Here is a 288358-nt window from a genome sequence, read left to right as displayed (position 1 = left end):
ATGATTCTATTCCACAATTCCAGCAATAAGTTTTGTTGCTTTCTAAGCAGTGAGGACATCTTGTTCAGTGCTTGCCACCCCCGAAGCAAAACATTTCAGAGTGCTTTCCAGAAGTTGTACAAACCGGAATTCATTGCAGTAGTTTTACCTGGCAGCTGTATCTGTGGTTACGTCCTTGTCAGAGGAGAAACTCAGAGGTGTTAGATTAAAAAGGGAATGTGCTGAGAATAAAGACTAGCAACGCTGACATCAAAGGATGTTTTAGAAGTTAGGAATGCAGCAAAATGGGATTGTTTTAGATGAAATTTATCTATAGATTTAATGGCTGCTAGCACTATAGTATTTGGGCCTCCAAAGACATTTTAACAGCCAGATTCTGTCATTCTTTATTATGTTTAATAACATGGATTGTGCAAGTGGTCCCTAAGGAAGTCTGTCAATGGAGTTGTCACAGAAGTTTGCTGGTCTTTTGGGGATACTTGCACGGTAAGCCATCACACAACATAAAAAAAAACCTAGCACAGTCTGGCCCTAAATTATTTAGCTGTGAAATGCTTTTATAATATAGAAGCATATTATTTTCCACAATTTAAAATGGCAAACTGAGAAACAAAGCTACTGAGAAGCTGAGTTACAGTAGCTTCACAGGAATTCCTTTCCAAAAATTAAAATTTGAAATTTGATTTCCTTAATCTTCCCAAACAATAAATGTATGATTGGGTTTTATGGCTGTACGGTTTGTTTTTTGTTTCCTCCTGAGCTGAAATAACCTATTAATTCCCTTTTACCTGCATCCTCTTGCTCTTTCGCTTTCAGAACATGAGCTTGCTAAAGGCAGGTAAGCAAATAAATAAGCTAAAGTCTCATAAATAAATACAGACATGGAAATGTGCTGCTTGTTCTTTGTGCAAGTAGCAAAGACTGTGAACAATTAAAAAAGTTAATTTCAAGCCCTGATTATTTTCATAAAGAAGCAAATTAGAAAGGAGTTCTGATCCTCTGGGAGATAAGCTCTGAAGATCATCTCAGGACTAGAGCTGAAAAATATCCATCTTGATGGAAGAAAGACATACTTCCCCCCCCCCAAAAAAAAAAACCAAAAACCAAACCCACAAAAAGCTCTCCACTGCACATCTGAGCCCACTCATTTGAAACATGAAAGGTTTAGTTACAAATGAAGATTTTTCCTAGTGTTCCTATCTGTGAACTGCTGCAGATGCTGTTCTGGTAACATCCTGTGTCCATTGAAACTGGTGACAAAGCCCTCATTGATTTCAACAGCTATAGCTGGCTGAGGGGCATTACAGGCTGTGTGGCAAAGCAGTATGGTTATGAATAATTGCTTCTGTACAATACTAGTTTTTGATAAGCCACAAATTTGTGAAACACTCCCTTTGTAGGCTAAAATACTCCCAGCTATATTATGTTCCTAAAGACACCTTTTGCATGCATCAAGATCAGTGGACCCAACTTTATTCTACCTCAGATCAACTTTAGAGATTTCTTAGTTGTAGATTTTATGCCTAAGAATTCATGTTGACAAATCTTGGCCAGAAGCTGCATTCTTTTCTGAGATGGAGTATGCTTGGCTACAGGAATTTGGAAGGCGAGAGGGTGCAAAAGCCACTGCTGAGCAGTTATGCAACCTGTGTGCAGGTTGGGGTGAAACTGCCTAAATTAGGTCACAGTCTTTATTTTCCAAAGTGTCTTTGATTGCCTTAGTAATTATTAGTCTACAGGTGCCCATGAAAGCTCGACCTAAGCAGCTTTTGTTTAGGTATTTGTAGAGGCTTTTCCTTATCTTTTGGCAAATTCCATGCCTAGAACCTGAGTCTGGAAAAAAAAAAAAGTTTGGAAACAGGCTTTTTTTATAAGCAATAAGTTGTTGGTCAGGTCTTTCTCATGCTATTTTAGATGTTGCCATTGCAGGTACATCTTGTTTGTCAACTGCAATACTACAGAGGGCCTAGTGTCCAAAAAACATCTGGTCTGTTCCTGCGGTGCCAAATATTTTCTTACCTGATTTGTGATTTGCATGCACATTAGCTTCATAAGGAGGAGAAGGAATTTTCCCCAAAGCTTTTCATTATCTGGGGCATTTGTTTGCGGGGGGGGTGGGGTGGGGGGGTGGGGTGGTGCTCAGAAATACTTCTGTGAGACAAAGTCACGGCTGCTTTTTCGAGATCTCACTCTGTAACCGCTCTGTGTAGATTCCTATCTGGCACGAAAGGATGCAAACTGTTGACACCAGGAGAAGTGACTCAGAGCTGTTCATCGGGGTTACTGGAGTTCTACACGTTGAGAGGCGGTGGATAAAAAAGGCAGGAAATTCTGCAGTTTAATTTAAAAACTTGTGTTACTGAAGAACAGATGAGCACCTGAAGTGTTTCCTTCAATTATTCAGTCATGCAAAAACATTTCTTCGGTACTTTTTTTCTGAAGAATAAATATCGCAGACCAGAATAACTGAAAAATGGGCTTTTAATTATGAAAAGCCTCACTGCTGAGCAATCAAGAAGTTAAAAGTGGAAAGCCTGCAGGCAGTTGTCTGTTTAGCAAACTTAAACAGTGAAAAGGTGCTTAATTAAAAAATACCCACATCAGCATTTGAGTGCCATGTTTAAAGTGTTAAAGGGACATGAATGGCTTGGAGGTAAGTAATAAACAGTAAAACCTGTCAGGTGTAGGCTGCTGATCAAAATCCACCGCATGGCAGTCATATCTGACATTTATCCACACATTAAATGCCAAGATGTTAAAAGATCGTACATGGCTAGCAAGAAGCTCCTACCCACATCACCAAAAACATTAAAGCTGGGCTTTTATAGAGCCTTGGGAACACTTAATGGTTCCTATTTCGACAGGACTGAGTAAGTTAGGAGCTAAAGGATAGGGAAATGGGAAAGTTCCAAGTGCAGCAGGAGATTCAGGGGCTTAGACCAGTAGACTATTGCTAGCGCCTGCCTCCAACATTAGCTTTCACGATTTGCACCATGCATTAACAGCTATGGTGTGAGCCTGTGAAGGTTACTCCAGAAACAGTTACCCTTCTGCTGCCCCAGAGTCCAGCGTGTGAGTAGTTACAGCAAGCCTGCCCACAGAAATAAAAAGTCATATCTTTTGAAATCACTCTTTCACTAAAGTAAAGAAGAGGGTGGTGAGGCACTGGCACGGGTTGCCCAAGGAAGCTGTGGCTGTCCCATCCCTGGCAGTGTTCAAGGCCAGGTTGGATGGGGCTTGGAGCAATCTGGTCTGGTGGAAGGTGCCCTTGCCCATGGCAAGACAGGTTGGAATGAGATGGTCTTTAAGGTCCCTTCCAACTCAAACCATGCTGTAATTCTATGAAAAAGAGCACTCGTGGGGACACGCATATCCTCAGACAGGTTATAGGGATATTTGTAACCTCATGCATCTAAACACTCCCTATGGTTCTCTTCATCTATACTTCCCTTTCCCCTGGGATTTCCTGTGAACCATAACCCAATTTAAATACCTGAACCATTAATGCACTTCCTAAAGGATTACTGAGCTTTCCCGCATTCTGCCCTAAAGCTTTAGGAGTGTTTCCATCCTTGGCATGATCAGGTGGATCTGCTGTCCAGACACTAAAGAGAATTTGTTAATGACTGCCCCTTGTGATAGAAGTATTATCAAACTATTAATCCATCATGTGGTAACTTGCTTAACAGGGCAAGGTATATTCCTGTATATATTCCTTCTTTAGCCCTGAAACCCATATTTCTTGTACACTTGTGTATGGGACTTCACTGTATACACACTATGTATACAGGGTACTACCAGCAGCTTGCTAAGACTAGAAATAAAGTCAGCCAGTTGCTGTGAGGCAGATCAGATCTGGGAGACTGGAGCTCTCCTCTAGCTGCCTGTGCTCTGCCTGGATAAATAAACAGCTTCAGTCTCTCTGGCTGACACGGCATAAATCTCAACAGTGCCAAAAGCTCATCCAGAAAACATTCAAAAGCAAATGCTGTCAAGAAACCTGAATATGAGTGAGTTCAGGAGCTGAAACATCATTTAATGTAGTTCTGTATATAATTCTCCCAGCTGCTCCAGACAGACTCTTCTACAGTCTTCCCATCCACCCAGCTGCTTATTTGCTCCCTTTCATTAGTATCTGAGTTCTCCTCAAATAATTTTACAAAAATACCTCCCTTTCACTCTTAATTCACTGCTTGTAGAGAAAAATGTTGATGGTTTTATATTTCCTTAATCAATGAATGACAGATAGATACCTGATGCGTGGGTTGGTGTTTGTGTAGGTTTCAAGATCACATTTGGCCTGATCCAAACCCCAATGCAATTATTATTTTGTTTTCTTTCATTTACTTCAGGGGGTTATAACTCAGGCCTATTGAAAGCAAATGGTGTCTTGCAAGTAATCAAAACTATTCTTTAGCCAAAGGATGAAGCCTACTACTTCATATCAGACTTGATTTACCCATTCAGTAATACTTAAACTAGGTCAAAGAAGAGAAATTTGTTTATAGAGCATATAATTAACTGGTGAAACTTGGTGCCACGGGATAGTGCATAGTTTAATGATATGATGGCTGGTTTTGTCTGTGGAGTCCTATGTGGAAACCAGTGAGTGGGCCATGCTATATAACAGAAACACAACTGAGTTTTACCCTCGCAGTAAAATTAGACTGTGCTACCCTGTTCTTGCAATCTCCCATCTGTTCCTCTGCGTCTGCTGTCTCTTGCCTTGTATTAAATTATGAGCTCTTGGATTGGATGACAACAAAGGATTTTTGGTCAGTACTTTGACAACATGTATTGGTCTTATGTCAGTAAAAGAAATAAGGCAATTTTGCTAAAAGCATACCCATATTCTGAAGCGACACTGAAGTGGGGATTAGAAATGCAAAATGGTACTGAAAATGTAGTTGGGAGAAAAAAGAAGGAAAATAATGTATTGCTGAAGGCAGCTAACTGACTCAGTAAAGAAGTTCTTCCTGATGTTAACTCTGTGAGAAGCTTGGTATGAAACGCGATATCCCCAGGATCACTGTAATTCAAAATAATATTTAATTAATAGCTTTTTGAGAGGGAAACAGCATGATGATTACTTTCCTTTGTTTTTTGTTTTTTTTCACTTTTCCCTAAAGTTTAGTTTACCTTTTACCTTTGCATTAAAGATGTATAAACCCCAGCTGAACATTCTCACTAAGCACTATCTGAGAACACTGTTATGCAGCACAGAATCCTTGAAATGATTGAAACTGAGTCAGCTCATGTACCTCAGAGCTTGTTAGTTTTTCCTCAGGCTTTTTCGATGTTTCTGACTGTGCTTGCCACCAATGTGGACTGCAAGAGGGTTTGTCAATTCAGCTGCGATGAAAACATACACAGCCAGCAGAGGCTCAGGGCCCTGCCCACATCTGGGACCACTCTACCCCTGGCAGAGAGTGAGTCCAGAGGAGGCCATGGAGATACTCTGAGGGCTGGAGCACCTCTGCTATGGAGACAGGCTGAGAGAGCTGGGCTTGTTCAGCCTGGAGAAGAGAAGGCTCCGGGGACACCTTAAACCTTAGAGACGAGTGCCTAAAGGGACTGACAAGAAAGCTGGAGAGGGGCTTTTGACAAGGTCGTGATAGGAAAACGGAGAATGCCTTTAAGATGAAAGAAGGTAGATTTAGATTAGCTATTGGGAAGAAGTTCTTCCCTGTGAGGGTGGTGATAAACCAGAACAGTTCACCCATTGGCTGCCCCATCCCTGACAGTGTTCAAGGCCCAGTTGGACAGGGCTTTGAGCAACCTGGTCCACTGGAAGATGTCCCTGCCATGACAGGGGGATTGGAATGAGATGGTCTTTAAGGTCCTTTCCAACCCAAAACATTCTATGATTCTATGATTCCATGATTTGCTGTGCTGAGCCAGAAATTACTTGACTTGGTGGGACACCTTTTCACTGTCCCCCCAAAGTTATCACTTCAGGAGCATGACGTGGCACAGAGATGCTTGAGCTGTTCGAGGCAGAACCAGCTGAGATCTGGCAGGGGTTTACTATCTCAGGCTCAGCTTCATTTCAAGGGAACTATATCACTCCTAGACCCAAATTGGCCCCAGAACGAGCACAGCTCCATTTGTATGCACTGCTGTTCCTGAACCAGTAAATCACATTGAAGCCAGAATGACTACACACAAAGTCATATCAAGTTCCTCTAAATTCAGACAGCTGGCAGGTGTTAAAAACAAAGAATTAAAATCACAACACAAAGGTATCTGGGTGAAATGTAGCGGCCCCTGCAAGCTAGGAGGTCAGACTAATTGGTGCAGTACTTTGTTCTGGTGTTAAAGCTGGGAATCTGCAGCTGAGGCTCCAAAGATGAATGACAATAACAGCAAGAGCAGAGGAAAAAAGCCAAGTGGCTGGCAAAGCCATGGCTGCAGTGTGGTGGGTAATTCTCACGAGATGTGAGCGGGCAAAAGGGTCTGTTTTAAAAGGATTACCTGCCCCTGAGCCTGGGGGAAGAATGGAGAATTCTGGTAACAAAAGAGGGCATAGAAAAATTCTGGCTTGTGGATACAGGCAGAATCATGGGGATGAAGGAGAGGGATGGATATGTGCAGGGAGTTCCTGCAAAGAAGTGGGAGGTTTCTATAGGAGGAACTTAGTGGGAAATGAAGGATTGCCAGGAATCCTCAATCATCACAGTGAGTTTAGAGAACAGTATTAATAAAATATGCAGTGTCTCCTGGTAACAGTGCTAGTAATAAACCATCAAGATTAATGTTAATGTTGGTATAAATAAAGCTATACACAATTATGATCAACTAAGGTCAGGAAGATATTCTTCTGCATTGAACAATTAAGTGTATTGTGCGCACTTATGGACAGAAGAGGTTGGAGGGGGAAGATTTATTTTATCTTCTGAAGCATTCAGAACACTGACCGCTGTCAGAGAAAGGATACTGCATCGATCCGTTTGGGAATGACAATTTCTCTTTTCTGCAACAACTGCAAAATATTTATGGTGGGAGTTCAGAGCTTTGCCCTCACTAAGTTTACTACTAACACATCTTGGTAGACAGAGATATAAAACTTCCAGCGTGATCTAGTGAGCATCTTATTTATGCCTCTGCATAGGAAGAGTTTGTCTTATGCTAAGGCAGTAAAACCTGAATGTGAACATATCAATAAAATGGTTTAGTGTTTACTTTGGACTCTAAATTCTAGCTCCCGAAATATAAGTAAAATGGCTTGATATTTACTCCATCTCTCACTTGAAATGCAGGCTAGAATAATGTAGGTTTGTTTTAGTTTAGTGGCAGGCTAATAATTGCAGATATACTATGAGTTGTGCTGGCATATTCATTTAATGGATTGCAGTTGTTGCCATAAACAAATGATAATTGCTTGGGATTTAAAATATACTGTAACTGCACTTTTAACATCGAACTTTTGTGATATAAAGATGGTCACTGTGGCATCTTTCAGTTCGATCTGTTTAAAATACAAGGGCAAGGGCAGTTTTGCAAGGAAGACCACAAAAATAAGAGAACGCTTTTAGTCATAGAGCAGCTAGCCTTCCATCCTGTTTCCCTCCCAGTGCACAGCAAAACTTCCCTCCCACTTCAAGAAATTAGGATTGGCCACATGTGGAACCACACAGGGAAATCCAGAATGGAGTCTTCAAGTCTTTGCACATAAATCTTCTATTGGTATAACCTGAATAAATTTGCTGGCGGGGGGGAAATGAAAAAAGGATGATGCTGATGCCAAGTTTGCATGATGGGAGTATAGGGGAGGCTGCCAACCCCGCTCCATGGCTCCAGCTGCAGCTCAATATATACATATATTGGCAGGATATAGAGTATGGGCAGGAGTCTCCCTGAGCAGAGGGAGACTCCCTTTGCTCAGGCTACATTTATGTGAATAAATAGCCTTTACCTTATCCCTTTGCTCTGACACATCTGAAGCACCCGTGAGGGAAAAAGGCGTCTCCTCCTAACTTTCTGCACTGGTCTGAACTCATCTCATAGTAAGGTTTCCCAAAATAAGTGAGCCTGTCTAATGACTCTGCTTTTCACAGTTACTGGCACCTATGTCATTTATCCAACACTGAGTAAACAACCTAAACCAGCAGAAAACTGCCCCCAAAACCCCAGACATAAAAAAACACTAAACCAAACCCACAAACCTAAGACCCCCTCCAAACAGGTAAGTTTTTTGCTGGTCTAACAACCTGGGGATAAAGGAGGAAAGAGCAAGACTACCACTTTTGGCAGCAGCAAGTTGCTAGAGGCTCAGGAATTTCACAAAACCTCACTGATAGCTGCATCAGGGAGGTGAAGTAGGATGAACCTGAACCACAGAGGTGTCATCTCGGTGAGATATCTTTTACCTACAGGTTGGCAAAGGTGTCCTGATCAGTGGGTGTGCATTTGTCAAAGGAAGATAAACATTGCTGTTCTGATGGAGGATTATAGTTCAGCTGGGAAATCAGCTATGTTACATCCTGCTACACACTGTTAGTTTTAGTCCTGGTGTTCAGATCTGTCAAGTATTTATCTGGGATAACTGCCTGGCCTTTGTAAGAGTAATAATGAATAATAAGCTTTTTACTGTCACAATAATAATGAAGTATTAATAGTGAATGAAGGAACAGAGTGAGAGAAAATCCAGCCATGCAGCCATTGCTGCCAGTTAGCACCTAAATAGGTTGTCAGATGTGGAAGCGTTAATGTATCTGGGTAAGTGAAAAAGTAATATAATTGCACAGTGTCTGTAAACATAAATCAAGATCAGTAAAAGCACTAGCTGCACAGATGCAACCTCAGGTTCTGAGGGTGGATTAAGTGGCTTTAAGGCTACAAAACATAGTTTTCTGACCACCTGTACCTTTAGCATCCTACTTGTAAATTCTAAAAACACTTCAATATCTTCCTGTGCCAGTGGTTACACTGAATTCCTGAAAGTACGTACATGTGTTCTAGGAGAAGAAACATTTAACTTCATCAAGGATAGAATAGAAAAGGAAAAAAACGCAAAAGACTTTACAAGCAAAAAACTTCTCTAACTTGAAATTATTCATTTAGTATTTCACTTACAACGAAAGTCCACAGAAAAATCTATAAATCTAGTTATTACAACCGAATCGAGAAACATCTATAAACTTAAATTCCTGGGCTTTTAGATCTTGGCTGCAGTAAAAAATGGTTCTTTTGTAAAGCTGAGCTTCAGTGCTGCTGGCCAGCATCTGCAGAGCTGGCCAAGCAGGTCCACACAGTAGAAAATGGTTTTGAGTATCATTTCTGACCCAAGTATTGGATACACTCAGGTCTGATTATAATTCAAGAGCCAGGGAAAATAACTGGAAAATTTCATTAGAGGCTGTTTAATCACATCTCCATGGCCAAGTTTTCTTGTGCCTGCCCTGCCAGGCATTGAGAAGTGAGATGTGGTCAAATTTTCCTGATGCTACAAATGGGAATAAACTGTGTCCCTTAATCCCCAGGGGAAAACAATTCACTTCTTGAAACAAAACTGTGTCTCTATCTTCATTTTCTTCCTGTTTTCCCCTCTGCCAGAGCACTATATGAATGAATTTCCTTCACTAAAGACAACCTCTGCTGTTGATTTGTCTCAAACAATTGTAGGATGAACTCACTGTCAGAAAACACCTTCTGGTGCTTGGCTTGACTGAACTCCCACTGACCCACCACATGAACTCCCTCACACCTCTCTTCCCAATTACAGGGAAATGAAGGGGAAAACCATAAAAATAACAAGCATGTAAGCAACACTGCTGGGGAATAAACAGCTCAGAGAAAGAGTGGTGAAAAATCATACAGAGCAGAGAAAGCCTTCCGAGACAAATGTGAAGATTCAGGGCAGGCAGACAGTAATTGCAGTGTTTGCAAAAGTCAGTATGCATGCATTGCGTTATTTACAGCAAACATGTTCAGTCAACACAGCCTGTTCTCTGTTCCTCAGACTGGTGATTTTCTTTTGGTTTGTTCTCTCCCTGTTTGACCAGACTTCCCAAATAATTTCCCCAATGCTTTGGCCTCTTGTTTGCATTTTTATAGGCTGTTACAAGCACTGTTGATATCTGATGTTCTAAAATCTAGTTAATTTGGATTAGTCATAACAAGAGTGCTTTAGCGCCATGGTTGGATAAGCTTTACCCTAAAAGGCAGGTTTGTAGGACGAGCAATATTTATGAGCACAGGCATCATTTGCTTAGTGTAGTGAAATATGGGCTCTTTGGAGGAAGACTGAGAAAACAAAATTGTATAAATGCAAATGCATCATAATTTTCTACATTATTCCCTGCTTAATATCTAACAAAGATAATAGAATCATTAAACGGTTTGAGTTGGAAGGGACCTTAAAGCTCATTTAGTTCCAAGCCCCTTGCCATGGGCAGGAACACCTTCCACTAGATCAGATTGCTCAAAGCCCTGTCCAGCCTGGCCTTGAACACTGCCAGGGATGGGGCAGCCACAGCTGCTCTGGGCAACCTGTGCCAGGGCCTCACCACCCTCACAGGGAAGAACTTCTGCTTCAAATCTAATCTCAGTCTCCCCTCTGTCAGTTTAAAGCCATTCCCCCTTGTCCTGTCCCTACCTGCCTTGTCAAAAGCTCCTCTCCAGCTTTCTTGTTGGTCCCTTTAGGCACTGGAAGCTGCTCTAAGGTGTCCTCAGAGCCTTCTCTTCTTCAGGCTGAACAAGCCCAGCTCTCTCAGCCTGTCTCCATAGGAGAGATGCTCCAACCCTTGGAGCATCTTTGTGTCCTCCTGTTTGGCCAGTATTTGTTCTGCAGCATGTAAGTGATGTATGAGTATCACTGAAGAAGCAGTCTTCTTGATCAGATGACACAGAGATCTTACCTCATGCAGAAGCAAGATGTGAAAGTTTCACTCTCTGTTCTTATATGGATTTTGGGCTGCAGAAGCAAATTTTGGCAGAAAAGATATGGTGAAATATTGTAAATGGAATAAGAGTACCTTTGCAGGAAATCATGAGATCAGTATAGTTTCTGTACTCCAGTGATTTTTTCCTAAGAAAATGAAAGTGGTTTAACCTGTGTTATTTCATTGTTCGGGGCATATTTCTCATGCATTCTTTTGCACGTCTTTATTAAGAAGAGTCACTCCATAAACCTGGTGCGAGGCTGCTCCTTTTCCCCATCAGCAAAGGTGTTAACTGGGTAGCAGATGACTCACCTTCTTCTGATGCACCACTCCCAGTGTACAGCTGTGACACCATCATCTCCAGATGCTCATCTGACATCAACCCCAAATAATCCTAAAACTGAATTAAATGAGATTTTTAAAACAAAGAGGGTTTGGGGTGATTTTTTAAATGCTTTTAAGGATTCACTTTTTTGGTCTACTCTCCTGTTAGGAGATCTATAAATTATCCCTGTTTTGGAAAGCAAGCTATGGTTTCCCTCAGTTTCCCATTATTCCAAAGTTTCAAACTTTAAAAACTGGTATTTCACAGGTTATGGTAAAATTGATGAAGATGATTACAGTGCTCAAAATAAGCTCTGTAAGCCATTTTCTTCTCTCTAAATACCAGATGAAGAACTGCCTAATTTTCAGACTGCCTCTCATGTATCTGTGACAGAAAGGAAAAATCAAATGACTGCTAGATAAAATGGATCTTTCTAATAAAATTCTTAAGGACCACCTGGGATTTAGGTTTTATGGTCTGAAATGGATTGGGCTGGGTGGACAGCACGCAGGCTGAAAAGGGATGCTGCTGGAGGGAAGGCAGTCTCTTCGTCTCTCATCCTTGCTACTCCCATAAACTCTGCCTGGGGATGTACGTGCAGGCAGTGCAGCTTGCTGAATGCACTGTATTCTCCTTCATGGTACATTATACAGATGATTCTTGTAGGAAAGTGCTCCAGGGACACTCAGAAGCTTCTATTTTCTCTCTCTCATGGGTGAAGACCTGTAGGTGCCTGCAAATGGATGTGTGCCCAAAACCTGTAGGCGTGCTTGGGACAGGTTTAATCTAGCTAAGCAGGGTACAACAATGAAGTGGTTTGGTGGCAAAGGCGTTTGGTGATATATGGCAACTGAAGAATACACCCAGGATCCCATGCAGGTTTATGTGGCCAGTACTGAGATCAACACCATTCTACTACCAGCGTAAATGTAAGCTATGTTGGGAGATACACACTTTGCCTATGTATGTTGCAATCCAGATTCTAATTACCATAAAGCCACACTTCACATTGCACTGAATGCCCCAACACGCTCTCAGCACTGTGTATCTGGTGATTTGTGTTGTTTGACAGGAGGAAGAGATGACATCCTAAATGCTCCATCCCCCAGGACTGAATGCAGACACATGGGCATGAAGCAGAGTTGGGATGTATAGTAACAACCCTGCTACTCTCTCTCTACTATTACCATGTACTATTAGTATGGGTGTCATAGTCCATCCTCCTGTGTTAAACCTGCCCCTAGGATTCATTAAACAGTGGCATATTAGCCGTGTTAGCTCTGGTGTTCCTAGCTGAAGCTGTCAGACTTAAATTCCCTCTGTAACTATAACTGGCCACTGTTTATATGTTCTTTTTACAATGTGCAATGTCCATTTCTGTACATTCAGCATGACTGTGCTACAAGCAGGGCATATTAACGTGGTGGATGATGCTGTTTCTCTAAAAGGCTAATCCTAGAGATACTCAGGGGAAAAAGGTTCTTTGAATATTCTAAAACTGCATATTTGCCTCCTTCTAATTAGGCAAATGTAACTTCCAGTTTGAATGTTCTTGGAAGCTGGGAAGAAGAAAATTACCCTGAAAGCAGGTGGGGAAGGGTTAAAAAAGGAAACTCAGGCTGTAGAATTGGAATATTTTTTCTGGCTCCAAGGTAGTAGGCGAAAGCACTTTATCAAGCACAGAGTCTCTTTATCTGGTATCTGACAGTACCGCAGGGGACAGCAAAGCTGTCTGCAAACCAAGGTCATTGCCTCATTCTTTGAAGTCATGCATTACCACGTACCGGCATAGAAGTAAAAGCTGGACCTCCAGCACTGCCAAACCCGAGTGACACAGATCAGGCAAAAAAGCATGGAAAAATGCTAAAGTTTCAGCACCCAAATCCTCAGATACTAAGAGCTAAAAGAGAAGAGGAAATTATCTAGGATGACCTCATTTGTGATTGGGTTTTTCCCCTCTATAGAGTCTGACAACTTCTCATAGATCATAGAATGATTAGAGTTGGAAAGTTCCTTAAAAATCATCTAGTTACAACCCCCCTGCCACAGGGGAACTAGGAGTCAGTAACTTATGGATGGTAGATAAATTAAAACTCCCCCTTTTTGAGTTGGGAATCAGGGGGGGAAATGAAACAGTTCTTAGGATTAAATTCTGCAAAGAATTACACATGTGCTTGTCCAAAGGACTAGATACAGTTCAGTAAAGATGGCCAGACAGTAGCGTGAACACTTGTTCATGGCTGTTTGTACTCTTCAGTTGTTGGCATTGCTTTTAGTAAGGCATTGGCTTCTGCTGACCGAGACAGGCACGGTCAGAGAAGGACATGGGTCAGCAGTTCTTCCTGGTCAGCAGAAGGAAGAAGCTGCCCGGTCCATGGATGGAGGGTGTCCTGGGTTCAGCAGTAGCAGTTATTTTTCTCCTTCTTAGTAGCTAGTGCAGTGCTGTGTTTTGATTTTTTGGCCTGGGAACAGCGCTGATAACACCGATGTTTTCAGTTGCTGCTCAAATGTTTGGTCTGGCCAAGGACTTTCTGAGCCTCATGCTCTGCCAGGGAGGAGGGGAGGCCGGGAGGAAGCAGAGACAGGACACCTGACCCAAACTGACCAAAGAGGTATTCCATACCACAGCACGTCATGCCCAGGATGTATCGGGGAGTTACCCGGATGGCCTGGAGGACTGCAGGGTGGGACGAGGTATCGGTTGGTGCTCGGCTGGGGGGAGTGGGGCAAGTTATTGGTCAGCTGGTGTTGAGGTGTTGTATTCTCTTCCCTTGTTATTTCCTTTATCATTATTATAATTGGTGGTAGCAGTAGTGGTTTGTGTTATACCTTAGTTACTAAACTGTTCTTATCTCAACCCGTGGGAGTTGCATTTTTTTCGATTCTCCTCTCTGTCCCTCCAGGAGCAGGGGGAGGGCAAAAGTGAGGGGGAAGTGAGTGAACGAGGTTTGTGGTTGGGTTTCAACCATGACAGAGGGGAGCACAAAAGCAGAGTTTGGCTATGTCAACAGAAGCCCTGATACGCCGTTTGATCTCAGGTCACAGAATTGCCTGAGGAGGAGGAGCAATGATGGCTCTTTGGAGGAAGAACTGTCATAACATTTGTACAAAGACAAGCATGCCGTTAGCTCCCAAGAAATAGCAGAACTCTCCAATATCAAGCAGATGTCATCTTTTAATGTCTGAAGAAAGAGGATACTTACAGCGAAAGGGGAGAGGGAACAGAAAGAGGGAGGCTCTGTGTTAAGGAACACAAAGCTGCAACCAGCTCCCTTGCTGCCTTCACTAACTCCCAGTCAGCTTTAAAGGCTCCTGGACTCTGTCTGGTCTTACACGTTAACACAGCTTGACAAGACAATGTAAAGAACAAGATGAGGCTTTCACTGGCATCTTGCATGTACCACTAAGCTCTACAATCTCCTCCCTCCCCGTCAAGAGGGGGTTTTAGCTGCCTGTGCTGGAGGGAGCTCTGATAACTGTTCAGCCATAGCCTTGGGCCAGCCTGCTGGAACATGAGTATGTCTCGCCATGGGGTGAGTGCACCACCCAGACTGCTGCTTTGGTGGACCTGGGGCGTCCCATAATTTTGTTGCCTCAGAGTTTGCCAATAAAATGTGAATGTCTGCCCAGCCCTGAGCTACCCCAGTGGCTGCCACTGCTCTTGGTGGGACCTCACTTCCCAGATGGTTGCCCCATTAGTTTGACCCCAGTAAAAGGAGAGTCTCTTGTAAGCACGTACACAGTGTTGCATCCTCAGCTGATGGCCCTGGAAGACCCCAAAGTAAATCTGGCGTTTGAGGGACGATGTCTGCACACTGGGCATTTCCTAACATTCACCTTTCCAAAGCTGGACCCTTGTAAATTGTGGGGACAAACAATGATGGGAAGGGAGGTGACTGTCACAGTGCTGAGTGCACCAACAGGTTCTTCAACTTCTTCTCTGCCCCTCCTCAGGTTTTAGCTGCTTGTGCTCATAGTCAGCCCTGATGTAAGGAAGGCTGGATCAGGCTGCTGAGATGGAAGAGCAAGCTATAAGTTCTGTCTGGTGTCTTTGCCCATGAACTTGCTGACCCTGGGTTGAGAGCTGCATTTCACCACAAGCCCTTGCCCTTGGTCTTTGCCTGAGCTGTATGGTTCTGCCCTGCCAAGCAGTTCTTTCAGCCTCCTGGGAGAGGGAAGGAGGAAGATGGAGGTCACAGTAATATAATATAAGTAAAGGCTTATTCCCATTCTGCTCATTCAAGTAAGTATTAAAATGGTGAGATTCTTCACCAGCATAAATACATAATTGATTATTAATTCCATTTGCCGAGGCTTTTGTGTCTTTTAGTCCCTGCTTCATGAGGACCACAAATGGAGTACAGAATGAAAACATGTTGATGGGGCTCCATTTAGCAGAAAATACATCTGAGTTATTGCTTATGCTGTTCAGGCTTTTAAAAGTCAAAGTACACAGGGCTCCCTGCTGATAAAAATATTCCAAGTTGCTGCTTGACTCAAGGGTAAATGCAATATGAAACCTTCTCAAAGTAGTATTGACTTAAAACACTCTCACCATCCTCCTGCACTGCTGCTTTGGTTGCACTAGCATGCCTGCAGGGCTCTGCTCTGAACTGAAGGGAACTGACAGAGCTTCTACCAAGAAGCAGGTGCATCTTTTTTCTTGCTCTGTTCTCTGATCTTTCTCATGGCTGTCTCTGATCTGTCTCATGACCAAAACCATCATGTCAGTGCAGGACAGGAATGAACAGTGGGGTGCGAGAAAACTTCGTGCCGGTTGTGTCACTCCTAGATCATGTGAGGCCTGGGCAGAAAGTGAAAAGCTACTGTGAGCTGCCTCGAGGATTAGGCTGCTTTCTTTGTCCTGGGAGTATTAGCTGGGGAGTAGAAAAAAAGGGAGCAGAGAGTACACGGGTAAAGCAGACACTGCAGTGAGACACCCCGTGCAGCTTGTGCCTTCATGTTGCAGTGTCCTCACACACTCCCCTGGAATGACATTACTCGTTAATGATGAAGTCGAGTCATTCCTCTGGATAGACAAAGCTGATCCCATCTGAGGACTCTGATGTTTCTGAGTAACAAAATAAGCTGCAAAGTGAGCGATGAGAACTAACTAATTTTACATTTCTGGTAAGACTCCAAACTATACTACATCCAGTCAGTATCCCTCACAAACCATTCTGGTTTAAACCAGATTTAAAATGCAGTGATCACATGATTATTTATTTGATGTCTTGCAAAGTTCACTACGTGTCTCTTTGAATGCTTTGCTACAGGCAGTGTAAAAATGAGATAAGGCTGGATCTACAGAATGAATTTATCTGGTGATTGTTACTCTTGAGGGAATAAAACTAATTTTTTTAATTGGGAGGTAGTTGTTATAGGCTACATAGATGCAATGGAAATCATCTGGATGTAAGTCACGGTAACACCGGAAACACATGACAACTTGGGGTAAACCCATACTCAAAAAAACAATAAATGTATGCAAGAAGGTCGGTATGTATATTTCAATGAAAATACAAAGGAAGAAGACGTGGGTCTTCATGCTGTTTTAGAATCATAGGATCATAGAATGCTTGGAAGGAACCTTAAAGCTCATCCAGTTCCAACACCTCTGCCGTGGGCAGGGACGCCTTCCACTAGACCAGATTGCTCCAAGCCCCATCCAGCCTGGCCTTGGACACTGCTAGGGATGAACAAGCCCAGCTCTCTCAGCCTATCCCCATAGGAAGATAGATTGAGAAAGTTCAGCTACAGACAGCTGAACTATAGAACTCCTTGACAGAGGCTGTGGATGTAAAATTTACCTGGGTTAAAAGGGAAACTAAGGGCTTTAGAGAGATCTCTTGAGGATTAAAAAGTAGACAAACCACATCAGTTTCAGGAAATTCTCTGAGATGAAGTAGTTGGAGACCGCAGTTGGTGGAAGAAGCATCACTTCTTTCTTTGACATCTGCTTACAGACACTTTTGGAATCAGGACAGTGGACTACTCATGCATTTGGTCTGAATCAATATTCTTGTTCCTTTTGATATTATTTATTTACTAACAACAAACCTGAATAAACATGAATATGACAAAACTGAGTAATTGTTTATTGACTTTTCTCATATTGTGTTTAAAACAAACCCTATATCCTGAGAATACTAATACAAGCTAACACTACATTTCTTAAATGCATGTGATGGGATGCATTTACTTCAGTGGGAGAAGTCAGACAAATAAACCTTACATGTGTTCATAAAATGCTCACAAAATTGAGGATTTAGATTACAAATTATGACATGTTCTTCTACAATAATATAGAGCAAACAGAAGGCTTTACCTCCTGTTACAATATTAAATAAGCTATTCTAGAAGTTAACAAATCTGCTTTCCAAATTCCTAGGAAATGAAAATTTAAGACTTTGCTTCTTATGTTCCTTCATCAGAGATGTTTTGGGAAGTAATGAAATGAAATGAGTATTTTTGTGATTCAGAGAATGGCTTTACCATGTGTTTATACTTGCCTGGCCATAGTGGTCAGTGTTTTACACTGATGCGTTTGTTGGTAATGCAAAATTTAATGATGTCTTGTCACCCTGCTGACAGTGTGGGAGAGACACGTGGCAGCTACAGAAGCACTGGCTATAGAGCAGGGTCTTGAACTACATTGCTTTGCCAGCCGTTATCAGAGGATTATCATGATCTGCTGTCATAGAATCATAGAATCATTTAGGTTGGAAAAGACCTTTAAAATCATCTGCTTCAACTGTTAACCTAACACTACCAAGTCCACCACTAAACCATGTCTCCAAGTGCCACATCTATATGTCTTTTCAATACCACTAGGGATGGTGACTCCAAAGCTTCCCAGGCAGCCTGTTCCAATACCTGATTACCCTTGTGGTAAAGAATTTTTTCCTAATATCCAATCTAACCCTCCTCGGGCACAACTTGAGGTAATTTCCTCTTGTTCTATTGCTTGTCACGTGGGAGAAGAAGCCAACCCCACTTTCATAAAACCTGCTTTCAGGCAGTTGTAGAGAGTGGTAAGGTCCCCCCTGAGCCGAGACTAAACAACCCCAGTTCCCTTAGCCACTCCTCATCTAAGACTTGCTCTCCAGATCCTTCCAGTTCCGTTGCTCTTTTCTGGACCTGCTCCAGCACCTCAATGTCTCTCTTGTAGTGAGGGGTTCAGAACTGAACACGGGATTCGAGGTGCGACCTCACCAGTGCTGAATACAGAGGGATGATCACTGCCTTAATCCTGCTGGCTGCACTATTGCTGACATACACCAGGATGCTGTTGGCCTCCCTTATCTAGGGAGGAATTTTACAGAGAACAATGGAGACTTAAAGAGGAGGATTTGGCTCAATTAAGCTGTGCTGTTTTTCATTTTGTATTTCGATAGCATATTGGACTGCAGTTACACTAAAGTGCACCTGACATAAGGAGAAGTAGTGGTTTTTCCAATATACTTTTTCATTGCAGATGGCAAACATGCAAAACTAAACCAAGACAAATGTAATTTTTAGAATTAAATGTTCCCTAAAATGTGCAGGAATTCTAAATTGTTTTTGCTTAAATAGGATGTTCACCATCCTTTTTGCTTAAATAGGTTGTTCATCAGTTGCATTGCATGTTCCATTTTCTCATATTGGGTAAGACATCAAATCTCATTCAGAAAATGATTAATCTCCTCAGTCATATTTTCACTGAGGCTGTGATTACTGGACATGTGTAAAACAGTATGCTGAGGGTTTGATCTTACACATACTTTCCCATCTTGCAAATTGTTTGATTCATTATTTGTGCATCTAAGATGTACAACAGTGTTTCAGCTCCACTATTCATACACACAACAGGATGTATCCACATGCTGTAAGTGGTTTTAAGAGAAAGACTGTAATAGCCTTCTCTTTCAGATTGGGGTTTACCTTTCTTTTTAAGCAGATCCGTGTGCTATCTGTCGGATAATTCACAATTGTTTACCTTGGAACCAGCACTGTAGCCTTCTAAAAACAGGATTTGTGTCCAGCACTCTTGCTCACTCAGGAAGTATTGGTGAAGGCATTTGAGCTCTAACAAGCTATTACATCTCTTTTGGTTTTAACATCACTGTCAAATGCCAACTTGTATTCATCCAGAAATCTGCCAAGGGCTTTGCATGCCATTGTGTTTTGTTTTATTTTAATTTAAACCTCTTAGTGAAAGTTTCAGTATTTGCCATGCTCTGTTCTTTCCCAGTCACAGCTAGGATCATTAAATCATAAGAAAATCCCAAGGGCAAGCAACCAAATAAAGCAGTTTTGTGGCTAGCATGATAATATTCAAACAGGTTAGTAAAAAAATCATGCTTTCCTGAATGCTGTGGGGAAATGAGCGGATGAGTACCCTCCTCTTTCTAACCACCATGCCACAGCAATAAGAGGTGAATTTGCATTTAATGCAAGAGCTGCAAGTGGGGAAAAACTCATGCAGTGAAATAACAGCAGGTTATTTTCACAGCAAGACCCTGTTCATGTTTGCTGGCACTTCCACAGTTTCCTGGGGATTTAGGGACTGCTGCAGAACTTTGTATAATCCACTCAGCCAGGCTGCCTGACCCTGAATGTACTGAGTCTAATGTATGCTAACCCTGCTCCCTATCACCTTGTGGAAGGAAACCTTTAAATATATTCCATCTACCTTCTTTGCCACCTCTTATCAGTGTGACCATCTTCCACCACCTTGCATTCATTACTGGTAAACTGGCCTGGCTACACTGCAAATTAGGAACTGCCCTGCCTTCAGACTGTGTCCTGGGTTTGTTTGGTTTGTTGGGTTGTTTGTTTTGTTTATTTGGGATTTTTTTTATGTATTTTTTAATAGCTTTGAGTCTCTTCATGCAAGAAGTGGAAAAAATTAAATAGTCTCAGCATCAGTAAATAGTTTTCTGTCTGCTCTGTTTTCACTAACCACTGCTATCACCACCTCTCAGCTGGTAGGTAGAACAGCTCTGCAACAACTGAGGTTTTCATGCATTGTCAACACAGTGGTTAACACAGAAAAATTCTTCAAACACTCGTATTCAGTGGTGGATGATTATTTTTTATTCTCTTTTGCTCCCCATACTCAATCTGCGCCTTATTCCATGGTTTTGTCTTTCAAAATGGAAGCAAAGATTGGCTTCAAATTCCCTGGCAAAGCTTCTCACACAGCATACAGATCATCTCAGCTTATCTGGTTCAAGCCTGTCTGCACATAACATTATTTTCTTTGGAAGTTCAGTATTGTTGCTCTGTGCTTCATTGTTCTCATTTCTTGCAGTTGGAGCTGTGACAAAAGAAAAATCAGCTTTTTGTTTCTTTTCTCTCCAGCACCAGTGGGTAGATCACTACTAATGCAAACTGAAACATTTTTTCCTTAAAATTGTTCAGACTCAGCCTTCAAACTTCTTGTCCCAGATCTACTGCCGACTGCTAAGAAGAACAATGTTGGGTGACCGCTGGCAGACTGAAAAGATGTGGAGCATTTGGTGGTCAGTGCAGCCTTACTGACAAGAGTGGCAGTGCTTCAGCATTTTTATTTGTCAGGCACCTGATTTTCTCTGACAGCAGATACTGGGAAAGAATGGCAGTGGCTCTGCCCACAAGAAGGTGCAAAGCATTGCCTGGAGGAACCTGTATCTCTTCTGAGCCACTCTTGTGCTACGACTCAGTGTGGTCAGTAAGAGCCCTGCAAAGCACTGGGTATCATTCACTGGGATGCTGCTAAACTACAATGACATAAGGAGTTCACTCCTGAGCACAGAATGAAATTGTGGAGCAACCCTCCAGTCTCTGTAAAGGACCAAAGTCTTGTGTTTTGCATTAGGAGAAATGGGTAGGAGGAGTTTTGTCACCAAGTGAAGCAGTTCAGTCACTGCCTGAGGGATATCCCCGCTCTGTCTTCTGGCCACACAAGTATCTTGAAGTGCAGGAAGAGAAAAAAGAAGGGAGCGAAGGCTGGAGCTTCTGCTGCTTTCCAAGTGTTGTGATTTAATCCCAGCTGGCAACCAAACCCCACAAAGCCACTTGCTCACTCCCCCCGCCCCGGGTGGGCTGGGGATGAAAATTGAAGAGTAAAAGTGAGAAAAATCATGGCTGGAGACAAAGTTTAATACTGTCTGCAAAAGCAGACATGCAAGCAAACAAAACAAGGAATTCATTCCCATGGTCAGGCAGGTATTCAGCCATCTTTAGTAGAGCAGGGCTCCATCATACCTAATGGTTACTTGGGAAGATGAGTGCCATCACTCCAAACATCCCCCCTTCCTTCTTTCCCAGCTTTTATTGCTGAGCATGACACCATATGGTACAAAATATCCCTTGGGTGTGGTGGGGTGGAATGAGGAGCAGAAAAGGCCTTGACTTTGTGCAAGCACTGCTCAGCAGTAACTAAAATGTCCCTGAATTATCAACACTGTTTCCATCACAAATCCAAAACATTGCCCCATAGAAGCTGCTGTGGAGAAAATAAACTCTGTCATCCAAAAGCAGCACAAAGGGTGTAACAAATCCTCCAACCAGCTAGCTCATCAAAAAGACTTGTGAAAACAGCAAACAGATTGTGACACCCTAAGATCCCTGACTGGTGTGCCTCTGCCTAGTAGTAAAATGCAGTTGTTGCTAACAGAACATAACAACAATGGCTCATGGTTTTGCCAGTCATAGGTATAATACCGGCTTTGGTTACAGCAGAGCTCCCACTAACACACCTGGGAGTAAGGATGCAGTGACTGCTGAGTAGTTGGTGCTACCCACTGTATTGTAGACTTGCTTGGTCACCAGCTTCCTAAAAAAGGTCTAAAAAGGGGAGGAAAAAGCAAACCATTTCTTTTGTTTGTGCTAGCAAACAGACAGATTTCCTTTTTATGGCAGAGTGAATGAGATCAAAATCCACCATGCTATGGGAAGTGGGCAAACACCACCTTGCACAGAAGGAAGTGCTTGTAATTATGCTGATATTATTGATTTATTTCTGTTTCCCAGAAACCCCAAACCATATTTTTCCCCGAAAGTGACATATTTCACTTCAGCAGCAGGAAGAATCCAAAGCAGCAACTCTCAGCAGAGATGGAACGAGACTGTGAAACAAGCTATAGACCTGCACCATTGTGATGAAATGTTTCAATGAGGAGTGAAAGCGGTTAGAAGAGTAGCAGAACATGGATGGCTGTTCATACTGAATTGGCAACAATGTGTTTTCACTCAGATGATATCCCCGCATCAACATCTGTGAATTCTGAGCTACCACATTCAGTAACTGATTTGTTTTTAAATCTCAGTTTTACTCGTTTTATTTTGCCGGTTTTCCAGATGAATGTTCTGCGAGAAGACAGTGTGCAACATGTTACTGCCACAATGCACACAATGAAGCCCAGGTATCATTCCAGACGCAGAACTTCCTTCTTTCTATGCCCGGCACCACCGGAAGGAAGAAGATAATCTACTTTGAATCCCAGTTCACCTTCTGCCGCAGCTTTTAACACTAAAAATCCATCTCTCAGCTAGAAGGCACAGTGACAGTTACACTTAAAGCACCAGCACAAGCTAGGGAGCTTGATTTTATTTCAACCGACAGCTCCAGAAGGGCCTGGTATGACCGCTTCATCCTCCACTTGGTGTCCAAGCCTCCGTGCACTGTGTCACTGTGAACACCTCACCGCTTGCCCCTCTCCCTCGGCCGCTGCATGGGCCCTGGAGTGACTCCTGCACCGACAGGTGAACGAGTGCTCCAGCCGCGATAAAAGAGCCCACAGCCTCGCTGCGCGGATGAGGTTCACCTTCAGGCTCGCGTTAGCCTGCCCGTGTGTGACAACCCACTGCGGGCGAGCTATAGGGGCTGCGAAAGGACTTAAGGCCCAACCCAGGCCTGGCACTGAAGGGGACATATAACGGGTTCGCAGCCGGCTTCCCCCAGCCTCCGTGGTCCCGGCGTGCCCCGCGCCGCGGACACTCTGCCCACCGCCTCTGTGGGCGGAAGGGGGCGGGTTTGGGTGTGTTGTGGTGGCGCTGACGCTGCGCGGAGGGGAAGGCCGGAGGCCGCGGCGGGGAGCGGGGGAAGGTGAGTGAAGGGGGGTTCCGGCGGCGGGGGTGCGTGTGGGGTGCCTTTCCTTTTCCATACTGTTCTGGGTCCCTAGGGCTAGGGATAAGCGGTGTCTCGGCCCTCCGGGGTGTGTGTGTGATGCTTGAGGGTGTGTAGAGGGAGGGATGGGCCCTGTAGGGGAGGGCTGGGGTAATGTGGGGCCCTCTGGTAGGGAAGTAAGGTTTGGGGTGTTGGAAGAGGGGTTTGAGGTTGTGCGTGGTGTATGTGTTGGGGTCAGGATCCTGTGATGTGGGTGTAGGGTTTGGGGGCTCTTTGGAGTGCTTGAGAGATGTAGGAGAAGAAGGACTTGGGACTCTGAGGAGGGCTTGGGTTGGGGTGGAGGTGAGGGCTTGTGATCTGAGGGATTTGGAACCCCATGAGGGGTTGAGTCTTTGCTGTACATCAGGGTGGGAGTCATGTTTGGGAGTGCCTGGGTGCTTGAGGGGTGTATGGGGAGACATCAGTACAAAGAAATGACCTGACTGGGGGGTTCATTTCAAGGTGCCTGGGTTTATTGAAGAATGTGGAAAGGGGTTGCTTGTGTGCGTTTTGGGACTCTTAATTGGAGGAGAAGAAGGGTGGTTAGCATTCAGGTATGTATAGTGTCATGGGTGGAACAGGATAGATGTGGGAAGGGTCCTTAGTTATGTGGCTGGTGAAAGTACGGAGATGAGCTGGTGGACTTTAGGAGGCTTCAGGGTACAGGTTGGTGAGGGTGGGTGCATGTTCAGGAGCAGACAAGGTGGATGATGTTTCTGAGAGATTAACGTAGAGAGAGCTTCAGAGCCTTGTAGAGTTGTTATGCTGTGTTTTGGCCAATTAGGAGGACTGTCCGCTGAGGTAGTGTGGTTGAGGGGGAAGCTGAATGTTGGGGTTTGAGTTTTGTGTAATGTGTTATTTTTGGTAACTAATAGGAAAGTATTTAGGTAACTAATATGAAAGTATTAAACAAGAGATTTGTGATGGAAAGGGTTTTCTACATGCTTTAGCTTCCCTTTGGGGATAAGAATTGAAGCATATGGGGTTTACAGGCGCCTATAAGCTCTTGATATCCACAAATCCTGTTTCAAAAGCTAAGGTAGCATGCTTTCAAATTGTTTTAATTCACTGCTAAATCTGGAGAGTGGCTTTTGCTGTATTGTGGGTCAGTAGTATCTGTAGCTTGGTGAGCATTGTTGTGAGCATTCAGAGAGAGCAGTTTGGAAGCAGCAAATGAATACTATTACTGCAGTATTAGAAGATAAGAAATTTAACAGCATTTCAGATTTGCTATCTTATATATGCAAGAAGAGGAAAAAATCCACCTCATGATCCTGCAGAGAAGTGAACCATGTCTCAATTCCTTTTCGCTTCTTGTTGGTTGAGACTGAAACCACCAGTTGAACTGCATCACTATTAAGTGTTTCGTGTTTGATTGAGTCAAGCTGAATCTCTTTTGTCTTCTGGCATTGCACCTGTAGCTGTTTGTGACTCGCTCTGAAGCTCACCTGCCTGAGGAAAGATGCATTAGGTCCAGTAGTATCAAGCTATCCCATGTCCAGAAAACTTCAGAGTGCTTCAGAAGCCTCCGACTTATGGTTACATTTGCTAAAGCTTTAAGCTCTTTCTCCAGTAGGAAGAGCAGAACTTGACAAAATGGTTGTATGTTGTTGGGTTTGAAACTGGCCTACAAAAAGGGGACATGTGTCTCAGTAAGAGAGAAGACAAATGCTTGAGAGAAATACTGATAACAAGACATTCTCTGTTAGTGTTGTGCCATTCTTAGAAGGAAACTCTGTGCTTTTGATGGTGAGATAAAATAATTTCTTATAAAACAGTGGGTTTTTTTAATAATTCTCCTCATGAACTATGGTTTGCATTTGCTTTAGTAGCCTTTTGAGTAGATTGTTTTCTAAGTACGGACAATAAAGTAAGAGTTTGTCTAGCAGTCAGAGAAGTGTGGCAGTTGTAAATTGGCTCTAATCATCTTGTGTAGAGGAGCTTGCATAATAGTGTAGTAAAGTGTAAGAGGTCTGATTAAGGCTGCCTTAGTAATCCCTGTCTAGTCACTGGAGATAGTTGGCCACTACCTGGGAAGCGAGGGATGGAATAACTGTGCTTCGGATGCCTGCTGTGGTAATAACTTGAAGAGCCTTGTTTGTTATAAGACTGCTAAATATGTGTAGTTTATGAGACTCTTGCACTGAACAGTTTTCTTCTGAAGTGCTGTTAGATGTACAGGTCCTTCAAAAAGTGAAGAAAGCTGTGTTTACTTCGGTCATAAATTAAACTCCTTCTGAAACAACTGCTTAAAAAATGTCTCAAGACTTTGCATACTTTGTGCCAGTAAAGTAGCTGGCCTGACATGATGTTGTTAATTCTGAGTACAGCAAGATTTGATATCTCTTAATCAAAGACACAAGTATGTTGGCAAAGTTCAGTACTGAGTTCAAAGGCCTGCCACGTAAAGTTGATTGCAGATACTTTGGGCTGCTAATCATACTGCAAATAGAAGGAGGCTGGAGGAGGGAAGGGTTGGTCAACCTGAAATAGTAAGATCATAGATTCACTTGGTTATGTGGGCACCTTGATCAGTCCAGTAAGTTTTGATAGTATGTGTTCACTTTGAGGTGATGTGGCAAAATTGGCTTGAAAGTCATTAAGCTTTTAAGGGCAGTGATATTAGAAACTGTTATTTGCCATGGGCATGAAACACCTTCTGATGTGCAAGCAGTAAAAGTCTTGTGAAAAAGGAAAAGCAAATCCCAAAGCTTCATTGAGATGTAGTGCTAGAGAGTGGGCTGGGAGAATGTGGGAAAGGAAGGGAGAGGGCTGGGTGTCTCTGAGTGACCAGTGCTTGGTGAGAAGATGTACACAGAAAACAGGTTAACTAGCTGCACGGATTTATTTTTAGGCTTTACCCTTTTCTGTGGGGTAATGTTGGCTCTCACCTCTCGTAGCTAAGCCTGTGTTACACTTCAAACAAACCCTGGAACTATAAAAAAATAGTGTGTTTTTTGGTTTTTGTTTTGTATTTTGAGTTTGTTTTTTTTTTTTTTTTAACTCCTCTGAAGTCTTTACAGGTACTGTTCTTAAATCTCACACCTTTCTTCTGTTGGAGAATAGGGTGTTAGCTACACCGACTTTCCTTTAGGCGATGTAAATGAGAGCTCTCTAGGAAGCAGGACCAGTGAACACATTTCCAGGTTTTTTTTGCCCCGAGGTTGTGCTCACCTGCTCACTGTTAAGATTTGTGTCACTGCATCAGCCTTTCTCTCTGTTGGGGATGCACCTTTCTTTTATACAGATTTACCTATTTTCACCAAACCAAAGGGCACATAAGATACCGATCTCACTCACAGTTTGGTTGTGTAAGCCTTATTCCCTTAGGCAGCACACCTAAAAATTCGCAGGCAGGAAGATTTGTAAAATTAATCATAGATTTAAAATTATCATAGGTTAAAAAAAAAAAAGTAGATCAAGCCTTTTGGCTGAATACGGCAGTGATAGTGTGTCCCTGCATTACAGCAGGTGTGTTCTCCAAGAAAGGAGCATTGACTGCTTCAGTAAAGTCTGGCATTTAATTTGGAAGTCTGCCTGATACCAGATCTTTCACAGGAGAACAGAGCATCCCTCTGTGGGCAGCTGATATTTAGTGAAAGCCTCATGCCCTGAAGCATGAAGATTTGTGTGTCTTGGAAGTTTGTATACATTGATGCATGCAGTTGGTTAACTACAGGTGGTGGTATCCCTAGCAATGAATATTTATTATTATTATTATTAAATTTTAAACTCTTGCTGTTAGTGGCATAGCGAGTTGAATAATTCCATAGGCTGGATAAATTTCTTTAAAATATCTTTGATTTCAAAGTTTGGTGCTTTTCCGTTTTCCTGATCATCTTCAGCCAGTTTCTGAAAGGTAAATGAGAGTGTTCAGTGTGTTGCCTCTGTGGTGTTCTTCAGCTGGGGTATTTTGAAGTTGCAGTTCCTCAGTGTTAACCAACCGTTGACCATAAAGTTGTGCTGTTCTAAGCAGAAATGAGACCCTCTTAGTGCTGTGTGTGGTAAAAACTTAACCCGTATGAGATGGTAGAGAAGCTTTACAGACAGAGTAGTTTATGAAATCCTGAACTAGAAGAGAGGCTTTGCTTTCTTACCTTCTCAGAAAATAAAAACACTTGATGAGATGCATGTTTCAAAGAAACTTTGAACACCTTAACAAATCGTTTGATATCAGGCTGTTTGAAGCAGCCATTCCTGCTGTTAAAGTTTTGAGTTCACAGAGTGATTTTTTTTTTTTTTTTTTTAATCTTCCCCCCCCCACTTTTTTCCCCTTCCCCTCCCTAATGCTTCATTTATGGAGTTTGCCTGAAGTAGCGCTGGTCTGTTATAGCATGCTAGGATAACTAAGAAACAGTGAATGGGACATCAGAAATATTTTCGTATCATTTCATAGTGTCTCTGCATGCATCTAGGAACTGATATATTGGATAAGAAATTTAGTTGTCTGATTTTCTGTAGGCAAAATACTTTCTAGAACATGTTCTCCCACTGCATGGGAGAGCTTACATTGTAAATATGTATAGACATACAAATCATTAGTTCATTTTCTAAAATGGTTCCTTATGGTTGTCTTTCAGAGATTATGTGAGCTGCTGCATTAGCCTTCTAACATCTCGCACGGATACTCCTGGTATGTCTGAAGGACAGATCTCTTTTATGTTCTGAATGTACCAGGTAAATCCCAGTAATAACTTTGCATGTGGTACTGTGATCTGTTAGAAGTAAAAAGTCAAGAGAGGGCAACTTTTATTCTATATTTAGTCCTAGCTGATTCTGTAAAAAGCGCCTGACAGGCTGTAGCCTGAAATTTGGTTTTGTATCTGTGTTATACTAGAAAATAAGATAACTGCAACACTAGTGCAGCTGTTTGCAACACCAGTGAAGATGCTGTGTCAGAGGGGGTTAGCCACTTTCCGTAAATGCCTTTAAGAACTTCGCTCAGCATTTCTGGTGCTTGAGGTAAAGCAGAAGGAGGAAAAATAGTTTTGTTTTTCAGGTAGGTAATTCCTCTGTCAAATCTCCTGCCTCACGTTTTTGTGTGAGAGGCAAAAAATGGATGCAGCTGTGATGTTTGAGAACAGTTTAATTGCCTTTTGATTGCAGTGGTGTTACAAGAGGTACTGTTCGGTAGCAGCGGTGAATGAATGCTTACCTCGACATATTCCTGGCTAGCATACTTAATTGTAAGTAACTAATATCACATCCATTAAGCTCATTCAGTGTTTCATTTTCAGGTTGTCCTCATGAGTACTCCTGCGGAGAATGTCCATGATCTTTTTTGCCTGTGTGGTGCGGGTGAGGGATGGACTTCCCCTCTCAGCCTCCACAGATTTTCATTTCAACCAGGACTTTCTGGAATGCAGAAAGAGATTGAAGGCATTATCCTCAATTCTGGCACAGTATCCAAGTCGAGGCACAGTAAAAGGACGTGACCTGAGCATACAGTAAGTTGCTGCTTTTGTTTGGTTGTTTTTTTTTTACTTCAAGTTTTGAAATGTTTGACTTGGGATTAGTTAAACTTTAGGTATGTTCCATAGTGCCTAACTCCAGTCTGAAAATTCACTGCTCATGTCTAGATTGTAACCTCCAAGTATTTTGAAACCTTATTTCTCAGCACCAGAGCCACACAGCTCCTACTCAGTTTAGTAAGCATATGTTAAGAATTGCTTATTTTAGTTGTCATTTTTGTACCAGATGCTTTCTGCTCAATGGGCAGTACTTGTTACTATTAGCAATTGGAGTATCCTGGACTTCTACAAACGCCTTCTAAGACAGTGTCCTAATGCCTAGGAATTAATTAGTTCAGTCTAAACCCCAGTTCCTTTTCATCTGATTCTGGCTTGCACAGGACTGCCGTGACTCTCTTCTGCATACTGCCCACTCTGTTTTCCAAATACCAGAAGGGTTTGAGTCTAGGCCTCTGGCTGATGAATATGTCTTGAGGAGGCCTGAAGCATGCTGACAGTAGCCAGTGTGGACAAATTATAAATCTTTGGTTTTATTTATTGAACAAGGGTATGTTAGTCTTTATTTTAAGAAATTAAAAAGTAAGTTTTAGCTTGTGATTGCTTGTTTGGTTAGCAAACATAAGAAAACTTAAACTAACACTGAACTAAAATTAAGTACCCCTTTTTGGGGGAGTGGTTGGAGGAAGTAGACTTGAACTTACACTGAATCAGTTGGAAAAGCAGAGATTAGCATTTTAATTCCTTTTCCCTCAAAGTGAACTTGTGCCCTTTAATGCTAATGTTTTCTGCTTTTAATCTTCTGTAGTTGCTACAGAAGTAGCTATGCATTGGGCTTGGAAGTGAGTGCATACAGATAGATGGCAAAAAGGCAATAAATTATTGACAGCTAGGAAAAGGTAGTTTTACACAGGTGTGGTGTTGGTCCTCAACTGTGAGCTTGAGACAAAAGGAATTTAGGGAACCTACACAGTGTAACTATGCTGTCACAGAGCTAACCAAAACCATAAATCCCAAGTACATGGTATAATGAATAAATAAAAATGTGATAAAATAGAAGCAGCAAGTATTTCTTTGAGAGGGGTGATATATATAAATCATGGAAAAGAGAGAAAGTACAGAGAGTAACTGTTCAGCTCCAAAACTTTGATTTTATACTGATCTAAAAATGGCTAATGTGTAAGAAAAGATTTCCTCAGTCTACTTTCAAAGATGCTTTCAAATCTGTAGTTATGGTGGGGATTGTGGAAGTTTAGCTATGTGCTTGTAGTGCTGACATCTGAACTAGGTGCCCTGGAACTAGTTGCCTAAGGAAGCCTAGATGAGAGTGATTTCTCTCATCCTTAAATACACACCAGCGTTTTGGTCAGATGGATACCCTGTTTGGGCCATGTTTAAGTGGAAACTTCTGCATAAATATGTCTTCAGTGTTAGGAGGACCCCTTTTGGAGTAGAATTTTTATTGTGCTGTATCTCATATGAACTCATCTTTATTTGTTACAAATGATTTCACAGTAACAGTGTTTGAATATCTTGGTATGTGTAAGTCAACAAATATCTCTCGCTGTTAAGATGAAGTTGTCGTATTCAAAGAGAGCAATGAATATATCTGCTTACCTCCTGTGAACTAGCTTGCTTCGGTTTAGTTTTGTTTGTGGAAAGCCACTGTGTTTTCTTTCCAAACCTTCTTGCCAGAGATGTTTTCTGGCCATCTCTTTTCTTATTGATATGATTTAAAGGCAGCCTGGGAAAATAATGTCTGTAATTTTTACTAATGGAGCGATTTCATAAAGTCTGTATTGTGATCTTTATTATGCCAAGGCATACTGAGTGAGTTAAGAATAGATACTAGATCTGCAGGGGCTTCATGGCTGTTAACGGCAGAGCAAACCATATATTTTTTTGCAGTCTGCTCTTTCAGTGCAGTGCATACATTTAATTTTGACAGAAAGCACAGTTTACTTCTCACATTCAGTGTGGCTCTCTTACCTTTTTATGTTGATATTACTTTTTTCTTTTTTTTTTTTTTCTCTATTTCAGTTTCCTTTCTTCTGGGGATATTGCCTGCTTGGCAATCTGTTCCAGTACTTACTCAACCGTCATGGCATTTTGCTTCCTGGAGGAGCTTCAGTGGGAATTTGCTGCTTCCTATGATATAACAAGCATTGGTTTAGCTTCCAGACCATATGCTTTTCTTGAATTTGGTTTGTAACTTTGTTCTCCAATAGAGAATTGATTAATTGTGTGTCTGCTACTTTTATGATGTTAAACAACGTCTCCTGGCCAAAGCCTGATTGTGAAAATGAGTCTTTGTGTGTGCCTTTGCATGTGTAGGAGGAGCAGGGAGAGCCTGTATTTGTCTTAAACTATTAGACTGTTGGGTTTGCAGTTCCTTACAGTACCTTTAATAGATGAACAAAATGCTGTGGTGATGACTAAACAAACACAGGAAGAAAAAGAAATCCTTGTCTCAGACACTTTCTAACTTAATTAAAAATATCTGACAAGTGGGGACAGATGGGTACGGGAAAAAAAGGGAGACAGAATAGATTATTATGGGCAGCTTTACTTATGACATGACTTAAATTCACATAATGCTTCATAATGATGCATAGTGTTCCTTTTTTAATCTGAAATAAATCCTTTTCTTGCCAAGGAGGAGCTGCTCTACTGTACCTCATACCTTTATAAAACACAATGCACTTGCAGTGAAAAACTCTTTCCTAGGAAAGGATGAGACAGTGCAGTGGTTGGCACACTTCTATCCAGATTTCAGCAACAGTGTTAAGCTCATGCTTAAAAGATTGGGAAATTTACAAGGAAAGCATATGATACATACAGCTATCTTGGGTGGATTTCCCTGCAGGGCACATTCTAGGCATGATGTAATTCTATACTAAGATCCAATTACTGTCTTTTTTTAAAAAAAAAAAAAGGAAACTTGAATAGGAATTTGGGAATGTCTAGCCTCTCAATTGCATAAGTCTCTTTTTAAAGAAAGAAAAAAAAAAAAAGCCTTTTCTTAATTTCTATTACTGTACAGCATTTTGTACTGAGTCTACCTAAGGTTGCTGTGTGATTCCCAACCCTCCTGTCCTCTCCTCTCGCCTCCTCACCACCCTCCTCGCCCCCATCCCTTTTCCGTGTTAGAAGCTAAGATCCACTTAATGCCTAAGATCATAGCCTTTTGTCTGGTAGCTACAGCTGATTTTAGCAGACTCACTTAAGATAAAAATACAGGATTTTTTGCCAAGGACTGCTTATGGCATTGTATATTCAACACGGAAGTCCTCCTGCTTAAGGAACTTGTGCTTAAGCTATTACATATGTATCATATCCAGTAGCAGCTGTGGTCAACCTATGCAAATCTTCTAGCATCACAATATCTTAAAGATGTGGATTTTACTTATGGGATATCTTAGGAAAATTAATGGTTTTGCATTTTATTTCTCTGAGTGTTTGAAATAGCTTGAATTTGCCAATATCTTTGCACAATAAATGGGAAGTATCCACAGTGAGGTACTTCAGTTCTGGAGGTGTAAGTAGTAAGTACTTAGAAAAATTCTCTGCTCAATGCAGCTCCTGTCAAACCAGCAGCACATTTGTGGAAAGGGATTTGCTAGCAAATGGTATTAAATTTGAAGTGTGAGAGATGAAGTAGGCTGATCTGTACGTAGATGTGTAGCTTGGATGTTGGTAGAATCGCTGTGGAATTGACTCTGCCAGTCAGTTGCTTCATGACTCAAGTATAGGTTGAATTAATTTATTTCTGTGCTTGGAGAAAAAACCCTAATCCTTGATGTTGTTAAAACACAATGTGGAATTGCTTCTCTTATAGTTCATGAGTAGTTTAAGATATGTGTTAAATCTATTGTGGAATATGAAAACTTGTTTTCAATCCACTACAGGCAGGATGTTGAGATTTAAAGTATCCAGAAGGGAGTGGGTGTGATATAAAATACCTCGGAGAGATATTTTTCTCCCTAACCAGGAGTGGAATTCTACACCTGAAACGAGTAAGAAAAGAAATGAGGGAAGAAATGAAAGAAAATTAAAAAGAGTGCTGTGATTTGATTAATAACCTGAAGCACTTAACTTTTGCAAAGCTAATCGGTGTTTTTATATTGTTTCAGATAACATTATTCAGAAAGTGAAATGCCGTTTTAATGGTGCAAATCGCTCTCAAATGAAGGACAACTGGGAGAAGATTGAGGAGGAGCTGAAGTTCCAGCCCCCAGTTCAGCTGAAACTAGAGGATATGGAGCTGATGAATGGGGTGGCAAATGGTGGGCATGCAGGTGTTCATGTGGAGGTTGGTAAGTTACTACTACACACAGGTGACAGTAGACTTCCTTAACCTAACTTTGCAAACCTGTAACAGCACCTGTTCACTTTGTACTGAGAAATACACATATCATGTGCATGAAACCCAAGAAAAAAGACTGACTGCGTTTCTATCATAGTTAACAACAATATAGCAGGTATGTGTCAGAGCATTTAAGGACTCATGGTAGTATCTTTCTTTCCAGCCTTAGACCAGCTTTTCTTTATAGACGGTTGTAACTGGACTTGGCATTCTGCATGTTAAATTCTCGTGCTTCTAGGTAGTTCTTTGTAAAATTTTCTGTGACAAAAGAAGCTCAACTAAGTCACTGCTTGTTGCAGAATCTAATAGAAGATACGTAATTACAGTCTGACTGAGTTGCTTCAGGCTTGAGGAAAGAAAAGTTTAGAGGAATATGAGCTGAGGGTAAAACTCATTCCCAGACTTTCCGTGTTGGGTTATTCTCCCTGCTTTGCTTTCTCCTTTTACCTTATTCTTTAAAATATAATGCATTTGACTAAAATTCTGAAAGAGGGTATGTGTATCTGTATAAACAGTACATAGAGGCTTGATGAGGGACCTTTTCGTAGTGAAGTCTGACATGACTTTGAGCAACCTGATCTAGTGGAAGCTGTCCCTGCCCATGGCAGTGGGGTTGGAACTACATTAGCTTCCAACCCAGGCCATTCTGTGATTCTACCTGCTTTTCGAAGTACTAAACTGTACTTGTTTATTGTAAAATTGGTAACTTCCTATTTGTTTTTCAGTTGCATCCTCAAAATCCTGCCTCCTTTCTCTATAAAATGAAATCATAGAATCATTTAGGTTGGAAAAGGCCTGTAAGATTGAGTCCAGCTGTGAACCTAACACTGCCAAGTCCACCCCTAAATCATGTCTCAGTTTTAATTGTATTAGCATGGTGGTTTAAATGCAGCTGGAGAACTGTGAGCTTGTATCTACTCTTTCTGTGGCATTCTTGGCTTATACAACAGTAAGAAAATGAAGTTCCTGTTGCTCAGTCTTGTTGTTTCTGATGAATGAGCTGGACTCTGATGTTTGTATTTTAAGTTAAAATACAAAGGGGCAGTGGCTAGGAAGAATTAAAAAATAGAATTGAAACCATTTTATTTGCCAGTCAGATTTGTGAGTGCTCCTTAGAACTTGAAGGTTAAATATTTTAATGATGTGACTGGGTTTAGAAGTGTTTTGCATTAGTGTGAACAGTTTTGGTGCCAGTAAACATTTGCAAACTAGTCTGTATCCACAGATCAGAAATACATTTTCAGTTCCCCCATATTCTTAATTGCTTTCTTTTACTTTCCATCTGGCTTTGTATTTCTGGCTGTTCTCTCTGGTCTAACGCAAATACTTCTACAGATTGTTCTACCTTCATTTTAAGGATCATGTTTATGATCATCTGTTTTCCTCAGATGGAGTCAGCTTTCCTGGCTTACGTCTCTCTCATCATTACCACTTTACTGCTCTGAGTTTAACTCTGTGGATAGCGTTTATTCCCATATTAATGTTATTTATGTTACAGATCTATATAGGAGATTTCTCGAGCATATGTTGGAAGTGTTATGGTTGCAGGAGAGCAGAATTTAATTGTGTCCATATTCTATAGTGAGAATAGATCACTCAGTGCATTGATCAAAACATCAGCCTCTTTACATGGTTGTAGCTGGTTCTTATCTTACTTTGAGCTGTGTGATCACATTCCCAGGCTCTTCATTTTAGTGTAAAAGGAATCTGAAAAGTCAGGGTAGTTTTGTCCTTGTTAATATATATGGGAATAAGAGCTTTATTTATTTTTTTTTCACTCTTCCTTCTGTTTGTTCCTTCCTTTGTTTAACTAAACCCAGCCCAATTCTTGCCTGAACAATGTTAGCACTGTATACTTGATCCACATTAACACAACCTCAGCTGCTGTTGCAAAAGTCTCACCTTGTTTCTTGATATTAGCACAGCTGATAGAACTCCTGGATATAGTGAGGTCTGTATACAGAAGAAATCTGAAGTAGCTTTCTGTGAAGAGGGAGAGTTTTTACATCAGAATTGGCTCTGTGAAGTAGAACAACAACTTGTGCTATATGTCTAGTAAGCATGCTCTTAAATTATGGAGCATTATGCTCCCCTTGATGAATGTTTAGTCTTCTGTAGGCATGCAGGGAGTCCTTCACAGGGTCCTTTTTCAGGTGTGTTTTTAATATGTCTCCTATCTCTCTTTTGTGTGCTTGTATTTTACCTTAAAATGTTTGAGTTCATTTTTCACTCCTGGTGCTGTCTTTATCTGGAGCTTTGGGTATGTGATGCATTGTCAAACCCTTGCTGTGCTGTGCCTTGAAGAGACAGGATGGAGTGTGGTACTGACACTTGTGTCAGTCTCCTGTTGAATACCCAGAGGCCTCTGTTCAGAAAATCTTTTCTAGTCAGAGGTTTCCATTTCTTCATTGTATGAGAGTGTTTTCAGAGTTGTTCTGTAAATGTTCAAATCTGCAGATGCATTTTTTCCTGAGTGCTAGGGTAATCCACAGTCCCCGAAACATCTTCTGTATGGTTCTTGTATCCTGAAGTACACAGCTTTTCTCCTTTGGAGTCGTATCAATTTGAAACCCAAATTAGAATTTAATTGTGCTCCTGCAAATTTGTCCTGTCTTAAACTAAGAGTGCTCTTATTTCCTTTTTTAGTGTAGTAAGGAATTTTAGTATGAAATTGCACAGTACAAGCGAGACAGGTACTGCTAGGGAGAAATTACTACAGTTGCTTGTATGAATTCAGTCACTTTTATAAACAGAATTTCAATTTGTGAATTAAACCTCAGAATAGTATAGAAGAAATAAAGCTCCACAGCAAACAATTTAGAGGTCAGTTTTCACAGAATCTGAACCCTGAGCAACTGGATGTTGTAATCTCCCCTGCGTCTGTGATAGTAATTCTTTTTTTCTGGACAACAGGAAGAAAACAAAAGTAACTAGTAACTTTTACATAATGTTCTTTGCTACAGAAGCAATATATCAAGACTTGCATTATTTTTCCCTGGGGAATGGAAACTCTTGACATGTATAGTTTGCGAATACAATGAATGACACACTTGATAATTTTTTTTGAGAGACACTGCATGCCTCTGAAGTAAACCTTTGAAACACAAGAAACAGCAGTCTTCATAAGTAAGTTTCCATGAGAGAGATATATAGCTGCAACATAATTTATCAAAAATAATTGTAAACTTCATACTCGGGTCAGTGCATGAACAAACATGCTGGTACAGCTTCTGTCCAGCACACTCTTTGGACCTTAGATTTCACTGCATGTGGGGAAAAAAGCAGAATTGCCTGTGAACAATAGGGTTACTTGCAACATTTATATACATGAACATGTGTATTACAGTAATATACAGTGATGCTTCATAATGTGACGTATCAAATTGAATTAATACAGTTCCTTTTGCAGCTGCTTTGGAGATTAAATTATGGATGTATGAATGCATGCCAGACAAGGTAATTGCATCGACACTTAATAAAAGATGCTTTATATCCCTATATTAATTTGGCAACAAACTTTTTTATATCCATCTATCAAAATCTCTCTTGAAGGAGAAGGCACAAAGCGTTTTTCTGTCTTAAACCATTCAGTACTGCAATATTTAAGCTGTTGCTGTGCTTCATCTGTCACTGAAACAAAACCCAGAGACCATGTTTGGTGTGTCACATATTTTATCTGCAGTAGTCAGGAGCTGGCTACATCTGCGTAGGAGGCTGAGGGTCCTGAGAGTCTTGAGGGCTCATTCATTCTCTCCTGCATCGTATGGATGTTGGTGCATGAGAGGATCTGGATTTTATATCTGAGCTGCAGATTACCTTCCTGTTTACTATGCTGACAGTGTTCTACTTGTGGTGATCCAAGGGCAGGGATGAAATGTAGGTGAGTATCTAGGTGTGGTATCTGTTGTTGGGTTAGCGAGCACAACTAGGAAAAAAATAGGTGAGATTTGTACAACCAAAGCTGAATTAGAAGTGGCAGGTTCCAAAGTTAAATACACACTTATAATAATTGCCTTGACCTTAATTAGGTATGTATCAATTAGATGATCCTGAAGAAATGATATTTGGAGGTGTGGGTGTTATGTAGTAGTAATGGAGAAGGTGGGAATGCAAGGAGATAAAATTCACTATCTGTGAAACATGGAGAAATGGAATTGTAATGCACTGTAAAATGTGGCTCAAAGAAAAGTGTAGCATCCAGTTTAATTCCTAGACCCTGGTTTTCATAAAATCACAGGATGGTTTGGGTTGGAAGAGACCTTAAAGGCCATCCAGTTCCAACCCCTCTGCCATGGACAGGGACACCTTCCACTAGACCAGGTTGCTCAAAGCTCCGTCAGCCTGACCTTGAACACTGCCAGGGATGGGGCAGCCACAGCTTCTTGGGACAACCTGTTCCAGTGTCTCACCACACTCACAGGGAAGAATTTTTTTCCTAATGTCTAATCTAAATCTCCCGTCAGTTTAAAGCCATTCCTCTGTGTTCTGTGCCTACCTGGCCTTGTCAAAAGCCCCTCTCCAGCTTTCTTGTCAGCCCCTTTAGGCACTAGAACCTGCTCTAAAGTCTCACCAGAGCCTTTTCTTCTCCAGGCTGAACAAGCCCAGGTCTCTCAGCCTGTCTCCGTAGCAGAGGTGCTCCAGCCCTCGGAGCATCTTTTTGACCTCCTCTGGACTCACTCCAAGAGCTCCATGTGTTTCTTATGTTGGGGGTCCCAGAGCTGGATGCAGGACTTCAGGGGGTGTCTTGCCAGAGCAGAGTAGAGGGGGAGAATCCTCTCCCTCAACCTGCTGATCATGTTTTGGTTTGACCGTGTTTTGTCAGCCTGAGAGGCCCAGAAGTTCTGTGACAGACATTTCCCTGCTGTGACTAGGAAGTATCATCCTGTCAACTCCTACAGCTGTTCTAGCAGCAGAGCCTCAAAGTCCTTGGCTGTACAGCTGAGTCCTGTCAACTGCTTGGTTAGGGCACCAAATGCTGTGTGGAAGCTATGCAGGTAAAACTAAATTGCCTGAAACCTCAAGCTTGGTGGGGAGAAATATTGCAGTTTCTTTCCACAGACACAATCAGTTACAGTTGAGGAAGAGATGAATTGCTGTCTTGCTTTTGTGGGTGTCAAAAATTTAAGCTCTTTCCCAGACTCGTGCTTAAAACGTCTCGCTGTTCTACTGACCCGTGAAGAGTGCTAGGTATGCTAATCTGCTGTAATAAACGGTGGAAAAATATTTGTGTGCACTGTAGTAGAAGACATTAATGCCAAATAGCTCAAGAACAAATTCTGTTGCTTAATCTCTCCAAAAAATACTCCAGAGCTTTGCTGATTTGTAAATGTCTGAAGAACTAAGCAGGATATTGCAACAAAAATGATTTTCTAGTCATAATTGGTCTTCTCTGGAGCAAGCATGAAAGGTTTTGAAAATGTTTAAAACCTGCATGAGATAATTTGGGTTGTGAGCTTTCAATGTCTCTCTTCCCCCCCCCCCCCCTTTTCTTTCTTTCCTTTTTTAAGTGCCTACTTACAGAATGCAGCGTGTGACTCCCTTGGGCATTCTGTCACTTATTCTGAACATCATGTGCGGAGCTTTGAATCTCATTCGAGGAGTTCACCTAGCAGAGTATTCATTTCAGGTAACCCTGTTTGAATTGAAACTTGTGCATGAGTCAGAGGGAGTGAATTATTTGGGTAACCAGATTAAGGGTGGCTCTTCTGCTGCTTAGTTGAGCATACACTTTCTCGCACAAAGTGTGTTTGTCCAGGGAATGCACAACTGATTGCTCACCTGCTGGACCTTGTGTTTGTTGTTTGTTGCAACACATGGCATTTCATTCTTTTCTAGGGACATTAAAATTTGGAGGAATATTTCAGTCTTGCAAGGCTGGATGGATTACTTTTTTTTTCTGTTGTATTTTGTTATAGATGCTTTTGTTTACACTTTCACATATGCTTAAAAAAATTACACAACTTTTAAAAAGTAGAAAAAGTGTCTTGATTGTATGGTGGCACAGTTCTATTTAGCAAGAATCATCACCTAAGCCTTAGTTCTTCATATTGCATTCAATGATATTGATCTTGCTGTTTAAAACTGTTACAGTCAATCGACGTAAACTAGAATGAGAGGTACTTGATGAAATACAGCATTCTAAAATATCAAGAAGTACTTGCTAAAAGCTGTACCTGATGCAGTTGTTTTGTTACTTTTAATCTAAACAGGAAGACCATGAAGGAATTGGAAATGTGATAGCTTTTTTTCTACCTTTTCTAGCCTGTGTTTTTCAGGTATGTTAACTGTAATTAAAATGCTTTCTTATTATTTTAATATTACAATATACAAGAGGAAATAATTTTGAGATAAGCAGAGGAACAGTTTGGGATTTAGTATCCTACCTAGGTGATTCCACTGAGATGAAGTGGCACAAGTACAGTTAAAGGCACAATTTGACCTTTGGCAAACTGTAGAATCATAGAATAGTTAGGGTTGGAAAGGACCTCAAGATCATCTAGTTTCAACCCCCCTGCCATGGGCAGGGACACCTCACACAAAACCATCCCACCCAAGGCTTCGTCCAACCTGGCCTTGAACACCGCCAGGGATGGAGCACTCGCAGCCTTCCTGGGCAACCCATTCCAGTGCCTCACCACCCTAACAGGAAAGAATTTCCTCCTTATATCCAGTCTAAACTTCCCCTGTTTAGGTTTTAACCCATTACCTCTCGTGCTGTCACTACAATCCCTGATGAAGAGTCCCTCCCCAGCATCCCTATAGGCCCCCTTCAGATACTGGAAGGCTTCTATGAGGTCTCCACGCAGCCTTCTCTTCCCTAGACTGAACAGCCTCAACTTTCTCAGCCTGTCTTCATACAGGAGGTGCTCCAGTCCCCTGATCATCCTCGTGGCCCTCCTCTGGACTTGTTCCAACAGTTCCATGTCCTTTTTATGTTGAGGACACCAGAACTGCACACAATACTCCAGGTGAGGTCTCACAAGAGCAGAGTAGAGGGGCAGGATCACCTCCTTTGACCTGCTGGTCACGCTCCTTTTGATGCAGCCCAGGATACGGTTGGCTTTCTGGGCTGCGAGTGCACACTGCTGGCCCATGTTCACTTTCTCATTGACCAGCACCCCCAAGTCCTTCTCCACAGGGCTGCTCTGAATCTCTTCTTTGCCCAACCTGTAGCTGTGCCTGGGATTGCTCCGACCCAGGTGTAGGACCTTGCACTTGTCGTGGTTGAACTTCATAAGGTTGGCATCAGCCCACCTCACAAGCATGTCAAGGTCTCTCTGGATGGCATCCCTTCCCTCCAGCATATCAACCGAACCACACAGCTTGGTGTCATCGGCAAACTTGCTGAGGGCACACTCAATCCCACTGCCCATGTCAGCGATGAAGATGTTAAACAAGATCGGTCCCAACACCGATCCCTGAGGAGCACCACTCGTTACTGGTCTCCAGCCGGACATTGAGCCATTGACCACAACTCTGTGTGTGGCCGTCCAGCCAGTTCTTTATCCGAGTGGTCCATCCATCAAATGGATGTCTCTCCAATTTAGAGACAAGGATGTTGTGTGGGACAGTGTCAAACGCTTTGCACAAGTCCAGGTAGATGACATCAGCTGCTTTACCCTTGTCCATCAGTTCTGTAGCCCCATCATAGAAGGCCACCAAATTGGTCAGGCAGGATTTCCCCTTAGTGAAGCCATGCTGGCTGTCACCAAGCACCTTGTTGTTTTTCATGTGCCTTAACGTGCCTTCCAGGAGAATGTGCTCCAAGATTTTTCCAGGCACAGAGGTGAGACTGACTGGTCTGTAATTCCCTGGGTCTTCCATTTTCCCCTTCTTGAAAATGGGGGTTATATTTCCCTTTTTCCAGTCGTCGGGAACTTCACCTGACTGCCATGATTTTTCAAATATGATGGCCAGCGGCTTAGCAACTTCATTCACCAGCTCCTTCAGGACCCGCGGATGGATTCCATCAGGTCCCATGGACTTGTGCACGTTCACATTTTTAAGATGGTCTCGAACCAGATCCTCTCCTACAGTGGGCCCAAGGTCTTCATTCTCACAGTCCCTATGTCTGCCTTCTAAGAACTGGGCGGTGCAGTCAGAGCCTTTGCCAGTGAAGACCAAGGCAAAGAAGTCATTCAGAACCTTAGCCTTCTCCAAATCCCATGTAGCCAGTTCTCCCGAAAGCTTCCTCAGGGGGCCTATGTTGTCCCTAGTCTGTTTTTTGTTTGCTACGTACCTGTAGAATCCCTTCCTATTATCCTTAACATCCCTGGCTAGGTTTAATTCTAACTGGGCCTTAGACTTCTTAACCTGGTCCCTAGCTTCCCGGACAACATCCCTGTACTCTGCCCAGGCCACCTGTCCTTGCTTCCATTTTTTATAAGCCTCTTTTTTCCTTTGAATTTTCCTCAGCAGCTCCTTATCCATCCAAGGAGGTCTCCTGGCCCTCCTGCCGCACTTCCTTCTAGTTGGGATGCAGCACTCCTGAGCTTGCAGCAGGTGATCCTTGAATATCAACCAACAGTCTTGGGCCCCCCTGCCCTCCAGGGCTATATCCCATGGAACCTTACTAAGCAGGTTCCTGAAGAGGCCAAAGTCTGCCCTTTTGAAGTCCAGGGCAGTGAGCTTGCTGCACGCTCTTCTCACTCTCCTGGGGATCTCAAATTCGACCATCCCATGATCGCTGCATCCAAGGCTGCCCTGGAGTACCACATTCTCAACGAGCCCTTCCCTGTTGGTGAGCGCAAGGTCAAGCATGGCACTTCCTTGTTGGCTCCTGTATTACTTGCAGAAGGAAGTTGTCTTCCACACAATCGAGGAACCTTCTGGATTGCTTGTGCCGTGCAGTGCCATCGTTCCAACAGATGTCAGGGTGGTTGAAGTCCCCCATGAGAACAAGGGCCTGAGAGCGTGAGGCTTTTCCTATCTGTCTGTAGAGTGCTTCATCCACAGGTTCTCCTTGATCAAGCGGTCTGTAACAGATCCCCACAGTAATGTCTCCCATGGCTGTTTTTCCTTTAACCCTGACCCACAAACTCTGTTAACTGCTCACCTGTCCCCAGGCAGAGTTCCATACTCTCCCTAACAACTCCCCCTCCCACCTGCTGGGCCTGTCTTTTCTAAAGAGCCTGTAACCTTCCATTCCAACACTCCAGTTATAGGAGCCATCCCACCATGTTTCTGTGATGCCTATTATATTATACCCCTGTAGACGTGCACACATCTCTTAATTCCTCTTGTTTGTTCCCCATGCTACAGGTGTTTGTGTAGAGGCATCTGAGCCGAGCTCCAAATGAAGCCGGCTCTTTGGCTGTAGTTGCGAGCCTTTTCAGTGCCTTCATGTTTTTACATGCCAAATGGTCTGACTGTGATAAATAAGTTCTTTACTGTGAGGGTGGTGAGGCCCTGGCACAGGTTGCCCAAAGAAGCTGTGGCTACTCCATCCCTGGCAGTGTTCAAAGCCAGGTTGGACAGGGCTTGGAGCAACCTGATCTAGTGGAAGGTATCCCTGCCTATGATAGTGGGGTTGGAACCATGGAATATTTAAGGTCCCTTCCAACCCAAACTTTCCATGATTCTATGATTATTTTCTCTGACCTCCTTATGCAAGAAAAGTTTGAATGAGGAAGTATTATCCGCTCTAGATGCGTTTTTCTTGAGATGTTCCTTTAAAATGCCTAAAACAGTGGTCCACAACCTTTACCTTGAGGGCAGTATGTTGTTTGGAAAATATTTATTTTTTTATCCTGCCACTGCAGGAAGCTGCTGTGGTTGCATTACTAGTTCACAGAAGTAACATAATGCAACAGTACTGAGCAATGAGAACACTGTAGGCATTAGGTTAATGGCTTGGGGACCCCTGTCTCAGACTTACTCATCTGTGGTATTTAAAACTTGCACAGTGGCTATTTATTGAATCATAATAGATAAATTTTATTGTCTTTCAGCCTTCTTACTCCTCTGCTCATGGCAGAGCTTTAAGATGGAGATACTAGTTTGGATCTAAATACTTGATGCAAGTCCTTCTTCACAAAGAAAGGCTCTGACCTGCTTTTTTTTCCCATTATTACCTGAAAGAGAAGCTAAAGAGAGTTTTCTCTTATTCTTTTGATCTATAGCAGTCATCTTTACAAAATGCTTGTGAATAAATTCAGCTTAAATGTGAAGTGCTTTCTGCATGCTGATCTCTACTTGTGTCATAAGCACAGCTGGAAACTGTGACCTTAAGTGAGAAAGCATGATCTGTTACTGCCTGAGTTAAAAAAGTAACTCTTCTGCCAGCACTTTTGAGTTTTCAGTTTTCTCCTTTAAGGGTTGTTGCTCTTCACACATGCTTAGCAAATGGGTTCCACCTGATCTTGAATTTAAAAGGAAAAAGAACTTTAGGCCCTAGCTGAACCTGTTAACAGAAACTGAGTCAAGTCTAGAGAATGAAGCCCTTTACTTGTTCCCCCCAAAAAATGACAGAAGCAGATTTGGGTTTACTGTTTTCTGGCTTCTAAGCCTTCGTCTTGTAAAAATTGTAGGTAGTTTTTGAAAGCTGATTCAGCTTTCGTCTCATTTTAGTCCAGGCTGAGACAGGCAGGTTGGATGCCAGTTGTGCTGACAGACCTCTTTTGATATATGTGTTTAGTTGGTAGGTTCTGGGTTGAGGCCACCACTCTGGCTGTTTCTGGAGGACCTTTCAGCATAGGAGTTAAAGGGAAACTTCGGGCTTCTTAGTAATCACTGTGCTGGCAGGCACATCCAGGAAGCACAGATGTGCCATCAATTCCCAGCTATGTATCCCATCTATATATACATAGTTTCATAGAATCACAGAATACCAGGTTGGAAGGGAATACAAGAATCATCTGGCAAAGCATGACCTAGACTAGATGGCCCAGCACCCTGTCCAGCTAAATCTTATGGGTTCAATGCTTGTGAGTCCATCACATCCCTGGGTAGATTATTGCAGTAGCTGATTCTTCTCACTGTCAAAAATTTTCCTTGTGTCCAATTGGAATGTCTTCAGGAGTAACTTGTGCCCATTACCCCTTGTCTTTTCCATGTAAAAATGTTTAATGCTAACACTGTCTCTGTGGTGCTTTTGCAGTGTTACCTGTACCTCTTCTACAGCTCAGCAAGGAAGATGAAGACATTTGTACTCCTTTTCTCTGTTTGTTTATGCAACATTTACTTGTATGGATTACGGAACCTCTGGCAAATAGCCTTTCACATAGGAGTGGCATCTTTTTCTTCTTATCAGATACTGACAAGACAACTTATGGAGAAACAGCCTGACTGTGGAGTATGAAAAAAGCTTTGGGTTTGCTATTCTATTTTTACAACTCTTTTTTTTTTTTTTTTTTATTAAACTGGACAAAAATTTCTTGGGGTACTTTTAAAGATTTGTGGCAATGGTTACTGCAAGGAGGATATTTCAAAGCAACTTGAAGTAAAGTAGGATACTGTAATAGTGTGAAACACACAGTGAGGAATGTAGCTGTATTTAACATGGCATGTGGTAGTTGTGCATGGTAGATCTTGTCAGGTACCATCAGCTGATGGAGGTTCTCCTTGCCATCAGTAGGCTTTTACTCCTTGACTAATACCATCTAGACAGCATTTTGCCATTTGTCTTACTGGCTTTGTAATAGTTTGGCAGGTCAATGTCTTGCCTTGCCAATGCTTCTGAAAATATTCAACTTATATAATGAAGTGATGATAAAGTGGTGGGTAACATTTTTGTCTATAGAATTTGTTAAGCATTAAGATACTTGGTAAATGTAAGTAAAGGAGTAGTTTGCCATAATTAGATGAGTTCAATAGCAGTGGAAAAAAAATATTAGGATGAGCTTGAGGGTAATTTTTCTAGGTTTTGAAGGAAAGGAAAACACTGTGGGTCTTCTAAAAACCATAAAGGCTTTAAATATCTTCTAGTTAAACAGCACATTGTAGTTAAGTATGTGCTCATTGATTAATTGCAAATATGCTTGGGGCAGCATAAAATAAACCAAAGTGACTATAAATGATCTTTTCAGCTCGAGCGGCCTTTATTTCCTTGGTTAAGGTCACTCTTAGCATAAGGGTAATTCCATGCTTGCTTGGTCTGTACAGACAGTAAATCTCCCAAGCATACTTATGACAGGCTACTGACTCCTTCACCTTTTTATTTAAAAAAAAAAAAAAAATGTGTAGCTGGTTGGTAGAAAGCCATTACCAATAATGGAAAGCAAGAGCAGGTTCTCTTTGTTACATAAAACACCTTTAGTTAATGGTGTTGAGTTCTTAGACTATGATGAATTTATGAGTTTGCACTTTTGAATGCAAGAGCTGAATAACTTCTGCTGCACTGGGTATTCTTGTATGTGATGTATTGAGGTGCATAGGAGCATTTTAGAGCATACATGCATAACACAGGCTCTCTATTTAAAAAAATGCATTTTGATGCAGCTGTCTTGAAGGGTTGTTGAACATTCAAACTGAGAAGATGTGGAGAACTCTTTGGTGTCTTACTGTGGCAGTATGGTCCTAGATTTCCTTTTATTTTTATTTTTTTTTAAGAAAGTGTTTTCTGGTTGCCCCATTTCTTCCGCCAGAGATGTCACCAAAGATTTATATTCCTCTTGCATAGTCTCTACCTCTAGTGGTTGCAAAGTGATTAACATGATGCAAAGTTGTCTACCTGAGTTTGCAGAAGCGCTTAACAAAAGTACTTTCTTGTATCTCAGTGAATTTTCCTGAAGTCTCATGATGCAAAGATGAGTATCAGTGTACTGCTGCACCAGAAACCTGTGGTGCTGTACCTCAGTATCACTTCTGTAATGCAGCTTGACTGCAGCAACAATATCAATAGGCAGATCATTACAACCTGAACAGTTTTTAGGACAGCAAAAGATTTGGTGCCAGAGCTTTTTTCGGGAGTAAAATGTAGTTCTTTCTCTTCCATCCCATATTATCCCATTTACTGTAAGAGTAACATAATGAAATCATTTAAACTGTGAGGATTTGTCTAGTAGGAATGATAGAGGAATATTTTAGCCGGCCATTTAAGAGAATAACTAGAGCTGTGTGCCAAAAGGGAATACTTTTCTGTTATAAGAAGTGGATTAAAGTTGTTTGTTACCCTAGTTTTCTGCCAGAGTGTAAATGGAGAAACAAAGCCAGAATTCAACCATTGTCCTTAAAATGCCCAGATGATCCCAGAGATGTGAACAGCTTTCATGCTGTTCAGTCTCAGTTTTACCCGATAAGGTACCCTTGGAGACTGCAGGAACCAAGCTACAAGTTTGGATTACAAGTAGTTTGTTGTGGGGTTTTTTTGTTTGTTTTGTTTTTGTTAAAAAAAAAAAAGAAAAAAAAATCTGAAAAAAGAAAAGCCCCAGAAAGATGCTAGTAATAATTTAGCACTGTGTTAAGGGTTCTGGAGCTGGTGGCTGATTGTGTTTTCCAGGAGCATAAGCTGGGTATCAGCCCGCTGGGTTACCATGGGGAATCATCCTGTGGGAAAGGATGAAGCGTTTTATACTACAGATAGACAGAACTTTATGAAAAGACCTTAGTGATAAGACCCAACTCCCTGCTCCTACCTTTTTAGCCTCAGTCTGGCTAAAATGTCCAGAAGAGCTTTACTGTTCCTCTGAAGGCTTTGATAAAGCTCGCCTGCTATAGCTTAAGGCAGGCAGAGCATTTTTAATTGGGTGTTGGGCCAGCGAACCGTTGTCTGCTTTCTGTTCCTCATCCTTGTATTGAGCTGATTGGAAGAGACTGTAATGTTCTGGTACCTCCCCAGCATCTGTTTGCTTTATCATAAATCAAATACCAGGTGATGTTAGCAACAGCACTGCAATAAGAGTGCTAGAACAAAGTGTTTAGGTAGCTTGTGTATTTAACATAGGATAAATTCAGGTTTTGTTTAATATTTTCTTTTTCCTGAAATTTATTTTGATAAAATAAGACAAAAGCAGTTGGTTCAGTTCTGCCTTCATGTATTTTATTTTTTTTTTTTCTACAAAATGAATGAAGCTCTGGTTTGCCATTTCATCTTAACCCCTTTGCAACCTCCTTTTTTGTTTTTGTTTGTTTTTCCTGTATTATGTGTAAATCACGTTAAGGAATCTGTGTGGATTAATACGTGTGCATTAGTACCTGTGCACTTAGTAGGTTTGAGTTGTGGTTCCAGGATGAGGCAGAGCATGCATAGTTGGATCAATTTTTTTTCTTTTTTTTTTATTTTAATGTTAGTATTTAGAATGGCTCCTACATCTCCGTGGTATTTATGTAGTTAAATGTTTTCTTATGGCGAAACAGCAAGAGGAATAGAAGAGTTTACATTGATCTCAGTGCTTTAAGATTTAATAAAAAAGAATGACTTGCAGTTTGAGTTCATTAGATCTGACTCATAACTTGGGATTATGCCTGTATCGAATCAAATCCCCAAACAGGAATCCGTCCCTTTTTGTTCAACTTTAAACTGTTCGATGTTGTTTGAATTGCATCTTCTTAATTCTGTCACTTTTCAAGATAAGTCTCCTGGAAACTTTTCCTCACCCAGCAGCTCAGCACAAGAACATTCACAAAGAATAAACTTCATTAATTTAAAGATTTGCAGTGCTTTAGGCACTTTATGAAGCTGATAATTTTCTGTGGATTTTCCTTTCTTTTTACTTTCTCTCAAAGACCTGTTAAGTTTGTAGAAGGTGGGCTGGTACCTTTTTAGACATTTTTGCACTGTATTAATAACTGAACCTGTGTAAATGTGTATAAAATAATTTTGCATGTGTATGTATATATGTACATATATCTAATAAATGGCTTTTTTGTAATGGTTGTCTTCATTTATACTTTTGAAATAGGTGATTATATTAGAAACAAGGTTGAGTGGCTGTTTCATTTTTTTGTATACATCTTCAGTGTATCATTTGGCAGTGTTCAGAATACTTTAAAAATAATCTCAGTTCTCTTGAACAAAGAGCTTCAAAATCAGGGTGTTTTCAAATGCTGTCATAGTGCACCCTGTATGTGATCTCTTACAGAAGGAAGTATCTGTCTGAATTCAGGGTGTCGTTCTTTGAGACAGCATGCTCTCTGATACCTGTTAGGATTTTTATTCCGTCTTCCACACATAAATATTTGTGTATATATATTTATGAATGTCTCTAGAAATTGCTTATCCAGGCAACAGATGGCGTATGCTGTGATATAATATTTTTGTAGCTTTAACAGTCTTGCTTTTAACTTTCAGACGTCGCGTTACAGAGGCTTTTCCTGCAAAACTTGCATTTTGAAGTGTGTGAAGTAAGGTGTAACACAGTCCTTCAGGTCCTTTTCCAGCTGCTTGGCAATGAGTAGTGAGGATTTTTGCAAATTGATGTTAGATTTTTAGCCTAATCTCTTAATGGAAATAGGGCTATTGGTTAGTCCAACCAGTCAGTCCCTACTAAGAGCTTATGGACTCTTTTTTGGCCAATTTCATCCTCCTCTGATAATGTCTCTGAAGACAGCAATTCTTCAGGATTTATAGAAATGAATGGCCTGATGTGATAAAACAGCTTTCCCACCACCAGAATTTAATAGGTTCAGGTGTTAGCAGATGCACTTTGGGAGAGCAGCGCCTTGAACAGCAGCGCTCATAGAGGACCCTGACTAATAGGGGGGACCAAAGAGTTGGGTGGAAATCAAGCTGGAAGAAGCCAGGCTTAAGGAACTATGGCTCCCTGGTCCTCCGCAGTAACAATCTGTAGCAAGAGCAAAACATGGTGGGTAAAGGGCTGTGTTCTTCTGCTGGTTTCCAATGTATTCTTTATCTAGGAAGGCAGTTGTAGGTAAAGTGGACCTGGGAGAAACTGCAAATCCTTTAGTATTGTACTTATGCTTTAAAGATCTATCCCACTCGTTGCCTTGACTTGGCCTTTTAGCCTTGGATCTTGCTGGGCTGCAGGTTTGCAGCATGGAAAATGTCAGCAGTAGGTTTGAGACACAGTGCTGCAGCACTCACTGCTGTACTCAAGAAGGAGAAGCTTGCCTGTATCCCTGTAATGAGGCAAGAGGCAGAGCAATGGGTTGTGCAGACAGTAAGTGGTAATAAGCGAAAGCTGATGGTGGGGGAGGAAGGAGAGACTGTCTTATTCTTCCAAACTACCCTGCCCTTTGAAATCTAGATGTTATTTTTGTTCTGTAAATAAATGATTGCTCAAAGCGTGTTTCTTCTCAGGATGCTGATAGAGGAGAACAGCAGCCTTTCCCTTTTTTCCGAAGGTGAGGGGAGAAAGCAATTATAACTCACTTTCTCTTTTGAAGGTGCTGATAAAAGGAGGTGGGAGGATCAGAGGGTCCCTGTGCCAAAAGAGGAACAACTCCTAAGGTGATAGAAATACATGTTTTTATTTTAAACAAAGTAACTCAACTCTGCTCTGTGCTTTCAGATGTGACCTAATTGCATGTGAAAACTGTTTGTGGGGGAGGAGGGAAACAGTGGCCTCAAGAAAAGGAGCAACTTCATCTTCAAATGTGTTACCTCCTCATGATGCTCAGATCTTGGGTCCAAAGCTGCTCTTGGAGCAAGCTCAAAAATGGGAAGGCAGGAGTTGAGGACAGTTGAACAGTCTCTTCCCAGTGGTGTCTGCGTTTGAAAATTGATCTTAACCTTATGTCTTAACCCCAATGGTGAGGTGCTTCTGCTGAGGATGCAGGCTGAAGGGGTCAGAGGCTTTATTCCACTCCTGCTGGCTTTTACAGGTACCTCCTGCTTGTCCACAAATACATCTCTATTAAAGGTATTGCCTTCTGGAGAACAGTCTGGAAAGAAGCAATATCATGCTGGTAGGAAGTGAAGGAGTGTTTGAGCTCCCTGGGGGAAGTGGGAATTAATCCTCTTGCCCTCATTCTTTCCCAAAAGGCTTTAATAAAGTGATATTTTCAAATTTGACTGGTTGCTGTGTGCTGGTTTCCCTCTAAAGTGATAGTCTGGCAAAAATGAGGATCTTGGACTGGGAGTGAGCAGTTATCTGTTCAGTTTTCCCATTCTGCAGTGTACCATAACATGCACCTGTATTTGTCAGGCCCCTCAGGAAGGGCTGTTCACAGAGAGAAGCTGTTAACTTATGCAGGTGGGCAGGCACATAAAACGTAGTATGCCTTCCCACCGGATACAGTAGTAGCTCCCTTTTGCCAAATTACGGTGGTGAATAACAGCATGAGCTTGAGCTCATGCATGTCTTAGGTTGACCTAAGCCAATTTCTAATGGGAAAGAGGCAGCTGAAAGGGGAGGTGTCTTCTCATCCCTGAGGCTGCAGGTCTTTCCCTTGAGTAATTTCTTTTCTAGCCCTAGGAAGGCTGATCCAGGCTGCTTGGAAGAACCATTTTGAAAGTAATTAAATAGTAACACAAAACAAAGGCCTTAAAGGTCTTTGCTTTCTGTTCCCACTTAAAGTAAGCAATAAGCAAAACACTGAGGTCTGTAACATTCCTTTTGTTCAATATGAGAATTGTAAGAAAGGCTTGAAATAATGGCCATTAAAATGTAAAACACCAGTCAGGATAGTGTGACATACGGCTGTGGAGGGTGGAGATTTATTCCTTCATTATGCAAGGGAAGACATTAACATACAAAATCCCCTATTTCATGGGCTCTCACAGGGAAGCACTAAAAAGCAATTATGCGGAAAGTTCAGCTCTGAAATACATTAAGGCCCATCAGTATGCACCATGCAAAGCAAATGAGGTGTTCTCCTGTGAGGTGCCACCTCCTCTTGCTTGCTGTGGCCTTGAGTGACAGCTGAGGGCACACGTGTGGCATCATTGATTCCAAAACCTTTGTATTTGCCTGCTGGATAAGGCCAAAAAAACCCCAAGTCCAACTGTAGTGAGGATGTCAGGCGTGCAGGCTTTCAGTGACAGAATGCCCTGCCTTTATCATAAAATCACAAAATGGTTTGAATTGGAAGAGTTCTTAAAGCTCATCCAGTCCCACCCCCCTGCCACAGGCAGGGGCACCTTCCACTAGACCAGGTTGCTCCAAGCCCGGTTCAACCTGGCCTTGAACACAGGGCTTCTCTGGGCAACCTGTGCCAGTGCCTCGCCACCCTCACAGGGAAGAACTTTGCCTCAGATCTCATCTCAGTCTCCTCTCTGTTAGTTTAAAGCCATTCCCCCTTGTCCTGTCCCTACCTGCCCTTGTCAAGAGCTCCCTAGCTTTCTTGTTGCCCCCTTTAGGCACTGGAAGCTGCTCTAAGGTCTCCTGGCTCTTTCTCTTCTCCAGGCTGAACAAGCCCAGCTCTCTCAGCCTGCCTCCATAGCAGAGGTGCTCCAGCCACCTGGTCATCTTTGTGGCCTCCTCTGGACTTGCGCTAAGAGCTCCATGACCTTCTTGTGTTGGGGTCCCAGACTGCAGGGGGAATCTCACCGGAGCAGAGTAGAGGGGGAGAAGCCCCTGCCTCAACCTGCTGGTCACGCTGCTGGCGATGCAGTTTCTGGGCTGTGAGCACACACTGCTGGGTTATGGTGAGCTTTGCATCAGCCAAAAAGGCCAAGTCCTTTTCCTCAGGGCTGCTCGCAGTCCAGCCTCAGCCCAGCCTGTATTTGTGCTGTAGTGGGATACTGTGTGTCCTGACCAAAGGGGAACAAATGCAAAATGCAGAAGATGTGGCAGTCCAGCTACAGCTGCTGACCATGGTTCTGGGTGGCAGGGATTGCCGTGGCTCTGCCCCACCCTGTGTTTTGCTGTCTTCACATATTAGGTGTGACTTAAATGTATGTAGAGCACCAGGCTTCCCTGCAGAACAAGGCAGAAGTTGGGCACATCTGCTGTGAGCATAGCATATATGGGACATCCTGCCAGAAGATGTGTCTCCTCCCAAGATAGTGCCTTTCGCTTGCACACAGGTGTCATTTAAGACTCTTGGGAAACTGTCACATGATGCAGAGCAGGAACCTTTGATGCTCAAGGCATCTCAAGAGCTGGCAGCATAGTCAAAATTAATTGCTGGTTTGGATTTACATGCCGGAATTCCCACGGTATCTCATGTGCCGGTACTGAGGCTTCTGCTTTGTGTCTGGTCCGTATGTACCTAAGCCATAGTGTCACTTTTCTCCTCTTTCTTTGAACCTTCTCACCAAGGCTGGCTTGCTCTGCAGATGCTGGGGTCGGAGGGAGTGGGTGAGAGCAAGCAGCGCTTTGTTGATCTCATTGTTAACACACTAAACCAAGCAGAGGGGAGTCTTGCTGCCTCCATTCCCAGGTCTCATACGCTCTTGCTGTTCCCTAGGCACACACAGGATCTCCCTTTTCCACCCCCTTTTTCCCCCGGGATGAGCAGGTGCATAACAAAGCACTTGGATTTAAAAATTCACTCTTCAGGGTCACTGCTTGAGCTTTCTGCTTCTCTCCCTGGCAAGCACTGGGCGGCACTAGTGTGCAAGCTAATGCTGCACGGGGAGGGAAGCCCAGCAGCTGACTCGGGGAGCCTGCCAGGTTTTTTACCTGCTTGTGTGAATGCGATGGTTCTCCCGATAGTTTCTGCTGTGGGATTCATGAAAGAGATAAAACACTTTGGAGACAGCAGCAGGATCACTTTAGGGCCACAAATCCACTTACCTAGCTACGCTGGAACCAATTTGTCAGATGCAAAGTCACTGCAGATTCTTCTTGTTTTGTCTCTTTAGCCTTTATGGAGCAAATCATTCTTTGTGCTAAATATTGGCACTCCTGGTCTGAGTGCTGGGGCTTTGTTCTCAGCCTGAGGGATTCAGGAACAGACTGGAGGACTTCTGAGAGACAAAACCAGCAGCTTAATTAGGGAGAAGTCTGGAGGCATACATGCATACATTTCTGGTACTTAATCCATCTGCAGTAAACTGCTTGCAGAGCTAAGTCAGACGGAGAAGGATTTGAGTCAGATCTGTTTATAAAACTCTGCTAGTAAATGCGCAAAGGATGATGCTGCCCTTTACTGTGAAGAGGAATGGAAAGGTGGGTAACCAGATGACAGTGGGCATCCCTGGTGAGGTAAAGGACATGTAGGATCACTTCTAGGCAGGACCGCAAACCTTGCTGTTTGTTCTGGGGTGTATCCCATAATCCAGTGCTGGGCAGGAAAGCCTGAGCTGGAGCTGCCTGAAGTCATTATGCTGGTTCAAGTGACCAAACTGGGTCTGAGGGATGCCTTGCTGGTGCTGAAAGGGACCCTGCATGATTTCATTAGTCCTTCCTCCTTCACAGTAATATATGCCCTGTGATTAACTTGCTTTTGTAATGATCATATCTCCTTCTTGCCTGCTTTGCTGGCTGCCATGCCCATTTCTGTATTCCCTTCTCTATGGTGGAAGGGGAAATTAGATGGGTGTGCAGAAAAAAAAATGGACCCACTTCACAGTGGAGAGGCAGCATGGAGTTGTAAAGGATAAATGGAGGAAAAAGAGGCAGGGAAAAGCAGGAACTGGGACACTTGGGACTGCCGGACTGCACTCCCGTTATGTCTCCTTCAACCTCATCCTAATCTCCAAGATGCCTGAGCTCCCCAGGGCAGATGGAGGGAGAGGTGACACTGGGTGCTTCTTCTGAAGAAACCTGTTCACTGGCAAGAGATGACAAAGCTCAGTGCAGAGGCTGGGACAGATAACCACGATGGATTTTGCCTGGCTTAATCCCACAGTGAATTTGGTGTTGTTTAAGGGTGCAAGAGAGCTGCCTGGCTGGGGAGGAGAGTTGTGTTGTTACCTACTCCTGGTATCACTGTGTGCTCAGGGATAAAATTCTTTCCCATCCAAAGCCACAAGGCTTTTCCAGCAATTTCTTCCCCTGTAGTTATTTGCTTGTTCTTCCTTTCTGATCATTGCATGGAGAGTGATGGCCTGTCATGCCCCATTTTTACTGGCAAAGGTAGGGGAAGTTTTCTTAGCTACTTCACCACAATTGGGTCTTCAATTAGCATGCTAAAAAAATCCCCTCCAATAACGAGTGTTACAGCAGTGGGAGCAAATTAACCTTGTGTTGAAATGATGCTGACTTGCAGCACGTCAGATTTATGACTTAAGGTACGATCTCAGGGGCCTGCTTTTGCTTTAATGATCTTGCTTCCCATTTAGAAGGATGACTTTAGTGTCTACTGGTAATGAAGCAGCATAATTACACATACATTGGTATTTAAAGTTGTCTCAAATGTTGAAAATATGATTTCAGCTTATTTTTTAAACCCTGCTGCTTCTCATCTTGAGCTGAGTCTTGCTCGCCTGCTACCGTGCTGGTTGGTGCTTGACAACCAGCCGCATAGATCTTTGTGTCTTTTCATTATCTAACAGTTGAGCAAGTCAGATCACTACAGAAATGAGGTTTGATTTGATCATCTTTGAAATTGCAACCTCATTCGAAACCTCAGTGAATTGTTTCTGATTGCTGACACATTACTGAGCTGACCTGATGATAGGGATCAGTGCTCAATACAGAGGTGCTCATTCCTGTGTTACTTGAACACAGGAATACATATTGAATTAAATTTAGACAACCCTTAATTCTTTCTCACTCTCCTCTCTAATAAATAATAAATATTTTAGAATGTGTCAGGACAAAGCATAACATTTTTCTGGATAGTTTATTAAAAAAATAACAAGAGGAGATTTTTATAATATGAACTGAACTCATTCAGTTGTTTCAGTCACAAACAGAAAACACCCAAAAGTGATTTGATTTGCTGCAGCTTTCATTCCGACTGATACTTCACTGTCAGCTACAATCTCAATAAAAGTCAAAAGGAAAACATCCTGAAAATGAAATATGCTGTTCAATGCAAGACAGTATTTGTCCATGAAGGCCCAGAAACAGCAACAGTAAGCTGTGATCAGGGAGTTTTATTATAAAGATTTTAAAGACAGGGAATAACTGTGTGACAGTCTCAAGTAGTTAAAATTCAGCGTTCAGTCTTGTTTGGACCCAATTGCCTTTTAAGTCGGACTTAAAAATTTATATACTTACTAAATTAATGGCTGGTCAGCTGTATAGTACCCACATCCATTGATGTACTGAGTAACTACGGGCTTCAGTTGGTTAATCATGGGACCTACTGCTGCTTTAAGCACACTTGGATATGTGAGCAAAAAAGGGCTGTGAGAATGTCTTTGACCTGGATTAATAGGCAGCTCTTCCCTCTGGATCATATCTGGCCATCTATCACTGTCTGAGAAGAAAATCAATCCTTTTTATAGGAATGAGCATATTCAATAATGCAAAAGGTCATGGCATTCTACACAACACGGTGGTGTCTTAAATGAGTGATGGCCTACGGCTTTGCCTTTTAAAACCTGCACATCCATATTTCAATTTGTCGTCAGCAGCTGAGGCACCCCTTGGAAACCCACCTGCCTCAGCATGTTGTGCTGGCCAGGAAACTCCCAGTGTGAGGACTCCCTTCCACTGGAGTCCACTTTGTTTATTCACCTTGAGAACAGTCTTGGTGAGGTGGGACTGACTTTCTAGCTAGCTTGTTTGGTGTTTGCAATGGAACAGGCATTAACCTATGTCATTGTCAGAAGATTCTCAAGGGACATCTTCTCTGAGAGTCTTGGCACCATTTTGGGCACCAAATAGATGGGCAGAGTGTTTGCAAAGATAAATATATATGTTTGTGGTTTTGGTTTTTTTTCATGAGAGCTGTAAAGTCTCCAGATTTTGTGGCAATGCAAGTTACATTAGTACCAAAGTTTGCTAAATGTGGGAGAAGAGGATGTTTCCACTTTGATTCGCGTAGTAGGGTATAACCTAGCTAGCTTAGTTAGTGCTGTGGTGACATTGAACTGAAGACTGCTGCATGATGTTCTTGGATATTTGGGAATTAAGGTCAAAGTCAACTCTATAATGAGTTGCAAACCTGAGTTCCACACCAGCTGTCTGGGAGCTGCTCTCTATAAAAGGACTGTTTATTTTAGTGGACAAATTGAATACACAGCAGCAACGAGCCCTCACAATGATGAAGGCAAACAGCATTTCGGGTTGTGTCAGTGACAGTGTGGCCAACAGATGAAGGCATAGTTCCCTTCCAGCTGGCATTTGTGAGACTTCATTTGGAGTGCTGTGTTCAATTTTGGACATTCCAGTAAAGAAAGACGTCAGTATACTGAAGTGAGTCCGGTTGGGGCAAAATGATCATGGGGCTTGAGCACATGGCATAAAAGTAGAAACTGGGAGAACTGGGTTTGTCCAGGTTGAATAAAGGGTTGCTAAGAGGAAGGTAATTGCTGTATTCAACAACCTAATGAATAGTTATGAAGAAGATGAAGCCATACTCTTCTTCGAAGTGACCAGCAAAAGGATGAGAAGCAACAAACAAAAGCCGTAACAGAAGAAATTCAAATAATATATAAGGAAACATTTTTCACCAAGAAAGTGGTCAAACAGTGTGACAGGGATCTGGAGAGGCTGTGTCATCTCCACCTTTGCAGGCAGTCAAAACTGGACTGGGTTTGACTGGGTAAATGTTAGAGCTGTCCTTACACTGAGTGTGGGAGTTGGACTAGAGCTATTCTGAGATTCCTTCAGACTAAACTGTTCTGTTATTTTAGCAGCTCTAGTTATTTTACAGTAGCAGAAATGTAAACCTACTTTATGACAGAGTCAAGACTGAATCTGGAGGCAATAGAGCTGTGGTGTGATGGATGCAGAGATTTATGCACGACTAGAAGACAAAAGAGCTGTTTATAATCCTTGAGAGCAACTGCTTAGATGGCTGTGAATGGAACAATAAAACAGATCTCAGCTGTAAAACTGTGACATTACGTAAGGATACAAACAAAGGGAAATGAACAAGCCAGAAAAGTCCCAAAGATTTTAACTGGCCTGTGGGTATTGAACACAACAGACTGGATTTAGAAGCAGCAGTAATTTTGGAGTGCAAGCCATTTATGCCAAGGATTAGTAAGCACTGTTTATGAGAGCATTTGAGAGCTCGGTAAATGGTCACAGAGGTAAGGGAAATAAATGGTCAGGTCCCATTTGGCCTTTGGCTGGGGGGAGCATTGGTCACTGTTTGATATGCTAGAAGAGAATGGAGGATTTAAGTGTAGTAAAGGTGGAAGGAAAGCTGAAGCTTGAGGAACACACACAAAAAAGGACCTATAGTCAGGTTATGAGATACATATTGGGGAATTTGAGCAGCAGGACTAGTTTCAGATCACATTTGAGAATTCAACCCTTTCTTTAGGTTGCATTTGTGGACAGATTTCTAAGACCTGTCCTACTGAACCCACCTTACAACATTACTCAATTTGATGCCTTTTCCAATTTGAAGACCTGAAGGATTCCTGTTTTGAAGTGGCCTAGGTCTCAACAGAGGGTCCAATAAGCCAAAGAGATTGATGGGCTTTGACACAGCTGGGGAGCTGAAAGGATGGGCGTTCAGTTCGTGCTCTCTGAGGATCCCCTGTGTGACCTGCAGGTCACTTAGGGCTGTGCTCAAGCTCCATCAGACAGGCACAGAAACGAGTCTTCATGGCTAGCGATGCGTCTGAGCTCAGGAAAGTGAATTGGAGCATCTGATCTCCGGGCTCAAGTCCCCTTGAGACACACAGATCCGGCACCATCATAAAGCTCTTGCGGTCCACGTATAGGGTACTGGGATTTCTCACTTTCTCTGTGTCTTGCTTCCTCCTAAATAAAACAGCTGCAGAACTTTTTCAGTGGACTATTTGCTGCCACAGGAAAGTTCAGTGTGAAGATTCCTAGTTTGATGAGATTTCACTCCAGAAGACCGGACAGAGCATGTGGAAACTTCTGGTTTAGGAATAAACAAAAAAAGCAGCGGGACTCTGGATACAGCATTCCCACTTGTGGCTGTTGGGAGCGTTTGAACAGCCCTGGGTAGGATTTATTAAAAAAAAAAAAAACACCTGAGATATTTTTGCTCCTGTTGTGGGATGGCAGTCTCTTTGAAGGCACATTTAAACAGACAGGAATAATCTGATGTCAAAGCAGATATTCCTTTCTCTTATCCTTAGTTTCTTCTTTACTTACATGCAGGATTTTCAGGAGTGCCTTTGAGCTCTATGAACTTGGGTTGGGTAAGTTTTCATTACATATACCATAGTTGCCCAGACAGCAGCCAAACTTTAAGATTGAAACAACCAATTGCAGAGCAGATGGGCATAGTTTCAGTGCCCATTTCAAGTTTTGCTTGAGGGCAAAGCAAAATCCACAGGCATTGTGTCAGCAGCATTGTATGTACAGCACCTTGCGCAGCTGGACCCTCTTCTTGAGTGGACCCACCCCCAGTTACTGCTGCATTAAAATGACTGTTATTCCCACCAGTAACTTATGCCCCTGTGCTGGTTTTGGCTGGGATAGAGTTAATTTTCTTCACAGTTGCTAGGATGGGGAAATGTTTTGAATCTGCGTTGGAAACAGCATTGATAACACTGGGATGTTTTAGTTATTGCTGAGCCTTTTCTGCTCCTAACACCACCCTGCCAGTGGGTGGGATAGGGGTGCACAAGGAGTTGTGAGGGGACCCAGCTGGGACAGCTGACACCAAATGCCTCAAGGGGTAGTCCATACCATATGGTATCATGATCAGCATGTAAGGCTGGGGAAGAAAGAGGAAGTGGGGGGACATTGGGAGTGATGATGTTTGTCTTCCCAAGTAACCATTAGGTGTGAAAAATGCCTGCAGATGGGAAGCGGTGAATGAATTCCTTATTTTGCTTTGCTTGTGCATGCGGCTTTTGCTCCACCTATTAAACTGTCTTTGTCTCAATCCATGAATTTTCTCACTTTTATTCTTCAGATTCTCTTCTCCATCCCACCAGTGGGGAGTGAGCAAGTGACATTGTGGGGCTGAGTTGCCGGCAGGGGTTAAACTATAACATCCCCTAAAGAGAAATCATAGCAACAGCAGAGCCTGTAGGTCCACTGGAGGCAGTCTCTCCCTGGCTAAAGGAGCTGTTCCTGATTTCCACCAGTTTAGGACCTGAGCAGTGGTTTCCTTTAACCCATGAGAATCGAGGTAAACTGAAATGCCTTAAAAAAAGCCTTCTTGTTTAATTTATTCCCTCCCTTTTTTTGGTTTTGCATAAAATGTTGCTGGGCTGCATTTACCACAACCCTCCCCAGTAGAGGAGTAATTACATTTATTGGAAATGCTTCCTGATCACATATTCATTTACCAGCTGCTAAAGTAAAATGAACTGGGCAAAATGCCACTGGAGAGTTGGATTCATAAGCTGGAGAAAGCAAATGAAACAACTGCTCAGCGTGCAGTTGCTTTCCCTCTCCAGCAATTCGTTATCCTCCTGTTCAGCTGATTTAGGAAGTTAAAAGGCAGGATGGCAGCATGTGATACTTTTTAGCATGAGCACAGCTTTGGGGTTGCCAAATTTACCTTGGACTCCTTCTCACTCCCACTATCCCAGTATCTGTTTTCTGAACCCCATGATCAGTGTGAAAAATAACCAGTTCCAGCTCCAGGCCATCAGATGCAGAAAAGCCCCATAGCACATCTAAACACCACTGACACCTTCAAACCCACCAACTACCCAAACCCCACCAAAGTGCTGTGAAATACTGCTGAGGCCATACAGAAGTTACCGTATTTTATTGTACAGAGACAAGTTGTGGGACCCACATCTGTGGTCTGCAGGGGAAGTCCACTCAACCACATGTCTGGTGAGACAGATCTCCCCTTCAAAATGAGCTGCCTGAATATCCAACCAATCTTCACTGTCATGCAAAACAGGAAGACCCAGCAACAGGAGGCTCTTAGATGTCTGCAGGTTTGTCTGTGTTTTAGCATATTGAACTATGCCAGAGCTGTGGCAGAAGAGCATTAAAGAATTATCATAGAATCACAGAATGGTTTGGGTTGGAAGGGGCCTTAAAGCTCATCCAGTTCCAACCCCCTGCAGTGGGTTGCTATACCAGGTTGCTCAAAGCCCCATTCAGCATGGCCTTGAGCATTTCCAGGGAAGCTCTCCTCACAGAAGCACATACCCTAAAAGAAAAGGTCACTGAGACATCTTCTACAAGTCTACAGGTGTCTCCTCCATCCCTTCTTGTACAGTTTAGAGATGTCACATGGGCCGCTGAAGACCCAGGAACTCAATGGAGGTGATGCAAAGTCTGTCTGAAAACCCACCGAGTCCTGTACAAGCACACATGAGAAAGGGACAGATTTTGTTCAGAGCACCAAGTACTGCCAGAGACCCCATGAAGGTGTAAAAAACACTAATAAACCAGCCAAAATTAGCCAGATGGGCAAAATAGTACAGGCAGAAACATTCTGGTGCCCACAAAAGCATATTTTTCAAGGCACGACCTTTTTATCTCTGATCAGGCAATTTCATCTCCAGGGAAGACCTATAAAATCTGTTGAAACATGAGTCTATCAAGTAAAATACATAAATCTACTAGATGTGGAAAATCAATAGACATTGATTTTATGGTATATTACTTTCCCCCGCTCTCATGCTGTATCTCATTCCCCCTGGCAATGGCAGGCAAACATAAATAAATAATTATATGCCTTCACTCCCTCCCTCCCCATTCCATCATTTTGCACCTCATGAAGGCTAATAAGCTTAATGCCTTACCTGAGATCTGCAGGTGCTAACTGCTTGCTCCTTTCAACCTACCTAAATGTCAAATGTATTTAGATTTGGAGCATTTCCTCTCATATTTAGCTTCAATATTTCTGTTTTGATTTCAGTCTGAAGGAGGAACTGTATGTTCAGAAATTTTTCTTTTTCCATATATGATGGTTGGTCTAACAAAAGATATGAACTCACCTTCTTTGGCCGTGTTTAACACATGAAGGGAAGGAACTGGGTGGCTTATCTCTAAAGATTAAGGGATACTTCTCTGATTTTAAAGTTGCTTGGTAGTCTTCCTATCGCTTAGCATCTTGGGTACTCTTTGCTGATGTGGAAGCATTGCTTTTAATCTAGAAATTTAGTCGATACTTGTCAGTATGAAGATGCTTATTAGACTCATAAAATTCACACAGAGTGTGACAGTACTCATCCCAGACAAGCAGACACTGGAACTGGGCTGATAAAGGCTTCAATTACTTGAAGAGAGCTTAACATAATTGCTGGTTGTCTTCTGCAAAGAGATTTCTACAAAGCATATAAAAGCAGCGCTTAAAAAGAAATGATTTGTGGCATCAGTGGTGTGATAAACATCTGAATATTAATGTGGTTCTGGTAAAAAGCCATGTAAATTTGTGTCTTTGAATGCTTCCTTTCACTAATTTGCACACACTGAGATTCGGTTGTCTGAGTACCAGTTTCTAGTGACATTTGAGGGTTTTCTATTTGGTCCCATGCTACCAGTCCAGGAGGGTTTTGGTCTCCTATAAGTTGTTTCCCACTCCTGTGTGGACATCTCAGATGTCCAAACAACACTCAGGTATCACTAGGAATCTGTGTTTAGTCAAACGAGCTGAGCCCTGTGGTTCAGAACCTGAATTGTCTCTTTCCTGAAGTATGGCCTTCGAAAGACATCACCAAGAGAAGATTTCTGCTGAAATCCCTAATCTTCTGTCCAGGACAGTGGATGGGGAAAGCAGCATCTCAGCTGGGTCAGGTGTAACCACTGCTCCTTCTCTGAATGGGACAGCAGGGACATTTCAAACTCCAGGTGATCACTCTAAGCCCTTTGTGACCCCCAGGCAAAGTGTTTTGTTCCTGGTGCCATTTTGAACATTGCAGATTGAAGTCATTTGGGCAATGCTCAGAGATCACAGCAGGAATAAGTTTGCTACAGTGTTCAGTGCTGTGGGAAACCAGGAATCTTCTCCTGTGTTGTTGCTGACCAATTTAATTGATCTACTTACACAGACCAATTTAAAACAGTCAAATGGTTGTTTAAATTTTACTCTTGCTTTATTGCAAGAGGATTTATAGTTGGACTGCATTTAGCAGTGTGGTATGGAGGGAGCCACGGGTGACACAAAGACACACACATACAGACATATATGAATTCTTCAGGTATGTAAAGATACAGAGAAACATATCCACAAGAAAGTGTGTGTGTGTGCATGTGTGGAGGAAGATCATGGAATCATAGATTCTTAGAATGCCAGGTTGGAAGGGACCTCAAGTATCATCTGATCCAACATTTTTAAACAAGCATGACCTAGACTATATCACAACACCCTGTCCATCCAGGTCTTAACAGTTTCCAGTGTTGGAGAGTGACCACTTCCCTGGAGAGGTTATTGCAATGGCTGATTGCTCTCATTCTGAAAAATTTTCCTCTTGCATCTGGTTGTACTCTCCCCAGGAGTAACTTGTGCCCATCACCCCTCATCTTTTCCATGTGACTCCTTGTCAAAGGGACTCTGCATCTTCTTTGTAGCCACCCTTCAAATACTGGAACATCCATCCTCTTTGTAGCCATCCTTTTAAATACTAGCACAGAGGTTTTGTGCATCCTTATTTCACATGTGCATCATCTTGCAAACCTGACATGGCCAACATAAGCTTGCCTTTTTTAGCCAAGAAAAGATCTCCATTCTCATTCAAGTCTTGGCAGCAGCTAAGCATGCGATTTTATTGGGGGAAGTTAATATATGTCCGCCTTTTCTGTGGAGCTGGAGGCAACCTGAAGTCACCTTTTCATTTATTCGAAAAATCTCTCTTGAAGTCTGGGTTTTCCAGAACCCTCTGTTAACCTTTCACTTATCTATACCTGTTGTAGCTCAGGTCAGCTTCTGTTTTCATGCATCTAAGTTCAAAATGAATAGCTGGATTCTCAAATGGGATAAACCAGTGACACCCTCAGTGATGGGGTTGCTGGGATTTGCACCCGCAGTAAGTGGGACACCAGACGGATGGGCCAGCTTTGCCATGAGCTGTGACAGCTGAAGTCTCTTTGTTGAGACTTTTCCAGCAGCAGCAGCTCAGTACCAGTCATTCAAACACAACACCACCACTTTTCATTGCTGAGACACTGCATACCCAGGGAGGACTGGCTGCAATGCGCTGTCACCAGCCAGGCACTCCTGTGGGTTTCCTGTGCCACATGATGGTGTCTAGGAGGAGTATAGTTTTTAGGGATCTTTCCTTCTCGAAGATTGGGTGATGCTCCAGGGCTGGTGGAAGGATGGTAGATAGCTGGACTAGCCTTTCCTCCATCCATCCATCCCAGTTGTTTGTGCTTCAGCTAGGAAAACCCAACTGTGGCTCCATTTGAAGATAACCTCTACGTTGTGAAATGTTTGTCCTTTCTTTATTGAGTCTACTGCCCTGTGTTTCCTGTGTTAGGACCATGGCCAAAACTCATATGGATTTCCCAGAATAACTGTTGCCCCATCAGCTCCTGGAACATTTCCTCTAAGCAAAGCCAAGCTTACTGTCCTCATGCCAAGCAGAGCTGTTGCAAAGCCAACTGTGAAAAGTTCCCAGCAGTGAAAGGCTCATGTGTGTGAAGATGCTCTCTTTTCCCATAGCCTGTGCATATTATAGGTATGTAGGTATAGGTATAGGCTATTGTGCTGAGCCATACCCTGACTGACACATATTGATAACCTGGTCTCAGTGGGAAGATGTATTTTATGGTATGGTAAGTCTTTGATTCTCTGGGTTTGTACTGGGATATGTCCCCGAGTCATAGAATGGTTGGGGTTGGAAGGGACCTCTGGAGGTCATCTGATCCAGCTGCCCCGCTTAAGCAGGGCCTCCTAGAGCCAGTTGCCCAGGACCACATTCCCCTTAAACAAGCTGAATTTTCTTTTGAACTACAACTTGAGCCTCTAGAAGTTAGCTAAATCCTTTAAATTTAACAATGAAACCCATTTGTCTTTCCAAAGGGAGGTTTGCCACAAGCATTATTGTATTATCTTTCACATGGGATATTTGATTGGTTTTGATTTAATTTATATCTATTATCATTTTAAAATACTGCAAGTTTGCTGTAGGAAACAAAGCAGTCATGTTGTAATGAAATATCTTCCATTCTGAAGAAATTGCATTCAGTCTCAAGCATCCCTCTCATCTATCAAGTATTGATTTCAGGGGAGAGCATTTAGCAAAACTGCCAACTGTTTCCAATCTGTTTGGTCAGCATAAATCCAGAGCAACTCCTTAGAAATCAATGAAATCACAGTGATTCAGAAACGCTGCTATTACATGAGCAGATGGATGAGGACTCAGTGGAGAAAGCTAAATGAGAGTGATCTGATCCAACTGGGAAGCTAGCAAAAGAGTTGAGCTCAGCAACTTCATATGTCTTGGGTGGACCATGGGGGTGCTTTGGCACGTATTTGTTTGGGTGTGTTTGCCTACTGCATACTGAAGCTGGCATGTGGGTGGCTGCGTGTGCAAGAGCCATGTGCACGTATGTGCGTACCATAGGTGCGGGTGGGAACCCAGGAGGGAGATTGCTGTACTAAAAGGAAGCAGTGAGAGGAGCTCATCTGTAAAACCTTCCCATCGTGGTAAATAAATGGTTCTTCTAGACTGTAAAATGAAAGAGCCATCATTTGGGCTCAGGTGCTAGAGGCTGTATTGTCCTAGCTTCTTAACTGCTCACTTACTCATGGGCTGTGCTTTGGGCACCTCTAGATACACCTTTCCAAGACCAAGGCATGATTTTGGGAGCAGGATGTAAACCGTCAGGTTTCGAATATCATCTCCAAGGGTGGAAACTACACAACCTCTCTGGGCAGCCTGTTGCACAGTGAAAAGGTTTTCCTCTTATGTCTAAGTGGAATTTCCCATATTTTGGTCTGTGGCCATTGCCTTTTGTCCTGTGGACACCACCTGGGAGAGTCTGGCTCTGTCTTCTTTCCATCCCCCCTTCAGGTATTTGTACAAATTAACAAGATCCTTCAGAGCTTTTCTTATTGAGGCTAAACATCCCCAGCATTCTCAGCAGAGGAATGATCTTAACTAACGTATAAAAATTAAACTTCATGTCTAAACCAGTCACCCTGGACTCCTATTACAGGAGAGAAAGACAGCAGTGGCACATACTTCAACCCCCTTATCATGCACATCTCAGGTGTGATTCAATTGCTTATACACAGCTGCCAAATACTATTCGAGATGGTATCTAATCCATTTGCATGGGATTGGCAGGTGTGACAGTAAATTTACAAGGCAACAATTTCCTTGTGACAAGGCAGCTGGAAGTCCAAAACGGGTTCAAACCTTCATGAAAGCAACTGATTTCACACTAAATGTGGAAGCCACGTGGCAGATTGAGACATCTTCGTTTGGATGTGCACAGGAAGGTGTCTATTTGTGAGCTAGAGGCAAGATTTTGTTGCTCAGTGGTTGCAGTTGGAGCTGTTTGAGAGTGATGTCCTTGGGATGCCTACTGTCTTTGTCCAGAAGTGAAAGAAATCCTAGGGAAAAGCATGGCAGATCATGATCAAGCCAGGATTAAAGCTGACCTCTGAACCCAATTCTAAACGTTAGGAGGGTCGTGCAAGTGTATGAAGACAGCAGCAATAGAGATAGGGAAAATGAAAATGCTGGTTATGAAAGCTAAACTTCTGAATGAGGAAAAATATTGCCCATTTTTATTATGTGGGACCAGAGAGATTATGTTAAAGTTGTGTTCCAGAAAGAGCTTTGTCTCTAGACATTAACAGGAATAGCTATCGGGTATTATCCCCACAATAAAAACAGTATCTTTGAGTCCTCAGAAATGACTGAAATGGAGGAGTAAGGAAATTTGAGTGGGACACCTGTGTGCCTCCTGATGTTTGATTTAGGGAAAAACAGCCTTCCCTAGGATTAAGGTTCAGAAGGTTTATGTTGAGGGAGGGGATAGCAATGTGTGTTCAGCTGGATTTCACATGTAAGGCTGGCTTAGCCATGCATGGATGAGGACTTTCAAAGCTGATATGAGGATCCCTATGTCACTGGGGAGAATAGGAGCTGTCAGCTAAAATCCTCACCTCATCCACCACAACATCTAGCTGTCATCCACAAGGCCAGCTGAACTTCAACCACTGCAGCCCCAACTGTCCCTTAGAGAGATTTGTAGGCAGCTAAAAACCAAACCAGCCTATAAACTAGCTTAAATTATGCCACTTTTGGTAATAGGGTGTAAATTTATACTTTAACATTGCAGAGCTGAGCTCAAGAATAATGGGTCCTGAGGTGACAGAAATTCTTATGTCATCAGCAAACAGAAGATGATGGATTGCCCTTGTATTTTCACTATTGTTATGTCTTTACAAAGTGAATATAGAAGGTACCAAGGTGCTGGTATTTTCCATTCTCTTTGCTCTGTAGTAGCAGGGGAGAACCAGGTGATTTTTCATTTGGCCAAGGTAAATGTGTTGCTTGTTTTCCTTCTGCATTCCTAGCAAGTGTGGATCAAATACCCATGTCAGACATGACTGAACAGGCAAAACCGGCTCCTTCCCTGAGTGTGAAGTGAAGCGACTTGTGATTCAAAGTCTTTATAAAAAGGCAATGAGAACTGTGAAATTGGGTGTTAGGAGAAAGTAAATCTAACCTTGCTTGTGGGTGGTGGAACAGACCCCTCTGCATTAGCAAGCACGATACAAAACACTACAGATATTTTCAATGAATAAACAAGGTAAGGCTTTTCTTGCTGGAGATGTAGAGAGAATAGAGTAAAAGCAGGTGCCTCGACTTGAAGAAGTGTTGAATGAAGCCATACATGTCCCCAAACATTGCTGGTTTCTTCCTCATATAGCATCATCGTCAGCTGGGGATCCTGAACAGAATAGAATTGCGATGGTAGGGTATGAACCCCAGTGCTAGCAGCACTCATCAGAATGTACTGCTTTCATCAGGACTCTTCTGCAGTCATGATCAACACCATGAGTTTCAAACAAAAGAAACTGAGACAGGGATGAGAAGCTATGGTCACATCTTTGTGCAGTAGTGGAGTTGAAAAGAGAATCAATGTCTTTGTCGGGCTGGTCCTTGAGCTACCTAGTAGCAGACGAGATCTCTCCAGTCTGACTTTACTACCCTTTACCCAGGGCAAGGGATGGCCAACACCCTAAGCACTGTGGGCAGCAGAACAGAGGTGGTTCAAATCTCATTGTTCAGGTTACTATCCTGAACCCCATTTCCTCTACACTACTGCTGTGCCTGAAACCAGGAGCCCTGATTTCTTCTCATGACACTTTCCTTCCATTCTCCTTCCACCATCTCTGATTTAATGACTGGACCCAGAGGGAGACTCAGTGAAAACACTGAGTTTCCATTTCCAGTGTGTAATGGAATTGGGCTCTTGAGGGCAGGTGATTTCCCTCTTCAGAGGACTGGGATGAAGCTTAGTTGTAGCAATGCAAGCTCTTCCCTTGTGTTTCACCCTTCAACGGGCAAGACACCCTCGACATGCCACATGCCCTGTTTTTTTCCTTAGGTTGCCAGTGGCTTTCAGCTCTGGCAAACCTGTCCTTGTCTCTTTTTATTACGCCTGACAGCGCCAAGCGATGTTTTTGTTTTTAATCTAGGGAAATGTTTAAGCCTGCGTGATCTCTGGAGGGCAGATGCTCTAATTAGCTGCTGTGCATGGTGAGGAGGAAGACAGTGTTTCATTACCTCTCAAAAGAGCAAATCTGAGCTGCCCATCAGCCAGGCACGGCTCTCCTTGTGCCTGCCAGATGATGGTTTCTGTCTGGGGAGACCAAGGAGTCTTCCAACAAAGTGTTCCTGTCCAGACAGATGATGACTGGTCCAGGCTGAAACAGGGAGACAGATATATACCTTTCTAGGCAAGGTGTGCAGCTGGGTTGGCTTAGAGGGAGTCAATGGTCAGGAGAGCCTGGACACAGCCTTGTCTGCCTACAGTTTTGGTTTTCTGGTAACAGTGATCGGTCAGTCCTGAGTCAGGCTTAACTTCCATTGATAAAATATGCATTCTTACAGTGTTTTGCTGGGAGAAAGAGCCAAGATAGATAACTTCTGGCTTTGTATTTCTTCATGACAGAAATACTGTCCCTTCTGGAGATAAATCTTAGTGTCTCTTCTTGATTAAGATTTCATTCTATCCTAGGCAGGCTTCTTGGTGCTCAATTTGCACTTAAGTTTCTCATTATGCAGAGTTTACCAACATGTTGAATGCTGGAGACAGCATAAACTGTATAGCATCAAGTTTGTCTACGGGAATATGTCAGAGAAATTGTATTTTGGATGAGTTTTTTTGAGTGGGACATTAAGAGCATGGCTAGAAGCAATGCAAAAGGGGGGAATATTTTTTGGGAAAAAAAAAGGTCAAGCAGCTCAAGCTCAGACGCTTTGCTTGTGAGCAGGTAATTGAGGGCTGATGGGGTGGCTACTTGTGATCAAGGTAAAGACCTGTATAAGAACTGGACCTTATGACTGGTGGCTTTGCCTTGGTGTAAGGGAGAGGCAGAAGGTCCTTGCCCTGTCCTTGCCCTGTGCCATTTACTGCCTGTACAAATCTATTTGGAAGGGCCTGGCTCTATTTAGCAGGCCTGGACTGGCACTGAACATCAGTTTAAGTATGTACATGTGCACACCTGAAGCAGGGAATGAGCTCTGTATGCTTCTGCGATGATGAAAGACCTGAGTTAATTCCTCCCTGTGCTGCACTCCTTTCACCCTTTGAGCATTTTGCTCTTCTGGGTCTCTGTTTGCTGCACTAAAATGGAAATAACTGTTAGTGTCTCTGGGAAAGCCTGATCTGTCTGTGGACTGGTGAGGCAGGCCTAGCTTTGGCTATTCTGTCAGGGGTACGTGCACTGGTCTCTTAAATAAATCCACGGTGACAGAGCTGCACACAATGTCCTGTAGGCGCCTCTGCGAGAACCTGCATCCTTAACACCGGTTACACAGAATTTACCAGGATCCAACTGCTGTTTTCTTGCGTGCCGTTAGGTGGGGATGGAGGAACCAGAACAGGCACAGTCCTCAAGAGTTTCAAGATAGAGAAAAACCCCAGACAATTACTGTAACTTCTCATGAAGGAAATATTCCTTTGTTGGCTGCTCAAAGAAATGAAAAATGGATAGGTGAGGGTGTGAAAGAGGGAAAACCTGGGGAAGGGGGAGCAGACCAGCAAACAGTGTCACTGGTTTCTTCTCTTGAAGAGAGCAGTGAGCATCCAGTGGGGAGGACACAAAACTCAGGTTTTGGTAGGGGGATTACAGTGGAAGGAGAGCGAGAAGAGCAGAGAGGAAGCTCAGCAGATTTTATCCTTGGTGCTGCTGACACAGGCGGGGAAGGAGGGTGGGAAGTGGTGAGAGGCAATGCTGGAGTGAGAGAAAAGGACGCATGTGAACCAAGCAGGGCCATGACAGCCTGATCTTAGGAAGAAAAATCTTCCTCACTTGAGCTCTTTTAAGGGTTGATGTGTGAAAACTCAGGGTTTGAGAGGAATGGGAAAAAATAAGCCAACTCAGAATAAGCAACCGACCACATGCAAAAATCTGAGTGCTTTAACTGACTGTGAAGGGTTGGTTTGAAAAATGTTTAGAGCTGTCTTCACTGCCCTCCTGGTGTCACATCGTCAGCCAAGGAGGCCTGGCAGGTACCATGAACTGAGCACCCTGCAAGAAATCTGTCTTGCACCATATAGCGTTTGTGTCCTCACTGATGTCAGTCATGAGTGACGAGAGCCTGAACAGCCTCCTCTTTGCTACTAATACTAATCCAATGCAGCAGCTATTATTTCTGTTTCTTTTCACCTCTTTTTTTCTTTTCCTATCTGCACTGTATATCCACAGGGTTTGATTTCACCGTCTTGCAAAATGAACTACATGGAGGGGGCCTGCAGAAACTGGAAGGTACAAATCTATGGCATTTGGCATCTGTTCCTGCAAACCGCAAACCTCAAATAGTGCTTTCTGGGCTAAGCTGATGATAGGTGGGATCAGCAGTGGGATCAAGCCAGTGTCATGCCAGCGCAGGAACTCTTTGCCTCCAAGAAGAAACCTCCAAAAAAACCCAGCACCAGGGCTAGAGAGTAAGAATCCACAGTAACCAGTTTTGCTGTATCATCTCCTGCATTTGTGCTCAAGCCCTTAACAGCTGGAAATTGAATTAAAACCTCAAAAATTCAAATGCTTTAATAAGAAAAACTTTCAGTCCTTTGGATGAGGATTTCCTTCTGGATGCTAGCCTCAGCATCCAGAAATAAATATCCAGAAGGAAATATTCAGTGGTATATCTCTTGTGTCTTGGGTGCCAACATGCTGCATTTTCCCCTTTCTTCACCAACCCAGAGATTTTATTTCTTAGTGAGAGAATAACGGCCCTTCTCAGCTGGAGGAGCCTGTCTGGTTTCAAGTCTGCATCTTGGTGCTTGTATCTTCTTTGTGTAGAAGTGAAGTGCCCTTCGAGTTAGACAATGATACTTGAATCCTGAGGCCAATCTCAGCTGGTGAATGTGACACAGGAAAATTGCAAGATAAAAAAGACTTTGACTGAGGATGAGGAGTTGAAAACAGCAGTGATTGAGCACTTGGATTAGGGAAGCTGCTGATTTTGGCTTGTCTGAACCCAAGAATTACACATATTTAATTAACCTGGTTCTCTCAAAGCATTGTATGGTCATAAGGCCTCTTGTATCAAAACTGCTATTGGTTTTCAGAGACTTGGATGTTGCTTCTTGGGCCAGGTTGGGTCAATTTCCCTTAGCATTATAAATGCCATTTGAAGACCAGACATTTGAAGTGTCACCGGTTGCCACTGGGTTAATAGGGGTTTGTTCACATCTTGGATACTGGGGCAATTTTTTAGTGCTTCTCCCTAGAGAAGCGACATAAGGGAACAATACAGTCAGGTGTGGCACTGTTACATTAAATATATTCACCACCAGGTTTCCTTTTCTTTTCTTTTTTTTCTGTTTTGTCGGCAACCTCGGCAGCATGAAACACAATTGACCTGGTTTCTCTTGAGAGGAATAAAATAGGGATGTGGGCTACCTAGAACTTTTAAAAAGCCTGTTTTGTGTTGTTATAGCACGAATGACACTGCTCTAGCCCAGTTTGCATCCTGTTGTAGATGTTTTTCGTGACCAGAAACAAAACTGCTTCACCTAAAGGTAGGTTGTTTAAAGAAAACTAAATGTTCAGATACTCTAGTGATGACACCCACATAAATATTTGGATAGGCAGAAGCCTCCTGTGGCAGGGGGACTATGCAAAGAATGCCGAATACTCAGCAAAGGATATAAATGGATGGCAGAGCAGTTCACCAGGTTATTTCTGTTGTAAACACAAGAATGTGTTTATAGCCCAGCAGCCATGAAAAGATCCTTAGGATTTCAGAAAAGTTCAATCCCAACACTTTGATGCCTCTTCCGTGAGCTGAAGCAGGTCTGGTGAAGTGGGGGTGCTGGTGTAACATCTGGACTGTATGAAGCAGGTTGCTACTTTTCACCTTCTTAATTCTGATTAAATTGTATTTAGCTAACCCCTAACCTGTGCATATTCATTCAGTCGTCACCTCTCTGCATCAGCAGCTGTAGGAATGGATGAAGCTGCCATTCCAGTAAGTTCCAGATGAAGTTTGTTCAGCTTTAGTTTCCACTCTTTAATTTTTGTCCTGCTAATGAGCCCACCATTACCCAGAGTTACCTCCCCATTAGGCTTTTACACACCCAGGTCATGTCTCCTTTAACTTTTCCTTTTGTTAACTGAACAGATTCAGTTCTTAAGTCTTCTGAGGAATTTTCTCATGTCTGTGCATCATCCTAGTTTTCTTCTGTATCTATCTGTTCCATATTGTTTCCCCCAGCAGTCTTTTAAAAATAACTGCATTTTAAATAAAATAGCTTATTTAAAATAAGCTTATAAAGACAGCTGTCTCAAAATTATGACCTTAAGGCCATGTAAATGACTTCTTAGAGAGATCCATCTTTCTATTTGCATCTGCTTGTTGTATTTTTTCCTCTTTCAAAGTAGAAAGTGGCTTAGATGGCAATTGTCCCTGCTATTACTGATAACATCCTGACCTCTTGAAAATCCAGACTGGGACACACTGATTGCTCTGCAGGTCCTGTGGAGCTGAAACAAGCTCGTTTCCCCTCTGCATCATCCAGCTCCAGGGCTGCATGTTCAGCTCTGCAGATTTGATCTACGCTGATGACTTGGGAAAGCCGGTCTAGATGTTTCGGAGGACTGCGCTGAGTTTCATCCATTTGTGTGGCTGTGATAAAGAATGGCAGCATTTTCACTTTGGAGGAAAATCAGAAGCTTCCCTTGGTCTTTCTGTTGTCTTTTTCACCAGAACCAGACCAAAAGAAGAAATCTAGTGATTTCACAGATCTGATGTACATTGAAAATGTGCCAGTTATTTATACTCTGAATGAAGAAATTGTAATTCTGTTTCGCTCTGTTACCATGGTCTGCAGAAGCCTATCCAATAGATACTGTGAGATTAAAGCAATTTATTAATAGTGTATGTGAAGGAAGGGAATTGCATCCAACTCCAGCATGAACAGGAGCTGCACGTGTCTTGCTGGTTAGTGTATGTGTGGCCTTGCTCCCTTCATGCCCTCCACAAAACCAAAGCTGTCACTTCTATGCAGCCTATAAGGGGGAATGAAGGAGACTGGGCTCTATAAAACCTCGTGTTGATTGACCATAGTTTATAACTTATGTCCAGGCTATCATGGCTTGGAGGCATGTATTGCTGGTAGGGAAAAAGCAACTTTCCTTAACATTTTGGGGTCTGGAAATGATTCAGCCTGTCAGACTTTGCTGGAGACTGGGTAAACTGCTTTTGCACTAAGTAGGTTTTGCCTAGCTTTGTGGCCCTGGAGTTAAGCCTGGATTTAGGCTCTTGTGATTGGGAATGCCAAAGGAAGACAAACATCACAACTGCCTCTTTGCAGGGCTCTGCTGATGATATTGAATGGCCATGGCCAAAAGATAAATCTTCATTTCTTTGCTTTCTGGGAAGCCCTGCAACCTACGTCACAACCAGGAGCAGCTTAAAGGCTTGGTGCCAGGTTTGATGAAGGGATGCATTGGCACAGCCTCAGTACCAGAAATTTTATCTGTTGTGTCCTCAGTGATCTAGTACATCTCTGCCTTGTGGCTTTGGGTTCCATCCTTTACTCCTGCACTGTGCAGAGAGGTTTGTCTAAGGGCAGGATTATGAAGGTGTTGTATGGCAGTGAGATGATCTACAGCACCCATGGCTTTGACCTCTGAACACCTGCACCTTTGGGCCATGCTTCCTTTTGAGCTGTGTTCTATAAAGAAGTAAATCCCTAAGATTTGGTTTGACTTCTTACTACCCTACTTTATTACCTATATGACTTGATTGGTAATAAATTAAACTGATTTCCCCAGGTCAAGTCTGTCTTGCCCATGACTACAGTTGCTGAGTGATTTCTCCCTGTTCTTATCTTGACCCATAAGCCTTTCATTACATTTTGTCTCCCCTGTCTAGTTGAGGAGGGGAGTAATAGAGCAGCTTTGGTGGTTAGCTGGTGTTCAGCCAGGGTCAATCCACCACAACCCCTAGTCTTCAAAGTCTCAGCCTTTTTTGTTGACCACGGGAGGATGCCTGCTTGTTCTCTTAAGGTTGAGGTCAGAAAACAGGGCTGGAGGAAGTGGCTCCAAGACTGCTCTGAAATGCTGCAGTTATATCGTCTGATGGCTGTGCTTGGGTCTTGGTTACGTCTTTACCTCTACAGTGCACCTTCTGCAGAGCATTGCAGCCTCTGGGACTGGGGAGATGCCTGTTGCACTGCACTAGCTGCTGACCCACCAGGAACATCAACAAGGCATTGGGGATGAACTGCTTACCTCAGAAACAAAGACATTTAGATAAGCAGATAAGTGTGGGGGTGTTTTGAGCTTTAATTGCAGTCATGCACATGTACTCGTAAGACACAATCATGAAACACCTTAACATATCCTTGCAGTGAGCTTGCTCAGTGCTTTCAGAGAGACAGCACACATACATCAAGCTGATGTCTTCGGGACGGGCAAGAGCTGTCCTCCCCTTCAGTCAGGAAAGTTCTCTTCTCCTCTCCACTCTGTGGTCCAGCAGAGTACTGAATGTCTTCTTTGCTGTAGTGAATGTCTTTTTTTCTTTGCTATTATCCTCTATTTTGGCTTAGCCTGGATCTGTCTCTGCAGTTCCCCATGTGTCATCAAATAGTCTCTGAAAAACCCTCTACCAAGCTACAGACCATGCTGACAACGTGCGTGATCACAGGAAAGTGCTCATGCCTTGACTTTATTTGTTTACTAGTGCAGAAACATCCTACTTCATTGGAGAGGTCACATAACTGCATTTTTTTATCTGTCAAGTGAGTATCATACTGCTTTTAGAGGGAGGTTGTGAAAATAAATGCTTGAACTTGGTGAAGCCCTCAGTTGTGAGGACTGTAAGGACCTCATAGTGCATCTTCCTGTCATATGTCAGCTTTGGTCAGGTTTTTGAGATCACTATATTTCCCAATACCTCCTCCACAATGGTCTCTGATACTCCTGCTATGCTGAAGCTTGGGACCCAAGAACACTAAGAGGTTTCTTGACTGAAATTTCTTGAATATTGTGAAATTACTAAGGTGTACACAGGATATACAACAGCATAAAGACTGACCGTAAAATTCTCACATTGGTGACAATTTCCTCTCACGGACTGGTCTTCGATAAGAAAAGGTCCTTTCAGATAAGGGAAAAATACTTTGTACCAATGAAAGCAATTTTGGAAAAGAAAATCCAACCCGCATAGGGAACCCAGCCCTAGAATCTTGGCCAACCACCAGTGGAGGCACCTAAAGTGAGAAGGAGGAAGAAAAAGCGGGGTGGTTTGTGTCATCTCTCACCAGCACAGCTGGATCTGGAAGCCTTTTTTTTCTGCCACGTACTTTTCTTTTTGTCATTTGCCTGAGGTCTTGTATTTCGTTACCAGAGCTTGATGTGCACAGCAGAAGCTGTAATTGCACCACTGTAATTGCACCCACACTAGGTGCTCTACCAGTGTGACAGTGGTGATGTACTGAAAGGACGCTACCTGACCCAAATGGGTATAACCAACAACTCAAATGGCTTGTTGCAGATGTTCATACTATACTAGCCCTTCTCAGCACAGCAGACTGACTATGCTGGTCAAACTGGTACCATACTGGCCCTCTTCACAACACAGGGCTCTGGAGTACAAGATTTCATAGAAGACATCCACTTCCATCACTGAGCTGCCCAGGCCTTATAATACCTTCTAATATTTTTTTCTTTTTTCCTTAGTCCTATTTGTAAGAGAAGAGACTTCCACTATTTTTCCTTAACAGGTTCCACATACTGAATTGACATGACCTTGAGTGGTCTACCACTACCTACCTTGAACCTTTTTCCTTACTCTGCTCATGTCCCCATTTGTTACAGAGTGCAGTGACTGAAAGTCCTGATTTTTGCACCTTCCAAGCAAGATTCAATTTATATTACACCTTTATTTATAAAATTATTATACCTTTATTTATAAAATCAATTTATATAAGACTTTTTTTTTGCTGAAGTGTATTACAAATTCCATAAATAAATGAAATACTGTGCTAATGAGGTCTTAGATCTGTCAAAGACACCCCTTGAAGCTGTGTAACTGCAGGTATTTCTCATCAAAATCACTTTGGTCTTTCTCTAACCTTCATCCTGTAGCAAAGTGCTTACAAGGCTTTCTTGAGCAAAGGTGGACCTCTGCTAGCTAGCTGGCTAACATCAGCAGGAGGGATACTCACTGGGGCATGAGGCTAGAGAAAAAAGGCTTTCTTGAACAAAAGAATGGAGGGAAGATGTTGCAGTGAGGAAGAAATGCCCCAGTCATCCCTTGTGATGAAGCCTGTACCTCTCAGAGTTGCTGGAAGCAGGAGGGACCAATAAATCAGCTGGCCTACTGCAACAGGGAGGTGATGGGAGGTCTGAGAAGATGGTAGTTGTGAGCAGAAGGCCATTAGGGTGAGTGTGTGAGAGACGTGCACAAGCATTAACTTTTTCTATTTGGATGTAAACCTATCAGCCCCAGAGCCAGAGAACAGGACCTAGCAAGAAACTACTGACATGTTATCACTTGGGAAGCAGGCATTTCCCTCACTTGATGGGTCACTGTAGGGATCAGCGCGCAATAACCTGTGAACTATCACATATCCCAGCGATGGGACTGCCTGTGAATTGCCATAAAGTAAAGGGCAATGTGACAAAGGAATGAGAAAGGGTGAGCTCTAGCTATGAGAGTTTCTCATTTGAAATAATGGTGGATTAGAAATCGAAATGTTATTGCTGCTATAAAGTCAACTGAGATGATAAGGCACTCTTGCAGCTTGCATCCTCCATTTAGAGGTGCTTTGACTAACATTCATAAAGGCTATAGTGATAATAACAGCGGCTTCTAAAGTTATTAGGAGCTTTCGGAAGGATCTTTGTGCGCCAAGCAACCATGCTTTTTATTAGCATTGATGGTATGTGTCAGTGATTGGCCTCTGTTTATTCTGGCATTAACAAGCATTGGGAGGAAAACTGCGCTATCAAGTGCAAGTCAAGCAGAAATAATGGTACCTGAATTCTTTCTCTGTATTCATGAAGTAATAACATTTCTGGTCTTTAGCATCTATTTTATGCTTGTGTGTGACAGCAAAAATCTTGCCTTATGATATCCCACTTTCCCTAGTATAAATTGAATTTTGTCTTCTATAAAATTGTTCTTGTTTCTGGGGTTAAGACCTCATTGTTTGCAGCCTTGCCGCCCCCCTCTGAATGCAGTCTCCTTCCCAACAAGTAAAATCTGACCTCCAAGCCACATCTGGACTGCAGAGCTCCAACGCAGACATCTGCTGCGCTGCTCTTTCCAGAGAAGTCCCATCATATTAAGAAAAACTCAGGTGATGTGTAGGTGCATTTTCAAAGCGTGGGTATCTACTAATTTTTAATGTCTGTGCCATGTCTGGAGAGATGTGTGTGTTCAAGTTTTCAGTAGTTCATCACATTTCAGGAGAAATGTATTTACTCCCATATTCTGCTACTGATGCCCTAAGTGACCTTGGGGAATCCTACGCTCCATCTGTGCCTCACTTTCCTCTCTATAAAAGTAGAACACAGTCCTCTCAATTTTTCTATCTTTGGATCAGGAGATTTTTGCATGAGGAATTGTCTGTTATTTTGTGCAGTTTGTGCCTGTATCAGTGAAGCCTTGATCTATGATGCCTGCAGGCAAGTGTCAATACATCAGTACTCTATCTAGATGACCACAGCAGTACTGGCTTTTAGCAAGGAGTTTGTGGCTCTGAAGCATACTCCTGACAAAAGGATACATGCCAGTGTAACAGCCTCCTTGCTGTTACCAATCACTAATGCTGTAGCGACTGACAAGAAAATATCCTTCAGGTTGAAATTCCTGTGGCCACAGTCGACTTCTTGCCCTAATCAATAACCCCAAGAAACACATAATTTTCCATTCTTTTAATTTGTCCATTCCATTCCTTTAATTTGTCTCAAAGCTCTTCTCTGTTATTTACTCCTTGCTGGTTTTCCCTGTTGAGTGAAGACTAGTACAGTCCTCATTTCTGTTCTGAATATGTTTGAAATCCATCATGAACAAGCTGTGCAAGCCCTTTCTCTTTTTTCTTCAGCTGCCTGCCTGTGGGCATGCCCATGTACGTCCTAATACATTTGCTTGATTAGTTTAAAAGACCTCAGTGCAATTGATTTTTCACTGCTAGTATTAGTCCAGGAAATTAGAGCTCCCATCCATCCTGCCAAATGAGGAGCATTTATCCTTGAAGCTGTGCTGCCTGGTGTCAGGTCATCCTGACTTCATTTGTTTCTATGTGGCAATGTCAGCACACTAAGTTTCTTTGCCACATGTGAATGTGAAGGTTGGGGTGTCCTCGAGGGAGACTCTGGAGTGACAGGGAGGTGCATTCAGATCTGATGTGTGCTGAACCCAGCAGAGAAGGAGTCCAAAGGCCTCTGCATAGTGTGGTCCTCCTCAGAAGGAAGAAAGAAGTCCTTTGAGTGAGGCTTTGTGCTCAGGGCTGGTCTGTGAACAGCAGGTGATGTCCTCGCCTTGTCGATGTCTGGTTAGACTGCCCTGGTCCTCTGAAGACCTTCCCTCAGTTCCATGAGGAGTTGTTCAGGGTTATCTCCTTCTTCATGCAGTAGCAGTGGGACACATGGACTTTAAACCAGGTACTCACATAGCATTTTGCACTTGTAAAACTTGTATCTTAAACATGATAGCACTTGAATCAAAGGCTGATGTGCTGGCAGGAAGACAAAAACCTATTCCTTTTTCTCTCTCCCAGTCTATTAGGAGTGCCAGTCTTTCCAAAAGGTTACATACCTATGGCTTGTGTTTAGCATCAGCTCCTTGTCTGGCATCAGGAGACAGTGATTTTAGAGGTACCTCACCCAAACTCTTTGCTACACTAAGATAGTGGAGCACTAAGTTTGCTGCACTAAGATAGTGGATCATCCAGACTCTAGGTTAGCAGAGGGTGTACAGTGCAAAACATCACAGCAATATATTCTATTTTATTTTCTCTATAGAAATAGGTCTAAAAACTGTCCCAGTCCCAGGTGCCAGCTCGGTTAAGACATCAATACTTCTGTAACCAGCATTGTCCAATGGCACCACGCGTCTAGAATGATGTTTGAATCTTTCCCAACCAACAGGTCAAATATTCACTTACATCTCAGACAGCAGTTATAAAATGTGGGAGTGGAGTGACATTTGGATTTTCACTTCTGGATTTAAAATGATTCATCTCAGTCATGCTACCATAATTAAGGCTTATAAGAATGACCTATTTTTACATGCTCATTCCTGCATTCCTGTTCCTGAACTTGTCTTAAGGGTATTTAATAACTTTAATTGCAGTGCAACCTTTGTGCTGGACCTATGGACAGGTTGCATCTGTCAGCTGAGCAACGGTGACTTGTCACAGGTGAGCTTTGAGCAGGGAGAAAATGTGAAGTGAGGAAAGAGGTTAAGACAAGTCACATTGGCACAAGCCAACAATGTATCAATTAATCAGGACTGGTATCTTGTTCCATAACTTGTCACCTGTTAAAATACTGTATTTGTATTCGCACTGATGTGCTGCCAGTTGCATTGAAAGTAGACCAAGTATGTAGCTTTTAGTCCATAAGAAAAAACAGTTTTCACACATGTCAAAAACTTTATCATGACTAATTCCTTGCTTGGCTTTTAAGTGCCCCCAGGAGTGTGTTTGCCACAAGTGTCCAATACACCCTGAAAATATCCTCTACAGAATAAAACAAAAGCGAGATGCACTGTTTGTCAAAGCCCCATGCTGTGCAGACCCCCCTCAGCCAAGCATGTCCCAGTGGGAGGGAGAGCAGGTTGTTAAGATATTGGCAGCCCGAGATGGATACTGGGGAGCTGTAGGTGTCACAGGCTGACAGGAGGTGAGTGCAAGTGTTTCCAGAGTCATCTCCCTCTGCAATTAGCAGCTAGAGTAGTTGGAGTTGATGTGGTGCCTGCTGTGGAGGATTAGGCTGGGAAAAAGATGATTTTTATCCTCCTTTGGATCCTGTTTATCACGAAGCTCTTGACAAAGAAAAGAAGTAGAAGGCTGCTGAAATGCATTTGCTTTGGAGAAGAGCGGTTTTATCAGTCCTTCTGCAAGCAGAAAGGGGAGGGAAGAGCTGTCTGAAGAGGAAAGACTTTACTGAGTGTAGATTCTGAAGCTAAGTCTTTGCTGTCTTACTATAAAAAAAAGTCAGTTGGAAAAGCACTAAGACATAGATGCTCCTAAGGTTAGGGAGTCCAAGTAACCTGTATAACATCTTTTTCTCTGCCCATTCTATCTTTCCTACTGAAACAATAGGAGAAGAACACATTTCATCTACATCAGATGTTTAAAAGGTAGCGGGTAATTTTAAGTTAGTAATCCAGGTTCTTTCTAAACCAGTCAAGAGGAGCTGATACTTCCAGAAGCTAGTTCATTCTCTGATTAAATTTTTTAGGCAGTTGGGTAGCATTCAGCCCTTACATAGTAGGCTTGTGACCTTCAGATAAAGCTTAGAGGCTGGACTCATGAACTGCATGTTTGTTGGGGTATTTTTAGAGCAGCAATAACTACCCGCACCTCTGTTCCTGAGGTTCAGTTCCCCCATTTGTCAGTCACGAGGACATTTGTCACCTGTGCCCTGCTAAAATGTGCTCTGATGCATTGCATGAGCTAATTCCCCTGACTGCCTCACATATCTGTTTGTCTTGTTCATTAACATAATTACTTCCCTGCGTTAGCTGACACCTGTAATAAAAGTCTCTGTTCCTCCTGTTGAAAGCTGTAGAGGTCGACAGCATGGTAATAAAAGTCAACAGTATGGGTGACCTAACGAATTACGTTCCCTTCAACTGTTTCACTGGTTTAGAAAAGCTCCCTTTCCCTAGTGCCCTTAGCGTCAAGGAAACTCGGGAGTTCTTGTGCTAACAGTCTTGCTCAATGTAGAAGGCACCAGAAACTCTTTAAAGGAGTTCACCTTGATTCTTTACCTCATGATAGCTAAAAGCAGATGTGAGGTAAGAGGAAAATCCTTTCGTGCATGGAAAAATATCCATTCCTGGCTGCAGAATGACAGTCAGTCCTAAAAATGATGCTGCAAAGAAGTGGAAATGGGTTTTTAGAAGACTTTATTGTACACTTGCAATTCTGAGTCCTGTGAATTACATGTGTTGGCTGAGAATTGATCATCTTTAAGAACCGGTTTTCATTCAAAGATCATTTTTGCACTGCTTTGCCCATTTCTGTCAGTCATGGAAATTATTTCAGAACTGGAAAATAGATCTTACAGTAAGACCTCACAAGCTCTATCTACCCTGCTTCAGTCAAGCAGGGAATTGATTGCTGTCTTTTAAAGTACACCACTGAGAGGAAAATGTTGGATGCTAACAGACTCTTTAAGCTAGACAAGAACACAACACAGCAAGGAGAAAAATATTAATGTGAGGGTAATTCACTTACTAGAGCAAACTCTTAAGGGAATTATTGTTTTCTTCATCTCTCAAAGTTTGTGATCAGCTTTCTCCAGTTGACTAAACATGGCGTGTGTTAGACATCTGTATGGGGCTTGCAGGACCTATGAGATACTCAAGGTCTTCTGCATTGGCATCTCGACTTGCAGTGGAAGAGCCCAATGAGTCTCCAATGACACTAGACTCCTGCTTCTAGGCAACTAAATTATATCTAAATTATATTAGGGGAGAGGTTGGTACTTTTAGAGTACAATATGTTTGACATACCTGTATGCCCTCTTTAGGATGAGGTGAATTGCCCCCTTGACTGATTTCATATGGGGTGAGGAGCTCAAATAGAAGTATCTAAGCCTACTGAGACGAATGCCCTCCAGGAAGCCTAAGAGAAGAGCTGGAATTGAATCTTGACTCTCATGTCCTTTTCCATTGCTTTTCTTGGAAGAGCAACCTTCACAAAATTGTGCGTTGCTTTTATCCTGGTCGTGAAGTCATGGGGACCTGTATGCCTCAGCTATGACTCCTAGGCTGTTTGACACCTCTTGCATTAAGCAGTCAAATTGCCCTGATTCTGCAATTAGGATAATTAAGGAAAGCGATGTTTTGAGCTACTGGTAATTCTAAGAATAAAACATTTCGTTTGAATCAAAGTGTTCTGATCAAAGTCTGAGTATTAAGATAACAATAGAGCAATTAAGGAAATTTTCAAAATGAAAAGCTTGTGTGGGTGGAAATAGTTTCTTTCAAAAATGTCAGCAAAATATCTGAACTCTGTAAGAATGCTCCTTTTCATTTTGTTTTGAAATTGCTTATTTAGGAGAACACCACCGTATCATGTGGGTGTATCATAGGCTGGTATCTCCACCTTTCTCCTCCATTCCCTAGAACAAATGTTCCAAATGCCACTATGGTGTGGGCAGCTCTGTTTCCCAGGTATAGGACTGAGATCAAGATCTGACTGCTGAAATTTCCGCCAGCCTACACACAGAACGCACATCTAGGGACAAGTGTGAACAAAATGTTGTCCAGCAAAGGCTATTTTCTTAGGCTCTCGTTTCCTTCTGAAGATTAAAACCAATAAAATGTGGAAAGACTCACAGGGGCTGAAAACTTACCTAATGGGCTCCAACAGAGTGTGAATTGTCCCAGTCTGCAGTGCTTTGTGAAGAAAGAACCTGAGGGTGGAAAACAAAAGAAATCAAACCTGGAAAAGAGTGCAGATTGCACCTTGCTGCAGGCAGCAAGGTTTTTACTGTAGGACATCCTATCTCAGGTTGATCAAAACAGCTCTTTAACACTGACAAGTGAAGAGATTTTCCTGGTTCTGGGAAAAGAGATGAACTTTAAAGTGAATGCCTCCGAACATAAATGAATGCAATGTGCAGGAACCTCTCTGACTCTGTAATGAGTCCAGCTCAGGCTGAAATCATCTCACTGCACAGAGAGTGCAAACCTGCCATCTCTGGAATCGTGCAGTAGGAAACAGCTCTCCTTTGATGGGGTGTGATTCAGCCAAGATCAGCTTCTTATGCAGTTGAGATTATCTTATAAACCTGTTCCAGAAGTAAGGTAAAAAAGCCCCAAACCAACAAAACACACCAGAAAGGTAATTTTTTCCCCATTAACCTTCAGTTTGTGTGTTTTCTGCTGTAGTTGAGCAGCCACCCATCCTCAGCACAGGGATGCAGGTTGTTTCCTTAGCCCCAAGTACAGAGAATGAGAAAGAGTCTACTATTCCCTTCACAGACAAATAAAGATGGTTCCTTTCTACCCATCCCTGTCCTGTGGTGTGGGGACACAGTCACATAGAAGAGGAGATATGTGATATGGTAGAGAGGGACAGGTATGTGATTCAAAGTGAAAATTATATCTTTTCATTTTAGGCATCTAAAAGTCAGATGACTGCATTTGAGTTCCTTGTGCCAGGGTCCACCTATAACCAGTAGGTGTGAGTAAGCCTTTCCAAAGGGTCTCATTCAGACTGACCTTAAGTTCATACTTTAGGGTGAGGCTAACTGCTCTCTGGATGTGCCAATTTCTTTCTATTGACTATAGAAGGAGACTAGGGTGAGAAGTTTTGGCATAAATATCTTCATTTTAGACCTGTCAGACCCAACAGGAGGTTCCCACCCTCATCTTTCCCACTGCCATCAGAGATGCACCTATCCCATGCAGACACTGTGGTGCTTGGCTTTGAACTGCTAGAAAGAAAGCTATCAGCTGCTGTCTCTTGCCCTCCTCTCACCTGTGAACTCTGAATTGTAGCGATCGCATCTGCGGTGTACTGGGTTTCTTTCCTATGCCTATTTTAAGCAAGTGATCTCTGTAGCACCCCTGTTAATATGGGCCACAGCTTAATGGTCAAGAAGGGCGCATTTTCTCCAGATTCAATAAATATTTCTTTGAATCAATTTTGCATTTGAGCTATGCCATGACCTAAATCAATTCCTTTTATAATTTGCATTGGCTATTGCCAAAGGTCAATAAATTGGACTGGTTTATACTAGAAAAACTGCTGCCTTGTTGGTATATATGAGACATTTTGGAGCACAATCTTGGACAAAGAAGGATCCTGTTCTTATGGTGTCTTCTTAAATGTGGCACTTTGCTCAGGTTGGATTATTATCCAGGCACAGAAGAAGGGTAGCTTTTTAAAATTTCACATTTAGCTTGTGTCCTCCTTTTATCAATCTGTTTAAGGCAAGATACATTCTTCCACAAAAGATGATAAGTGGTTCCTGTGAAAGAGAGAATGTCTTGCTCACTCAGTTTTCATCATCATTGATTGTGTACATACACATTCAACATCCACAAACCATAGAAGTCAAACCACCAAACCCGAAACCTAATGAATGCAACAGTGAAGTTTACCTATCTACCCTGAGGCAGAGGCTCAAGGTTCATATTCTTTCTGTTCTGTCCTCCTCTTTTCCTTATTTTCCAATTAGTGGAGATAACACTAGAAAAGGAAAAAGTGAACACCAGAGAAAAGGAAATAAACAATTACTTCCTGAGACCTGTAATCAGAAAACAGTTTAAGTAGCTTCCATCCAGTCCTCTTCTGCCTGCTGTTCAAAGTGCATTTGGCTACATGGTGGATATTGTGATTATACTGCTGGAGGCGCATCTAAAAATGATGCATATCAATCCTAAAATGCCTTTCTCTGCTGGGAATATGAGATGGGCTTATCCATCTTAACCAAAATAAATCAAGAGCCTTTGTAAAAAAGATTTGCAGGCATAGGTCACCAAGTTGCCTTGAAGCTGTAATTTGGGAAGAAAATGTGATTAAACTTCTTGCAGTTTCTGATATGGGGTATATGGAAAAGTGTTTAAGCTTATGGAGTTACACATGACCTCAGTAGTCCTTGAGGAACTTTTTCATGTCCCCAGTGGAGATACAATAAATTCAATTCAGTTACTCTCCCACTAATTGCATTAGAATTTGGGCCTTACTGAACCAACGTTATTAACAGTGATCAGAGACCTTTCTTCCTGGCCAGTGGTGCCCAGGAGCATCCTATGCTTTTCTTTGATTGCATCAGGCTGAGACAACAGGGAAGTCAGGTGAATAGGCAGCTGAAGAGATGGTAGACATCACAGTTCTGACACATTATTCAGATGGTATAATACTGGAACTGAAATTACACAGAGAAAATGAGGCTTCCTACTAGTAAGGCATCTGCTTATAGCAGCTGTTTGGGCACGGCTAAAAGAAAAATAACAAGCTCCTTCAGGCCACCATGGAGACTGAGACAAGCAGGGGAAAGACTCTTGATATGCTTGCTGGGAAAAAGAGTGCGAGTCTGGCTATCAACTTTCACCAAAGAAGTGACTGACACCAGTCTAGCTGTTTCTTAGTGACATCCAGTGATAGATGCTGAAAAACTGGCTATCCACTAGTTCTGACAGGGGTTCAGGAGTTTTTTGAGACTGAAGCCGAAAAGCATGACGAACCATGCAGGATTCGGGGTGTCTCACCACCCTCACAGTAGTCCACTGGGTCTTCCTTTTTTCCCTTTTTAAAAATGGGGGTTATATATCACCCTCTCCATTCAGCAAGAATTTCGCTGGACTGCCATGATGAATTATATCTCTATGCATATACCAAAACACAGAAAAGGTGATGGTGTGTTGGGAAGTATGGGCCTGGCATGACGTAAGTGGTATAGAAATTAAGTTGTTGCTCAGTAGCACTTACCTGATAAAGGACTTTCCAGTCTCTCATGCTCTGCCGGTGTGGAGGGGCACAAGAAACTGGCAGAGAGCAGGGACAGGACAATTGACCCAGAACAGCCAAAGTGTTATTCCACTCCACAGAACATCATGATCAGTATATAAGCTGGGGGAAGTTGGCCAGGAGGGGCCAATCGCTGCATGGGTCAGGCTGGGTACCAGTCAGCAGGTGACGAGCACTTGTATTGTGTATTACTTTTATTTCCTGGGTTTTGTTCCTCTCTATCCTTTTATGATGATGACAGTTATTATTTCTGCTATTGTTATTACTTTATTTCAATTGTCAAACTGTTCTTAACCCAGAGGTTTTATGTTTTTTTCCAATTCTCCCCATCCCATCCCATTGGTGAGCGAGTGGCTGCATGGTACTTTGGTGCTGGCTGGGCTTAAATCACAGCAAAACGCAAGTACCCTCTTCACCCTTACCATAACCTCAATTTGATAAGGGCTGTCTCGCCTGTAGATGTTCTCCCTGCCTCAAACAGCCAGAGAAGGAAATGTTTCCCCATAAACAGATGAAGCTGCCTTCTGCCTCCCCTGGTAAAGGAAAAGGAGATTGGATCCTGGGTGTTGAGAACTCCACTCAGCCTCTGCAAGGATATTATGCAACCCCACAGCACAGGATTCACAAATCCAGACTCCTCCCAGTGTAGAAATCGTCATATATTAGATAAGGACCTGTTCATGAGTACTGGGAGGGGTCCAGGCAGAGTAATTTGGGATAGGTTCAACACATTTTATTTCTGGTTGCTGGGAGTCAGATTACCATACTTTTGCCACAGCATGTACTTGGAGGGTCCCTGCTGCTCAGCAGTTATGTAGTAGCTTTTGGAGGTGGATATCTCTGTCATTGTCTCCAGGGGTGAGCTCCTTGCGGTGAATGCAGGCTGGTGGATGTCACTGGGAAGGGCATGAAGGCCCCTGAAAAGTATCCCATCATGGAGGAAAGAGCAGTGCTGTCTTTAATTACGTTATTCCTCCCTCCTGCTCATGTCTCAGCACCATGAATGGTTGAGATGGCTGATTTTCACCCTCTTTGGACAAATATATTTGCACGTTTTTAATTCCAGGGCTGATTTGCTGTTTGCATAATTGTTTTCTGCTTCCCTCACTGTCCAGCACTCCAGTTTCCTTTGAATTGTGCATATATCTCTATTTCTCACTGAGGGGGAAGAAGGCCATGTGTAGATAGCAGGCTGAGAAGCACACTGCAAATTCTGTGGACGGTTATTATAATAAATGTCTAATGCTTTCTCAGATGAAAAGTGTTGTCTGTATAGATACAGTCATGATGATGGATGGGTGCATTGGCTTACTCTCTTTCCCATTTGTTGCTGAGATAGGCCCAGAAAGGATTCCCAGTGCAGAAAGAATACGCTTCCAATATCATGTCCTTGGCTTTGCTAATATTTTTCCATATCAGCCATCTCTTTTTGACTAGGTTAGCAACTTCGGGGTCCCTCTCAGTCTGCGCACATTTCCAGTAGTCATTAAAAATCAAAACCTCAGTGCCATTTTACCTGTGACTTTTGGAGTGGCTGAAGAATTAATGTAGTCATGAAAACTGAACCTGTTAAGTGACACCAGACAGGTGACCTGCTGCTCCTGTCCATCTTCTGTTTAGGAAAATAACACTGTTCTAGTTATTTGATTATTAGGTACCAGGAGACACGCACAGCTGGAGGAGGATGTACTTTTTGCAACAGCAAGGGTTGGTCACGCTGGGCCAGAGGACAGTCACCAGCCACCTGAGGTGCAGGAGAAAGCTATGGGCAGCAGAGCTGAGAGCTCACCTCCCTCTCCTGAGGCATTGTACACACAACAATTTTGCATTGCACTGACATTTTTTGTTGGCACATTTATACTTTTCTTCATTTTCACTTGCTTCCAGCATATTGGAACAATATAATTGCCTCTATTTAGCACAGCTGCGCACAGTACTTATAGCTCTTTAGAGTGCACTGAGATAGTATAACATGGTGGCTTCTTGACTGCTCTGAACTGATCTAAGTGGCTGATTGCAAACTGTACTTCCATGCTGAAAGAAGTCACATGTTAGGGCTAGGAAATGAGACTGAAGACCTCAGAAGTCTATGTACTGCTTATATCCATGGATTGCCAGATGTGGTGGTACTTCATAGAATTATAGAATGGCTCGGGTTGGAAGTGACCTTAAAGCTCATCCAGTTCCGATCCCCTTCCATTGGCAGGGACAACTTCCACTAGACCAGGTTGTTTCAAGCCTTAACCAACCTGGCCTTGTACACTGCCAGGGATGGGGCAACCTTTGCCAATGCCTCACCACCCTCATGGTGAAGAATTTCTTCCTAAAGCCATTCCCAGTTTCATCTCTAGACTGAACAAGCCCAGGTCTCTCAGCCTGTCTCCATAGCAGAGGTGCTTCAGCCCTTGGAGCATCTTTTGTGGCGTCCTCTGGACTTGCTCCAACAAGTCCTTGTCCTTATGCTGGGAGCCCCAGAGCTGGATGCAGTAGTTGGGGTACATCTGAAGCTTTCTTCCACTTTTCAACCAACATATAACAAATTGATTCATTTTGACATCATTCTAAGAACATGCATTTGTTTAGCGATGCATAACCTGAGCGAGCACAGACTTTGGAAGATATTACAAGCTTTGCAAGGCAGGCAGTACACAAGTGATGAGTGTGCATCTACAACTGGGTTTGCATGGTAGCTGGGCAGTGCAGCTGGGAAAAGCCTTCAGGTGCAAATTAGTTACTGGCAGTTACTGGTACCCCAGGTGATGCTCAGGGCTGGGTAGTTCGTGCTTTGTGCGGGTGACAAGCTGTGGTGGGAAGGTAGTGAAGATAAGTGGAGCAAGGAATAAGAGGGGCTTCTAAATTAACTTCTCCCACATCATTTTCAGTGATTTTTCTCCTACTGTTTCTGACACTGAAAAATTCTTTCCACTTTGGACTCCACATCTTCTAGCTTTATTATTTATGAGTCTCTATCAGCTGAAGAGAAGCAGATCATGTTTTATTGATGCTCTTATTTCAGATTAATCACAGGTTATACAGCACTTGGAGCATTTCCATTCCTCTGGTTTGCCAGGGATTGCAAGATTTATAACAGCCCTCCCCACAGCAAAAATGTGCTTTAGATTTCCAAAGGGGTTTAATTGGGAGATACTCTCAATACATTTTGTTTTTAAGAAAAAAAGAAGAGACTTTTTTTCCTTTTATTCTGATAGTTGCCATGACCCAGAATAAACATATAAATGCACACACACAAATAATGGAAGAAAAAAAAAACAAACTAGAAAACAAGTGAACTCACTGTGTCACAGATCTCTTTTCCTCCTTTTTGTGCATGTGCTGCTCTACCACATGTGCTCTTAGATTTTACATGTCTAATAGGATGCTCCTTTACCTTTAATCAAGTGGGAAATTGGCAGAATCAGGGGAAAAGAGCACTGGGAGGTGCCCTGGGCCATTATGGGATTTCAGAGCATTTTGTAAAAGCAGTCATAAACTCAGGCTTTCCTTGTACCTGGTGCTTATAAAAATGGGTCTGCTGCCCCGGTTGTGTTAGGTAATAAATAGTGAATTGTAGAAGAAAACGCAGCTCTATATTCAAAGTGCTTCAGTTCTCAGAGACTGCTGCGTGTCCAATGTGCGGAATTATATTAACGTTATATGCCATATTCATATAATTATGCTTATTAATATTCAGAAAGCAACAACCTATTTTTTTTCTCTAGTCATGCTCTCAAAAAAGACAAACTGCCTGTGACTGCAGTGGGTATCTCCAGGCACCTGGCTTGTCTGAGCAAGAACAGCCAGATCTGGTGGCTCACAGGGTATATCCGTGCTGCAGTGGTGTCCTCGGGTACAGGCATTGCCTGCAAACCCACAACCATAAGAGAGAAATAGGTCCATCTCATTATCCTGGGAAAATAGCAGCATCAGAGGATGCTGCCTTTCTGTTATTTCTTTGCAGACAGAGAAGCAGGAGTTATGCATACAGATAATGTGCCTGTAGCTGCCCTAGTTTTTTGGCAGCATCTGGACAGAAAAATCTGTATAGGAGAGGGGCAGTAGTCTGCTGTGATTCATCTCAACCCTGTTTTTTTACATAGAAGAGGTAGACAGCGTTGGGGGTGGGATTGCTTAGCATCATTTAAGATGTGGTGAGGGTCTTTGTAGTCTTTGCAGATGTGTTGAGTGGAAAAGAGGTTTCTGCTCAAGCTGACTCACTGGGGAAGGTGTAAAATTTATGGCAGAGCCTATCAGCCTTTAACAGCTGCTGGGCTCTAGGTCAGCGTTGGAGGATGAATAGAGAGGTGGTGGTAACTGCAAGGATCCCAGGTGAGATAGGTACAGCCCGACATCAAACCTTGTTGGGTCTCTGCCTGCCCTGATAGATTCTATGACTCTAAACAGTGCTACTGTCTAACAAAGCTCTCCAATGCTTATTGCTGACTTGTGCTGATGTTTGCAGGCTATCAAGTCTCCATGTTGAATGTGAGCTGACTCTACACTGACCCACTTTGAGGGTGGTGTCTCGTGGTGGCCCCTTGCCTGGTCCCCTGCCTATGAGCCACAGGCAGCTGCTGTGCATCTGCTGCCAGTGGCACTGGAGAGGATGAAGCGCCTCAAGAAGGCAGGACTGAAGCTGTGGCATGGAGCAGCACCTGTCAGGTGCTATGGCCACCAGTATCTCACCCCATGCTTCATCCCAAATAGACCATTTGAAAGATACAGCCCATTAGAGTTGTGGTGTGGAGATCTTCACGTGTAAGGTACAATGAAGGGTTTAAGCGCTATTCACTGCTGAGAAACTAGTTCTTCTGAGCTGCCTGCTGCTCTGAGGTTAAAAAAACAACCAACCTGAACAACTCCCAAAGTATTTCTGTGGTTCTTTAGGCTCTGTGTGGCTCTAGGAAGTCCCCATATAGAAGGACTTTGCAGTTCTGACCCAGCACTCCTTTCCACTCCCCAGCTGAGGGAAAGTTGTTTCCTCTGAATAGGAAGCTTGCCTTTGTGCTGTGGGTAAAATCCCGGTGGGTCCTTTGCTTTGTTAAAAGTGGGAGGGTGCATGAAGTGAAGCAGACTCTGTGATTTTCCCAAGTACACCCAGCACTTGCTCTGACTTTGATCAGCAAAACACAGTCATCTCAGGAGGATGTGTATTTGCTTTATTTTGAGTTAGGGCTTGGATGTCTTTGGTGGGCATCTTCAAAAGCTGCAATGGCCCCAGCTGCTGCGCAGATAATGATGAGTTGCTCTTTGAAGTTGGGATTTGTATGCCTGGTGTGTCAAGCCTTGGTAGCATTGAAGATCCTTGCTCTGGGATCAAGGGCTCCTCTGCCTCCATTAAATTATATGCTTGGCATGAAGCTGTATCCCTCTTGGACTGGAAACAATAAAGACTGCAACAATCTTGTTAAACAGTTTGGACAAGAAAAGTTCATTAAACTAAAGAGGAAAGTGGGGCTCATTATCATGTGTCTTGGTTTTGGCTGGGATAGAGTTAATTTTCTTCCGAGTGGCTGGTACAGTGCTGTGTTTCGGCTTTAGTGTGAGAATAATACTGATAAACACCAATGTTTTAGTTGTTTCTAAATAGTGCTTTCCCTAATCAAGGACATTTCAATCTCTCATGATCTGCCAATGAGGATGGGCACAAGAAGCCAGGAGGGAGCACAGCTGATCTGAGCTAGCCACAGGTATATTCCATAACACAGCATGTCATGGCCAGTATATAAACTGGGGGGAGCTGGCTGGGAGCCACTGATCACTGCTCAGGGACAGGCTGGACAACAGGCAGTGGGAGGTGAGCAATTGTCTTGTGTTTCCTGGTGTTTATTCTTCTCCCTCTTTTTGTGTCTCCCTTTTCATTACTATAATCATTATTATATTTTACTTTATTTCAATTATTAAAGCATTCTTATCTCAACCCTCAGGTTTTACCTTTTTTCCTAATTCTCCTCCCACACCCTTGAGGAGGGTGAAGTGAGCCAGCAGCTGCATGGTACTTAGTTGCCAGCTGGGGTTAAACCATGACAGTTGTTTTTGGTGCCCAATGTGGGGCATGACAGTTTCAGGTAACACTAAACCTGACTAGAATGCATTAGAACAAAATTTCTTATAAGCATTCACTATAATAGTTTAATAGTTGCTAGTCACAATGTTTATTTATTTACTCTCAAAGTTGGTGTGCTTGTTCTTAAAGTTGCGCTATGTATCACCTTGCTTGCAGTACATGTTCCCTGTTGTGCTGTTTATCTTCTGTGGGAACATGGCTAAGGTTATCATGTTGTTGTACTTTGTAACTCTAGCTTATGATATGAAAGAAGTGCTGGTTGTGAAACTATTCTGGTGTTTCTACTCAGTGTTGTCATCATTTCCATACTTCGGGAGCCATCTATTGGAAACTATTAATAACTATACCTTTTACTTTTTCACCTCTGAGACCCAATCCATGGAGGAGATACCTCCCTTTGTCCTCCCCTTGTTTTGCAGGCCAATTGCAATAGCTTTTGAGAATTCTGAATATCCCTGTGATGTACAAACCAGCATGTTCCTATTACTATGTCTTCTGAGTGTTCCAGATCTTGTTTAAGGTTAAACAACTATTTAAGGACACCAACCAAAGATCTTCTCCGAGGCTGGATAGTTATGAGTGGCAGTGTGTGCAGGGTAGTATCTGGTTCTCTGGAGCCCTTTTTGCACTAATTTTTTCTCCACAGATGGATCTGACTGAAGAAATACCATCTCACAGAAACCCTTTATTCATTCATGATTGTACAGACTATCCCCTTCTCCCTGCTGAACTTATCCACCCCATCCTGTACCACTGCAGCAGAGAAAGTTACTGGGGTAGCACCACGTAGGATTATTTTATCTGAGTTCTCATGGATCGTTTGTATTTGGAAAGAAGGAGAAGCATCAGCATGATGTGACAACCATGTTTTCGAGCATGGCCAGCAGAAACGTCCATTGTTCCAGCCTGAAAATGTTCCATATCTTAAAATCCAGGTCCAAACCCCTTGCAGACATAAACTATCACAACTCTAGGCTTTGCCAAGGCAACACCAGCTTCAAACACTGATTTTCACTAATAAGGCTATTTGCTTGCACAGCCGTTTATAACAGTGAAGACTTAAGGTTGCTCCCATCTATCTACTCTGACATATACCCCTGTGACACTGGTATGTGCAGATATATATTATCTCAGGATCCAACTATTCATGCTGCTGTACTGTTCCCAGCTTGCCTTGGTGTAATCAGCCAGTTGCAGGGCTCAACTATAGCTCCTAGCAGGTGAGAGGATTTTGATCCTTCAGGTCGTGTAAGTGCTCACACTGCAGCCCAGAACTAGTTAGGTTTCCTGTGGTTATTCTGATGGTCTCTGTACTAAGCAGAGGCAGTACTGCAAGTACCTTACTGCAGAAATGTGAAGATCTTAATGATGCCACCATATTTTCACAAAAGGAGATGCTCCAATTTCAGTTTTGGAGAAGATGAAGGGTGTGAAGAGTGGATGAGTGTGGTAAAGTCACGCTACCTGTATGAAGTTAATAACATATTTGTGATCCTCTGCCTGATACTTTTTCTATTAAGGCAAAATGCATTCTTTTGCCAGGCAGATTTTGGAAGAGTTTGTAAAAATCCTCATAAATCTTTAAAACTAGTGAAGCGCTTTAGTAAAAAATCCTAAAAGCAGTTGAGCTGCAAGTAACTGTGTTGGGTCCTCCTTTACTGTGAATTTCTCCTTTCTTCCTCCAACAGAGCTGCAGGCAAAACCACAATGCTTTGGTTATTCTGAGCGTCTGTGCGTTTGACCCAATTACTGTACAGTATCTGTCAGCTGAGATCATATAATACTGGTGTGCCTGATGCTGGAAGCTAATTAGTATTTCCTTTGTAACTTAGGAGAGGGATGAGAAGGAGGTGAGAAGAGGGGGATACATTAAAGAAAGTATTTCAGGAGCTTGCAGTACTTTTAATTTTGAGTGTGACTAGGGTCATTTCTGCCCAAAGCTGGATGCTAAACTTAAATAAAAATATGTACATATCTATATATCTATCTACACACGTGTGTGCATATAAAAAGAAAGAAATGTGTCTGGAAAATCTGCGAAGTTTGCAGTGACAGCACATAATTAAAGGAACAATCCATCTGTAGAGTAATAGACTAAGCTGCTCTTACTGTCAGTGAAGAGAGCTATTTAACCTTTTCTGGATCAGAAAAGTAAGTGGTGGAAATCTATACTGTCTAGCTCATTTGCACTAGCTAGTGAATGATGTTTTAATCCCAGGCTTGAGAAGCTAGTTCTGGAAAAAGCCAACAGAGGGGAGTTCCCATAATTTCGGTGTCAGTGCCGTGCACAGATGCTTTGGCAGCCCAGAGGTTGTGAAGCACCTTTCACGTGCTTTGTACTCAAAGCCCCACTGATCAAGGCTGTCTTAATCCTGATGAATTCCTAGGACCAGGGTGCACCCTGAAGTAGCATTTTTGGATCTGCTGTATGGGCAGTTCTGAACACAGGAGGGACAATAGATTATATATCACACACATGCCCCCTCCTCCCTTGACTCTACTACAAATCTGACTTGAACATGTGCAGCATTATGCAATTTGGTATACTACTTATATAGAACTTGCTCAGCACAAGCTTGCTTAGCAGGAGTAACTAAATTTGCTGAAGCCTTAGGCTCACAAATTGTGAAGTTTTACCTGGATATGTTGAACTTATACCTAGTCAAATAAAAGAAGGCCCCAGAGGTGGTTCAAGCCAGAAGAGAAGGAAGCTACATTCATTAACAGAAGCTGTAACCTTATATAAGATAAGAAGCACCTGCCTAGAGACAATGAAAGGACCCATTGAATGGGATGACCTCAGACCCTAGTCATACCACTGGTCTGAACTGTTGCATGAGGGGTGGTGAATTTAGACTGTAAGACTGTAATTGCCCAGGGGTTTCTCTGTTTGAGGTACCTCTTTGGAGGGACGCAGCTTGAGCAGTAGCACTATTAAAAAAGACTCAATAGAAGGCTCTCTTTTTAGCTTATTGATTCAGTGGGAGCCTAGATTCTAATGTGTGATGGTGGCTAGCATGTGTAATTTCCATAATGCCAGCAAATAGAGCATGGCTTGGAGAATCAGACTCTCTCACCATGTCAGATGGGTCATATGCTGCATGAACAAAGAATCCAGCAAGTCCACGGTACGCAGGACTTACAATACATATCATGTAGATGTAACATACATATTCTAAAGGGTCATTTACCCGGATTTCTGTCTGGCCTGGGTCCATAAGAGACCCACGATGGAGGAGCTGGTCGATCTGTATTTGCAGGGGATGTGTTAGTTAATAAGTGGTTTCCCTAGAGTGATCAAAAAAGACCAAACCCAGTGCAAGGGAGCGCAGGTAGAGTGCTGCCTCTCAGACCAGACAGCAGCCCAGAGCTCTGATGCTTAATTTTCATTAAAATGAAAAAGCCACTTCTCAGAAGGATAATGGCCATTTGGCTGAGTTCTTACTCAGGTAATTACACTAAGGACCACTAGGGTCTTGACACTGACTGCGGGCTGCTGGAACACTCACTGCAGCTTTGAGCTCTGCTCAGTAGACACAATATTGCAAACACCTTCTTGTGGAAATGTCAAGATTTTAGTGATACCACTATATATTTCTCTGAAGTATATTAGCTCTCTATTTCTAGTTCTCAATCATCCTGTTTGCTCAGAAAAGCTCTTCTCTTGTAGCTCTGGATGTTGTATGGTTAGCAAATGGTGTCTTCTTTGAAAATATTCCTAGGCAGGCAACAGTGTAGTGAAAAACTCCACAACATTTTATGGATAAAACTTTTTTTCCAGGGGAGACATTCAGATTTAGAGACACCAGAATGTTCATTGCTGCCAATTTATTTGTGCACAAATCAAGCAAACAGCAGTTTTGAAAAGCGCTGAAATCATTCCTATTCCTGCTTCTCAGAATTAAATCTTTCAGATTTTTATTTGAATGGAATTCTGCATTTTAAGAGTGCTATTTAATCAAAAACCCTTTACTAAAGTATCAGCTGAGACTGAAAGTGTTGTTTACTGACAAACTATGCTTTAGAACCATTGATTACCTTTAATTTTTTAAAATAATGTAATTTTTTTGTCCTGAAATGTTTGTTTTGGTTTGTTTTCTGTCTGAATTAAGCATAAGCTGAGAAAGTAATGCTCTTAGAGCCCTGTTAATAAGTTTTATGTGAGGCTGTGGGCTGCAGCTGATGAAAAGCTACTGTATAAGCAGAGCTTCGTATTCTATAGACTTATGAAATATAAGTATTTTTCCCCTCTTTGACTTGTGCTATTGCATTTATATGGAAAAGTCACACATTTTGGTTTAGGTGCTGGAAACTTCTATTTGAAGATGCAACCATAAACTTGCCTTTTCCTGCTATTGAAATTAGCGGGGGGTGGGGGGGGTAGGGGGGGTGGGGTGGAAATCTGTGGGGTTTTTGCCTGTCCAGCCAGGTCTGCCTGGCTTGCCAGAGATAAGTGCAAACCCTTTTCAAGGTTTTGTGTTCCCTGGAGTTTCCAGGATGAAGGGACTTTAGACCTTAAAATGTAATTTTGGGACTTTAGACCTTTAAATGTGATTTTGCCGACATGACTGGCTGAATTTATAATGGTTTGGAATGGGATTTAGCCATGATGCCAACCAATACGGACATAGCTCTTGTTCAGGCTGCTAAGTGTGTTCATTTTCTTGATGGTCACAAAGGATGTGAAACAGTAAATGGTCCCTGACCCATGGTGACTCCTAACTGACAATGACTGGAAAAGTGTTAGCTGGCAAGGTGCCCTGGGCCAAAACTGTAACAAAGCCCTTTCAGGTGTTTAAAAGGATGTAGGTGAGCCTGTGCTAGTGTTTGGTTGCTGGTAAAGATTTTGCTGGAGAGTTTCTCCTGTTTTCTCTCAGGCCAGAATTCTCCAGTGCAGCAACCTGATCTGCAAGGTTTATCATTGTAGCTTGTGAGGGAGGAAGGATTTGCTTCTAGTGATGGTACAGAACATGATCTGGAGAAATCTGGTATTAATAGCCACCTCTTTCAGGCTCAACAGTAATTGCTAAATGACATCACTAGTGATTCCTTCTGGAGATTATGAGAATAATAGGGTTGTTTTGTTTTTTTTTCTCATCTTCTTTGAGACCTTCAGAGCAGGTGTCTAGAGATATCCAAACTATACATAAGAGGAGGGAACATATGATGAAGATGCAATGAGAGATCTGCATTCTTCTGAAGCAATATTTGGAGACTGGTGAGATACCCTAAGCATATCAAATGGCGATAGACACTTTTGTGTGGACAGCTGAACTAAGTTTCTCAAAAGTGGTGACAATATCCATAATAATGCAGCCTCCAGGTGAGATTCAGGTATGAATTAAGATACTCCAAGGCTTTTCAAGCCTTGGAAGGGTGGGCTGTCAAACCAGCAGTGGATTGTTTATTAATATGGCTGATTCATACAAAAATCAAGGGATTGCTCTACACCTATTTTTCTGACAGAGAAGTCACTTGCAAAATTCAGCTTAATTCCAGAGCAGCTCAGATAGATTGATGATTTCATCACAAAATAGTCATGACAATGCATAATCATAGACTCAAGTTTATTTACAAATGCACAAAAGATGAGACCTTTTCCAGTGAATAATAAAGGGCACAGATGCATTCAAAATTATTCTGCCTTTCTTTAGATATGCATTTACAAGAATCAGCTTTATCCCAGCTCCTTTAGCACTCTTTTTTTTCATAGGAGAATCAGAGTTTTGCTCAGGTTGCTTAAATAAAGAGCTGTTTCTAACACTTGCATATTGATGCCTACAGCGTTGCATATTTAATGTATGCACCTCGTTTATATGAATCATTTAAGAGCATAGCTCCATAGGGGAACATAGAAAGATTAGCCTTTATATTTGATCCAAATCCTAATGAGGCCAATGGAGAGACTCATCAGGCATTCCTCTTAAACCATTTCTGCCTTGTAACTGGAAAAGCTACTGCCTAGTAGCTACTATGGTTGGACTAGGGTGCAGAAGATGCAGTTTCTATTCCTACCTTTGACCACCTTTAACTAGTTGTACTGTTTCTTTATGACTCCAATTACTCTATTTGATAAAGGAGGGAAATGTGAATAAGTTCCTTGGAAAATTTTTTGGGGTGAGTTCCTACCAGATCAGGTTGGTTAACTTATCCTGAAACTGAGGTCTTCAAGATTAATGCTCAGCTGTTGCTTAACCCCTGATGGATATAGCCAGATGCTGCTAAAAAACAAAGCCATTCCAGGCAGAGGTGTTTTAGCTGCCTCATTAAAAATTAATTTTGTTACTTGCATGACACAGTATTTTGCTTTAGAAACTTGCTCCAAATTCCATGAAGGAAGCTCTTGTAGAAGCACTTGTTATTCTGTTTGATGGCACCACATACAGCCTCACAAGCCAATGTAAACCTTCTGGGTTCAATAAAGTAGGTTTTCAATTACCTCCCATTCTTACACAGATGGATTAATTTGCTATGCTGGGAAGCTGTCTGCTGGCTTGGGGTTTGTGTGAAAATGTACCCAGGAAGGCAGCTGGGCGGTGTCCCTGTGGGTAAAGCCTTCACTTAAGCTGTGGGATGCTAAAAGCTTGATCCCAGTCTCAAATATGTAGGTAACACTCTGAATGCCCTTGTATGGCTTAGCTACTGGGCTTACAGCTGGATGCTTGACAGGCAAAGACAATTCATTATTATCAATATTGGACTTAAAAATATCAAGGGAGGTCTTAGGCTTTTTGTGTGTGTGTGTGTGTTTAAGTAAGCACTTTCATAATGGTATCCCTTGCTGAGGGCTCACTAATCACCCAAGGAAAAAGTGAGTGCTATTAATTCAATGAATGAAAATGTAAATACAGGAAGAAATGTTAGTGCTAAATTTGTTATCTATCTATCTGTATTATCTTCTAAAGTATGACTTGTGTTAATTGAGCTAGATGAGAGTTCTTACAATCTCAGGACAGCAGCAGAGATAATGTTCTCTGTTGCTTATTCAAGGAGATAAGAAAGATTCATGTGCAACACTACAAGATAGGCTTCATGAAGAGATGTTGGCATTAGGGGTGCATCCAACCCAGGAAGTCCACAAAGGACATTGCAGAACCCTGTAGATTGACCAATATATGCTGAATCTCATTGCTTGTTTGCCACACAGACTAGTTCTCCATTAACATGGCTTGTTTGAGAGGAGGAACTTGGATTTGGATGGAGAGCTCTACATCTCATTTGCTGAGTCACACCAGATAGAGCAATCTGTCTGCTGTGATCTATCTCTCTAGACAGAGCTGTGCTTAATATTGCGTGACAGGGCTCCCTGTTGTGACCATGCTTGGATCAAAACAAAGCATGAGGAGTCTACTGGGAGCTTTCAAGCTTCCACTTGGCCAAAATGTTCTTTTGAGGTGCTGGTGCTGTCGTTGCCAACTTCAGCCAGAGCTCCAATTAGAGCCATGCCTGCAGCTGACCTCCATGAATTGTCTGTTTTGATTAAAAATCATCAGAGAAAAGTGATCTGGAAAGCTTACAAGAGAGAAATTATAGGAAAAAGATGCCCAGTATGTAAACATGTAGTCCTGTAATAATAGCCGTTGCTACTAACAGGCCATAAGCTTTGCACTGAATTTGCAAGGCCTCAGGAATGAGACTTGTCAGGCTTCCTCTGAACTTTTCTTGACCTGTCTGCAGCTTTGTTTAGCTGTGGCAGCAATTTCTCTAACTGATCAGGTGTCTATGGCTAGTTTATTTTACTTCTGTAACCACAGTTTTATATAGACAGCAGTAGTGAGCAGAAAAACAAACCCAAGTAACATTTAAATAACACTCAACTAAAGATCCTTCTCAGGAAACCAGTGCTTCGCTTCCTGAAACCTTGCTGCATAGCTAAGATGCAGGAGCCTGTGAAACAGCACGTACAAGCATCTTTGGTTTCCTGAACTGCGTCCCACAAGGCTGAATCCTCAGTCTGGGATAAAAATCAAACAGTTCATTCCAGAACTGGATGGAGAAAGGGAAACAGGTTGATGATTTGGGGTATATCTGTTAAATGGCCTTGTTGTCTAGCCCAACTTAATTTTTCAGAGCTCAAAGCTCTTGCTAGAGTCAACTGAGGGAGGGAGATGACTCTGGAGAACTCTTCCACCACACCGAGACCAGGTAGAGTTTAGAGCGAGCTGACAGGGAGGTAGCTTTCTCCGTTGTTCCAGAGGTGGCCTATGAATCGTTAGACTTCATGTCTGTCTGCACAGTTAGATGAGATGAATCCCAGGTTTCAGGAACTCAACCTCTCAAGCTAGAATTCTCACCTCCCCTTTCTCTTCCCTGGGATTGTCATGGATTGAGAGCTAACCAACTAAATGCAACGGCAAGGTAGGTAATTTCAGCAGCAAAGCAGGCTTTGCTTTGCACTGAGTCTGCTAGAAGAGGTCTGGAATCTGGCTGTACCACCCAGATGATGGAGTCCTACAGGTAAACGAGCTTCTATGTTGGAGGGCCAGTGCTCAGACAGAAATGAGGGTCTAAGCAGGCTGTAACCACTCTCGGTGCTTGTAGACATTTGGGGTTGTTGCATAAATTTACTAACACAGCAGGTGAAGAGAGTTTTGACATGGTTACTGATGCCAAAGCATTTTACTGAAGCACTGAAGTGCTTTGCAAGGTCTCAGCTCCAAACAGAATCAGGCCTGTGCCCAAAAAACCACCTGCTCTCTCTTGGGAAAGAGCACATTTGATTTTCCATTGTCTGTAAAAGCTGCCCTGTGGATAATTTCATTTATATTTCTGCCCTTCATGAAACTCCCATGCTTTGCAACGGATGTGCCCGGCTGAAGGAGCAATAATCATTTCCGCTGCCCAAAGCAAAGAAGATTTCCAAACTCAGCAGTAAAAGGACAATTACCTCAACTTCAGGTCTGCCTATGAATGGGTGGTGAAGCGGCAGCTGCTTCAAAATGTTATAAACAGTGCAGAAAAATGTCAGCAGTGGCCCTTTTAATGTGCTTAGCAAGAGTGAGAAAGAAATGAAAGAACAAATCTCTGTTTGTGGCATTCTTTTTCCAAAGCAAGGTGGGTATGTCAAAGCTGGGACATCTACCGCAGGATGGTCAGGTGGGATTTTGGGATGCTGGTGTTTCTCTTTAATCCTTCCATGCATGCCTTTGTGCTGAAGAAAGCTGTTCTATCCTAAGATAAAATTATCTGCTATAGAAGGTAATATGCTCTTTGGTTGAACCCAGGTTGATCTTGTTTAGCGTAAGGATAGACTTAACAGCCAGTCTGCCCATTGTTTTTCCAAAGAGTAGACTTCTCTGCAGGAATCACACCAGGAGCTAAGTCCCAAGTGGTGGAAATAAACCAGGGGTCCCTAGATCTGCCACTGATTAATGTCTTCTTGGCCAATTTTTACCTTTTATCAAAAGTGTATCCTTACCAAATACAATGACCTGAAATCTTTCAGTGATAGCTCAGATCTCAGATTTGTGAGGTAGCCCTGGTAGGTTAGAAGGAGGCAAGCACCAGCTGCTGTCCTTGCCTTCATAGGCTGTTTTGCAGTTGCAGACATGGCACCTGGAGAATATTTTGCCAAGCAGAAGCAACAAGTACATTCCCTGACTTTGGTGCATGCTGCAGCTTTGAGCATTTTTCTGCATGTGAGCCTTTGTGCTCGGGGGAATCTGCTGAGGTGACCTCCCTGCGGACTGCAAAACACGTTGCCCTTTCTGCATAATAGAAATGAAAAGCACGTTGCAAGAGGCATCTCCTCACCACAGCCTGGCTCATCTAGAAGCTGCAAGACATTAATATGTCACTCCTTTCTGAAGAGGTGGAGTGTATTGGCTGAGCACCTAAAATGAGGAGGAGGGTCTGGCAGCTATTAGAGGCACTTGAAAAAGAGATCAAAACATATTAATTCACTGTCCTCTCATTTCTCTATTTCCACAGCATCGCAGAATGAATAAAAACCTTTCTTCCCTCTATGAACCATACAGCAAGCAGTTGTTCATAACTGCAGGATTTACTCTCTCACCCAGTGCTTTGCTGGGTCACGATGGAGACACAGCATGATAAAGAGGTTTTGATGTGGTTCAGGTGACCTGGGGGGGCTCATATCTCACTCTTTCACCTGTTTGTCAGGTGGCCTTTTTCCACATCCCTGCAAAAGCCTCAGTTTTCTCTGAGTGTAATAGAAAGGGCTTCAGCCTCGAGTTGTCTCAAAGGGTGATTTCTGGCTTGGAAGGTCTGTGCTGCATCTCTGTGTTAAACCTGATGAGCATCTTAGCATTGGCAGAGAAGCAGCAGAGTGAACTGAGGACCTTAAATGAAGCCCTGCAGAACCTTCTTCAAAGAATTTTCTGGCAAAAGGAGCCTCTTTTTGTTCAAGTTTGTCTCCATTTATCTAGGCATATTTGCACTGCAAAGATCACAATGGCATTGGTACATTGACCTGTGACTCTGCTACAGTAAGACCAGTTTTGCAGATAGGATTTAACCACCTACATAGTCTTGCGAATATTTGAGTTTATACCTACAAAGTGCCAGGGAACATTGCCAGACATTGTAATTGAGCATCTATGTTGTGAAATTGTTATGATACACGCTGGTATGCGTTGTGCCTGAGCTAAAGAGCGCTTCCCTAAAGAATTTCTGGGGATGTCTCTGGGGCAGGCAGTGTGTCTCATTCCTGACAAACAGCTTAGATGCAGCCTCATGTTTTTGAAAGTCAGAGTTTAATAAAACAGCAGTGGGTCATTCCATGACAGCTGGCCTCAGTAGCAGAGAAGGATCCCAATCCCATTTCACTTACTGCAATAGCTGTAGCTTTATTGTTTATTCCAAGTGCTTTCTGGAATAAAAGTGCCCCTTCACACTGTCAGACCACACAGGGCCATAGAGGTATGAGTATAGTGCTTAGGAGCTGTCTTTATGGTGTCTGCAGTGCCACCAGAAAAAGTCATGATGAAGAAGTCTAGCCTTACATGAAGTAGGGCACCCCCTATTCCCCATGAATAAAGACTTTTTTATTCTTTACCTGAACTTTTCAGAAATAGGGTGCAAAATTTCTGTATGGTCACATGTAGGATTGATGAACTGACTGGTGAATCTCCTCCTGGTACAACTTGAATCTATATATTTACATTTACATGATTTATTTCTATTCATATACTTATACATAGATTTATTTATATTTACATTTATGGTTATTTTCTATTTTTATTTATATTTATATTCTACTTTCAGCAGCAAATAGGTCACAGACCCAGGGATCCCAACACTGTTCAGCCTTGCAGGCAGTGCAGTCACTCATTCCAGTCTTCTGCAATGCCTGTTCTTTTAGGTTCTCTGCAAGGCAGAAAAAGCATGTAAATTAATTGGCCTGGTTTGTAGATCGCTTCGCTGGTTTTCAGCTCAGAAGCAGCACGAACAGTCAGATACGGCAGTGTTTGCTCCTTATCTTTCTTCTCAGGATTGTCAAACTCACATTCTTTTTTTTTTTTAGCTGGGGGTTACATCCATTGAAAGAGGCTAGAAGAGAGAGGTGAAATGCTTATTCAGGTCCACTGAGTAATGTGTTTTAGAGTGACTCATTTAAGGCCCTTGATTTTAGAAATGCTGTCCTTAATGCTTTCACATTCCAGTTTCTCCTCTCCCTGAACCTGCTTGTTTCCATGCATGGACAGGCTGTGCTGACGGCATGGCTGAGCGGCTCCTCAAATGTCTGTCTCCTTTTCACACATACAAATGTGCAGCCCCTGCTCTTAATTTATTGTGTATTGGTCCAACAGAGACAGATATCTTTCATATTCTGGCATTGCCTAACTTTTGCACATTTGACTTCTCAACTTTAAAAGTGGTTTTGAAATGCAATCATTTCAGAGGGTAATATCTTAGCCTATAAAAAGAAGAAGATGGAAAAAACAGAACCACCATCCTGCAACATCTATCACCTTCAGGCTCTAATCCTTCTTCTGCAGCAGGACTAGGAACTCCTCAAAGAAACAAATTGCAAGATTAAGAAAGTGAAAGCTACCATCACTACTGGAACTTGCTCAACCAGTCTAGAAGCACTTTCTCTCTAAAAACATTAGTCTCAAGAGGAAAAGATAATGTGTGGCCCAAATTGTCAAGTTTAGGAGCAACGGAGAGAAATAAAGTGAGCATAGTATTAAGTAGTGATATCTGTAGTATATTTATTAAAAAAATTGGGGCATATTTGTAAACTTAAATGTACACAGCTTTATGAGGCAACTATGTTAAGAGTAAACTTCCTTAGCTCCGTCTGTATTCAGGGGAGCAAAAGAGAGGCATGCCCATGGAGTGGTTCAGAACAGGAATAATTTAGGATATCTATGGTGCTTCCTGTCTTTTCTGCTCTCAGCCTGACTTTCACAGACAAAAGGTTTTTGCAGGGGGGCAAGAAATGTGAAAACACACCATGATGGTGAATGTGGGATACTGGGTACCTAGGGGAAGACATTGGGAAGGCATATTTTGCCTGTGCTTTAAAAACCAGTCCGGCTTGACTGTTTCTACTTCTGCTAAATACTGCTGTGCTCTGTGAATGGGTCTGTTGATGAGATTTTTCAGGTGGATTAGGTGCTAATCAATAATGAAGTAGCATTAAACTGGCATCTTGTAGTTATTTATAACTCCAGCAAATGTTTTTAATGAAACTACACTTCTCTCATGTATATACTTTAAAGCTAGTGTTAGCACTGTAAGAGCTTAATCCAGTAGTCAGAGAAATAAATGGAAAGATTTGTTTTGACCTTAGGAGGAGGTGTAGAAAGCGGGATGAGGTGAAGCCAGGCACAAATGGAGACAGCAATCATACCAGAGTCACACAAAATGAGAAAGATTATCTTGAAGTCTCTGTGTGTTCCTTCAGTACTGGCAAAGCCTTTCTCGCTTCAATCAGAAATTGATTGATTTAACCACAAAGCACTTAACTAGTGCTAACCACAGCTGTAGACTCATCTGTAACAGTGATCACAAGGGGGTGCTTTTGAAGCCACAATAAGCCTGAGGTGATTGAGGTTCTAATCCAAAGTCTATGTGATTCTACGAAAACTATGGCTATTTTTGTTGTCTAAAGACATCTGCTACTTAAGGTGGTTAACCCTTTTAAATAATATGTTCCTAGATAGTATGAGGAATCAAGCCAGGAGTTAAAACTCCCAGCAACAAATCCTTCTTCTGTTGCCCGAAGTGCTCATCTGGCTTTAGTGCTTTGAGTGTAATGACTCGACTGTGCAAGGTCATCATCTCTGAGACCAGTCACTTCCCTCCCCTTCTCACCATCTCTTGCAGTTATGAGCAATGACGTAATGTGCAAGAGTGTTTACATCCTCCTCAAGAGCAACAGTCTACTGAAAATAAAACATGGGAAAAAATGCAATCCTAGCACTGTCACTTAAGCTCCTGAATAACAATAAGCAAGGAAATAAAATTAATATATTCCTAGGTTGCTCGCCAGCTGTAGTTCAGCTTGAAATGAGAGGGATGAGAGGGGTTCTGAAAACCACATGTAAAATACAGGTGGTAGTGGCTAAACATTTCTTGTCCCATCAGGAGCAAGCAGCTCTTGTTAGTAGCCTGCCTTTCCCCGACAGTCGTTCAGAAGGTGCAGGAACCTTGAGTCTTCAGGTCCGTGTACTCTGTACCTACAGAAAATAGACTCCTTGTAATGTAGTGCTTACAGTCACAATATAGTAAGAAATACAACAGTGGGTAAATTACCCTGGCCTAGCATTAGACGTAGCACTGCTGATGTCTCCAGCTGAGATAGTCCCAGTAAGTCCTTTACATTCAAGGCAAGATATAGGCACTTTGGGTGAGATTTTCAGTTCACTAAACACAAGCTTGAAGAGTCACAGCAGATGCTAAAGGGTTTTCTTCCAGGAGTGTGGTTGTCCTTACAAAGTGATCCATATGTAAGTCCTGTGTTACATCTTCTGTTCCCATGTAGATATCTGCAACACTCTGGGGGTCTCATGTGGCATTAAGCACAACGGATTCCTACTGATGTGTAATTAATCTGATGTAATTTAGCTGTCTACTTGAGATGAAATTATTATATTGCTGGTGCATTGCTTATATTGACCAAATCTCCAGTGACTATAAAGAGAGCTTCACTATAAAAGTGCAGGAAAGAAAAACAACATTACTTTAGTTTCAGTATATTTATAGTTATATATATTATATTTATAGTTAAAGTGAAAGCTGAGCCTGAGAGCTTTGCTATTAGCCAGTATCACAGACCTTGAGCTGTGTTGCTTCAGGTTTTGGTGGCCATGGAATTTGTAAATGAAATAATGCCCCAATATAATTCTACATCTGAGAACAGAGGGTTAGCATAGAGAAACACACATCTCTTGTCACACATGCAGAAGGAAAAATGGAAGAAGCAAAGGTCTGATTTGTTATTGCTCCCATCTGGAGGGTAAACCTGACATTTCTATCTGCCAATAGCAATTTACTGCGAAGCTGACCTGCAGGGAAGTTTTCTGCATGCTAAATCAACCAGCAAAAGAAATGAACATCATGTTGCAACCAAATAAGAACCTTAATCACAGTCTGCATGTCTGGGTGCATAAATAATATATGCAGCTGCAATTTCAATATGTTAAACAAAAACCTCCTAAACAGCTCCGTGAAAACAAACAAAAAAATATTTCCATTTTAGTAAAGAAACTAAATATGTTTAAGTGCAGGTTTGTTCTCACTTGAAGAACGAAGAACTTTTTATGACCTACAAGGAAAATTGCTGTGTTGATGATCACCTGGTGATTGTTCTAGTCCAGCTAATATATTCATACTGGAGCTACGGTCAAATTCACTTTCTGCTGAACCCACGTTGCCCCTAAAATTATTCTAAAGAGAACTGTTAATGAGCCAAAGTCGGAAGTTTAGGTATATTACTAGAGGTAGAAATGTTTTTGCCACTTGTAAAGAAACCTCTGTATTTCTATTTTACTTACAAATGCTAACCTTCACTAAGTGCTAATGTAGTAAGGGCAATTATGTTCTTAACATTAGCAATGTCCTTTCTGGTGGTAAGTATATTTTTATGTTATAATACTCAAGGTTTCCATATGCAGTGATCATCAAAAGATTCTTATTACAAGAATTTGTATTCAGTATTAATACAGAACAGAAGGAAACAGCAATTATAATTTTTTAAGGAAAGAATATTGGATATACTGTGAGGCATGCAGGTGGGTTTTTCAAGCAAAACTATAATTGTTTCTGCTTTCCTCCTCCAGCTTTAAACTGAAATGAGATCGTGTAGCATCTTCCTCTTCATCATCAGTTTTTTTATTCTTCCCACAATACATGCTTTTGCTCATAAGAGCATGTTACCAATTTTTGTGTTCACTGATTTGGCAGGAACTAGAGTAGCTGTGTAAAGGGCAGATTTGGGTGCTGGTGTTGCATCCATTCATTGAATGTCCAGGTTCCCCTTGGCAATGCCTCTGTAGTCATCACCTCAGACCTTTGCAGAGCAGTTCACATACATTGGGAATCTCTAAATCCTTTCTTTACAGTTTGCATGTAGCACATTCTAGGAGAGGACGTCTTTGCATGGTGAACATTTTATCACTTTCAAACAGAAGAATTGGTAATTTCAATGTCTTCTCTGTTTTTCAATTTCCAAAGTCCTAAATCAGACAATCTGGGGTTATTAGAGTGTATTATGTCTCTCAATTGCCTCAGTTCATCTGCTGCACCTAGTCAGATGAATTTCCCCCTAAACTGAATTAACTACACTGACAAAAGCTCCCTAGAAAGGAGTTCAAATGAGTGCCTCTGACATTAATAACTGCATAATAGATACTTAAACAGTGTGAGAGGAATTTCTCTCAGAAAGTCAATACTACAAGAAAAATTGCTCTTTGCTTTCTGTTTACAAAGCTGACAGTAGTTTTTTAAACTCTGGCCCACTTATCAGAGAGAAAACAGTGATGCTCTATGTGCAATGAAATGTAGTTTTTCAACTTCTTGTCTCTGCAGAGAGACAATGGCTGTATGGAGAGAGACATTGAGTGGAAGGTTCTTCCACATTTGGTGGCTAAATTCAACCTGCAATTGAATGGGATCTATCAGATGCATTTTCCTGGCTGAGGCTAGGAATTTGTACCTGCTCTGATAAGATTATATGAACAAAGCAAAGTTATTTAATGGAAGTGCCCATATCTGAGGAGGCCGGAACAAGTTTAAATGGGAGTTCAGAATAAATGAGAGTTCAGGAATAATGGGAATCTGGATTGTCCACCTCACCAAGTTACACTGTATTGTTTTTAATTTGCTTTTGTTTTGGTCCACAAAAAAATCCCTAACTTTGTTAATAAGTTTCTTCAGCCACATTCTCTGTACAATACTGAGGTCTCTGTAACAAATCTTCATCACTGAAGTCCTTCATACTTTAGTGCCATACTACACTTCACCAGCACTTGGGAAATCCTTTGCTTCTTCAAACACTTGTTTTTCTTCTGACAATAGATGTGCTCTAGCTGAGCGTGTATGATCCACTTGGAATGTGTCTCAAATGCTCCCTAGAAGTTTATCCCTTGCTGCAGTAATTATTGGTTTTCTCTTTGACTTAATAACATCAAAAAAACTTTTTTACTGTGAACAGGATGCAGCATTTCAGATAGATAATACTGAATTCTAAGAATTTCACTCTTGTTCAAGGCTTGGACAACTTTCAGAACTGGAATATTACTATGGATCTGAGCGGTTTTCAAAAGAATGTTCCATTAATTTACATTCTGCAGTGAAATTAGATTGGTATTTGAATAAAGTTGCTGAACTCTATATATCTTTTCTTGACATTAGGAAAGGTGCCCATTGACTCTTAACACTGCTTATCTCCAGAGATGCAATAGTTAGCATGTCACTTTCAACATTTTGTTCAAAATAAACCACAGCTTTGTTTTTGGTTTGGGTTTTTGGTTTTGTTTTGGGGTTTGTTTTTTTTCCAAAATGAAACGTATTTTTTCCCCTTCCCTTCCCTTCCCTTCCCTTCCCTTCAGCAGCCAAACAAATTCAATCAGTTATTCATGCAGGTCCTAATAACCAATCCAGCTGATAAATGCCAAAGCTTTCCTCTTAGATGGGGGAGCTGGGGAAAGCTCAGAATTGAGACCTAGTCTGTAATTTTAATTCCAAGCTTTATCCTTGTCCCGCTCTGGCCACAGTGACAGTAATCCTCTCAGAGACTGCTGGTGTCTGGCCAGTGATAGAAGCAAGAAAGGAGGAAATCATCCAGTCTTCTTTCCCAGGTCACAGAAATGACTGTGATTATAAATAATCTTCTAATTTACAAACAGATCCTTGGAAATGTGACTGCTGTGAGCCAAGGAAGGGGCAAGTTCAGACTTAGCCAAGAGGACAAGACATGATTTGGCAGCAGGAGGATCAGGCTGCGTAACTTGGCATTTGTCCTTGCTGCTGTCTCAGGGAGATCTCTGCTGAGCTGTGAGATGCATATGGACCTTCTCCCATCATAGAAGAACACCTTTGGCACTTCTCAAAAGCCAAAGAGCTTTGCTGGAATAGATCCCCAGGAGTCCTCTGTTAGACTCCTATCTATGACAGGGAGAGAGGGCTGGAGTTTAGCGGAGAACTAGATCACACAGGCACTGACTTGATGGAAAATACATGATGGGATGCAATAAAAAGCTGCACCCACTCCAAACCAGAAATCACATTACATGCATAAATTTATTGCATGTAATAAATTCCTTCATCACTGCAGACGGAAGCCTTATTTCTATCAGATCCCCATATTTTTTATCTGTGGGCAGATAGGATGTAATTAAATATTATAGCTTCTAACTGCTTTATGCCAAAGAGTTCAGAGTTAATGGTTAATAAGAAACAGCCATTGATTAGGCATCTCATTGAAGTAGATCTGTAAGGGTAGGGGGAGTCAGGTTCTTGGCAACAGTGGCCAACTTAATATTGGGTTCTTGCTGCTAGTTATTTTCCTTCCTTTGTCAAATATGATTCACATGTGGATTCAAGTGAAAAGTGACAATAGGGTGCAACCAGTTGTCAGGACATGCCAGAAAAAAAGGGAAAGATATACAAATGAGCTTTAATCTTAGCTGGGAAGAGCGTAAGTATTTCTAAGGGGTGAGGTTCAGTCAGTTGTCTGATGATCAGGGATGGAGTCTAAGAGAGAGTTCATCACTGAGCACCGTAAGCAGGGACCTGATGCCATATACATGCACCATAAGAGGGGACCAAAACTCTTGCCTTCTCTGGTCTTTGACTGCAAGGCCAATTTAGCAGTCTCCAAATACCTAAAAGGGGGCATACTAAAAAGTTGGAGAGGGACATCTGACAAGGTCAAGTAGGGATAGGACAAGAGAGGATGGCTTTAAACTGGCAGAAGGGAGATTTAGATCAGATACTAGGAACAAGTTCCTGACTGTGAGGGTGGTGAGGCCCTGGCACAGGTTGGCCGGAGAAGCTGTGGCTGCCCCATCCCTGGCAGTGTTCAAGGCCAGGTTGAACAAGACTTGAAGCGATCTGGTCTAGTGGAAGGCGTCCTTGCCCATGGCAGGGGGTTGGAACTGTATGGTTTTTAAGGTCCCTTCCAACCTAAGCTATTCTATGAATACCACTATCTGGGAAATGGCTATTTTGAGATAACATGTCAACTTTCCTGGCTTTACGCATATGATCTGACAAAAAAATCAAACACACAGGGAATTATACCAGTACAAATGATTCCTCTGCAAGCACGTGCTGACATCAGAAGGGGTTTTAAGGCTCTCAAAATGTGTGGTATTACAGCAGTGGTGCAGTGCCTAGGCTCTTTGTGCCACACTCCCTCATCAGAGTCTTTCTGGACTTAGCCTGAGGGCGGACGGACTCTTTCTGTGGATTGCATTGAGTCACAGTTCAAACTTTACATCCCCAGTGGGAGGGAGAGAATGCAACTGGTTGCATGTGGAGTAAAGATAATTTAACCACTAAATTTGATTTACTACATGGGAAATGGCTTAAATGTCATGAACATCATGGAAGTCCTTGTCCTGGCATTTTGCCATGGGAACCACAGGGGACCAAACAAGAAGGATGACATTGGCTGTTTTTAATCATGGCTCTTTCTGATGAAGAATTACGTTTTGTAGTCATGAAAAGCCACTTCACCAATGAACTTACTTACACAAAGAAGCTCTAAAAGCCAAACTCAGAAATTTCCAGGTACATGTGATAGTGTTTTCTATCAAATTCAGAATAACAGTGCATGTCTAAGAAAGCAATGCTATTCTCACTGTAAACCAGGAAGGTTGGCTCTTGCATGGAGAACACACAGGAAGGGTCAAAGACAAATACAAATATAGGAATCATTTAACATCTCTTGATCCTGGCAAAAGAACCATACTGTGTTTGCAGTTGCATTATTATTACCTCCATGTATGAGTCTTACCTCTGAAAGACATTCACCTAGCTCATGCAGTGGTGTTGCCTTCATTACAGTAGATTTGGGGATGCTGGGGCTGGTACTGATTCTTCTGTTGGTACAGATGAACTCAAAGAAGGTCTCCCACTTTAAGAGTGATTTGGTCTATCTATCTGGCTAACCTTACAAAATATGAGATCATTATGTCTAACTCTAGGAAACCACCTTACCACCTCACCACCTCACTCCCTCCTTCTTAGCCTTTCCTTTGTGTCTTCTTCAGGACTGGCAAAAATAAATTTTATAAAATTTAAAAAGTACATTAAAATTATATATCAGGAGCAATATCTTAGACACAATGTCTTCATGATGGTTTTATTGCTTGTTTTCAGCAGTTTCAATGACAGAGAAGAACTTCCTCTGAAGCAAGGAGATGAACCAAGTACAAAGAAAAAAATAGCCAATTAATTGCATATGTACAGATTCAGAACCAAATAAATAACATTGGTCAAAAGGCCATGAAAAAAAAGACAGAAATTTCACCTGTGCTGAACAAGCAGGCCTGTTCTCACTGGCATGAAGAATACATCACAAGCACCTAGGTACATAAAAGTCCACAGAGACAGTGATTCTCTGTTCACAGCCAGTTTTTCTCACTCTTTGCTGTCAAAGCCTATTTACAGGAGGGCAGAGCAGAAGTGCTTAGTTTGACTGAGAGGAGTCAGTTGGCACCAGTTACTGAACAACAGCTTGAGGTGTTTGAAACAGAGTATGAAAAATGCACCTTTGAACTCAAAAGTGCCTTTTTGAAGTTATCATCGTCAAAGTATCAAAATCTTTTTATTTTTTTTTAATATGCTATAGATTTCCTCTATGTACAAATTTACAATATCCACAAAACCAGGGTATAAAACACAAATGCTCTGCTGATGCCAAATCGCGTGTCCTAAAGGCATGGCCCTCAGAACCCAAATGGGTGTTGTTTCCCGTACAGACCTGTCACGTAGTTTCCAGTCACAATGTTTGTCGTCTTCCATGTGATTTCACAGTATGCTAGAAATAACCAGGATTTCAAACCCAGAGTTCTTCAGTATATAGTGCAACACCATGCAAGCAAACAAGGAGTTAGGATGTTCAGGCAGTAGGAGGTGGAAGAGACAGTCCATGGGTCTGGAAAACTCCTAATTCTTAAAAGCCATAGTTTACAACTATACAGGTCTCCAGGGGAAATAACAAGATCAGTCATTGTAATTATACCTCATCAGACTGGTATGTAAAGGAAAATGCGAAGTTGCATCGCAAGTCAGGGAGCTTAGGACTGCAGTCCTCATCTCCAAGACTATGACACATTCATTGGTGCAGGGATACCTCGGGAGGAAGCACAGGGCTGCGCCTGGGCTGTGCCAACACCCCAGTTATGATCCTTTCTTCAGCTGAATGCCCTACCTGAAAGCAGAGTGGCTGGGATGTGGCGGTGAGGAAGCATGTTTTACATGGGCTTTGGTGTTAAATCTAGGTTCATCTTCCAGAGATCTTCCCTGGCAGTGTCCAAGGTCAGGCTGGATGGGGCTTTGAGCAACCTGGTCCAGTGGAAGGTGCCTCTGCCCCTGGCAGGATGGTTGGAACTAGATGAGCTTGAAGGTCCTTTCCAACCTAAACCATTATGTGATTCTATGATTAAACATTGTCTTTCAGCCTCCTTGCTTCTGACCCAACATGTATTTCCATAGACCATTTATCAGACTAAGTTGAACTTGTGCAGATAGAACAAAGTAAGCTTCTCAAAGACACGTATTGGCATTTTGAAGTGTAAGAGATTTGCTTTTAGTCTGAAAACCTGACGGGTTTTTCCTAGTTTAAACACTATGGTGAAGGTGGAAGAAAGGAGACAAAATAACCTCACCAGAGCCCTTTAATCCTTGCTATGGAGCCAAGTGATCTTCACTCCTGAGCTTCCTTTCTGCTTTTTAAAAACTGGCAGTCTTCTGATAATCAGCAGGCACTTCTCTCCCTAGAGCTGGGATTTGGTCTTAGTCCATTTGCTTGCATAGCCCTGTGACACAGACACCATGCTGCCTCTTTTTGCTTCTGAGCTGAACAGGACCCAAGTGGGATATTAAGAAAGAAATAAATCTGCTGATTACTTAATGTAAAAAGCATTTTTTCTCCATTAACACCATCCTTGAAAAAAACAAAACTGTTTCCTAGGCAAAAGAAATAGAATAGAATAAAATAGAATAAAATAAAATAAAATAAAATAAAATAAAATAAAATAAAATAAAATAAAATAAAATAATTAAATAGTAAAATATTCAGGTGTCTATCCAGGGCTTTTCTGGATAAACTGCTGTAATGATGCACATAGATTTCTATTTTAAAAACCAGTTTCAAGTTAATGTCCTGAAATTCTGCAACAGCCTAGAATATCTTTACTGCTCTTTTTAAAACTCTAAACATGGTAATGTTCTCATTTCTTTTTGCTTATGAGAGGGCCACAGAGCAATATATATCCCTGCTGAACAGAAATATCTATAGTCTAATGTTAGCATTGAATCTTGTACCTCTAGACTTTTTGACAATAATTTTTTTATGTTTTAATAGTTCCATACTTATTACTATTTGTTTAATAATCACTGAAATATATAGTGACTAATTAACAGGAGGGGTTTGGTCTCTCACTGGCATAAAAAGGAAGTAAACACTTCCAGGCTGATGATATAGGAATTATTCTGAAGGTAAATTCCAGTTTAATGCTGATGTACCTCAGGAGTCACTGTCATGAACTGCTTTTGGTGCATGTGGATCCGAATGTAGCCTGATTTCTCTAAGGAGTTTGGGAGTCCAAATTAATGATCCTCAAACATACCTAAAAGCCTGTCACATCCAGGTATACCTCTTAATCTTATTTTGTAGCAAATTAATGCACATGCCTTCACTGGAGTCATTCCTGTCTTATACCAGAGTTGAAGGGGTCAGGTTGGTGCTTTGTGAGGGGCAGTGGCAGTCCTGAGTACTGCATTGTATTCTGTGTGAGTTCAGGACAACGCAGTCTGGGTTGCTGTTTGGGGCTGCAGTGAAGTCTCTGAACTCTATTTTACTACTGAGTTGGAGGAAAAACAGAGGAAAGGAAGACCCCAGCATATGAAGTCTCTTCCCCAGTATAAGAAAGATGACCTGTTGGAACAAGTCCAGAGGAGGCCACCAAGATCCTCCGAGAGCTGGAGCACCTCTGCTATGGAGACAGGCTGAGACAGCTGGGGCTGTTCAGCTGGGAGATTGCTCTGGGGAGACCTTAGAGCAGCTTCAAGTGCCTAAAGGGGCTGACAAGAAAGCTGGAGAGGGGCTTTTGACAAGGGCAGGCATCCCTCATCTTTGACAAGTTGGAATGGCTTTAAACTGACAGAGGGGACATTTAGATTAGATACTAGAAGCAAGTTCTTGACTGTGAGGGTGGTGAGGCCCTGGCACAGGTTGCCCAGAGAAGCTGTGGCTGCCCCATCCCTGGCAGCGTTCAAGGCCAGGTTGGATGGCACTTGGAGCAACCTGGCCTAGTGGAAGGTGTCCCTGCCCATGGCAGGGGCTTGCAACTGGATGAGCTTTAAGGTCCCTTCCAACCTAAATCATTCTATGATTCATTCTATGATTAGTTATTGGGCCAAATTCCAGCACTACGGCAGTTAAAAGACACCCTGATCTGAATGCCATCGTTCACTTGATTGTTCATATATCCCCAGAGTGAAAAGCTCTGATTTAACCAATGACTCCTCTGTTCTCTTGAAATACGAGGCCAACGCAGCTGGGCTGGCAGCTCTGCACTGCCTGCATCACTAGTATTGCCATGCCTGTCATAGCAGGTATATTCAGCACATTCATTTAATTTCTCAAACACCCTTGACAGCATAATAATGTGTCTAGATGTTCAATGATGAAATAATTGATGTAGGATGCCTTGGGGCACTGTTCCTGGCATGCTTATGTAGTCAACATTTTTTTGAAGGAGCCTCTCAGTTTAGAACACATCCTATCTTCAGGCTCCAGTGCAGAATAGCCTGATGGCAAATCTCATGGGCTGCAGAAGGCCCTGTGGCATGGGTGAATAACCAGTGGAATTTTTTCCTGTCATGTTTCTGAAAGGCAAGCCCCTTCTTGCTGCCTTTGGCCTATGGTTGATGCTGGCACAGGTTAGCATAGGGCTGAAACTGAAGAGAAGCTGTAAATACAAAGCAGAAGGTCATCCTGAAAATATTATAAGTACAGGGAGAGAAAAAGGAAGATGAAGAGCAGAAGGCAAATGCACAATGTGTCCCACTGCTCAGGGCTCACAGACATGGACCTTCTACCCCAGCAAAATGGGTTTCCCTCACATCTCACAAAGGAGGCTGCTGGCAGTGCTGCATCACTTATGCGCAACAGGTCTGTGCTCAGACTCTTCCTCTGGTTGTCTGGTACCTGGGATCCAAGTTCATACCTTAGGCACCTCACTGGATGCATTAACAAGATTGGGCAGTGCTCCTGTGCAGCTCATCAATTTTGTTGGGTGTAAATAGCTACCATGATAGATAAAGAGTGCAAATGACTTTGCAGCCTGATCAATCAAATCTCTCACAGTCGCTGCTTCCAAAATCAACCAGTGAGAGGAAGTATTTTACACGTACAGAACCACTCAGAAGCTTCCTTGCAGCTAGCCATTTACTTAGTGAAACATAGCACTATGTCAAATCCTTGCTTTGAACCAGACACAGAAGAATCTCCAGCATCTTCTGTGTGAGTCCTAATCGAGGTCTGAAAGCATGCACCAGAGCAGCACTAGCACCAAACACAGAGAGGGTCCTTGCATCTGAGAACCTCATGGGGATTTCAATGGGTACCTTGTTCCTGGGGTGTCAGGGCATAAGGGCTTCAATGCAAGCAACATGAGGAAACTTTAAGCATTCTCTTGGTGCCTCTGGAATTAGAGATCTGCAAAGAGAGGATTTTGATGATCTTACGGTACATCCATATTGGATTCTGACTGCTGATACAGTTTCAGTGTAACATAGCCATAACCAAGACAGCTTGCATCTGACAAACCTGGGGTCTCATCAGCTCTTTAACTCCAGGCCCATCGAGACCATTATGACTATCTTCAGAGTATCTACCGATCCTTTTAGGTTTTGAGGGCTGGATAGCCACAGACACACTGTGACAGAGTCTGATCTAGCTCACTGAAAACTCATGACTGCTGTGTTTACTCTTCACAGCGGTTGCATTGGAGTATCTCATGCCTGTTGCCAACTTCAGCCCTCTACACAATTCTCAGTACCACATGTGGAGAAATACTTTGGAAGCATCAAACTCAGACAGTAACAGGTGCAGCTCTAGGGAGGATTATGGTATGGAATGACTGCCCCATCAGAACTGAGAAAGGACCTGGGTGTCCAAGCCTGAAACTCTCCTCCTGGGCTCAGCGTGTTTTGTTGGCAGTGAATCACAGATGATTAAGGCAAGCAAAACAAACCTCAAACCCACCAAGGTTAAGATGCTTCCCGTCAGTGAACTACATTTCATTATGAAGAAAAAGAATTTCAGGTGCTGTTAGCACTTGGTAAATGAGTTGAGGCCTCTGAACCCTGAAAGAGGAATGTACATGTACATGCATTGGTGACCCAGATTCTCCTTCACAAAGACATATTACAGTAGGATGACAGCCCAATTAATAAGTATACACAAGAGCTGGGCAGGGGTTTCCCACCCTCAGCGTAAAACTGGTGCAAGCCTCTTTGATGTAGTTGGGTGGGACACAAACATGGGCATCCACATCTGTGTCGTCTGTCTTCTGACTGGGTTTGGGACTGTGGGGATTGTCTCAATGCAATGCCTGGGAGTGCAAGGGGCATCTGATGCCCTGTAAGCCACCAGCCCGGCATATTGTTTTGACACCTCTCCTTTGCCCCCCCACCAAGAAAAGAAAAATTAAAAAAATACTGTTCCCTTGGTTTTAACAGGATCTACGTGCATTCTTCAAATAGGGATTGCCCCTATAGGGACATTAATAGGCCTCCAGAAAAGAGGCAAAATACACATGCACATCTTAAAGATCTAACAATGCCTTCACCACAGGATGAAAGCTCCCCTCAAAAGGCAAAGAAGAAATCCATTTAATAGCTCCTTCACTCCTTCCTGACTCCCGGAGTGCCAGTTATGTGCTGAGACAAACTTGCTCTGACGAAAGCAATTTTGTTTGCTGCTGCGAAGCTAATATTTTCATCTGGAGAGTGGCAGGTCTTATTCAATTAAGGATTACAGGGTTCTACATCTCCCTTCCCTGGCAGTGTGTGCTAAGTAAGTGCAAACGAATTACAGACCAATTGTTTTCCCCTGATCCCTTGTGACCCTGGGTGCGTTAATGCACCAAGATCTATGGGTGAACTTCAAAAGAATGAAAAATGCAGCCATGCTCTCCTTTTGGCATCTGTACCTGGATTTTATACATGCAAATTGAGTTACCTATTCTTTGAAAACAACCAAACAAAACACGGTATCATGAATGTAGTGCAGAGAAGGGCTTTCACGCTGCTCCTTCTCAGCAACCTGCTTTTTCCAGAGGGCACCCATGGGTGCTTAGAGAGCTTTTGCTAAGAAAGATGATGGGCAATTAGCAAACACACACTGCAGCACTGTGGCATTCTCCGAGGGTCTTTCCTGGTGCTGCAGCTTAATCTTCACACATGTACAATGCAGAGGCAAGCGCTGCGCACTGGCCTCTCCCCTTCCTGCTCATGTTCCTCCCGTCCCTTCTCCTCATGTCCCTGACTCTGTCTCCTGTACCTTATCGCCACTTCTTATCAACAGAACTTTTGGCACATTCATATGTTTGGCTTCCCAACACCCCCATCCCCCCAACCTCTTGCCTCTTCTTGCCTCCTTCTCTCCTGTACTGGCTCATTTTTTAAAAAGTGCAATTTATCTATTTCAGAGATGCCAGTTCTGGTAAAGCCACCAAGGACTCAGTCTCTCCCCTCCCTTACCACCCATACTTCATTGTTTATGACACTTCAAGATCTCCCAGGCTCTCCTCAAGTGACTGGGACCTTTACTTGTAGTTATCAGCCCCTGAGGGCTTGAAACTTAAGAGTGAAAGGTCTGAAAAGAGAGAGAGGAAAAGTATTTCTCTCCCTCCTGGCTTGTCTGATCTTGCTCTGGATGCCAGTGGCTCTTCCAGTTTTGTGTCCTCTGTTGGCTCATACGGAGCATGTCAATTCACAAGGATTTGTCATCGTATCACTGATTCCTGGAGGATTCTTCTGTCTTTCAGTTTGTCACTTGGATGCTCAGTTCTTGGAAAGGCTCTCCCCATCACACCAGAGAGAATTCAGCCTGGAAGCCAGAGCACCGGCGTGTCTTTGGTGAGCACTTGGTCAGCATGGAGATCTGGGTGCTGAAGTTGGTACCATTGCTGCCTAGGGAAGGGTGGTGATACTTCATGTCTGAACCCAGGAACCGCTCCAGATGCCACCTCCGCCACTTTCGCTTGAGCTCAGCTTGGACCTAGGTGGTGGAAAGGCAATAAAGTCAGCAGAGGGGAGTATTTTGTATTGCTCTGGCATGATTGTGTGAGCAGCCATGAGCAACCCACCTGCAGAGGGGCCAAGAATTATTTTATAAAGGTCACTAAACTCAACCTGGCCAGAACTTTCAGACATGTAGAAGAGAGGTGACATTCCAGACAGCATCTGGAATCAGAAATCCGAGCTGCAGCAGAAAGGTGAGCACAGGGAATTTCATCTGTTCCAGTGAAGGTGCCAGACTACTTAACTTTAATGGCAACATACACTATGCTTTGTGAATACAATTATTTTTTTCATTGCCCTGTTTTTGTCCAAATACAAATGATTTAGTTATAGATTGTTTGTAAAGCTGTCCATTCAACTGTGCTTTTTCGATATAAGCTACTTGTTCCTGTTCAGGGAGTTCACAGATGTCATCTGTTTCACACTGTTCAGATTCAAATCCTGAACAAATCTGACCACCATCCTTGTACCCTCCTGCAGCCTTCCAGTTCAAACTTATAGATAACAGTTTGAATCAGATAAACCAGCTGTGTATGAGGGTCTGTGGGCTCAGCAAGCAGAGGAACAGTACAATACCAGGATGCAAACCCCAGAACTGGAAATGTGGGAAAGGCAAGATCAATGCCTGTGAGGTAGAAACATGTTTACCTGGCACTTGCCTTTGCCTAACAAGTCACGTCAATGCCTGTATTGTGGTACTGCCCCGCTCTGCTCAGGCTTACTGGCAAAGGTCTCTGCTGGAGCTGGGCTATCTGCCTTCATGTCACTGTGTAATGTGCACATGGCATCAATGTAGCTGAAAGCAGCATCAGAGTTGTAAGAGAGCGCTTTGTGATTCTGGAGACCCTTTCTCTCCCTAGGAAGCTGGAGCACATACCCAGATCACAGCTTCTTATTTCTTGCCCTTGATCAGTTTATTGAGCTGAAAGTGCTCCAGCTGACAGCAGCTCCAAGTTTTAAGCTGCTCACACCTACTTGGTAGCCTTAGATATGGGTTTAATCAGTCCCTGCTGAATTTCTTATGGACAGATGGAGCATGGTATAAAAATATAACTGCACTAATGAGCCTGCACCTTGGCAGTGGGCCTGATTCTGTGGAGGATTCACTGAGGTACTGAACATAAATACAGCTTTAAAGATGGCTTTTAGCCTTCCCTGCTGAAGTGGTCCTTTTGAATCATGGTTTATGCATGGTCATGGGAGTTCTGCTTATGCTACCTCATGAGTAAAGGACAGACTCGGGAGCAGCAACCCTACTGTGCACACAAAAGCCTTGATATGTTTATCAATAGTACTGGAAACTGCCAGGCAAATGGCTGAGTTGTTTTTTTCTGGAGGCAGTGATTTGACTTGGATGCTTCCTCCCAGTATGGTAACACCAGGAATGGGACACTTCTTAAACTGCTCTCCACTATCATTTATCTTAGCTGCAAACATAACCAAACAATACTTTTGATCTTACCTCACCGTTGAGAAAACAGTACAGAACAGCCACCACGAATCCCTAGGGGAAAGGAGAGAACAGGCTTTTAGCACCTCTCAAACTCACTGCAGTCTTGGAAAAAGGGCACACTGCTGGGGGACTGCTAAGGCACCCATTAGAAACCACTTGATTGCACTAGATTGGTTAAGGTACCTTGCAACAGATGTATGTATGGATGTGAGTTCAAAGATTGCTCCAGACTGGTGTTTAGAGCCATCAATAGTCAGCTCAGCTCAAAGAGGGGCACTTGGTAATTCAAACTGGGGCATTAGAGGCAAAAGGATAGGATACTAGGCCTAGCTTCCCTGCTTGGTCTTGTCAGCTGAAATTCAGGAGATCTAAACATGCTCACTATTACATCATCGAGATCAGAATGATCTTTGGCATGATACAGTGCTAAAATTCCTTTCCATCTCCCCTGCAGTAACACTTCATTTTTAAGAATCACAGATTTCCCTGAAAAAAAACCCAACCTTATCTCTAGTCCTTATGGTTGCCAACACTAAAGACAAGGAGTGAGTGTAAATCCATTTGTCTCTCAAAGGAGAGATGCTGGAGGTGAAGTGATGATGATGTAGATGGGGACGTTAACTCATTCACTAATGCAAAAAGCATGTCACTGACACATGTATGGTACACAGTGACAGACACATCCTGCTGCGGGCCGTGAGAGAGCAAACTGGTTAGAGCCTATTAACAGATGAATGCAATGGGACAAAATACGTAAAGAAGTGCTTCTTTTCATGCAACAACAGGTTAACAGCCCAGCCCTGGAACTGACTGAAATGAAGCATGCAGGGGGGTCTAAAAAGCAAACTTCATCTAGAGATTAATGTGGAGGACAGCACCATTGCCCATCCTCACAGGGATCCTGCCTCCTATGCCAATGAACTGGAATCCCGCTCAAGCAGGATCTACAGGCAGGACTCGGCTTATTAAGAGAGCAGAAATTTCATGCAAGTCAATTGGCTGAAGACAGGCTAAGCTCCTGTAAATGGCCAGACACTCCTCCCAAAGGTGAATTATCTCATCTCACACCATGTCAGTAATAAATAAACTGAATAGAGGTGCTCGTTTTTTCCCTTAAGTACAAAAATACCCCAGGTGACCAACTTACAGAGGTACATTTTCTTTTCAGGTGCTTAAAATGAGGACAGAAAATCTCCTTCTGGAATTCCAGAAGGCATACTATAAAATGATCATCCATCCTGGCCAAGCAAAAGTATAAGAGCATTGGGCATGTCCAGGAAAAACCCATCTCACACATTTACTTATTCCCTTGTCAATTTTGTTACATTCCTCTCTGCCAACAGACCTGGTGGCCCAAACAGTGGCTTACCTGGAATGACCCAACCACGAGCTCAAACACCAGCTTAACTTCTGCTTTGAAATTGTCAGGGAAGAAAGCAAACATGATGTAGTGAATGCCAAAAAGAGGGATCAGCAGCAATGTGGACTTGGCCAGCCTCCTGTTGGAAAGACAAACATGAATCATAGGGAGAGAGGGAAGAGGAGCTAAAGGGCTGATGAGAAATCCTGCAGCTGAGCCCTATGCAACCCTGAAACTTTAATTTGCTCCAGTACATATTTACTGATAACCTGGATCTTGATGGTGAAGCCTGTATCATGCATGTTAAGTGCCTTTGTTTGCCCTTAGGAGATGTGATACGGGCCACTTATGCTGAGGTCCTGGGAACATCCAGGCTTTCAACAGCAGCCTCTATGAGGCAGCACAGGAGGCTGTCTTTGCCCAGAAGGTAAGAAGTGTCTGGGGTACAATGATATGGAGAGTGTTGAGACAGCTCCTCACAGCCTAATCTCCCCAGGATCCTTCTGACAACCTGGGCTGGGATCCAATGACATGTGGAGGTGGACCCTCAGCTGGCCACAGTCACTGTACGGCAGCTCACACTAACCAAGGATCACGCTGGGAGCATTTCCATGGGCTTGCTTTCCTCCTCATTGACAGTTCTCATATAAACATATACGTGCCTCCGCCTAAGGCAGAGTGAGTAGCCCTACATTATTTCTCCTTGGCCCACAGACTGAAGATGGCTGGTGATTTCAGATATGGTGGCAACATAAAATGTGACATCTTTATTTCTAGTAACTACAATGGAGGTATTTCTTTCTTCCTTCTCTCTTCTTCCCCTCCCACCGGAGATCTTTTTTCATCTCTACAAACTAAATCACCAGCTAGCACTGTCTCTGTTTGCTTGGGATTTCTGAAAATTACAGCTTCTGGGAGAGAAATGGTATGTTTAGCTCGGAATAATAACATGCTATTGCACAACGAATGTCTCCAAAGGAGGGGGATGAACAGTATTAGTTCTTAATGGTAGCAGGCTAGGTAATCAGAGGTCTAATTAAGAAGCAGAGATTATAATTTATTAAATATAATCATTATTAAAATATAGCTGATGGAATAAAATAAATTGAGGGCCTAAGGATGCTTATGGGGGTTTTGGCTCCCTTGGTCACCCACATCCTCCTGTATCCTCCTGTCCCAGAGGCTTCTGGAGGAATTGAAGCTACAGCTGGGATGTTTGCAATACTTGTTCTTCCGTCTGCAAACTCTTCACCTCCAAAGTCTCATCAGGCTCAGTCCCACCAGACCATCTTCATTTATTCACCATCTGCATAAGCCCGCTGGGAAGGCTGATGTGCCAGCTTTATGCAGAAGATGATCATCACTGTATCTCCCAGCAGACCTTTTCAGTTTTCCCTAGGCCTGGACCAAAGACAGCTTGACATTAAGGCTGTTGTCAGAGGCTGTGGCTGCCCAGGGAAAGGCAGCTGGGTGCATATAATTCCAGACAAAATGACTGCCTGTAGGTAGCTGAGGAACTTTCTAGCAATTTGCCTTTCCCACAGCATTCTTCACGAGCAGGTACATCCCTGCTCCCAGTGAGTAGATCCAGAATCTGAATCCTCTCAGATGTCTTGCTCTGCCAGAGGACTGTCACTGGTGACTGTCAGGGTACCATGATCCTCACTCCTAGAAGCAGCTCTGACCACTGTGATACACGCTAGTATGACCCAGCCCTAATTCCCTCAGCTCCCAACATACAAGAAGGCAACTCATTTTCTAAACAGATAACAGTTCAGTGAATGTCAGCACTGGCTTTACAGAGATCTCTCCTCTCTCACTAATCTTTCAGGAACAGTAAACCTAGAGGATATTGATGCGATGCTACCTTAGCGTACCATATCCATAGGTACACTGTTTGCAAGCTCCACTGGATTAGAAAATGTCATTTTATCATTGCAGATAACACTGGGGCCTGGATTGTGGCAATGAAAAGGTCATAAATGTCAAACCTTAGGAGCCCCCTCCTCTAGGTTGCACAACACCCCAGAACAGTCTCTTGCTCCCAGCACTGAGCTTCCCCAGAATATTGAGCGATATTTTATATCTCAGTTTGGCTTCAAGGCAAGGTCCCTAAGGTCTAGCCCTGTGATATTTAAAAGACTCCTCCCCTAAATGCTGCAATGAGGAGACACATCATCTTCAGTCATGGTGTAATTTCTCCCAGAGAGCTAAAGCCTGGCTGTGCAGGAGGCAGAACTGTTTGGGAGACTGTCCAAAGCTGGTTACAACTACCTGCTGGCAGCCAAAACGCTCCTTACTTGCACTCCCAGCACAGTGCACACTTCTTAGATCCACCTTCTCTGACATGGTGACAGGTAATTTAGTGAAAACACATCTCCACTAGTATGCACTCAGTCTACTTCACTCGTGGTGGATAAGAATGAACCAATATTTTAGCCATCATCCTTGAATACATCACAGAAAAGTTACCCAGAAAAATTTGATGGTAATATTGATCTATGAACACGTACAGAATAGAAACAGATTAATTTAGCTCAAGACTCCTGTCACAGAAAACAACTTCTATTTGCCTGAAATATTGCTGTCCCATTCTTACATGTCTGTCATTTTCCAAAAACTGATCTGGGAGACTTGTTTTCACAGTTTTCCAATACATTAAAGCGCAGTTCACTATCCGTCTGTAGCATTAATGAGTGAGTCAGCAATGCACCTGAATTTCCAGCCTGCAGCTAAACTGAAACTGGTTGGAATTGAACAATACCATCAACATGTCAACTCATCATATTTTTATAAAATAAACCATACAAAATAAACAAGAGAAGGAGGGAGAAATGCAAATGAGAGATCCCTGATGTTGTTAGTTTAAAACATATTTATCTCATATTTGGCAGAAGGAACACACACATATCGTTAGCGCATGTTTTTTTTTGCTAAGATGTCTTCGTCCTGCAGCAAAACCGCTGAAGCCAGCAGCACCATTTCAGGTAGTAGGGGAATGACATGTAAAAGGATCTGGGTACCTACAATTGCAGATCACATGCCTAATGGCATTTAAAGGGTCTGGACACCAGATGTCTCTATAGATAGCTGTCTACAACTTAGGATCATACTGAGAACTTTCATTGGTGGGATCCAGCCTTCAGGTTGGGACACCATTCATTTCCAGAGGAAAGTGTGGTGTCCCATGTCCTACTATAGCCAATACAGTCAACAGAGACTTCTAGATGCTCCACAGAATCTGGCTGGTGGCCAGCTGCCACTTTAAGAAGGTACAAGTCTCCCGTAGGCCCTGGGTCCTATGTGTAAGGTCCAGGCAAGTATTTCGAACGTTCTAAAGCATCCTGTATAGCTCGGACACCTATAAGCGAGCAACTTATTCCTGTCCTAATGGAACTTGGATGGGTTTTTTTTTCCAGGTGAAAAAGGAAGGTGAGGAACTGTAGATATGAATATTATTTGTACTTCAGGAGTACCTCCTGTTTGGCAGGCCAGTCTGCGTTACTTACTGCCAGGTTGTGCTATGTTTGTTTACAAGGTAGAGAGCTTTCCTGGCAGCTTGCACTTCATTGGAAAATGTGAAGTAAAAAGCCCTGAATCCAAAGCTCAGCATGACCTCTGAGGTAATCTGGGCATAACCCTTCCAATGCATGTTGGCAGCACTTCTAGTGAGATGAATGGGAGCCAACTGCTCCAGGCTGCTGCTTAGTACTAGAACATATTTCAATATGTTGATTTAATCTATGTACCTGGCCAAAGCTGTTGCAATCCTGGGGGTACAAAGATACAATTCCCAATTGGAAATACATAAAGGGAGGTGAAAGAAAGCACAGGGTCTGGTAATGTTGGTGTGCTATGATGACAGAAAAAGAGGTAATTGGCTTTGGCTGCTGCAGGGAGAAGTTAAGGTCAAATACTGGAATTTCCTTACATAAATCTGAGACTCTCTTGAGGCAGATGAAATGCATAATTTACCGTAACGAGAGAGAAAGACTCAGTGTGGAGGCTGGTCAGTATTTAAGGAAATATTGTTAGTGTCTTTCATCTTGCAGAAAGATGAACTAAGCTCAGCTTTGTCTGGGTGCCTAAGTGCACAGCTCCCTCCAAAGACACAAGATTTATGAACAGTGACCATGCAGACACTGGACTTTTATCTTCTCATTTTTTTTCTAAGAAACATATAATAAATATCCAGGACAGTTGGAATGCTGAGCCAGGACAGTGGCAAGAGTCAAAAATATTCTGGTCTGAACTTTCATTCGCATTAAAGCCAGAATAAATTAATGCAGACACACACAAGACTTGCAGTCTCAAAATACTGCAGCTAAGACCAGCCTTGGCCACTGAAACAGCACTGATCTTACTTGCATGTTCTTAATTATAAAAAGCCCCATTAAGGTCACCTTATATCCCTGGAATAAAAGCATTGTGTCAAGCAAAATTTCTGAGGCAGTGCTACTTTTCAACAATGAAGACAAATAGATTGAATTACTGAAATTATCATTACTGTTGCTCTCACTTCATTGTTAATCACAGGAGAAAGCCTTCTCACCTGTCTGTTCAAACTGATATAAAACATGCCCATCTGTTTTAGCAAATGCCCCTTTTTCTGATTTCTGATCAGGTTATTCAAATAACAAATACTTGATTCTGATCAGTACAGACAGATGCAGTAACGAACTAAAAGTCAAACAGGTTTCTCAAAAGACGTACAATATGGTTGAAAAAGCCTAGGACTTACGAGTATTGGCTGGTCTCATTGTGTCCAACATCTGGGGAATGCAGTTTTTGGACTAGAATACGGATGATGCAAATGAAGAGAATGAAGTTCACCTGTTGGGATGAAAGGAAACAGAGAGAGAAATAAAAAGTTACTATTTTGCTCGGGTGAAAACAGCCCATCATTAGAGGGGACTTCCTTTCACAGCAATATTTTTGCCATGGAGCAAGCTGCTGTTAAAAAGCCATGAGCAGAGAAAACCAATCTGGGAGCACAAAGTAAACCGACACAGGATGCAGCCATCTTGGGCCTGACATCAGCCTGCTTGGGACTTTGTGTGATACATCCCAAGTATGATGATGTCAAACCCATAGAGCACAGCTATGCACGACGTCCTGCTGCGTGGGGGAGTGCCGACGACAGGGTAGGAAAAGAGCCTTGGGAGTTAGTGGAGCGACGGACGTCAAAGCCCTCAGGAGACGGTGACATGGGACCAGACGCTGAGCATGTCAAAGACTGAGGCGGTGAGCCAAGGAAACCAAAACAAAACACAAAGCAGTACCCACTCAATGCTATCGGGCATGTCTACTCTGGAAAGAAGCCGGAGACCTATAGCAGGAACAGACCTCACTGACACAGAGGGAAACATTGTCTCCCAGGATGTTAGACCAGGAGTCTAGCTGCTACCTACATTTTAAAGGATGCTGTTCCCTCTCAGAGTGCTCCACCAACATACTCAAGCAATGTTAAACTTATTTAATAGCAAAGGTTAGAGCTAGGAATTGCAATTCCTTAATGGCATGTAGTAGATGGCATGAACCAAATGCAGATCTACTTGCTTTTAAGGTCCTATCTATGGAATCATGCTGTTATTTATGCAATGTGTACAACAGAAACGCGATGAGAGACCTTTGTGCACTTAGTTTAGCTTTAGTTTGGCAGAGAACCTTTATCTTTTTATGGTTAGAAAATGCACAAATGATTCTGATTTTGAGAGGGAAGGGATTGTGTTAACCAGCCAATCCGACTTCCTGCAAAAACAGACTGTAAAATTTCCTCCAGCAATTCCTACATTTGTCTCAACAACAGGTGGGTAAAGCAGACAGCAGCACATGTCTCAATTAGACACTCCTTTTTTCAAAGGCTTTGAGTGATTCAAAATTAATTGTATTTCTTGGCTCTGATGCATTGCTCATCATATTTATTTGCTCATGAAAATGGTTTGCATTGACTTGGTGGCAAGTAAAATCTATCAGCTCAAGATAGTATTATCTAGATCAATTACTCTAATAAGCTTTGATAGCACACAAGCTGCAGCAAGGAAGGCAAGATCACAGCAGTTTGCTCATAGTGGTTAAGAGCAAACATGGGGACAGAACAGTGGTGAATCAAGTGGAGTGTGATTTATAGGCTTAGTACAGCCTTAGCATTGCATGGTATGGCTATCAGGCTGCTGGAGAAGTTTAGTTTATTTTTCAACCTAGAGTATAATCAAAGGCAATTGATCTGTTCCCACTGCTTAATATCTTAGATATATATCTTACATATCTTATATATTTTATGTATCTGTATTTCTTCCTTCCAATGATATCTATGCTTTATTCCCATAGATATGGAGAAAATGTTGCACTCCTCCCTGAAGAAACCTGCTTTTCATGAGATAGCAGTTATCACTCCTTTCTTTTGTGGCAGGTTTATATGATATCTGCAGAAGGATAGTCAGAAATTTCTGGGTAGATTTTGTTTGGCAACAAGGAAATGATTTATTGACCATATGCTGAGGAGAACAGCGTGCATTTCTAGACCAGAAGATTACCTTGCTAAATGGAAAATGCTATCTATAGCTTTCTATGATAATATAAATATTTTGAGATGTGTCATCAAAGTATTGTATTTATTTTCAGTGAGGTGAACAGAGTAAGATGGAATTACTCAAAACATTTCAATTTGGGATCCCTGTATGACAAATACTACAGGAAAAAAGTCTTCTTGTAAAGGTCATAATGTACTTGGAATAAGAAAAATATATGTCTAAGAAAAGATTTCTGTTCAAAAGAGACATATTTGGTTTGATTTTTGTTGCATTCTTTTTCTTCCCTTCCCACATACTTGAATTTATTTAAGAAAACTCAAAGCTAAGTTTAACTTAAGTTCATTTTACTTTAAGTTTTGGCTTGATACCTGACAGAGAAAACATGCAATATTCAACAAGGATGGAACAACTCTAAGTTCCTCAGAAATTTCATGGTTTCTGTGGGCAGAATTGATAATATTCAGAGAATTAAAAAGTCAAGTGCTGCTGTGATTTATCTGGACATTAGCCAAGCTTCTCAAGGACTGACTTCAAAACCACAACTACATGCTGGATGCTACAGTAAGAGGCAAATATCTGTGGAATGCATCTAAATTCTTTTTACCTAGGTAGAGATTTGTGGTAGGACTCATCCCAATTTTACTTTATAGTGTTGACATCTGTAATTGAACAACTGGGCTCTGCATATGGTCAGTTCAGAAAATAAAAACATTTATGGCACAATTCATCTGATATAATTTAGACATCCACTGATTCATTAGACAAGATGAGCATTTCCTGGATCTCTAACCATGTTCCTCAACCTCCTTGTGCTACACACACCCACAGCCACTGCCCCAGGCAACTAGCTGAGATGGAAGTGGTCAAAGTTAAATGAAATGAGCTCCACCTTGGTTGCCTAGTCACTCAGACTCTTCCTATGGTTAAAGCTGTTTGTCAGGAGGGTAAACTTTCTCAACCTAAACCAGACATGTGATATACAGTGGGATTTTATCTGTCAATGCATTTCTGTTGGACATTTACAGAACACTTCTCAACACCTCTTCACCCCACACACTTAGTATTAAAGGTGGCTTTGCAGCCAGCAGAATGTGCTGATACTTTACCAAAATAGACACCAAAATAGGAGTTTTAATGATCCACCAGAATGGGGATTCCACTATTTCCTCCCAGCACCTGAAAAGAAACAAAACCAGACTTAAAACATTAAGCAAAGCAAACAAGCAGCTATGTAGCCTTCTCTGGTACTTGGTTCCCTAAATACTGAAGATAGCTATGATAGGTTACATGGAGTAAATCGGTGTACATGAACTGGGAAGGGCTAAACACTTGCTTTGCAGCAGCTCTGAGGACTGGGAGTTAGAAAGTGCCCCAGACATAAGGCTGTGGGCTCTTTTCCCCTTGGTAATGGAATGGGCTGGACAATGTTATGTCAGTATGAACGTGGAGGGAGGATTGTGATTCACTTCATTTCTCCTGCACTGAGATCTGGTACAAGGAAATGCCATCAAAATTACAGATTCATGAGGCCTCTAATGCTATCCACTATCATGGACAAGGGGTTTGTTAAATACAGAGCAATTGGCACCATCAGAAACAAAACCAACCATGCCTTCCTGAAAGAGACAATAGGCAGCCTGTGGCAGGTTTAGTCCAACTAAATCTGGATAGCTGCATGATCTAGTCAGAAAAGTCCATAGAGTCCAGGGTATGATTTATTTCATCCTAAAGAGAGAATTGTCTGCAAACCACACCACTTACTGAGGTCACTTGGAAGTATATTTCAAAGCTAACAAGGAAAGGACAGAATAGGAATAATGTGGAAACAACTAGCATTGCCTGGGACACATTTATCTTCAGACCTTACAGGAGTCAGGTGGCAGAAGGCGCATTTTTAGGAGGTCATTGATGAAAATTGGTCTGCATTCGTGTTAGAAACAGATTAGTGGAATCTACTGCAGACAATTTCACCTGCATTCAGCTCACCTAATTCCAAATGCTGAAAGCACAGGTAATAGATGAAGAGAGGTACTTTTAGGGCACAGTTCTTGAGACCTATTTTAGGTATCAATTTTGTGATGAGAAGAATTGTGCTTCATGGACTGCACTAAATCCCCAATGCCTATAAAAGGAGACTAAAATGAACTTCTCACACACAGATGTTTATATTTTCTCAGGTGCACGTTGTCCATTCATTTAGAATTAAAGTGGCCTTAATTATCTCTAGTGCACTTCATCTTAAAAATAAGATGAATGAAGGTTACTTTAATTTGAAGTTAGAAAGTTTAAATAGAGGTTTAATATTGTTTAACCCATTTTACATAATTGGATTTTATTTAATCTGGATTAATTTCCTGTAATTTCTCTCTGTAGGCAATTTTAGTATGGGAAAAAATAAACCTATGTTAGGTATTAGCATACCCTGTAAATTCACACTTTGTTTTACTTGGCACAAAAATGTAGAGCTTTAAAGCCTCCAGAAAATGCAAAGAAGTCTGTATTTTTATTAAGAATTGCTGGAGCTGAATAGGAATATATGGTAAGAAGAATTGGTATCCAGGCTGGTGAAATCCTTTGGCCTCTATCTCATTGTAGAGGCTATTTATTAGCAGAGTAAATAAGGTCAGTTTTATGCAGATGGAGTGAAACCATAAAAGAAGTCAGTAGCCCTCAGGAAATGTGTTAGCACGACTACAAATCAAAAATGCAATGAGAAGTCTGAGCTGCTTTTCTTACTGAAATAAGGACAAATCAGGACACATCTGGAGAGAGAGAATGCAAGGGAGAAAATGGAGTTAACCATATGCTGCAAATGCAAGAAGCAAGGGCACACACAGTGAGTACATAATAAGCATCAGATTCTGTAACTCTGGAGTGTTTCCTCAGAAAAAGCTTTCAATTACTACAGTTTGACTACTTGAGTAAGAGCATGAAGGAGGACTGCAGGATCGGATCCTATATACTTGCATATATCCTCGGACAGCTCTGATATCTGCCTCATTTTACTTAGCTGTATTATATCTGCTCCGTATGTAAAATACCAAAGGATGCTACTAGGTTAAAGAGGATGAAGAACAGATCCTAAGATCTGCCTGGGGGAAAAAAAAAAAAAACAAACCACAAGTAGTTTTTAGACATCTTCTGTGGGAAGAGCTAATGGGAGTGTTTATTAATTATCTGCTGCCTGGGCACATGCAGGGTCAGTTCTGTAGGATGCACAGTTCTGCTCTGATCATGAGACAGTTGCTCAGCTGGTATCTTTATTATACACAGGATCACGGGGCCAAATGCTACCATCAGGGCTTTTTCACAAATTCCCTACAAACATCCTGACCAAGGGATTGGGAAACAAAGAGGCTGAGCAAGTTGACATAAACTGTATGTCTTCAGGGAGACCTTGGAGAGTTTCCTAGGTCTGACTGCCACTGCGCTTAGGGAAGGATGGCTGGGTTACTAAAACTGCAGGGCACCCCTTGGCCTTCCTTTGAGATAAAGGAAGGAACATTTATAAAGGAAAGATAATTGAGTCCACAGGCTTACCCAACATCGAAAAAGTAAATCCTGACAATTGTCCAAGCAGTGATGAACACAGAGGGGGCACCTGACAAGAGAAGAGATGGTCAGAAATCATTATCCAAGTTTCCAGAGCTGTTCTCTCCCAGCTCTCCAACTCTCCTAACTGACTGAGGTGATGCCTTCCTTGAAGAGTCAGCAAAGACTTCACATTCTCACATATCAAACAAGCAACATTTGCTTTTCTTTCCTTTATTCATCTTCCTGTTGCAGTGCCTACAAAAAAAAAACAACCCACTTTTGATGGTGAAATGCAAGGAATAGGAACCAGTTTAGACATCTACAGTTTGGATACCTGTATCTAAGCCAGTCACCACAGGCTCTCTTTAGCACCTGAGATACTCTAGATGTTTGTTTTAGGACAGGAAATATGCTCTTGACTGTATTGCCTGGTCTTCACAGACTATAAAGGGAGCTTGGGGTGACAGATTCATAGAATCATAGAATCATAGAATAGTTAGGGTTGGAAAGGACCTCAAGATCATCTAGTTCCAACCCCCCTGCCATGGGCAGGGACACCTCACACTAAACCATCCCACCCAAGGCTTCATCCAACCTGGCCTTGAACACTGCCAGGGATGGAGCACTCACAACCTCCCTGGGCAACCGATTCCAGTGCCTCACCACCCTAACAGGAAAGAATTTCCTCCTTATATCCAATCTAAACTTCCCCTGTTTAAGTTTTAACCTGCTATCCCTTGTCCTGTCACTACAGTCCCTGATGAAGAGTCATTCACATGTAGATGTCTGTAGCTGGCCAGATGATCCCGCCTCTACTTCTCACTCCATCATCTTCTTCCTGACTAGTGCTGTCTTGTTCCACCCTTGTGATACCACTTTGTCTGTTATCTTTGATTAGATTTAAACTGCAAATACTCCAGGAAGAACATGTTCTGTGTTAGTCACAGCATTGCATATTGTTTATTATCAGTGATTTCTGAGTGCAATAGTAATAACAGTAAGAACTGTAAAGAGTGCATTGAAATTATTAATTCCTGCATGATCCATTTTGGATCCATCACCAATGCTCTTGCAAATGATTGATGACTGAAAGGCCAGAAGATCCTTCAAGCGTCTATCATTCCCTTGAATTGTCCTTCCTCATCCAAGCAACCTCAGAATACAAGCACAAGATATTCCCACTGATTTAAAATCATTAGCTTCATATATTTTTCTTTAAAATCTGTCCAGTTCTGCTGTACTGAAAGAATGGGTATCTATGCACAAAACAGGTTTAAAGAAGGTCTGACCTGATTAACTGCATCTGAAACAAAGCCTGCTAGCATCATCTCATCTTATGCTTACAGCACAGAGAACTGTGTCGCTTCTGCAGTGTGAACCCAAGCATAACTTCTGTCACCTTCAATGGAACTTACTCTATGGCTAACTGAGCAAATCCTGAATCCAGGCATACCCCTGTACATGACACAGTTTTATTTTCTCTTTTCTTTTCAAGGTTCTTCCCTGCTCTAATTACTTCTCAGTTTCAGCTATTGAGAGCATGTAATAGAAAACATTTTGCTTGCATAAATCTTCAGCTAATGGCTTAAAGGGGAAAAGAGGTCTCTGTTTCTTCTTTGGAGAAAGAAAAGTTGACTGGGTAGGATTAATTTGCCTAAGTTTGCAATCCAGCTCTGACTTACTTTGTGAAGAGTGTAATTATGTCTCTTATTTTATTTTAATCTATTTTATTTTATTTTATTTTAATCTATTTTATTTTATTTTATTTTATTATTTTATTTTATTTTATTTTATTTTATTATGTGTTTGAGTCTAGACTTATATTAAAGCTGGAGAAATCAGTAAGCAGAAGGTTACCAGCATTATCACACAGGTGATGGGATCTCAGGATAATTAGCTGGTCTGAATTCAAAGTGAGAGTGATGGACTGCAGTGTCTGGTTCATTCCAGGAGTCCTGCTTTCCTGGGATCCATCCTTACAATTTAAGATCAATGCATGATACCAATTTTGGGATCCTAGTCAGGATTAAAGGGCTAAATGACTATAAAGATGAGGAGGAGTTTCAGTCCTTAAAGACACTGAAGTGCTCAGCTATCAATTAACCTAGCACAAATTAAGTTCTTAAAAGCCTTTGAAGATTTAAGTTAATAGAATTAGGCTAAACTCCCCTGGCCATCACTTGATCTTGCTCCTGGTTGCACTAACAATCCTTGGCAGCAAGGTTAAAGGTCTGTGTATCAAACTGCTGTTAAAAATGCCTCTCCCTCTCAGGATCATCCCTTCACACAGTTTTGAGAAGATGCGTACCCCAGCCAATCAAGATGTACCACCAAAAGTACTTCCTCTCTGAAAAGAAGGAGATGACCAATAGGGTGTGAAGATACAGCCCCTCCACCAGGAGCCAGAAGAAGTTGGCCATGATGCAGTACTGGAAGAAAACCATCATGGCTTTGCAGCCTACCTGGAAGAGAAGAAATGAACAGTGGTGAACGGTTTCCATAGTAAACACAAAGAACTACCAGTAACCCTTGCTGTCTGCATACCTTTGGGATTGCTTTGTGCAGCACCTGAAACCCTTAAGGGAAAAAAAAAACCCAACAAACCAAAAATCCTAAAGCTTGCTTGGGGTGGACATACTTGATACACATTAACCCCTGCATCCTTGAGAGACCCAGCTCATGTCTGGATGCTTTTTGACCATGTGAGCCTGCAGATGCCCTCAAGCTTGGAAACCCTGTTGAAGAGTCACAAACTGATATGCTGGACAATGACCCCTACCAGCATGGTGCTGCTCTCTGTAGGTTTTGGGTGTGCATCTGTGGGAAGTTGACTCAGTGGCAGAGTGGATGCCAGAAGGTCCTGCCCTGAAGGGTAGTCACCAGCCTCTCTGCTCTGCCAGGCACGGGTCCATGGGGCTGAGCTGTGAAGCAAACCATTGCACTGGTACAGAAGGACATTCCGAAAAAGGCACTATTTTGAACTGAGACCAGCTCATTGACTGATTTATGGTGCAGTCAACAAACGCTTGGTTCAGCATGACTGAGTAATCTGTACTGAAGAATAAACAAGAATGTGTGGGAATTTCTTACGATATTTTTGGCTCTAAAGTCAGTGTCTTGAGATATGATGCTCCGAGTGACTCGGACATCATAGTTCCCCCCATCATTCTCAGTGGGGCTGCTTGCTGGCACTACCCGGCTCCTTAAACCCAAAGAAATAAAGCCTCTGACTTGAACAAAACTGATTTCCCAGCATAAAAGAACAGCAGCAACAACAACAATCTGTGTTAATTAGCCCTTGAGAATAAAGTTCAATTGTAATAAATCCATGGTAGATACTGCAAAAAAATGAAGGAGTCTGAGACACGAGTTTGAAGAAAGCCAAGTCTACAAAGAATTGTGGATACTCACTTAGGAAAAGAAGGACCGGAATACATATTTTTAAAATAAAGAAAAGGATAAGAAGGAGGAGCAGGGCAAACACTAATGAACGCGGACAGATTTGACTGAATTGGAAAGGGAGATATTTGAAAGGGAAGGAGGATTCTTTTTCTTCAGGAAATGAATAATTAAACACAGTAGCTTGCTGTGTGAATATTTCACTGCAGCACAGGTAATGGGAACAGCCACCTTATACAAGAAAAAAAAGGGGAGATTTCTTTCTGACACTTGAGAGGCCAAACTCACTGCAAAACACCCAAAGGTAGAAATCAGCTGCTCAGAGAAGCATGTCAGCCCTGGCCATTGCCCCCGCATGTGATGTATCCAGGTCCAGTTGTAGTCTTACAGGAGATCATTGGTTGCCTTGTTACACACATCCACACTGTCTGAGCATCCCTGAGATGTTGATTCAGCAATAGCATCCTTGCATTCTGTGAGCCTGCTTGAGTAATGCCCTGTATTTACTAGGGCAGGGCTACAAATATCGGCTTGCTAGCACTCTCTGGTTAGTGGCTTTTCCCTGGTGTTCTGCACATGTAACAGGTTGAATTTAGAGTAATAATTGATTTGCACCAGTGACAAGCACACATATCCCCCCCACCCCTCCTGCTGCAAACAGTTGCCATGAAACACACTGATTAAAAAGACAAGTTTGGAAAGTGTTTTCTCAATGCCATGTGTTTTGGAGAGGGACTTGTCCCCACTGATCACTCAAAATTCATTCAACCCTCCCTTAGCACCCATCAGTATATCACACTGGGTACCCTCATGGCCTCCTCCACATCAATTTGTATGTGAGGCAGACATCATAAGCAGAGAGTTGCTGCAGGGTGGTGATGATTGAAGGCAGAAGCAGAGAAAGCAGTTAACTCCCAGAGAGGGAAGCTGACAAGGGCTGGTGATGCAGCAGCATCTTCCCTATGGCATCCCTATTCTCTTCATTTCTCCCTGTTATTTTGTGTGTATGGATATGGGACATTGTCACACCCCATTTCTTTTGCCCAAAACCTGACTGCCTGCTTGGTGTGTCTACAGCCAGTGGGAATTTGTGGGTGTCAGCCCTGCTGGGGTTACTGAATTCTTTCATGGTTTCACTTTATCAGTATTTGGCCCAAATTCAGCAGCTCACAGGTGAGACATGAGGTTTAAGGGAGAATTTTTGATGAATCTCAACCACACAGTCCTCAAACATGGATTTGCTTTGAGGATTAAACATTGGGGAACCCTTTCTGAATGGTTGCCCTAAAGGTATGGCAGAGACATGAGGCTGGAGCACATCACAAGAAACTGCAAGTCTTCATGGGACCAGGAAAGGCTGCTCACAAGAAGTGCAGTCAATTTCTGCCTCATGGAGACTCTCAAACAGGGATGCTGAGTTTGTAGGGCTATTGCTGCCAGAGAGGAAGTCATGATGAACTCAATCTGTGGCAGCAGAAGCCACAGAATCTTGGGTGTCCAAATCCATTACCTCTTCTCCCAATACCCAGTATTAGCAACTATTGCTTCAGTGTTGGTACCTGGCCCTGCCTCCTTCCCTAACCTGGGAGTGGCTTGGTACAGATCTGAGGTAGATCATGCACACTGGAGCGGCTGAGTTTTGGCAACTTCTCTGAGGGACCTTTAGCATTGATTCTACATCATCTACAATTGATGCAGATCAATTCTTTGCTCCATGCTGAGGATGTTTTGCTATTTGAGCAACTGCTACCACTCCAGGCTTTTTTTTTTTTACCTTGAAAGAAGATACTTTTATACATCATATTAAGCACACAACAGTAACCTATTTCAGCCAGGGATCCCCTGCAGCATGAGGATCTCCTGCACTGGAACAGATTTAGATTATGGTATTTCCTTGCTGCCTGTGCTTCTTGCTACTATCGCCAAAGATACGTAAGTTTAAACTAGACCAGATATTTCTACAAGAAGTGCAGTTTAGCTGCAGTTTAGTTGACTGCAGTGTTGTTCTTCCATTCTATGCTGTTTAACAGACAAGTCAGTGACACGTTTGGAAAACAGTTCTTCCTGGCTTTTGAGAGACCTTATTACATGCAACACTTGGTAATGGGTCTCTACCCTCCTGATCAATTGGATTCAGCTTCAGAATGGCTGTTATAATGCTGGGAAATAAAATCCACATTTATGTAAGATGCTTTGCCCTTTAGATGACAGACATTACACTGAGATGAGCTATTACATCTCATAGAAGACTTTTTTTCATAACAAGCAGACCCATTGATGTGTCACTGTTGAAAAACTAATACAGGCTATGTTTAGAAAAGATATTTTCGGCAGGAAAAGCAGCATTACAGCACTGCTTTTTCTGTTCTTGCCCTTTCATTGTCTCATTTACAACAGCTTATTTCCCTGTGTTTCTTCTGGGATCTTGCCCTGCTGATGTCCACATAAGCTGTTGCTACAGAAGGACAGGGATTTCCTGTGCAGACCTTTGGGATATTCACAGGCATTTTAAGGGTTATGAGAATCCCATGCTTAGATGGCAGAAGTCTGCCCTGTAGGGAGAATCCTTGCTGACATAGCAGGACAGGGAAAAAATGTACATATTGTACTGTACTGCTGTCCTAAGAGGTTGTTTCCTCAAATATAGACAGATCTTTGAAATAATTTCTGTTATTTTCACACCTGTACCTGAAAAACACTGTCCTGCTGGTCATGGTGTGTTTAACATTCCCTGAACATGGGTGTGAATGCCTGCCTTCTGGATATGACCCAAGCCTATGGCTCTCAAATAAATGACTTCATTTCAAATGGAGGTGCATTACTCAGGCCCTCACACAGCACGGCCCTGAGTATACAACTATTTATTGCTTAACAAGGCCAGAGAGAAGGCAGAAGATACCACACTTGCTTAGAAAGAGAAAGCGACTTCTTGTGGTCATTTTAGGGCAAATATTTAATGAGCTGTTGATACTTAGGAATGTCCACTGTGCTTTCAATAAGGAGATGGATGACTGGGGACAAAGCACATGGTTGGTTAGAAAGCTGTTGGGATGTTGAAATGTACTTAGTTGAAAAGCTGGGCAAAAATTTTAGGGTGTCAATAGTAGGTCGAGAGCTTTGTGGAATGATGGGGAAAGCAACCGAGATACCCATAGCCAGCATGCAGCACAGCATACATGTGCTATAGCTGCTGTGAAAAATAGAGCCCAGACAGGAGGTGAAAGATCATAGGAAGACTGCACTCAAGATTCAACCAGACTTTCTGAGAAAGAGGCAACAAAAAGGGACATGAGGTTGGAAATAACAAGACCAAGCAATAACCTTATCAGCTTTCTTCCCTGTGCTTAGTAGCACTTTGTATGTTAGCCATGAGAAAAACTTCTTTCCCCTAAAACTGATGTAGTGAATACCTGATCAACCTAGAAAATGCAGTTCAGATGCTGGAGGAAATAATTAACTCAGAGCTGAATCTGACAATACATTAAATACATATATGTCATACTTCTCAGTGATAATAACTCTGCTTGAGGTATCCCTGCTCATTAATAACTGTTAAGTATTGTCAGTTTTGACCAGCTGCTGAATTTTTCTAGCTCAATATAAGCAGTGTAGTTGGACAGGATTCAGTCTGAGGTTTTGAGGTTGGTCTAAGGTTGTGACACACAGAGCCAACACGTGTGCATGCATCAGCCTCCAGTGAATGCAACAAAACTCTACCATAAAAGGTCAATTAACTTCACAGACACACTGCAGTCATCACAGAGCATCACTGCACTAACACAAGCCTCCACTGTCTTCCTTATTGGGCATATGGTGTGTTACAGGTTTAGGACTTGGGTCAAAGAAGGATTTATATCAAAGAAGTATAAAAGGGCACTTGAGTGATTGGGTATTCTCCCACCTGTCATAGCTGGCCTGTGAATACCCTGTGATATAAATGGTCTGCTTGAATCTCCTTGCCCCAGTCACATGAATCCCCATCATGAGACCTGACCTGTCCCCTTCCAAATATGACCTATCCTGTACATGGATGCCAGTGCTGTGCAGAACCCATGATTTCCCTTCGTACCCTTAAACTCTGCAGCTTCCTGCGGCATGGAAGGTTAGTGGCAGGACATCAAGCCATATTAAGTCACCATAAAGATAAATCTAAGACATCATATGCAATCCTGGGCAAAGCTGCAGCTCCTGGCATTATTTATGAAGTTGGGACAGTGCCTTTGGCAGAAGCATGGGCTCAGATTTGCCTCAATCAGTCACGAAACTTCAGTAGGCTTCAAAATCCCCTTTAAGGTACTTAGGTCCTTTAACTGGGGCTACCACCACTGATGAAGGAGGAAGAGATTTACACAGAGATTTCTGCAGGCCTCTTTGACAGAAGACAGATGACAATTGTTTTCTCAGTGACAGATTTATCCAGCACTTTTCTTTTATGCTGCCCAGAAGACATGACCTATCTGAAGGGCTAGCTGCTGAGTGACTCATGTTGAATTTGCCCACAGCAACAGCTGCTCTTCTCCCCAGCCTGGTCAAGAAGGCTTCCTTCATCTTATTTAAAAGCTTTTTATAGATCCCAATCATGATCCTGCTACCAGGATGCACATGGAAGATGGGGTATCACCCCATCACTGATGGGGTATCAGCAAGCACTGAGATGCTGAAATTTAGGTCTTCAAGCCCAGGCACTGGCCTAACTCTGTATTTCCATAAATATAGAGCCATTTTAGACACTCATAACTAAATTCCGGAGTCTCAATCTTGAGCTGATTCCCTCATGCCTAAATTAGGTTGAATATCATCCCAGGTCTTATTCTGTTGAGATGTCCACCTTAGGTAAAGCATAATGTTATCTGAAATGATGATGTAATAACAAACTAATTGCTCTGCTTGTAAGATTACACAGTATGATTAATTCCCTGTCTAACTGTCATGGCACTGGAATTCATACAACTGACAAATTCCCAATCATCTCATAACCTAAATATTGTACAGCACTGTTCATAGCCATGCATTGTCCACTAATTTTTGTGTGTGTTTGAGATGTCAAGAACGACTTAGTTTTCAAATACTTTTTTTTTTATAGGGTATTTCTGCATTAATGAAAGTATTAACTTCTATTTTACAGAATCATAGAGTCAATTAGGTTCAAAAAGACCTTTTAAGATCATTGAGTCAAATCATAAACCTAGCACTGCCAAGTCCGCCACCAAATCATGTCCCTAAGCACCACATCTACCCATCTTTTAATTATCTCCAGGAATGGTGACTCCACCACTTCCCTGGGAAGCCTATTTCAGTGCTTGACAACATTTTCAGTGAAGAAATTTTTCATACTATACAGTCTAAACATTCCCTGGTGCAAGTTGAGGTGATTTTCTGTTATCCTTTTACTTGTTACATGGGATAAGAGACTGACCCCCACCTTGCTACAACCTCCTTTCAGGTAGTTGTAGTGCTAAGGTTACCCCTCAGCCTTCTCTTTTCCAGAATAAAAAAAAAAGAAAAAAAAAAAAAAAGAAAGAAAAAGGAAAGAGAAAAAGAAAGAATAAAAAAAGAAAAAAGAAAAGAAAAAAAGGAAATAGAAAAAGAATGTTAACTTATCCTTAGCACACTAAACCTTTTGTGTAACAACAGAAAAAACAAATTAGTAACAAACAAGCAAGACTGCCTGGCAAAAAGCCATCACTTCTATTTTTTCCCTCATTTTAATTGCAGTTGTAGCCTAGAGTTAACAGGTTAGCAATAAAAAAGCCCCATAAGGTTTATGTTCTACCATGAAAGGGAACTGAGGTCTATTCAAACAAGAAATCTCTTCCTAAACCAATTGGATGCCTTTGATTTCTTCCTTCCTTCTCTATCATTGAATCTGACCGGCCAGTAATTTCAAATGATTAATTGCTATATTAATAGGTGTAAATTTTCCTGGAAGATTCATGGAGACTTTGGGTGTTGAGGACTTAACACTATCTGAGAATAACGAAATGTTATTAAAGAAATTCTTAAAATGCTGTTTTGGTAATAAAAAGGGGCTTATGATTGACGCATATAGCCTTCAGTTTGTGAGGGCCTAAGTTATCAAGCCAAAAGCCTCGGTTAAAGCAATTTCTCATCTATTAGGAATTATAACAAAGACCTTCATGGGAATAATAATTTTATATCTTGATGATGGACCCTTCAGCTCCTGCTGCCTTCAGGGGCTTCAACTGTAAGTCAACCCTACATAAAGTACAGCAGATAGATTAACATAACTGATTTCACGGTCGCCATCTATCTCAGGTGCAGGGATAAGAGGCCTCAAACACACATTTTCTCTGTTAACATGCTGCTCTGCACCCATGGTGCCCCAGAAACATTATGCAAGAGTGCTCTTAAGCCCTGGCAATAGCAAATTAATTCAATTTATCTTAACCTGCTTTCCTCTAGGTCACAATACATTGCGTTTTCATGCGCCCATCATTTCCTGAAAGCACACACTGGAATGCCTACTCTATGTCAGCTGTCACTGAGCAATTTATTAAGCCATTATAACCTGGATTTGAGTCTGAGCTTTTTGATTTGTTGCCACTTTCATAAAGCAGAAATGCTGTTTCTAGACTTATGAGCTGTGCTGTACAGCCATACACATGCATACACAGACTGTTTCAGCACGCTAAGTCTTGCCTGTTCCCATCAAGACTGTTGAAGGATAGAGACATTAGGAAGAACCTATTTGGCTCAATCTCCATCTCTCTTTCCTGTACCACCACTTCCACTTGCACTAGGGCTGGGCCACTACTGAACATGGATAAAGTATTCTTTCTCTGGTTAGAGTGTCACTTCTTCAGCAGCAGAGAACCCATCCACCCATATGGACCCCAAAGTCCCATGAAATAACATAAGTCTTTCTTTGTGCTTTCACCTCTTTAATGCCAGCTGACAGCTCATTGAATATAACAAGGAATTTGAAAGTGTGTCTCTGCTAATATGGAAATTACATGAGACAACCTCTATTTTATGTGCCTGCAACACAGCAAAGCATAGCAGGGTCAGATCCTGCACTTGCAGAAACCTTGAAACTCCATTAAAATAAATGAACCTGTGCCAGTTTACACCAACAAAAATATGGTCTTCATGACTGCACTTTATGCCTTGCCCACTTCCCATACAGGCTTCCTCAAATACAACGCTATCTTGAATTCAATAGGAAGCTCTTATGTCTGCCTTTCCTCACACAAGAAGCAAGTTTAAGTCCCATGACTGTACCCTCAGGGCTATTTAAGCATTTCTCTTCCACTGATCTTCACAGGGGTTATGTAACTGTCAGTCTTTGAGGTACTTGGCCTTTCTATTTTCTCTCCTAGGAATTTCTGGGGGCAGTGTATTTCTAAGATGGTGATTAGCTTTAGCTGCTCTAGCCTCTGCATCAGATGACTCAGAGTTGAGTTTAGACATAAAATAAAATTATCTCGGTAAATGGGTAACTGTCCCTATTTCGTGCTCTTCAATCACAGAATAATGGCACTTCTAAACACATCTTCAGTGATAAGGCAAGTCAACCGCAAGGCAGCAACTACAGAGAGAAGGTCAGTGGAGTTTTGATAATGCCTTTCCTCACACTTATCACATTTTCTTTCATTACTGACAATGCACACAATTGCTTTAAGGTGCCACCCTGTGACTGTGGCACCACTGTGTTGGGGATGATGGTCACTTAATGCAAGTGCCTGCTCCAGAGTTCTTCCACAGTCTTTCTGCCTTCACTCCTGGCTTATTTCCAGCAGCAAAGGAGAAGGTAAGGAAATAACTCATCCAAGAAAAAATGTGTAAAACCATGTTAGAGCTTGGTGTCTGTGGTCTAGACCTTCTCAAGGGTTGCCTGACATGAGCAGTTCAAGGAGCAGAAGGTGCATAACCCAGAATCTGATACTGGAGGAATGGGTCACTTCATCCATACTCTGTGGGCCTGACCTGCAGCCAGCTGTCAGGGAGGGAGCCCAGTCAGAACTACCATCAAGCTCACCCTCCTGCTTTCTGTTGGTTCTGTTGTGGGACTAGTTGGTGAATATCTGTGTAGGGATATCCATATTGGACAACAGATGGCTGAAATACTGCCCCTTTCCCCTGCTTCTCCCACCTTTCTACTGAAAACCCCACCTATCTAAATCAGAATTCCAAACACGTGGCACAAAACTTCTTCACTTCTGTCCTGGGTTCAGCAGTAGCAGTCATTTTTCTCCTTCTTAGTAGCTAGTGCAGTGCTGTGCTTTGATCTTTTGGCCTGGGAACAGTGCTGACAACGCCGATGTTTTCAGTTGCTGCTCAAATGTTTGGTCTGGCCAAGGACTTTCTGAGCCTCATGATCTGCCAGGGAGGAGGGGAGGCCGGGAGGAAGCAGAGACAGGACACCTGACCCAAACTGACCAAAGAGGTATTCCATACCACAGCACGTCATGCCCAGGATGTAACTGGGAGATACCCCGGAAGGGCTAGGGGGACTGCAGGGTTGGAGGAGGTATCGGTCGGTGCTCGGCTGGGGGGAGTGGGGCGAGTTATTGGTTGGCTGGTGTTGAGGTGTTGTATTCTTTCCTCTTGTTATTTCCTTTATCATTATTATCATTGGTGGTAGCAGTAGTGATTTGTGTTGTACCTTAGTTACTAAACTGTTCTTATCTCAACCCGTGGGAGTTGCATTCTTTTCGATTCTCCTCTCCATCCCTCCAGGAGCAGGGGGAGGGCAAGAAGGGGGGGAGTGAGTGAACGAGGTTTGTGGTTGGGTTTAAACCACGACAACTTCCTAGCCTGGCACCCCTCCAGCACCACAAATGCAGTGCCTAGCTTCATCCCCCACTGCCATCCATCCTTTCTCAAAATGCTGTTTCACCTTCAGTTTCTCTGACACTTCCTTCACTCTCCATCACTGCATGCTCCTTTCTTCCCCAACTCAGACTTGAAGATGACATTTCCTTCTTATTCCACATCCTTTCTGCAGAGCTTCACCTCCTAGCACCACAAACCTTCTTCCCAATCCCTTTTATTCTTTACTTGCTATTGCCAGCCCCAACTAGGGTGGAGTCCCTGTGCAGAATAAGGTGCAAAACCCAAGGCTTCAGGTGTGGCAGCCATAAACTGCTGTCTCACCAACACAGAAGTGACTGTTTGCCATCAGCTCCACAGCAATTACCTGCGTTCAGGCTCTCTGTCTTTGGCATGTATTAGATGACTTATGCCTGCTTCGTAAGTGCCGGTGAGGACCTAGGCAGGCAGATGTATTATGTTCAGTCTAGAAAACATAACATGCTCCTGGATTGGGTATTGCTGAATAATTTCAAAATCCAAGCAAGAAAATTGAAACACTCTAGGTTTATGGTTAGTCCATTTCCCATGCTGTTGGCTCCTACTGGCCTTGGGCAGTTAGCATCCCAAACCTCCTATTTATAGCTTCTCACTACTTCACACAGCCTTCATTCACTGAACTCGCTGCTAAACCCTTCATTGGATACTGGCACTGATTTTTGAAAGCACAGTTGAGGCATGTAGCTTCAGCACCTTTCTCTCCTCTTCCCACCCATTTTTTGGTCTTCTCTAAAAGTGTCTCAATACCTTAAAGTGCTGGTGTGATATTTGAAAGAGAACCAGCAAACACACAATGCCTCCATTCCTCCCCCCTGATTTCTTCCATTGTTTTTTACTTCTTTGTATCATTTACAGGAACTTCCTCTATGTTTTCATTTTTCCTTCCCCTCCATAAGTAGTTTTGCTGTAAAACTTACAACTTTGTAGCAGTGATCAGCAGATATGGAGATATCAGCAGGTATGAAGATATCAGCAGGTACGGGGATATCAGCAAATATGGGGATAATATTCCATAGAAGTTTTTTGGCAGATGCAAACCTCTTAATCTAAACTGATGGTAAAAATGTAGACCAGGGAGATGGGTGTGTTAAGTTTGTGTTGCGACAGCAATTTCATTGCAACACCCATCTCCTGAAGCCAACAGGAACCATTTGGCTGGATTTCACAGGAATTTGTGGACAGGGTGTGGTGGTTCAGATCAGACACAATTGGAAGAGCACAGTGAGAAACTTACACTTCACATCAGCAGTGATCTTTGCTTTGCTCCTTGTGCTCCTCTTTGGGATGAAAATCAAATGTGGCTGCTACCTATTAGGTTGGAAGACTGAGGGTCTCCTTCACTCTACATAGCTGAGAAAACAAAGTGAACTACATTTTACTTTAGGCCTCGTTTCTGTGGCAAGACAGACAGACTGTAAAGCACTTCCTTATCTCAGGCATCACCTTTGCACCTGGCTGGTCCCATTGAACTCAGTGGTTGGGGTACAATTCTGCAGGAATGGGCTGAGCAACTGAAAAAGTGCCAGCTGATGTATTTACACATTCTGGGGACTGACCCAACTCCAATTAAAGTCAAGGGAAAGATTCACATTATCTTCGGAGTTCTGCCAGGCTGTTCCCATAAGCCAGTCAGCCGAAGTTCAGCTGGTCTGTGCAAAGAAGGGCTTATCCCTCCTCTGTGTAGGTGGGAGTAGATGTCTTTCCCAGAGGATGTAACTCAGTGAAAAGGATGAGTCTCTAATACTCGTTTTACTTTTAGACAAGTGCATAAAAAGGCTGCTGCTCTTCTGTATCTCCAACAGCCTGCATATTGGTGCACTCCCACAAGAGCCAGATAATGTGGATTTGAGTAGCTTCAGATTGGGCTGTGCTGGAAAAGAAAATGTGTTTGTCTTCAACTTCCATGTATAAAGTTCATTTAGGGGCCTGTAGATATTATCAATTTGGCCTGAAGGAAAAAATCTATTTTTCACACTGGTAATATATGTTCACAACTGCTAGGAGTCCCAAACTCCTTTGCAAAGAATTTTTTTGTTGGAATTTCTTACTGTATGCAAAAGGAAAAGATAAATCTTTAAGTCTTCCTTGTCTGAATCTTCACGAAAGGTAAATTTGCAGAGCTCAGAAAAACTCCCCCCTGAATTCAATCTAAAGAACCTGATCTTTGTTTGTATCAAAGTGATGGTTTCTTTGTCGTCAGCTAGATTGGAAATGTAAGTGGTTCATCATTATGCAATCAATATATAATGGTAATGAAACTATATAAAAACCTAACCATATATCCTCAAAATATCAAATGAAGCAACAATCATATAATCATATGATTTTTGGTTTTGGAAGGGACCTTAAAACTCATCCAGTTCCAACCCCCTGCCACGGGCAAGGACACCTTCCATTAGACCAGGCTGCTCAAAGCCCCATCCAACCTGGCCTTGGAACACTGACAAGGATGGGGCAGCCACAGCTTCTCTGGGCAACCTGTGCCAGGGACTCACCTCCCTCACAGGGAAGAAATTCTTCCTAATATCCAATCTAAATCTCACCTTTTTCAGTGTAAAGCCATACCCCTTGTCCTATCCCTACTTGCTCTTCTTAAAAGTCCTAATACTGACCCCTGAGGAACATCACTTGTCACTCATCTCCACTTTGTCATCAAACCATTATCACAACTCTTAGGGTGTAACCATCCAGCCAATTCTTATCTATTGAGTGCTCCATCCATCAAATCCATGCCTTTCCAATTTAGAGACAAGGATCTTGTGTGGGACAGTGTCGAATGCCTTGCGCAAGTCCAGGTAGGTTGTATCAGTTGCTCTTCCCTTATCCACCAACTCGTGGCCCCATCATAGAAGGCCACCAAGTTGTCAGGCATGATTTGCCCTCATTGAAGCTGTGCTGGCCGTCATCAGCCACGCCCTTATTGTCTATGTCTCTTAGCATAGTTTCCAGGAGGATCTGCTCCAAAATCTTGCTGGGCACCAGGGTGAGACTGACTGGCCTGTAGTTCCCTAGGTCTTTCTCTTTTTCCTCTTTAAAAAAAGGGGTTCCAGTCAGCAGGAACTTCACTGGACTACCCCTTAATTGAGCAATTGAAGTGTTCAGTTCAATCTTCCTACCAGTTTTGCTGTTTTGAGTACTGTGTTTCACAGCATGTTCTCCAGGGAGAGAAGGGAAGGGGAAGACAAAGTATGGGAATTCCAAGACAGAAGAAGGTCACCAGGCCTATTAAACTAATGTGAAAACCTGAAACTTGTAAGGAGGTCCCTTGCGTCTGGCAATGAAAAAACAAAACCGAAGAATGCCAGCAACTACCGGCTGTAAAGTGGCATAGTTTTTCATGCAGTATATTAATCACTGGATGCAGCAAAGCCACCGGTAGCGAGTTTTCCATTAGAAATGACTGATTGCTGAGACAGAACATATTCTGAATGAATCAAAATTAATGGAGGTTTGAGAGGGTTATTTCACAGACCCCTTTCCCATTTCTACATCTGAGCGCTTAAAGCCCAGATTGACTAACACACCTTAGTATATGCCTATTCTTAAGCAATTTAAGACAACAGGATGACTCAGTTACACACAAGTACAGACATACTTTATGACTGAATGCATAACAGAGAAAGTGGTTTTGGTCTACTAACGACTATTGGTACCTCAGGCAATATGCTGTGTGCATCACAGCCATCAGACTCCTCTGCTGTTCCTACCTCTAGCAAATTCAAGGTCCCTGCAGTTCTATGTTTTCCACTGGAAAATCCCACAGTGGGTTTTTAGAGGGCCAGCTTTCTCTGAAGGTCAGCCTACATGCTTCTACATGAGCCAAGGGATCCCCATTTTGCCTAAGAACAAGCCTGGTTGATTTGGGCAGTTGGGGAGAGGAGAAGGTATGAGGGACATTTGTAAAGGTACTGCTGCTGAGGTTTTTTGGTGCAGGACAAAAAGCCTGGGCCACATTATGCAGGTCCTGGGATCAATGATCATTTAAGCTACATTTATTTATGAAAAAAAAAAGCCTTACTTGCCAACTCAGTGCTTCTGCCCATGAAAACAGGCTCATTTGTTTCACCCATGCAGCAAGACTTTTCTTTCCACTAGGAGTGGGTTTACCAAGGGATAAGGACCAAGGAATTTAAAGAGGCTACAGGTGCCACACATCATTCTGTAAGCATCACCCAGAGCATGGTGCATATTCTGTTTCACATGATGGTTCAGTGTTGCCCATCACATGTATTTTGGTTTCATTATCCCTGAAATGCTTACTGCCACATTCTCAGGCTCTGTGGACATAGAAATGCCCAACAAATTTCTTTTTTTAGGGTGTGCATGTTGAACTCAATGGTAATCAAAACTATCTGAATTTAAAATGGCATAGAGTTAACACTGTAACTGAGCTTTCCCACACTAGGTAAAATGAAGTGAAAATGCAAAGCCTATGAATATTCTTTTTTCAATTACATATACACCTACATGCAGTGGAGTTCCTACTTGATAGGAGTACTGACACATTTGTTGGTGGAGAGCTTAAAATGTTTTTGTGTGGCTGGTGCATGAGACATAATTTTAAGTCTTAGTACTGCAACAGGTAATGCCAAATTCAGGAATTTTGTCCCTTTACCAGAAAGGCTGGGAGAGACCTCTGTCCATTTATAGCCCTGAATCTGTGCCAGAACAGGGGTGCCTTTATCCTTTTTTTCCTTAAAGGAAATAAGTGCAGTACTTTCTCTTCTAATAGAGCATTATTATAGCTTTGGTTGTGACCTTTCCTAAAGCAGCACAGCAATGAAAGCATTCAGTAAATTGAATTGTTTGTTCCAATCTCTCCTCAGACTGACCAAGCTCAAGGCCATACCTACCTGTTATACACAAAATCTTCAATAAATTGTGTATTAGGCCTGGGTATATGAACTAGCACCCAGGTCTCCCAAGTTAAAACTTTATCCTGCAAGTCAAAAGCATAAAACATCCAATTATTTACCCTAACCCAAGCCAACCTAACCCAACCAACCCCATGTAAACACAATGCATTTTTTAACTATTTCCGCAAACAGATGAATATTGGGAGAGGCATTTTGACTGCATTTCATGTAGCTATTTTTTCACCTATGACCTAGAAGGTTCTCCAAAATGTTGGGTCAACATGAGTACAGATTTTGCAAGGGGTATGCTCAGCATAGTGCAGCAGAGACAGATTTGTTCCACATAGTTTTATAACCCTTGTGTATCATCTAGCCATTCACCCTGAGCTGGCATTTAACATGAAAATCCTCTGATAGGGAGAAACTCACAAAATGGTGGTAGCCATGGGTCTGCCAGAAAGCACACTGGCTTCCAGGAGCTGTGGATTCTGAAGACCAAAGTCCTGTATTTATACACAGAAGTGTTTCTGGATGGATGGTTGAAGCAAATGTTTCTCACACAGCTTTTTTCTCACACAGCTTTTTTACAGTCATGCCTCAGTCCCAACCCAGCGGAAACTCTTGCAGAGGTGAGAGGTTAGTTCAAACTCCATGGCTCATTGGGTTCTTGGCTTCCCTGCACATTAGCATTGGCAGTTATCTGTGGCAGCAGACAGCGCCCAATTGATTATTCCCGTTTATATTCCATTCTAACTATTCAAGGACCTCCACAATAAAACTGCAAAAAAAAAAGCAAACTATTGATAAAGAACACAGATCCCAGTGAGCCACAGAGGGCAGGAGGGGCAGGAACCTGCAACAGAAACACATCATGCTGCAGATATTCTCAGGGAAATGCTGGGAGCAGTTGATATCAAGTGAGAGGTGCACAAGCAGAAAGGTCATGTAACAGCAGGGATGGGACTCAGGGTAAGGGTACATAAAAGCCAGAAGGCAAGAAAAAGAAACTGGATGGAAGAGAAAAACGTATCTTTTTCTGGTGCTTCATGACATAAAAAATCAGGTCCAGAAGGGATCTGCTGGACTGCTGCGCTGTGATGACTTCTGATCACATCTCTTTATTTTGATGACTTCAACTTCCTGCCTGAATTTATTCATGACCAGTGTCCCCTTGCATCAATATGGCCTTTAGATAAACAGCTCTTCTCTGTCCTTAATGTTTGCTCCAGCTGATAACACTGAGTTTGAAAGTGGAAAACATATCCCAACTCCTTTATTATCCTCATTTATCATCCGAGTTAGGAAATCTCACAGTTGCAGACAGCTGGTGGGGGGTACAGGTCCGGATGAAAAATAGACAGTGATGTCTACATATATGCTTCCTGCCTAAACTCCTACAGAGATATGGTGACTGCAATCAGTGGAGCTGAGAGAGCCATCCAAATGCAGGTGCCCTCTTCAAAGTGAGGTGAAGCAGTCTCCAGACTCTAGTGAATATATTAATTAGAGCTTAACTGACTATGGTTGCACTTTACACACATAGCTCACGTACAGGTACTTACCCAGTAGATGCCTAAAGTATCTGGATCTGACTCCCACCCTCACTGAAGGGAAAGGTTTTACTGAATCCCAAAACACAGGACTGAAAGTCTCCTTTGACCAGAATGTCCAAGAAATTAGCATGGGACTGGGAGATGGACAAAGGACTGACAGGAGATCCAAAATCTTGTAGAGCCCTAGTTGTGGGTTTGACCTCAGAAGACCAGATGCCTATAAACTTTTGACCCTGCTAATTTATTTTATGCCTTTTCCATACAAATTAAACTGCAGCAGTAACATTTTTGTTTCTTTCAAATGAGAAAAAAAAAATAAACCCACGAGATCTTCCCAAAGTACTGTCTCACACACATTTGCAAGGTAATTTTTGGTGCATTGTTTAGGAGGGCAACAGAATAAGGTGGAAACTTCAATGTGAATGGTTACTTACTGAACTCACAAAGCAGTGTTCAGATTCTCCACTTTCAAATAGGATGACATCTTTTATGAAGACTGCGATGGCTCTCATTATAAAGGACATGAAGAGGTGCATATGAATATAATTTCGAGTACAATGTAGCTTTCTGTTGGAAAGACATGAAATAACATTTCTGAATAGCAAGGCTTCTCAAAAGCATTATTTATTTCTTTACGTTTCTTCTGCCAAGCCATCAACTTACAACTAAACATTAGAAACCCTGAGACAGACTATGTTCTGATGTAAATCACCGCAAATCCATTTAAGCCTTTTTAAATCCACAAAACATGTGGCAATCCATACATCTGCAGCAGTGTTGCTGCTTTTCCAATTCTCAGAAAAAAAAGGTCAAAATACAGAATGATAGAAAATAGGTCCATCACACTGCTCTCCACTGGAAAACGAAATGCTTTTGACTGAGCAAACTGTGCTCATGATACAGGTCTGTTTTCTACAGAATGTCTGTACTGTAATAATTCTTTTCAAAGTGAAATGTTTCTTCAGGAATAGAAATAAAATCTTAGCAGTTGCTACCAAAATTAACACATATTACAGGCTTTCTGAAGCAATACAAAATTTATTTTTATTTAAAAATAACTCATATTTTGAAGGTTAATTCTGATCAAGCAGGTTTTTTTTTCAAGCAAGACTTTGCATCAGCTTAAGTGAAAGGCCTAATACTCTAGAACTAGGTAATTTGTACAGTCATCAGAACCATAACAGACCTTACTCAGCAACATGATCAAATTACTACCTCTTAATGAGTCACTGTGCATTGACAGAGTTTAAGCTCTTAATCTCTGACAATGGCAAGATAATGTGACTGAGCTGAGTCCTCTGCGCTTGCAGGCGAAGGCAAGTCAAATTACGCTGTTTCCAACAAATGGAAAGTGTGAACCCAACAGTTTCACCAGCCTGGCTGGCACCTTCTATCTTGAGACAATTTGCCTATGTGTCTGATTCATGCTTCCCTTTTAGGAGGAGTGGCGAGAGTGCGTGTGCCGAGAAACGCAAATATCTTGAAGGTTAAATCCAATCTTCATATAAGTGTGAGAATAACCCTAGAACATGTGTCATTTCCTACAGCTTTCTCTGGGGGCGATGTCTGACAAGACTGTTATAAATTGGACAACCATATAACGCATTTCAGGGAAGCCACTGGAAAGTGGCATGAGGAGATGGAATCACATCTAGAAGTTTCTTCTGTCTCATGGAGGCCTACTTTTTGCTGTTCTCCCTATATATAAACAACATTATAATGGGAAATTATATATATATCTTCTTCTTTGGAGGCATCCAAATTTAGATGCCTGAATTTATTATAAACAAAAAAAAAAAAAACCCTGAGGATTAATTAATTTGCTGCAATCTAGGCATCTAATGCCATTTGATATGCTGTAGATTATCTGCCCATCAATCCATACAGGCCTGGTTCTCCTGAAGGTGCTGCATTACATGTGCCTCCCTTGTGAACCCCTCAGAGGCTCTAGCATACCTAGAATGGCTCTGGATATCTATGTCTTGCCATAGAGCTGTAGCAGGAAACATTTCTGAGTTAGACTTTGGGAGGTAGTTTTAGGGTGTGATCACCTGCACCATTTTTAATACCAGCTTTAGCAGAAATGCATCATTCCATAGTATCCATATATACCATACCGACTAGGTCTCTGTGGACTGTAACGATTATGTGATAATGGCCTCTAACACTGAGATCCATCACATAACATTAGTGAGATGAATCCCCCCAAAATAATTGGATTGGGGTTTTAACTCTCACACACAGGCCACAAGCAGCATGCCAGAAAACTGTGGCACCGAAAGACTGAGGAACTTCTCTCCCTTGCCCAAACGAGATTTAACAGAAGTCCTTTGCATCCATCATACTCACAGCCTGTAACTTAAAGAGCAACTATGTCCTGTGAGTCATCCCCTTACTTATACCTTTTTCGCTCATTGTCTTACCTGAAGAGACATAAAATGATCATAGCAGCTGTGAGAGCAATGAGTGATAAGGTATGTCCAATGGTGTAGCCAGTCTTGACAGTGCCATAGAATGCCGTTTGCTAATGTGAAGGAAAGAAACAAAACATGTCTTTCAAAGAGCTGCCAACTTGTATTCCTAAATACACCATCACTGACCTTTTATTAGCTTTCTTGGCGAGACGAGGAAATCAGCTTACTACAACCCCTTTACCCCTTAAAAACACATCCAATAAAGTACATGACTCAAATATCACCAGTGTGAATATGAAGAATGACTCCGGCTGCAGTAGAACTTGGATCACTCCAAAACCAGGTTAAAACTTATGCAGGGAAAAATTTATGCAGGAAGGAGTCTGACTTGACACTTGTAGAGACAGCTACATGGTTATAACCTTGTGGAACAAGAATGACCAATGTTTACTTAAACAGCGCAGTGACATATTAGCTTTGAGGTGTGAGTATGCTGAACTTCATCTTGTTAAGGAAGTTTGAAGACAGGACTGGTCTGGAAATCGGTTTGCTTTTGTGGAAGCCAGATATTGTGTTTTGGCAAGTAAAAACTTAAAATGTTCTCAATGAAATCACAGGTATGGTAATTCAGAAATATATATTAAGTTGGAAATTAGTTTATGGCTTTTCTCTTTGAAAGTACATAAAAGCATCTCTGAGCATGGGGCACCACAAGACTCAAATCCAATAGGGAATCCTGGTCTAAATAAAATGTGTAAGCAAGGCAACAAAACTCCAGCTCTCCTAAGGCTCTCCAGCAGCACTCTGAATCAATATATTTTGGTTTTCTGCTTAAAAAAAGGGCAAAAGATCAGTTAGTATTTGTTTTTATGAGTTTTTGTGAGATAAGTTTTCATGAGATTCTAGCTCAGTTTGTGGAAAATATTATTTTTCCAGCCCTTGATATACCCTCCTCTGCCCTCCTTGTCACTATTTTCTATGAAAAATCCAAACAAAAGAACTGTAAAGAAAGTTTAAACAGAAACTCTAAGACCAACCTTGTTTGGGGAAACATTATTTAATAACAGGAAGGGCTGACATTTTTATATGCTATTTTCATAGGCCTTCACAAGTAGTAGGTACTGTACAGAACCACTGAGGCTGAGTAGTAATCCTCTAGCATTTGCACAGCCAGCTTGGACGGGTGTTAAGACAGAGCTTTCAGACAATGTAAAGGCTACACTGGTCATATCTCTGTTGCTTCTTAGACCACAGGTATCAAAGATGGCTAAAAGCAGAGTGTCTTTACAACCCCTTTCAATGAATCAACATCACTAAGAGCTTTAGGTCGGTTACTGAACACAGAATTCACAGCAAGGGTTTCAGGTCAATTTATCTACCTGATCTTGCCCATATGATGCCAGAAGGCTGCCATGGTGATGGATTCAGCCGGAATGGTGTGGTCACACCTAAGTTTTGTTCATCTGCGCTGCATAGAGACTTGCACTACAGAAAGGAACAGCGGAGGTTCTACCTCCTACCCCACTGTCTTGCAGATTCCACCCAAAGCTAGCTACATACAGTCTTGTTTCCAGTCATCTTTGAGCTTTGGATCCCAAAGGCAGCTGAGTCTTTTCCAATAAAATCAATCAACTGCATGTTGATTATGTCTTTTTCTCATTATCTAGTTTCCTTCTTGAGCCACAGCAGAAGTGCTCCAGGAAAGACCTGGCCAGCAGAAGGACAGAGCTTGTTCTTTGAGCTATTCACAGAAGCAAGCTATGCACAGAAAGATCTTGGTACTATTTAACAAGCAACTCCCTGATTTACATTTTACAATGACCAATCCTTCTTGTGAACAGAGACATGGCTCTGCCATCAACTTTAATGTAGTATGTGGGGTCATCTCTGCTCTGGAAACAGCAAATACTGACTTCTCAGTCTTCATTTGTACTTGCTAATGACAATCATTTCCTATTCCACAGATATCAAATCAGAGAATTTGACCCAAGATCAAGAATGGAACTAGAAGTTGAGTTCAGGTTACTAAAATATTCTTCCTAGAAAAAAGAGGGATCTAGAAAACTGAAGGAAATGCATACTAGGATGCCTGGATTCCAACTGTGGACCTAAACTGATTTACAAAATGAAATTAGGCAAATTTCTCTCTGAATTCTAAAAGCCCCTGCTTAATACAATTAGTTAGGGTACACGTTAAACTGAGATGAACGGATAATTAGCTTCCTTGGTTGTCTTGGCTCCTTGTTCAGTAATCTCTACAGTTGTGCCTTGGAAACTGAGATTAGAATGTGAAACATTTACATTTTTAAGAGAAAAAGAAAAGAAATGTTGATATCAAGTCTTTCAGCAGCCCTGTACCCAAACATGTTTTTGGTTCATATCACCTAGCCTAAAGTCATCTGGGCTCCCTCTATAAAGTAAATGCAAAGAGGTCCCTTTGGAGAGAAATATAGTGTGAACAGACCTCTAGAGGTGTCTATTTTCTTCACCATCTTCATAGAGAGCCCATGGGGACACGTGGGGTCCCCCTCCTTTGACCGGATGCAGGCACACAAGGCAGAAGCTGTGCATCATGTCTGACAGCAGAACAGCAAAATACTTGCTAATACATGGGTATTAAAGGTCAGGTTGGAGAAAGAATCACTGCAAAGACTGTAAGTGCACTACTTTGATGGCTGCATCATCTCCTTCTTAGGGACTGCCAGAATTCACAGCTAAAAATTACTACACGCAGCCTTTATTTATTTTTCATATTTTTCTTATTGTTTCTGACTTGAAACCAGCAGGTATTAAGAGTGCATGAAGTGTTTTCAGCATGGAAGGTTATCAGTCTGTTCTGGACTTCATGTCCCTCACAGCCTGCTGTTCTCTTTTTTTTCTGTTGCCTTTATTTCTTCCTCCCTAAACTGACAGCCAATTCAACAACAACAAAAATCTATTCTTCTTCACAGCCTAGTACTGCTTGTTCACCCCCCTCAGACACTTTTCGCACAAATTTAGACTTAAACAGCATGACAAAACAGTGGAAATCAAAAGAAAATAATTAAGAAAGAATTAAAAGAACACAATACATGTTCTCTTGGTAACGCAGCACTCTGGCAATGCTGCAACCCATTGGGTTGCCAAAGCATGTCCCAAGAATTCCCAAATCCCCTTTGCAGCTGGAACAAAACCCAGAGCTCTTGATGGAGGACCTTCCAGAGCAGACCTGTAACAATAGCTTTGGTAACATGCAAGTGGTTCCACACAACTTGATCTGAGAAAAGGGACACTTGAGGTTGTGAAGTGGTGGCTGACCTCTAAGGCAGACTAAGGCTCTCTTCAGTAAAGCCCTGAAATTCTTTGTGCAAGTTCCCCTTTGCTATTTTCTATATTCTTTCACTATTAAGGCTAGCTGAGTTCTATTCAGATTTTCCATTAACTCTTTGAGTGCCTTGGTAATGTGTACACAAAGACCTACCACCACATATATTTATTTCATATTGAGATTCTTACATCAAATGTTCAGAAACACTAACATATGTCATACAACAAAAGAAAGGAAGGACATATTCAGCCTGAAGAAAAGAAGGCTCTGGGAAAGCTCAGAGCAGCATTCCCCATGTCAGGGATTGGAACTAGTGATCTTTAAGGTCCCTTCCAATCCAAACCATTCTATGATGCTATGATTTCCTTACAAAATTCAGTAACATTGCATGAAAATATGTGTGCTCCTTACAGTTTTCTACACCTTTAGCTGGCTGAGATCAGCTGAGCAGCACTGATGACAAGTTGTGTGCTTTAGCGCTTTTTAGGCTTATATTGGCCTAGAAATACTGGAATCACCATATCTACTTAAGGATAAATATAAATGTGGATGGCTTGTTTCAAACATGGAAAATCCAGCACCTGAAATTATGTATGGGTATCACAAAGACGCTGGTCTGATCTCAGGTGTTGATTTCCTGCCACCACTCTGGAAATCAATGGGAGGATCATCTCTTTGACCAGATCTCTGCTTTCGGGGATCCTCAAGAGGATCTTTCCTTCTTGAGAAATCAGAGTGGTAATGAAAAAAAATTTGGCATAGGGAGATCATGTGATTCTGATATCAATCCCTGGTAAATCTTGATGTCTACCCATCCAGGTTTACAAACCTCTTCCCCTGGAGTGCTGTTGGAATCATATCCACAAGCTATGGCATATGGCGCAGGGTACACATCCGTCCAGCCCTGGCTTGTACAATTCCTGGTCACGTTTCCTGGGAGAAAATGGAAAAAGATGTTTTAAAAAGAAATGTTCGGCTTGCTGTTCAACAGATATCTTCCTTTTGTTGATTCAAATGCCAGAGGACATTTCTTGTAACAATTAGAACAAAATTCTCATACTTTTTCTCTGCTATGAAGTGTTTACATTACACAGAACACATAAATGGGAGGGACTCATTGGGTTATAAAGTTCAAACCTCAAAAACAAGTACATTCTAATACCGAGGTGCCTAAAAAAATCTCTTCTAATGGCATCATAATGTCAGTTTTGCTCAGACATTTGGTTCTTAGCATTCCACCTGGATTGTTTGAGAGTGTTACTGTCATATTGCCTTTGTTTCTGAAAAAGTTTTCTCTAAACAGAGCAGTGAATTATTTACGTATTTCACTTCACATGTGAGAAGCCAAGACAGGGATAGATAAAGTGCTCATTTCATAAATAAGATCAGAGGTCTGGGAACTGACCATGGATGCAGTCCCCAAAACCCAGACCTTGCCTACAAGATAAGCCCCGACTGAATGTGATTCCTGGGAAATCTACTGCCAAGACAAGCACTTCAAAATTTGGCTATGAGGGGAGAAAAACCAGATACCTACAACCTGTATTACCTGTTTTAAGATGTATAGTCAAAGGCAGGAAGATTTCCTTGACTCTTAAGCAAGTTGAGTGCCTAGGGCTTCCACCTGACTAAAAAGAGCCTTAATTAACATAAGGATGTCCCTCTCCTTCAGCCAGAACTGCCAAAACTGTGAAGTTCACATTCCCCTCTGGTACTCTGCACATCCTGGTCCATCTGGGATTATAAAGAGACTGTTCAGTGCAAAGCATCTCTTACTCCTTAAGACATCTCTGCTTCCTGTACCAGCTAGACCTCAAAGCCACATTGGCTATGGGCTGTACAGACATTAAGCAAAAGAAGGAGAAATTAACAATCTGACCAGGACAGTCCTTACCCTAAAAGGTCTGTAGTCTAACAGGCCAAGATCAATATTTGTCAGACAGAAATAACAACGAAGCAATACATTGCACATTGCAAATTCCCCCAGAACCCACTCTGACCACTGGTCTCTATCCTGTCTATCTCATGCACATCACTTGACTGTGGCATTCCTTTCAAACAAAACTGCCTGCCATCCCCCACTGGAAAGCTGGTACAATAAGCCAGAATTAACAAGCAGTAGTCAAAACTCGGTTTTGAGATGAAGAATTACATCAGTGAAACTCAAGAGCTTTGTAAACATTTCTAACAATCAGATTCTTTGCACAAGAACAATAAAACTTATGCAAACAGAAGCAAATCAATTATGCAGCCATGAGTCATGAAAATGTTCAAGCATCACCTCCAGGAATTTCTGACAATTGAGTCATCTGAACATCTTCCTAAGCATAGACCTGTTTCACACTGAAATCAGCAGCAGCCTATCCCCTGGCTTAATTCACTTCTTCAATACCTGTGACAAGTAAACTTTGACACTACACTTGCTCCTGTAATTTGTCCTTACAACAGACAGAAACTCCACAAATGCTCTGATGCCTTTGTTCATTTTAACAGCTCCTCCAAGAGAAGTTAACTTTAGCACAGTTTGGTGGGTTGTTGTTCCCCAGGCTTTCTCTGCATGGTCATTGTTTGCATTTCTTTTACCAGGGTTCCTATCGGGATCATAAGAGATCTTGTGCAAACAAACCAAGGACGTGACTGTTCATACGTTGTTTTAATTTTTTTTCTTGTTTGTTTGGGTTTTTTTTGTGGTTTGTTTTTCTTTTTTTTTTTTTTTTTTTTTGAGTTGTTATGCAATTTCTGTTATTTCTTCTTCATTACAATAGATTCCATTATCTGATCTTTTCTGCTTCCTATTTCCTGCTCAAAACTCCTGTTTGCCAATGCTTTTAGCTTTCACGATGGTTTTGATTCTTTGCTGCTTATTCTCAGTGAACTAAGAGGTGCTTATTTCAGCTTAATTTTCTCCTATTTCTTCTTTTTAAGTGCACTTCCTCACAATTGTTTGATTGTTTTGTAATTCTTCTCACTGCTCTCAATGCTACTTTTGAAAGTTGTCTTAATGCTTTAGCAGATGTGGAAACTAAGGTAGAGGGAATCACAAGGATACATCATCACTGGGATGAAAAAATAGTCATAAAATGTCCCAGATTTTAGGGAAAATTACTTCCCAGAGACTTTTTTCTACCGCCCTTTGATGCTCATGTCACAAATTCACAAACATGGTGTGATACAACAAACCTTTCTAATAACTCTCGTATTCTGCACTAGATGTCTGGAAGGTGCAAAAAGTACAAGGTTAGAAGACACAGATTTTACCACACTATAATTATGGCTCAAGTGATGGATAACATCTCCCATCAGAGCAAACAACTACTACATACCAGCTTACTTTCTATACTTAAAATTAACACAAAATTTGGAAAAGAGCCTCACAAGCTTAATTCTTACTCTGAGGTTTACAGACAGCAAAATTTGGACTCAAGTATTAAACTGAGATTTTTATGTTACAAGGTCAAATGCCAGCTCTGCCACAGACCTCCAGTGAACATGCAGCCAGTTCTTATGATCTCCCTGGTGGGGAGATCTGGTTACTGGTGGGGTCTCAGTAAGCAGTACTTACTGGGACATGTAGTAAAATCTGATCTTCTGTCAATAGGAAGACAAAGCGTTAAAAGCACCAAAAGTTTTAGAAGCTGTTTTTCTGAACCACCTCCCATTAACTCGTGTTTCTCAATGCACTAATGCAATACACTGAACCTGCAAAACTCAATTGGTAGTATCAGAACAGACAGGGCTCCTGGACTTGGAAATAGTATCTCCAGCCTTTGACAGTTCACAACGTTTCCAAAACTTTTTCATTTCCAATCATACTGAAGCTAAATCTTACTAAACTGTATTCCTGGAGTATTAATGAGGAAGGAGACCAGGGGTTTATAACTCTGTAACACATAATTAGCAATGCACAGTGGAGAAGATGATGCACTGACAACTGGAAAGCATCCTACTGCCAGTACGTTTGTGCTCCAGGCTGTTCTCTATTTTGTAGATAAAGGAGGTTCAAGGCCCAGTGTGAACTGAGTTCCTTTAGTGGGGTTGGTATTAGTTAACAGCCATGAAATAATCTATTTTTTGTCAGGTTTGTATTTAATTTTTATAAGAAAAGTTACAACTTCTCTGATCACTCCAGCCAGTGCATCTACTCCTAAAAGCCAGATCCATCCAGGTGAGGTGAGGCCTTCCATTTAGAAAGAAAACAAACCTACAGAAAGCTTCAACTGAAAAAGCCACAACTAACTCTTATTTACGATAACAATAATCTCATAACATGTCTTACTAGAACCCACCCTACAGCTTTCGTAGAATCACAGGATGCTTGAGGTTGGAAGAGACCTTTGAAGGTCATCTGGTCAAACCCCCCTGCTAAAGCAATCAACCTTGATCTGGCTGTTCAGAAGCATGTCCAGATGCCTTTTGGATATCCTTGGATATATCCAAGGATGGAGACTGTACAGCCTGCTTCAGTGCTTGGTCATGCTCACAATAGAAAAGCGTTTCCTTATGTTCAAATGGATCCCCCCATGTTTCAGTTTGGTTATAGTTAGAAAATGCAAAGCAGTTAGAAAGTGCAAGGGGGTTTCATTCCTTCAGGCAGGTGTTTGTGAATAGGAGCCTCGTGTGTAACACAAGTCCTCTTCTGAGTGCTGTCAGGAGCACAAAGCAAATCCCTGGTTCCCATTTCAGGCATGCATGGTCTCTGCAGAAGCAAGAGGCATTTGGTCCCATGAGGATGAGATATTATCTGTGAGATGCTGCTACTGATGCTGCAAAGAGGAGGTAAGGCAACTAGGCTAAACTGTTTTCATTGTAATGTAAATGAAGTGAAATCTCTCCACATCTGCCAAAGGTGTAAATCATGCATGCTGGAAGATATCCTGGCTTGGCAGCTGAGCAATAATTGCTAATGTGCAACAACTTGATTGTTTATCTGAATCTTGAGCAAAGCATTGCAGGGAGACAATTAGAAAGATCTCAGCATCCCACAGATCTTTCACTGCTGTTTTGTCTCTTTGCAGATATCAGGGCAAAGGAGTTTAAAAAAGAAGTTTTGAAGGGAACAAGGTGATGCCCTTTTCATACGGCTCCCTGCTAGGTAGGAGGGGATGGATGTGTAAAGGGAGCAAAATAACAGTGCAGAAATGAGGGGGGGGTGGGGAGTGGGGGGGTGGGTGGTGTAAGTTCTTTAGAAGCAGCAAATATAATGTGCAGAGGTAATCCTTACATAAGCTAAAGCCTTATATAGCTACTGCTGGAGAACCAGGATGGGAAACTAAAGCAGTCAGCTCTCCAAAAGAATGTTGTGGTATAAAAGTCACTGCTTACAGAAGGGAATTACAAGTGCAAATATAAGGCTAGACCTTTCGCTCATTTATATCAATGTTTATGACAGTCAATACATAAAATACTATTGAAAGGCAAGGGGCAAAGCCACAGGCCTGAATAACCAGTTCTGGTGAAGTTTTACTGCAACAGTGCCTTAAAGGTTCATGTGTAGCGTGACGGGCCATAACTGTTCAATCAAATCACGGCATTTCTTGGTACTGCCTGAGACATGAGCTTTGCCTCTTTGCAGATGTACTGACCACAGAAGTGCAAATGGGTCAAGCCCCGGTGAAATCGGCAGGGTCTCTCCTAAGCTCAGCACTATCTGGTCTGCAGCTCACTAAACACTACCCTACTGCAAAGTTAAGCAGATGAGATGGGCCATCCAAGCCAATGTAAACTGCTGTAGATATAATACACATATATATTTATAAGAAAACACAGCTCTTCCTGATGCTCTACCTCTGCCTGTTTTCCTTGAAAATCTGCTTGCAATGTGTCACGGTGATTAATGATCATGTACATGAAGAACAAGGAGAAATTGCACTTCCCCCATACACTTTTCTGTCTTTCTAGTATCATGTCTGCTGTCAGACAGGACTTCACTATCTGGCCTGGCAGCCACTCTTGGTTTAAGCAAATGCTTCACAAAGCCTTCTCTGATTTCCTAATCCACATGGTTTGATGGCAAACCTATTATGGAAACAGAATTGATAGTTGTAATCAATCATCCAAATGTTCTCATTTTTCCTTCTGATTAGCTTGTGTGGTTGTGCAAAATCTGGCACATGGCTCACACCTAACCTAGGCAGCTTTTTCTTACTTGCAGGATGATTCAGAAACTCCCTACTCTGGGTAGCAATGACAGAGGGAAGGAAATTCCTCTTGATGACAACAAGCAGGACTGGCTAAACTCTAAGACAAGTTTTGGCTAAAATCCCCCATGCTTCCTTTTAGCATTAAGAAAAGCCCAAGTAAAATAAAATAAAACCTAACACCTGTAAACCCGTGACGGAAATGTCAGGGTATTCCTGGTTTTAATTCAGGTTTTGGATATTCAGGTTTTACTAATTGCTTTAATTCGATTTCTTTTGAAGAAAGAAGAAATCTCCTCTTCCTATCCCAAATCACTCTTGCCGTTTTTTAGTTGGATTGGCAAACAGTGAATTGACAGTACTGATACTGATCAAGAAACATGAAGGACTTTTTTTTGGTCTTTTATCCCAATTGGGTGAAGATCTGTAGAATCTTCCTAGGAAGCAGAGCAGGTTAAGCAGTTAAATTCCTTTATGGCTTTACATCTTGCATATCCTGGTGACTATGGAAATATCTTTCTATCTCTCTCAAACGGAGGCTGCATAAAAGCTAGTGTTCCCCTGAGTTTATCTTATTCCTACAGTCTGAATTTTTCTTACCTCTTTTTAATAATTCTCACAACTCTATATTTCTGAATTTCATTTGTACCTTCCAATACCTTTTCAGTCCTGTGATTTCTTTATACATTGTATGAAAACATACCTCCAAATGCTTAATTTAGACCTGCTGATGGACGATTTCATTGAGCACCCCTCCTCTCGTACATCATGAAACAATCATCCCCCGCCTACCTTCTCCACAATGTTCATGACTGTATTTACCTCTGACTTACACCCTTTCAAATAATGTTTTTAACAGATGAAAGAGCATTAATCTAACAACTCTACTTGTATCTAGAGTAGTCTGTCCATACCTTTACTCATACATTGTTCCAACGATACTGGCCTAGTTCTCCTTTGGATGTTAACCTCTCACTATCACCTGAGAGACCTCAGCTGCAGCTTCCATGAGGTCTTCTGGCCTTCATCTTGGTCCCTCTGCTGCCCAACAAAAAGCCCATGGGGCTGACACCAAATCTTCTTCCTCTGCCTCCAGGTTCCTCATAGTCCTATACAAAGAGTCGAACACTGGTCTACAGTGACTACTTATCTTCATCACTGTTTCTTAGGAAAAATGGAGAGATGTTCTGCAGCAAAACACTGCATACACAATTTATTAATTGGGATAGATTTTTTGTTACAGGAACAAACACATGCAAAACTTCAAATTCAATTTCCAGATTTATAAATGTATTTTGAAATGATGTGGAAGAGATACAAATCAAAATGACTTTGCAGATTGGGTTATACCAACCAGTAAAGGGCCTGGTAGAGGAATGACATGATTTATTCATGGCACAGCAGAAGAGAAGTCACGAGTTAGTGGAACCAAGATAAAAACATAACATTTTCTTTATGGAAGGCATTTGATCAGGGTAGGAGTTAAACACTGAACAAGTGAACTGAATAAATGTAGAGAGATAACTGTACTCCAAACAATTTGTTGCCTATGTCCAGCTCTTAAGATTTTTCTCTTTGTTAATTTCTTTTTGCCTTTCATCTTTTTCAAATACACACTTCAGAATCAGAAGCATGTCTGAAAGTTTTGTCACAGGTGAGGTTTAGTTCTTTGATCTTACTGGAAGAAACCCTCTTATTGGCTTTTAATGGGAGCCTGAATTAATACAAACAGATTTAAGGCCAGTCATTGCTAAGGCGTGTTTGCTTTTGTCTCTCACTTCTCTTGCTCTTTTTTGTAATAGCTTCTAAAGCAGAGGGGAAAGTCTTCTCTGAGTGGCAATCTGTCCTACTTCTCTGTCATCATATTCCACAGGTAGAGACTGATTTTATTTGTTTTTTTCCCAAGCAGAAGCTATTAAAGCAATAGCAGTTCTTATCATTTACTCTTCTTGAGATGCTGCTGAGATCACTGGAACATTTCTAGTTCCAATTTTATTATTGATCTGTCCTACTGTTGCTAGGAATACCTGCGACTTTCAGACAGCTACAGCTTGGACTAAAGTAGATGATGAAGTAGATCTGGGAGAAGCTTGTGGGGTAAGCCATGACAAGGTATTTTCCAAATTTGCTTTATCTGCCAAATTCATGATTTCACAAGGTATCATTCTTTTAGTACAATTTCTACTTAATGTTTCAGGCTATTTTAAATTATCAGTATTTTATACTTTAATGCCATAGTACAACCTTTGGCATTGTGTCAGCAAGTCACAAGATAGACACAGTGTTCAGTTGTTTCTTCATTTGTTCTTTTTCATATCACTTGGCCTGCATTTATTACTGTCACATCTCCAGGTCTCTGAAGCTTACTGCACCCTGTATTTTGGGTTGTCCTAATTGCATCAGTGGAGCTACCTGCAAAGGGCTTTTAAACTACTTGTTTCAATGAGGGTCTCACCCTCATGTTATTTCATAGGGAGCTCTTCTCTTTGCTCTCTGCAGTTGTGTAGAGTTGTGTGTTGTGTGAGTTTTGTGTTGTGTGTGTGTGTGCCAGAACACAAAGAGGTGAGGAGCAGTGACAGTTGGGTATTGCTTCAGCCTGAACCATTAGGACCTGTATGTTAACAGTAAATGACATAAATCCATAGAATCACAGAATGGTTTGGGTTGGGAGGGACCTTAAAGACCATCTAGCTTCAACCCCCTACCATGGGCAGGGACACCTTCCACTAGACCAGGTTGCTCCAAGCCCCATCCAACCTGGTCTTGAACACTGCCAGGGATGGGGCAGCCACAGCTTCTCTGGGCAACCTGTGCCAGTGACTCATCACCCTCATAGACCTATTTACTTCCGTCCTAATAAAGTTGGGTAATGCTACAAAGGATTAGTTAATCTCTTTCAAAGTGGAAGTATGGACTGAGGGTATAATTTCCAAATCACTCTTCAAATGAATCAGAAAAAAACCCCAAAATCCAAAGAGATGACAGAATTAGACCTTTGCTTTCCATCAAACTGAATTTGTCCATCAAACTGACATCAGTCAGAGGCCAGGAATGATACAAGCCATGCTTTGCGTGTAAATGCTCACAACATTTGAGATGCATACAGGGTCAAATGATAGTTAAAACAACTTTGGGCACAATAGCAAAAAAGAGAATGACAAAAGACAATGACAAAGCTCTTGGTTTGTATTTGTTGAATTGAAACATGCCACGGACAAAAAGATACTTTCTAAATTAAAATGAAAAAGCTATCAGATGAAAAAGTATGAATGTGCAAATTTGAAATGGTTAAGAGGACATGAAAGAATAAAACAAAAAAAGATGTAATCTTCATGATGGATTACTATTTAAAACATCCACAGTAACACAGTAAGACACAAGATTTATCAGGTTAGTCTTTGCACTCTGCTTATGCAGAAAGAGCTTGTTTAATAACTTTGGGTCAGATTCTGAATGCTAATGCTCGTATAAACTTCAGTTACTTTGGTTTTAAAACCCACAGAAAATTTTGTCTCCAATTTCTTTAGATAGAAGACTATATTTGCATACAACTTGCAATTATTAAACATGCAAGTGATTTAGATACATCTGAAAATTTTATTTATGTGTCTGTGCATGAGCAGATTTGGTCCACCTAAAGCTGCAGTCCTGAGTGTCGGTTCTAAATAACTCCATAGACTTCCCTCAGTGAAGAGTGGGGAAATCACAGGCTGATTCAAACCCCAGAGAAACACCTCCAGGCCATATGGGATGTGCCTTTCTGGGTAAACAGGCAGGAGAACACCCATGTATCTGACTAGATTTAATGTTGAGCTTTCATACAGCTAATATTAGGTGATATTGAGCCTTATTACCTGCACCATGTAGACAGGAAGGAGTGAGGCTGAAATCAGTAGAAAACCCATCTTGATCAGCACATGATCTTGTCTGAATTCAGAAGTTTATAAATCCCTTGACCAGATCGAATCGCCTTTCTGATGCAGCCTAGACTTTTTGGATCCCAGCTGCCATGGAAAAGCTTGCTGTTTTCATGAATCACAGAATCACAGAATCCCAAGGGTTGGAAGGGACCTCAAAAGATCATCTAGTCCAACCCCCCTGCAAGAGCAGGGTAACCTACAGTACATCACACAGGAACTTGTCCAGGCAGGCCTTGAATATCTCCAGTGTAGGAGACTCCACAACCCCCCTGGGCAACCTGTTCCAGTGCTCTGTCACTCTTACAGTAAAGAAGTTCTTCCTGATGTTAACGTGGAACTTCCTATGTTCCAGTTTACACCCATTGCCCCTTGTCCTATCACTGGATATCACTGAAAAAAGCCTAGCTCCATCATCCTGACACCTACCCTTTACATATTTGTAAACATTGATGAGGTCACCCCTCAGTCTCCTCTTTTGCAAGCTAAAGAGACCCAGCTCCCTCAGCCTCTCCTCATAAGGGAGATGTTCCACTCCCTTAATCATCTTTGTGGCTCTGCGCTGGACTCCTTCAAGCAATTCCCTGTCCTTCTTGAACAGAGGGGCCCAGAACTGGACGCAATATTCCAGATGCGGCCTCACCAAGGCTGAGTAGAGGGGGAGGAGAATCTCTCTTGACCTACTAACCACTCCCTTTCTAATGCACCCTAAGATGCCATTTGCCTTCTTGGCCACAAGAGCACATTGCTGGCTCATGGTCATCCTCCTATCCACCAGGACCCCCAGGTCCCTTTCCCCTTCACTACTTTCCAGCAGGTCAACCCCCAACCTGTACTGGTACATGGGGTTGTTCTTCCCCAGATGCAAGACTCTACACTTGCCCTTGTTAAATTTCATCAAGTTTCTCCCCGCCCAACTCTCCAGCCTGTCCAGGTCTCGCTGAATGGCAGCACAGTCCTCTGGTGTGTCAGCCACTCCTCCCAGTTTTGTGTCATCAGCAAACTTGCTGAGGGTGCACTCAGTTCCCTCATCCAGGTCATTGATGAAAATATTAAACAGCACCGGTCCCAGCACCGACCCCTGAGGAACTCCACTAGTCACAGACCTCCAGCTAGATTCTGCACCATTGACCACAACTCTCTGCCTTCTTCCTTTCAACCAGTTCTCGATCCACCTCACTACTTGATCGTCAAGCCCACACTTCCTTAGCTTATCTATGAGGATGCTGTGGGAGACAGTATCAAATGCCATACTGAAATCAAGAAAAACTACATCTACTGCTCTACCATCATCCCTCCACCCAGTCACTTCCTCATAGAAGGCTATAAGGTTGGTCATACATGACTTCCCCCTCATAAAACCATGTTGGCTGTTCTTAATGACCCCCTCATCCTTGATATGCCTAGTGATGGAGTCAAGAATAAGTTGTTCCATCACCTTTCCAGGGATGGAGGTAAGGCTGACCGGTCTATAATTACCCGGGTCCTCCTTCTTGCCCTTCTTATAGATTGGTGTGACCTTTGCCATCCGCCAATCCTCAGGCACCTCGCCCGTTTCCCACGACTTACCAAAGATGATGGAAAGTGGCCTAGCAATGACCTCCGCCAGCTCCCTCAGCACCCGTGGGTGCATTCCATCCGGACCCATCGATTTACAGATGTCCAGATTGCATAGCTGATCCCTAACCCAATCCTCATCTACCAAAGCAAACTCCTCCTTTGTCCTGACTCCTTCTGGGGCTATAGAAATCCGGGGCCTTCGGGGAGAGTCTGCAGGAGTAAAGACAGAGGCAAAGAAGGCATTCAGCACCTCTGCCTTCTTTATATCCTCTGTCTCCAGGGCACCCACTTCGTTCAGCAGTGGGCCTATATTGCCTCTTGTTTTAGTTTTATTTGCTATGTATTTGAAGAAGCCCTTTCTATTGTCTTTAACCCGACTAGCAAGATTGAGTTCCAAGGAGGCCTTAGCTGTCCTAATTGCCTCCCTACATCCTCTAACAACTGTCCTATATTCCTCCCAAGCGGCCAGCCCCTCCTTCCATAATCCATAGATTCTCCTTTTCCACTTGAGTTTGCCCAGCAGCTCCTTGTTTAACCACACCGGTCTCCTAGATCCCTTACTTGATTTCCTACTCATTGGGACGCTCCGATCCTGAGCTTGGAAGAAGCGGTCCTTGAATGCTAACCAACTATCTTGAGCCCCTTTACCGCCTAGTACACTTTCCCATGAGACTTCCCTTAGCAGTTGACTGAAGAGGCCAAAGTTGGCCCTTCGGAAATCCAGAACTGTGGCTTTGCTAGGTATTCTATTCCTCCCACACAGGATCCTAAACTCCACCATCTCATGGTCACTGCAGCCAAGGCTGCCATTGACCGTCACCACTTCGACCAAACCCTCCTTGTTGGCGAGTACTAAATCTAGCAGCGCTGCTCCCCTAGTTGGTACGTCCACCATTTGCATTAAGAAATTATCATCAATGCACTCGAGGAACCTCCTAGACTGTGAATGACTGGCTGTGTGAGTCTTCCAGCAAATATCGGGGTAGTTAAAGTCCCCCACGATGACTAAGGCATGTAGTCGCGAGGCTACTTCCAGTTGCCTGTAGAAAGCCTCATCAACTCCTTCGTCCTGATCAGGAGGTCTGTAATAGACCCCCACAACTGTATCACCCGTGCCAGTCAGCCCCTTGATTCGTACCCACAGACATTCCACTTGCTCCTCATCCGACCCCGGGCAGAACTCAATACATTCTAGTTGCTCTCTCACGTAAAGAGCAACTCCACCACCTCGCTTCGCTGACCTATCTTTCCTAAAAAGGACATAGCCATCCACGACCACATTCCAGTCATGTGAACTGTCCCACCATGTCTCTGTAATCGCCACTAGATCATAACCTTTAGCCCGCACACAGACTTCTATGCTGATAAATATCCCTGTCATTTCCAAATTCTTGTTTAGGATTGCAAACCTAACCAGTGTTTGCACAAATATGTACCTTAGAGGTGACACACAATAAAACAGCAATTTTTCTAGTTGGTGTTAGCCACGGGAGTCTGGTTACATGACTCTCATCCCACACTAATCCTTGCCTGAAGAACTGCACAAAACCTTCTGAACTAGCACCATGGAAATCAGCTTATCAAACTCTGAGTGCATATAAAAGCTGTCAACAATAAGCACAGACAGTTTCATGCTTGTTCTAAGACTCCAGGTAGCCAGTAAAAACATTGCTTCCATGGATATACAAAGCCAGATATGACTTGGAGCATTTGCTTCTCAGCATGTAGGATTTCAAACAGCTAAACAGGACAAAGAGCAGCAGCTTGAGGCCAGGAAGTATTCTGAGCCAGACAGAGAGCATTCTTAGCAACAACATTCGAAGGAGGGGCCATAATTTCGCTGAAACAACTCAAGATTCATGTGAGACCAATATTTAAAGACTTAGCTTGCCTTTATAAGCTCATAATGCACAAATATATTCTGTGAACAGGTACAGAATCCTTCACTCTCCTAGCAGTGAGTAACATGGTCTGGTCTCTTTCCCTGTCTGTATCTTTGGCTCACTGCATATGAAACGCAGTGGGGACATCAGAAGAACACACATAAGCAGCCCTGGAGATGCCCTGCATCCTTAAGATCATCTAATCGATTTAGAAGCTCATTAAAACTATCTCCAAAGTCAGTCTTCCCACATAAAACCCCACTGGAACCTTCCTCCAGTTTCTACTATGACTTTATTCATGGCAGTTTGCATGTTCTACCTTTACTGAATGTTAGCTTAAACTACTCTTCACCCTCCTTGATTTCATTCTTTCAATGGAAACCCACCTTTTGTGTTACTAAACCAAGCAAGTGTCACTAAGCTGGCCACAATTTTCTAGTCTCTTCTGGTATGATGGGCTTTTTATTTACCACAGTAACTATCTTCTATGCCTTCAGTTTGTTGGGTGTTTACATGCAATAGGGGATGACTAAAACAGTGGCAATGTATTTGGAAACCACAGTAGGATGAAGCAAGTCATGTCCGACACTCTTGCACTCTACTTCAGCAGCTGAGTTTTTTTTCAGGAGCCTTCCAAGTACTAATCCTAGTCCAAGGATCCAACTGGCAAAAGGCATGACTGAGGAATGATGATGTCCAGTATTCAAGAGGACATGTGTAAACTTAATAAATGCTTCAAGTGGGCAAGCAAAGTGGTATTGTCATCATCTGAGATTTATGATATATCAGGATAATTTTCATAGAAGTTTCCCAACTGCTTCCTTGCACTGTGTCTTTTCTTTTACATGTGCACAAAGGTCACAATAGAACACAATAGCTCTGAGAATTTCTGTGGTCTTCTAGTAATATGGGTTTAGAACTCCAATCTGCTGGAGGAGGTTATGTCTAAATGCAATAGGAGGATGGCAGAGCATGAACAACTAACAGATGGCAATGCCAGTTAGACACTCTGATGGCTTCCTACCCCCATAAAAATGCTCTGATGACAGTGCCTGTTCCAGACAGCACTGTCACAGTTTGGCTACACCTGTGAAGTTGCGCACTCTCCAGTAATCCAGAATAAGTATAAACTCATGGTGTGGGATCCATCAGTGTAAACAGCTTCTAGTCCCTTGTATCACTCATGCCCAGTGTTTGGCAGTGTGCTTCTAACACCAGCAAAGAGTTTGTATTTGGTGTGAAAATGATAAACAAAAGAACTAAGTGGTTGAAGACATTATGTACTGGAGAAAGGGGGGAAATTAGGGACTTGTGGAGCAGCTGTAGTAATATTTGGTAACAAAGCTGGTATGGTTTCAATGCACTTGACCAACATTGAAGGATTTCGAGTTGAACTGTGCAAATACATGTCAGTATAGGTGTACTTAGCTACATGCAGATTAAGCTGCCATGCCTGGGTGACCCTAGAAGAGGCACTACCCACCTGCAGACAGGATAGCTCTGTTCTAGATGGTTTAAAAATAAGAATATACCAGTATTCACAGTGAACTGCAGTCAGTAGGCCCACAAAACAGAAGGAAGGGAAATGGAGCAGGAAAGGGAAGTAAAAGGTGTTCATGAGGAAAACGGTTCATGGGAAAGGTAAGCAGAAGTAAATTTAGAGCACTAGAGGTAAAAAGGAGTTTGGTAAGCCCAAAACTCAGAAGGAGCTCACCTCACTGAGTAGGATTTCAGATCTTGGTTATTCCCATTCTTGCCCCCTTAATTAATCTCATACTTAAAGCCTAAAAAATGCCAGTGTTATTTTTTACCACTTAACTTGTGCATGATGGACAACTTGCTTTTGGAGAAATTGCAGGAAACAAATCCCTACTATAAAGTCATCTTCCATATTTTGAAAGAAAGCTTCAATGCTCTGGTCAAGGGATAGCAAGTAATATATTTTAATAAATAAAAGGTGCCAAAAATATTTTCATCTAGCTCCTTCATACAGTACTGATGAATGTCATGAAATAATAAAAAACTTCTGGATTTGTGAATAGCATAAAAATTTAATGTCAAATGACATCAGGACGATGCTAGGCATTTTAAGGTTTCTAAATGCCACGAGATATTTTATCCTTTATTTACCATGAGAAAGGATATTAGTCATTTGAAGAGCATATTCATTGGCAGGAAAATCACATTCACTCTTTGTTTCCCAGTATTTCACCCATTTCCTGCTACAAATATAAGAGATTTTCTCTTCCTCACAACTTGGTATAACCTTTCATGTTCCTGCAAACGGATCAAAGAGTAAGACATAAACATTAACCGGATGATTGATTTTTTTGAAAATTATTCAATGATGCTCACTACTACAAAGGAAGAATTGCTTCACAGACTTTAATGGCATTAATTTTGCAACAAATACAAGAGGCAATCTTACCTTCCCTTTATTTAAGGCCATATCTGGTTTCCACATTCGTATTTGTCTGTGCAAAGTGCATAACTCAGAGAAAATCAAAGCTGCTGTTTCTGCTTTGGAAATGGCATCAGTTCTTCTGTTTACAGAAGAATATGCTAGTACATATGCTGTGCAAAGGTGGGATTCAACCATATAGTAAGACGTTCATATCTGCCAGAGCCACTCTACAATCATTCCATTGTAAATGGAGAGAAATATGTGGTTTATCCATGTTATTCAACTTATCCTGAGTTGAAGTCTGTCAGCAGACAGACTGCACCTCTGAGGAACCTATTTCTGGCTGCTGACTGTAGAACAAGCTCAGAGATAGGTTTACATACGGAAAACTGTAAAATCAGTTCACATGAATGCCATTCCAGGTTAGAAATTGGTTTCCTAAATACAGGTATCTTAGCACCAGTACAGGCTGGTGCTCATGGATTACTTAGACCCCCAGAGTATCTCAGATGGCACTGGATGCTTATGTTTATGAAACTAATGGAGCTCTTAGTGTCTACAGTGTAGATGCCTACCTCTGAGCTTGCTGCCTGCATTTCCACTGCCCTCAACAGAAAATTTATCAGTTCAGGCAAAGACAACTAAAGAGCTGTTCAGGTTCCTACATGCAGGTCTGACTGGATTACTACTGATGTTAATGGGATCCCAAACACCTATTTGATACAGACACACCTGCATTAGAAACAGCAATAATTAAGAGCACTGAATTCACTTTCTCCAACAGAGCAAGTCACTCTGTGCTTTACCATACTAAGCAAGGTAAGACAAATAAGAAATAGGTATTGTCATGATGCTGTTCATCTGATCTCTTAAAATTGGCTCATTTATGATGAGATGGATCATGCCCTAGCCATCACTGACCCAACCAGCCAGCTATCAAGTGACTGAAACCCCTGGATGACAGTCAGATGCAGAAAAATACATTTAACCAGAGGAAATTCATCCAAAGCAGTGTGAAATTGCCCTAGAAGGCTGCTGATCTTGCCAACTACAAGACTAGATGACATTTGCTAAGCTTTGCTCGCAGAAGAGCACAAAAGCCAGCAGCCGTATTACAACATGGGTATGCAGGAAAGGGTCATGGGTTGGCTTGTTTTCGAGGCTTTTTCTTGGCCTGAAATATTAAGTGCATAGAGATCCTAAGTCATGTCCTGACTGCTCTTGGTGAGGTCTGGACTTCTCTCATGATACAAATCATTCACTTGCCTAAGCATAGTTTTCTTGAGATAACCTTAACTTACCTGAGAGACCCAATGACACATGAACTACAAGAGAACAGCACCTTTCTGCAAGGGAACATGGAGACCATGATGTCCTGGGATATCTCAGAGAGTAGTACTTGCCCCTGAGTGGGCAAGTTTATTCAGTCTCATAAGCCCATCCTACCACACAGTTAAAGGCATTCCACTGTCATATATACAATACAATTGTGTGTGTGTGCATATATATATATATATATATATATAAAATCATATATATGCAATACTTTCCTCATTGTTCTGCTCCTGTGGGATGAAGTATAAAAAAAACTTAGGTTTTTTCTTCCTGTTTATCTAACTCTGTCAGGTCTCTAAACCCAGTGAGCAAATGTGCTGAGGAGAGGAGAGGACACAAAGCACCAACAGCTGGCAATTATTCCACATGGCTCAACCAGTGCTCAGAGTCATCCTGCAAGATGTGATATTACAGCAGCTTCTGCCTGCTTTCTCTGCAATGATGAATTACGGGTGAATTTTGGAAACAGCAAGGTTACAGCACTAGGATACGACTCCAGTATTTTGAATTTCCCATCTGGACCTGAAAAGACTTTTGGTGCGGCCTTGGGCAAGTCATGTAATCAGCGTGTACGGGTTAATCAGTGTAGTGCCCTGATCTGTTAAACAGGGACAATATTGTATCCTTTCTCTCATTCATAATCTATCATGCGTGTTTGGACTGCAAGGCTGTAAAAGTGGAGACTTATCAGCTCGGTGCATAATCTTCAGTGCAAAAGCATTTAATTCTCTGTGGAGGCCTGCAGGAATACTATAATAAAAATAGTAAATAATGACTATGAACTACCAGGAGACAAAGAGCCCTGTTGCTGCACGGCCCTTGAGACCTGAGTTTTAAATTAAAGCTTCCCGGAACACCCCGAACAGTGAGTTAAGCTCCTTTCCCCATTAACCTTCCCTGTCGAGTATTTGTCAGGTTAATTTCTTGGCCTGTGGCCAAATCTGTCATTTCAGGAGAAAAATACTTTATTATGTACAGTTTCAGCTTGTTTATTTTATGTCAATGACTTAATTAATTACAGTGCTAAACTGTTTGTTTTGTACAACAAACATACTATTATGCAGGTTGATTCAATTTTCGCTGCACAACATCCGTATTACTAGATTTCACCAGGAGCCATTTTTGCACCTGTATGATCCAGAGCAATATGTGGTTCTGCATGAAAAATAGGGAGGTTGCTCTAATGGTTTGGGCATTCATGTATGGCTTGGAAACCTCCTTTACCTTGTGCCAAGAGCTTGTTTCTCCTTCTTATTTTACCAAGAAGTATCCCCTGGGATATGACATGAAGACCCACAGTCAGTGAAGCCGTAAACCCACTTCAGCACAATGAGATGTCTGGTTATTCTTACCAAGAAAAGTTGTGAGGAACCTGAAGTACTTTGGGCACGGCCGTACTACAACTTCTCCGACCTCCGCTTCAGGCCAGCATGTGATGTTGTCCCATTGCCTTCTGCAACCTGGGGGAAAAGAGAAAAGCAGATGGTAGAACAGAGCACATGTGGGATCTGCTGGATGGAGCAGAGGAATTGGGGCAGAGCAGCTGTGCAAAAGTGTGTGTAGCTTATCACCTTGGTACAGGCACCTTTTGGAAGGAAAGGCAAGAAATATTTTCTTTAAACTCGTAACTTTAATCTATCCCAATCCATGAAATTCAGCAGAGGTGTTGTCTGTAAGATTCCAAAAATATTACAGAAAGAACAGTAGATCAGTGCAAGAACTAGGCAAATCAGAGTTAATAGAGAACGGTGCTTTTTTTTAAGATGGAAAAGGCAGAAATGCCTAATTAATTGTCTCTCTTCCTTGCCCTTAGCTCTCCTTGTTGCATTAGAACACCTGGTCTGAACATGTGAGATGTGCTTCCCCTCCCTCAGACTTGGGTCACTACCTTTTTCTTCCCCTTGGAATGAGATGATTGCACAGGGGATGTGCTCATCAGGGAGGGGATGCTGATGACAATCAAGGCATCAGGAGCCAAATCCCTTCCCCAGAAGCATTTTTTCTCCTTAAAAAAGGAAGAAGGAACAAAACACTCCTGTGGGCTGAGGAGGGACAGTGCTGTTGTCAGGGGATGCTCTCTATGGAAGGGTGGCACAAGGTAGTACGCTTCTAGCTGTCCAACCTAGGAATGAACGCATAACCAATGCTGCTAACTTCAGGGAGAAAACTTCAGGGTTTGTCATAATTAAGCATTTCTGAAGATTTTCTGCACAGAATAAAAGCTTTCTGGGAGAAAAAAAAAATTGCATGTCCTTCTTACAGAGTTATAATATATTGTTCTGATTTTGCCCTTTAATTTCTGCTTTTACAACAGACATTAATGATGTCACACACGCTGCACTGTTGAATAACATAACAGCACTGAAGCCAGAAGGACCTGGTAGACCTGAATTAAAACAAACAAACAAGTCATGTTTTTGCTTCAACATATTACATATTTTGGAGTTCTTACTAGAATTTTGAAAACTTTTTTTCCCCCTTCATGCACATGCACTTCAATTGCTGCCTGGGTTAGACAGGTTGTCAACAGATCTCACTTTTTTTATAGCACCTCTGCTCTCAGATATTTGTCATGCCCTATTAGATTGCAACACTTCCCCAAATGTGACTAGCATGTTACTGTTAAGGTCAACAGCATAACAAGAGAAACTAGACTATGAAGAAGAAAGCTTTGAGAAAATACTTTTCACACGCAAGTAAAGAGAACTATGAAAACCATTGTCAAGCTGCAGCTCTTGATAATTATATCCCAATCTGAAATTCCTCCTTTAAATCATTTCTCACTACTTCAGATAAGAAAAAGGCTGGTGTCATCACCAGTCTGTTCAGACTGAGACAGCGTGCTGTCTCAGATCAATAAAGAGAGCACACGAAAATGCTTTGAAGCTGAAGAAGATCCCTCAGCTCTCTTTCAAAGTTATTTTACACATTTTTCTTTTCTTCTTTCACGAGCAAGCGGAACTTTTCTAACAAAGTCCTGAGGTGAGTTTATCGGAGCCTGAGAAACAGAATACCTGGTGGTACTGTCCTCCTGCATGCTTTTATGTAGAATTCATTAAAATTCAGTTTTCAGGTTTCTAATATCAGGTTCAAAGATCAGTTTCCACAGTGTCATACTTATCTGCCACCAAATAGCCAGCAGCTCCAAAAGTATTAAGATATTAGCTATTCTGCCCATGGAAAATAGATGATTTCTTGACAAGATCTTTCATGTTCTACAATCTTTTCCTCCATCAACCTCAATAAATTATAATGCACCCATTACCTCAGGACAGGTTTTAATGCAAAATAAAATACGAGGTGATAGTATCAGATGGCTTTTTAAATGCCCTGAATTCTGCATTTTGAGATTTTTTTTGTGATCTTTATCTGTTTCTGTGTTAGCATTTTTCACTACCACCTGTGATGCGTGAAAAAAAAAGCTTCTAGGTGCTTACTTTTGTAACAAAAGCTCTCTTTAATTAAAATAAAGTGAAGACACACAATGCTGGCCTTGCAAGGTACACAAAGTGGATGTTTAAACATTGTTGCCTCTGTAAAGACCTCTCACATATACCTACTGGTTCTCTCAACACTATTCCTCCTTATTGCCCCACCATACGTGCTGACAGTATTTGTGCAGCTGCCTGAAGGGATCCAGGTTTTAAAGGTGGGATTTACATCCCTAAATTTATACATCTAAAAGTCAGATCTAAAGAAGCCAACAGGAACCAGTGGCAGTTCATGTAGTTCACTGTAGGATGGGTATCTAAAGTTAAGAAAATGAATCATTCTTTGGAGATATCATCTTCTCTCCCGTGACTGGAAGACAGCCTGTGTAAGCAACTTGAGCTTAATGAGCTGGAACAATACAAAGACTGATACTGACAACGTGCTTTGCATTTTCAGTTCTACACTTGCTGCTCATCCTGTAGTCATCCCATGACAACATCTGGCAAAAGTCTGCCTGTCCATCCAGAACCCAATCATTATCAAATATCATTCCAGAAAACAGTTTTCTTTCTCCAAAATTGATAGACCTTACCCTGGCAAACTGCTGCGATCGGGGGGCTGGCAGGCAGTATTCCGTCATGCCAGCATGACAGATCAATACTTAAGAAAACTATCTCAGGGCAGAAACAGCTGCAGTGTGCTTCAGAAAAAGGAAATCCCTCTCTTCCCTGCGGCATCACTTGGCCTTCATGAATGTAGTAAGGATGAAAATTTGTTTTGTCTGATCAAATCATGTTTCATGATTGCTAAGTGCTTCTCCATTAATTCATTCTAAATGTTGCCTTTTGTTGCCTCCCTTACACTCAGTATCTGTAGGAAGGATGCAAAGGTATTCATCAGTTCTCACCCAAGGCAGCAGGTACAAATCAGCCATGAATACATGTGCCCTTCAACTCCACTTCAATAAAAAGAACTGCTCTGCTCATTTGCTTGTTATTGAAAGCTGAGGAATACACACTGCCAAGGGCTGTGCTTTGCTTTGGAGAAGATCACGAGTGGAGAAGCAGTATGAAAACAAGCATGTGACTTTTTCAAGACAATACCGTTTACCACATCCCTCGGTAATCAGGTACAGTCTTTAAACTTTTCTTATCATAAATACATATATATATGGACATATATATGAGTCTTTTCCTTTTCAATTATTTTAACTGCAACTTCCATACCTCAGCTTTGTCCTGCTGTTGGCTGGTAGACCATGAAGTTCTGTCTAGAGCCAAATATCTTCTTCTGGAGGGCTGCAGGGGGAAATCCTTCAAGAATCTCACAAAGCTACCTCTTAACCTCCATTCACGATAAGCAGATCAAACTGCTCATCATTGCCCAGTAAGCCACACAATTAGTGGAAATACCAGCAGCCACCTCTCACCCTCTTAAAGCAGGCTCCTGAAGTCTTGCACAAGGCATGGGCTGGAGGCTGTTTGCCACACACAGGAGCCGAGATCTTTACGTCCAGCTCCCTCTTTGGAAACCAAATGCCCCAGGTGCAAGCCAAAGGCTGTGTTAGCCTCAGCTGGGCTTTGCAGAGCCTTCCTCTAAGGAGTTCTGCCTCAGAAGTGGCTGAAGAGCACTGACACAGTCCTGGCTGCAGTGGGTTAGAAAACCCCACCACAGCTTCAGAAAGTGGAAACCTTTTCCACTGTATCTGCTAAAAGCAGATCAAAGCTCAGGCCCTCATTTCCTCTCTCTTTATAAGGTTAATAAACAGAAACAGGTCAATTGTCATGAGGCTCAGGTATACAGCGGTTTTTGAACTGGCAGACCAGAGTGCAAAACCCATTTATTTGTGTCGTATCTACACTTACAGCAAACACATGGTGAAAGCTTATCTAGGAAGCAGCAGAGAGTAACTTTCCTTCATGAATAAACATGACTTCCAGAGCTCTGGCAGGGCTCTAGGATGTGACCAGGTTTCGCTGAGGGAAGAAATGAATGGCAGTAGGATTGTGCCAGGCACTTTCTTAACACAGGTAAACTCCCAATTCAGAAAAAAATAAAAGCTTTCAGCACATTTATTATTTGCACTGAATTTTCCCTAATGAATGATCTCTTCTGAAGGTCATTCGCACACAAGACTTTTGCTCTTTGGATCCATGTTCAGATGCAAAGATACCCCTTTGATGCCTGAGGTACCTTGGGATCTCTGCACTCCTGTCACTACCCACAGGTAGGTAACAGCAAGGCAAAGGGCTTCATTAAGCCAAGCTGAGATATCCTTCAGGGTACTGGCTGGTGTGCTTGCAATGGAAACTCATTTTCACTCCGATCTGATGTCAGCAGGCAGTTTCCAGCCTCTCTGGAGTTAGGACTGTAAATAGCTACTGGGTGACATTTGTCCTCTCACTGACAAGATCATGCAGAAATGCAGCCTAGGTGCTCACCTGCGGTTTGCCCAGTTTGGTCTCATTACAATCAGTTAGCAACCTTCTTATCCCAGCTGAGCCCTAAGCTTTTGCCAGACTGAGGAATACAGATCCTAGAAGATGGTCTCTGCAACAATCTACTAACTTGGTTCTAGACAGGCAGCTTGAATTCAATCCCAGTAGAGGTTAGGAAAACCCATCATGAGTGCTAGGTTACTACTACTGCCCCAGACTCCAAAGAGCAGAGAGTTCCTGAATCCGAATAATCTTCCATTTAAATCTTAAAAGTTAGATAGGTTCTTTTTCTTCCATAATCTTTTTAATTAAATTCAATTTCATTTTTCTTCTGAATCTCTGGAAATTTTTAAAATTTACAACCTCCTGGGGCAAGGCATTGCACAGTTTAAGTGTCCACTGAAAAAAACTACACCCTTTCTGACTTCGCTTTGAACCTGCTCATTGCTGGTTTCATTAGGAATTGCCTGGTTCTTTTACAAAGACAGAAATATTCATAGTCTAACTACAATATCCCTTTCCCTGGAGAGAAAAAAACATAAAATCCTCTTTCATGTCCTTCCTCAGGCATCTCTTTTTCAAGCTGAAGTGTCCTAGCCTATTTAGTTGCTTCTAGCATGGAAGCAATTCCCTCTCATTTCTCCCTTGTATCTTTTGTGCTTTTAATTCTACCCCATCCTGCCCTGCCCTGGACTTGCAGAATAGAGTTTCACCTTATTTTTCTGTGACAGATTGGGTTGACCGGGGCTAGCTTAACTCCAAGGTTTCACTAAATTAATCCTCCCACACTTCCCTGCAAAATTCAACCCTTTCCCTCCCGTATTCACTGTTGTGCCCCCGTCCTTCCTCCCTCCTCGCAGGCCCTCTCACACATTCTAGTGTCCTGCGGGCATGTCTTCTACCCCAGCTCCATCTCATCACCTTGTTATTTATATCAACGCTGACAGTCTGCTCCAAAGCAAACCCACCCCCTTAGAGCTCCCCTTTCAACTTTCCACAGCTTTGCATTTAATCTGTATATTTTTTGCCTGTCATGCTGCCTGCTATCACTCCAGCACTGTAGGCAGGATGTGACTGAGAAACCGCATAGCTGAAGGAAAACCACAATTCTGCCAAGGGCATGCAGATGCCTGATGCCACCCCACCACTGATGTGCTCTTTGTGGTGCACTAATGGCTCTTTATTCATCCACCACTGACGGATTTGCAGTCCCACTTCAGGAGAAAATCAGCTTGGGCAATCACAGAAAACAAGAAATATCCCCAGATTGAGGGTAAGTGAAAGATTTTACCTTGGACTTTGCCTCAATATCTGTGGCAAGACAGAGATACTGATTTCATTTTTCCCACTCTGCATACAAGCTGGAGAGTAACAAGAACAATGTTGCTTGCTATAAAAACTGGTTCACACTTCTTCCAGTAGAAGCTGTTCAAGCACTCAACAAGGAATGTTAGGATATATTTCTTCCTAAATTTTTCAGAAATCTGACTCAAAAGACACAGGAAGGATACCTCACCTTAAACCCCCAGACTGAGTCATTCTAAACAACATGAAAGAAATCACCAGGGACTATTTCTTGAGGATTATTTTAAAGCACAAAAATCTGTTGGTTTTGCACAAAACTTTTTTGCACAAAACTTTTGCACAAAATCTTTTTTGCACAACAAAAACTGTTTAAGCACAAAAATCTGTTGAACTTAACAAAAAAGTTGAGTTCTTCCATCCCCAACATCTACTAGAAAACAAATTAAAAAAAAAAAATCAGAATTTTCTAATATTTTAATCTTTCTTAACCAGCAAACTAAATACTTGACTTTTTCCATCCCTTCAGATCACTTCTCTTATAAATCAAGTTTGTGAGCTGAGTCCTTCTCCCTAATTCCAGAACACATAAACTGAAACAAAAGATACAAGACTTAAGACAAAGCGCTGTGACATGCAGCATGCTTAAAGGATAATTCCAGGGCTTCCTCATTCCTTGCTCAAATCCCCCTGCTCTTCCAGAAGTTGGAGAGAACTGTACTTACAGAGAACCAGACTTTGAATTCAGGTACCTACACTTCCTATATGGCTTTTCCCATGTGGGCGCCTCTAGACAGCAGTTCATAGCAAAGATGATCAGGGTCAACCTCTAGCAATGTTTTTTTTTTTTGACTGCTAGGGTGACAAGAGGGACTACACTGATAATGTACAGAAGGGTAAAAAGGAAATTTCCTCTACAAACTGAAAGCCACAGACTGCCTGTCCTGCTAACTAGAAAGATACTGCAGTCCTTACTCAAAGCTGGAGAGAGAGCTTCACCACGTAAAATCTTCATGATCTGGCTTTTACTTATGTAAATGTATGTACTTATGGAAATGTCCTTCTCACCCACACATATAGAGGGGCTTTTGCCAAAGCAGGAAGGGTTGTGTGGATGCCCTGTACCTTAGCTCTGTAGGAAGGGACAAAAAGGACCAGAGAGCTTTGGTTTCATCTAAAGCTATTTTTAATGGTTAAAAGGCAAGAAAAGCTAAAAGCTAAATTTGTGAGACAATGATAATTTAAAAGCTTTCCATAACAGAAACCCTACTTAGGCCTGGAGGATGTAAAGGATGTTACCTCTGACCTCAGCTTCTCATGTTCTCCACAATTTCATTTTCTTATGTTAAAAGGTCCTGATATCAAGAAATAAATGCACCTAGACTACACAAATTTCAGTGCATAGTAAAATCAGTGGACAAATCTCCACCGACTGCAGCAGGTTTTTGGGTCTCAGCCATATATTGTAACAGGAGTTTGACATAACATGGCATATGCAATATTTTTCAGTATACTTATCCTACATAAAAAGGTGAAAGTACTCTGATACAGTTAACAAAAATAAAAAAGGAAGGAGAGATTTCTCAACCAGAAATCTGACAGGATGTGAGGGGGACAAACACAAGCCATTGTCAGAAACAAAAGCTCTGCATAGATGGATCGCATAGATGAGCAATTATCCAGAGCCTTGGAAATGCTTTGAATTTGCTTTCTATTAGTCTGTAGCAACAGCATTTTATCTTTATTTTTATGTGTGCATAACTAAGGCTGTGCGCATTTATGTATTATCCCATGCTAAGTAAAAAAGAAACCAAAAAGCCTGATGGCATTTTAAAATGTTACATATTCTCCAAACTTAAAAAGCCTTTTCCAGTACAAGACTTAGATCCACTAAATGGCCGCTAATCTCGACCAGTCACAAGACAGCTGTTCCCAAGTCAAATAAATATTGCTGTTTGCTAGAAAACTTGCAGCCAGGACATGTTAGCAACAAACAAAACAAAAGCAGAGCCTCCACCTCTACAGCGTATTGAGGAAGAAAACCGATGTCGCAACATCTTATCTCATGATCATGTTTGTAGAAAGGTGAGGTCAAGGCAAAAACCAGCTCTCAGCTCTACAGGGAAGAATGATGAAGTGCTATGTAGAGCTGAGTTTGAATTTCATCCTGTTGCTCATTCACATCTGGACTTCAGGCTCAGACGGTGACAAGCAACTGAAGAAGTACCACTGTTCTACTCGGAATTAACAGTCTTCAGAGGGGAGGTGCACCCTCCTTAAGCAGTGGGTTACCAAGCAAGGATGGACAGCCAAATAACAAGCTTTGTAGGGAAAACACCTTTGGGTTCTATTTCCTCAGAAAGACTCATGACCTGGAAGAATGGCCATCACTTTTGTACTGGATCAAAGCAAGAAAACACAAAAGTCTTGGGGCTGCTCACATCTAAGAGTTGAAGCTGAGTTTACCCCCATGGCAACATGCTTCCTTCCAATGTTTCAGATGTCAGCTTTCCTAGTGCACTCAAGGGAACTGTATCCTCTGAAAACTGCAGGGCAGATTCCTTTTGAATTTCCGGAAAGCAGGATCCACCTCTCTAAGAGCTATAGCATAAAGTGTTGGTGCCTGGGAAGAGTGCCAGAGCAGATGGAGAAAGCACTAATGAAGGAAGACCATTTGCAGTGGTCTGTCCCAACTGAGTGTCATGGCCATTGTCTGTAACTGGAAGAGAAATTTCTGTTAAATAAAAAGCACTTTGACTCTGGTACTGATCCTCTAAGACTGATAAATGAGAGAGAGTCTGAGGTTTAAGGTCTTGATGTCACATGGCTGAGCTTTCTGCTGTTGTTAGAAAAGGCCACATTTTCCAGGAATGGAAAGGACTGATGTTATCATACCTGGAAGTTGCCTGATGCTGCTGGTCAGAGCAAGACTGAAACCAAAAGGACCTTTGTATCACCTAGACCAGAGTAACAGAGAAGAGTAAACAAAAAAATAAGGAAAGACAACATGGAAACAAGTCCTGCAGGTCCTTTTGCCTTTAAAGAGATCATTAAGGTCAAATGTAGTTACCTTTTTTAGACTGAACTAAATTGTTCTCCAGGCTTCTTTAAATATGTTGGCTAGATCATAGCTTGATTTAGCTGACCAGCAGTAGTCCTTTAATGCCATTCCTTATGTCCCAGGATATAGAAGATTTGTGTAGGAGCTGGTGGATACAGGACAAGCCTTATGAGAGCCCTACACAAGTCTGAAACGATAACTGGAGGCCACAATGATTAGCCAAGAGCATCTGTTAAGAACTTTGATGTGTGGCTAACAGCTCACAAGGGTCAACCCCTATCCAAGGGTCTGACTATTTTTCTTGACCTTTTTTCGGATTGCATTGAACCATGGGGACAAGCCTGCCTGCTTCCCCTGCAAGCGAAGCCTCTCTGCAGACTTTCTCAGCCTGAGGACAGGTCTCTCCTCTGGCTGCACCAGTGGCACATCATTACATGGAGTGTCCTTCAGATATCTGCCAGGATGTGTATTTCCCCTGGAAGCTGCCACCCTTCAAATCTGCCACTTCAGTGGCTCATCTGAAAGTTCCCTGTGTTAATGAGATTAAAACAGTGGCTTTTTGCAACAAAGCCATCCATCCTCATGTGTGTGGAGGTGTAAGGAGCACCTACATGAGCACTTCGCAGGTCTCAGGGATGTACCACCACCCCGACACAGCCAGAAAACGCAACATCTCCCCAGCCTGAGCTGAATGGTCTATCCATCCCTTTCTCCACCTTGCTGTGTGTGCTGCCTCCAGCACCTGAGATGCCATTAGTAGTGCCTGCTCTAGCAGTGGAGCACCTGGAAAGCTCCTGATAACCAGAGTGTCATACAAATCTAACTGACACATCATCTGTCCCAGGAGATCTTAAGCAACTGGAAGGTGAGAATTCACTTGAACTTTTGCAAGCAAGAAATTATTAATTATTTCTTATCTCACTGCACTATAAACAGATGGTGATGAATAAACAGGCTCCCAATTTAAACTTCATTAATGTTTTTCCAGCTTGACTTTTAGTTTCCATATGTTCACAGCTTCTTCTCCCATCAAACACTCCTTGACTTCTTCAAGGGAGACTGACAAAGAACCTCAAGTTCCAAATTTTGCTTTTAAAGCTAGTGTCTGCTCTAGCCTGTGGAACAGCAAAAACAGTATTCAGAGTTGAAACAACATGGGCCGTTTCCTACCTGTATTTATTTGCATGAGACAATGCTGCTGACGAGCTTGTAGGACTTGGCTCTATTGCCCACAACAAGTGAGAAATGTACAAATAAAGCCTTGGGAGGTGATTTGCACTATTTTCGTTCATGTTTTCCACTTTTATGGTTTTCTGATAGGGTTTCAAATCCTGCTTGAAAGACAGACAGGCCTACATAGCAAATGTAAAGTGCAGTGCTGAAGTACTTAACGTATCAGAAGCAGCATGACTGTAGCAACTTGACGCTATTGGCAATTTTCATGAACAGTTAGAAAATCATCTCAGCTATCTCCAAGCTACTGAACTGTGGGGAACAGACAAACAAAATGCTGGTGTGAAGAAGCGGACAGCCTTCAGCTGTGAAGTTCTGAGCCTGTTCCATTTGCAGTTTAAAAATTTAGGATCCAAACCAAGCCAAGGGTCTTCTAGAGAAGGGGAAAAAAAAAAAAAAAGAAAAGGAAAGTCCATAAAGTGACAGGAGTTCAACAAAGGGAAATGCAAAATCTTGCATTTGGGACACAACAATGCCATGCTGGAGAGGAACTCTGCAGAGAAGGACCTCGGGGTCCTGGTGGACACCAAGTTGAACAAAAGCCAGCAGTTTGCTCTTGTCACAAAGAAAGTGAATTCCTGGGCTGAATTAGAAGTGTCACCAGCAGGCCAAGGGAGGTGATCCTTCCCTCTGCTCAGAGCTGGTGAGATTCATCTGGGGTGCCGGATCCCCATGCACATGAGGGATGTGCATGCTTTGCAAAGGGCTGCAAAGATTATGAGACCGGAGCATCTCACATCTGAGGAAAAGCTAAAAGAGCTGGGAAGAGAAGGCTCAGGTGGGATCTCATCAATGTGTATAAATATCAAATGACCTTCAGGGGCAAGCAATGAAAACAGGGGGGGGCAATGGGCATACTGAAGAACTGAAAACCAGGAAATTCCATTTTATAATTTTTTTCCCCTGATAACATACTTGAACACTGGACTAGAGAGGTGGTGGAGTATCTGGAGATACCAAAACCCAACTGCACATGGCCCTGAGTAACTTGATTTGGTTGACTGCATTTTAAGTAGGTGTTTGGACTGGATGATACCAAGAGGTCCCTAACTAACCTCAGTGATTTAGTGACACTAAGCCAAGGAACTATGTTAACACAGAAAACCATTTCCCACATGCTCAGATAGTAAAGAGTCTTCTGTGGTTCAAAGGCCTCCCCTCTCTGTTCTTATTTTCCCTCACACTCAAAATTCCATGTCATTAAAGTAAACTCTAAAAGTGGGCCGGGATTCCTGAGCCCAAGTGCAGCCTGATATTCTTATCTCTCATGAAGGCTGTTGACCATACAATGGCATGCCTCCTGTACAATGGCATAGTCTCCAGAGCTGTTAATCTCACCCAAAGACAAGTCATGGTACTTGTCCAACTGCTATCCCTAAATAACCCTCCTGCTTCTGAAAGAATATCTGACTGCAGAGTGAATTGATTAGCAAGAATACAATGAACAGATAATGAGCAAAGTCAATTGACATAGACCTGATTGCTTTACTTGGCTTTTTAATGAAAAAGAGGTTATTTTAAACACAAAAATTACTACTACTATTATTATCAGTTTATTTAGGTACTTCAGATTAAGCTGAACTGCTTGCAAACTATAGCCATGGAGAGGTGAAGATTTCTTAAAAACAAAACCAAAAAACCCTCCTCTGTGCTCTGGGATCATTACATAAAAAAGTGGAAGTCAGCAAGAAGTAATGCAGTAGTGAGACCTGCCTTGCAGCAAGCCTTTAGGAGCTCAGCCATACTTCATATAGAGAGATATCTGCCACCATCTGTGAGTCTGGAAAGCAAAACCCCCTTCAGCCATCCTCTCCTCCGAACCCTTGGGAGAGCTTCCCTACTGCTGCTAACTGTATTATCAGCTAAGCAGTCACTGTATTGCATACAGATATCCTGGCTGAAAAAGTATCTGGAGTAAAAGACTGTTTTTTAGTGGAGCTGTGATCACATTCTTCACTTTTGAAATATGTTTGTAAACATTTTGAAAATAATGCAAAGGCCAGAGGAACTCTATTTTTTGTAAGCTCCTAAAACTACAGAGTGCCTTGGAGAATCCCAGGCTGTGAAATCGCCTTCTTTATTTGTTTTGCGCTGCGGTGGTTGGAAATGCTGCCAGAGAGCAAAGAGAAATGTAGAGAAGACAGCACAAGATGCTATTGGGCACCTTGCAACCTGCGACTGCAGTAGCTGCTGCCAGTGTGCAAACTGCTTTCTATGAAGCAATCCTTCAGAACTTCTCATCACACTTGTTTAGTGGGGTCACAGAGAGGGCTTTCACTGAACACATTCAGATCCTGGGACTGACTTGGCTGAACTGATACTGCAGTTGCCCAGGAAGGACTCCTGCCTCTTCACACCCATTATAGCACTGCATTGCCCAGCACGGGCATATAGGGCAATGTGGCTTTGAGTACATTAGACATAACTTGAGCATTCCCAAGGAACTCCCTAAGCAGCTGTTTGGAAAACAATTCCACAAAAATCTGCTACTGCAGCCATTGCAGACTGATGTACAGGCTTTTCCAGGAAAAGAGGAGAGTGACCGGATCCACCCCACAGGGAGGTCTGCTGCCTGCCTGGGGCTCGGATTAGAGATGCTAAAAAGAAGCTCTCTGAACTGGTGCAGCCGTCTGACTACTACCCACTGCTGGTTTTTCAGGTTGGCAGTGACGAAATTATTACGAGGAACGTAAGGGCAATGAAGAGAGACTACAGGGCCCTGGGACGGCTGGTTAAAGGGTCTGGAGCGCAAGTGGTGTTTGCCTCCATACCTGTTGCAAGCGAGGGTGAAGGGATATATAAGAAGACTCTGCAGGTTAATGTATGGCTACGTGACTGGTGCCAAAGGCAGGGGTTTGGGTTTTTCAGTCACGGGCTGCTGTATGGGACACCTGGTTTGCTGGTGACAGGCGGGATACACCAGTCCCAGAGAAAAAAAAGGGTTTTGGGGCAGGAGTTAGCAGGGCTTATTGACAGGGCTTTAAACTAGTTAGGAAGGGGGGAGGGGATTTAACTGGGCCTGTTGGGGACAAGCCCAAGAGGAACATGCTAGGGATTGAAGGATGGCGGGCTAAGGAGGACTATCAATCTCTTGTTTCACTTGTGGGAAAGGATAGCTCTTTAGACCCTGTCCCGCAGGGGAAAAAGGGTACTAGGACTGGCTCCCTGAAATGCCTGTACACCAATGCACGCAGCATGGGGAATAAACAGGAGGAGTTAGAAGTCTGTGTGCGGGCTAAAGGTTATGATCTAGTGGCGATTACAGAGACATGGTGGGACAGTTCACATGACTGGAATGTGGTCATGGATGGCTATGTCCTTTTTAGGAAAGATAGGTCAGCGAAGCGAGGTGGTGGAGTTGCTCTTTACGTGAGAGAGCAACTAGAATGTATTGAGTTCTGTCCGGGGTCGGATGAGGAGCAAGTGGAATGTCTGTGGGTACGAATCAAGGGGCTGACTGGCACGGGTGATACAGTTGTGGGGGTCTATTACAGACCTCCTGATCAGGACGAAGGAGTTGATGAGGCTTTCTACAGGCAACTGGAAGTAGCCTCGCGACTACATGCCTTAGTCGTCGTGGGGGACTTTAACTACCCCGATATTTGCTGGAAGACTCACACAGCCAGTCATTCACAGTCTAGGAGGTTCCTCGAGTGCATTGATGATAATTTCTTAATGCAAATGGTGGACGTACCAACTAGGGGAGCAGCGCTGCTAGATTTAGTACTCGCCAACAAGGAGGGTTTGGTCGAAGTGGTGACGGTCAATGGCAGCCTTGGCTGCAGTGACCATGAGATGGTGGAGTTTAGGATCCTGTGTGGGAGGAATAGAATACCTAGCAAAGCCACAGTTCTGGATTTCCGAAGGGCCAACTTTGGCCTCTTCAGTCAACTGCTAAGGGAAGTCTCATGGGAAAGTGTACTAGGCGGTAAAGGGGCTCAAGATAGTTGGTTAGCATTCAAGGACCACTTCTTCCAAGCTCAGGATCGGAGCGTCCCAATGAGTAGGAAGTCAAGTAAGGGATCTAGGAGACCGGCGTGGTTAAACAAGGAGCTGCTGGGCAAACTCAAGTGGAAAAGGAGAATCTATGGATTATGGAAGGAGGGGCTGGCCGCTTGGGAGGAATATAGGACAGTTGTTAGAGGATGTAGGGAGGCAATTAGGACAGCTAAGGCCTCCTTGGAACTCAATCTTGCTAGTCGGGTTAAAGACAATAGAAAGGGCTTCTTCAAATACATAGCAAATAAAACTAAAACAAGAGGCAATATAGGCCCACTGCTGAACGAAGTGGGTACCCTGGAGACAGAGGATATAAAGAAGGCAGAGGTGCTGAATGCCTTCTTTGCCTCTGTCTTTACTCCTGCAGACTCTCGCCGAGGGCCCCGGATTTCTATAGCCCCAGAAGGAGTCAGGACAAAGGAGGAGTTTGCTTTGGTAGATGAGGATTGGGTTAGGGATCAGCTATGCAAACTGGACATCTGTAAATCAATGGGTCCGGATGGAATGCACCCACGGGTGCTGAGGGAGCTGGCGGAGGTCATTGCTAGGCCACTTTCCATCATCTTTGGTAAGTCGTGGGAAATGGGCGAGGTGCCTGAGGATTGGCGGATGGCAAAGGTCACACCAATCTATAAGAAGGGCAAGAAGGAGGACCCGGGTAATTATAGACCGGTCAGCCTTACCTCCATCCCTGGAAAGATGATGGAACAACTTATTCTTGACTCCATCACTAGGCATATCAAGGATGAGGGGGTCATTAAGAACAGCCAACATGGTTTTATGAGGGGGAAGTCATGTATGACCAACCTTATAGCCTTCTATGAGGAAGTGACTAGGTGGAGGGATGACGGTAGAGCAGTAGATGTAGTTTTTCTTGATTTCAGTAAGGCATTTGATACTGTCTCCCACAGCATCCTCATAGATAAGCTAAGGAAGTGTGGGCTTGATGATCAAGTAGTGAGGTGGATCGAGAACTGGTTGAAAGGAAGAAGGCAGAGAGTTGTGGTCAATGGCGCAGAATCTAGCTGGAGGTCTGTGACTAGTGGAGTTCCTCAGGGGTCGGTGCTGGGACCGGTGCTGTTTAATATTTTCATCAATGACCTGGATGAGGGAACTGAGTGCACCCTCAGCAAGTTTGCTGATGACACAAAACTGGGAGGAGTGGCTGACACACCAGAGGACTGTGCTGCCATTCAGCGAGACCTGGACAGGCTGGAGAGTTGGGCGGGGAGAAACTTGATGAAATTTAACAAGGGCAAGTGTAGAGTCTTGCATCTGGGGAAGAACAACCCCATGTACCAGTACAGGTTGGGGGTTGACCTGCTGGAAAGTAGTGAAGGGGAAAGGGACCTGGGGGTCCTGGTGGATAGGAGGATGACCATGAGCCAGCAATGTGCTCTTGTGGCCAAGAAGGCAAATGGCATCTTAGGGTGCATTAGAAAGGGAGTGGTTAGTAGGTCAAGAGAGGTTCTCCTCCCCCTCTACTCAGCCTTGGTGAGGCCGCATCTGGAATATTGCGTCCAGTTCTGGGCCCCTCTGTTCAAGAAGGACAGGGAATTGTTTGAAGGAGTCCAGCGCAGAGCCACAAAGATGATGAAGGGAGTGGAACATCTCCCTTATGAGGAGAGGCTGAGGGAGCTGGGTCTCTTTAGCTTGGAGAAGAGGAGACTGAGGGGTGACCTCATCAATGTTTACAAATATGTGAAGGGCAGGTGTCAGGATGATGGAGCTAGGCTTTTTTCAGTGATATCCAGTGATAGGACAAGGGGCAATGGGTGTAAACTGGAGCATAGGAAGTTCCACGTTAACATCAGGAAGAACTTCTTTACTGTAAGAGTGACAGAGCACTGGAACAGGTTGCCCAGGGGGGTTGTGGAGTCTCCTACACTGGAGATATTCAAGGCCCACCTGGACAAGTTCCTGTGTGATGTACTGTAGGTTACCCTGCTCTTGCAGGGGGGTTGGACTAGATGATCTTTTTAGGTCCCTTCCAACCCTTGGGATTCTGTGATTCTGTGATTCTGTGAAAGAAAAGAGGCAACCTAACCTGGATGACACGAATCTTCTCTTTTGGGGTGTTATTGCTCCCCAGATACATAGTAGCTTCCTGTGGATTTAAATTGTGGGGTGCTGCCAAAATACTGCATTTCCTATTCCTCTATCTACAGTACTTTTATAAATCCCAATTGTAAAATAGCTGGACACTTTTCAATTTGTTTGTACTTATCACTGCTAGACAGAAAATATTAATATTTCTATTTTTAAGGATAAAAACAAAGGCCAAGAGGCCCAGCAGTCATCTGAACTGCAGCAACAGTGCTGCCATAGTTGCAATAATCTAAGAATATCAAGTAAGACAAAGTCTGCAGAGAAACCCATTGTGTGACTAGCACAGAGTGGGATTAAAACATGCCTAGGGTGGGAAATTAAGGCATTCACAGCTAATGATTCACATTTGTATAATTACAAGCAGACATGATCTGCGTCATTCATGGTATTTCATCCAGTGCATCCCAGCAATGCCAGCTATGAGACTGGCCCATTTCTGGCAAGGAAAGAGACAACTCACACGTAACAAAACTACAGACTTCAATAGTGCAGCACTAGTCCAGCACATACGTGTCTGTGCGTTATGCAATCCAGCAGCACTTTGTCCTTAGCTGTGTGATAAGGGAGGAATAACCAAAATTCTTTTTCCAACATGTCAAAACCCAGCAAAAGCCTTCTATATCACTTACAGAAATGATGCAGACAACCTCTCTGAGTTGAGTTCTAGGTCCTTTAGGAAAGTAGTCTGCACTGAGATTGAAATGAGGCATTTTACACAGCTGCCTGCATTAAGCAGGGAAGAATCCTGCCCCTTGCACAGAAACAGGTTTTTCAGATGATCTTTTTTAATAATGCCTCAAATTATATTGTGAGAACTCTCTGGGGGCCAAAGGGCTCAAAAGATCATCTAACAAATACCCAAATGAAAGTCTAGCTTCCTGAAATACAATTCTGCATGTGATTCTCATCACTCCTAATGATGGAACTGGGACTTACCTGATTTGAAATCCCCTCCAAGCCAGTGAACACCAGGCCAGGAAACATCTGTTAAGTGTGGTTACTTCCAGCACAGCTGAGATGCTCACTAAGAACCCCCTCATAGTAAATGAAGATGTTGTGAACAGGCAAGACAATATGAACACCACATCCTAAAAAAGATGCCTACACTAGGCCAGAATACACTAGAGATACCTAAAATCAAGGAAAAGAAAACCCTCACCAAAAGTCATTCCCCTGCAATGGCTATCTACCTGTGTAAACCAAAATGGTCTCAGTCTACTTAGTCTTGGTTTTCATGGTAAAGAATAGATATCCATATTGAATCATAATTTTCAAGTTACATCCTTACTAGCTATTTCAGCATGGAGGTAAAAAGATAACAGGGCAGAGGACTGTATGAGCAGTCCTGCTCATGAAATCCAATCCTGTGCTGCAATATACAACTGCATCCTACGCACCCTTTCATAAATGGGGCAAGCTCTGCCATGAAGTCAATAAAACACTCCTTCCTTCAGACCTTCAGAAAGGCTGTTCAGAATCCTCTGATGGTTACAAACTTCCTTTAAAGTCCAGAATTTGGTCTCAGTGCGATTTTATTCTCCTGCGTACACACTGCCAACTTAAACTGGTCTTCCCTGCTGTTTTTGCAATATCTGCATCTTCTGCAGCCCTTCCCAAGCTCACCTCTTCTTATCAGAGGTGGTCATGCATTTGATACCTGCTGTGTCCCTGCTAAATGTCCTAAAATATGGATAACTTCATGGATGATGAATCACATTCCTCACAGGGAATACAGAAACTCCCATCCTGCAGTCCAGGACTGCTGACACTAGGAACAGAAACTGGCACCTACTACCAGCACTAAAAACACAGAGGTTTAATTTGAAAAGAAAGGATCGATTTCACCCATGCATATACACACAGTGTAAGGAATGTGTGCTTGAAGACAAAACAGCATTAAGGCAGATGTTATTGTTTATCAGTGGAAATCTACCTGCTTATGCTGAGCCAGTTATCAATCTCAGCACTCCCATCAGATGTTCTCACTAAGTGACTAATCTATCTGACACATTAAACTACATCTGTGAATAAGCCTCTCTGATCAATACAATTGATAATGGCATTCAAACAGAGATTTATTTCCAGACTACCAAATCGGTGCATTTCCTTATTTCCACTCATTTAATTAGAAAGGAAAACAAATAATTTGTTAAACCTCAAGTGACTTTCTATTTGCCAAAAGGATGTGGAATGTGTAGAAGGCAGCACACCTACCTGGCCATAAATCAAGGTATTACATTACAAATGGCAGGGAATCTCAACTGCTTTCGATTCTCATTCCCTGGGGGGACTGAACTGTATTAAAATTACATTCTTCTTCTGAGATACTGTATTTTCTTTTCGGCAACACTCAGATTAAACTGTCATCACCTTCATACGATTGTGCATCATCAACTTAAATTTCTCCCCTACAAACTTCCCGTTCACCGCTAACCATCAAAATTCAAAGTTTTATTTCGCAGATATGCTCAGCTGCATTTATGGAGTTATGGAGCCCTACTCTAGAAAAACATCTTTTTCCACATACTGGTACTCATATGCTGTATCTTGAACACTCCAAGGGGGAAACACATCTTCAGGCACTCTGAAGTTACCAGCCCACACCATTTTCAAAACAGACTTCACCCATAGTCACTCATCTGAGAGCCAACACTTTAGAGATGCTGGTTTCCTTCTGTTGATTGCAATGGCTGCCATGAGTGTCTAGGTAGGAGTCAGGTATTGAGCTCTTAAACACCTGCTGACATTTTGGAGCAAATGGATGCCAGCTGCTTTCCACACAGTCTGCATTGTAAAATTTGGTTGGACACATGCTGTGCCAACATTAGTTCCACGTTGATGTCATCAGCAACCATTTCTGCCCAGGACATGCAGACACACACAAAGGACATCTGACTAACTTGGGAGTAGCAGGTACTGTCCCCATGGGCAAAAAAACACTTTATAGTGTTCACAACTGCAATTTCTGAATCCATCCCATTTAAATGACTATGGATAGTGACTGGTGGAAATGCAGAATTATCCGAGTCCAATATTTCAGCATTCCATTATGAAAAACAAACTCCAAAGGATTTTTATGTATTTGCTAGTGCTTGGGCATTAAAGGCTTGCAACATAACTGTGGTTTTACAGCAGAATAGGGAAAAATACTTCCAGTGGTTTAATTCAGCAAGAAAAAAAAAGAAAAAAAAAAAAAAAGAAAGCTGTTGTGGATTCAACTTTCCTATGAGAAAAATCATTTTGAAAAGCAGAAAAAATTATTAACATTTCAAGCGTTTATTCTCTTTTCAATGTATGGTATTTAATTGAATTTCTTTAAATATCCACAAAACCAAAATGAAACATTTAGAATGTTTTTAACCACCCTGGTTTCTCCCCTTACTGGATTCCCAGAGAGCATTTCTTTAAGCAGCTCCATTTAACTGCACAGGGACACTTCAAATAGTTTCTGAATCAAAGAAAACCATGCATTAGTAGATAAAAGCAGGGGCCAAAAGCCATCCTTGCATTCAGTGAAGATCCTCCAAGGATCAGCTCAAGCAGGTATCAGCTGCCTAGCCCAATTTCATTGATACCTTGCAGCCTTGGAGCATACCCTTCCTCCTCTGTCTTGCCACCAGGACAGAAACAATTTTGGCATGGGAATCAGAGGGCAGTTCAAGCGAAGGAGAAGGCGGCTGTTAATTTCCCTTGAAGCAAGCCAAAGCCTATGACAACATTAGGCTTTCACTCTCCAGGGAAAAGTTCATTGAGGCACTTCCACTTCAGAGAGATAGATGACTGACTACGATGAAGCACACTGAGACCCCTCAGCCAGGCGTACCAAGCAGGAGGGCAGCAAGGGAATACCAGCAAGCTATTCAAATTGTTGGTTGATTGAATTGTTCTTCAGAAGTACTTACTTATCTTCTTCCTAATGCAAGAGCTCAGCATCAGCTGGAGTGACTGCCCAGCTCCAGCAGCAGAAGGGGTGAGAAGTGGTAAGGCTAGGGCAAATGTGAGGCTGGGTGATGCTGGCTTGCAGGCCAGGGAGAGAAGAGAGAGTCCCCATACCTGAAGTCTGGTTATCCCCAATAAGCTCTGCCAAGCACTGGCTACGTTCCTCTTCAATCTCCTGCATGATGCTGCACTCTGGACGCGTGCTGGACACCTGCAGAAAGGGCAGAGAGGAAGAGAGTGAACTAAACCCAGTTATCTTCAGATATGTGTTCCTGGGGATTCACGGCCATCTGAGCTCTCCTAGGCCACTGCACAATGGGGATAAACATCCAGCCTTATTTTATGTTTGCTTGAGAGAAGGGAACGTAGCCCAGAGCCTGATGAAAAACAGCATTTCCCTCCAAGCCTTCCTTTAAAAAATCAAAACAACCTATTTTTCTCTGATGATCATGAGCAATTTTGCTTCTCTATGCTCCAGGAACCCTGCCTGACTAACCTAACACCAAAAGCTATCTGGGGCAGGAAATGGCAGTTTTAATATTCATGTCAAGAGCAGTGGGATCTATGCTTACATGGTTTGTTCCCTCTGTTCTCATGTGGCCTTCCTCTTGGCTCATGCTAATTCAAAGCAAAACAAAAATAACAAATCAAATAGGAATGATATCTCAGATGCAGATTAGGAGATCAAGGAGGTAAAAAGCAGGGAATTCCCAGTAACAAGATTTTCACCCCCAAGTGGGTTCTCCTCAGTCAGACCTAATTAGGTGGTGTTTGCAATACAACAGTGGCTATAAAATGTTCAGGTAATTAAATGTGGACTTCATACAACATATAATTCATGAACTGTCTTAGTCATAAAATTCGCAAAGGAACCAGGAGCTCACACATAACACAGTGTCCCCTTGTCACCAACACATGTTCAACTCAGAGGGAGCACCTTGCTTCATAGCTATGACAACTACAAGCAAAAATTGAGATCCCATTATGGACTATGCTGCACAAACCCCTGTATCTTTCAAAGAGACTGGAAATAGCATTCAGCAGGGAGAAACCTATTCAGAAACTCAGCTCCAAAGAAATGGTGAGAGGAGAATGATATGAAGAGAACAGAAGTCTTGGCTTGAGTTTACACGATCATTATTAAATGTGATGTAGGAAAAAACATGAACTGGGTGAACTTTAAGGGCATGGGATGAGCCCTTGCCTGCAAGAAGGTTTTGATTCAGTGTTTGCTCTTGCTGGATTTGGGGAAAAAATATAGTTTCATCAGAAAGAGGAAAAGAAAATAGAAAAATAAAGTAAAAAAAAAAAAAGATCTTTTCGTGCCTCATTTCATATCATGTGAGCTACTTCTCTATCCATAAATCTGCCCGACAAGTTTGTAAGACAGAAGGCCCAGAAATCCTCAGAAGGAACAATTCAACATTTTATGTAAACTGCCCTTTGGATTGAAATTATAAAATAATTTAGCATGTTAAATTTATTCTCACCATTTCTTACTAACCCAACCTGCTCTTTTCCCTGTTTCACCCCATGTTTTGTTCAGACTGTACTCTCTTTTAGGTTGGGAAGGGGCCCTGATTAGTAGTGTAGAAACAATTAATTATGTGTTTTTATAGTCAAATTAAAAATTAAAGAAAGAAAAACCAAACCCAACCAACCAAACACAAGGGGTGGGGGTGAGGGAGAAGTTATCTTGGTATTCAAATGTTTCTTTTTCCCAAAAGGAAACATCTTAGGGAATTTTATCTTGGCTAATCTGAAGTACCACAGATTCATTTTGTTTTGATTTACAGTGCTTCTTGCCTTTTTACTTTAACCTTTAAAAAGCGTGAGGGGAAGAGTGAGAGATTTGCAGAACACTTGCTGTAAAGATTGAAACGTTTTCAAAACATTCTGACTTTCTCAAAGGAAAGATTTAACTCTCTGGACTTAAACTATTGCCAAATTCATCTCACATTTACAAAGAACTCAAGTTTTCACTTTGAAAATTAATTCATGCAGGTCCAACTTTGATCAGGGTTGGCAAAGCGCTGTGTACTTGTACAACATATTTTAAATTATTTTTGTGCATTAAATTTTCTACTTAGCCCATTAGCAAGTACTTCACTGCTGCATCTTCCCTTCACTGAAAATGCATGCCTCAATTAGTTGATTGCATATTTACCTCAACAGCCCAACATTTACTTCTAAGTGTTTTATCACCTTTCAGTAAAAAACCGAGGCTGATTCTTCATTAGTATTCTGAAAGGTGGGCTTGTAATAGATTCAGGTACACTTGATTACAGATGGAATTTTTAAAATCTCATCTTTTTTTTAACCAGTCCAAGAGGACAGGCGTCTGTGTTAGGCAAACCACTGGAGAGTGTCTAAAAGCTAAAACATCACAATACAGATAATTATGGCTTTTGTAGTAATGGTGCTGAATTGCCGTGAGCTTTTAAACAAGGAGAATTAAGCAATGGCTCCATTGACTAAAGGAGTGTTTAGGTGCCTGATCCCCACTGATTTCAAGCTAAGCCAGACACTGAGGGGAGATTTAGTCCCCCAAATAGAGGTATCTAACCTCAGCTGAGATGTCCTAAGGTATCCCTCTGGGCCAACAGCTTTCACTCCAGGGGGCATAGGCCTGTGTAATTTGGATGTCTTTCAATCCTCCAAAAGCAACCTCATATACATTAAACTGTCTAAAACAATACTAGATAGTTACAAGCAAACAAACAGTGAGTTTGCAGATGATACCAAGTCAGACAGGAGTGTTGATCTGCTTGAGGGTAGGAAGGCTGGACAGAGGGATCTGGATCGATGGGCTGTGGCCAAAACTATGAGGTTCACCAAGGCAAAGTGCTGGGTCCTGCACCTGGGCCACAACAACCCCATGCAATGCTTCAGGCTTGGGGAAGAGTAGCTGGAAAGCTGCTCATCAGAAAAGGACTTGAGGGTGCTCATTGATGGAGCTGAACATGAGCAGCTTGTGACCAGGCAGCCAAGAAGGCCAGTGGCATCCTAGCCTGTGTCCAGCAGGGGCAGGGAAGTGACAGTCCCCTGTACTCGGCGCTGGTGAGGCTGCATCTCAAGTCCTGTGTTCAGTTCCTGGCCCCTCACTACAAGAGAGACATTGAGGTGCTGGAGTGGACCCAGAGAAGGGCAACAAAGCTGGTGAAGCACAAGTGTGATGAAGAACAGCTGAGGGAACTGGGGGTGTTCAGTCTGGAGAAGAGAAGGGTCAGGGGGGACCTTATCACTCTCTACAACTGCCTGAAAGGAGGTTGTAATGAGGTGGAGGTCAGTCTCTTCTCCCAGTTAACAAGTGATAGGATAAGAGGTAAGGGCCTCAAGCTGCTCCAGGGGAGGAAAAATTCCTTTACTAGAAGGGTTGTAGATGTGGCACTTAGGCACATAGTTTAGTGGTGAACTTTGCAGTATTAGGTTAATGTTTGCACTCAATGACCTTTAAGGTCCTTTCCAACATAAATGATTCTATAAACAAACAAAAGAGGCATATATCTTACCTTCTCTCCCAATAGGACATATCTTCCTTCATTTTAGCCGGGTAAAAGATATATGGTTTAGTCTGAACTTTTGCTGTTCATTCTAGCCCAACAGAGAGCTAGCAAGCATCATCCCTGAAGGCTTTCATCCCACTTCACTGACTGTACTTGGACCAGTTCAAACTAAAACACCTACTATTTAGCTGAAGAAGGTTAGTGATGTGTGAATTTAATGTCTAAAGACCTTTAACAGAATCATCAAGGTCAACAAACAGACTCACATTGGAGGCCTTCTAGTTTATGGCTCATTTTCCATGTTAACTAAACAAGTAAATAAATAACCCAAACAGTCATAACAACAGTCCTCCTACCTCCCTAGTGATAAGGCTAATAACCCTCACACATCACAGCTGTCATTGCCATGGGCTAACAAAGGCCACTGGAATAATAATAAAAAAAATAATCACAGTTTTGGGCATCATTAGGAAACAGAAAAGTGTGTCTTTTTCTTGTTGTCAGGTGATCAGTTCAGCTGGCATGATGCTGTGCAGAGCAACAAGCTCAGCTGCCTTAAGACCCCTGTAGTCTTCCCTGCTAAGGGGGATCTTCACTGGAACGAGAGACTAATAACTCTCCTTCCTTAGTGTATTTCTCCGAGAAAAACTTTACAGAGAGATTGGTACAAACCTTTTTTTTTTTTTTAATTCCCCATCTCTTTTCTTTTTTTTTTTTTTTCCCTTTTTTTTTTTTCTTTTTTTTTTCCCCTCCTGTGTTGTTTTGGGGTTTTTTTTGTTTGCTTTTTTCCCGTGGAAAAGGCAGAGATCTGAGGCTTTGGCAACTTTCCCTGTAGCAGTCACCTGGCCATGCAGACACAGGATTGAGTTTACACTAAGTTCACATTTCCCATCCAAAAAGTGTAGATAAAAGAAAAATATGACCAGCTTTGGTTAGCTCACATGAACATCAGCTAGAGTGAACAGCAATGCAGTTTCCTGGGCATATCCACTGTGGGTGAAGATGAAACTCGGTAAATCCACCGTTGCTAAACCCTCCTGGCATGCCCAAGATGCCATGTATAAACTGTAGTGGGTTTGTCAGGGGTTGTTTTCCCTGCCTACACTCTGAAGCCCTGAGCAGAAAGATGAAGGGAATGTTTTTCTGGATGTGATTTCCTGCAGCTCTGAATTCTACGGCAACTCTCAAGTAGACTTATCCCCAAAGTCTTTATTAATGAGAGTTTTCCTTCCCTCTGGATCCCAGCGATTGTTAGAGGATTACCGTACAGTCTGCTACTGCAAATAAAGCCATTATGTATACTCCTTAATTAAGTACAATTCAAAGGGTTGTTACACTCTGAAGGAGCCACAGAAACATTTAGTCTTATCTATGCCACTAGCAGAGGCAGTCTAACCATAGGCCAACCCCTTTGCTCACATGGCAACACCCCAAAGACAGGTGGGATTCACAGAGAAAACACATCTGCAAGTAGGTAGGAATATAGGCCCACAAGAAGTGCCATAGTACTTCCTCTTCTCCTGAGTCCAGACTGGTCCTGGACTGACCTGAAGCTCACCATATGGAGACTCCAGCAGAGATGGCAACTAGGGTGACCACTGTTATAACAGAATTTGGAGTCAAACAAAGAAGGAATAGAATTGAAATGCCTACAGACGATGAGATCACAGTCCTCACCCATTCCTAATCAGCTTCCAGAGCCTACACAGCAGTGACACATGGGAACACTTGTTACCTGAATGAAAATTTCTTGTACCATTACTACCTTCCCTTACATTCTGTGAAGGTAGTAAAGGTGTAAGATGACAGTATCAGTTTCTATAACTTGACTTCAGTCACTGCTGTAAGTAGAGATGGAGTTTCTTGCTTTGTCCACATTTTTCATGTGGACAGCAAAGGAAATTAAAGGTTTCAGAAGCAGGTCTTATTTCAAGACTCCATAACATAATCTAAAGGAGCTTCTTCTGGCTAGTTGCCAGAAGGGCTCACCATTAATTTCAGTCCAGGGCTTTCATTTATGCTCATTGTTTGTAGGAACACAGGACCAAAAGAACTTCTTTTGCAACAGTCTTGACTTTGATTTCTTTCATAACGTCATTCTGCTCTGTCTTAAAACTAGATTTTCAGTTTCCTTTTCATTCTTTCCTTTTGAACATCCTCAGAAAAATGCAGTTTTATTCCTAAAACCCCTCTGAGGGAGCCAAAAAAAATACTATGAACAAGCACAAGAATGAGCAAAGTGAGTAAACCAAAGGAAGACCCTGAAACACGAGTTTTACTTACACTGATGGGTAACACAGTTTCCAACAATAACACTGTCTAACTTAAAAGCTGCACAAACTCTGGTGGTCATGAGGGAAAAAAAAGAAATCCACAACTTATTTATAGAGTATTACAATTATTTGCTATTCTAAAGGACCTTTGACTACTAACTCAAATCCATGTTACAAATATGTCATGACAGCACGGGGAAGTAAATGCTAGATACCCGTAATATAGACATAAACTGGGAGATAAGAGCAAGTTCAAAACATATCAAACACACTGTGTGGCCTTTGTAAGATCAATAAAGGGGTTGTAAAAAACAACTTTTTTTTTTTTTTTTTTTTAAGCAGAGAAAAGCCATATCCTGCTATGACCTCTACTCACATTGTCAGTACATGAGTACTCTCATGTAAGTGACCCTCAGAGCATGGGTGGCAGCATGTGTCCCTTCAAAACTTTTCCATATAAAAGAGGTCCAGGCAAATACCCAAGTATCCTGACTCTCACTCCGCTGTTCAAACCACTCCATTTTATGCTTCTGCCAAATGTAATCATGCCAATAACAGATCTATCATTTGATGAGAAAAGCAGATGTTTTTTTCCATCTCATCTAAGCAGGCCCTGTTAAACAAAGACAACTCAGCCAAATGAATCCAGCAGCTTGAGGGCGCTGAGATTTAGTCTGATTGTCCCCCTTCTGTGTGAGGGGTTGGAAGATCAAGGAAGCTGCAGAGTGTTTTGCAAAGTGTTTGGAGAACCAGAAGGGAAGGGAAGCTGAGCAGCTGTGTTAACTCCTTAGTGACAAGCTTGTTTATGCCTCTCTTAAAAAGCAGCGCTGAATTAGGGTCTAAAGAAAGAAGTAGCACTTCTATTGCAGAAATACAGGGACACTGCAACACCAACATTAGTGGTGATTAGGCCTACATTTCAGAGTAAAGAACAAAATGTTACAATATCTTTCTTATGATTGAGAAATAAGCAAGGAACTATAGCAATTGCCCCAAGAGTACACAGGGGCAGCAAAGGAAGGGACAAAATGGACTCCACTACCTGACTTTTGTACAAATCGGAGGGCAGCAAAGGAACTTGCAGCTTTCCCTGAACTACAGGTAACTGGTTGCTTTTCATTTCCTTTTACCTTTGGATCTAAGGAGCAGATCCTGGTTGAGGAAAACTCTTGTTCCTTTTCTTAAAGATTGTTCAGAAACTTAACTACTAAACTGATGAAACCTTCGCAGGAAATACACCTACAAAGTGTCTGCTCAGCCAATTACAGAAACAGCAGAGATACAAAGGAAATGCAGACCCAGAACTGCTTGACCCCCAGCACTCAGAAACACGATCTGGGGATCCATGGGCAAAAAGCATGTACATGTAATGTAAACACCTACATTTGTCTACTTTGTATTGATCATCCTTCCTCACCTGAAGAGAGAAGCAGGCACATTTTGGGCATAAATCACTTCAAACTAAAGGGTCTAAAATAAGTTAGAGGAAACTTACCCTTTATGGCTTCATCCAGGGAGCCTTAGACAAGTGGCTGAGGGGTGGATGTCTGGACTGGAAATATCTAAAGTTAAATGAGATAAAACCCACAAACGTAGGCTCATGTCTAATCTGAATGATTCCCCTCCTGAGAGCCCCATCCTTCCCCATGGTGCACCATAAGCAGATGTGAGATGGTATTTGGCAGGATCCCTGTTGAGCAAGGCTAGGAAGTGCTCTAATTGGTTTACAGGTTGTTTTGTTTTCAAGATACATCAACACTGAAATGCTGCTGTTCAGAGAAGGCATTTGGCTTCAGGAGAATATGCAGGTAACCTGTTAAAACTGTACTTAATTGCTGCTCACCCAGCACTGAGTCAGCTCCTGAGTAGCCACTTCTTGACTACTGTGCACAGAAGAAAAGGTCCCTAATTCAATTACAGGCTCAGAAGGGACTAGAAAGCCCTGAGTGGATGTCTCAGCAAAACCTGTGAGCTGGTTGTGCTCACTCCTCTCTTCTCTGTCCTTTGGCAGATCCTAACTCCTGACGAAGCTTCCACCCATCCAGCTTCGATTCTTGCACGGGGCAACCACAGAGGACCCTCAAACAGTCCTGCCTGCTCACCTCTGCATCTCCCGTTCACTCCAACCGTGGGACCAGAGTCTTGCTTTTCTCCTGAAACCAACCCAAGATGTCACAATCCACCAGGTCCACCTGCCAGAACATTGAAGATTTGGAGTGAACTCAGATCTGCTCAGATGGACCCAGAAAATCATAAGTCTTTGGGCCAAGTGTAGAGTAGAGGGGTTTCCCAAATCCAGAGCAATAAAGACTGGCAGTTTGAGGAATGTCCTAGCATTTAAGTGGGCATTTCAGCATGGAGACTGTGACAAAATGAGAGTTTTTTGAAAGAGCTGAAGGAGTGATGTCCCTGTGGTTTCTCCCCTTCCCTTCACATTCCCAATCACCCCCCAGACCTCTAGCACTGCCTGGGAGCTGTGTACATGTCATGTACACAAAACCTTCAGCAAACAGGATCCCACAAGCCTCCTATGAGGCTGGCTTTTGGATGTTATTTATAACCAGGGAGCTGGATAAAGAAAGCTGGATGTTCTCTAGTTCTCAGAAATACTGCAGTCATTTGGTTTGAGGAACAACAGTTTTGGTTAGCAACATGGGCAGCTCCTTTTCTTTCGCTTTCAGGGGAACTGAAAGTTCTGTGTGTGTCTAGAAATCCAGTGTTAATCCAGTGTCACTGCCTCACCAGTAAAGCAAGGGCTTGAGTGACTGACCCCAGGCTTGCCCACCATTCATGCTGAAACCATCACAGCTATGATAAGCTGCAACTTCAGCTAGAGCTTTGGGGCTGTATGGAGAGGATGCATTTCTAGTGCACAGGATTTTCGTTGCAAACTCAGACTTTTGTTTCAGTTTGTTTTGGTTTTGCATGCACTCAGGAAAGGACTGTGAAGAAGACCTGTGAAGACTATCAATTCAATATCTTTTATTAAACCAACATTAGGACCAAATACAACATGATTTTACTACTCATATATCACTTCCCATCCTGAAAAACTGCCCCTAACAGGGCTTGTCTGTGCCACTATTCAAAGCTTTCTATTGAAATCCAGGTACATGCCCAGAACAACCTATAAGCGCATCTCATTTCAGAGAGTTCACCTCAAAAAGCTTGATTACCTACAAGGGATAGTAGCAAAAAAAAAAAAAAAAAAAAAAAAAAAAATTACAAAGATATTAGCAAAAAATGAATTTTATTCAGAGATTGGGAAGAAATGAATCTTCCCTCTTTCAAACAAAGCAGAAGTGATTCAGTCAATAAGGCTCTGGGTGAGGATGTTGTTATGGATTTATAAAGCATTCTTCATAAAGCATCAGAGCTCGCTAAAGAAAGGACTTCAAATCTCACTTTAGGAATATTGGATATAAGGAAAAAAGTAGATGAGATAATTAAGAAGATAAAAACCTAGATGGGAGATTAGGAGTGATCATAACACCTGGGCAGAGTGTCTGATGGCTCTGGAAAGAAAACCATGCTTAGAGCACTGCAGGGAGCAGCAAAACTATGAGCACTGCTAGAAGTCTAGCCTTTGCTGTCAAGACCATATCAACTAAGGAGAACAAGCCTTTCAGCAATAAGAATAAAAAGAGAACAGCAGAGAAAAGAGTGAGATCACTACACAGAGTGCTGAAATTCAAGACAAAACTAATAGCACCCAAAAAAAGGAGAAATCACATGCAGACCCACACCCCACTTCTGTTCACTGGTTTCCTTAAAGAATTGGAAGTAAAAACATAATTTTACTTATACAAAAAGCAATAGTTACACACGGTGAAAGTGATTTAGCTTGAATAACTGAGAACAATGACGGCTGATCTGTGAACGAAAATGAGTGTGTGGAAACTGTTGTACATGAGGGCCTCTCAAAAGAGAACAACATGCTCAGGTTGGATGGTGGGAGTGGTACCATCTGGCTGAAAGTCAACAATGTAATGCTTTTTTATATGTAGGAAAGAGGGGGGAAATAAAAAATTCAGACAGCTATCAGCAAGCTAATCTGAGCACAGAAGGACACATTTTTAACACCACTTGAAGGAAAGAATAATTGAAAGCATGGCAGCAAATGAAGATTTGGATAAAATACAAAATGTGATTTATCCAAAGTAAATCATGGCAACGTAACTGACAGCTTTTTCTGATAAGGTTCCTGGGTGGTTTTGGTTTGTTTTGGTTTTTTGGGTTTTTTTTTTTTTGAGAAAGGAAAATCAGTGGATCTAATGTTTCCTGACTTCAGTAAATAGTCTAATGGCATGCCAAAAGGAATGATGGCCATAATAATAGATACAGGGACTAATATAACAACTGGAAGGAAACAAAGGATGTGGCTAGTGTGACAACTGATGGCTGGGATGAAGGCAGAAATACAGAGCCCTAGGGAGGTCTGCAGTGGTATTAGTTAATTGGCTTTATTAAAGGTGGAATGAAATGCAGTGATAAAAAGAGAATAGGAAGAAGAAGCAACCAACAAAAAGGTCTGTGAGAATCTGAAACCTCTACTGGAAATGACAAGAGCAGAAGGACCTATTAGCTGACTGAACTTGAGGGATGCTCTACTACATAAACCAAAGCTACCCAGATAAAATATTATAGGTAACATACTCTTCTCCCCATGATCTCTGTCTCCAGAAAACACCTTGTGGAGCATTTTCTGAACATCCCCAAAGGTGGCAATGTTCCTTGGTGGCCTCAGTGAGCAGAGTGGTGAAGAATCCATCACATCTGTGCACACATATCTGCAAAGGGCTGATGCAGATACACCCACAGCTAGAGATGGGGAAAAAGACCCTTAAAAAGAGACAGAAGGAGATAATTTAAAAGGATAATGACAATGTCTATGGATTAATTAGGATTAATCAGCCATTTACAGCCACCTTCTCCATGCCTTAGTAGCCTGGAACTTCACATCTGCAGGCTGGTCTTTCCCGGCTCCTCTTCAGCATCCCTTGATGCTGTATGCTTGGTCACATCAGATCAAGAGAGCAGTAATACAAGACAGCTGCCCCAGAAACTGCGGTCCTGAAAGTTAACTGCAGTAAGGCTGGAAAGGCAGGAGGTGGGAAAAAAAGAAAGGGAGGGGAGGGAAAGCAGGTGAAAACCATCAACTAAACCTAACTTAGGTTCTGAGGAAGAAAGTATGAAACCAAGGCAAAAACCATTTTGCTGACTCCCCAAAACTCCTTCAAGTATGCAAACTGAATTAGCTGAAAGCCAGGCAGCAGCATGCAGAACAGCTACAGTATCAGTGACAGGAGCATCTACTTCCACAGCATGCATCCTCAGAAGGGTGAAAAGAGGAAGAAAAAGAAAACTGCTGCGAATAAATCAGCCCTATCTGCTGCTTATTCATCCTTTGTCTTGTGTGTCTTTCAAACATTGAATATAATATGGGATATCAGAAAAGGAGGCTTTCAGGTATCCTTTCGATTTCTCCAGGATTTCAATTACCTTAGGAGACCTTATGAAGTGCAGCGATTTCAGACTGACACTCCCATGCATTCATAAACACGGCTGTGCACAAAGCCAATAACAGGAGTGGTTATTTTTGCTAACATAGCCTACAAATCTCAGTGATTCTCTCTCAGTGCTACTGAGCAATGACTTCTGGTTTTGACAAAATGAATTTGAGATAGTCAGATGCTCTGGCAAGCTGAATGCAAGAGCCTGAGCCCCAGAAAAAGCTCAATCCTTTATTAGTAACACTGGTATCATGCGTATCAGCTAATAACATAATCATGGCCTGCTTAGCTAATTCTCTTCACCTGTAAGCTGGTGGAACTTCGTCCAAAGTAATAGCAAAGTAACATAGCTGTGAGCTACCCCTTACAATTATTGTTTTAACAAACTGGTCAGTAGTAAATTTGGCCAAATTAATATCCCAATATTGCTCAGTGCAAGGATTTAGCAGAGGCATCCTGGTGGCTACAGGAGATCAGGAAGCATCTAGTGCTATTTAATCACAGAATTACAGAAAGGTTGGCTGGAAGGGATCTCTGGAGCACGCCAGTTCAGCCTTCAGCTTGAACTTGGACTAGCACCAACACTTGCTCAGACAGAATTTCTCTAGCCAAGTCTTAAAAACCTCCAAGCATGGAGATTGCACAACCTTTCTGGGTGACTGTTTCATTGCTACACAATCCTTGAGTGTGGAAATCCGTACTATTTGAAAGTGCTCTTCAAGTACCTTTTGAATACAACCTTGGGGATGACATAACTTAAGCTCAAAAGCCATACCACCACCTCTTATGCAGCAAAAGGTCATCTATATAGTTAGGTGTAAACTTTTTCACTTTTAAAAATAATCACCAAGAAATTTGTACTGGAAGTCAGTAGCCTTTTTGCAAGGTAAGTTGTAAAGCACAAACTTCAGTCCAAGCATCTGACTCCATCTGAGAGAGTGATAGATCCTCACATCATGTGCCTCCTGTCCAGCTGCCTTCACCTCTTGTTTGCAACAACTTCATGTTAGTGATGTCTCACTGGGTACTTCAGCAGCAACCAGTGTGAGACCTTCACCTGCCATCCCCACCCAACAGCACTGTCTTGTTAGGGTATAATTCAGGATGCAACTGGAAATAAAGATGTCACTTGCTAAACCATCCATATGTACAATGGATGACTAACAATGATTACAGACAAGTGTATCCACCCCAGGATGATATATCTCACCACTTCAAGAAGCTCTGGATGTATGTAGAGATAAATATACAAGCAGATTTAAAATCCCATTAAAAGCACCCCTGCAATAGCTCAAGCTGCCATCAAAGTTTCTAGACACAAAATGCCGTAGTGGAAATAATCACAAAACCCAAGCCATAATAAAGCAATTAAGATGCATGATTAAAAAATAGAAATAAAAACAATTAAAAAATACACCTTCCCTTCAAAGTTTTATCTTGAGCAAACTCTTCTTGGCCACACTACAAGCTCCTGGAAGTCACGGGCTTCTGCAGAAGGCATCCACCACACTAACAATTCAAGCATGGACACACAACAAACATATTCCAAGAATTTTCTAAAAACATTAACTGACACAAGCCCAGCCGAGCTTTTAAGCTTGCTATCCAAGTCATATGAATGAGAATATATTCTATAAACACATATGTTTCTCTACAAACAGTGATAGGAAACACAAGATCCCTATTTGCATGTATTCTACTTACTGAAAGCTTAACATAAGACATGTTTCTTTTTCTTCTTTGGTATTATTACTTGTACTAACCATAAAATTATTAATGAAACAGCATTTAAATTGTTCATAACAACATTAAAACTATCTCCCCATGAAATGAATGAACTTCCTCTCTTGGATCCTCTCCAAACTGTGGGAAATTTCATTGCACTGATTATAATGTTTATTAAAAGTTGATTTTTGAGTAAAATACTGTTGTAGTAAATTAATTCCTGCACTTATGTCCTCTTCTCTGTTGATCCTTTATAATTTTCCAGGGAAAGTGTGCCTACACTTACAAAATGTCACACAGATGACATCTCTTTATCCCACCTCCAACTTCTGATCTGTATCTTTCAGAAAGCATCTCCAGCATGTTGTGGTACACTATTCAAATATCCCCACGCATCCCCAGATTATGCTCCTGTTGTAAAACCTGTCTTCACTCCATTTGTGATCTGGGCATCCTAGAACCAGGTACCAGTTTGACGATGGGTTACCTCCTTCACCAGCCTGGTTGCCTTGTTTGCACACAGTACTGTGAGAGAGGTCATGGTTATTCTGGAAGGATGGGCCAGGCAGCCAAAGACATAATGATCCAAGCCAAGCATTATTTCCCAATCCAAATGATTAACTTTGAATAAAGCCTAATCTCAGCTCAACTGTGAAATAAAAAAGAAATCAGAAGTAAAAATAAGTAACTAAACCAACAACACAAGCCCAGCAGTATTTACTAAACAGAAGAGAAATGCAGCTAAAGACGTAAACGGTGCATCATGAAGCTTAAAAGCATTATAAGGGAACCTCAAGAGATCAGGAAAATTTGCAGCTGGTAGGAGCAATTGCTTAATATGAATTTACTATTTTTGGGGGAGAAGGGGTGTCTGGTTGGGTTTGGGTCTTATTTTGTTGGGGCTTTTTGGTGGGGTTTTTAATTGTGTTTTTTTTTTTAAACAAAAGCACTACAAAGTCTTACAGATGGTGCAGTCCAATAGAGGAAAGGTCAATGTGGATCTGTATTTGGAAGCAGCAGAGCAATGTGCATGTCTCTGATGATGGTGATTAAGCTTTCTCCAGTCCCTTAATAACAAAGGCAGACATTAAACAACATCTAAGAGAGATAAACATCTTAAATCAGCAGGCCTAGATAACTTGCACCTAAGAGCACTTTATAATAGCTGGCTGAGAAGGCCTATTTGAATACAGCCAAATAAAAAAGCTGCACTCAAGAAAGAACAGATTCACTACAGACCTCCAGTATGGAGCCTGAATTCTCGAAATGAAGTAATGTGGTGGAGAATTTGGGTATTAAATAAAGTAAATAGTTTAGTGTGAATGCCCAATAAGTGCTGCTGAGAAAAGGCTAACACAACTGTTTGCTGTATAAACTGAACAGCCAGGAAGAACAAGAATATAATACTCTTTTTCTACATGGTATTGGGAAGAGCTGTGCTGTGACACTAGCGTCAAGCATTTCAAAAGGACCATAATGACCAAGGTAAGGTGTGGAAGGAAGCATAAAAGCAATTAGAGGAGCTCTGCATCCTTCTAGAGCAAGACCCAGATGCCCCCAATATAACTTTATCCCAGTAGACACTGGACACCTATGTTTAAGCAACTCAATCAGGAGTTCAGTGGCTTCAGAGGTACTCTGTGATACGGCAGTTCAAATTAGCAGAGTAAAGCATGATGAGGTGCAAAGTGGAAACCTATGCAAGTTTGTAACTCTCTCCAGGGTATCTACAGTAACAGCTAGAGCAACAGGAAATAGATGTTCTGAGTTTCCATCTCAGTTCCTGAAGAGTTTAACAAAGTTCAAGTTATGCTTTATCAGAAACAGGTTGCTGGACTCAACTTACTGGAGGTAACTGGTGAAAATCAGTTGCTTTCCATAATGAGCCAAATAAAATAATCCACCCTTCCCATTAGGGACTACTCTAATCTTAATATAGCTACAACTGCACAGACTTCCTGGGTTTCTCATGTCAGATCTTGGCCAAGGCACTGAGAAGTTACATTCTATTTGGAATTTTCTCAACTAGCTGCTGGCGTCTCATCATGGAAGCCCACTTGGTCTTGCAGCTCTATGTTTGGAACAAAAATACATACAAATAATGAAGCTTCAGTAATGTCCTGAACTTCAAGAGGATGAAATGCTGTGCATAAGTCCTTACAAACTCCACTTTAGGTGCACCCCTGTTTAATTAAAGCTGTTTTGCTAGAAAAAGTCCAATCAAGGTCTAAATAACCACTAAAGCTCCAGTGACCATAATAAAATTACTTAATATGCAAACCACTCCCACTTGGGGACATTTTTACAGGACAAAAGGAGGGTCTGCATCTAGTTCTTACTAAGAGATGAAGGATGCTAGAAGTTTAGCTGTCATTTCCATAACACCTTCTCTGTTCCACTGTATGGGAGAAAAAATTATAGAACCATAGATTGGTTTGGGTTGGAAGGGATCCTAAACATCATTTAGTTCTAAGCCCCCTGCCATGGGCAGGGACACCAGACTAGATTGCTCAAAGCCCCATCCAACCTGGCCTTGAACACTGACAGGGATGGGCAGCCACAGCTTCTCAGGGCAACCTGTGCCAGTGCCTCACCCCATCACCAGTGCCTCTTCCTAATAGCTAATCTAAAACTCCCCTTTGTCAGTTTAAAGCCATTCCCCGTTGACCTGTCCTTGTCAAAAGTCCCTCTCCAGCCTTCTTGTTGGCCCCTTTAGGCACTGGAAGCTGCTCTACAATCTCCCTGGAGCCTTCTCTTCTCCAGACTGAACAAATCCAGCCCTCTCAGCCTGTCTCCACAGGAGAGATGCTCCAGCCCTATGATCATCTCCAAAGCCTCTTCTGGACTCGTTCCAACAAATCCATGTCCTTCTTATATTTGGCATCCCAGAGCTCAAAACAGGGGGCCCATATCTGAACACAGAAATCCATCTTGAACAAAGGAACTGTCCTGCTGTTTCACGGAAGAGACACCATTCTTTCTTTTCTTTGCTATCTTCTGGTCTTCAAAGCAAAAGCATCCATGCCATCACTTCCGGGTTTGTTGGACCCTACACACCGAAGCTTGCAGTACTGAGCCAGGGACACAATGAACTCTGACTGCATCTGCCAATTACAAATTTGGATGTACTTCACCTAATGAAATCTAATAGATTGTGAAACTCCTATGACTGCAGATGTGCTCTGAGACAGTGTTTTAAAACACTTCCTGTCTTAGGTGCACATCCATATAAAGTAGGGTTGCAGTGTACATGGCTTATCAGACTCATTTGGGTGTTAATCTGGGAACACGGACCCAGAACACATCTGCAGTGCTTCACAACCCAATTTTTTTACTCTTCCTGTGAAGAGTTGAACCTTTTCCTTGAGGGTCAGCTATGGTCAGAGCTGAAAATACACCTCAGTGTCACAAGCTCATACTGCCATGGCAGGGTTTGCTTCAGCTAGGGAAGATCTTCAAGACGAGGTATTGAAGCCTATTGCCAAGAGGCCTTATGCCTGAGGGCAGGAGTCTTTAAGAAGCTATTCCCATCTCCATAGCCTAAAAGCTAGACAAGTGAAAGATGAGGATATTCTGTTTAGCAGCCCGTACCTGCCCACCTCAATAAAAAATTGTGTTCACCATCATCTGATTATTGCCCCTAACTTCCCTTCAGTGTTTCCTGCCCCAAAGCGTTGCTTCCTGCCCAGAATATCCTATTCCCAGTCCTGCACACATTATTGAGAAGCATTATTTGTATATGAGAATTTATGGCACTTTGACATAGCACAAAGCTGAAATGCTTTTAAATTGCAGCAAAACTGGCACAAGGATAGAGCTGTGCCTTGTGCTCCCCTCATAGGTTATCAAACTAGGAGTAATTCTGAGAGAAAAGTGGCTTCTCCAAGTGTGGAAATACAGCTTTGTTGTCTTTCTTTAATTCCTAAATTTCCAGGCTTGGGATCAAGAGAATCACACAGCAGACACTGCAGTGGCACAGAGTGATGAAAGAGAAGAAGCAACAAAGCCTAAAATCAAATCTTAGTACCTTATTATGAGACATATGTTTTAATATAAGGCCTATTATTTCAGTAATCGTAGCTGTGTTTACTGTCACTTGTCACTTGATATGCTTTACATGCTCACAAGACCACAGGCAAGGAGGGAGTGCTCTTCCTCCACAGCTTTGGCAACCTGGGCAATAAGCCATCCACTGCTGCACACTCCCAGCATGCCTGTCCATCTACTTATCCAAAACTGAGCTTTGCAAGGTGCTTTAGGAAAATTAAATTCAACAATCCTGCTCCATTTAGTTACAGCGACACTCCAGACTATAATATGGACTGGAAATAATCCCGTGGCTGAATAAATGAAACAAAAAAATAAACCTTAAAAAAATAAATTGGCAAGACATTGGAGAGTCCTGGATGGAGTTTATAACTATCAGTGTGCTGCACTTCGGGTCTCAGTTGATCATTTTGTACATCATCCTTTGGGAAAGGTATGTCATTCACAATTCAGTCACACAAGTGGCTATCAGACAGCTGTTATTGGAGTTATTTGACAGCAGTATCTCATGCCACAGCTAAACATCATGACCAGATAAGACCAAACAGTATAAGTGAACAGAATAACATCTTTATTTTCTCCTAGGTGTACACTCATTTTCAATCAACATAGATAAATGTTCCCTAGATTTAGCCCAGCTCCAGGCTTTGCTCCACAAAACTAAATGCAGCATATGAAAGGGACAGAAAACAGAAGGAAGTGCATTATTCAGCATAAGTGTACATTGAAATGTGCAGTTCTTCTCTGAAAAGCCGCTGTTTAAGATGCAACAAAGGTCAAGGTTGGCTCACTGAGTGCAGCAGCCCCCTGAGATAGCACAATTAACTCCTTAATATGTGGAGTCAAAGCAGGGATCGCTTACTGGTCCTCCTGCTGAGAAGATGCGAGAAAAAAATCCCAGCATTTCTCCTGAGGAGCAGGGAAAATACTCGTGACCTGGGATCCAAGCCACTGTGGATTAAGACTCTTTGGAAAGAGAAGACTGTAAATTTTATTTTTTTTCTCTCTTTCTAGCCACGGCCATTTGTCTCTTCAATGGCACAAAAAATAAATCCAGCTGAAATGGATTTTTAATTAAAATCATACTTTGCTTATCAAAACAAGAACACTTAACTGATTAAAAAAGAAACGTGGAAACCTTTGGCCCTCCTGTTCCCCATTCTCCAGCCAGGATGTGCAGCAAACCCACTCTGATAAACCATGTGTAACCCTTTGGAGAGTGCTCCTATCAGCTCTCCTCACCCCATTTATGGGCAAGAAAAAGGCATATAAGACATATAGAGTCCTTACAAAAAGGTATGTACAAAGACCTTCTCTCTCTGACTGAACCTGCTGCAGTTCACTCCCATTTTAATTTACCGACTACTGGAAATTTCCTATGGAAACAAAGAATATATATATATTTCATTTCAGCTCTTTGGCTTGTCTGTGAAGATAAACAATGACACAAGTGAAAAGTTTCCCACTGTCTCCAAAGTTCCCTCAGGCCACAGGCTGAAACCATACACCTGACTCATTCCTAGCAGATGCATCCCACTCCAGTCATTAAGGACCAGTTTTTCCCCAGGCCAACTCAGGCTTCTTGCTAGAGTCCTCTTATTTTGTTGAAGGCCACTTCATATAGTGACAACAAAATTAATGAGTAATGGTATGGCCAAGAGTGGGTCCACATGACCTGTGCCACCCACCCACATTGAAGTGTTCCTTAAGGAACATCTCACGTGCTACAGCCTCTGACCATGGCGAATGACTGCTCTTGCCTGCCCTGCATTTGGGTTTCAGCCTTCCAAGGTTGCTTCCATAACAGCTTTCGTGAGCATTAATCTCACAGCTGGATCCTCAAACAGCATGGCACAGAAATGCTAACATCAGCAAAACTAAGCTGATTTATTCTGTCTGAGGATCATAACCTCAAGGCAGGATTTTCCCAAGCACAACTATTAGTTAAATTCCTAGGGCCAAATGAATATGTGACTGCCTGCATGCTTTTATCTTTCTGTTTTCAGTGCCAGCTCCTGCTAGGGAAAGGGATGATGAGGCAGATGCTAGAACTGAGGTCTTGAACCCATGCCGTTTGCAATAATCTTATGGGACTTTCCATCAGAATAGCACTGTCACACAAACTCAACAGCATTTTCCTTATAGACAGAAAGGAGATCTCTTAAATGCTACTTGAAGTGGGAAAGTTTCTCTATTTTTAGCTCCAATAAGACCATTGCAGCCACAAGGTCCTGGATTACAGAGGCTGAAATAACCATCTCGCAGAAAAACCCAAGAACAGACACACTGAATTCTAAGTATCTCCCAAGTAATGAAGAAAATGCAGTTTTACCCCTGCAGCTCCTCCTGCCCTCTCCCTTCTGACACTGAGATGTGCTGCTTTCAGTCACACTGTTTAAATACAGAAAAACATAACTTGGGGGTAATCCACTGATATAACCCATAGGAGACACCAAGACCCAGATTTTCTTAGTCAGGGTGTTCTTAGAGTCTTAAATACCTTTAAACTGTAGGCTTTGTCCTACATTATATTCCCAGGCCTGGAAATTTTCTTCTCCAACTAAATCTGCTGCTGTTGAAGCAAGTTAGAGGTCCCCAGACTCTAAGACAGAATATCCCTCAAACTAATAGTTGTGATCAAAAAGCTTTCAAACAAAACTCTTCCACTATCTGATCTATGATGTAAAACACAGGTCATTAACTTTCCTCTAAGCATGTCAGTCTTCCAACCTGCAAACAGGTAAACTGGAATTTCCCTCCTTCCCAGAAACGACTATGCCAATATTTACAGGTATGGCACATTCTGACCATTTTCTCACCTGAAAAAGAAAGTTTAAAAATAAACCATAAAAAGCAAGGTTTTTTTCTTTGTTCAGTCTTCTGTCAAGAAAAATAATGCAGAACTTGTGAGCTTATCCAGTTTCTTGATGAGAAGAAAAAAAGAGGAAAGCTACTTTATTTTTCCTCCCCCATCAATCACAAATTAAAATCCCCAAGGACAAATATCTCACACTGCACAATTTTACAAATAAAAAGCCCACCTTCCTGAAAATATTCATCAAGTGAAAGTTTACCATTTTTTTTGTTAAGGAAAACACATTTGGAAGACAAATGGTCAGCAAGGTCTAATGTGAATAGAGCAATCAAGGTTCTTTATATCTTGGCCTTCAGACTAATTAAATCTCATTTCACAGTAAACCATGCACCACCCACTCAGTGGTCAGCTGCAGCCACTAACTGGGTGAGCTGTGCATACATAAGTGCAATGGTTTCCCCAACGCACATCTCGCTGTTGGTCTACAACATCAATTTTCAATTTCTCACTCAACTGCATACCCCTTGTAAGCAGCACACGCCCCCGTGCATGCGCAGTTAGAGATGGCTGACCCCATCTTTTCTGGAGAGACGCACCATTGCTGTTGCTATTTTAGCACAGAGTGAAGGATCTGGGAGAGAATCCCTATTGCTCATAGGAGAGCAATCAAAAATATTAATCCTCTTCTGCCTCCCAGCTGAAACAAACATTTACAGGAAACAGACCAAATCTGCTCTGTGAAACACCCTGCTAGGACTGTCAAACCAGCCCCTGGCTGAACACTGAGCGTATGGCCAGGGTCATCCTGACGAAAACCTTTCCCTGCCTCTGCTCCCTAACAAAACACTCATTTCCTTTCATGGCCATGATCTATCTCCATGACAGACTGAATTATGCATGGCACTGTTGGCTGGCACAAGAAGGCATGAGTCCACTGTGGATGGATCCCTTGAAAGAAGGGACAGCAGTGGGAGAGAGAGCACCCGCTGTCACACACGGAGCAAAGTCATCCAGCTGGCTTTGAGTTTTCTGCAACAGAAACATGTCCTGCAGCATGCCCAAATGCACTCACACTAACTTCAAAATATGAACAGACTGAGGGGAAGACTCCCATCATTGGTGGGACCTTCTCACCAAAGAACTGGCCAAGCTGTAACACTGTGGGGACTAAGTGAACCCTAGAGAGATCCTGCCCATCTCTCAACAAACCAGTAGCTTCCCAAAATGATCTGCTTCCATCTCCTACTTGTACCAGCCTCAGTCAAACGTGGATGCGTTTGTCAAGCCCGGCCAACCTGCTATTCCTGTAACTATAGGTAGATACACAATTGCAATAATGCCTTGCTCCTGCTAAAGACAGTTTTGCCTTGCTAAGTTTTTCCTTAAGCAGGAGGGTGAGCACTGCATTGTGAACAGTCTCACACCAACTGCTCTCCCTGCATAGCAGCTGAATAAAACACACACCACATAGGAAGGCTCCTCCTGAGTCAGTCTCTGTGACAGCCAACACATCCCTTTCAGAAATGGGCCAACCTCCATCACACAAGATGCTGGCTTTCTGGCTCCCAGTGCTGCTCTTGGAAGGCTCTTCTAACATCTCACTCCCCTCACTGCTACAAACCTTCCTACACCCAATTTCAATCCCATTGAACATACAAACACTCCTGCACCTGAACTAGCCTTTTACTCTAGAAGATGATTCCATTCTCCAGCATTAATACGATTGCACAGAAGTAACCACATCATCCTCACAACACCAATTTCCAAGGCTAATCTAGCCAAACACTAACTGCAAAGTCTTTATGATGCTGGCAGACGAAAGTGAAAAGAAATAAGCAAAAGGCAAGTAAAGGAAGTATATTTCCAGACTGGGTTTTAGCCATTCAGCTGCACAACCACCCCTACCAGAAAGCTCATTTACAGACTGGAACCAAACTCTGAGCTTCTCAGCTTCATCCTGTGCCTGAAATATTGCCCTTCTACAGCTGTAGCTGAATTTACTGGTTGATCTCCTTCTTTTCATGGTTACCCCACTGGACACTGTTTCTTGCCTGTACTTCTTCCCAGGCTAGTCTGCAAGACAAATAAGCATCTATTTTTAGGCGCATTGTATTCTGCCTGGCTGGGCCCTCCTCCCAGGGCAGCAATATATATTTAATACTTGCTTCCAGAGCTGACAGCCCAGGAAGCTTGAGTGGTGAACTGGCAGAGAAGAAATAATTACAACGTAGAAGGACATCAACCTGCCAAGCATTTTAATAACCCTTCTAGAAAAAGAGGCTTGACTTTTCAGCAGTCCTATAGTGGGGAAGAAAGCAAGACTGTATCAAAGACACAGCTGCTGTTTTATTATGATGATGACTTCTGTTGTGCAATAACAAATCCTGTCTGATCGACAGCAGAGAGGAACAGGAGGAGAAATCACACTGTTAGAGCAATATGCAGAGAAAAAAACGTGCTGAAATTGAGGCAGTAGAGGAGAAACAACCGTACCTAGGCTGCTCAGCGATCCCAGCACAGGCTGTCCCTAGGAGTGCTGCAGCTCTGGGATACTGCTAGATAGCAACAATGCAAGTGGGGATCAGCAGACCCAGTGTCAGCACAAGAGACTCAGCTCAAATGTGGGATTGTTCCATAATGGATCTACGTAAAGTCTGTGGTTCCTAACCCCTCTGCAGCTAGAGTTCATGACTGCTGCACTCATGTTTCTCTGGCCCCTTGCCCCTGGCTGCCCTTCCACACAACCTACAACCTCCCCTTTTCCCTCTTCCCAGCCCTCACCATACCTCCAGGCCAATACCATGCTGGGATCACTGGTGCTGGATCCTGGCCAATCCCTGAGGCCCCAGTCACAGCATGCAACAGCCACTTGGCCTCTTTTCCCTTCTACATCTCTTCTTCCAAAGACTAAAAACAGTGCTGTCAACCACACTGTCTTTCTTTTCAAAAACTGCAACCTTTACTCAGCCCTTTACTTAGCTATTCTTCCACAACTGATTTTAGTGCTTCTGGAAGAGGTCCCTTCAATAAATCATGGCTGGTTTATCTCCCTGTAACAACAATACATAATAAAAAAAAAATAAAATAAATTGAACAGACAGCCAAAGCTCCAGCTTCATAGCTAGGTTTAAAAATATTTCCAGATGCTTATTGGTCTTTTAAGACATTTCTGAGGCTCGGGTCAAGTAGACCCAAGGTAGCAGGCTCCAACTTTTAATTTCTTTTCCATCTACAAAACCATCAGGGCTTGTCTAACATAGTTTAACTACAGTTTCCTAGTCAAAGGAACACAGCAAAAAAGTGAACTTCAAGAAGTGAAAGCTAAAAACGCACAAATGCAATAGGAGCCCTATGCTGGCAGAGACTTCAAGGAGATAGAAAGGTTTTTGCTGCCTTATATTCCCAAACTTGAAGATCCAAATGAAAAAAGAGTCAAGCTGAAAGGAAACAGATACACATGGCAGCATCAGGAATCTCTTCGTATCACTATGCAGATTTCATTATAGTGCAGATTAGACACTTCCAGCACAACTTCAGCCACTGACGGACATCCAACTTAAAAGCTAGGGACCAAGATGAATGGATCTCTAGAAGTAACATCTCACACCACAGTTTTATTAAGAGCTATTACAGCCATGATTGACTACTGATATATGGCACATAATTATTTTTTTATTAGACAGACTAAAACAGCTAGAGATAAAAAAAAGCGTTTGAAGCTCTATCTCTAAAACACACAGGAAACTGCAGGCTACGTGTAGGCTTTAACTAATTGGCCTGAACTTAGTCAGGTTTGTTAATTATAGGGGGGGAAAGAGTAATTAACACCTGCAGAGGTGACAAATCACTTCGCAAGGGAGGAGCTCCTCAGACCATCAAACCTTGTAGAGCTGCAGGGGTGGGCAAGAGTTATCACCACTGTGACAGCAAGAAACTAGCAGGTGGCCAGACATGAAAAAAACTGTGGCATGTCATAAAAATCAGTGTCTCCACTGAGTCTGAGATTGTTAATGCCCAGCAGATCCATGAATGTTAATTTGTGAGCTTGGCTTTCTGAGATACACTGTCAGTCTGTAGCACAGAAGGATGGTAGCAATGGTTTTGCAATAAAACCGTCCCTCCAACCAGCACACTTTTTTTTCCATGTTGCCCCACTGATAAATATCTTCAGGCTAAACCCAAACAAACTGCTACTCAGCTCTATTTCTCTTTCAGACCTCAGGAAGTACTGTTACGACTTAAAAGTACGTATTTTTATTTTATATTTATATGTATATAAACATATAAAAGTAAGTATCTCAGTTGTTCCAATATAAGCTGTTTTTTCTCCTGACAAACCTTGCCTCATCTGCACTGTACACAAACAGCCTGAAGATAAGCCTTTGACATGCTGTTTGCTGAAACACGTATGACTTCCCAGGGGAAGAGAGAGCAGGGCATGGAGGAGCAAAGTTTAAATTTGTCAGAATTGGTGCTGCAAAAGAAACTGCTTGAAGAGGATGAAAAAACAAGAATCGTCCCAGTCACAAAGCACCAGCTCCAGCAGGGAGAAAACGCACAGAAAAACTGCGAAAAGGACACTGTACAAGAGTCAGTGAGTTGAGCAAAACACAAGGGGTTGGAAAATCCTTTGAAAGGAACCATTGCAACACTAGAGTTAAGTGCATGGCATAGCTGAGACCCACACGTCTCTGCAGCTGTGTTTAATGTCATCCCCCCAAAACTGCAAGCAGCCCAGCAGTTGACACTTGGGCACATCAAGTAATTCTTCACATAACGTTTGGCTTCCTTTCAGTGCCCTGTGAAGCTGGGAACCATCTCAGCAGCAGCACTTTTCTTTGCCTTTGAGTATGTCAAGCAAAAAGACTACCTGGTTATATTGTGAAAAAAAGCTGGGAAAGCCTAATTATGCTTAAGAACCCGGATGAAAATGAAAAATAACCAAATAGATGGATGCAGACATTGCAGGAAACCAGAGGCTTGTTTCAGCATTAGCTCTTTTTGCTCTTTCACCTTGCTTTGAAATAACCCCAGGGCAATAAGAAAACCCTGTGACCTCCCCCCGGAAAGGAGTCCCAGAGGGATCCTCAGCCAGCAGAGGCTGGCAGAAGGGCTCCATCACCCCTGCATGTAGCTCCCAGCACATGGCAGGCCTCAGCAAGGGGAAGAAAGCAGCCACATCCCTTTGCATTCCTTGTTGAATCGTCCCAGATTACTAGCCCCAAATTGCAAGGGAAAAAGCAGTCAAGAAATACTGTGCACAGCTCAGAACTGAGCCCAATCCCTGATGGCAAGGAGGATGAAGCAGCTTTAACAGCAGGATACAGCCACATCAGCCAGAGCTGCAGCAGCTCCATGGCTGAGCAGTTTTCCTTTGAGCAAAGGCTGAATAGTCCTGGGGAGGATTTCATTCACTCCCTTCCTCTACAAAAGAGCACACCTGCCAGGGCACTGTGGTTTAATCTCTGCTCTGAAATCTCCTAAGGGCTGCACAAGGTGACTTACTAAATAAATAAATACATTTTAAAAAGCAACTACATGTGTCCCACACAGCCAAGAATGGGATATGGGATGAACTTCCTAAAGGGGTTCACCTCTCTTCTGATAAATAGACAGGGGTCTGTAATAAGAAAGAAACAAAACAAAAAAAAAACCACACACACACAAAAAAAAAAAAACAAACCCAAAAAAATACCCAAAACCCAACCAAAACCCACAACCACTACATTCACTTAAAATAAGAATTAAATTTGGCTACCGCAGAATAAAGGTGGAAGAGGTATAATCTCCAGCAGGATTTCAGTTCTGGCTGTTTCTCAGCTGAGTACTTAAAAATGCTGTGTCAGCACTGAAACAGCTTTTCATTCTGTTGTCAATGTACAGCGCTGTTAAGGATTTTTATTTCTGAGGGGCGGACAACATATTCAGTATATATAACTCTTTTCTTTTTGGCTTGTAAAAGGATGTTTTCCTTTAAGTCTGGACTGCAGTAGCCTGGCCACTTAGGAAAGTTGAAATAAAAGCTGATTTTCAGTAATGAATAAAACAGGCTGCAGGGAAAAGCTCAGCGTGAGTAGGTTTTCTTCTCTCTGCATTCTTACACAACACAAAAGATACCTGGGGAGGCTTTTGGCTTGCAACTTAGGATCTCTTAAGTGTGGATATCTAACTGAGGACTGAGCTGCTGCTGTAGTCAATGAGAATTCAAAAAGGTGCACAACAGAGGCACACAGTGCCATCTGAGATACCTCTATATTCTGTGTTCATAGCATCCACATGGGACTGCCAGATAACACAGTATCTGCAGGGCTTTTATACCCTCAAGAAAGGGACCATGTGGAATAATGGGATATCTTCCTACATCTCAAATGGCCTGAAGTGCCTGAGAGCAAGCAGCCAAGCTGAACCTGATGACACTGCTGACCACCCGCAAGAGTTCAGACCATCTGGGTCACATGTACACACCTACACAGCAATGCCGAACTGTAGGTGTCCTAATCTGCAAAGGGAATCCCTCTCCGAGGTCACCTGCAGGGAAGCTCACAGACTGATTAGCTGTGATAGACAATGACATTTATAAGGACCCTGGAGATGTTCCCTGCTCAGATACTGGTTGTGATGTTACCTATTACCGGGTATTAATTGGAACATCTGTTGAACACAGAATCAAGGCTGGAGCCTCAAAGAAACATAATTTTAAAAGACACCCAACAGATTTCAGCTTTGCAAAGGAGACATGAAGCATTGATATTTTCCCCTCCAGACAAGAATTGTATTCAAATAGATCATTTCCCCCACCCCTTCAATCTTGAGGAGATGCAGTTTCACAGGGATGAAGATTAAAAAATTGTGGAGCTCATATTAAGCTTCCCAACTGTCAGGAGTAGGAACATCCCTGAGCCTGCGGCAAAAGCAAGGAGATCATAGGGGTAATGTCTCAGCAGAGTTCTGGTCTCTCTATTCAGTTCCTTTGCTCTCTTCTTGCCCTTAAATCGATGCAAATCAATGATGCCAAGACATCCAGAAGAGTTTATCAAAACAGCATCACCAAATCTGTTGTCCAGCCCAGTAGTGAAATGCATCAGAAAATAATCCTGATTTGGCTCTGAATTAGAAAATAACCCCTATTCAGTTCTAACACTTGAATTTCAATGCAAATGACAGAAGTGTAAATCTCCTATCTCCCAGCAGTGTAAACAGTGAAATGGATAGTTAGTGACTGCCCTGAGGGTGAGAAATCTAGGTAATGTGGCTAATGGAGAAGTTTAAGGCTATTAGCATCCATTGTTTCAGTTGACTGGAAAAATGGCTTTGTTAAAGTAAATCAGGGTCTCCAAAATTCAGGTACAGCTCAGAAGCTAAAGTAGTCTTTAAGTCCCAGAAATGCTATATATATAAAAGTTAGTGCTGTAGATAAAATCTGACACAATAAACCGCCAGTAAAGCAGCACTAATGTGTGTTTTCCAGCCTCAAGCAACCCACAACACACACTCCTGTGCATGGAAACGTCCCTAAATTCGCTTTATAAACCAACCATCTAAAAATTAGAGAACTGAGTTCTGATGTCACCTACACTAACTTCACACCAGGGCTGCCCTGACTTCAGGGCACTGCATCTACATGACTGACAGATGAGTGGGGAAAAGAATATCGGAGGCAAGGACCATAACAAAAAAATAATCACACCTGCTCCTGCCTCTTAACCTTACCTGCTGGCCTCCAGGGGGTCAAGCTGTGTTCAGGCAGGCTATTTATATTTGTGCAGATTGGCAATTATTAAACATAAATGCTCTTGCTGTTATAGCTCTTCCCTAATTAGGGTTTATGCATTAGGCTAAGCAGTTTAAATGTAATTTGTAGCAAAGCTAATAGCCAGTAGATGCTTCTAATAAAGCTGAAGTTCCAGGACAGAAAAATTTGGTACTTTATTAACAACATCTTTATCAGAAGGAAACTTTGCACTTTTATTTACAACTTCAGCAACCATTCCATTTACTAAAAAAAAAAAAAAACAAAAAAAAAAACCCCAAACAAACAAAAAAAAAACAACACAATACTGAAGAAGACTGCTATTGCTCCATTCAACAAATACAAGGGCTGTACAACGATGCAAGGAGCATCCAAGCAAAAGGTGCCTTTGGGGAGCCCATCATCTTCTTCAAACCTTTCCCAAGGGACTTTCTGAGTACTAATGAATGAACTCTCCCTGCATTACGGGTCATTGTGATGTGAAAGGTGAAGCTCGTGCCCAGAGAGATGAATCATTCCAGAGAAATTCCTTCTGGTCAGGCATGAAGCCAAGCATTCTGCAGGTTGCTCCAAAAGGGAACAGTGACAAGATGACCGCTCAGCTGGTGAACAGCCTTCCCCAGCCATGCACAGAACCTCTCTGCCATGGCTTTAGCTTTGTTAGCTCTAGACAGAGGCCGATCTGATGGCTGGCATCACTCTGCTGCCCCTCTCTTACCTTGAAACACAAGGTCTGATTTTATTTCCACTGCAGTCCTCTGGGTTCGTGTTTTCAGAGGCAAAGACATCTCCCCTCTTGGCTCAGTTCCCACCCAAACGAAGCTGTGACAGCTTATGATTTCTGGAAAACATCTGGGAGCATGGAAGGGAGGGAGCAGTGAGAGAGCAAGAACTCAGCACTCACTGAGGGGAAGCTCTGCTTGGCTGCACAAGGCAGGAAGATAAATCACTGCCACAGCACAGGCAAGCTCAGCAAGTCTCATGGAGGGAGCAGGATCTTCTGACCTGCCTATCTGTCCTTCCATGCTCTCCATCCCACCTGCTGGGCCAGAACTCCAGCCCCCCCTGCTCTAGGGTCTCAAGGCATCTCTGACCCATTTTTTCTGTGGTTTTGGCCCACGAATGAGTATTTTTCTTGGCTGGATGTCCTAGATTTTTGTTCTTACACAGGACTTTCCTCTTCTTTCCAATACGGAAGAGAAAAAATTGATGAGACCAGAGAATCAGGATATATTAAACACATAATCTTTCACAGGCATTGGAAAACCACATATCCATTTCCACTGAGCCAGCATGATGCAGCAGCGATCCCATTTGCAACAGTGAAATGACACTGCCACACTTGTGCTGATTTGGTCTGAGGGCAGGACGTGACCTACCGTGCTCATAAAACCACGCTAAGCCCTGTTCCTCATCAAAACTTGAGTAACAGTTGTCATTCTATACAGATAATCTGACTCCTTTCCCGAACTTGAGCCACAGATGCCATGCCGAGTCTGACAAACCTCCTCCAAGCGTGCTCAGTTCTAACTTAAAAAAGTAAACCAAATCATCTTGCCTTGGGTCTCATTGATCTAGACAAAGTCTGGTGCCCTTCCTCAGACTGCCAATAAATAGGACATGATGCTGAACAGGGAGATATCCTTCTTGTCCCTTTTCCATCACTTTTCCATCTCCAACAAGGATCTGCATTTACAAGCTACCTCAAATACCAGGTAATCTTCCAGTCCTACCAGACTAAGTCAGCATATGATGTGGCAAGTAGAAGACTGATTTTGACAAGATACCAGTCTTTCCAGTTGCTTCTGCTGGAGACCATCTGGTAAAAGGAAAAAAAATATCTTATTTTTTTATTTCCCTTTCCCCACCCCTCCAAAAAATGATAGAAACTCTGTGTGTTTGCCATTTCCAAGGCAGGCAGCCTTGCAGTCAGTGCCTTGGGAGAGCTGAAACACCTCTTTCATAACCTTGGTCCTGTCACTTAATCATGCCCCAATTGCCCATGTGTAAAATGTTCAAAGCAGCTCTCTGCTTTGCATCTACCAAGTACCAGGACCCTTCCTTGGATATTCAAGTGGGAAGAGACAAAAACCACTCAGCAGAGTCATGCCACTATGAAACAACAAAAATAAGAACAAAATGTTACAGCAGCCTCACAAGTCAGCAGTGGAAAGCTTAAAACAAAACCCAGCACACTCTGCTTCTCATTTTTACCTGGTGCAGCCCCTCTGGCTGTCACACCACTTCTGATCTTACAACAGGAAGGAGTTTGAACCAGAGTATTTCTGAAGTGCTGTAAAAAGGGGAAAATACATGTACACACCCAAACCCACAGGCCAGGCAGCTTTCTCTGTCCATGGTCCCACCTGCCTGATGATGTGGAGTATTTTGCAGCCCTCTCTTTTTAAAAAACACCCTGGTGGACTCCTCTCCTTTTACAACACACCACAATTCCCTTCTCTCTGGTTCTCCAGAGTTTTCATGATTGAGAGAGACCTCTCAGCTGCAGAGAGGGTGTGATAATTACAGTGTGAACCCCCTGCTGACATGCTGGTGGGCTGGAGTACCAGTAACACAATGTTGGAAATAGCTTTGAATATTTTGCATAGCATTTTTCCTCCTTTGATATTGTGGTTTTGCTTGCTTTGCTTATTTTGCTCTTTGGCCTTGTTATGCTCTAAATAAGAGCATCTAAAACTTACGTACTGGTGAAAACATACACTCTGACAACTTTCAGTGCTATAGAGAAGCAATGAGACTTTCAGAGCTACCCAGTGTTGGGCAACTGGTTCTCCTAAATAAAATCAGTCATGCATTTACACATGTATAAACTTAATAAATCATGCACCTAGTAATACGCTGAGGTTCTGTGGCAAGGCCTTCGTTAAACACATTGTTATTGCTAAAGGATCTTTGTGTTGGATACAGGAATTAGACTGAAGGATTCCAGCAAGTACCTAGCCTTTTAGCCAAAAAATATTGATTGCTTTGTTTTAAATATATTTATGTCACTTTGCAGATTCTCAGTCAAGAGCATGAAAGAGATACAGATACAGCTGAAGCAGCTGTTTTTTACAATGATCCCTTTTACAGCATTTACACTGAGACTCCTTTCCATCACTTCATGTGGCTACTTCATGGCAGAACAGAATAAAAACTCTGAAAAGCATAAATTATACCAGCTGGACAGATTTGGCTAAGTGAACTAGCTTATGGTCTGAAGGCATGTAGATTCCACCAACTGCTTTGAATTATCCACATAGAATCATGGAATAGTTTGGGTTGGAAGGGACCTTAAAGATCCTCTAATTCCAATGTCCTGCCATGGACAGGGACACCTTCCACTAGACCAAGTCGCTCAAAGCCCTGTCCAGCTTGGCCTTGAACACTGCCAGGGATGGGGCAGCCACAACTTCTTTGGGCAAATTGTGCCAGGGCCTCATTTACTAGACACACTGAAAAAAAAACATAGTTCAACTTGTAGCTCTCTGGGCAGGATTATTTTAGTTACAGCCCTAAAAAGTTAAACCGACCCACTAGAACAGAATAGGGATTATTCTGGATTCACATCATGCCCCCACCATCACCTACTTCCGCGCTTGCCTTCTAAATGTCACAAGCTGACTTCTGCAGGAGGCAGGTCTCTGGCAAGCATGGTCTGATGAATTGCAGCAAATAAGATTTTCCCAATTTCCTTTTTTCCACATTTGTACATCATGAAAGGCCAGGGTGAAAGTTTATAACAGCAATTAGAAGCCACATGGCTGCAACAGTTTTATAGCACTGAACTTCTTGATCAGCCAATCCTTCTCATTCAGAGTTTTTCCAAGGACATACCAATAAAAATTATCACAATAACTTAGGAGGGGAAGAAAAAACACCTCTGCTGAGCCACTGCAGTTCCCAGAACCAGGCTGTTACAATTGCAGAGTTAACGTCTGCTTTAAAATGAGCACTGAAACCCAGGTTTAAACTGAGAAACAAACAACAGGGATTTTCTCTAGCATTGAGGCACTTCAGTATTAGTCACCTTGCAGATCGACGCTGATAAGAAGCATGCAAATCTCTTTAACCCACTAGTATGAACCAGGTCCCAGGAACACAATGGAAGAATGAGAAAACAACCAACAGTTCCACTAAACCAAGGGCAAGGAAGTGAGATAAAGTATTGAACAACAGGATAATAAAATAGTTGAAAAGAAACCAGTACAGAACTGCACCTAGGCTGTGCCTTGCCACTGTCTCAGAGCCTTAAAAGGGGCCGAGTTTACTGACAGGAACAGTTAACCCAAGAGCACCAGCATAAGGGCCCAATCCTGCACACTGAACTTCAGCAGACTACGTTCCTTAACCCTCTGAAGGATCAGGCCCCAGAGGACCTCTTCATGCCAACAGCATTTAAAGAAATGGGATTTTGGGCTTCACTGAAAGCAAGAATTGGAGCAGCTCCAGCAGCTGGTTGGAGTGCTGCCCCCTTCTCATTTCCTCAGCTCCAGCCCCGAATGAGCTACTTCGGATCTTCCCTAAAGCAAGTCTGTAGATTCCAGGAACTAAGTGCCTGATCATTTTTTTTCTAATACTTTAATCCGTTTTCCCAGAGTGTTCTTCCTCAAAGAAAGTCTGTGGTGATGCAGATGGATGGCTCATGGTGACAGACAAAAAATCTGAATAACCCCATTTGTCTCCTTTCTTAAAGAACAAGGGGAGAAGAAAGGAGGGACAAGTGATGCCGCGACAAGCCCGGGTTACCTCCCACTCCTAGAGGCTCGGTTTGGTTAGTCCAACTCTGCTCACTGAAGAACAGGATAGCTTTGAACAAGGCACTGTCACCAGTCAAGCAGAGCAAACAGAAGCGACTTGCAACCCTACCCTACCCAACCCAACAGGATTCTGGTATGGCAACCTCACCTTCCAAAGAAGAAAACAAGCTTGGGACAAGACTAGAAAAGAGAGAGGAAAGCTCAGCTACAGCCAACACCTAATGTGTTGTGTCCCTCCCCCCAAGCCCAGTACTGTGGGCTCAGTAGAAACCACACGCTGCAAGGAAACACGCTGCAAGAGCCAAGCCCCAGTGAAATACCAGAACCCCGTGTCTGCGCTGTTTGCGGAGAGCATTAGCTTTTGCGCGCGCACGTGTGCGCACACAGACCCACTGCCAGGAGAAACAATCCCGTTTGCTAATTCTGCGTTGTGCTGCGAGCTGACCGCGGCGGGGGAGGAAGCAGCACTGCCCCAGCCAGGGACCTGCACGCACTGAAATTACAAGCAGAAAGGACACAGCAGCCAGAAATCACATCCTTTGCTCCCAGCTCCTGCTCCTTCCTCAATGAGGAAGGAAAAACCACATGAGGTTTCAGTGTCAGAGAGCAGCACTTAGCTGAACTTCTCATGGGCATCTAGTTATTCTTCAATGAGAGGAAGGTCCCATCCGAGAGCCCTCTCTGCCCTGCAGCTGCATAGTCTCCGGGAAACCTCATCCCGTTATCCCCCGGTTTGGGGTGGGGGGAAGCTGTGCACTAAACGATAGAACTCCTAAACAAAAACTAAAGCAAACCGAAAGCCAGACTGCAAACCTGAATGACAGCGAAACCAAGAGCCAGTCCTAAATAAAACACTAACCCCCAAAGACAGTTCCTCTAGCTCGAGAAATTTTCTCACTCGCGAAAAGGAGACATGCAGTGAACGAAACGAGCATTAAGCGATTGCTGATTTCGAGGTTATCGAAGGGAGGGAAGCCCAACAAGGATACACCTGCCTTGCACCGAGAGAGCTTCCGAAGTTGCCCAAAGTTTGCCCGCAGCTGAGCCTGTCACCCCGAGAGCCGGGGGAGCTCGGTTTCAGCGAGGCCAACCCGCCCCGGCCCGGAGCATGCACTCACCGGGGAGAGGAGCCAGCCGAGCAGTGGCACCACGACGCTCAGGACAGGGGGCTCCATGCTGGGCACGCCGGGCCGGGGGGTACCGCGCTCCGGTAGCTCCCAGCGCTGCGGCCAGTGCTGTGCTGCGCTCCCGGCACCGGGCTGCGCGCATCCAGAGAGGGAGGAGAAGGAAAAGGAAGGAGGGAGGAAAAGAGGGAGGTAACACCACAAGCCCCCGCTCCCCTCCGCACCGCTCCACCGCCTCTCTGCGCGGGGCGGGGCCGCACCTCCTACCACCACCCCTCCCGCCCCAGGTGCCGTCGGGCCCTCGGCCAGACGGCTCTTTCCGGCCGTCTCTGCCCCCCTCGAGCCCTCTTCTGTCTTTTTCCCTCCCTCTCACTTCCCTTCACCCCTTCTCCTTTTCCCCTTTATTTATTTTCTCCTTCGTTTGACTTTTCCTTTTTTCGATTTTCTTATCTCTTCCCATTTTCCCTTCTTTTCCTTCTTTTATCCTTTTTTTTCGTCTTTCTCTTTTCACTTTCTTCTCCTTTCTCCCATTCTCTTCTATTTCCCATATTTCCTTTTCACTATCTTCCTCTTTTCTTTCTCTTCCTCTTTTTTTTTTTTTTTTTTTGTTTCCCTGTTTCCATCCTTCTTTTTCCTTTCCCTCTTCTATCACCTGTTTTCGTTTTTTATTTCCCTTTTCCCCCCATTTTCCCTTCCCCTACTTTTTATATCTCTTCACCCTCCCTCCCTTTTCTGCTTCCCCGTTTTATTTTTCTCCTTCCTTCCCTCTCTTCCCTTGACTTTTCTTTTTACTTCCTTTGTAAATTTATCACGTTTTTAAAATCATTATTTTTAACCCCTTAAAGCATTGGAATGGGTTGAGGAGAAACTAAGGCTGAGGAAATCAGCAAAGCTCAATTTTTCCTTTTTCCCTCCAAGCTGATGCAGTCACTATGGGATTTGTCCAGCTCCACACCGAGAACCTTGCAGATCCACAGCTTGCAGCACCAAACCATCTTATCTCTTTGCAGAGCCTGGGACTCATTACTGGGTTCATCCCTGAGAAACGCTGAGATGGGTAGGGGGAAATGGTCTTGTTAGTGGGGGTGGTGGGTAAAGCACAGAAGATGGCCCAGTATTGCCGTGAGCTCTACAAGGGTGTTGAGTTGTGTTGGGAAAGGAGATGAAAGGGTTGCTTGGGGCACTTGGCTTCCTGTGAAATTGCTGCTTGGTTACAAGGGGCTTAGGTGGATGAAAGTTCGCAAACTGCAACCCGGTTCAGTGAATCTGTGCGTCCTTTCTCTGTCCTTCCCCCCAGAAAAAGAGATGAAAGTTCCAAAAAGCAGGTCAGTGACATGACATTTCTGGGTTTCTCATTTTGGAGAAACAGCTCAAGACCAGATCGACCTTATTTCTTGATGCAAATGTGGAAATCCCTCCCTTCTCCCTCATGAGATGGAGCATTTCATTTAATATTAAGTGCAATGTTCAACTCAAGAGAAACCACAGGCGTGAACTTGCTTTAAGGGTGAAAACCTAAACAAGTCTCACAAAGAAAGGCAACAATAAGAAACGTAGTATCTTTCTTGCTGTTCTCTTATCCCCAGTCCTGCTGGATTTTTAAGCTCCAACAGATGGACAGATTTAGTGTCTTTTAAACCACCTGCTGAAGAGAGAAAATAAATCCTCATATTTGGGAGGCCCTGGAGACAGCTCCCTGATTCCAGGCTGTTCAACTCACTGACACAGCCAGGAAAGCTTCTATTCTTAGAGAAGGGGCTTGAGGGTTAAAATCATAAAGTTGTATTCAGTCTCTACCTCTTGTTAAAAAATCACTGAACATTTCACTCTTTAAAGATAACATGCAAAGGGTGAGCAAAAAGAGTTTAGTATCTTTTCCCCCCTTGACCCTTTGTTTCTCATTGTAGGCCTGATGTTGGCTTATAATTGCCAGTGTAAAAAGAGGGACAAGATGCTAATTATATCAATTAGTTGTACAACAATTTGAATAGGCAACAAAGCTATATAAAGCTCAGTTTGGATCACAAAATGAAAGGGGAATGACCGATTAGCTGGTCACTGCATCTCGATTCTAATAATAGCCACTTTGTGTTTGCTTACTTCATTTGTTCATGCAGCCTGAAGGCTTTCAAGTAGCCTGTTAAAGACAGATTTCCCTCTGGGGGAGTGGCGAAGGTATTGGCAGATGTTGCTCTTTAGAAGCTTTGCAGAGAATGAATCTGAAGGTTTTGTGTCTCATGACAGTGATTTTACAGAAAAGGTCTCAGCCTGAATGGTACATTTTGCCCTGCAGATTGCACTGGGTGGAGGTTAAGCTAGTCTGATATCCTGTAGGCATAGCGTGAACTCCAGGGGGCTGGTAGCAGCCTTTGTGTTTGATTTGAAACCATCTCCTGCTCATTTCATCCCATGCCCCCAGATCTTACGCTGCCAGTACCAGTGAACACTCATTATCTTCCCTATGTGGCTAGAGATTTTGTATCAGTCCTTGTTTTGCAGGCTGAAAGCCTGGGACCTGTGCCATACCTTTGGCATAATTTTTACCCTCCTCTGTACCTGCTCTTTCCCCATTTATCCTCTTTGGGACAAGGACAGGAGCCAGAAGGATTCAAAATGTTGGTGCACTGTTGTTTTATGAAGTGGCATAGTGATGGTCATGGTTTAAACCTTTATTTTTCTTGCCTTGGGTACAGGAGCATTCCTGTTGGAGCAAGTCTAGATGATGCCATGGAAATGCTCTGAGGGATGGAGCACCTATGCTATGGAGACATGCTGAGAGAGCTGGACTTGTTCAGACTGGAGAAGAGAAGGCTCTAGGAAAACCTTAGAGCAGTTTCCAGTGCCTGAAGGGGCTGACAAGAAAGCTGGAGAGGGACTTTTTGCAAGGACATAAAGTAACAGGACATGGGCCACCTGGTCTAGTGGAAGGTGTCCTTGCACATGGCAGGGGAATTGGAACTGGATGGTCTTTAAGGTCTCTTTCAACTGAAATCATTCTATGGTTAGGTGACTTAGTGGTGCATTATAATACCAAGATGTTTCTCCCCCAAAGGATGGTTCTGTTTTGAGCCCACCTCTGTGTAAATCAGAGACATTGTGGGACATTTTGCTCATTTTCTTCACTTTCCATTAAGTACACTGAAGTTCAAGTTCTGTTTCACTGTCCTGCTGATAGGTTGGTATTTGCCCCACTTTCCACTCAAAATATCTCTGTGAAAGGTTTTACAAGGCTTCAGAACTATGATGTGAGGTTGGAAGTAGCTGCTTGGTGTTGAACAGGGTCTCTGCTAATAGATTGAAGCAGCCAACTAGAAGGCCAGAATTTTTCCTTATCTCGGTCATGAAAAATTCCAGAAAGCCTTGATCTAATTCATTGTCACATCACTAGCAGCATAGTTACTTCAGTGATCACTGTCTTGGGCTAGTGCATCTTCTCTGTGGCTATCTTATGTTGTTACCATTATTTAACTCTTTTCCTTAATGATAATTAACATCTGAGCTGAAGCACCCATCATTAAATGGCTTATCTTTCTGGGAGTTGCTTTGGAAAATATCAAATAAATGTAAGAATATTTTTGTGGAGGGTAACAGTAGAGGTAAATAAAAGCAAGTAGGTTTTTTCCTGTCTGTGTTTTTTAACTCTCTGTCGCAGCAATCAGAAATAAAAGAAGTATTAACAGTAGTGTCTAGAGGGACAATATTTGAGAGTTGATTCATGCAGCAGTTTGCTGAAGGCTGGGTTTGCTGTTATGTGCCCTTGGGGTTATGTTCCTCATTTAGCTTTCTCTGCAAACCCAACACAGTACATCTATTCTGCTTTCCGCTTTGTAACTTTATTTAAACAAAGTAGTGGCATCACATTCCATAAACAAACTGTGAAATGTATTTCTATGTATTATTTGCATTGGGATTAGCGGTAACAAAACACTGTGTTGTTTTGCAAACAAGACAATTACATCCACGTACAGGACTCCATTATTTGCAAAATGAAACATAAAGCAGTTGGTGGTTTCCTGTGTTTTAAGTCTCCTTACTCAGGGTGGTGTGGGCTTGTGTGCCAATACTAGTGTGGCCCTAGGAGAAATCTGAAACAAGTTGACCACCATCCAGAAGAGCTAAAATCTCTTCCGTCCCCAACCATCCCCAAAAGTTACCCAGTGGAAAAGTTCCAGAAATTTCCAGCTGCCCGTATCCTGATAAAGCTGAAAGAGCGGCAGAGGTGGGTACATCAGAGCAGAACGTGGAACATCTGAACGGAATGTTTCAATTAAAAGGATCTACTCGATACAAGCAGACTAGAATCTTGTCCTTGGTCCCTAGTGCAAGGGCAAATTATCCAGCTCCTGTTGCTCATCTCAGTCTATAAGCTAAAGATAGTAATAACTACCTACCAAACTCCCAGGAGAGTTAAGGATTAATTGCTTCATAGTACTCAACATTTATTTTCACATAATCAATGCCACTGGGTGCATAAAAATAAGCTTTGCTATTACTATTACATATCCACAGGGGACCATTCACTCATTAAGTACTTGGATGAAACAGTTTTCTTGCTAATAATTATTAAAAACTAATCTTATTTATGTTTGGGCTGGAAAACGAGAAACTCTTTGGGGTCAGGAAGAGCAAATGCAAGCAAACAAACCAGCAAGAACTTTCCCTGAACTCAAGATGGCAGTGTGCTGGAACTAAACTGAATTAAGGTGAGTAGAAAACCGTGCATTATTAAACCAGCGCTATTTACACTGGGAACATTGTAAAACCGCTCCAAGGTACATGATGTGCTAAAGATAGAGGAAACTGGATGCCTGCCTCTCCCTCCCTACTTTCTCCTTAGAGCTTTGCAGAGCAAAGGAAGAGAGAGGAAGCAGTAATGGCAATGTTATGTCCATGGAAAGCTGATGAGCAGAGTACTTGGCATCATTACAACCATAATTCATAAGGCAAACTGTGTCCAGTGGAGGTAGGTTTCCTCCAAGGTTGTGGCCATCATGAAGAAACATTTGGCCCTCATGAAGAAGACTCTGGCAGCAGAAACCACATGGAGCAGGGCAACCAACATATTGATTGACACCAGGGATTATACAAGCTAAAAGGCTGAGCTAAAACACGGTACTCTAGAGACTAAGATAAAGGCTCCACCTTATCATTAGAGGATGTGACATGGCTGATGTTTTCTGTGGAGGAGGCAGGAAATGGAACATTTTACACAGCCTGGTCAAATGCATCTGAGATGCTCTGTACAGAGAGTATTTTCTGCTGGTGTCCACAGACTAAAATCAGTTTCTGACTGGGCGATGAGAACCTCTGTAGCTGTGAACTCTGTTTCAGACCTTACCAGCTGAAAACAGGAATTTCTACATTGTAACTGATTTCTGGGATAAATGTTGGTTTATGTTGTAAATAAGTGTTGTAAGTCAAGATGATGAGTGAATACACAGTGAATAATAGATTCAGAGTTCTTCCTAAGCTGTCTGCTTGCACTTGTTCTCCAAGATCTGGCTTTACCAGTTGCGGACAAAATCTCCAAAACCTCTGAGACTGGATGTGCCTGAGTTTACTGGGTGCCTGAAACCAGTTTTGAGTAGTCTGAACTGCCACATTCTCTTAGCAAGAATTAAAGTGGAAAAAGATAACATTTCAAAAGTCAGCATTGATCATTGCCTTCATGCTATTAATGAAGATCTATGTGCTCTATTTATCTGGTCTGTGCACTGTGAATGCTAGAACCCTGAGGGGTCTGGCAGAGCCTTGGGGGCTGTGAACTCTGATCTATGGCTAGCCAGACTCAGGGAAGGAGCTGGAGTGCACAAGTCAGTGCAGAGCAGTATCCCTGTTTTTACACTTCCTTTTTTCTCTTCTTTAACTCCAGCCCCAGCATAAGGAAGGGTCCAGCTGATGTCCAAAACACTGAACATATGTACTCACTGGGATTTCTCTGTCACAATACCTCCTCTTATTTATTTATTTATTTTTATTTTCCACTTCAAATATGAACAGCAAACTCAGGCTGCCTTCATTCCCTTCTTTTGCATTCAAAGAGGGTGCTCTTTCATCTCAACAGACAATTGCCTTGATCTTTTCAGCTGTGCTCAAGTCAATTGCTTCCACAAGAGTGCTACACTTGGTTGGCAGCTGGCCAGCTGTACAGTGTGCCCAGACCTCTTGGGCTTGTCCCCAGCAGCGCTGGGCTACCTGAAGACACTGATTGGGCAAATGGCAAAGGAGAATAGGGAGAGGAGAATACAGCCCCTTCTTCCTCCCAAACCGAGAGGAGGTTTTTGCAGCTCAGTAGGAACTAAATACCTAAGTCTGAAATGTGCTGTCTGTCTATCACACATCTCAGAAATATGGTTGTTTCCAAAGAGAAAAAAGAAAAATCAGAGACTCTCTGAGCGGTTAATATGAAGGTATCTGCCTGCTTGGAGGACTCTCCTGTCAGCTCACTGTCTCACACCCCAAACAAACCAATGCAACCACCGTATCAGTTTAGAATGAATTTCTGCAGCCCCTTGGTTTTATTTTTGTCAGTGACTGAACACCCTTGTAAGACATTTTCTATTGATCTATTGATTGAAATCTATTGATTTTTCTCCTGTCTGTTTCACTGGGATATCTTTTGTTTCCAGCACAAACCTGCTATTCAAAATCCTTCCTGCAGCAAAGAAATGAGATCAGGTCTGCGTGTCTCTTCTTATAGAAGAGTTATAATATCTTGTAGAGGAAGAGTCCAACTGGCTATTTGTTTGGGAGCTCTTAATCCCTTCTTACTACACATCAGATCTTAAAGAAAGACTGTTTACTGCAGTTCAGGTCTTTCGGTGGAGCTGAATACCACAGTCAAGGGTTTAATACTGCGTGCTTGACTCCTTTCTCTGATGCATTTCTTACATATTTGCTGCCTCCAGGATATATTTGTGCAAGCATATTAAGCATCCTTACTATATGTTAATGTCCTGGGCTCAGCCCAGTTACTGGCTCGGCTTAACTGTTAACAACAGTTAACAACAGTTAATGACAGTTAACAAAATATTACATCTACTAATGGAGATAAGTCTTATGTTCTAAGTCCCTTAAACATACATGAAAAATAAAACTCACTTTCTAAGGGGAATGAGAAATGACAGTTCATTCTCTTTAATGAATGCTGCTTGGGAAGAATTTGTCTCACATGGATGTAATTTTACAGACCATTTCGGTGTGCTTTTTTCCTTTCTTTATTTTTTTTTTCCCTCTACACAGCTTTTCTTCCCTTGTAAGCAGAAAATATTTTCATGCCCAAAACCTGCCAGTCTGACTATACAAAACAGGGAAAACCTCTTCTAATCCAGGGTTATTTGCAGACTAAATCATGTCAGATTTAACTGGATTGACAACAACAGATTTTTCATGGTTCCCGTCAATTTTTGACAGTGTAAATGCCGATGACATGATACTCCAGAAGCAATCATTTCACCAGAGAGGTCCCGTTCTCATTTTCAGTATCAAGAGATGAATGACGGCAAAGGAGTTAAAAGTGTATGGCTTTACTTTGATACCTGTGAATTGCAACCACCTCCAGGAGCTTTGACACTGCCTTTTCCAGGGAAAAAGATTTTTAACCCATGGATGTTGCTGTAGCCATCTAGAAAATATCAGGCATATAAAGACATTTTTCCTATGGAAAGCTAAACATTATCCAGGAAGATGACATAATATATGTCGAGGGAAGTGAAACATCAATGCTTTTGAGTTAAGATAATGGCATTGAATTTATTAAGCTTTACTGATGTGTAAGCTTTGTGCTGATGTCTCCTGTATTACCTTGGTGACTCTGAAAAGAGTCTGAAAGGATTTTGCTTCCAAGATGCTACATTGCTTTGCCTTGGACTCATTCCTCATATATCAAAGGCTTGGCATAGCCCAAGTGAGGTTCACCTGGTTTCAGCAAGTTTTTATTTGCTTCAAGAAAAAAATACTACCCTTGTCATTTGTAACATCAATCTTCTTCCTGAACGCTACCTTATCTCTCTATTTACACTCAGTCCTCTGTGTTTTTACAGTGTCTTCTTTCCTGTGTCTACCTCGTGGATTGCAATCCCTGTAGAACAGAGCAGTTTTTCATATTTGTGTTGTGTGCTGCGTCATGCACATTTTGGTCAGCAAACAAGTATTTCATCTAGGAATAGCAAAGAGCTATCACTAATGCTCCACAATTTCATCCTGGGCTGGAGATAGCCTGAAAACTGGGCTGTATGCAGCTGCCAAAGGAACAAATATTCTGATGTAAACATTGAGGACAGTATCAAATATTCATGGATATACGATTTATTTTTTTTTCCTCAGGTACCAAGTTTTTGGTTACAGATAAAACAGGGCACCAAACTTTTTAAACAAATACATTTGCTGGCCCCACTGAGATCTTACTATGATGAGCATTCACAGTAGGCAAGATTCCCAGGAGAAACTGGGGGTGATGGATGTGTTTTGCACACAAAACAGTCCATTGACAAGAACAGCTGGGCTAGAAAACTTATATCTTTCCCCTTGTTAATGCCACTAGTTCTCTGAGGGTGAATTCAAAGGCAGCTGTGCCATATCTCGCGCTGTTTGGGGAGGTGAGTGGGTTGTACTCACTCTGCAGTGAGTCATCCTCATCTCGTTTAACTGCAGTTTACCAATTTTCATTTGTTTATGTGTGTGTTCCAGGCATATCTGATCGATGATACATGTGGCTCTGGAAACTTACTGCATCAAGCCTTCACACTTTCCATCAAAGTTTTCCAGCGGTATGGGTGGAGACCACAGGACACAACATCAGATATGCAGATACAATTTGCAGATCTAAAGGTGTTCTGATTTACCCGTTTATCCATGCCTAAGTCAGACCAAGGTTTTCTGTTTCACATAAATACCAAGGATGACTGTGAAATGTGAGACTGTAATCAACTCCAAAATGAAATCCAGTCTTCCAATTTGCTTGCAAGTGAGAAAATAGTAATTTTAAACAATGTAAAGCTAACAAGGAATCTCTTAATTGGGGGTTATAATCAGCTAAGGGCTCATTTTAAGAAATCATCTACAGTCAGGGAAACTTGTTCTAAACTTCAGTTATTCAAATCCTATTGAAGCTGGTTATACCAAATGCTTAGAGCAAAATGCCTATTCAAACTGTTTCCTGTTTGAGGACTTACTCAGGGATTTCCTGAGCTGTGTCAAAAGTGTCACAGATCAGACAAATAGGACTGTATATCAGAGCAACCAGTCAGGCCCAGATAAGAGTCAAACATCATATAAAGAGTTAGATATCACTAGCAGCTGTCTTCCATCATCTCTCTGCTGCCAGTGCATGCCACACTCATGAACCACAGGCTGCAAAACACACTCTACAAGGGAGATGGCTGGTTTTAATTCTTCAGTGCAAGCAGGGTGAAATCTATTTCACCTCAAGGAGGAAGAATGGCGCTTATACCTCCTCTGGAACTCAATGGTCTGAAACTGGAGCAGGTCCAGAGAAGGGCAGCAAAGCTGGTGAAGGGTCTGGAGCACGTCTTATGGGCAGCAGCTGAAGGAACTGAAGTTGCTTAGCTGGGAAAAAAAGGAGGCTCAGAGGAGAACTTATTGGTCTCTGCAGCTACCTGAAGGGAGTTTGTAGCAAGGTGGGGGTGAGTGTCTTCTCTCAAGTAACAAGCAATAGGACGAGAGGAAACAATCTCAGGTTGTGCTGGGAGAGGCTTAGATTGGATATTATGAACAAATTCTTCACCAAAAGGGCTGTCAAGCACAGGAACAGGCTGCTTAGGGAAGTGGTTGAGTCACCATCCCTGGAGGTATTTAAAAGACGTGTAGATGTGGTGCTTAGGAACATGGTTCAGTGATGGATTTCACAGTGTTGATCTTGAACCAGATGATCTTGAAGGTCTTTCCCATACTAAATGATTCTATGAATCTATGAAAACCCATGTGTGACCCACTCATCTTGACTACAGTCTATACCATTCTTCTTGGCAAGGCTCTCATCTAGGAATATTTGGTCATGGCTAGTGATAGGTCTTCCAGATGTGCCCTGTGTTCTGGTTTTGGCAATGTAGTAGGCCACTTCAGGCATTAAAATTGTGGTCTGAATGGAAATCTTGATGCTGAAATGCTTCCAGACGCCGCATTGTTGAGGGTTTAAATCAGCAAAACAGCATAGCCTCTGAAACAGGACACTCAGTTCAAATCTGGTATAGTTCTTCACTGCAGCTATTTCAGCAAGCTGACACTCCTGTTTATGCCTTCAATTTGGTAGAATTTAGGCTTCTTTTTTTCAATCCATAAAGCCAGGAAGTGCAATAGTTATAAGAACAATAACAATCTAAGCTGCAATTATGCGCTTGGAGTAACTTTAAGTTGGGAATCATGGAAACAGTGACCTGTGGGCTCCTTCAAAGAATGGTCATCATCTTGATATCCACATCATCTTGATACAAGCATTTACTTTGGCTTTGGTATATAATTTAAAATTATAAATTATATTAAAAATTGTAGATATATTAGTGTAACCCTTTATATTCCATTCATTTACAAAGCCTATAAAGACATTTCAATTTCTCTGTTGTTTAAAAAGGGAAAAATAGAGGCAGATAGGTAAAAAAATCCATTATTTTTGTTAGAAGCATTTAAAAAAATCATTTTCTTATCTAGCCAGGGGTGAATTAATAATCATACTGTGGAATCAATCTGAATAATATTTATAGAGGTTAAGCCATAAAAGTTTGACATGGTCTGTACTTATGACCCTCTTTCACGTGTATCTCATGACAGTGATAATATTTGCGTAGATGTGCTATGGAGAACTTGAGACAGCTTTTATTTTCAGGCACATGAACTTCGTATGCACTGCAGTGAGCTCTGTGTGGCACAATACTTAGACTATGCCCGTGTGACTTCCGGGTCTGCTGCATATCATCCTCACAAGGTGTGTCTGCTCAGGGCTTGATTTCTGGCTACTGGGCTGATTCACGTGGCACGTCAGGGAGCAGCAGGACTCTGCTCTCCCACGCCGACCTGACAATCCCACTGGGCTGGGCTCCAGCACTGCAGAGAAGTTTCAAGTCCTTCTTATTTGCACAGAAGGTGGTTTAAGGAAAACACTATCTGGAGTTCAAGAGGTAGCTAGGCTGTTGTGCAGACATAACTGGCATTCAAATGCTGGGTCTAATCAGCACACTATTTATATCCTCAGGCAGTTATTCATGAGTATGCCACATTGATAAGCTAGATCAACAGACAAAAAGATTGATTACAGCAGAGGTACCAGGAAAACCTCACACTAGCATGATGAAAAATTAATCCAAAGTAGAACCCAGCCTCCGGATCTGGCCAGACGTTAGGGTACACAGACTGCATCCTCATAAGTAGATGTATTTTTCCACAGGGAGTGGAATCAGCTCCTGCATGATGATCCTATTTTGACCTGAGCAAGTAGATCATGATCTTCCTTGGCTGACAAACATTCACAAGGTGGGTCTCTCCAAGGAGCTGGTAAGCAGATCAGGCCTTTACAGTGAAATGAAAACATGAAGGAAGCATGATGATCCTGATAATTAAGTAATTAAGTGTCCTGGTTTTGGCTGGAATAGAGTTAATTATTTTCCTAGTAGCTAGTACAGTGCTGTGTTTTGGCTTTAGTCTGACAATAATGTTGGTAAAACGACAATGTTTTATCAACAACCGCTTGTTGCTCAGTAGTGTTTATCCTGATCAAGGACTTTTCAGTCTCTCATGCTCTGCCAGTGAGGAGGGGCACAAGAAGCTGGGAGAGAGCAGAGACAAGGCACCTGACCCAAACTAGCCAAAACGGTATTCAATACCACAGCACATCATGCCCAGTATACAAACTGAGTGGAGCCACCTGGCAGGGGTTGATAACTGCTCAGGTCAGGTTAGCTATTGGTCAGTGGATGGTGACCAACCGTAGTGTGCGTCACTTGTGTTTATTGTTCTGTGGTTTATCTCTTCCTTTTTGTTGTTTCCCTTTTCATTATTATTATTGCTAGTTGTATATTATACCTTATTTTAATTATTCAACTGTTCTAACTAACTTCAACCCACAGGTTTTACCTTTTTCTGATTCTCCTCCCCATCCAACTTGGGGGGGGGCGGGGGTAAATAAGTGAGTGGCTGTGTGGTACTTAGTTGCCAGATGGGGTTGAACCAGAGTATTAAGTAATTGGCTGATTAACTTGGACATATTACCAGAGTGATGTGATTAGTTTTCATCTTACACCGTATCTTGTTTTTTTCTGCCATTTTGGATATCTCTGTTCAGGTTTGAGATATGTTTTTTTTGCCATTTTAAGCCAGCTTCGATAGCTGTCTCATAGTTGTTAGCCAAGGAGGCCATCTGCAAAGTCAGCACTGTAATAGTATGTCAGTGACAATATCCTCTAATAGTGATCTGGCATGCTGCAGTATCTTCAGCTGTAGATACAGCCAAAGCCGTGGGTCCTGTAACTGTGCAGAACCATTTACCATATGGGTATCTGGAAATTTATGAGGCACCAACAGTCATATTTAATTCACATTAATCTTCAGTGAAGTCACTGGAATCATAAGGGGGATGAATCTAACTCAGATGTGGAATAGAAATGGAATCAATTAAAAAAAAAAGAAGCCATTTTTTCATCAAAATGTCTATAAAATCAATCTTCCACTTCAGAATATAGCCCAAAGGCTTGAAGCTGACTGAAATTACTCAAATGCAAAAAGAATGTTTAATTACATGCTCATTTGGGAGGAGAAATATAAGACTGTGTCCCTAGGTTCATTTTTCAGACTAATTTAGTAGTCTTTGTATTGAATATTCTCTTCTGATGCTGGAGTTAAAAAAATATCCAACATGGAAATTTGCCTTGTGAAGAAGGGCCCATTTCAATTATGGCTGCCTAAGTAAAATTTAAGTAAGATGTGACTATACTAGATCAAATCATGGTCTATGTGGTCCCAGAGGCTGTCTTTGCCAGTGACAAGCATGTGGTAGACCTTTCAAGTTACTGGAAACCGGATGCAAAATAAACGCTAGTCTGTATCATTCAGACAGCCAACTGTTCATGTTGAGTGTAAACCTCCTTTATGGAGCCATGTGACAGACATGGTCTCAGGTCAGACAGTATGGATAAAAACAGTAGGCTGTTATTGGGGAATGAGATTTTTGATGTCACATTATTTGCAATGTAGCAAATCACCATGGTCTCCTTCTTCCACTGGGACCTCAAATGCAAGGAACAGTTGGGTGATAGCTGATTTTAGTGCCTGATGCATGGGATCCTTCAATGGAGTAGAGCAGTGTTACTGCAGCACAAACCCATGACATCCTGGGACAAGGTGAGTGGGTCAAACAAAGGACATTTAAAAAGTGTGTCTTATGATTACAGCGCAAAATGGGATGGGTCTGGTTTGGTTGCAAGTAGAAAGAGTTATGAAGCAGTCAGCTATGGAATAATTTACCCACATGGGTAGTTTCTTCCTAATCCCTGTTTCTTGATTGTTTTTCCTCTGAAGTGGAGAATTTCAGTCCTTTCCCCCAAATTCTCCAGTATTTTTAAATCATAGTATTTAACTCTGCATATGCTTTTAAAAATCTTGGCTGGCTTCAGTTTCTTACAGAAATCGGTTAGGTTTTCTGACTGTGTGTGAAAGTAGTCTGTTGAATCAGCTAGTATTTTGGGGATTTTCAGATGGGACCATTATCTCATCCACACTGATCTTTTACACAGTATGTGGGATGGGATGCACCTCACCATTATTTAAATAGTGAAGTTAGAGATAGACAACTCACTCTAAAATGAACTGGTTTCTCTTTGCTCCTTTTACAGTCAATGGAAAAGGATGATTCCCTGCAAAGGGTAATTCATTCTTGTATATGACAGATTTGAGTCTAGGATGTATAAATTACTGGGACTGTAGACTTGTTACAGTGAGTTCATTAGAGCAGTCTTTGGCTGAGGCATAGCTCCTAGGCAGGTAATTTGTGCCTGAAGTTGTCAAGAGATGGAGAGTCCTCTGCTTTCCCTTCTGAGCTTCCCATGGGGTTGAAGCCTCCTTTGGGCATCCCCCTGCTCCAGCATGAGGTCCCCACTGGGCTGTAGGTGAGTATCTGCCCTACCATGGACCTCCATGGGCTGCAAGGTCACAGCCTGCCTCACCATAGCCTTGCCAAGGGCTGCAGGGGAATCTCTGCTCCTCTGCCTGGAGCACCTCCTGCCTTCCTTCTGCACTGACCTTGATGTCTACAGAGCTGTTCCTCCCACATATTCTTGCTGCTGTCTCTGGCTGCAATTGCTCCTGCACAGTAGCGTTTTCACCTTCTCAAATATGTTATCCCAGAGGCGCTACCACTGTCACTGATGAGCTCGGCCTTGGCCAGCAGCTCATCCCTCTTGGAGCTGGTTGGCATTGGCTTTGTCTGACATAGGGGAAACTTCTGCTGCTTCTCAGAGGAGCCATCCCTGTAGCCCCCTGCTACCAAAACCTTGACATGGAAACTCAGTACATGGGCACATTCTGACACTAAAGCAAGAAGACTGATAAAAGTGAAAGGCAACTAATTTAAAATTAGCATAAAGAAGCTTATTTAATTACAGAGACAACAGATAACCCAAGAAATTAAATATCACCAGATAAATTTAAAGCTAAACACAAGGTCAGGAGGGTGAGCATATATTTTTAAGTGGCATTTATGGATACTATATTCCACTGCAAATCAGTGCATAATAGGATATATCTGTAGCAATGTTAAGTAGAACACATAAGTCATACTTTGGAGTACAAACTAATAGCAATGACAGGGTACAAACCTGTTAAGTTAGCAGGATCTGTTTTCTACTGGCAGCTTCTTCTGAAATATGTAGTATTAGGTGGTGCTTGAGACAGACCTGACTTTGAAACTGATATTCTTCCCTACCACATTACATAGCATATTACAGTGTGACTGAAGAGGGGTATATCATGCTTTTCAGAGGAGGAAATAACTACATGAATTATGAAAAGCCATGGAAAAAGTAAGGAATACACTCACATGTCCTGATATATATTAGTTGAGATACCATGTCTAACTCTTCATTGACTATACAGTTGAATGGAAATAGGAAGCCTAAATTTTGAGTCATCTGGTTTTCTGTCTTGAACAAAAAGGCAGTGGGATCTGTAGTTAAGATATTCAGCACCTGTAACAGATGGTCTCATTAGAGCCTTTATAGATGTGTCTGAAATAATCCAAGTAGTTTGTAAAGGACAATGCATCTAAGTCCTAGTCCCTAGCTCTAATCACTGATCCAAGCTGCCTTTTGGGGTATGGAAAGAGATATAATACTCAGTCCAGCCTGATAACTCCTATGTGTATGCTTCAGTTAACTCTGATGTTGTTACATCCCTGTCTGTATCTGTGTCTGGGTGTTAGGGTGGACATCAGGCTGAATATAAACTAATGGTGTGCTCCATCTGAGATAAAGGCAAGGCCCATAACAGCATTCATGAGGGTCAGCGTGGTCTGCAGATCAAATCAAGCTGTTGTTCTTCTTGTGGTCAGTCCTGCTGAGGTCAGTCCTGAATCCCTGTAGACAGTTCTGCTCTCCCCTACCTCTTCTGGCTCAAAGGGGGTGTGAAGAAACTAAAACAGATTGAGAAAAGGGCCAAATTTGTCAGGAGCCCAAAGTACACATCTCATTCAAACACACTGAGGGACACAGTGTGACAGACAGGCCTCATTCAGAAGAGCAGCAACCAGCCACAAGGTTTCCAGCCTGTACTGGCCCATGGGATTTTCCCACAGAGCTTTGTACTCCCCCATGTTGACACACCTTCTACAGAGGGTGGACCTAAAAAAAAAAGAGGAAGTTATTGTGGATATATTCCCAATCAGTTTGTATTGGTTGTATGGTTATATTGAGTCACATGAGTCCTGCTCAGTACCCTTAGAGTGTGGAATGATGATATTTGCGCAGGTTAAAGAAATATTTTGCAAGCCTGGACTTGGCTAGCATGGAGATGGAATAGGTTAAATAACTTCTTGAGGTTCCGTCTAGGCTTGTTTGTATGATTCTACCTCCTAAGCACTTGTCTTGACATTTTTGATTTATCTTGGGTGTATAGGGAGCAATCCTACAGCTGTCACAGCATGCACTATTGATTTATTATGCTAAAGTAAATACAAACTGAAACATGAAAATTCATTAAGAGAGATTGTTTATGCCTGTGGACTCAATATGTTTTCAAAATGGTGCTCTACAATCTCATTAGAGTCTTGTTCACATTCATGAATTCACCTGTTGAGTGGCATGAGAAGAAGAGAGCACAAAATTGATCCTCAGCACTGATGTCTGATTCCTTGATAATTCAGCAATTGCTTCATCATTCTGAGATGTCAGTTTAAATCAGATGAATTCAATGACAGTATTAAAGCTCTGAAGTAGAATTATTGATGGGTCAAAGACTGAGGAAAGAGGTTAAAAGATACGGGATTCCTTCAGGCCCTTTCTTAAAAGTACAACTGCTAGATTTGTTTGGGTCATGACTCGTGTGCTCTGACTCAGATAAAAAAATCCAGACAACACATTCTGATTATTTGTAATAGTGTTCTGGCCTCTTATTATCCCTTGAATAACCTCTCAAGGAATTTTCTAAAAGGTAGTCACAAAAAGATTTTTTATTCCTTTTTAGGGAATGTGTTTGCTTCTAGATACATGTGTAATCCTCTCTAATGGTGTCTGCCTCAGATCTCACTTAGCACTGCAACATGGCAAAAAGTAAATTAAATGTATCCATTTGGATGCTTTTAATTGGCAGTCAACACCAATGGTTCCAGCGAGAAGCTTTGGACTTAATTTAACCAAACAGAATTTCTAAAAGGTTTATCTTTATTCGTATCTTTATTTAAATGCCTCTTTGGGCTCTTTTCCTGCACAGTGGTTGTAAGAAGTCAGAAAGTCATTTCCATGTCCACAGCTGCTCTTGCAGTGATAAATCTCTCTCTCTTCCATGATCTATGCATTGTTACCTGCCTGTGATCTTCCTTGAATGTGCATTGATTACACTCTCTCTAGGACTAAGGTTTTAACTGTTTTGAGGAAAAATGTTAAAATGTGATTAAAAGTGTTATGAGCTCCCAAACCACCAAGTGCATGGGGGAGTTGACTCCTCTGCATAGTTGGTGCACAGATGCACACACTATCAAGATGTAAACAGGCATTTTTGTGCTCTTCAGAGTGAGAATGGAAGGTTGGTGAAACAACAGTGATGACACAAAGAATATAAAATGTGGAAACAGTCAGCATAAAGACGAGATTCATTCCACATACATAGCTCTGGAATTGGTTCCCCTAAGGACCCCTTAGACTGTGGTTTCATTAATCGTGAAATATGCTCGATGAGTCACACTCTAGTAATGTCACACCTTATCTGGCATGAAGGATTTGTCCTGATGACGGTTTTGGATAAGAAGTGAATGCGAGATGTAGTCTAAACAATTTATAAGTTAGGACCAAAGTAAGAAACCTGACTCATTTCCCTTTGAATGACCTGCAAAGTTTTCATCAGTGCCCACAACATTGTGTGTTTTGGAAGGCAGATAGTGTAGTGCTGTATTTATATAGCAAGGTCCTGTGAATAGTGAATAGATAGCTGAAGGGTAGATACAGTGTAGGATCAGTGCAATATTTGTGGGATGGATGTAACAGCTGCAGGATGTGGCTTTGGTCCATGTAGCTTTCCAGGATGGTGTGCAAAGGTCAAGCAGCAGCCTTTCAATCTCTCTTGACTACTCCATGTCCAGGGCCAGGTCTGTCCCTGCTGCCTTGGTGGCACCTACAGACTGCACAGCGGAATTGTTCATGTGCACATGCCAAAGGTATTGGAAAGGGCTTAAGCTCAGCTCCTGAGCTTCACCCTGAAGTGATTTATGATAGCTCAGCTTCTGAACTTCACCCCATAGTGATTTATGAGAGCTCATATACTCCTTTTCACCAGATCTGGTGTGAAGATAATCCCCAGCAGAGTGACAGAGCAGGCAGGCTGTCTAGTAACTGCTTCAGCCTCAGGTTAGAGCTTGGCTGAACTGGCAGCCCAGGTTTCCCCATGAGCAGAGCAATGCTGATAATCCTCTCTCTTCTGCAAAGCATTTAGTGCTCTCCAGAGGGCAACACAAGGTAGGAGTTAATGGTGATGATGATCTGAATGAAATATTTTGCAGACACATATTAAAATATCAGTGGTGAGGGCTGGTTTGATGCAGTTAGAGATGCTGTTTGAAGTCTGTGCCAGCTACCCTCTGGGAAGAAGAAGGACAATGCATGCCAGCAAGTGTCATCTTTACAGAGAAATGACTCTATAAATTGAGGTCCACGGGATGTAAGGAAGCGTTACCAGAAGAAGAAATTCACATTCTTAACTAGCAGGAAGAGAAAGCAATCTACTTAATAACCATTTGAGAAACATATATAGCAACAAAGAGAACTAGGATACTAGTAAGCTGTGGCAGAGAGCTACTTGATTTGTTAGCTCCAGTGCGTTATCATCTTGAATGGAAATTTACCCCCCTCCAAAAAAAACTAGGCAACATAATTGCAGGGACATAATATCAGGGTGCTTTAATAAGGGACCTAGTTATCAAAAGGAATACCCTGGAGAAGGAAGCTCAGGGCTCAGATGAAAATATTTAGCAGATGGGCAGGATTATTGTAATCCTACTCCAAAATAGCATATATTTTATTTTGCTGTAACCAGGGACCCAAGTAGAGTGCCCAGCTTGAAAGTGAAAATGGAAATAATATGATTATGGAAGAGAGAAGATGTGAGAAAAGCTTGGGAGCTGCTGGGTTAGAGAATTTGTGTGACAGGAGAGGACTGATGCTCTAGCTGCCAAAAAGGCTAAACCCTTGAGGTTAGCCCTGGTAAAGCATGCATCCAGACAAGTAAACCAGGATGGATGGTGAAAGAATGAGAATCTTTGAGACACACATTGGCAATAGTAACTACTTAAGCCACAGAGTGTGACATTCATCTGATGTCAGCCACTGAGCTGACAAACTTCATCTTGCTTTCTGAACAAGAGAGATCTAGTGAGTACAGTCTGTGGAGTGCAGTGAATGATCTGTTTCTCTCTAAAGTAGCTGTCTAAATCTGGACAGATGGACAGTTCCTCAAAATGCTTATTTCCCTCCATGAACTGTGAAGTAAAGCAGGATAACTCCTGCAGAAGTTGCCCTTAACAGGGGATATATAACCTTAGGTGAGATGCATCCCAAGCAAAAGACTCCGTCTCTAGTAGGAGCAGATCTGTCTTGGGATTGTAATGGGGGTTTTTCAGAAGTTATCTGGTTTGACTCATAAAATCTAAAGATGCATGTCTAGGCTAGTGTATCTAAAGGGCTGCAAGAAACATAATTCCCTTTGAAATACCTAAAGGGGGCCTACAGGGAAGCTGGAGAGGGCCTCGTTATTAGAGCAAGTAGTGACAGGACAAGGGGAACAGCTTTAAACTTATAGAGGGGAGATTTAGATTAGATCTGAGGAAGAAGTTCTTCCCTGTGAGGGTGGTGAGGCCCTGGCACAGGTTGCCCAGAGAAGCTGTGGCTGCCCCATCCATGTCAGTGTTCAAGGCTAGGCTAGACAGGTCTTGGAGCAACCTGTCTAGTGGAAGATGCTCCTGCCTTTGGCAGGTTGTTGGAACTAGATGATCTTAAGGTCTTTTCCATCCCAAACCAATCTGTGATTCTACGATTCTATGAAATTAATCACTTAAGTACCCTTAAACTGCTTGCCTTCTGGCGTGAGATTCTTGGGTTTTAAAAGTTAGAGAAGCTCCAGTTGTAGTCTACTGGGAACATTACAGGATATTGACTACATGAAACAAGAAATTTCTTGTTTATATTCTTAGTCTTCTCTTAATCTGAGAGCTGTAGCTTTTTGGATGGAATGCTGCTCATATATGTGTATATATATATATATATATATATATATATATAGTTTTATACCTTGGCCTTGCATATGCTGAAATGTACTGACTTGGAACATGAGCCAGGTTACGTGCGGTTTTGTCTAATACTGGGCATAACCAGCAGTAGACCTTAATCCCATTCAGTAGAAGAATGACATCAAATTTAGAGGCAGAGAGGCTTTTTTATTTGCCCCCTGAAACCACCTGGGTGAAAGAAAACAACTACTAAGAAGCTATGAAAACTCCAAAAGGGCATGAATGAAGATAGGTGGTTTCTCTTGCTCACACTGAAGTCCTATACTTAGTCCAGCAAGCTTAACTCTGGTTGTTAGCATGCAACACACGAATGCTTCTCAATTATGAGAATGATATTTTTGGATTATCATGCCCAGCTATGAAAAGTCTGTGTTTATTGCAAAGAAATCTGAGGAGGAAATCAGTCCTGTGAGCACTAGAGGGAAAAAATGGAACATAAGCTGCATAAAGGCATTGCCATTGTACAGCTGCTTTCCCCATCAAATTATACTTGTTTAAGAAGGTCTTCAATCCCAAAAACATACAGGTGCTGGAAGAAACATATTAATACTAATCCAGGATAGCAGGCAAAAATGGCTTAGTACTCTGAAGGCAGAACCCCTGGAAAATAGAAAGGAAACATTGGTTAATGGTTATCCTCTGTGTAAAGAGCATCAGGGTGAGGTTAAAAGGCTGCATGTTTATTACTGCTTTTTAATGTCTAGAGGGTGAGATCTAGGTTTTTTGGTTGAACTCAAATCTGATATAAATAAATTATTTTGGAGAGTGAACTGTGAAATCTCAGCTTATTCAAGCTACCTTCTTCGAGCTGCACTGTTTGAAAAGTCTTTCCTCACATTAGAATCCAGCCCACGGAGGAGGTCAAAATACTGTGCTGGCATTTAGTCCAACCAATATTCATCTTGCATTTTCTGTACTTTCTGAGTCTGGCACCAGCTCTTGGGGCAAGTAGAAAAATATTAAAAGATGGGTAGGTTTAAGTTATTTTTATCTCTGCAGCTGTTGAATAAGAATCTATATGAGCATCTCAGTTCTGTGGATAATCTCAATGTAATTAGAAGGTTTAGGTAAAATTCAGATATTTAAAATTTTGGTTATTATTATTCTAGAATTAGCAGCTATTACAAGCACACAATTATGCTTGGTGTTGTACATTCTTATAATGGGAGACAATCTTGGCTTACATTGGTTGCAATAGAGCTGAAAAATTTCTTTTTGCACAAATCCTGTTTCACTTTTTATTTTTTTTAAATCTGTCAGTTACAGCACTGAGGGTGTTCATGGCCAGTTAACAATTAAAAATAGAAAGAAAGCTGATATATTTAAATAGTCTTTTCTAAAATTGTTTCATTTCTAATTATGAGCTTGATATAATTAAAAAATATTATCTGTAAAAGCTAAAATAAAAAGGTCATTTGGGATTAATGGTTTGGTGCCCACAAAATTATTTTCTCCCCTTTTTATTTCATTAAGAAATTCAAGTTTTTGAGGCTGACCCAAAATATTTGTCCTCCATTTTTTGAGGCTTTTTTTTTTTGGCACTGCAAATCCCTGAAAATTTAGTTACTCAGCTGCAAACAACAGAAGTTGTATCAATAAGGCAGCTGACTGGAAAAGTCTTAGTAAGCTAGAGGGAGAAGACAGGACCCTGCTGGCTTCCAGCACTGTTGGCCACCTACTAGCTCTGCCTCCATGATTCTTCTTGCACACCGTAATAATATATATCTATTCCTTGAAAGACAGATCTCTTTCAGTTAATAGGATTTTTTTTGTTATTATATAATCATTCCTGCAAAAACTTTGCAGCTCACCAAGTGTGTTACACCATTTCCTGTAACATGAATCTTCTTATATTTTACATCCCAGGTTCCAATCTGAGGGAGAGTACAATCACAAACCCCCTCTAGTAGTTTTTTCTCCCCTGTCAATATTTAGTTGGAATGACACAGCTCTGAGGTGCTATTCTCACAAATCAGGCACAATCAGACAGCACACCTTAATTTGAGGAGTGTCAATAAGCCCTTTTCCCCCACATTTAAACCTTAGGTATTTAATCTACCAGACATGTTTGTGTATTCACTTCCTACTCTAGTGCTGCTCTGTGCAGCAAACAAACATTAAAAATAGGTATGCTGAGAAAATAAAACCTATTAAAATGTCCTTTGGGATCAGCCCTCAAATCTGTCTCTCTCAGTATTCTATTTTTAATGTGTCCAAAGCAGTTACACGTGGACAGACATAAGAATATGACAAGTTTCTTCAGTATATTCCCTTAGCCTCCCACATTATGAGACTTGGATGTGAGGTGGAGTCTTGGAGAACTTCCTGAGATGAGGTGATGTGTTTGAGTGGTTTACAAGCTTTCCTTTTTGGCGTATCTCATTTTCTTTTTTTTTTTTAACTCATGAAAACCTGCTTCAGAGAGTTTCACAGTTCAACAACCCTTTTCTGGCATCTCCTTTTGTTTTGTTTTTGCCAACTGCTAATTTGATTTGATGTGGAATAGCTACTACACAAGAAAAGCAGGGAACCTTTGTCATCCCACTGCCAGGGTAGCTACCAACTTGTTCAGTTGCTCCTCATTCAGATGCCTTCTATCAGTGACTGATCATCCATTTAGCAATGGATCTTCCCAGTAGCTCTTCCAGAGTTACCATTAGGTGATCAGAACCACACGATGTTCAAGATGCAAGCACATTATCCACAATGTCATGGCAATGTCTTCTATTTTTTCCTTTATTTATTTCCTCAGAATTCCTAAAATTTAATATCCATTTTTGACTGTTACTTGCTGCTGAAATGACATTTCCATAAGAGAATTGCTCCCCCAAGACCTCATTTTTCAGTGCTAATAGCTGTGTCAAAGCCTGCCACCATGCAAGAAAGACCTCTCAGTCTTCAAACTGCAATTTGACCCTTCCTGCTGAGGAAAGTGGAAAGCAAAAATCACTGCAACTTCCATCATGCCTGTTTAACCAGGTACAGAGGAGGCTGGGAGAGACAAACAATCCTTCATATGTGACAGAGATAGGGAGCAACATTACCTCATTTTCTGAGTTAGAGGTTGTCTTTGCATCCCCCAGTACCATTCAGATAACATTGAAGTTCAAAGCCGTCCTTATAATCTCCGACTGATTAATGCTGCAAATGCATTTATGTGAATGCACATCCCAGGAGCCCCCAGCCTGCTGTCAGGATTACACTATGTACAGACAGAGAGTAGACACCAGTTTTTGCTAAGGGCTTTTACAACCTGTGTCACAGTTTCTGCAACCCTTTGTGTCTCAGATTAAGTGGTGTGGGTGTGTGTGGGAGGGACACTCATGGTTCAGCCTTCCTTAGGGCACAGGGTGGATGAGGATATCTCTTTAGAAGTGGAGGATGTTTGTTTGGGAGACCAAAGTTGGTGCAGTGGTAAATATTATGGTTTCATGGAAATGTTTCTCCCTTATGACTTTTCTATACATTTGTCACAGTACTGGGTAAGGTGAGGGTGGAGGAAGGCTCCCGTGGGTTGTGAAAGGTAAAGTCATAATTTAAAATAACAGCAAAATAAACAGACCTTCAGTATAAAAAATAAACACCTCACCCACTAACTTTAAATATATTGCACTATTATTCAGTAGAATCAATAACAGTTATTTTTTCTTGTGTATAAACCACTGCTGGTTGAAGAACGTAAGGGTTTCAAAATATGCTATCATTAGAAAGAAGATATATTTTAATAAAATCCTTTAAATTGTCCTTAGATTTTATTTTTAGAAAGTAAGCTTTGTTCATCTTTTACACACTGGAAGAAGATGAAGCTAAGAGATAACCTCTGATTTCCTGGGATTTCAAAGCTTGCACTAGCTAATGAAAAATAGTAAAGGCAGAATTCAGTGGAAATATCTTTTCTTCCTTCTACTCAGTTTACATCACAGATATTACATGAGATCTCTCTGTTGCTTGCTGATGCCTCAGATTTAGCATGAGGGACAATATCAGCAGGAACAGCTGTGTAGAGATACAGGCAGTGCTGCTGTCACAGAGGATAGGCAGTCCATATGGGCATGGTGCCAGAGGCTTTACCAAGTTCCTGGGTTGAATGAGGATTCAGAAAAACCCCGGTTTCTGGTTAGTTCAGATGTATTTGCAAAAACATCTGGAGCACTAGCACAGATAGAATGAGTAAAAGTATGAGGTCCAGCAGTAAACGCTCAGATTTAAAATCCAGGAGTCTCAAGGTCAATCCTAAATTCTGGAAAGTCAGTGTTTGCATTTCATAAACTAAACACACCCTAATTGCAAAACCAAACAAAAAAAAAAAAAAAAAAAAAGAAAAAACCTGGGATATGCTAAAAATACATGCAACCCTCAGACTTGTGTAATGAAGTTCTTAAATTTCTGTCCATGTAATCAGCATTGTTTATATCACTAAATCACATAAACAATAACCCAACAATAAACACAAATCATGGGCTTATTGGCAAGGGGCCGGAATGCAGGCAGTGCCTCTGTTGTATACACAGGCTACTGAATAACTCCGTGCTGGGAAAAAACAAATCTATTGTGAAATAGAATTGAGGCTGCATTACCGAAATGGACATCATACAATGGTGCTATATAGATGTTTCAATACTAATATTGTAGATGAAATTATTTTTCTCCTGTGTAACACTGATTTAATTATCTATTGAGTTGATAGTCAGTCAAAAACCTTAAATCATCATCATCATCTGCATTGAATGGCTTGGGCTGGAAGAGACCTTAAAGATCATCTCGTTCCAATCCCCTTGCTGTCTTAAAGATCTCAGACCGCACCATTTCACTGTAGTCAAGGTTGCTCTAGAGCTTCACATTCCCCACCAGTCCCTCCCTGCTGGTAAGAACAAGGTCCAGCACAGAACCTCTCCTTTTTGGTTTCTCTGTCACTTGCAGAAGGAAGTTATCATCATTGTATTCCAGGAACCTCCTGGATTGCTTATGCTTACTGCATTATTCCTCTAAAGATATCTGGGTAGTTGAAGTCCCCCATGAAGACCAGGACTTATGAATGTGAGGACCATCCTATCTGTCCATAAAGGGCCTCAGCTGCTTGGTCTTCTTCATTGGGTGGCCTGTAGCAGACCACCACTGCCATAGCACCTGTCCCTACCATCCCTTTAATCCTGATCCACATGCTCTCAGTCAGCTCATCATCCACCCCCAGGCTAAGCTTCTTGCACTCCAGCTGGTCACTGACACAGAAGGTGACACCTACTCCTCATCTCCCCTCCCTGTCCTTCCTGAAAAGCCTGTATCCTTCCGTTCCAACACTCCAGTCACAGGAGCCACCCAACCACATCTCTGCGATGCCAACAAGATCATGGCCCTGGAGACATGCACATGTCTCTAATTCCTCTTGTTTATTCCCCATGCTACTTGCATTTCCTTAGAAGCATTTAAGTTGAGCCCCCAGTGAAGCTGACTTACTGGCTAGAGTGGCTGGAATTCATTTGTTCTGCTTTTAAGGTGCTCTGCTGAATTGCAACCCATCTCCAGGCTCTGAGCATCTCTTGCTGACACTGGAATCAAAGCGGTGGGAGTGGGATGGACTGAGGTTGTCTTCCCCCAGTATCACTACAGGATTGCCAATTACTTCCAGTCATGGGTCTTGCCTCAGCACTTTTCATTGCAGGTCCATTTGTTTTTATTAAATAGATGAATAGTCTAGTGATCTGGTAGGTATTATGGGTTTACATTCAGAGGACAGTCTTCAAAGCCTCCAGTACATCACAGGGAATATGATCTGAGGCCCAGCCCATGGTAGTGGAGACACTCACTGTGCTTGACTCCCACCCAGAAGTCATGATTTCAACTCCTTTATTCATTAATCTGATCAAATGGCAACAGTGATAAAAAATTTAGCACACACCCAAGAGAAGAAAAATAATTAATTTAGGCCTGATGAGGATTGGCAGAGCTGTTAGGCACCCAACAGTAAAGTAAAATTGATAATAAAGTTCACAATTCAAAAGAATTCTCTGTCTTATTAAGGAATCAGTGCTGAAAGAGCAGAACAGACATATCACAGGACTAAGATCTGAGTAGCTCAGTCAGTAGTGAAGGTGAAGAACGGATAAAATATCTATTTTAATGATGCCAGGATCAATTTCATCCAATATTAAACTTGTTAGTAACAGCCTTTACTTTTCCCAGCAAAGCTACCAAGATTACAATGCAGTTCTTATATCCACCATTTAATCTGACAGGTTTAGCATGAAGACATTAACAGCGTATTCATACCTCCTCTTTATCCCTCCACCATTAGTGGCTGTAGTTTTGAGATAGAATGTCAGTTTTGAGTCTGAGATAGAATAAATGAGGATTGAGAAATAAGATGAACAGAATTTTGAGCAGCAATACCTATCTTCCAGCTTCAGAGATGAGAGAAGAGAAAAAAGCCCAACTTCAATGCTTTAAGGAAGACAGAAGCATTGCCCACTGTAGCTTAAGTCAGATGGATTAGCTGGAGTAAGAAGAGGTAGCAATTGGATTCTTGTTGTGATGGTTAATTGTATTACACTGATATTGTCCACAGCTAAGTGTTGCATGTTCCCTCCCTTCCTGGTTCCTGATTAGTGAAAAATGGGTCTAAGAGGTTCTTAATGGGATTTCAGTTCATGTACTGATCAGCCCCAAAATGCTGATGTCCCTCCGTGAACTGAGTCCTACCCCAGTATAACAGAACATGTTATTCCCTGAAGAGGCATCAGCCTATCTGGAAGAGCAATAACTTTATTTTACTTTTGAAGTGAATCAATGGAACTGACAAATTAAAAGAGATGGCTTTGCAGATCTAGGATTGGAAAGAAGTGGGAGGGACCTGCCTTCATTTCATTTCACTACAAACTTCCAGTGCTGTTTTGGGGAAGCTGTGTCAGACCACATCATTAGAGATGTTCAGATTCTTTGGAGATCCTCAAAACTGCCACTTAGACACCCCTCTTCATGTCCAAGTCCAACTCTCTCAGGTAGCCTCTAAATCACCTGGAAATATGTTCATAGAATGTGAACAAATCATTGTGAAAAAACCCTGAAACAAATCCTTTCCTATCCTTAAGTTTCGAGACTTAATGCTGCAGATGAAACACAAAAATCTATCATTGGGAAAGTATAGTGCCTTGGCCATCACATGGTTGAGGCAGACAGTGAATGGAGTGAGGTGACACCAACCTTCTGTTACGCCAAAGTCTACTGATGTCTTTATGAGAGCTTTTACTATTACATGACAGATTGTAAGCAGTGAAATAAAGAGAAAAAATATCAACATTATCAATCTGGAATATAAAACTGGAATGAATTTAAGAGGGATTATCCAGATTTTACATTCACAGAAGATTTCATGTGATCTATCAGGCCAAGATTAAAATGTCAGCCTTATTTTGAGAGTTACTGAATTTGCACAAACTACATTATCCTGAAACTCACAAATCTTTCTGAATAACCCATTAAGGAAGTCAAAGTGATTTACACAGTTTTCATGGCTTTGAGACAGAATCTGGTAAAAAGAAGTAAGCAGAGGCTGCAATAACTGTTCTGGGTTTTTTTTTTAAGTTAATTTCTATAATGTGTTTTCATATGGTAAAAAACCAATAGTTTACAACAGACAAACGTACAGCATTTGAGTGTAAATTCACTGTAAAATTTTGGATAACCTGTATTATCGACTTGCAGATCTAGGATAAAAAAAATAGTTGAATAAAATAATCAAAGGAGCTGAGAGCAATTCAAATACACATTATTTTGGAAAAAAAAAAAAAGCCAGTGCTGGTACCATTGACAGAAAATATGAAATATCTAAGCAGAATCTATTAGCCGCCAAAGATGAGCAGAACAATGAAGCATTTATCATATCTAGACACTGCGAGGTTTGCTTTCAGAAGGACCATGCATTCAGTGAGCGTCTACATTAATTCCTCAGATTTTGCGTGACTACTGATATTGATTAATGATTTTGAAAATCTTCTGAATATAAAAACTGAGGAGTGCTATCCATGAGTATAAGCCTGTGTTCATCTCAAGTTGCTAAAATAATACGGAATAATTTTCAGAAATTATGGCAAATCTACAACCAAGCAAACAGAGCTAACTGAACCTCACTGGCTAGAAAACAATAAATTCCCATTTTAAAACTGTCAGTCCTTTGCAGTTGGAAGACTCATAGGGTTAGTGAGAAGTGAAAGGAAATCATGCAGGAAATAAGAATGAGTTTAAGAACATCACTAGGTCCACAGAAAAAGATCAGGATTTATGAGTTCTGAAATAGCATTTTGAGATACAAGACAAGCTCTGGGACATAGTATAAACTGCTTGTTCAATAAATAAACATAGTGCATAAATAATTGCATAAAAAATGTCTGGAAAAATGAAGCAGTTTTTCTAGGGGGTGAAATGTAAGGCATTATGGAAGACTGACACAAATCGTAGAGTCATAGAATCATAGAATGGTTTAGGTTGGAAGTGACTGTAAAGATCATTTAATAGTACCCCCCTGCCATGGTCAAGAACACCTTCCAAATGTTTGTAAATACTTGAAAGAAAATAGCCAAATACCTTTATCAGAGCACCTATTGAAACTATTACGTCTTCAAAGCCAATTGAGTTCGTTTGACTAAAGTATTTACATTTGTAGCCTCAATTTAATATAAGATCCTAAAATGACCTATTAATTGTGCTTATTTTCTCAAAAGTTGAACAGTAATGTGCTGTGACACATAAACCTTGTAAAATTAATTACTGAGGAGCCTTCAATGACTTTGCAATGAGTTCTCTGTTCAAAGAGATCAAATCAAAGGGGAAAAAAATATTGAGAATCAGTCGTCTTTAAACAAATGCACATGTATCCCATAATCAGAGGCAACTCCTTGTCACTCACCAGCAGTGTTCCAGCTTGAACATTTTACCATATTATGCTATTTATTTGAAACAGCAGGAAAAAACATGATGTTTTTGATGAACATGATGAACTGGGAGAACTGTTTGAAAATGGTTATGCTTATATAATTGTTAGTGAACTAGTAACCGACTTAATTGTTGCAGTTTTCATTTTTAATAATAAATTTAAATTTACACAAAAGCATTGAGTGAATGCTAAATGAAAAAGAGTGTTTTATTACAATTTGATAAAAGTAATTCGGGGTAGCCAAGAACAATATGTAAGAAAGAGGGTTGCTCCCCTTGTTATTATTTTTATTTCAGTATTACAGCTGTGGACATCTCTAATTGCACCAATTGGTCACTCAACTAATGAAGCCTTTTTTAGGTACAAATCAAAGCAGCTTACTCTTTTGTTTACATAAAAATAAACAAACAAACAGCCTCCCTCCCCCCCCCCCCCCAGGATATCATAGGGTTGTAATCAAAGACTTTTCAAATTCTGTTATATACTTCATCCTTTATGAGGTCTGTCATATACCCACCTTACCTTTTATATACTTGACTTTGGTCATTTGGCGGCTGACTTGCATCTGCTATACTTATTAGGATATAAGCATACATTAGAATTAATGGTCTTGGAAAAGCTTAAAGATCATCAACTTGAATTAGATGACTACACGAGATCCCACCAAGCACTGAGATGGTTATCTTTTTTATAAAAAATTACTTGTAGGTAGGCATAAGCTAAAACAACAATGCAGAAATTTATTTATTACAGAAGTTTCAGAAACCTGGGACCACTTTTGTCTTAAGTTTAGTATGTGAGATCTGTGAAATCAATGACATATTCACAGACTTCTTCAGGTCATATTCAACAATAGTTTTGAACATGTTCAACATTGCACTTCTTAAATAGCAGGGTAAAAATTAGACTTTTTTTCTTTTTTTTTCCCTGTATTGGGTACTCATTTGGTTGCAATGATCTCCTCTGGTAAAACCAATGCATGCACTCAGGCAACAGATTATCGGGCACCTAAACTGAGGTGCCTACGATAGTCAGGTCAAACGTATAGTCTGTAAATACAGCCAAAGTCATGGGCGAAGGAAAGGATTAAGTAATTTTAAACATCAGCTTTCTATGCATGTTTGATTTTTAACATAAATTAAACATTGCTATTATCCAACTTCTAATATTGTAGAGGGCTGTGCACTGTCTGTAAGAAGACACTATCCAGCTGAGTCCCAGCGTGACACTAGATTATTGAGATACCCAGGGAAAAGCAAAGAATATTGTTAATTAGAAGAGATGTTACTGAATTAAGATTTTCTTCTGTTTATTAACAGCCTAGAGGCTTAGGGGAGGAATATGCAGCAGACCTTTAATTAATCTCTATACTTTTAAAGGGAATTTTCTAGAATTCATTATGTTCAGGCATGCATTACTGGGACAATAAAGTAGCAAGAGTGGAAAATGTTTGCTTTGCTGAGAGTCAGAGGAGGAAAAAACCCCATAGTCCCAGCTGTCATATGATTTTGGGATTTGCATTTGACAACACAATATCTGGGAAATTATTACTTCAGGGTCATTAGAAAGCAACAAGAGGCATTCCCATAAGAGATACAAAAAGCTAAGCAAATGAATGTTAAAAAAGAAAACATAAGCAAGAGTAAGCCTGACACATGGGCCAATGGCAGTCATCAAGAGGCAACCGCAGAAGACATATTTGGCAAGCAACAGCAATGCTAACAAAAGCAGTAGCCTTCTCCCTTATTGCTTAGCTAATTGGCATCATCCTTTTTGTAAGGGTAGGGAATGGTTCATCTAACCTATATTAAGCAACTGTTTTAGGATCACCTTCTGCATATGCCCATCTTTCTTCATTGACTTCAGAAGGAGCCTGAAATAATGTAGTCTAATGTAAACTGTAGGCTTTACAGTTTTTATATTGAAGAAGATTAATCCCATCTTGAGTGATGGAGATTTTAATAATTTGGATTGTTTTAATGTGGTCTGACTTTGAATGGAGTGGAATTATCTTCATGTAACTTTAGAATGCAAGACGGCTTGTTTTATGTCCAAAAGAAGCAGTTATTTTGAAGTTACCATCTGACTTATTCAGACACCTTATTTAGTATTGAATTAATTCTGTTCTGGACTGTACTGATAAGAGGTATATTGGCTGTAAAACCATCACTCTAGAAGTTCAAGTTATGTAAAAAAAATTACTCCCTGAGGTGATTACAGTGACTCTCACGCTCACAGCCACAGACAGTGGCCAGGATGTTGATGTATAAAAAGCCCTTTAGAAATAAGTGCCTGCCAATGAAAATGGAATTAATAATCACTTGTGTTGGCACTTATGTTAATAAAAATAATTAGAAATCTGCTGAAACACTTTTTGTGAGCACATTGACAGAGAACGAGTCAGAGGTCCCAAGAGGCGTCAGATAGCTCTGTCCACAGGAACCAGCACCATGGACAGCGGCAGCTGGTTTTCGATTCGAGGGGTCATGTGTGTTTATTCCGTCTGGGTTTTCTTTCTTTTTTAAATTGGAAGATCTGAATGCAATTAGAAATATTGGTTGTGACATGTGTTTTCTTACTGGGAAAGACAATATAATCCCTGTTTTGCACGGAAGAAAAAGGCATACAAAGAATGCTTTTTCATTTATTTATTTATTTATTTTATTTTCAAAAAGCTAATTGTAGTAGCACATAATTGATCAGTATCACACAGGAAAATTAGAAAAGTGTTTCCTTATATATTTTATACTGTAAGTTGTACTGGTTTTGCCTTATCATGTTGTTTTTATGATATAAGTGATGTCAGGAAATAGTATTTTGGGGCAAGCTTTAGGCTGCAGTTCACGTCATGACTCCATGAAGTTACCAGGTCATAGCAGGAGACCAAAGCTAATCAGGTGAGCAAGCTCAGGTAAATTGACAACTTCCAACTGAATTGTTTCATTATTTTGATTAAAAAAATGCCTTGGGAGTCATATAGTATTTGCAGAGAAAATTATGTTGTCACCTGCTTATTTCTAGAACTGCCCGTCCCCATCTTCATTGCTAGAGTATTATGGGCTTTTTCCTCTGCATGTTGTTAATCATCAGTTTGCTCAACTTTAATTTCTGAGTTAATTTTGCTAAAATTAACTTAGAGAGAGCAACCTGAATACTTATTCTCTCTGCCCCTCCCCAGAAGGTGGACTGCATCCTTCTCAGACTGAGGATGGTGGAAAGGTGCAGTGGAGGCTGAGTCATCTGGGCAGATCAATAGAGCACATGGCCCTGCCAGGCATTTTGCTAAGAAACAGTGACAAGCAAATGTCTTGTCCACTTCTGTTTTCTGAATAGAGGAAATAATTTCTGTACCTTTGCACCTCTGAGCACTACCAGGACAATGAATCCCTTACCTCTAGTCAGTGCTTTTTAGGGGTTCTTTTAATATGTCGTAATACATCCAAATTCTTTACAATGATCTGAATGCACAAATTTGCTTCTCTTAATGCTAATGACATTCATTATGTGGTGACTAGTCTAAATAACTCTAGGCTATTTAAGATAATGTAGGTTTCATAAGCCTGATAGATGATATAGTTTCCTTATTATTGCAAAGTTTATTGACTTTGCCTTTTCTTCTGACATTTTAGGAGAAAAGGGGTGAATTCTAGAGGCTACTGTGAGAGCTTTCACAGGTAATTACATTTCCAAGACTTCATGAGTCACCACAGATTTTCTTTTAGCCTATGGCAAATATGAAGTAAAATACTGGGCCTGTAAATCCCCACAACCTCTGCCAACCCAGAAGGGAGCAGTTTTCTCAGAGTAATAGGGCAGCCAGTGCTACTTGCACCTGATTCTTGGTCTAACATCCCTGACAGAAGTGTAGTTGATGAAAACATACATGCCTAACTGGCTGGCAGGAGGATGTGCTCTATTGATATGCCCAGATTATTCAGCCTCCATTGCTCCTTTTCACCGTCCTCAATCTGTGAAGGATGCAGTCCACCTTTTGGGGTGGAGCAGAGAGAATAACTTTTCAGGTTGTTCTCTCACTTTCTGAATTCTGAGGTTATGGGTGTACTTCCAGGAGGAATAGCTGTGGTGTAAGCATGACCACTTGAACAAATGTTGGTTTATCAAACCACGAGGCCTGGTAGTCCTTGTTATAGTGAATTCTGGAATTACATGTTGCTTCCCAGGCCAGAGACAGCACATGGAACATTGCTGTAGCTTAATTACCACTCCCTTTCCAAGCAAGTGCAGGACCATCAGGACCACCTGCCTCACAAGTGAAACTTTGCAAAACATCATCAGTCTCCTATGTGGCAGGTAGACAACAGTGGAGAGCAAACATGGTGGCAGAAGAATTGTTCAACAGTCCAGTGTCCAACAGCAATTGTGGTGGGACACTGTGATGTGGCAGTACAGACATGGAGAGAACAGGCCAGAGCTGAAGAGAGGCGACCCACCTTCCATGGTGCTCTTCAAGAGATAGATAGCAGTGAATCAGTTTATCTCCATACTGGCAGAGCTAATATAATGGTGCAGGTTTTTGCACAAAGAAATTAAATGATGCATCCAATAAAAAGATAGAGAGATCTTCAGGTTAGTGCAGATTTATATTTAGATCCTGATGTTTTGTGATGCAGGTTCTCAGACTGCTGCACTGATACTGACCTGTTGATGTATGGACTTGTCTAGCTCCATGCGTGTGGCTGCACCATTGTGGAAAGGTAACATCTTCAGCCACATATTTTCTCTCCTTCTTCTTCCTCATCTGTGCTTTGGTTGTTAGAGCAGTCTCTTGTCAGGTGGATGCTACTGTTCTGAACAGCCGGGTATTACACCATAACCAGGTCTAACACCCCTACTGTGATCAGAAGGAAAGTAATTACCTCTCTTTGTTACAAAGTACCAGTCAGGGGTCTACATAAGGCAGCTTGTCTCGTAACTAGCTTAGTAGATTGGGCTCATCTTGCTGCTCCAGCTAGTGTTAGAACTCCAGTGGTGTACGAGCACATGTGTTTGTCTCTTAACTAATATAACCAGTCCAGTTAAAGGCATGAGCAATGCTGCAGGTGTCTAGAAAGCTATTGGAGAAAAGGGATGGTGCTGTAGGAGTTTAAGTGTCTTGGGTTTGGATGACTCCTGAGAGAGTTATGTTGGATGTTGGTCTTGGCACCTGTCTGGATTCCCATTTTAAGTGCATTTTGGATCATGTAGGAGGGCTTCGTATCTCCTTACCTCAATAGCAGTTATGAAAGAAAAAATGAGCTAAATATTTGGTACCATTTTACATCTTTTACTTGTTTTGTTGTTTGGTTGGTTGGGTTGGTTTTTTTTTTTACATAACAGCGAGCAGCTTATCATTGTATTGCCTTAGAATAGAAGGAGGTCTATTAATCTCCTTCCAAAATGTGAAGACTTCATATTTTGCATTTGAATCTGAAGCACAGATTCAAATATTATTGTCCTGTTTCTAAGTGCCCTGGGGGTCTTCACAATGTTCTGACTCTACACAATGTCATATATAAAACTTGCAGCTGCTAATGCAAAACAGCTGAATGTCCCTTCAGGCCACATGTGAACCTTAGAGCTCAGGTCAGCTGTGATATTAATTCCTAATAACAGCATTTGTCTCTTTGCATAGTGCAACTGTGACATTAACTACCAGTGAGGTCACAGGTCAGGCTCAGAACCAAGCTGCAAACCTGAAGTAATTGACCTTTTTTTTTTGATAAAGCTCGAAGTCTTCTCCTTATTGATGCAGTTAACATTAAATTCAACTGTTCACCTTTATAGATGGACCCCTTTTTCTTTTGTATAATAACGGGCAACAAAATATAGCCCAGTATTACAGAATTATACTCCAGTATTACAGAAAAAGAACAAGACATAGAGTTTACATCTGCAGAAGGATTAAACAATAAAATAAATTAAAAAAACCCCACCACCAATCCCAAAGTCCTACAACCACAGAACTCTCAGACATAGCCACAAAACCCCACCCCTTTATCCAAGAGTCAGGAACTCCAAGCTCCTAGCACAGGCAATCATTTTTCACTGTGCTCAAAATGGGCAGCTGAAGCTTGGGGAGACGTTGCGCACACACCTCGCTTAGGTGAGGACCTCTGTACATGAGAGTGTGTGAGAAAGGGAGCTTTTTTTCTGGAATATAGTTCCCCAAATCATTATATTTTCAAAACTTTCTGTCAGTAAAATGGCCTTTCACCTTTCCAGACAGAAACAGAAAACTGGTGCTTTCACTGCATCTTTCATCCCTTTTTTTCCCCAGAAGCATGGGATTATCTGGGAGGAGGTGGGAAAGGAAGAGAGAATTTACAGACAGCTAAACAGATGCTGTACTTTGCCACACTACCTTTGGGGTGCATACAGGTATGTATACATATAACTATATATGTATATACATGTACTTATGTATGTATGTATTTTTTAGATATTTAATGCTTCATTTTCTCTGTAATAATCCTCTGGCTCTGCAAAGATACTTTTTAACTCACTCAGATCAATGTCTCTAAAAGTCAATCCCAAATCCAGTGCTGAAGAGTCATACTGAACAGCAGAAGAGGTGACCCATAGCCTGGTACACTTTCTTCTGAAGAGGGTGGAAGGAATGAAAGGACTTTGATTTGAACCTCTGGTAGCCGAAGTTTATTATTTGTGTTACAGGGTTGGCTAGAACTTGATTTCTTATTCGTGTATGCCAACACAATTGTTATAGACACAAGCCTGTAACTATATTTTTTTACAATTTTTACAGGGTTTTATGCAAACAAGTCAATGTAGCAGCCACTTTAACAGCAGCATTAATCAAGCCCCACTAAAGATGAAGGCTTACTGTCTTATTCAAAGACTTATACTAAGTCCTTAAGCTGCTGAAAGACTGATTATATGTTCGTGGAATGAGTTTTCATTTCCTAGTGGTGTCATTTTGTACTATATAACCTGCAGTATATATTAGTGTCCAGTTTAAACAGGACCATTTTACCTCAGCTGTATGTTCCATTCAGTATTCTGGGTATTTTTCTCTTCCTGCTTCACAAATGCATCTTCAAAAGGCTCAGAGACTCAGCTGGGCTATTACTGCTAAGAGGAGTGTCCTTATTGCTATTTTATAGGTAGCAACATGAAGGCTGTCAGGAGAAACAGTTTCTTTGGCATCACATAGTGCGTCATGTTTTTTGGAAAAACTCTCTCACTCTCTAACTGTAATGCTTCTAAATTACATCAATGCAGTGTTTCACAAACAACTAAAGCCACGTGAGTCAGGAAGCCTCTAATGCCATAGCCTTCACAGAGATGAGAAACCCCTCTCTCAATATTACCTTTGCTTTTACTAACTATCAGGTGCAGACATAAAATGTGGTAATAGGTTTGGAGGAGCTTTTGTATCTGGAATTCAGACAAGACTCAAGAGGAAGATTTCGAAGATAGTTTTAAAACACTTGATAACTGTGGTTACAGAAAATTGGAAGAGGTGGAAAAGTAAATATTTGTGTAGACTTTTTCCAGAGCATGAAGCAAACCACCATTCTGAGCTCAGTACTTGCTCTTAAAACGTAATCCCCAAACATTTCTGGTGTCATTAAAAGCTGCGATAAAATGACGTTCCCTCTTAATAGCCAGGCATGGAAATTCAGTCAGAGCCCCAAAACCCGCAAAAAACCAACCTGCCAAATCCCAAACAACAACAACAAAAAAAAAAAGTATGAGAAATTGCTAAGACAGTAGACAGTTATGTGATTAAAATCCCAAATATAGAAGGGGCTATAGGCATTAAGAGATATACTGTTGAGTGGAGATATATGTATATACTTATTACCAAGATCAAGGTTAAGATGATTTCAAGGATCACCTGACGCAAGCTCAGGAGTGCTGCATCCCAACTAGAAGGAAGTGCAGCAGGAGGGCCAGGAGACCTCCTTGGATGGATAAGGAGCTGCTGAGGAAAATTCAAATGAAAAAAGAGGCTTATAGAAAGTGGAAACCAGGACAGGCGGTCTGGGAAGAGTACAGGGATGTTGTCCGGGAAGCTAGGGACCAGGTTAGGAAAGCTAAGGGCCAGTTAGAATTAAACTTGGCTAGGGATGTTAAGGATAACAGGGATTCTACAGGTACGTAGCAAACAAAAAACAGACTAGGGACAACGTAGGCCCCCTGAGGAAGCTCTCGGAAGAACTGGCTACACAGGATTTGGAGAAGGCTGAGGTTCTGAATGACTTCTTTGCCTCGGTCTTCACTGGCAAAGGCTCTGACTGCACCACCCAGTTCTTAGAAAGTAGATGCAGGGACTGCGTGAATGAAGACCTTGGGCCCACTGTAGAAGAGGATCTGGTTTGAGACCATCTTTAGAACCTGAACATACACAAGTCCATGTGACCTGATGAAATCCATCCGTGGGTCCTGAAGGAGCTGGCGAATGAAGTTGCTAAGCCACTGGCCATCATATTTGAAAAAACATGGCAGGCAGGTGAAGTTCCCAATGACTGGAAAAAGGGAAATATAACCCCCATTTTCAAGAAGGGGAAAATGGAAGACCCAGGGAATTACAGACCAGTCAGTCTCACCTCTGTGCCTGGAAAAATCTTGGAGCACATTCTCCTGGAAGGCATGCTAAGGCACATGAATAACAACAAGGTGCTTGGTGACAGCCAGCATGGCTTCACTAAGAGGAAATCCTGCCTGACCAATTTGGTGGCCTTCTATGATGGGGTTACAGAACTCATGGACAGGGGTAGAGCAGTTGACGTCATCCACCTGGACTTGTGCAAAGCATTCAACACTGTCCCACACAACATCCTTGTCTCTAAATTGGAGACATCAATTTGATGGATGGACCACTTGGTGGATGAAGAACTGGCTGGATGGCCACACACAAAGAGTTGTGGTCAATGGCTCGATGTCCAGCTGGAGACCAGTAACGAGTGGTGTCCCTCAGGGGTCAGTGTTGGGACCGGTCTTGTTTAACATCTTCATCGCTGACATAGACAGTGGGATTGAGTGCGCCCTCAGCAGGTTTGCCGATGACACCAAGCTGTGTGGTTCGGTTGATACGCCGGAGGGAAGGGATGCCATCCAGAGGGACCTCGACACACTTGTGAGGTGGGCTGATGCCAACCTCATGAAGTTTAAGCATGACTAGTGCAAGGTCCTACACTTGGGTCGGAGCAATCCCAGGCAGAGCTACAGGTTGGGCAAAGAAGAGATTCAGAGCAGCCCTGCGGAGAAGGACTTGGGGGTGCTGGTCAATGAGAAAATGAACATGAGCCGGCAGTGTGCGCTTGCAGCCCAGAAAGCCAACCGCATCCTGGGCTGCATCAAAAGGAGTGTGACCAGCAGGTCGAAGGAGGTGATCCTGCGCCTCTACTCTGCTCTCGTGAGACCTCACCTGGAGTATTGTGTGCTGTTCTGGTGTCCTCAACATAAAGAGGACATGGAACTGCTGGAACAAGTCCAGAGGAGGGCCACGAGGATGATCAGGGGACTGGAGCACCTCCTGTATGAAGACAGGCTGAGAAAGTTGGGGCTTTTCAGCCTGGAGAAGAGAAGGCTGTGTGGGGACCTAATCGCAGCCTTCCAGTACCTGAAGGAGGCCTATAGGGAGGCTGGGGAGGGTCTCTTCATCAGGGACTGTAGTGACAGGACAAGGGATAGCAGGTTAAAACTTAAACAGGGGAAGTTTAGACTGGATATAAGGAGGAAATTCTTTCCTGTTAGGGTGGTGAGGCACTAGAATCGGTTGCCCAGGGAGGTTGTGAATGCTCCATCCCTGGCAGTGTTCAAGGCCAGGTTGGACGAAGCCTTGTGTGAGATGGTTTAGTGTGGGATGTCCCTGCCCATGGCAGGGGAGTCAGAACTAGATGATCTTGAGGTCCTTTCCAACCCTAACTATTCTATGATTCTATTGCAAGAGATTTTTTTTTTTTTTTTACAGGATTCTGTATAATAACATTTAGGAAATTTTATATGTTGATTCTTAAAGAAAGACCAAACCCATGTGCTCAGCAAAAATTCTTCAGCAATGCTGACTGCCTTGTTTCCCTTACTTGTTCCTCTATTTCGACAGCTTCCAACTTGAAACAAAGGAAGAAAAAGTAGGGACTTAGTACAGCCTTGTTTATTCTTACTGCAGGATACATTTCATGTCAAATCCCATTCTCTCCATCCTGTCACACAAGGCTCTCCCTGCTTTTATTTCATAGTTCTGTTACAGACCAGATGTTACATATCTTCTTTTCCTATGTAAAGACTGTCAACAAGTCTGATGCATCTACAAAGATGGTCTGAATTCCATTTTAAAATTGCACTAAATTACATCCAGAGGTCCTTTCCAGTTCAAATTGTTCTATGATTCAAATCACCCTCCAAGGCAAGCCAGTTTGCCTTTAAAACAGAGAGTCATGCGGCGACCAGACATGGCTTCCTGGCAAGTTTTATCTCCAGCTAACACTGGTGAAGATGATTCCTGGAAATTAGGCAATGAAGCTGGATTTCTCCTCCAAGATTCCCATTCTGTTAACCTCCATTAAGCTTTATTTGGGTAACAAAGTTCTGCAAATCATAATCTAGTAGCAGTTGTTCTGATGAGTGACACTGTGCCTGAGGTGTTTGATGAGCTGAAGGGGAGCCAGCGAATCTGGGTGGGTTTATCACATGTGCCAGGTATAGGAGGCTGTTTGAGCAGTTGTCATCAGTTAGCAATGACAAAGTGTGCCTCTTTCCTAGTTTCTTCCTGTTTAGTTGTAGGTCTTGGTTCCTACTAACCGTTATTGCATGTATCCCATCCTAACTTGTCTATATGCTAATTCCTGAATTTCGGACTGGCCTTTTCTCACTGTTACATCTTACTTTCCTGATTAAGGTCTAGCTCCTCACCTTTTCACGCCTTGACCACAGTGCCTTGCCACTTGCTCATGAGTCTATTCTGACGGTAACACTTGCATATGGCTACTGACAAGCTCACAACTTCCTTGTTTCCCTGACAGACTAGCTAGGTTAAAAATGGTTTTCTTACTTTGCTTAAACATTGATAGGAATTTTTTTCAACTCTTCTTTTTTATCTCTATTTTTTTTTTTCCTGAAGCTTTACTAAATATAGAGACTGACTGGATCAATGACAATTTAAGTAGGGCATAAGAAGCAGCTCATTAATTTCCACAAGAAATGCATTTTTATTTTTTTTTACCATTAGTTTCGCTAAATGCTTTAAAAAATAGTATCTGCAAGGTCTTTTCAATATATGGTTGAGAGTCAGTGAATTACAGTAACTTATCTTCAAATGAAAATCTTGCAAACTGAAGATCCAGCTCACTAACATTCAACACAAACCCCTTATTTCAGAGGAAACCTGGCTTCCCAGCTAGTTAAAATTCTGCTTCTATATTTGATGGGTTGAAGTGCAATTAGTATGGGGTGGCAGAAGCTGCATTCGGTCACACATTCTGAAACCATCTCCAAGTATCATGTAAATGACTGTTTCTGTTAATTTCCCTACTTATTGAAAGCCTTGCAAAGTTTTCTTTTAAAGCGACGTGCGGAAGCAGCAGCCTGAAGAGTCTGTTTTGATTAACTTGGAATATTTCTACAGTTTCAACAGATCTATCCCCAAACTCAGCCTTCAGACAGAAACAGAAATATTTTTCTTTTTCATTTCATAAGGGCAAAGATTCTAAATTTAAAATTAATTAAAACCTTATACAATCAAAAAAAAAGACTACTTTAATATTTTGAATAATAATAATAGAATAGTTTAAGAGACATTTAGACAATGCCCTTAATAATATGCTTCAAGTTTTGGTGAGCCATGAATTGATTAGGCAGTTGGACTAAGTTATCGTTGTAGATCCCTTCCAAATTAAATAGTCTATTTTATTCTACTCTAAATCTTGTTCCTGCCTGTTTATCACTGACCTCTAGCAACGTAACCTGTATAAAAAAGGCAGGTGTTTGTTGACCTACTGTGTGTGTGCTGGGATACGGGGCAAAAATTCTAGTCCATAGAAAGACCTCATGTAAAATCACAAGGTTTTCAGTAAGGGAAACAGTCCCCTGCTTTCCAGAAAGTGCTACTTTAACCTAATATCAATACTTTTTGGAAAAGCAGAACAAAGTTTACACCAGGGCATGCAGAAGTCCCCTGTGATGTCTGCACTGATGGTTAAAAGAAGAATAGCCAATAAAATGTTTTAGCTAGTTGAGTAAATCATTCAGAAGTCTGGCTAAATAAAGCAGCAAACATGACACACAACTTCAATGGAATGATTTATTCCACTGAATTCACAGCATTTTGCCTCCACTTTGCACTCTGTTCTGAACAATTAGATTATAGATTTGATCAAAATAGATAATTTTATGTGCTTTTGTGCTTACACCTCAGGTGTGGAGTCATTATAACGGGACAAAACTCTCATGGAAGTTCCATGTAGTGGAGAAAAATGAGAAACTTGGGAGATGTGTACAGAAGGGTAGACTTTGCAAAGATGATAAAACAGGCCCCCTCTATGTATGAGCAATGGGCTCAGGCTTCTATACACTCTGAAATACAAGGATATTCAAGTTTTCAGAGAATGAAGCACGTTCAGCGTCCCCAGGTGTGTTATAGGAGAGAAGTGAAAATGTAACAGGAATGGATCAAGTTGACGTGGACAATGCTAGTGGCGGTCTAGCCTTGACAAAGTGCCACTGGGGTCCATTCAACCATCTGTACACTTGCTAAGCATTCTGCATAAAGAATAAGCATGTTTCTATGCAGAATGAGATTAGAGAGAACAGAATGGTGTAGTTCTGTTTAAACAATGATTTCGGTCCCCTCTTATTACATACAACCACAGCCCTTTCATAAGCTGGTCAAGCTTTATCCTTAAAGTACTTCCACTTTCTCCTGAAACTACTACTTTTATCAATGTGCTGTCCCTGGGCTTCATCACTTCCCAATGCTTAAAATCAGTTTGATCTTGACTGAATAGCAGACCAAAAGTAGAAAACCCAGTAAAGTTCATTCTTGTTGGAAGACCTAGCAGCAACCAAAATGTATGTTATAGTGATTGCTCATAGTTTGCAGTAGTGGTAGCCCTTTACTTCAAGTGATTGAGAGGGTTACATTGCAATCTTTCTTATATCCTAGGGATTTAAGTGTGTGGGAGTTGTTTCTCTCCTTTTTTAAGAAAGCACCACTTACATATCGCAGCTTTCTCTTTCTGTTATACTCATTTTTTCTGATGAAGATGGAAAAAAATGGAGCAGACTGCGTATTTTAGCTTAAACTTTTAGAGGCAGAGTATATTAATTCAAGTGTACTGTAATGCAAAACCCTATTCAAATCACAGTATTTCCTCATTCTAACTTGCTGGTGTATCCTATAGGTCATCGTTCTTAATTTTGTTTCTTAGGACTGTGAACTTTAAAAATGAAATGTTTTGCAACAGCTCCTCAACATTTGCATTGTAATATGAACACTGTGAGTACATCGTAAATCATGTTCATGCCCTTCATACTGTAGTGCACATGGCATATTAAAACTGAAGGCTAAAGTTATCTTTGTTGATCACTAAGCATATAAGTCAGACAATGTATAGAAAAAGGAATGTAACAACCTTCACCCACTTTCAGTATAAATCCACCCAGCTAAAACTCAGAGGTATGTAAAGGAACTGTTTTATGGGTTATAGTTTAATCTTTATGAAAGTACTATTTCTAAAGGAAAGGAAAGGAGATTTTCAGACTTCTCTACCTAAACTGTCAAGGCATCCTGGCATCAAAAAGTACATAGGCCGCAAAAAGGAGACACAGGACAAGGTCAAGCAGCAATACTGGAACTAGTCCCACTGACTCAAAGGCAGCACTGAGCATCTTGCAGTTCTTTGAACCAGTAATCAGTGTCCTGCAGAATGTGCCTCTTTAGCTTTAGCCTGCTTTCTGTGGGATAAAGAAAACTGAACAGTTTTCCCCTTGCAATTTTGAGGAACGCAATGCTCACAAGCCTCTACCACTTTAAATATGGCCTGATTTTCTAGGCTGAGGCTTCAGGTCATAGAGCTGAAGCTATTTAGCATAGCTGAGCTTTGCTATTGTCTTTTATTTCCCTGCTGATTTTGGTCAGGATGCCAGGAGAAAAACGAAAGAGGAGAAATGATCTTGGAGTTATAAGAATCAAATCTGAGGTCATATTTGCACCTACATGTGTAGTACCCCATTCAGCTAAAATCAAAGATGTAATATTTAACTTGACTTTGCGGAAATATAGTAAAGAGTGAATACCTTTGGAGTTGAATGATCTGAATGCTTGTTCCCACCTCTGCAACTTTTTTTCCAGCTGGCATGTGGAGCGTCACTATGATACAATACTTAGAATTGTCATCGGGCATCCAGATCCATACATGGGCACCTAGACCACAAATGTCTGGGAACATCAAGTTCCCAGCAGATCTTGAACTAAGCATACTGTGACTTGGCTAAAAACTGGATGTCAATTTGATATACTTAAGTATATGGTGAAAGCAATTCACAAAGAGCTGTCATGGACTATGAATTACAAAGAAAGAGGAATTAAAATAAAATGTTTCCTGGTGTTCAGTTTCAGGAAACTGTTTCAGTTTGTGTCCATGGCTTTTGGTCCTGTCACTGGCACCATTGAAATTAGCCTGCTCTGTCCTCTTTTCACCCTCCCTGCAGATATTTATGGACATTGATAAGCTCCTCATTGAGCCTTCTTTTTCTAGGGAGTCTCAGCCTTCTCAACCTTTCATCATAGGAGACATGCTCCAGTCCCTTAACCACCACTGTCGCCCTTTGTTGGGCTCTCTCAAGTATGTCCACACTTCTGTAGTAAACAAAAAGCCCAGAACTCGACCCTGTTGCTCCAGGTGTGGCCTCACCAGGGCCACATAAAAGGGAGGGATCACCTCCCTCTACTTGGTTTGCTTAATGCGGCCCAGGATACCATTCACCTTCTTTGCAGCAAAGCAGCAAGGGCACATTGCTGGCCTGTGTTCAAGCTGGTGTCCACCATGACCTCCAAGTCCTGTTCTGAAAAGTTGCTTTCCAGTTGGTTAGCTCCATTTTGTAACTTACTTTTATGTATTTGTATGTTTGTTTATTTTATTTTTATTTTTGTCACCTCTTTATTATATACTTGCTTGGCTTAGCTGAATCTATGTTATCAACCCCAAGTATGGAAGAAAAACTTTTGATCTGGTGATATTGAGGGTTGGACTAGATGATGTTTAAAGGTCCCTTCCAATCTAAATTATTCTGTAGTTCTATGATATCCACAGAGTGACGTTTTTCAGAACTCTGACCGCAAATGTTATTATGTATGTTGAAAAAAAAAATCAACTAAAATTGCTTTTTCTGTCAAGCTTCATTTCTCTGTATTGTGCAGTTCTGGCGTCCTCAACATGTAAAGGACATGGAACTGCTGGAACAAGTCCAGAGGAGGGCCATGAGGATGATCAGGGGACTGGAGCACCTCCCGTATGAAGACAGGCTGAGGAAGTTGGGGCTGTTCAGCCTGGAGAAGAGAAGGCTGCATGGAGACCTCATAGCAGCCTTCCAGTATCTGAAGGGGGCCTATAGGGATACTGGAGAGGGACTCTTCATCAGGGACTGTAGTGACAGGACAAGGGGTAATGGGTTCAAACTTAAACAGGGGAAGTTTAAATTGGATATAAGGAGGAAATTCTTTCCTGTTAGGGTGGTGAGACACTGGAATCTGTTGCCCAGGGAGGTTGTGAGTGCTCCATCCCTGGCAGTGTTCAAGGCCAGGTTGGATGAAGACTTGGGTGAGTTTAGTGTGGGATGTCCCTGCCCATGGCAAGGGGGTCGGAACTAGGTGATCTTGAGGTCCTTTCCAACCCTAACTATTCTATGATTCTGTGATTCTATGATTATTTGGACCTAGCTAAAGTTGTTAAATATTAGGATATGGGCAAACATAGGTAACCGAGGCATGTGTTGCCCTATTTCCTTTCTTGCTACACTGTGGCATTTGGAGTAAACTTAAACACAGAACAGGAAGAAACTGGCTTTCAGGGTCAGCAGCAATGCTATCTGTATAACTCAGATGTGTTCCCTTGAATTATATCTGAACCAGATTAAAAATTTTAGTATGGGAAGCCTGGACAACCTGTATCCATACTCCCACAGCAGATTCCTGGGCTGAGGACAGAATGTTCTTCATGCTGCATGGATTCTTTCTGCTTGACCATACTTGCTCCCAAGACCATACCAGGCACCACCAACCAGAAGAGTCAAGTAGAGATACGCAAACCTCCTCATACAGTACCCTGAAGAAGAGCTGGAAAACATCTGAGTTCAAAGAAACTAAGTCTGTAAAGAAATGGTGGTATTCTTTCATTATAAGATTGGTCTCCTGTGTTACTATATACATCCCCTCTCTGTTCATCCCTGTTTCCTGAGCAACTGTGACTTTATTCTTTCCTCTGCAATGCAGATAGAACTTTAATCTGTCCAGAAGGAGCTAGAGATTGGTGTCTTCTGGATGTATTTGACAGTATTGGTTACACTGTCCTGAAAAGGTTTTGCAGAACATAAATTAATTAGAAAAGAATGCGAGTAACATTCAAAGATTGGTGGGAAGGAGAGTGAGAGAATGTAACCAGAAAAGCAAAATTCTGGGAAAAGACTGGTAGTATCACAAAGAGAAAGAAAATAATGATTAAGCAGTAGAAACAAAACACAGGATAGAGAATACAACTAATAGTGTTTTCTTTCTCATAAAAGCAGGCAAAGAAGGGAATGGATCAAAACCAAATAAATAAAAAATAAAAAATATACTTTTTTTAATTATTATTATTCAACACGTTATTAGACTATTGACCTCACTAGCTACATCGTACTGGTAGGTTAAATAACACCTTAAAACATTTAGTTATTGTCACTGTACTGTTAAATTTTGCTCCAGCTACCCCTCTATAGCATAGATGAGGAGCTGATACAGGTCAGGAAACATTTCAGTAGGCATTTAATAGGGAATTACATAATTTTGGTAGTTGAGAGAATTCAGTCTTACACATAGGTGATTCTGCAGAAGCTAAACTCAGAGCCTTGGAACATTCTTGAGCATAATCCACATCCTTGCAGCAGGGAATTTTCAAGGTTAAGTATTTAACAAGTTTCCTGAAGGACTGAAGAGTTACATGGTGTCAAGAAAGAGCTAAAAATCACATTAATGACATAAGTCTCCTGCTTCAGAGTTTACAGTGTTCACAATGATGAGACATGAGAAGGAAATCTTATGTTGGAATAAACTGCAGCCACAGAGTGATATTTCTAAGCACATAAGTTTAGCATCTGGCTACGGCTGATTTATCAGTGAAACAGATATTTGCTACTGTCTGGGAAGTTGTATGACCTTGTACTTCTCCATGAAGAATTAAAATGCTGAGATTAGAAAGAAGAATATGGAAAAGAATGAAGAAAAAAGAAGATAAAACCAGCCAAAATCTTTCAGCACAAATGATTTGATTTTACTTTACATTGACATAGGTTTTCCTTGAAGAAGGAAGAGATTGGAACGTACACTAGTGATATATCTCCCTGGAAGAGCCATGCATAATGCTTTGAATGACAGTAGGCTTAATGCTAACAAGATCTGAGGCCTTTACTTATTCCAGCAACACAGGTGCATGGATCAGAGCTGAAGGCCTGTGATGGTTTTATTTGTAGATGATTTTGCCTAATGCTGGTTATCCTTGACAGCATTTGCTTTGATTGAGTTTATTCCCCTTGATGTGATTGCACCTGATATGTGCATCAGGCGAAAGGACACCACTAATGCCATTGCTGTTTAATCTTGTTGCTCTTGCATCATGCAAAATCCCTGTTCCAGCTCCAAGCCATATTATAAATTTATTTGATTTAATCAATCATGATCACATTTAATGCAGTCACTAAGCAGTCACATAGTTGGCTTCACTGTTGTAGTTAGTGAAAAATAATGCAAATAGACTGTCACCAATCATGACTCAGGCAGCTCTGCAGCTCAAAGTCTGCACTGACCTTCTGGGTGACATTCTTGGATGCACTCACAAATCTGGAGCAACTCCATTGACCTCTATCCATTCATGTCAGATTAGCACCTGTGCAGTGGAGACTTTGGATCCATGCGAGAACTTCGCTCCACTTGAGATAGCAGATTAGAATGCACTTCTTGCATTTCTGTTCCACGCTTTGTGCATAAACCCATTCTAAAGAAAAACATCACCAAATCTAGTTTTCTTTTAACACAGCACTACAGATTTCCATGGCTCAGCTGCTGATTTTCAAGGGATGTAGCCATCTGTGAATGAGTCCATGCAGATCTCTGAAGGTAGTGGCCACTTTGCCATGCTCTCCCATCCCCACTGTGATTTACAACCCTGAGAACCATTTATCTTCAGGTCTCTAACTGAGCCAGTTTAATTGGTCTCAGACACCTACTGATGTCTTTAAATTCAAGGAGTCATATTAGCAGGAAGACTCAATTCAAGTCATACACATGGGCTCAGAGCTCATGTGTGTGAGAGGTTTTGAGCTCAGCGAGATAAATATACTTTCTTCATCTGTGAATTCTCATAAATCCAGATTGACCAATGCATTTAACTTCATTCTCTCTTGTAGTAAGAGTCCATTAATTTGGCTATATATTTATTGTCAAAGTGAAGCAAGTTGCCTTGCACTCTGTTTTACTATGAACATACTTAAGTATTTCTGCTAGTGCCTATTTTAAATATCTGGCCTTTTAAGGCTCAGAATGAAATGTGGTGCCACTGGAGCATCCTGATTCAGACAGTTTTGTTTATTAGCCTGGCAATAACTAAATGAAAGGCAGAAATGAAAAATATGCTGGTCTTCTTGCATTTTTATTTCTCCCTGACCTGTTCCCTTGCATAGCTGTTAGTTTACCTATTAAATTAAAGACTAATAATTATAAGGCGCTATACTGATTCAAATGTGAAAGATAACAAAATGAGACAATTTACAAATGCAAACACTGAAATTCCAGTTCTTCCCATCTCTTGCAAGCTTGGCTTCCCTTCATAAGGAGCACAGGGAAGCAAAGAAGGCAGCTGTTTAGGCTGGAAAAGTCTTGAGTCTCTCATCATACAGAGGTACCTCCAGGCATGTCTTTTACCTGCAGAACAAGAGAATAACCCGAACCATGTGCTGATGTTTGGTGTTATTGGATCCTGCAACTGCATGAAATGGATCAGGTCTTGTTGTTCCACTGGACACACTTCCTTCCCTTCTAAATCTCTTCAAGGTTACAAGAAGCTCCTAACACTCTTACAGCTCTAAGTCCTATAATGGAAGACCAAAGGTCTGCAGTGACCAACAGAAAGAGAGCACCCCAGGGTTGTAGAGCTCTGCTTCTCCAGTGAATTTATTTGAGATGAATGGTTAAATATATTTATTTCTTCTTTTAGAATTCCCTTTCAGGAACCTAATTCTGTCCAGACCTTTTGTAGCAAAACCTGGGCTCAGACTGATAGTGGTCAATACCCAGCACACTGTTTGGATTATTAGGATGCGTGATGACTGGGTGTTTCTTATGAAGCAGTTTTTTATAGGTACTAGGAAATCCATACAGTTCCAGGGTGTTTTTCTCACCACTACTTTTATTTCTGTTGTTTGGATCACTCATTGTTTACAAAACCTTTTTGATTGCGCTGTGTTATTGCATAGCTCCCAACCATGCGCGCACACTGAACAGCATATTGCAAGACCCCTCATTGCTTGCTGAAAAAAATTGCAATGTGTGACAAGAATTTCTGAAGCATTTTTGACTGGAATATCTGTGCCATTTGTAGATCATTGCCCATTTTCAAGATGGTAAACTGAGGCATACAGGAGAAATCATTCCCCAAATGACCATGATCCTATGTCACTCAAAGAACTGAAACTCTCATCACACTTCTCCATGAACTCCTGTCTTTTTATTGAGCTCCCATATAAACTATTAGTTTTCCTCTTCTGAATTAAAATGAGTTTCATACTAAACAAATTTCATTACCTTGTTTATCCTTTAAAAATACTTATGTATCTCAAACTCACAAAACATATCTGATTTTGTTTGCAGATGATTTTTACCTCCCATGAAATAACGAAGAGAACATTCAGTTTGATTGCGTTCATTTATTTGCCTATTAGTCTGTTTGTAGCTATAATAAGAAAGCAAATGATTCCACTGTATATTTTATTTATGTGATTTGTCTGAATAGTAAACTGCAGAGCCTGACTCAAATGCTAAAAAATATGGAGTTGTGGCATCCAAAGTCCTAATTGGAAGCATTATATGGAGGAATAGCAAGCTACAGAGCTTGCCTGCAGACTCAGATGCAGAATCTAAAGTTCCTTCTTCTCCTCTCCCTGCATTCAAAGTTTGCATTCAGATCCACGCAGAACACCTTTATCTACCTTAAAACCTTATCAACTGCAAAGCAGTCAGGATCCATCAGAAATAAACTAGCTTCGTGTTCACCTGTGTCTTTAAGTGAATGTTTAATTTTTCTATCTCCAGTTGGGTGATGCCATCTTATAGTTCATTGGTTTGTGCACCATCCTTGATGTACACGATCTAAAGGTGGATCAGTGATAAAGCACCTTCGGTCTAAAAATCCCATGATTCGATAACCAGGTGCTTGCCCTATATCGTGGTATAGGAACAACCTGTGTCTGCTTGAAAGTTTTCAGACCAGCTAGTAAAGTGTGAATAAGTTTCTCCATTTATTGTTACTAATAGCATGTAGCAGGTTTTGCAATTGTTTTACTTCTAGTATTTTTGAAGCAGAAAGGCCGTTTCCCCTCCTGTGGTACAGGCTTATAAGAGACATGGCTGTTACATTTGTTGCCTACATAATGGGAATGTTATGTAGGGTTTTTTAGGAAGGGGCTATACCCTGCCAGAAATAAGAAAAAAAAAAAAAAAAGTAAAAATGACCTTGGGTTGTTATTTTTGAAGCAGTGGTCTTTTTATGAGTGTTCCTGAGGATGTTGACATCAGATCCATTTCATAATTGTTTCTGTGTCCTGCTGTGTGCAAGGCATTTTGAAAGATACTTTAGAAGTATAAATGAGGGGAAAATCCTGGCTTATGGTTCACTAAACCCCTTGCCTTGATGAGTCAGTATATTTCTACTTCTTTCCACCTCCAAGCAATTATTCTGATCTATGGAACAGCATTGATGAATCAGAAGGCTTCTATTATTTATATAGACATAATTTGCAGAGTTTTAATAGAAACAAATTATTTAGATACGAATTTCTTATTAAGCAGAGGAAGAATCAGAAACATAGCTCTGAAAGTGAATCCAGACAAAGTATGAATAATACAAACACCAATCCTTAAAGTGAGGGTCCTTGGTGCACAAAACAGGTTATCAAAAAAATCTGGTAAACAGCACGTAGCATGAGATGCTCAGGCCTAAATGAGATGTTTTTATTTCAGTCTCCAAATATATCCCCCTCCATTCTCTGAAGTTAAACCAAAGTTAATGCAAATAAAAATTGAAGTTAAACTGTTGAGCTAGATACTGATAACACAATGAAAAGCTATTCCTAATCCAAATATTAAAACTGTTGATGAAATTAAACTTTCCTAAGAGGATTTGTCAGGATCTCAGTTTTGAATTGAAGTGTTAGAATTAGTACTACACTTGAAAATAGATCATGCTCACCTGAGCCACATATATCAATAGCTTGTATCAGAGTTTAAGCGTAGACACTTCTGGGCTTGTTTTTGGTGGAAATGAATTTTTTTTTTTCCCCACACACTTTATTTTTGGGGACAGCTTTTCGTTTGTGCTTCCCTTGGCAGGAGATCTCTGAGTTTAAACACCGTTTGTGCAGATGTCTTTCTCTGAGCTGGAGGGCTCAAAAAATAGATTGAATAGCAAAGTCAGACTTCCATGACACAATTAACTCAGTCCAATTTTCGCTTATTTAAGTACCTGTAATGTCCTGATTAAATTAATTCTACCTGAAAAGCAGCCTAGGAGACAATCCACATTTATTTTCAGGTGGATCAGACCCATGCTGTTGTTGCTTCTTTATTTATACTCTTACATTTTCTATTAATTGTTACATAATTCAATTTATTTTTTGTAAGTTGTGAGGTGGAAACAAAACTTTGGGTTCTGGGTTTGCACAGCACTTTAGTACCAAAATGATAATCACAGCAAACCTCTGAACCTGGAGTACATAGTTTAGAGGCAGTTGCACCTCTTTGGTTCAGACTAGTCAACTGAGGGTAAAGTCTTGTGCTGCTTTACTTCAGTAATGCCTCTGTGAAAGCTTTAAGTAAGGGTCACATGGACTCCCATGCTGAGCTCCATGTTGCTGAGGTTGTGTTGTTGCTGATACCTTCTTATATCTTGAACTGCCATGCAGATAAATCCTTCAACACATGTCACTTTCTGGTGGAGACGCTGGCCTCTTGGCATTCAGGTGGAAATGCATAGAGGAACCTGCACTGGCCGTCATTCATCCGTAACACATTTCATTAAGCTCCTGCCTTTTGCACGGTGCAAACTGTACTTTCACAGAAAGAAGAGCAGAACGCAAAATTAACAGAGGAGGCTGTACGTGTTCTTCTACAACTTCTTTCTTCCCCAAAATAACCACAAAAGTGTCGGAGAAGAAAATTGCTGCCTCATTTTCCAAAGAGAAGTTAGTCTGAAAATTCTCTCTCCCAGGTGCAAGGGATTTCTGACAAAGCAATAAATAAAAATAATAATTAAAAAAAAAAAAAAAAAAAGGAAAGAAAAAATCCTGAAGCTCAAGGTCTTTTGGACTGTGCTTTTCCTCCTTGTAAAATCAGATGATACATAAGTAATTTTTTTCCCGGCAGGTCGACACATCGTCTTCCAGACAGTCCGGTTTGTGTGTTATCATAGCCCAGTGCTTCGCCAGTGACACCTACTGGCTAACACCAGCCGCGGCATCCCACATTGTGGAGGGACCGGATGGTGGCACCAAAAGTGGTCCAAGGCCAGGGTGGCATGAGAAGGCAAACACTGGAAAACTGTCACTACTGAGAAGATGAACCATGTGAAGGGTTTGCTCAGTTATGAAACCCTCAGATTTTTTTGACTGGCACCATCCCTGGATCATGGCCAAATTTCACGGAATCATAGAATGGTTTAGGTTGGAAGCTCATCTAGTTCCAACGCCTCTACCATGGGCAGAGACACCTTGCACTAGACCAGGTTGCTCAAAGCCCCATCCAACCTGTCCTTGAACACTTCCAGGAACGGAGAGCAACATCTCTGAGAAAACTGTGCCAGGGCCTCACCTGCCTCACAGTGAAGCTTTTTTTTCCCAGTATCTGACCTAAATTTCCCCTCTGTTAGTTTAAAACCATTCCGCCTTGTCCTATCCTTACATGCCCTTGTAAAAAGGTCCCTCTCCAGCTTTCTTCTCATCCCTCTTTAGGTACTGGAAGACTGCTCTAAGGTCTCCCCAGAGCCTTCTCTTCTCCAAGCTGAGTCTTTTCATTACTGATTAACATTCAAAAGCACATGATGCATATCCCTGTAGGCACAACCAGTTTGATGAATGTCCAATAAGTCTGATTTAGTGCTGTGATGCCTCTTGAGTAAATGAAGTTTTGGGATTAGCCCAAACTTTAGCTCCATTGTCTTACTCTTATCTATTCTTTGAGTAAATATTATTGTGGAAGTTGATATTTTTATTACTCTTGTAAAAAGGAAAACCTTCAGGTGCTGGTTTCAGTCACTGATAACCACGTGACCTCTGACTGAAAAAACATCCAGCTATTCAGTCAACTGCTGAGTAGTTTCCAAAAAATGCCCATTGCCCAACCTCCAGGGAGTGAATTTTAAGCCATAGCTACGTGATTGGTAAACACCTACAGAAACACAAAGAATTGACTTGAAAGAGGGAATATCAGAATGTTTGCATACAATGTTTTATATTTGTTCTAAGGTGCATACATCTGTGTGTTACAGTTTTCATTCTTAGACTTCAATCTATCATCAGTCATCATTAGTATTTGGTTGAATCCCTCTTCTAAAACAAATACAAAATAAATGACAAACATCAAGCTGAATTCTAAAGTTCTGTCATGTTTGTGCCCTTTAGTATTCAGTATTTGCAAACATTACTCAACATCCAGTCCCTGTTAGAGATGAACTGCTGGATGTTTATTTGAAGCCATTGAGCCATGCAAGGCAGGCAACACTTTGTAGCCTAGCAGTAAGCCAAAAATAATACATGCTGTATGAAACAGACAAGAAATAGTGGTTTTGCCTTTTATGTTTTTTAATTCCCTGTGTCTTGACCAAATACAACTGATGTTTAAATAACTAGTAGAAGACACCTTCTTGTAAGACACCTTTTTGCAAAAAATTTTTTTGCAAAACTATTCCACTGTCCAAATCCAAAGTTCTGCTTCTCTTTGTGTGAAAGGGATACTTTTCTTTTGGTTTGTTTTAAATAATAATTGCTAGCTTTCTAAATGAGGCTACTGTCTTTCCATCTGCACTGAAAAGAAACATTTCTGCATCCTTTTGCTATGAAAAAACAAAGGAACAGGCTTCAGCTGCTCCCACTGTAGAGACATTGCTACTTTTATTTCACCTTAGTGACTTCATTGGCACAAAGTTACATTGAAAAGCTAGAAAATAAGATCCATTTCTGCTAAACAGCAGACATACTGTGCTCACTACAATGACCACCTACCCCATGTCTTACTTCAGGACATGCAATGCATTTCCTTAGTTTCATGTTATAGAATCATTTGCACTGTGGGCTGTGACACTACCTTTACATTATATCAGACACTTTTAGTTGGAAAAATAGCTGAATGCTTTTAAAATGCCAATTCTGGAGGAATCTACGAAGCCCAGAGAAACATGGGTGAAAAGCTATGTCAGGTGGATACCACACTGTGTCTTAGAGATGGCTAATCTTAAAAATGATAGACATGAGCTATGCTTTATCGTTTGGGCTGGGTCAGGGAAATCTCCTTGCAGTGAATGCATCCAGCAGTGCAGATATGGCTTAAGCTTTTCTAAACTGTATCCTATGGTGCTTTCAGTGAGAACTGTGGGAGTTCACCAAACGGTAATTTCTAACGTTTGCTTCAGAAGAGTCTGATGTGCTACAGACCTGCTTTAAATCTGAATATGTCCACAGGCTAAATTCTTTTGCTACCACTTGGACATTTCTTGGTCAGTGGGCTTACATGATACTATTTCTTGTTCAACTGCTATAATTCTGTAGTTGGCAGGCAACTCACATCTATATTTTAAGCTAGTTTGGAGAATGAGAGAATTGCTCATTTGTTTTCCTGAGCAGAGAATGGAATAGAACAAGAGACAATCATTTCACCAGACTTTAGCTGACTACATCTGAGTTAGTAACGGTAAAGACCCTTATAATAATCAGTGGAATGAAAGAAGAAAATTTATGCCAGGATTGTCTGAGGTAGTCTGATGACTACTTGAGGAAGAATTAGCCTCTGAAAGAACTTGTTTCTTTACATTGACTGAAGGCAAATAGTTTGGATCTGGATGTTTATATCACAGAGGTCTATATTTCATCTATATATCATGATTCTTCATTTCCAGATTGTGAGATTCTTGGGGGAGAGCTTAATCTGCTCTAATTGATATGCACAGCCAGCTCCTTTAAATAATGACAAAACTCCTATACTGATTTTATATATACTTATTTATATTGCAAAAAAATTGGTAGCATGCTCCTTTGCTTACCTCATTTAGCTTTGTTTGATTTGAATCAGGTTTAATCAACCAGTTGTTTCTTGTAAAGTTGGATCATGAAAATTGTGGGATTTGCAGGAATGTAGAGCACAAGGTAAAGCTGAGCATTTGCAATTCCCAGTTCAACCAAAATAAAGAGGCTGGACACTATCTAATGGGCCATACTACAAAGGGGGTTCAGGGTTTAGACGTACAGTTTAACTCGAAGGGCAGACGATATTGTCCTCTGTACTTGGTTAAATTTTGAACTCCTTACCTAGCAGTTATTCTAGAGAACATAAAACAGAGCAACCCCAAGCCTTCCTTAGATTAGTGGAAAATTTAGTTCAATCAGGAGCTATTAGAAATGGAGATTAATCTAACCTACTGTAATCTGAAATCTTTGAAAGTCTCTGGCAAATCTTCAAAATCTCTGAAATACCATTCAAAGATTAGTGTTTGGTTGTGAATAACTGAGACAGGTTCTTTCTCCAGATTGTAGTCCTCAGTTCCCATTTATTTTCTTTGGAAGAAGGACTTTGAGACTGAATGCAAATCTTTCCATATTCAAAGCTCAAGGATACTGAGGGTAGATTTTGGTGATATTTTAAGCATGGTCCTGTTGATCTAACTTCCCATTACATTGGGCCACAAAAATACTTAGGCTTTTCCTTAAAACATTCTTCCATTCGCCTCAAAACATTGAAAATTTACTACAGAATTAGGCTCACATCTGAAACATTAATTGCATTCTTGATGTGAGCAGGGTAACTATCACATTACCTAATATATTAAAGTAAGAGAAAAAGGTTCATGGCTCTCTAGGGTGGAAATAATATTTATGAGAAAAAATAAAAGATGAAACTTAAAATACAGGCTCTGCTAAATAGCTCTATAAATAAAGAAGAACACATCAGGAGAACTAAACAGGTGTGGGAGCCACTATAAATTGTACCTTGGAGAAGGTAGTGACTTCTAATGATAGAACATTAAGATCATCATTCAAATGGACTGTCTCAGAAAGGTGATTCTTGTCTCATTTACTGCATGCTAGCCCCCTTGCCTGATGAAAGTTAAGGGTGGAGGGTGAAAAGATAATTCCTTCAAGGAAAGAATTGCTGACATTGAGATGTAACATTTAGAACAACATTACTAGATGATTACATGTTTGTAATTTAGATGTGTAAATGTTAAGTGTGCAACTCTAAGTTAGTATAAGCTTAAGAAAGCTTTCTTTAGAGAAAATAGAAAGAAAGTAGGGACAAAAAGTTGCCCCCAGCAGTTGATTCATTTAGTGAACATTTTTGACTGTTTTAGATGGAGACTAATTGCCCTCTGGAGGTGTTGATTTCTTTCCACTATTGCTAAAAGGAACCCACACTGACCAGGTCAGATTTAGGCCTTTGAAAATTAGAGTTTCAAGTGAGGATGCAGAATTATAACGAAGTGATAATGTTCTGTTCCAAATTTATTTAGTGGGAAAGAAGACCAAGAATTAGCAAAATATGGAAAAGATGCAAGTACCAAATTTATCAAAGAAAGCATGTTTTCTTAGTGAAACTAGTTCTGCTACAAGGAACTCTGATAATAAAGAAAAAAAAAAAAAACACATCAGCTTTAATGCACATATACATGCTCAGTAAGTTTAAAACCTGTCAAGAATCGTGGCATAACCTCCTATTCAAAAATGCTTGATAGCAAAGATTAAGCAGTGATCATACAGGTGTTACATAAGAAGAAGGAAGGAGTGATTACCAAATACAATCTGAGCAGGAAGAACCACAGTGTCGGAAGACATCCTTAGTGTTCACCATGGGAACTGATATATTCAGATGATTTATTCTTGCAAGCCAGAAGAGCTGGTTGACTCCAGCCTTGTTCCTGCACTGAGTGTGGGAGTGATGATGCTGAGGAGAGAGGTGGTTGTGCATGTATCACCTTTATAGTTCTCTCAATTTTCTCTCAGAGAAGAGAGAATGTCAAAAGCCAGCATGTCCTTCCTATCCTCAGGTCCCATCACTCACTAAAATCTAGCAGAGGAGGAAGATGATACCTTCCTCCATTTTATTTGCCAGTGAATACAATTTAGAGGTAGTACCACCTGACTCACAGCTTGAGCTTTGACACTACAATGTTGCAAAAAACTTGACTTTCTTCGCAAGTCTGAGCACAAAAAAGAATCAGCTTTCTGGTTGTCTTTCCATTCTGTGGGCAGAAGTGTGATCTGCTTCAATGACTCACTGAGGTTAATTTAGTCAAACATACCTTTTTAGTGATGGGCAATGCTGTCCATCTCCTCACAAACTCAGGAAGAATCTGCTATGGTCTACTCTGGGGGTTAACACGATGAATGTGATGGGGGGCTGTCTTTCTGTCAGAGGCTAATGGCTTAAACCAAACAGACTCATCTTTGGGGTAGAAATTTGATGGGGATGATCATGACTTCTGATGGTTACTGCAGTATGACACCCAGAAGATTCAAATCCACATCAATGCCTGCCACTACCAGGATAACAAACCAAGTCTCAAGTAGGTATAGTGTTTTGTCTTAATCAGGTTTCTAAGCCATTCAATGCATTTGAATTCCCAATGGAAAGCCATATCTGCCTTTTGCACATTTCTGTCTTCAGAGAAGTTTTCTCTCAGCTTGATTTACTTTATCAAAGTGAAACAAACACATACACAGGTAATTCATATGGAAGTGCGTCCAGATTTTTTCTTCCAACGGCATTTGCTTTGAAATGGCACTTCTGGTTCAAAAGCTGGTGTGCAAAGAACAAGTTTTTCTAAAGGATGTTCTCCCTATGCATCTAGTTAAGCTGCATTTGTTTACAATAGAAATAACCTGGACTCTTGCATGCTTCTATTGGTACTGCAGAACCACAGAACAGTAGACAGTAGTCTGGGTTACTTGACTGTCATATTTAATGCAAATTAAACATAAACTCAGAGTTACTTGCTTGAAAATAAGTGGAACTTAACTATTACAAGTTTTTTTTTCTTTTCCCTGTATTTTTAAGATGAACGACTTAATAGAGATTGAGAAAATTAACAAGGAGAGCAGTTCTTATTCTGCATTTTCATTTCTGCATATGAAAATACAAAGCTACAGTAACCCAGGCTGTAGAATAATAGAACAGTAAACTATAAAATGCATCTAAACCTTGTCTGGCTCAAAGCAGGATAATTTCTGTGTGATAATACAAATAGGATTCCTGAAAAAAATTTATCTAACATGTCTTTAAAACACTGTATTGACAGGTACACCATACCTCCCCTAGACTGTCTCAATATTCTATTATAGGAAAATTGAATATTCTTAATTGCCCATGCTGTGATTTAAGCTCATCTCTTCTTGTCCTGCCCATCAAAGATACAGAGAAGACTTCTCACTTTCTCCCTGCAAGACACTTTCAGACTCTCTAGTATATTACTTCCCAGTTTTCTCTTTCTTAAGCTAAACAGCCACAATTCTACTATCTCTTTCCACTGAATTTTCCTGAGCTCTGACTCTAAATTCATGTCTTTGGGCTCCATTGAGTGTCTCTTCCTTTTTCCTAGACATTGCACTCTTGCCAAGTTCTTAGCATTGGTGAATAGCTTGGCAAGATAATTCAGGCAACTTTCATACATCCAGGTCTGGTCCTGAGTATCATTTGGCAGTCTCCATCTCTGGGATACCAGCTTTTCCTTTATGAGCATTCCTGGGTCATGGTGATGCTATTGAAAGCAGATCACTATTTAATTTAATGGTATATAAGCATATAATTATGCTTACATGAGTATATTTACAGTAACATCATATACTTGTGCTGCAGATTGCACATAGAATCAGAATGATCTGGGTTGGATGAGACCTTTAAAGATCATATAGTTCCAACCGCCTGCTACAGGTAGAGACACCTTCCGCTAGACCAGCTTGCTCCAAGCCTCATCCAGCTTGGCCTTGATCACTGCCAGGGATGGGACAGCCTCAGCTTCGTTGGGCAACCTGTGCCAGTGCCTCACCACCCTCATGGTATACATGAATATAACCTGACCAACAATGTCTCCTATCTTCAGACCATACGTATCCTTATGGTAATGATCTTTTGAGCAAACACAAGCCATCGCAGACTCTTTTTCATTCATTTTAATCCTTTTTCCTCAAAAGTTGTTGCTCACTATCTAATTCCCATCCTGTCCATGTAAAGTCAGTTATCACTGACAAAAGGAACTGTATTACACTTGCTCCTATTGCATTTTTCCCTTCTTTCAGATGATTTTTTTTCTGTATTGTAATACTTATGAATGTGAATTGTGTTCTTCAGTGTTCTTGCAGTCCTTCCTTATTTTGTATTTCTACGTGTTTAATGAACATACTCTCTTTTTGATCAATTAGGTAATCAAAAACATCATGTGCAGAGCAGAACCCTATAGAATATGTGAGGTGTATTTACACTTTGACACCACACTTCTAATAACTATTCCTTGGGAATGGTATAGTGTTATTTGCAGTCTGTAATAATTTCACCAATACCAGATTTCCCTTAATTTTTCATGAAACTAACATAAAGAATAGTGTTAGAAGCTCTACTGTTGCCATAGTTTGTCTCATCAATCTTGTTTTTCTTTCTGTTCACAAAGTGCATAAGAAAAATTAGACTTTGCTAACATGATTTCCACTTGAAAACTCCACGACTGTCTGTTAAGCATCTTTTTACAATTATGATGAGGGAGGTTTAATTGTCATGTTTTACTCCAAAGGGATCCAAGCCCTCAAGGAGCACACACTGTATTTTCAAGAGCTACTTAGTCACTTAAGAATGGAAATCATTTTGACTTCTAGTAAGACATGTGCCCTATGATCAAAGTGCCATGTGATGAATACTGAACACATGTCAGGAGTGGGAAGATATAGGAAGTATATAGGAATGGGGGAGTTTTAAGCCTTGGTATCCAGCAAACATTTCACTCTTGGAATAGTTACTGTGTGGAGCCACAGAAGTCCTGCTGAGTTGTCTGGTTTCCTAGACATTAATAATTTTAAATGAACAGCTTTTTTGGAAAACAAGACTAAAGCTATGCTGGCAATGTGATTCAAAGGTGATTTTGTAGTGAATGTAAATATTTCCAAGGCAGCGTTAAAACAGCTGGCAGGGATATCACTGCAGGAGTTGGGATCTGTAGTATTCATGACCTTTGGAAGGGTTTTGCAAATTTTTAATGAAAACTACTAACCTTGAGTCATGAGAATGATTGGTGTTGGAGAAAACTGCTTTAATATTACACTGGATGTGTTTACAGGAGATATTATTATGTTTTTGGACTCCAGTGTAGAAATAACCTAAACCATCACTCTTCATTTGCATCCTTCTTACTTTACATAAAACCAAGAGTTTTCTCTCCTTAATTTCTCAGATACATAATAGAAATCTCTATTTACATACTAATTTCTTTGTCATGCTCCAGATATGGCATGGGAGACCAGCCTGAAGGATGTTTAAGCTGAGAGAAATTATAACAAAATAGCTGATCTCCAATCTTTTCCGCCTTTACTCCAGCTGAATTTTCAGCTTTCATAGCCCTGCACATCTTCTCCAAGCACAGTTTCATGTTGGCTTCTTGGCTCAGGAATGTCTTGACTCTGTTCTTCTGCCTGATTTTAGCACTTGGAGTCATTACTCCAGTCCTGTCTAGGTTTTTCAGCTCTGACAGAAACAGTCATGACAACACCAACTGACAACCCAGTTTAAGTCAGCCAAAGGAAGAATGTGTAGATGACTGGACATGTGGGGAGATATCCTTACATGGTACCTGAAATGTGGCTGCTCCTTCATTACCTCAGACAAAAGGATAAGAAGCTTCAGCATAAGTGTGCAAAAGAGTTCTGGTTCTACTTTTATGCTTTTTCTTGGAGTTACAGG

At 41.9% G+C, this 288358-nt stretch overlaps 2 protein-coding genes across 10 annotated transcripts; one reads left to right on the top strand and one right to left on the bottom strand.

Annotated features, from left to right (window-relative positions):
* The first annotated feature begins 23027 nt into the window (after nt 1-23027).
* Nucleotides 23028-47985, top strand: SEC22C (SEC22 homolog C, vesicle trafficking protein). 7 transcript variants are annotated; one of them, XM_065666916.1, is made up of 9 exons: nt 23051-23281; nt 27922-27974; nt 28179-28340; nt 28579-28788; nt 30850-31013; nt 32943-33125; nt 38683-38801; nt 39385-39450; nt 44274-47985. In XM_065666916.1, exons 4-9 carry the CDS (start codon nt 28607-28609, stop codon nt 44472-44474), a joined length of 915 nt encoding a protein of 304 aa, XP_065522988.1. In that variant the 5' UTR covers nt 23051-23281; nt 27922-27974; nt 28179-28340; nt 28579-28606; the 3' UTR covers nt 44475-47985. The 7 variants fall into 7 exon arrangements, with proteins under 7 accessions (XP_065522991.1, XP_065522988.1, XP_065522986.1 ...); XM_065666914.1 differs by having other exon boundaries at nt 27922-28018; XM_065666917.1 differs by lacking the exon at nt 28179-28340 and having other exon boundaries at nt 28565-28788.
* A 63135-nt stretch (nt 47986-111120) lies between these two features.
* LOC136008111 (vasoactive intestinal polypeptide receptor) lies at nt 111121-228033 on the bottom strand. 3 transcript variants are annotated; one of them, XM_065666910.1, is made up of 14 exons: nt 227807-227876; nt 202181-202270; nt 194414-194510; nt 174139-174246; nt 156380-156483; nt 152253-152353; nt 150264-150396; nt 133498-133651; nt 131196-131256; nt 128762-128831; nt 125864-125955; nt 121132-121261; nt 119772-119813; nt 111121-118286 (listed from the first exon to the last, which is right to left on the bottom strand). In XM_065666910.1, exons 3-14 carry the CDS (start codon nt 194478-194480, stop codon nt 118095-118097), a joined length of 1254 nt encoding a protein of 417 aa, XP_065522982.1. In that variant the 5' UTR covers nt 194481-194510; nt 202181-202270; nt 227807-227876; the 3' UTR covers nt 111121-118094. The 3 variants fall into 3 exon arrangements, with proteins under 3 accessions (XP_065522982.1, XP_065522981.1, XP_065522983.1); XM_065666909.1 differs by lacking the exon at nt 202181-202270 and having other exon boundaries at nt 227807-228033; XM_065666911.1 differs by lacking the exons at nt 202181-202270; nt 227807-227876 and adding an exon at nt 201574-201639.
* Between the last annotated feature and the right edge of the window lie 60325 nt (nt 228034-288358).

Source organism: Lathamus discolor, chromosome 2 (genome assembly GCF_037157495.1).
Source record: "Lathamus discolor isolate bLatDis1 chromosome 2, bLatDis1.hap1, whole genome shotgun sequence".
Lineage (NCBI taxonomy): Eukaryota > Metazoa > Chordata > Aves > Psittaciformes > Psittacidae > Lathamus > Lathamus discolor.
This window is presented reverse-complemented; position numbering and strand designations above follow the sequence as displayed.

Excerpts from the sequence above, each read along its gene's own strand:
- LOC136008111 (XM_065666909.1), bottom strand. The coding sequence starts at position 227,863 with ATGGAGCCCCCTGTCCTGAGCGTCGTGGTGCCACTGCTCGGCTGGCTC. Across the intron at positions 156,484-174,138 it reads GTTCCTCACAACTTTTCTTG|GAAACGTGACCAGGAATTGT; the intron begins GTAAGAATAACC and ends ATTTTCTCCCAG. Across the intron at positions 133,652-150,263 it reads AACACTGCTTTGTGAGTTCA|GTAGGCTGCAAAGCCATGAT; the intron begins GTAAGTAACCAT and ends CTTCTCTTCCAG.
- SEC22C (XM_065666917.1), top strand. The coding sequence starts at position 28,607 with ATGTCCATGATCTTTTTTGCCTGTGTGGTGCGGGTGAGGGATGGACTT. Across the intron at positions 31,014-32,942 it reads ATATGCTTTTCTTGAATTTG|ATAACATTATTCAGAAAGTG; the intron begins GTTTGTAACTTT and ends ATATTGTTTCAG. Across the intron at positions 38,802-39,384 it reads TAGCAGAGTATTCATTTCAG|GAAGACCATGAAGGAATTGG; the intron begins GTAACCCTGTTT and ends TAATCTAAACAG.